Consider the following 280,932-nt stretch of genomic DNA (forward strand, 5'->3'; position numbering starts at 1 on the left):
CAGGCAGCATCAATGTCATCCAGCCATTACATTCACTGCTTTGGAAGGCTTTGCAATCACACTCCAAGTAAGCCAAGACCAATTCCTGTTTTACCTGGTTTTTATTTTTCCTTAAAAGTTCACTGCTTGAGTTAATAGTACATTCTTGCTTTTACAAGCTGCCTTTCCCCATCAGACACATTCTATAAAGTGAAATTTGGGTTTGGGTGGGGATAGAATGGCCAGTTGCACATCACCAGAAAAGCAGAAGTGTATCACTTTTTTATTTTAAGAAAATACAAAAGATGGTATTGGGGAGGGAACCGCCAGAAGGCCCTTGGCACTGGACCTCAGTGTCCGGGCTGAATGACGGGGGTGGAGATGCTCCTTCATGTATACTGGGCCAAGGCCATTTAGGGCTTTAAAGGTCAGCACCAACACTTTGAATTGTGCTCGGAAACGTACTGGGAGCCAATGTAGGTCTTTCAGGACTGGTGTTATATGGTCTGTGTGAGGGAAAGGCCAAAAAGAAAAACCTGAGGTAATTTTTTTACCCAGGGAGGTTCTGATCATATAGCCTGGCAAGCAAGTTTACCATTACAGCAGTGTTATGATCATCTGGATCCTGGTTTTTGTAAGGATAAAACAGGGGGATAAAGGATAAAAAAGGGGAATCCCCAAACTTGTTGGGGGAACAGCAAAGCATGGATGTGATGGAGGCAAAGGCTGTTTGTTTGCTTCTGTTTTTGGACGGCTGGAGAGCAGCTGCCCCACCTGAATGACAGGAATAATGTTGGCAGGGACAGGTAATAAAAGCTTTCCTTAAATGACAGGGTATTGACCCATTTTATTAGATGCAGAGAGACCAACAGGGCTGCGTGCCAACATATGGCAAAGTGCTAAATGATTACCAGCTCTTAAATGAGTCAGAAGCCATAAAAAACCATCAAAACATATTGTAGCCAAGCATTAAGAATAACTGCTTTGTTCTTTTTCTGCAGTGGACGGTGGGATTTTGGGACCATCTCTGTTTGCTTTTATAAATTCTTGGTATTTTGGCTTGTTTTAAGATTTTGTTTCTCTGTATTTCATGTTTGTTAGTTGATCCTCAGCTGTTAAAGATCATGGCAATAAGCTTATCTCACATTACACCATCTGCCAGCCTGGCCCGTAGTCTTCTAACGTAGTTTGGTGGCTTTCAGATTGCTCATGCAGATTCACTATTTAATTAAGCAGCATTTAGCATGTAGCCCATCTGGAGAAAGAGAGAAAATCTGTGGATCAGTTGCAGCCTATGAGCCATGTAACTGATGGCAACAACCGAGGGCTACTGTTATTCCTACTTCCTCTGTAAAGCAACCATATGTTTTCATCTGGTGCAGAGGCAAAGAGAACCCCTTTCAGTCTGATGCCTGCATGACCCTGTGGCCCATGGGGAGGCTTCTGGGGCCAGCATTCCAGTGGGGCCAGAGGCAGAAGTGAGTGAGCAAAATTAGGCTGACAAAAAGATGTGACTCTTTCCTTTTCCTTTTCCTTTTCCCTTTCCTTTTTGCAGTACGCTCCATTCCAGCTGCACAAAAGCCACAAAGTTTCTGCGTTCCTTAGTTACTCATGCATCTCTTCAAGACTGGATTACTGCAATGTGTTGCATGTGGGGCTACCCTTGGGCTAATCCTGGATGCTGCAGTACCCCTGAGCACCTGATCGTCACCATTTAGCTCTGGAGCCAACTGACGATTCCCAGGTAAGATCCTCTCCCTATTGTGTGGGCAGGGTGGTCCCTCCCCCTACCTGGTCTGATCACCTTGGCAACGCCTCCCCAGGCGGGATTGGGCAACGGGCTGAGATAGGTGGAGACCTCCAGGTATCCCACCTGGGGAAGGCTAAGTCGAGCCTGTGCTAATGGTGCTGCATAGGGTCCAGGGGGCTGCACATGACCACGCAAAGGGCACCCCCCCATTTAATGTGGGGAGCGGTCATTCTGGGATAAACTAATCCTGCCTTGCCTTCCTACAGCGTCTGAGAACCAGCAAATCCAGGGATCAATTGAGAAGCACCTTATGGCTGGTTCAACAGGTCCTTATTAAGGAGAAGCCCAGTTGCAGCTGCTTCAACGATAACACCAGGAGCCCATCAGGTCCCTTGTTTCGGCTAATCTGTGACCCAGAAGAACCAGCCACACACTGCGGGGACCTTCACTTCCTTCTTAACAGTCCTTGCTGCTGAGCACCATGCTGCTCAGTCCACCATTGTGGTCCTTCCTGTTTTGCAAATGCAGGGAATCCAGAGAAGTAGAGCCTTCCTAGCGCTGCCATGTGATACCAACCCTGTTTTATGCAAGGACAACTTTTTGGTATCACTGAGGTTGGGTAGGAAGCTATTGTTTTTATTATTTATGTATTGCATTTACACCCCACCTTCTTTTCTCCAGTGAGTTCCAGGTGCTCTGCTTCCTCATTTCCCAACAACCCTGTGAAGTAGCTTAGGCTGAGATGCAGTGTCTGACCCAAGTCACCCCATGAGCTTCATGGATGGCTGCGTGGGGATTTGAACCCTGGTCTTCTGGCTCCTAGTCTGACACTCTAACCACTACACCACACTGGGCCTTTAAGCAGCAGCTTATAATTCTGGGCAACCCTGTATTGCCTATATTGTGTAATTGGGGACGTGGCAGCGATGGGGAGAGCAACAGGAGGACTGTGCTTTTGATTTCCACATTTAAAGTGCTGTGGGGACTGCAAGCCACGGCTTGTACCATTGCAACCACCGCTGGTCCATAGGATGTGAGCTGCATGCAACCTAATTTGGCAGATGTTCTCGTTTGTCATCAACAGAGCTCTGTGAGAGAACTCATTGTCATTTCATGTATACTGAACTGATGCAGGGCGTCAGTGTGATTTGAGCACACCTGCTCATCGAGTCCCTGGTTGACCCGCAGTCCAAATGAACTGCTTGCTTCAATCTGCTGACTGGATGCTGCTGTGTTTAATTTAAAACCTTTATTTACTTATGCTTAAATCCCCACAAGGAGTTACAAAAGTGGGAAATAGGAGATGAGACACAATCAGTTGATTTAATAAATATGCCTGTTTTCAAGGCATGCTTTCCTAACAGAGGGCAGATATTTCATTCTTTGGAGTTGTAAAGCTAACACACACACACACACACACACACACTTTCCCATCCACACTATTGAAGGAAGCAACAATATGTTGGCATGACCTCATGTTTCCCCCCCACCCTGGTTCCTTGGGCAAGGATATCGGCTCACATAATGTCTAGACATTGCTTAAGACTACACAGCAGCCCAGGCAATGCCTTGTTCTGCATTCGAGCACCACCCCAAAGTTAAATGTACATTGCTTTAAGGGAGAACAAGGGATGGGAGCCCTTTGCATAAATCTCATAACCGGGCCTGACTCATTAAGCGGTAAAGCAGACATCAGTGGGAGAGGGACTACTATTCAGTACAGACTGAAGCCAGGTACATTACAACCAGCTATTCCATTGCAAATTCCCAAAATCAAAATTTAATTGAACATGGGTTTCAATTAAAGATGATAGATTGGCAACACCACATTCGAACATAAGAAGAACCTGCTGGATCAGGGCAATGGACCATCTAGTCCAGCATTTAGTTCTGTGTGGTGTAGTGGTTAAGAGCGGTAGTCTCGTAATCTGGGGAACTGGGTTCGCGTCTCCTCTCCTCCACATGCATCTGCTGGGTGACCTTGGGCCAGTCACACTTCTCTGAAGTCTCTCAGCCCCACTCACCTCACAGAGTGTTTGTTGTGGGGGAGGAAGGGAAAGGAGAATGTTGAGACTCCTTCGGGTAGTGATAAAGCGGGATATCAAATCCAAACCCTTCTTCTCACCATGGCCAATCAGATGCCTATAGGAAACCTGCAAGCAAGACCCAAGCACACTACAGTGGTACCTTGGTTCTCAAATTTAATTTATTCTGGGAGTCTGTTTGACTCCCAAAAAGGTTTGAAAACCAAGGCGCAGCTTCCAATTGACTGCAGGAGCTTCCTGCACTCAATCGGAAGCAGCGGAAGCCATGTTGGATGTTCGGCTTCTGAAAAACATTCGCAAACTGGAACACTCATTTCTGAGTTTGCGACGTTTGGGAGCCAATTTATTTGGGAGCCAAGCCATTCAACTACCAAGGTAGCATTGTACCTGGTATTCTCAGCCTTACCAGAAGATGCTGGGGATCGAACTGGGAACCTTCTGTATACAAAGCAGATGATGTACCACTGAGCTATGGCTCCTTCCCTCAAATTCATTGCATTTTAACCATAAACAACAGCGGGTTTCTTGATTTTTATTCTCTCACTGAGCTCACATAGAGCACAAGAAGGATAACGTTATTCGTTTGGCAACATGCAGCAATGTTCCAGGAACCCAGCGCCAGGTGCCCAGTGGTACTTTATTGAAACGCCCAGATTCCACGAAGAGGTCCGGGACATTTAGCACCTTTTCCAGCACTGTTCCTTGTCGCCTTGACTGAATGCATAAACCATTTTGCAGCATAAGAAGTCTTGCTCTATGAAACAGGATAGGGAGAATCCATCTGAGAAGAAAGATGCTGTGAATTATAAACATTTTGGCACAGGGGCGAAGGAAGTGCTGTGCTGCTGTTTTCCATGTGAAAGAAAGCAGCAAATGTCACTTGTAGTTGAAGTAACAGAAGCAAAAACTTAAGTTTTTTCATGTAAGCTAAGTAAGACTTTCCTTGTCATGTTTCAGATTCAGTTCAAATAAACTCTCAGGACCTCAATGTACCACACAATCAGGCAAAACCAGAACCTATAATAATCTTGATTCCAATCAGATGTGCTAATCTTCAAGAAGTACATTGTGGTACAGGAAGACGTGAAAACTCATTTGGCTACTGCACATCGGATAATTAACTGGTGAGGGTTATGTCTGCTTAGGGGGAAAGAGGGCAAAGGCTGCAAGAAAATGCAAAGGAGTGCAAGTGGCATATTTTCAGAAGTGCCCATAAATATTCATCAGACTTAAATGCCCAAGGTCCATTGTGTCTGAATGGGGTAGGTGACGTAGCAATACTCAATGATATCTGTTAGATTACAAAGTCACTTCTCGTTATTCTCATCAGCAACATATAGTTCTGAATTGCCGTGATGACCATCACTGCATGATTAAAAAGCTATGAGTCAGCCAGGAAGGAGGACCAACAATGGGTGGGGAAAGTACAAAGAGTTAACACGACAGTTTAATAAGGTATAGGTTGTGAGGAGGCAAGATGGTTCACTTTTTACTTGCCCTTGCTCTTGTGTTATAACAGCAGTTTGATCCGACCTCCATGCAGTTTCACCTGCTGATTTCCACAGATCCGTCAACAGTTAAAGACATAGGAGCGGGTCAGACCTTTTTTTTCTGATCAGTTGGCAATTCCCCAATCAAGGCAGTCCTCCCTTGATTTAGTGCCAGGGAAAATTCTGGCCCGGAATAAATCATTGCTAATGGGAGATTGCCTAAATAGCAATGGGATGGAAGAACTAGCCAACAGAAATGCAAGGGGAGTTGTCAGCGATTCAGAGGCAAAAGTGCCAGGGGATAAAGAGCATGTGCCAAAGACACATGGAGAGGGATACCATCCGTAGGTGTTCCTCTGGTAATGCTAGTAGCCTTCGGGCATAACATGGACAACCTGAAGACCTCGCCATAGAATTGCTGTGTATGGCAATACTGGGCCCCAGTGCTGGGGGTATACTGTCCCTCCCCCCACCCAAGACCAAAATGACCAGGATGATCTTGAGGCGGAGAATAAAGTCAAGGAGAATCCAATATATGAAATGCTATAGTAATAGGTGATTTCAATTGCCCTTACAAAAACTGGGCAAACGTATATTCTGATCATGACAAAGAGGTAAAATTTCTGGATATCCTAAATGGCTACACCCTAGAACAGTTGATTATGGAACTGACCAGAGGGGCAGTGACCATGGACAAATCTTAAGTGGTGCCCAAAACCTGCTGTGAGTTGTAAGTGTTGTTGAACCAGCTGGGGACAGTTTAAATATCTATGTATATCTATGTAAATATCAGATTAGATAATAATAATAATAATAATTTATATCCCGCCCTCCCCAGCCGAAGCCGGGCTCAGGGCGGCTAACAACAATAAAATAATATATAAAATATGTAAGGACACAATTGTCAATAATGTTCAACGCAGTCACATTGGACTTCAAAAGAGGAATATTCTAAAAGATGTGGAGATTGGTAAATGGGAAGCTGAAAGGGAAAGTCAAGAGGGTCAAATCTCTACAGGATGCTGGGGGATGATTAAAATCACAACAATAGAAACTCAAATGCGTACCACAGATCAGGAATGGTACCAAAGAAGATGCCTGGGCAGGTCACATTAGTAGCTGAAGACTAACTAGGGAGGCAGTTGGACCATTGAATAACAAGTGAGCACAAGGTATTCTGAATAAGGAAAAGTTTGGGGATAATTAGGGAGGCAGGAGAGGATATATTATTTAATGATATCCTTCCTAAGTTGTGCTAGCAAGTTCCATATTCTAGCAGAGTTCCAAACACCCCCCTTTTTAAATTATGCAGCGATCAGCTAGTGGCTGACTCATCTGATATTAAAGATTCTGTCCTGGTAAAATCCCTTCTAATCCCTCTTAAAAAGAATAAACACAATAATCTGATTAACGTTAATATAAAAGTAGTTTACTCACAGATTCTTTCAGGTTCACAGACATATTCCCTGAAGTCAGGCTTAGGTTACATAACAACTAGAACTATTCCATAAAGAAGTTAGTCCCAAGTGACCGAGACTAAGCAGTCACTTCTCCAAACATACAAAATGGAGAACACACACTGATCAGAACATGGAGGCCGTGTGTTCCTCCATGCTAGTACAACAGACCACACAGGAAGTCTTCTCCTGAGTGGTACAGAACATCCCCTAATATGTCCACTGTAGGAATGTTGTACTTGACTGCAGTTTTACATCCCACAAAAAGGACATGTCCTGATTGGGGACTTCCCACAGGCTGGCCACTATAAAACAAGATGCTAGATTAGATGGGCCTTTGTTCAGGCCTCTTCTCATTCATTAAAGTTCAAAATCAGAGAGTGAATATACAAGGCGAACAGTTGATCATTCCTCTTTAACGATCAGTTGCTGAAAGACAACAACAAAATAACAACAAAAAGGGAGACATTTTGTTTTTCAGGGAGATGCATCATGGTTAAGGTTGCACTGCCATACTCACTTACTTATTAATAAGCCTCGCCAAACTTACTGTTAAGTAGACACATTAAGTGCCGTAAATAAGCACTTAACAAATAAGTGCTGTAAATAAGTGTCTGCCAAGACAGCAAAAATACCACAACACTTTCAGAAAGTACACTATGCAGTGTTGTAGCACCCAAACCTCACATAATCAAAAAGGAGATCTTTCAGCTTGCTCAGTGCAAAACATGTTTCTATTTTAATTCAAGGGATTGAAAACAACCCTCCCTGCAGTTTAGCATAGCACTTGGTGACAAAAACCATTGACAGAACTAGGAGTAAACCTGCAATGAAAACACAAATAATCTTAATTTAAGCACATTAAGATTATTTATTAAATGTAGACCACCCACCTTCTCCAAGAACCACAGAGCAAAACCCAAGGAGCCCCTGCATCTGTTCTATCCTCACATCGACCATGTTGAAGGGGGCTAAGCTGAGAGATGGCGTCTGGCTCACACTAAAACAGGACATTTTATGGCAGAGGTCCTCTTCATGCTCTGGGGAGGGTCTCCTCGTCAGCCACGAGGATGCTCTAACTCTCTCCCGCCATTTCCTGATATGATTTATTTTATTTATTTATTTATTTGCTTCCTTCCTTCCTTGCTTGCTTGCTTGTTGTTTGTTTGTTTGTTTATGTCACGGCATTGCATGCAAATACGGTTGCATGCGAGTAGAAAGCATGTAAGTGGGGCTGCCTGTACACAGGCCCATGACAAAAAAATTGCATATATGAGAGAGATGCAAATTTAGGTCTCTGAGTTAAGGTTGGGGCTGGGACTTCACTGGCACTTCAGTACACCTAGCAATCCTGCAAGGAAGATTTAAAAGCAGGAGAGCAAGCACAAAAGACTCAGGGTATCTCCTAACACTACCCCTGGTTCAATGCACAGACCTTAGGTGTTGGCAATGTGGAGTTCCATGCCACAAAGCAAACCTCTGTTAAAAACAATGGAGCCAGGAAACTTCATTTGTGGCCTGCTGAAATGTCTAGTGAATAACCTGTGACCACAAGAGCTGTATTTCTGACTGCTAAGTCAGATTACTTTATCTGATTTCCACAAAATATAGGCTTGGCATTTTGTGAAGTTTCTCTTAAGGTTGCATTTAATGGTAGGGGCATGATGATGAACAGCATTAAGTCATTCCAGTGACTACAAAAAGCTCTTTAGTTTAAGTTACATATGGGCTTCTGGGAAGCAAAAACCACAAGTCATTCATTACGGCAGATTCAGATAACTATTGACCAATCATCTTGTTGTCAATGCCAGAAAAGGTCCCAGAATAGATAATTAAAGTGTCAGTCTGCCAGCACTTAGAAAAAGATTATGTGATTACTAAGACCCAGTATGGGTTTCTCAAAAACAAGTCATGCCAGACGAATATCATTTCTTTTTTTGATAGTCACAAGCTTAGTGGATGAGAGGAATGCTGTGGACGTAGAGTATCTTGATTTCAATAAGGCTTTTGACAAAGTTCCCCGTGATATAATTGTGGAGAAACTGGCCAAATGTGGGCTGGACGACATCACTGTTAGGTGGATTTGTAGCTGGTTGACTGACCAAACCCAAAGAGTGCTCACCAATGGTTCCTCATCATCAACCTGGAAAAAAGTGACAAGTGGGATGCCACAAGGTTCTGTCCTGGGATCTTTTGTTGTTCAATGTCTTTATAAATGTCTTGGATGAAGGAATTGACGGGATGCTCATGCAATTTGCAGATGACACCAAGCTAGGAGGGTTAGTTAATGCTGTAGAAGATAGAATCGGGATAAATTGTAGTGGGAGCAATAGGACTTAGTTTGGAGTCAGACTGGAGTTAGGCAGTGGCATTGCAATGGGGGGGGGCGGTGCGCCCTGGGTGCCATGTCTGGGGGGTGACAAGAAGGCACCCTGCAGGGGCTTGCGGAAGCACGAGCAGTCACCGCGGCAGCACAGCCACATGTGGAGAATCCTCCGTTTGTGGCTGCAGCCGCGAGCAGAGGATCCCGGCGGCAAACCGCTATGTACAACGCATGTGCGGTGTCACAAGCATGCACTGTATGTAATGACGCCGCACATGCGCTGTACATAGCGGTTTGCCGCTGTCGCCGCTCGAGTGCCATACGGATGGTGGTGGGATCCCTCCGTCGCCGCTCTAGCCACTTGTAGAGGATCCTCCATTTGCGCTATGGCCATGAGCAGAGCATCCCAGTACTGTCCGTACGGTGCTGGCAAACCGCTATGTACAGCACATGTGCAGCGTCACGTACGGCGCATGCGTCATATGTAGCGACGCCGCACATGTGCCCTACGTAGCGACGCCCCTCCCCAGGTGTCATGACGCCTTCGTTCGCCCCTGGAGTTAGGATCAGGATATTAAATTGTTGGCCATTATTAAAATGACTCTTACCGTATCTGAGATAATGACAGAGAAAAGAATGATACTTTTTCGCATATCAACAACCACCCATGATTAAATTATGAAAATTGTTGACATAAGAAGCTGCCTTATACCAAATCAATCCACTGGTCCACCTAGCTGAGAATTGTCTACAGCAGTGGTTTAGAACCAGTGTGTTGTGGCACCCTGGGGTGCCTTGAATGATGGTCAGGGTGTGCTGTGGGCAACACTGGCCTCTGTCTCTCTCTCTTTCCTTCCCTCCCTCATCTGATTCCCTCTTGTGTCTCTGCCCCCCAAAGGCTTGCACAGCTGTTTGTTGCAGCAGCCCTGGCTACAGGCTCCCCAGGCGAATGGTGCCTCTGGGGCCGGCCAGGGGGTACTTTCCAGGCCCCTGTGGGGCAGTGTGAGGAGGCCCCTCTCTCTGTGGTGGAGGGGGCAGCTCAGAGACTAGGGGCAGCAGCTGTGGTTGCTCAGAGGACTCCCAAAGAGAGGGGAGAGGCAAGGAGGCTGAAGGAACACTCCACAAGGGAGGGTGTTTGAAAAAGAAGAGGAGTTTGGATTTGATACCCCGCTTTATCACTACCCGAAGGAGTCTCAAAGCGGCTAACACTCTCCTTTCCCTTCCTCCCCCACAACAAACACTCTGTGAGGTGAGTGGGGCTGAGAGACTTCACAGAAGTGTGACTGGCCCAAGGTCACCCAGCAGCTGCATGTGGAGGAGCGGAGACGTGAACCTGATTCACCAGATTACGAGTCTACCGCTCTTAACCACTACACCACACTGGCTGAGTGAGAGGATGAGAGGCTGCCAGCTCTGCAGGCAAGGGGTAATACAACTGGGCTCCTGAGCCCAACAGAAGTGTGGCAGAAGGAATGCAGTTGGTCAAGGGAGCTGTGGACTCAAAAAGGTTGAAAAACCTTGGTCTACAGGGACCTGCAAGGGCTCTCCAGGGTTTCATATGTAAAACATTTGCAGCCCTACCTGGAAATACGAGGGATTGAATATGGGACCTTCTACATACCAAGCAGATTTTCCAGTACTGAGCTATAGCATCTAACTGATTGGAAAAATGATGCTGGGCTGGATGAACCCGTGGTCTGATCCAGGAGGGCTCTTCTTGTGTTCTGCTGGCATTGTATTGAAAATAAGGCTGCATCTACACAATAGATGGTAAGCAGCATCATACCATTTTGAACATTCATGGCTCCCCCCCCCCCAATCCTGGGTGCTCAGAGTTCTTAGGAGACTCCCTATCCCCCTAACCGAGCTACAATTCCCAGAGTGGTTTAACAGCCAATCCCTCTTCCCAGGGATCTCTGGAAATTGTAGCTCTTTGAGGGAAATAAGGGTTTCCTAACAACTCTTGGCATCCTTCACAAACCACAGTTCTCAGGATTCTTTGTGGGGAAGCCAGGACTGCTTAAAGTTCCATGATACTGCTTTAAGTATATAGTGCAGACGGGGCCTAATACCCACATAATGGGTCATAGCTTTCTTATCCTGCAGAGAAGAGACTTTTCTCAACCCAGCGTGCAGCCTTATTGATTGGCTGGTTCTAAGCCGAAAGAGATGTAATTGTAAATAGCAACAAGCACAGCAGGTAAAGGTCTCTTTCCCAAAGGTTGAGCTATAAATGTACCGACTGCTATTTGTGCATTGATCTTCTAAGTGCACACACACACACACACACACACACGGAGAAATGGGGGAGTTTGGGGGAGTGAGAAAGATTGAGTGGGGCAGTCACAACAACCACAGGTTTTGCAATAGCATTTCATGCGCTCTTAAGGCTGAAAGACAAGGACATGCACAAGACTGAGGGCCTAGGCATTATGAAACATTTTATGAACAACATTTGAAAGCAGTTCCTATAATTGTCAGGTGAACTGAACATGAAGATTTCTAGAATAAGAATTTCTAGTTCATCTAGTTTCTAGTTTATTAAGGAATAATCTCTACCTTATCTTCAAGTTCATTCTCTTACATCCTCCCCCCCTTTAGATTCTTTTAATGGGGTAGGAGAGCTAAAATAATAATAATTCACATCTGGTAACCAATGCGCCCCTTTGGTTTCAGACAGTACATGGATAGAAGATTCTTAAAAACCCAGAACAAATTTTCACAGTACTCTAGCTGTATACGGTATATTTTACTCTGGGAGGCTTGGTTCAGTCAGACTCGAGTATACACTTTCAGAGTTAATGAAAGCGGTACCTCAGTTTATGAACTTAATCCGTTCTGGAAGTCCATTCTTAAACTGAAACCGTTCTTAAACCAAGGTGCACTTTCCCTAATGAGGCCTCTCACCGCTGGTGCCCTTCCACCGTTCAGATTCTATTCTTAGACCGAGGTAAAATTTGCAAACTGGGACACTACTTCCGGTTTTGCAGAGTTCGTAAACTGAATCGTTCGTAAACAGGGCTGTTCTTAAACCGAAGTACCACTGTATTTCTGCTAAATGAGACACCATAACTGCTAGAGGGGCATGAAAATTTGTGTCCCGGGCTTTTTAGACTCATCTACCTATGTACTAGGGACGCGGGTGGCGCTGTGGGTTAAACCAGTTCGAATCCCCGTGACGGGGTGAGCTCCCATTGCTCAGTCCCAGCTCCTGCCAACCTCAAAGTGCAAGTAGATAAATAGGTACCGCTCCGGCGGGAAGATAAACGGCATTTCCGTGCGCTGCTCTGGTTCGCCAGAAGCAGCTTAGTCATGCTGGCCACATGACCTGGAAGCTGTACGCTGGCTCCCTCAACCAATAAAGCGAGATGAGCGCCGCAACCCCAGAGTCGTCCGCAACTGGACCTAATGGTCAGGGGTCCCTTTACCTTTACTTACCTATGTACTATCTGGTGCATTGGTTGCCAGATGTGAAATATATTGGCATTCTTTTCAGCTCTCCTACTCCACTATTTGGGCCATTAAAGTTAAAGTTCATAATTGTTAGGAAAAATAAAGGAAACAATTCACATCCCCATATGGTTTTTTATGTTTTCTAAGTATTCTTTTGTATATGTTATACTTCAGCACAGCAGCTTGTAACATTCTGAATGCTGCAAAAAAACCCCCACAAAACTCTGCCAAGCATCATTTGAAACACATTTCAGCTTGTCCCCCTGCAGAAATGTTTTGAAAGCTATATTTAAACAGAAAGATTTTCTAACCATGTCACCTTTGTTACATTTCCTCTATTGTAATCATTGTTTAAAAAGCAAGAAAGATATTTAAAGTGTACCTGCTGCAGACCACAAGCAGGCTACTCACTGAAGTTTGCTTAAAAGATAGGGGTAGATCAATTCAGTTATTTTAAAAAGCATTGTAAAAATTATACATCTATAATATTTTAAAGGGCATCTTGAAGAATAGAGATGGGCTCACTGAAACATTTCTTGAAGATCAGGTGAAAGATATCCAGTCAATCTTAACAGGAATTCTTTGTTAAATTTCTGACGTCAGACCCTTCAGAACATTAAAGGTAGGGTTGTAAATTCTATCATTGGCAAATTCATTGAAAATGGACAGCGTTTTCTCATTTTCCGTAACTGTGCAGTTAATGCCATCCACATCCCTGACAACCCCAAGAGTAGTCTTAGGACTTGCATCCCACAAATTGCTCCCTAATGCAAGTCCCTCTGCTTACTTTTCCCATTTTCTCCACCTTGCCTTGCTCTTTGAAAAACTCTTTCAAGCCAGGTGCTAGAATTGCTCAGGAGACAAACAAAATCATCACAAGGGTCTCAAAAGGATGCAAGACGAGTCGGACCAAAGGCCCCATCTTAGTACAGCATCCTTTTGGACTAATGCAACAGCTTCCAGATTTGTTTCTGGATTGTGAGCCTAGCAAAAAACTAAGGGCCAAAGTACACGTTACATAAACACATCACTGAAACAGACATGTAGGGTTTTAGGAGTCCGGGAAGCTGCCTTACACCAAGTTAGACCATTGATTGGCGCATCTGATTCAGTATTGTCTGCACTGGCAGGCAGTGACTCCCCAACATTTCAGAAGAAAGATTCTTCCAGTCCCACCTGAAGATACTGCGGACTGAATTTTGGACTTCTTGCACACAAGACACATACTGAGTATCACTGAAAGTGGCCCTTCCTCTGAACTTTCATCAACTGAGGGTAGAGTAAAGGTAAAGGTACCCCTGCCCGTACGGGCCAGTCTTGCCAGACTTTAGGGTTGTGCGCTCATCTCACTCTATAGGCTGGGAGCCAGCGCTGTCCGCAGACACTTCCGGCTCACGTGGCCAGCGTGACAAGCTGCATCTGGCGAGCCAGCGCAGCACACGGAATGCCGTTTACCTTCCCGCTGGTAAGCGGTCCCTATTTATCTACTTGCACCCAGGGGTGCTTTCGAACTGCTAGGTTGGCAGGCGCTGGGACCGAACGACGGGAGCGCACCCCGCCGCGGGGATTCGAACCGCCGACCATGCGATCGGCAAGTCCTACGTGCTGAGGATTTACCCACAGCGCCACTAGAGGGTAGAATAGGGGTGATAATTAAGGAGATCAGAGCAGGTATGAAGGGAACATTGAACCCTTTCCTCCCTTTTGGAGGCAAATCTGCCTTCTGAAACTTGCAGCGTGGGGATTCTATTGGCACCAAATTCCCCGCAAAGATGTTTGTAGTTTTTTTTTAGGTTTTTATTGTGTTCATTCAGATACCAGCCCTGCTACAACATAGAATGTTGCCAGGTTCTGCATAGCAGCATTCAAAATTCGTCGGTTGATGACCTGTGCCACAAACTAGATTTAATGAACACCCATATCAGAGTGCTTTGTAAATCGATAGTCATAACCTTTTATATACTAAGCTATTATGCTCTTCCACATCCATTTAATGCTCCTAACCCTTCATTTAGCTTCTTTTAGTATTTTTTATATACCTTCTGTTTTAATAATTTTAGCTTTCCAAAACCGTTTTACAGATTTTAAATGACTGTAACCCACTCTACTTCTGCTGGTCTATGACTGTAATAAGGATTTGATTGATTATTGTGTTCACTGTACTACGTTTTAGTACGGTGGTACCTCGGGTTACAAACACCTTGGGTTACAAACACTTTGGGTTATAGATTCCGCTAACCCGGAAGTAGTACCTCAGGTTAAGAACTTTACCTCAGGATGAGAACAGAAATTGCACGGTGGCGGCAGCGGGAGGCCCCATTAGCTAAAGTGGTACCTCAGGCTAAGAACGGTTTCAGGTTAAGAATGGACCTACAGAACGAATTAAGTTTGTCTATTGTGTTTGTAAGTTTGTAAGTCACTTTGAATAATTTCAACAACTAAACAGACACCATCATGATCTAATGAGGTCCCTGCACATGTGAAGTATCCCTGTATTAAATAAACAGTTCAAAAACAGTTGTAATGACTAAAGGGATGCAGCGCCCAGTAGCTATAATCCTGCCATCAAGAAATGCAAACATGGTAAGGACAGTTTGTAGGCTAAGTGTTTCTTCACTGAGCAATGAAGGTGAACAAGCTCAAGGTGCCTCAGCTTCTTTCTCCTTGAAGTGAACTTTAGGATGGATGGAGTATAATTTGATTGCCTCCAAGTTTTTTTCCCATTCAGAGTAATTTGCATTGTACACTTCACCTCTGTAACAAGATCACAAAGTGCTGCTTGCCGTGGCCTGCTGAAGCTTCTGTCTGCACACCAATTTCTGCAAGTTATCCAGTAGAGTTAAAATATTGAAGGAAGGCAACCGTAAACATTGCTTGCGCTATTTTAAGCCACATGACAGTAAAGACTCTTAATGGAATTAGGTGGAGTGTGAAGCTCGGATCAGAATGTTAATGTTTCCACAATATACATTAAGGACTTTTTCTTTCAAAAACACAAAAAAACCTTCAATCCATGGAAAGCTGCATCTTTTCAGTGCAGGTGTGCCAGGTGCAGATGGCATCCTTCCCCAGCATTGCTAATTGCTAAGGGGTGTAGTAATATAAAGGAGCCCTGTACCCTCATGTCACATAAAATACTAAGGCTACAATGCTAACTGGGAGAGGGCACTGTGGATACATTCTGGTTTTCCTGACTTGTCCTTTGCCCTGCTGGGCTGCGTGTGTGTCTGTTTGCATTAAAAATGTTTCCTCTCCCGTTGGTAATAACAGAAGGGAAAGATTTAGACACATTTAGAAATGTGTTAAAAATCCATTCAAAGGTTTGTTCAATGGTGGCATGATGAGCCTCTAGTGTCCTTCAGCTTGCCCCCAGCTGCTTCGTAGAAACCTGAAAAGTTCAAGGTTGGAAATCTAGCTATTGGTGATACCACCAATGGCTAAAGGGGTCAAGATACATTGTTCAGGGTTGATCTCATTTTCATGTCATCTTCTGGAGTTTGTCCAAATATTTTTTTGGGGGGGAATATATAATTTTTATTAAAGGTTTTCCTGGTTTACGAAAGTACATGCATTGTCTCTTTTTTCAGGTTGTAAAGTCTTTTCTACAGATCAGTTACATTTGGTATGAGACATTAGTGTTGTGGATGGTATAAGGTCGGGGAAGAAGAAAGAGGGGAGAGGAGGGGTGGTGAAACTTCTAGTCTTTTACATAGTGTATGTGTGGGGTTTTGTGTCAGCATCAACTGGATAGGTTCTCTTTCTCTTTGTTTATTACATAAAACGTTTGGCTTTTATGTTGCAGCAGGAAGAATAGTGGTGCTTGTGTCTTCCTTCTTAGAGGCACTGAGTCAAACCCTCCCTATTTCTTCATTCAATGACTCTTTCCTACAAAACCTCTGGCTTATCCTAAACAGAATTTGCTTGCCGTTGTGAACTCACAAGCCAATGTCCAAAGCACATAACTGAAAAGCCTTCCATTCCCATACTGCATTTTGGATTCAATTTCAATCCATTTTTTTGTTCAATTACTGCCATGCAAACTTCATCAGTTTTAATAGCTTTGCACAGGAGTAAATGAATGTGGCTCTGATTTCCCCCGCAACCACTTCTTTTCTATTTAATATCTCTGTTCTCTAATGTCCTCCAGCCATTATTGATCCACCCAATTTCCTGTTCCTGTCTTTCTCTCACCATTAAAGCCATTCTCATTTAGGTCCCCACCTGTTCATAATGAGCACTTGGGTAGTTTCATTTAGCAGAATTAGGAGTTTCCATCTTTCCTAATCAAAACCCTGTCATTATCATCACCAAGATATGTGAACCAAGTTGGGGGTGAAGTTACATGAATGCTAAAAAGGAACTTGCCAAAGCGTTTCATGTCCAAGGACACTTGTGATAAACCCTTGAGAAGTTGTCACTGGAATCCGTGCCAAATCAAATTCATTTGTTGTTAACCATTTACTGTATGGCACAACCCAAAGGCCTCAAAGAGCTCGCATTACAGTGGTACCTCGGGTTACATACACTTCAGGTTACACACGCTTCAGGTTACAGACTCTGCTAACCCAGAAATAGTGCTTCAGGTTAAGAACTTTGCTTCAGGATGAGAACAGAAATTGTGCTCCGGCGGCACAGCGGTAGCAGGAGGCCCCATTAGCTAAAGTGGTGCTTCAGGTTAAGAACAGTTTCAGGTTAAGTACGGACCTCCAGAATGAATTAAGTACTTAACCTGAGGTACCACTGTACAGTGTATGCACACAGCTTGGTCTACCTGTTGCAGTTTCCCAGATACTTGAGCCAACCCATTTTTGTGAGCAGAGGGGATTTCGATGTTACTCCTGATTGCTGTAATAACAGTATTCCTGAAGGAGCATCTCCACCCCCATCGTTCAGCCCGGACACTGAGGTCCTCCTCCGAGGGCCTTCTGGAGGTTACAGGGAACCAGCCAGAGGGCCTTCTCGGTGGTGGCGCCTGCCCTGTGGAACACCCTCCCATCAGATGCCAGGGAGATAAGTAACTATACAGCCTTTAAAAGACACCTGAAGGCTGCCCTGTATGGGGAAGTTTTTAATGTTCAATGCTTTATTATGTTTTTGTATATGCTGGAAGCCACACAGAGTGGCTAGGGCAACCCAGTCAAATGGGTGGGGTATGAAGAAGAAGAAGAAGAAAGTTTTAACTGTTTTAATGGATAGGTTGTATTCCTCACAGAGGAAAACAAAATCAAGGCTTTATACTAAAAGTGCTCTATACTACTATTCCCCCCCCCCCACCTAATACTTCTAAGCATTATACTTGCCATTCTTGCAGCTGTGTCATGTTGGCGGCTGATTGCCATTTTGTGATCAACCAATATCCTGAAATCATTTTCTCTGCGGGTTGTTTTCAACTACTAATCGGCAGGTAACAAACATCTTTTATTGTTTGCTTCCAAATACATGGCCTTACATTTTGCAATGCCCATTTTCGTTCCATTTCTATCATTTCAGTTCATGAGGCCATCCAATTAGTCCCACATAATTTCTCAGTCCTTTGGAGAATTGCAGTACCTTCTAAGTTAGGGTCATGTTCAGGTTGCAACAGCACACTCCCACGTTCTTCCTGTGGTTATTAATAAAAATGTTTTCATAAAGCAGGCCTTAATACGGTTCCCAAATGACCTCTGCTAGCATCTCCTCTCCAAACTGAAACTTTTCTGTTTCCCAAACTCATGGTCTTATAAAGTTATAAAGCTACAGCCTAGATAATAAAATCTCAGTGTTACATTTCTCCTGTTCCTTCCTAGCGGCACATTATATTTTGGCTTGACTGTAAACAGCAAGTCTATGAAATTATTTTGACATGTGTTTGTTCTTGATCATTTCCATGCTTTTCCATTTTACCACCCCTGTTGTAGATTTTGGGAAAGTCACCTTTTTGCAGAGATCTATTGATGGTAGTGATAGCAGCTATGGATCAAGTTTCATAATAGGAGCACTTGCATTTTAAAACCTGGGTGCCTGGTGACTCTACGGGATTTAACTTAAATTTAATCTAGTGTGTCTTATGAAGAAGAAGAAGAGTTTGGATTTGATATCCCGCCTTATCACTACCCGAAGGAGTCTCAAAGCGGCTAACATTCTCCTTTCCCTTCCTCCCCCACAACAAACACTCTGTGAGGTGAGTGATGCTGAGAGACTTCAAAGAAGTGTGACTAGTCCAAGGTCACCCAGCAGCTGCATGTGGAGGAGCGGAGACGCGAACCTGGTTCACCAGATTACGGGTCTATTGCTCTTAACCACTACACCACACTGGCTCTCAGTGGTAGAATATTTTTCCTTGTGAGGCAAAGTTTTGCTATCAGATACATGTGATCCTAAAGAGGGCTTTTTTCCCAGTCAGAACTCAGTTCTGCCACCTCTCAGGTGGGCACCATTGTCATTCTAAGAGAACGAGGGATGTGATAATGGTGAGTTCTGGCACCTCTTTTTCTAGAAAAATAGCACTGATCCTAAAATGTGCAATAAAACTTCTTCTTTTGCACACAAACCCACACATGATACCACTGCATGCAGCTCTCCAGATTATGTCTTCCGCACATGCTACACAGTGTAGGATTCCAATGCATGCAGAAAGATAAATGGTCTGGGCAGCTGAGGGAGAAGAGATCCACTTTCCATCTCCAAATGGAGCACACTACTCAGGTGGGCTAGTCACTCTTGGACCCAGTAGCGAATGACTGTTCACTAGTGAAATCAAAGGCAAGTGGCTATTTCGGGGGGGGGGGGGAGCCCTAACCTGGTGTTCTCCAGATGTTGATGGACTACAACTCCCATCATCCCTGACCACAGGGATCAGCTGGGGCTGATGGGAATTGGAGTCCAACAGCATCTGAAAACCACAGATGAGTCACTGCTGGGCTATTCAGCTATCCACCTAAGTGGTTGCTTCCTGCACCTTCCGACACACACAGTTGTTCTTGTACCACACTTTCTGGGGCACAACATGTCTGGATTGGGACTACTACTGCAACTTAAACTGCTTGCTCTTCTGAGCATTTACAGGACTGAGGTGCCAGCCAAAACAAAGGGAGAAACGCATCTGCATGTTTTCTCTCCATTTCCCCTTGCTCCTAACTCAGACCTAAACTTAAATACATGCTGAAGAAGCTTGTTAATTGCAGCTACACTACATGACACCACTGGGATGTTCTTTGGCAGGGTCTGCAGGGCAAGGGTGGATCGGTGGCGCAGTGCAAAATGCAAGAGGTCCAAACTGCCAGCAACAACACTAAAGGCACCTCTTCTCAAGAGGTGGCCCACTCAGTTAGTTCTGTCTCTGTGATGACTTTTGACCCTTCATTATCTGTTACCCAGTGATCCCCTCCCAGCGTGGATGTCTCTATCCGTACTGGTCTCTGCCAGCCTGTTGTTCATAATGCCCAAAGCGCCTACGCCGCCAGCAAAACCATTTTGTCTAGAAGCGATGCTTGCTCTGGGGCATCCATTGGCACTGTCGGACAACTGTTTTTGCATGATGGCCAGTGACACTTTGTTGGACGCTAAGAGGTCTTTCATCGAGATCATCTCGCCGGACAGCCTGCGCCCATCTGCCTCGCTCTCGAGGACACCATCCGACTCGATGGATATGTTGCGTTGGTTCCGGGCAACTCCCGGCACCACAACATTCCTTCGCGACCGGAAGAGTTTTCTTTGGCACCTCTGGCACGTGCTGTCCAGTTTCCTTAATATCCAATTCACAGACTGTTTGATGACAATGGAGATCACGTTAAAGAGGGAGTAGATGCAACAAACCCCCATGAGTACGAACAGGAAATTGCCAAATTGGTAAAGGCCTCGGTTCTCATAGTGGGTGTTCTGGCCACTCACCAGGTCGCCAAAGCCAATGGTGCTGAAGGCCACAAAGCAAAAATAAAGCGAGTCCAAATACGTCCACCCTTCCATGGGAGAGTACAGAGCAGAGGCACAACAGGAAACAATGACGGACGCAATGCACAAGATAAGCATGACGTAATATACGGACGGCTTCCATCCTGCCAAGCTGTCCACTTCGGCGGTCCCAGGAGTGTGATGGCTGTCTTGGGCAAGGCCCCCCCTCCGCCTCAGTTGCCTCTCGCGGCAGGACTTCATGACATAGGCTATGATGGTGATCAAGCGCTCCAGGAACAAGTTGAAGAACAAAATGGTCCCTGCACAGCCTATAAGGCCATAGAATATCAGGAAAAGCTTGCCTGTGACAGTGGCCGGTGTGGTCATGCCAAAACCTGGAAGACAAAAACAACAGGGAAAAGTCACATGGGCAAGACTTCTGAGCAGCACAGAGGAACAGGCAAAAGGGAAAGGGAAGCCATTTTAACACAAGAATCTCTATTTATGTCTTTTGTGATTTTATTTTGTGATTTTATGTTGTGAACCACCCTGAAACCTGTGGGAACAGGGCAGTATACACATTTAATAAATCATAGTCGTCATCTTTAGATGTGATCTCAGTAACAGATAGGAATCATCAGAATCATCCATGTAACGTTCTTGAGTGCTTCATAAACTTGATCTAGTATTTGTTACAACAGCCCCGCAAAGGGTATTATCTCCATTTCGCAGATTGGTGGCTGGGTCTGAAAAAGTGTGGTTTGCCCAATGGCACCCAGTGAGTTCATGGGTGAGCTGTAAATTGGAGCTGGGTAGCACCAACAAGATCTGAGAGGCTCTAGTCTAGTCATTCATTTGTGGATGGTTGACTTACTGGGATCCATCTCCTCCTATTCTTAGAGATTTAGAGATTAACTTTAAATGACTTTAAATGACACATTTATCTAAACTGCTTGTACTGTTTCTTCCCATTTTATTACTGTATTTTTCTGTGCATTGGACGAGGCTTTTTGACACAAAAATCATGTCAAAAAACTGGGGTCGTCCAATACACTGATAGTAGCATGGGGGGGGGGGAGATGCTGCTGCATGACAGGAGCGATCTGGGGGCACTGGCTGGCGGCGCGCAGCTTCCCCCGATGCCGCTGCACGTGGGAAGCACTCCCTGAATCGTTTCCCGTGCACAGCGGCAGCTGGCTGGCTGGAGCGCAACTTCCCTCAATGCTGTTGAGCACAGGAAACGATCTAGGGGGGCGTCTTATATATGGGGGCGTCTATTAGACAGAAAAGTATGGTAAGTTACCTGCTGGTCTTTTCCATCCTTCTAGGAAGGATGGGCTGGAGGTCACATACACTATTTGGAGGGTAGGTGGAACGGCATTATCCCCTGCACTCATCCATTCCACTATAATTTAAAACAAAACAAAAACAGACCCCATAGTTCCCCCAAGAGGGGTTCTAAAAGCCCTAACGGTGTGTACTCCTTCACACAGTTAGCAGTTGTGCAAAAGGCCTCCCTGGTTTGATCCCTGGCTTTTCCAGGTAGGGATGGGACTCATCTGAAATCCTGGAGAACCTCTGTTGGTCAGATTAGACCAGGAGAGAACATCTGGTTCTCTCCAGATGTTTTGTGACTATAACCGCCATCACCTCTGCTGGCTGGGGCTGATGCGAGTTGTAGTCCAACAACATCTGGAAGGCACTGTGTCGGATACCCCTAAATTAGACAACAGTCAGCGAGATGAACCAATGGTTTGACACAGTACAGGGTAACTTCCTGTGTTCTATGCATCTGAATGTGGTGGCATACCTGTAGTACCTAAAGTAAAGTGGATGGCTATAAGCAGCAGTATCTTTTCTACTGTGAATTGTCTCTTGAGGCAGACTTGCTAGGCTTGTGCCCTTTGAGGAGAAGGAAACATTCCCCCCCCCCCATTTCTTTGGATATTTGGCAACAGTTATATATTTACCCATATTTATTGTTGAAGCTGCTTGCTGTGGTTATTTTTTGTTGATTTAAATATCTGGCGGGGCCAAAATAACAGCATATAAATGTGAAAATCAAGCAATCAGTCAGAGGTGACCGGACTCTTTCAGATCAATCAAAACTATGTGCAGACATTTGTTTCAGTTCACTCCTAGTAACTTTAGATTTGCAGCCTTTGTCTTCAATTCAATCAGAGCATTTGGATTTAGGTTGAGTTTGTGCTATAAATCTGCTTCAATCTAGTACAGTTGCTTGGTATACTGTCATTTATATCACGGGACATAGTTGCTCCTCCTGGAATTGCTGCTTCTTTTTACCTCGGCGGCTTCCAAATGCTTGCTGGCCATTTTTTGTCTCCTCCCCAGCATAAGGAGAACTTGGGATCCACAAAGAAAATAAGATTTTTCTTTCTCCCCCTTTTCCTAGAAATGGAACACAGTGTCTCAAGCCCTCAACTTTGAGATTAGAAACTGACATGGGACTTTACAAAACTGAGGCCCTCGTTGGTAGAGAAGAGAGCATAATGATACTAAGAGACAGTTACAGTTTATCTTACATTTTGTCACCCTGAAAGTCTGTAATTTGGGGAGGACAGAGTGCTAGGCTCCCTTTACAGTGGTGCCCCGCAAGACGAATGCCTCGCAAGATGGAAAACTCGCTAGACGAAAGAGTTTTCCGTTTTGGAGGTGCTTCGCAAAACGAATTTCCTATGGGCTTGCTTCGCAAGACGACAATGTCTTGCGAGTTCCTGCTGTTTTTTTCCCTCCCCCCCTTTTTCTAAGCCGCTAAGCTGCTTATCAGCTGATCCGATCATCAGATAAGCCGCTAAAAGCCGCTAAAAGCCACTAATAGCGCTAATAGCGCTAATCCGTCAATGGGCTTGCTTTGCAAGACGAAAAAACTGCTAGACGAAGAGAATCACAGAACGGATTCTTTTCGTCTTGCGAGGCACCACTGTACTTTCCCAGAATTTGATCTAAGTCATTGCCTCCTACGCTTTTGCTAAACTAACAAGGCAGTAGATAATATTCACCAAAAAGCACATCCCTTATTGCAATGTGATGTCTTTGTCCTGTACATTGAAGAGTGTTAGGAGTTTCCTTTGAGCTCCTGTCTGTGGTCTCTCTTGGCAAGGTTCCTGTGCTCCATTAATTACAGCAATGTTCATGTGGGTGTGTAATATGCTAAGCAAAGTGTATTTGAGTTCTGTGTTGTTAGCCAAAAATAAACAAATCCCTAGATTAATATAGGAATTAGATACTCAAGAGCGTACCACAACTTATATTATTACACTCAGTTTTATTCTGGTAATTTGTATCTTCATTATTTTTGGTGGGTGATGAAGCATAGAGCCACTGTGGTGTTGTGGTTAGTGTGTTGGACTAGGAGCTGGGAGACCAGGGTTCAAATCCCCAATGGACCAGTCATTGTCTCTCAGCCTAACCTACCTCATAGGGTTGTTGTGAGGATGAGAAAAGAAAAGAAAAGAAAAGAAAAGAAAAGAAAAGAAAAGAAAAGAAAAGAAAAGAAAAGAAAAGAGAGAACCATGAACCACATGGAGCTCCTTGGACGAAAGACAGGACGTAAATATAATTAAGTAAATCATTTTTATGCCGGTGCAAGGCAGGGGTTGTGTTTTGTTGCAGCACCTTGATTGCCCTCTATCTTCTTAGAAGCATTCCATTTAATTGGGAGAACTAGCTTGATTGTCCAAAAAGAAGGCTGATCGCTGAAGAATTGATGCTTTTGAATTATGGTGCTGGAGGAGACTCTTGAGAGTCCCATGGACTGGAAGAAGATCAAACCTATCCATTCTGAAGGAAATCAGCCCTGAGTGCTCACTGGAAGGACAGATTGTGAAGCTGAGGCTCCAATACTTTGGCCACCTCATGAGAAGAGAAGACTCCCTGGAAAAGACCCTGATGTTGGGAAAGATGGAGGGCACAAGGAGAAGGGGACGACAGAGGACGAGGTGGTTGGACAGTGTTCTTGAAGCTACTAATATGAGTCTGACCAAACTGTGGGAGGCAGTGGAAGACAGGAGTGCCTGACGTGCTCTGGTCCATGGGGTCACGAAGAGTCGGACACGACTAAACGACTAAACAACAAAGCTTGATAGTAGCTGGAAAGTCCCTTCAAAAATTTCAAAATTACCTCCCTCCCCAATTCCGCTTTCCTATGAAGAATGAAGAGGTCAAATGTGCAGATAGCACAGGCACTATATGTTATGATTTTTGACTACCTTGAGTATTGTGAATGGGTCTATCACCAGACAGCTGACTGGTGATCATGGACTTTAGGTAGAAAAGCTGCAATTTTCCTTAAAGGCTGTTATTATCCTTTGGGTGTCTCAGCCTTCAAATCTAAATTAGGCCAGAATCAGAAGTTTTAGCTGGATTTGGCTGAAACTGGGACAAAAGTGCTATATGGAACCTTAAGCATCATCAGCAAGTACATTGCCTGCTTTAGGAGTAAAATTGCTTCTAAAAACCCTGGGTTGGTTTAAAAAGCTGAGTGTTATGTTGGTTAAAGGAGCATAGGGACTTTCCCTTCCTCACATAGAGCTACAATTTCCAAAGTGGTTTAGCAGTCAATCTCTCTTCCCAGGGATGTCTGATACCATAGTATTTTTGTGGCTTTACTGTAGGCTTCCTCAACCTCAGCCCTCCAGATGTTTTGAACTACAATTCCCATAATCTCTGACCACCAGTCTTGCTAGCTATGGCTCATGGGAGTTGTAGGCCAAAAACAGCTGGTGGGCTGAGTTTGAGGAAGCCTGCTTTACTGCATATGGGGAAAATGAACATCTTACATTCTCTGGCAACAATCAAGTTTTACCAATGTACAAATGCATTGCCTCAGGTCAGTGTCTCCAGCACGGATTGTGCAGTGGGCCAGAGGGCAGGGGAGCGCGTGCCCATACGCGTTCGCACATGCTATTTCCTGCACACTTCCGGGTCAGAGGAGCACCAGAAATAGCTTGTGTGCACAGGCCTCCTCCGACCCGGATGTGCACCGGAAATAACCCATGTGCAAATAATGCTTGCGCATGTGCACAAGCTGTTACTGGAGCTCCTCCAACCTGGAAGTGGGCAGCCGCGCAATGCAGTGCCGGTAAGAGCGGGTGGCGGGGGTCGCCGCGAGCCGGATAAACGAGTCCCTTGGGCCTTATCCTGCCTGCGGGCCTTAGTTTGGGCACCCCTGAACTAGATGATCCTTGTGGTCCCTTCCAACTCTATGATTTTATGATTCTGTGCTCTGCTTGGAAACCTGCACAGCAACAGATATGGCAAGACAATGTGAATTTCTAGTGTTCTCCCATTACAAGGAAACTGACCCTGTGAACACCCTGGAATGTTCTCCTGCTTGGCGAAAAGAGGAGCAGATCTGTTTCATAAGAACATTCACCCAGCATCAAGCTTTCCCAGACTGAACTCTTTTGTGTCTCAGTGGATTTCCTGCATCAGCCAGGGAGGTTGGACTTGATAGCCTTTGAGACACACCAGAATCACAGGGTCGGAATGTAATTATTTCAATTCATTTCCATTTCTCCTCGTGGTGGACCTGATGATATCTGCACGACTATGTGGCGCAGTTGTTTCTTTGTCTTTGTTCTTACACAAAGGAACACTGCACTCACTTTTTAATAACTGGGCTTTTTTTAAAAAAAGACTCCAATTTAAATGATGCATGCACACAAACAAACATGTAAACAACTGGATACCCTTTCGCTTGATTATTCAGCAAAATATGCCTGCTAGAAGTAACATATGAAACATCACCCTCACTGAATTAAACACCTCCGCTTCTTTATCAGAATATTCTGTCAGCACAGAGAAATGGAAATACAGGATGCTAAAAAGTATCAGGTGTTTGACGATGGGCTCAAGTATGATGAAGTGAAGATAGCCTTCCTTTTCTCATTTACAGAACCATTACTGCTAATCTGTGCTCATTTTCAGAGAAAAATGAGCACATTTGCACTAGTTCACATCCACATGGGCGAAACTCTCCTTCCTTCCTTGCTCTGTTATTTGCCAGATAAGGCCACAGTCACACACCACATATTTAAAGCACCATGATGCTACTTTAAACAGTCATGGCTTCCTCCAAAGAAGCTGTAGTTTGTTTATCTAGCTCACTGGTGGAGAGCAAAGCCACATTAGAAAGACAAAATATTTTTGCTCATGTTTGGCTTTATAAATTAGTTATTAAAATACTGCATTAATTATGTGGCACGTAGCAAGCCAGGAAAATACTCCAACAACTGAAAATGCAACACACCCACGATTTATCCAAACACTTCCTTTCCAAAATGAATTGTGCGGCTTCATGCCAGTGTACTACTCAATAACTCAATTTCCCCAAACGCTTTGATTAAAAACATATTGCATGTTCAAAAGGAGTGTTAGGAATGCCTCTAATGTATGCTTCAGAACACGCACGGAACATATTACATTTCAAGTTTAAAGCACCATGTAACATTCCAGCAAGAGCCCAAAGGGGTGTTGTGGGCAAGTGTAGGAAGTATAGATTAGGCAACCAAGAATCAGGACCATGGAGAGCTCAGACTTTGATTTAAGACTGGATTACATATATGACTTGCAGGCATACAGTTGCTCCTGCCGTGTTCTGGTGGATTGTTTGCTTATAGACTATCCCAGAACAAAAATCTATCCAAAAAAACACAGCAGAAATTAAATACAACACTAAAATGTTAAGATAAAAATGTGAACATAAAATGCAATATTATTATTATCCACCTTGGTAGCTCAGTTGGTAAAGCATGAGGTCAGGGGGAATTTCCCATCTGGTTCTTGGCCAGGAGTGGCTATTTTGTACGGTTTTATTGTTTTAAATATATCAGTTAACTGTTGTTGTTTTTGCTGTTTTCATCGCCTTGAGACAGTTGCATAGAAGGCTATTCCCATCTGGATTAACAGAGATCATATGTAGAGTCATCTTTCAGAATAGGTATTTTTTCTCTAATATGTATGCAGGTATGCTCTATATGCAAATACTACTTGATTGTAAATAGAACCTCAGGGTGGTTTCCAAAAACCCTTCATGCATTCAAATTAACAACTAAATAAATTACAAAATAATAATTCAAATCTACAATAAACTAAAAACAGATGAAAACTTCAAAAAGAGCATATTAAGATATGTTTGTTATTATCAAGAGAATAACAATCTCATTTATAAACAATGCATGATGCTGCTCTTAGGATACCTATGATTTATAAAATGCCTTAAATGACTAGGCTATAAAAAATGAAAAGATTTTACATCACTGTAAAAAAATGAAACTCTGAACTCACTTTAATTGAAACGAGGCTGCATTTTAATGTTGTGTTTTAATCTTGTTTTTAAGTTGTATTTTAATCAATTGTTTTTATACCTGGTGTTAGCCACCCTGAGCCCGGTCTTGGCTGGGAAGGGTGGGGTATAAATAAAAAAATATTATTATTATTTATTAAAGGTAAAGGGACCCCTGACCATTAGGTCCAGTCGTGGCCGACTCTGGGGTTGCGGCGCTCATCTCGCTTTACTGGCTGAGGGAGCCGGCGTACAGCTTCCAGGTCATGTGGCCAGCATGACTAAGCTGCTTCTGGCGAACCAGAGCAGCGCACGGAAATGCCGTTTACCTTCCCGCTGGAGTGGTACCTATTTATCTACTTGCACTTGGACGTGCTTTCGAACTGCTAGGTTGGCAGGAGCAGGAACCAAGCAACAAGAACTCACCCCATTGCGAGGATTCGAACCCCCGACCTTCTGATCGGCAAGTCCTAGGCTCTGTGGTTTAACCCACAGCGCCACCCACGTATTATTTATTATAACCCCTTAATACTCTTGCATCACCCCTCTTAGTTCTGGCCAAATGATCATGTATAAACCAGAAAGGAAAGTTCACATTTGCACAGCAACACGGGAAGCTGTGAATAACCAAGAAGAGTTGACAAAGACTTGTGAAGTTTCAGGGCTTGTCCCTACACGGTAACAGCTGTTAGATAATAACCTCTAAAACCTGACTGAGTCAACAAGTCCCTAGGCCATGGCTTCTCAGATATTGACATAATGTCTGGATGCAGCCAGTAGGGACTTTTGGTGTGGCCATCAAATCATCTATTCACTTTGACTGGCATGGAATATGACTGTGCTGTGATCATACCACAGCCATCACATTGTCCTGTGGCCTCATAACATAGCAACAACCCTGCTGGATCAGGCCAAAGGCCCATCTAGTCAGTATCCTGGTCTCACAGTGACCAACCAGATGCCCATGGGAAGCCAACAAGCAACAGCTTTCCCCCCACTTGTGATTCCCAGAAACTGACATTCAGAGGCACGATACCTCCAATAGTTGAGGCAGAACATAGCCATTACTACTACTAGCTGTTTGTTTATTTATTAAATTTGTATACCACCCTGTACCCGTAGATCTCAGGGCATTTGTGTCTCTTATACTACCTAAGTGGTACGTTTCTGAGCACAATTCAAAGTGTTGTGCTGACCTTTAAAGCCCTAAATGGCTTCGGTCCAGTACAGTGGTACCTCGGCTTACATACGCTTCAGGTTACAGATGCTTCAGGTTACAGGATCCGCTAACCCAGAAATAGTACCTCGGGTTAATAACTTTGCTTCAGGATGAGAACAGAAATTGTGCAGTAGCAGCGGGAGGCCCCATTAGCTAAAGCGGTGCTTCAGGTTAAGAACAGTTTCAGGTTAAGAACGGACCTCCAGAACGAATTAAGTACATAACCAGAGGTACCACTGTATACCTGAAGGAGCATCTTCATCCCCATCGTTATGCCCGGACGCTGAGGTCCAGCTCCAAGGGCCTTCTGGCAGTTCCCTCGCTGCGAGAAGCCAAGTTACAGGGAACCAGGGAGAGGGCCTTCTCGGTAGTGGCACCGGCCCTGTGGAACGCCAGATGTCAAAAAGAGAAACAACTACCAGACTTTTAGAAGACATCTGAAGGCAGCCCTGTTTAGGGAAGCTTTTAATGTTTAATAGGTTATTGTATTTTAATATTCTGTTGGAAGTCACCCAGAGTGGCTGGGGAAACCCAGCCAGATGGGTGGGGTATAAATAAATAAATAAATAAATAAATAAATAAATAAATAAATAATTACTACTACTACTAAGATTTTTTCCTTGGCTAAATCGACAGCCCCCGACAGCCCCCCACCCAAGGCCTAAATATTCTAATATGATCCAAAGCAATAGTCATCCCCAAAATTTGTTCCCCACGGATCTCTTAAAATTTGCTGAGGATCTTTTTGTGGAAGACTTAAGGATTTTTCTGCCCATTACAGCTGTGCTAGGTGCTGCATGATTTTTAACTGTATTTTTACAGACGTGCCATGGACCACTTGAATGAAACTCATGGAACATTGGTGAGCCACAGATCAATTTGGGAACACCTGATCTAAAGAAAATATAACAGGGTTGTTTGCACAAATAGTTTCCCCAAGAGTAAAAATCACCACCCCTTAGAACAGGGGTCGCCAACATTTTGGGACCAGTGACCACATATCAAATTTTGGGAGAGCTGTGGGGATGCCAGCCACAAAATAGCTACGATGGAGAACGTGGCATCACACAAAATGAGCGAGACAACCACCTCTGACAAATTTATGCTTACTACAGGAAGTCAGCTATGTTTTGATTGTGGAGATCACAGAATACTGATCACACACACAGTGTTGCTATCTAACTGGGAGCATTCCTCAGGTGTGTGGGTGTGTGGGTGTGGGTGTACATCACACTCATTCGTCATTTCACATAAATTGCTTAGAGGTTACCCACACATTTTGTCCCATAACTTTCTTTCTAGGAGGGACAGAGACTTGCTTTTTTAAAAAATGAAAAATGAGTTTGGGAAACCTGCCAGTGGTACCAGTGAAAACCTTTGTGGGTACCAGGACACTTGAGGGTGCCAGGTTTGAAATTGTGACCCTTGCCTTATGGCTTAGAGCAGATATAAAACCAACTGAGAAATTATTAGTAACATATGCAGCAGCATCCCCCCTTATCTTAATCACAATTTATTTGACGTCTGTTGAACACTAGCTCTAATTGGATGCAACAAAATTCAAACACCCAGTCGTAGTAATTGGAAGGCAATTATATTTGCATTTCTGTATTTGTGTCAGACAGCAACATCATATGAATATAGAGATATTTAGTTTTGATTTCGACTTTGAGGAATAAATTAGTTCTAGGTTTTCCTGCAGATTCAAGCAGAAAATTTCATCAGTGGAACAGCTACATATTAACTCTGTATTTGGATGTTAACAAACCACTACATTATCTTCCTAATACGACACCCAGCGGCCTAGGTTTGAACCCAAGGCACTGAAATCCAGTTTGGTTCAAATGTTGGCTCTAAACTTTGAAGATAATGGTTCAGACCTCCCTTTCTAATAAAGCTCACTATATGGGTTTTGTGAGGAGAAGCTGCCCAGAAGGAGAGATAAAAATCTAATAAACAAAAATAAGTGATAAATAATAATAATGTGTGCCTTATTTATTTCATATAATTTATACACTACTTGATAAAAACAACAACCCTGGATAACAAATAAATAAATAAAACTATATCTGTAAACCATGTTTTCATTTCATGAAAAAATTTGACAAATGTTCCTCCTTTTTCTATCACGTCCAAGTCTAAAAATCAAATAGTCTTCCATTAGTGGTGACTTGGATCTCTAAATTGTATGTATAGAATAGATGGGTTAAGTCTCCCTCTTTCTGGCATCTGCAACAAACCCAGAGCCAGCCAGCTTACTGTTATTGTCCTTGCATTAAATAAGAGCAAAGAAAGATGTGTGCTTGGGGACGCGGGTGGCGCTGTGGTCTAAGCCACTGAGCCTCTTGGGCTTGCCAATCACAAGGTTGGAGGTTCGAATCCCAATGATGGGGTGAGCTCCTGTTGCTCTGTCCCAGCTTCTTCCAACCTAGCAGTTGGAAAGCACACCAGTGCAAGTAGATAAATAGGTACCACTGCGGTGTGTAGGTAAACGGCGTTTCTGTGTGCTCTGGTTTCCTTCACGGTGTTCCATTGCGCCAGAAGCAGCTTAGTCATGTTGGACACATGACCCAGAAAGCTGTCTGTGAACAAACGTCAGTTCTCTCAGCCTGAAAGCAAGATGAGCGGTGCAACCCCATAGTCGCCTTTGACTGGACTTAAGTGTCCAGGAGTCCTTTACCTTTTACCTTTGCACAGAAACCTCTGGCTGAATGTGGCCATCAGTTGCTCCGCCCACTTTTGCCTCTGGTCCTGCTCACCACCAATATGAAGCTCCTGGAAGGTTGCCCATGAGAGACTGTAGCTCTTGGGCTGAAGAAGTTTCCCCTGCCCTGGACAATTTGAAGACAGTTGCTCCAAAGTCATTAATGCTTATCTTTTCAGTATCTGCTTCTGTACGGTAAAGCACAGTAATTTTTTCTGCTTGCCTTCACACCCCGGTTTGCTCATGTTCTGCATGACCTATGATAGCTGAAACAGAACACAATACTCCAGCACAATATTCTTTTGAGTCAGCTACTTCCCTCCCCACTTTTTGTGCTGGACATTACTTACAAATGTATGTGATAAGAAAGGGAAATATTACGGAATGGGCATCTAGCTTTTAGATGCTTTCGAATTTTTGTAGAATAACCAAAATACTCTGGTTAATACTCTATGGAGTTTGCAGGATTTTCAAACACAGACCAAAAACAGATTGAAAATAAAATAAAATAGAAAAACATCACCCTGGATTTAATTTGTGGTGTGAATTATGACCATCTCCTGCAATTGTTTGAAGTGGTACTTGTCAAGTGATACATTTAATTTATTCCAGCTTCAGCTGGTTCATGCATATTTAACAGGATTTAATCTTGGGAAGAGTGCTAGCCTTAGTAATGCTTCACATTTATAGAAGCCTCCATGCACCTGTAGCAGTCTCCAGTTCCAAAAACTAGAACAGGTGCCCAGACTCCCCCTTTAACCTATAAAATGCTGTGCCCTGGGAAAGTGGAGATCTGCCATTGTTAACCTGCAAAAGTAGGTGGGACCAAAGCTAAAGGTGCAAATACCGTGAAATTCAGGTGATGCAGGTAGAGCATGATTTGAGCATACTCCTCTCCTCCTATTGTGTGGCCTGAATATATCTTTCTAATGTTTAGAACAGGACAAAAAGCAATTATTCTAAGCCCGGTTGGATGAAAATGGTTGCCAGTTGTCTTCCTGACACCCTCCCTTTCCCGTACGTGTTTGTCTTCACTGGATTACATGTTCTGCTTCAGCTGCGGAGCATTTCCCTGAGATGCTTCAGAGTGTTTTCAGCATACAGTGGTGCCCCGCAAGACGAATGCCTCGCAAGACGGAAAACCCGCTAGACGAAAGGGTTTTCCGTTTTTGAGCTGCTTCGCAAGACGAATTTCCCTATGGGCTTGCTTCGCAAGACGAAAACGTCTTGCGAGTGTTCCGATTTCCCCCCACTTCCCCCCTTTTTCTAAGCCGCTAAGCCGCTAATAGCCTTTTAGCCGCTAAGCCTTTAATAGCCGCTAAACCGCTAATAGCGCTAATCCGCTAATAGGGTTGCTTCGCAAGACGAAAAAACCGCTAGACGAAGAGACTCGCGGAACGGATTATTTTCGTCTTGCGAGGCACCACTGTATTTTCTAAATCGTTTGCAGTCCCCACCAACTTTATGTAACCCACTAATATGCTGTGCCCACAGCGCCATTCAGGTGATTAAGAAGGAGCTGGGGCCCCTGGGAATAAACTATAATGCTTGGGAGCTAATTTGTCGCATCAAATACAATATACCGAAGATGCTTTAAAACAGAAGAACTTGGTGCTAAAATTGCATGCCATGCTGCTAGGTGTTTTTTAAAGAGGCAGGCATCAGGCGCCCCTTTTCCTCTTCCTTGGCTGTTTTGTATGGTTCTGTATGGTTGAGCAGGCTTCTCAGCTTATTCCCGGGAGCTGCAGGAATCCCTGCTGAGTCCCAAAACTTGATCCACAAATGCTGGAAATTCCTCCAGTGTTTCAACTATGAACACACCACTCTGACAAGTGACCTGGCTCCCTGAAGAGATCTGTCCCCTCACTTTGACGGATGCTTGAGCTGTTAAAATTTTTACTGCTGTCATAATTTTTCACCTGTACGCTAGAGAAATTTAGAGGGTGTTTCCCCCCTCCGTAAGGCTTCTTAAAACTACATGGAACGAAATACCAAAACTGAAAATACTGTTTCCGTGTTATATACATAGAAATCCACTGTGCTTTTTAATAAGTAGCAATTTCTTTCTCCTCCTCTCTTTTCTGTCTGATCTCAGATGCATTTTACACCGAGAGCTATACAGTGCTGGCTCCAAAAAAAAAGCATGCCTTTGTGAAACAGGGGTGACAATACATAACCTTCTTGGTTATTTTGGTTTTTTGCTACTGAATTACTTTCAGTGCAACCTTTGAGGCAGTGATAGGGATCCTGTGGACTATCAGATATGCTGTATTTGAACTTCCATCAGCTCCAGCCAGCATGGCCAATGGCTAAGAGTGATGGGAGGGACAATTTTCCCCATCTCTGTGTGAATTCCAACATCTAAAAGTGTTATGTACTGAGTTGAATAGGATCCAAACTGCAGCAGTCTGTTTGGTCCTAGAACAATAGGATTCAGAATGCAGCAGTCTGATTGGTCCTAGAACAATGCAGCAGTATGATTGGTTGGCAGGAACCACCCAATCCTGCTCCAGATAGAAGTGAATCCACAACCTGATTGGCTTACAGTAGAATTGCGGAATTAGCCAATCATGTGCAGCCCATTGTATAAATAATGTATATAAAGCAGATACTGTGAGGGGACTTTCATTCATTCCTCCTCACCACTATGAGCTGAATAAAGAGCATGAAATCACTTTGCGACTCTGAGTATATTTCAAAAAGCATCCTAGATTATTCATACAGGGGTTTTTTTACATGTTGGAGCTGGGGGTGGGGGGTGGGCAGGATGGAACTACATTAACTTGAGTTTTCTTATTGCCCCTCACACCAATATTCAAAATGATCACTCAACAGCACTACAACTCATACATGTTTCCAGATACCCTTTCCTTTGTCTCTTCTTAGCTTTCTAACATTTGACGTACATATTAAGAGCCTTCATAAAAAAAACTACATGGCCCAACAGAAAGGTTGAAAGGAAATACTCCAATTGTACAGACACTTTTCAGGCAGCTGCTTTGTTTATAATTCCCCCACACCAATCTCTCTCTTCTCAAACTTCCAAACTGGTTTTTTCCTGTCTAACTATCCAGTCTAACTATCCAACGAAGTCTCTTGTCTACACAGTGAGACAATCCCACTTAGAACAAAAGCTACTAATCATATGTAAGTGCTGCAATTTCCTCAGCCAATATCTTCATCCTTCCCTTCTTCCAGTCTTCACCTTGTCCAACAGGGTTCCTTTCTTCAAAATAAGAATTATTTGTATGCCAATAATGAACATTAAGAGCGTTATCCAGTGGCATCAGGGCACTCCTACAACTGCCGTTTGTTCTTAGGATAGCAGGAGAACTGAATCCAATGATTGTTTTGTGTTTACAAAAGAAGTTATGCAACCCCTAGCACTACTTACACACCACTGCCTGTGCTGTCACCTGCCAAATATCTCCTTTTGCTAATGTTATAACCTCAGTCATTACCACCAAAAAATTATATACATCACCTGTACCAATTACCGTATTTTTAGTGTATAACACACCCCCTATTTGGGGGGACTTCAATTTGGGGAGATGGCCAGAGTTGTTGAGCTTCTTTTGGGAGGATTGCACAGGGTTTTTGAGATTTTTGGGGGGAGGGACTAACAAAAATCACTCACACGACTGACAAGAAATATAGACACAACACGTAGGCTAATAACTGTTAAATCATATTGTCAGGGGCTCAGGAACAGAGGCACAGGGGAGAGAGGAAATGGAGAGCGAAGGGGAAGAATCTGAGGGCAGCGTAGGGGAATATGGCAGTGACCCGAGAGATTCCATGAGCTTCTCCAGCGAATCAGAAGATTCCCAGAAGGAGGCGCCGATGGTCAGGGCGAGGGGGGTCCCAGGGGGGACACACCAGAAACAAGGGGCCAGCGGGGACTCCCAAAGCAGCAGCTGGAAATCAGGACCAGCTTCCCCACCAGAGCGTAGTGGGGGGGAAGAGTCCCATGTGTCAGGGAGAGAAGATGAGTCAGGGCTGACCATGCCTCCATCGGAGAGTGGGGGAACGGAGGGGAGGTCGGGTCCAGCTAGCCTCCCCGAAGGGGGAAGCAGTGACAGGAGCAGTGTAACGGTCAGGAGAAAGGTTGCCGGCTGGGCGCGCGCGCCAAGTTCGAATGTACAGGCGCGTGGGACAGCAGAAAACCCGGATTGGGAACCAGGTCCTAAAGCCCGCCGGAGGCAGGGAGAAGACTCAGGGGACTCAGCGTCAGAAGAGTCTAGGAAGGGCGAGACCCCAGCTGACAGGCGGAGCCAGAGGAGGAAAGAGCAAACGAAGAGGTGGAGCAAGGCTAGAGTCTTAAACTGGTGTCTGGGGGGAGGAGATTCAGACGGAGCTTCAGCGGTCTAGAGTTTCAGACGTAGAGCTGCACGCTGCGGCTGTGAAAGCAAAACTGAACTTCAATAAAGACTTTTGTATATAAGAAAGAACCGGCGTTGGTCCTTTGTGAGCTGGGACCTCGGGCGGCTCTGTCACACAAAAAAACCCTTTTTTGCGAGCTCACGAAGATAGGCAAAGATGACTACGGAGGAGGTGACAGCACTGCAAGAAGCAGCCACGAGGCTTTCCGCAGAAGTAACAGCATCCAGACAGAGAGAAGAAGAAGCAGTAGCACTCTGCCAAGATCTGCAAACCAGGTGGGAATGTTTGGGCAAAGAGAAACGTTTGGCCTCGGGAAGAGGGGGGGCAGCATCGTAGCCCACTTCGACGGGAACCTGGAGCAGTATCCTAACTTCAGAGCAGACATAGTTTTCGCGCTCAATTTGCTTCGGAAAGACTTTAGAGATGAGGAGGAGAAAGTAGGGTTCATAATAACTCATCTGCATGGGGAAGCTAAATCGTGGCTGCGCAATTTATGGCGCGAAAATGATCCTGCCCTCCAAGATTCAAAAGCATTTATCCAGGCTATGGACGATTGTTTTAAATCAACGGTGGATGTGGATGTGGCCAGGAGGGAAATGCATGGGCTGAAGCAGGGCAAAGCCACAGTGAGACAATATCACTCCCGCTTTTTTGCATTAGTAAATGTGCTGGGCTGGGAGAAGGACTCCACTGCCGTAAGGGACCTGTTCTGGGAGGGGCTAAATGGGGCCGCGAAAGATGAGCTGGCGAGGGGGGAGAGACCTAACAGTACCACAGAGGTCGTCCAGAGAGTGCTGGTGACAGGGGTGCGCCTAGAAGAACGCCCGTGGAGCAGGGATGAGGGACGTATAGCACGCACACCAGCCAGAACAACTCCCTTCCTACCCAGAGAGACAGGGCGCGCGCAATCCACGCCTCCACTGGGGGGGGGGAGAAGAGCCGATGGAGATAGGTGGTGCCAGGGCTCAGACAGCGACCAGAGCCCAAACACCAGGAGCAGTCAAGACGAAGGCCCCTAGAGGGAGCAGGAAGTGTTACATCTGCGACAGTGCACAGCACATGGCAAAAGAGTGTCCCCAGAGGATCCAGAAGCACACTGCAGCCTCAGCAACAGTAAGGGGAGCAGTTCAGCAGGGGGAACAGCCACAGGGAAACGACGAAGCCTGGTTGGAGGCAGAGGCACTGGGGCCCAGCCAGGCGAGTCAGTGAAGCAGTCCCCAGAGATTTTGCAGCCCACAGACCCCCTCCCACCCAAACCAGTGGTGCAACTCACCGCATCTCTCCAGCTGCCCAATGGACTCACCCTGGAAGTCCCTATTACCATTGACTCTGGTAGTAATGCAGACTTTGTAGGAGTGGACTTCATCAGGCTACATCGCATAGCGTTCCTACCAGCCACGATGCCCCTAAACATCGTCACGGTCGATGGCAGAGAGCTACTGGGAGGACAGGTGGTGCAGCAAACACCGCCTATGGTACTGCAAATTGGAAATCACCGCGAAGTCATCAGCTTCAACGTCACCCACTTGTCGGACACGCCCATAGTGTTGGGCATGAGTTGGCTGGATAGGCACAGCCCGGCATTGGCATGGTACCAGCGGCAATTGACCTTCTGCTCCTCCTACTGTGCAGAACACTGCATCCGGACCAGCCAGGAAGAGGAGGGGCAAGAGGATGAACCACAGCTACACCTAGGCATGGTGCAAGCGGTACCCAACAAGTACAAGGCGTTTTTGGAGGTCTTCTGCGAGAAGGAAGTGGACAAGCTGCCTCCCCACAGGCCCTACGACTGCGCGATTGACCTCCTGCCAGGGGCGACGCTGCCGACTGGAAAACTGTATTCCATGTCGGAAGACGAACTGCAAGAACTCAGGGAGTTCATAGATCACAACTTGAAGCGGGGATTCATCCAAGAATCCAAAGCAGTGGGGGGCAGTCCCGTGTTTTTCGTGAAGAAGAATGACACGCCCCAACGCAGGCTGGTAGTTGATTACAGGATCATCAATTCCAGGACAAAGCCCACAGCATTCCCCATGCCCAAGATCGACGACCTGCTCGCGACGGTGAGGAAGGGACGTATCTTCACCAAGTTGGATCTACGAGGGGCGTACAACCTTATACGCATGCGGGAGGGCAATGAGTGGAAGACGGCCATGTTTACGCCTTTAGGCACCTATGAATATCGAGTTATGCCGTTTGGTATGCAAAATGGCTCCCATTGTTTCCAAGCCTTCATGCATCACGTGTTAGCGGGCCTCCTCTACAAGAAGTGCGTATGCTTCCTAGACGACATCCTGATCTTCTTGGAATCGCAGGAGGCTCACGAGGGGGACGTCAAGGAGGTCCTGCAGAGACTACGGGAGCACAGACTTTACGCCAAACTGGAGAAGTGCCAGTTCAACGTGACGGAGGTGGATTTCCTGGGCTACAAGCTGTCCGACAAGGGACTCGCCATGGACAGCACCAAGGTCCGCTCGGTGCTGGACTGGAAGAGCCCGCGCAATCGGAAGGAGGTCCAGAAGTTCGTCGGCTTCGCCAACTTTTATCGCAAGTTCATCAAGGGGTTCGCGAAGGAGACGGCGGCCATCACGGACACCCTCAGCTCCAAGAAGAAGAAGTTCACCTGGACGGACCAGGCGGAGCAGTCTTTTCGGAGACTCAAGCGTCTCTTCGCGTCTGAAGAACAGCTGCTACACGTAAACCCCAGCAAACCAATGAGGGTTGAAATGGACGCCTCGGACAGAGTGGTGGGGGCGGTCCTGTTGCAGCAAGATCCGCAAGGGAACTGGAGGCCCTGCGCATTCTACTCCAGGAAACTCAGCAAGTCGGAACAGAACTACACCATCTGGAACAGGGAGTTGCTGGCCATTCATGCAGCCTTCAAGGCGTGGCGGCACTTCCTCATCGGAGCCAGACACACTGTGCAGGTCCGCACGGACCATAAGAACGTGGAGTACTGGCGCACGGCGCGGTTCCTGAACCAGAGACACATCCGCTGGGCGGAGTTCTTTCCGGATTTCGACTTCCGGATAGAATACATCCCGGGAGACAACAACGTCGTGGCAGATGCACTATCCAGGAAGCCGCAGTATCTCGACGAAGCGGCACCGGTGGCGGCCAAACACATTTTCGCACCGGAAGTGTGGGCATGCGCTTCAGCCACCGTGGAGCTGGACGCGGTGCGTCGCGCGCTGCAGATGGATTCGTTTGCACAATCCAAGATGGAGGAGGTGCGAAGAGGCACAGCGAAGGACGCCGAGTTCCAAATACGCGGCGGACTGCTCACCCACAAAGGGGCTCTCTATGTGCCGGGAGACGACCTCCGCGCGAAAGTCCTGCAGCAGTTACACGACGCGCCCAGCGCTGGGCACTTCGGCAAGGACAAGACGGCGGAATTAGTAGCCAGAGACTTTTGGTGGCCCCAGATGAGGGGAGAAGTCGCGGATTACGTCTCTAGGTGTGACACATGCCAAAGGGCCAAACCAGTACACAGGAAGCCGGCGGGACTGCTGGAACCGCTACAGGCGCCGCTCGAACCGTGGGAGAAAGTGGCCCTGGACTTTGTCACAGATCTGCCCAGCTCGCGAGGCAAAACAGCGGTACTCGTGGTCGTAGACCTGTTCACCAAGATGGCGACTTCATTCCTTGCGCGAAGGTGGCCACAGCGGAACAGACCGCCAAGCTGTTCATAGACCACGTGTTCAAAGTTCATGGCTTACCACGGTCCATCCTGTCCGACCGGGGTCGCCAATTCATCTCGAGCTTCTGGCAGAAGCTGCTGGGCATCCTGAACGTCAAGATCAACTTAGCGTCGGCACGACACCCGCAGACCAACGGACAAGCGGAGAGGGTCAACGCCATCATGCAGCAGTACCTGCGATGCTACGTGAATCAACAGCCCTCGACCTGGGTGGACTACCTACCGCTGGCCGAGTTTGCCTACAACAACACGAAGCACGGGTCTACAGGGGTGACACCGTTCTTCGCCAACAATGGGCTGCATCCCAGAACCTTCCCGGGGTTGGAGACGAAGGGGGAGCCACGGGGAGCCACGGGGAGCAGAGCACTTGGCAGCAGAGTTACAGGAGGTCCACGAGCAACTCTGAAGGCACTTGGAACTGGCAAAACACGCCTACAAGATGCAGGCAGACAGGCACAGGAGAGCCGGGGAAGACATCCAGGTGGGGGACTGGGTCTGGTTAGCGGCCCAGGCAGTGCCGGCCAGATCGTTAGCTAAGAAGAAGCTCAGACACAAGCAGCTAGGGCCTTACCAAGTCGAGGCACAAATCAATCCAGTGGCCTTCCGGTTGACACTCCCGGAGGGCTCCAGAATGCACCCGGTCTTTCATAGGTCAGTGCTCACACCCTACAAGGCACCCCACAGGTTTCAGGCACCAGGGAACGCACCAGGCCCACTCAGAAAATCGCCAACAGGGGAGGAGTCACCGAGGGCGGCGCCACTCAACGAGGTCACAGAGATTTTAGACTCGAGATGGGGGGAAGAGGGGGTTGAATATCTCCTCGCCAGGGAAGGTACCCCGGCCAGCGCCAACAGGTGGGTACCGGACTATACCCTGGAGGAGCACTACCTCAAAGATGAGTTCCATGCACTCTTCCCACACAGACCTATGCCGGCAGACTATTTCGACGACTGGCTTTTCACACCCACACTTTCAGCCAGCACGTTCCAGGGGTTCTCATCAGCTGAGGAAACGGCACCAGAGACAAGCTCCCCAGAGGGATCACTCTCGGGGTTTGGCACAGACCGCTCTTATTGGTGGGACAATCAACTGGAGGTGGGGTGGAGCAGGGGACTGCTAAGGGGGCCCTTACATGCAGCATCACCCGAGGTAACAGGGGAAGGGTGGACATGGACGTGTTGGGGGAGGATCCTGGGTTCGAGCACGAATGCAGAGAGATGGAAGCGGAGGAGATCGACGTCGACGAGCCCATTACGGGCTGGCCAGATCCAGCTGGCCGGCTGCACACCAGGGGGAAAGAACTGTATCCCGCACTCACCCTCACAGCACTGGAGCACCCGGAACCCGCACCCGAAGAGGGGGAGGGGGGAAGGGGGGCTTCGAGGGGGGATGGATGTCAGGGGCTCAGGAACAGAGGCACAGGGGAGAGAGGAAATGGAGAGCGAAGGGGAAGAATCTGAGGGCAGCGTAGGGGAATATGGCAGTGACCCGAGAGATTCCATGAGCTTCTCCAGCGAATCAGAAGATTCCCAGAAGGAGGCGCCGATGGTCAGGGCGAGGGGGGTCCCAGGGGGGACACACCAGAAACAAGGGGCCAGCGGGGACTCCCAAAGCAGCAGCTGGAAATCAGGACCAGCTTCCCCACCAGAGCGTAGTGGGGGGGAAGAGTCCCATGTGTCAGGGAGAGAAGATGAGTCAGGGCTGACCATGCCTCCATCGGAGAGTGGGGGAACAGAGGGGAGGTCGGGTCCAGCTAGCCTCCCCGAAGGGGGAAGCAGTGACAGGAGCAGTGTAACGGTCAGGAGAAAGGTTGCCGGCTGGGCGCGCGCGCCAAGTTCGAATGTACAGGCGCGTGGGACAGCAGAAAACCCGGATTGGGAACCAGGTCCTAAAGCCCGCCGGAGGCAGGGAGAAGACTCAGGGGATTCAGCGTCAGAATAGTCTAGGAAGGGCGAGACCCCAGCTGACAGGTGGAGCCAGAGGAGGAAAGAGCAAACGAAGAGGTGGAGCAAGGCTAGAGTCTTAAACTGGTGTTTGGGGGGAGGAGATTCAGACGGAGCTTCAGCGGTCTAGAGTTTCAGACATAGAGCTGCACGCTGCGACTGTGAAAGCAAAACTGAACTTCAATAAAGACTTTTGTATATAAGAAAGAACCGGCGTTGGTCCTTTGTGAGCTGGGACCTCGGGCGGCTCTGACACATATGTAATAGAATAATGATATCATTCACAAGGTAGAAATAAATCTATTGGAGTTCATATATACAATGTAACAGACTAGTGGCGCAGAACGTCAAGCCATGCTTTCAAGATAGGCGTCAAAGGTCATTTGAGAAAACCTTACTTCTTAGACTTTTGAGACGTCTTTTGTTGAAACCTTTGAATAACCATTGTGAGTCTGACCTTTGACGCCTATCTTGAACACATGGCTTGATGTTCTGTGCCATCTGATTACGTACTTAATTCGTTCTGGAGGTCCGTTCTTAACCTGAAACTGTTCTTAACATGAGGTACCACTTTAGCTAATGGGGCCTCCCGCTGCTGTCGCGCCGCCGGAGCATGATTTCTGTTCTCATCCTGAAGCAAAGTTCTTAACCCGAGGTATTATTTCTGGGTTAGTGGAGTCTGTAACCTGAAGTGTATGTAACCTGAAGTGTATGTAACCCGAGGTACCTCTATCTATCTATCTATCTATCTATCTATCTATCTATCCATATCCAAACTATAGTTTGTGTTGATTTCAATGTATAATACATTCTGATTCTGGTGGCAAGGTCTGATTGCAGAAAGTTCACTGCATCCAATAGATCAAAGGCAGCTTCTTGCCAGAATGATCTCATAGTTAGATTCTTTGTCTCTCAGTTTTCTCACACGACAGACATTTATGTAAGACAGTCCACCCACTTTCCTCCCTGGATACCTTTCCCATGCTTAATGTTTACTTATGCATGTGGCATCTCACTTATGCTGCCTCGATACGGCTAGAAATATGGTTCTTGCTTGCGCTGCTTCTTCTCCCAGTGAGACTCTCTACTCCTGGTGCTTTTTCACCCAGAAAAAAAAAAATGAAGCTGCCACACAAACATTATGAAGCTGAGGGATAGTTTATTCCAGCAGTTTAGTCCCTAAGGGGAAAGCACTCATATTTCATATTCTTGACAATTTCGCTGTCTTGTTCCCTGCTTCCAGTAATCTGAATCCAGAGCAGGAGGGGGGAAAAGAAGTCAGATGATGAACATATCCATCATCTAAGCTAGAAAGAAATGTATTGTGAACGGCAAAAGTTATATTGGTCTGAATGCATTCCCCCCCCCCCCCGATAGGCACTAATGTGTACACACTATGCATACTTTCCCCTAATACATGCATTTGACACAGTTTTTTGGTTGGAGATCTGCACTGCAAAATTTGGAGAAGTAAATTTCATAGGGTATTAGAATTTGGGGTTGCATATTGTTTCGGGACATGCAAATTAGGTAGGTCCACATTGAAATGGGAACCTAACTAGACTTATCTCCTGACTGTAATTAACCTGAGAATAATGGAGCCACCAAACAGTTGCAAATCAGGAACAGAGGCAGATGCACCGAGTTGGGCCCCACATCGGGGGGGGGCTGTCACGTGTGCATGATGTCACACACATGACCCCCCCCATTGGGCCCCACCTTCTGGGATGTGCAGGCACCTGCCAGGACACTCTGGCAATCACAGTGGGCAAAAATTGCCCTCCAAATTTCCTGCCTGGTGTGCCAGCACCCGCTGGGGGGGGCTGTGCCCCCTGCCTCAAAATATTGAGGGGCCTGAAGCCCCATGTGCCCCATATATCTGGCACCACTGAACGGGAGCCTGAGATGCAGGGGAGAAGAAGAAGAAGAAGAGCTTGGATTTGATATCCTGCTTTATCACTACCCGAAGGAGTCTCAAAGCAGCTAACATTCTCCTTGCCCTCCTTCCCCCACAACAAACACTCTGTGAAGTGAGTGAGGCTGAGAGACTTCTCTGAAGTGTGACTAGCCCAAGGTCACCCAGGAGTTGCATGTGGAGGAGCGGAGATGCGAACCCGGTTCACCAGATTACAAGTCCACCGCTCTTAACCACTACACCACACTGGCTCTCACAAGCAACAGAAGAAGCAACAGGGGCAGAATGGTCAGTGCTTAACTCTCTCCTCGCCTTTCACTTTCCCCAACATTCTTGGCATCACAGGGGAAAGCAGCCGGGTGTTGCAGGAAAGGGTTAGCCCACCGGTTGTTGTCATTTTATTTCCTGCAAGCTGCATGCCCCACCCCAGCACTTTGTATATTCAGACTTTGTATATGGGGCTTCATGATCGATGTCTGTTGCCAAACACCTGCTTTCAGCATGTGCCTAAGTGCGCACCGAGCATACAGGAAACACAGCTTCTCTTCTACTGGCAAGAAAATGCTGCTGTATTTATGTGGGTGGTGCAGAGGGGTCTATTTAAAAACCTGCACCTTGGATGCGGCTGTAGAGAACACTATGTTCTGAGCACACAAAGGTTGAATCTGCCACTTTGACTGCAGCACATGGTCAAAAGGACTCCATCCTGACTAATAGCAACCCACGACCAGAGAAGTTGTGCCAGGAGCAGGAACAAGACAACCACTTAATGAGCAGGTTATCTAGAACTCTGCTTTCCTGTCAAGGCCACAGAAAAAAACAGTTTTCAGCATGATTTATTACATTTATGAATCACTTCCCAAATTCCCACAAGACACCCCAGAGTGATTTGGCAATAAAAACATTAACATTCAAAACTTATATAAAAGCAATTCTCATGTTCTGTTCAGATGGACCGGGATGCAAATATCTACTTAAAAGGCTTGCTGGAAAAGGAAGATCTTTAATAGGTGCTGAAAAGATAAACAGCGCAGGGGAGGGAGTTCAAAAGAGGAGATGCCACCATATCTAAAGGCCTGATTCTGATATCATACAGAACGAATCTCCTGATGAGATAATAATAATCTGCATCCTGCCAAATGCAGGGACTGGTTGGTTATATATCTTTTAGGTATCCTGGTCTCAAGCTGCATAGGGTTTTGTACACATGTACCAACACCTGGTAGCTAATTGGCAGCCAGTGCAGTTCTTTCAGCAGTGGTGTAACATAGAATCATAGAATTGTTGAGCTGGAAGGAACCACGAGGGTCATCTAGTCCACCCCTCTGCAATGCAGGGATATTTCACCCAACATGGGGCTCGAACCCACAACCCTGAGATTAAGAGTCTCGTGCCCTACCAACTGAGCTATCCCTCATTTCATGATGTGACATGTCTGCACTATGCCATGAACAACTTGTTTTGCAATCAAGCTTTTGCCAATACAGTGGTACCTCGGGTTATAGACACTTCAGGTTACAGACGTTTCAGGTTACAGACTCTGTTAACCCAGAAATAGTACCTCAAGTTAAGAACTTTACCTCAGGATGATAACAGAAATCGTGCAGCGGCAGTGGGAGGTCCCATTAGCTAAAGTGATACCTCAGGTTAAGAACAGTTTCAGGCTGAGAACGGACCTCCAGAACAAATTAAGTTCTTAACCTAAGGTACCACTGTATAAATTACAGACTAATGAGCCACACAAACACACTACTGTTTTACTGGTCTTACGTTGTATTTCTGTTTTAGACTGCACATCATTTAGAGATATTTACAAACAATACTAAGTGTTGCTGACTGCTTTAAATAAAGTAAATAAAATACTGCTATATGAATGAGCCTAGCGACATGAGAAGAAGACTGGAAAATTTTGCTTCCATCTTTAGCTAACCGCAGTTTGCCGTTACGTGGTCAGACAAACTGTGGACAGTTTTAATTATCTATTTTATTTATTAAATTTATATTCTGCCTTTAGGGCAAAAAGCCCAGAATCCAATTTAAATTACTTACAGATGTAAAAGAAAGGGGGGGGGGGGTTTGCGCTGCCAGATCTTATGCTATACTATGAGGCGTCATGCTTAAGCTGGCTAAAAGACTGGGTCAATTTAGAGAATACGGAATTACTCGATCTGGAGGGTTTCGATAACCACTTTGGCTGGCATGCCTACATGTGGAAAAACGAAACGAAAAAACACAGGGGATTTAGTAATCATATTTTTAGAGGACCGATAATAGAAGTGTGGGAGAGATATAAAAATATACTAGAACCGAAAACACCTCATTGGTTAGTACCACTCGAAATAATAAACAGAAAAACTATCAACATGGGAGGTAACCGGGCAACATACAACCAATTAGTAACTAAAGTGGATGGGAAATGGAGAATTAAACCCTATGAGATGATTAGAGAATACGTGTACGATTGGTTTAGTCACCAACAGATTAACCAGATGTTTAGCAGAGACATTAAAGAAAGAGGGTATGTAGACAATGACTCAAAATTCCAGACGGAAATAATAAACAGCAAGGTGAAAAATATATCTAAAGCATATAGGATGCTGTTAGACTGGAATTTGGGAGACGAGGAGGTGAAATCAGTGATGATTTGTTGGGCAAAAGACGTAGGCCACAGTATACAATACGAGGACTGGGAAAGACTATGGAAAGATGGATTGAATTTCACAGCGTGTACGGCGATAAAAGAAAACGTTATGAAAATGTTTTATAGGTGGCATTTGACACCTGTAAAACTTTCAAAAATGTATAAGGTGAGCAAAAAGTGTTGGAGATGTAAAGACGCAGAGGGCACCTTCTACCATATGTGGTGGGAGTGTGGAAAGGTAAAACAGTTCTGGGAAAAGGTATATACAGAACTGAAAAAGATATTAAAGTACACGTTTAGAAAAAAACCAGAAACTTTCCTATTAGGAATATTACAACGAGAAATAAGAAAGGAGGATTGCAGAATGATATACTATGCGACTACGGCAGCAAGGAATTTAATAGCTCAAAGATGGAAACAGGAAGAAACCCCAACAGTAGAGGAGTGGAGATGCAAACTAACTGAATATGCAGAGTTAGATAAATTAACGGGAAAGATCAGATATATAAAAGACCAAGTGTTTATCAGGGACTGGGGAAAATATGCAAACTATCTGGAAAACATCAGTGATGGGCAAATAACGCTAAGGGGGTTTAGAGATGTATTGTGATAGACTAAGGTTATTGTATAAGGAAAATAGAGATCAACAATGGACATAATGACAATATAAAAGATGAAACGTGTGACCTTACTTACTGATTCCGTATGATTCGCGGTCAGGCTGAAGGAAGTCCCAAAAGAAAGAAATATGTTACGAAAAAACCATGGAAATAAGAACTTTGTGCGCTTTTCTTTTTTCTTTTTTTGTTTGTTGTGATTGAGAATTTTTGTCTTTTTCTTTATATGTTTGTGTTTTGCTGATTTTTGTGTGTATGTCGTCTCTACGGAATAAAATAAAAAGAATTTGAAAACAAAACAAAAAAAAAAATTATATTCTGCCTTTCATCCAAAGATGAAGAAGCCAACTTCAGCCTGTGGTTTATGAGGCTTGCTTGCTTCAATAAACAACAATTAAGATCAATCACAGGTTAGGTCTAGTCGTAATGCAAAACAGTAGCTAACTGAAAATGTGCTCAAGGATGGGGTGAAATATCTTCCTCCATCCCAAGAGGATTTGGAAGCCATCAAAGGCTGGGAACACATTATACCCTTAAAGCACATGCGAAACACATTTTTCTCTCCCAGGCCCCCGGCCACCATAATTGTGGGCATTGTAGTTTGTTAAGGGTTTGTTAAAGGTTGCTGGGAACTGTAACTCTGTGAGGGATATATTATGTACACATAATATACCCCTCACATCATTCTGTACTCATGCTGTGTTCAGTGTGACCTGCACATTTATTTTTATTTTTTACAGTATGGAGTGCTCCCCTCCCACAAACTAAAACCCTTACTGGCACCTGAGCCCTCACTGGGCTTTTTATAAAGGACTTTTGCCCCGCCCCCAACTCCCCTTCTGTTTTCTTTCTGGCAATTTTTTGTATGCCTGTGGGCTGTACAGTGATACCTCGGGTTACACACGCTTCAGGTTACAGACGCTTCAGGTTACAGACTCTGCTAACCCAGAAATAGTACCTTGGGTTAAGAACTTTGCTTCAGGATGAGAACAGAAATCGTGCTCTGACGGCGCGGTGGCAGTGGAAGGCCCCATTAGCTAAAGTGGTGCTAAAGATTAAGCACAGTTTCAGGTTAAGAACGGACCTCAAAATTGACATATAAGCTATGTTGTTGTTTAGTCATTTAGTCATGTCCGACTCTTCGTGACCCCATGGACCAGAGCACGCCAGGCACTCCTATCTTCCACTGCCTCCCGCAGTTTGGTCAGACTCATGTTTGTAGCTTCGAGAACACTGTCCAACCATCTCGTTCTCTGTCGTCCCCTTCTTCTTGTGCCCTCCATCTTTCCCAACATCAGGGTCTTTTCCAGGGAGTCTTCTCTTCTCATGAGGTGACCAAAATATTGGAGCCTCAGCTTCAGAATCTGTCCTTCCAGTGAGTACTCAGGGCTGATTTCCTTAAGAGTGGATGCGTTTGATCTTCTTGCAGTCCATGGGACTCTCAAGAGTCTCATATAAGCTATGGGACAAGGATAACTGTGACTTTAAGGATGAATGGGAACCTTTCACAAAGTATCTGAAGACGCAACAAAGCGAACTGGACTCCTTGGCAGGTTTTGAATAAACATTCACAATGTTTTTACTGATAATAATCAGCTAAACAGTTTGAGGATCTATACAACTTTGTAAAATGCAGAAAACAGCATTATTGGAGAAACCAAAGACTGGAACTGAGGGAAGTTGGGGGGTGGGGTGAGGGTTCTGTGGGGGGGAGAATGAGGGGGGGAATAAGGATATGTTTTTGGATAATATGTCTTGTTACAACTTTGAATAAAAATAATAATAAAAAAAGAACGGACCTCCAGAATGAATTAAGTTCTTAACCCAAGGTACCACTGTATGTCCCTCAAACTGATACCTGCTGATACCTCCTGACTGTGTGTGGCTGGTGTGCCATTCCTGACTACCTCAGTAGCGACACGCAGAGAAGGGAGTTCGCTATGAGTAGATAGCATTGGTTCACAACAGAACATTTTGACTATGGAAAAATGATAGTGTGTGTTAATGAGGCAATTGCAGTCCAGCAGATTACACGAAACCAGCAAAAAAAAAAAATGAACTGAATGGGGTAACCTGACACCACTGAAAATATTATTTTGTTCAGAAAGGTACATGCTGCCTTTTTTGGGGGGGGGGGATCAAGGCAAAGCATGGGTCACATTAATGGATGTGCTGTTTTCCTTACCCTTTCCCCTCAGCAGATGAATCCACTGCTTAATCTATCCCGTGTCACCATCAGTTGGAAGTGTCTTAGAAAAATAAAATAAAAATTACCCCAAACCAAATGTCCCCTGTGAGACAAAACAAAACAAATTTAATTGTCTCCAGACAGACTTGCAGGAGGCACTATGCAATTTGTCACTATGAGCAGCTTTCCTTTAGCAAACATCTGCTCATTTGTTTTCAGGTGATGGGAAGGTGGGCGGGGGGGGGGGACGCTGTTCAGGCAACTTGCTCCCCCTTCTGTGCATTTTACAAGAACCAATGAAAGAGGAAGTGCAAGAGCCACACTTTCTGTTTTCACACTTCCATAGGGCCAAGAGGAGCGTATTTCTTCCCACCCGGAAGCTGCATGTGCTTCAGATGTGGGGAGGACTCGTGCCTATTCACAAAGCCCCCCTCACGCCACCAGGAACATACTGCAGAAACAGGTGATGTATCTTTCGATTTGCTACTTCCTATAATCCCCAAAGAAGTGCTACAAAACTATTGCTTCTCTTTTGCCAAGCTGTGGCACTGGGAGATGAACAGAGGAAGCTGTCCGATGCTGAATTAGACTAATGGTCCACTTAGCTCAGTATTGCCCACTACACACTTGACTGGCAGCAGTTCTCAACAGTTCAGGCAGGAGTCTGTCCCAGCCCTATCCGGAGAAGGTGGGATAAACATGGGATCTTCTGAATGCAAAGGAAATGCTAACAACAACAACAACAATTTATTATTTATACGTCGTCCATCTGACTGTGTTGCCTCAGCCACTCTGGGTGTCTCCCAACAAAAAATACTAAAACCACAATTCAACATCACACACTAAAAACTTCCCTGAACAGGGCTGCTGTCAAGGCTCTGTCAAGGCTTCAGGGAATGATGATTTCTCACCCGGTGGCAGTCAAAGGCAGATAACCAAAAAGAGTTCTTACTTAATTTATTCAGTCTTCACAAAGAGAGACAAAGAAACACTGTCTCTATAATAATGGTGTTGCTCCAAGTAAGTCCCATACCTTCAGTTCTTCCTAATCTATGTCACCCCTGTGCCAGTTGGTCAGTGATTTCTGCCTCTGAGATTTCTGTTCTACTCACTTCTGTGCTACTCACACATCCTGTCTGGTTTTGGGAGAGGGGGGAATCAGAAATGCTTTCAAGAGACACTGAGTCTGTTAACTCTCTCTCTCTCTCTTCCCGCCCCCCATGCTTCTCCTTCCTGCTCCTCCCCCAATATATCCCAGCTTTTTACTTCATCAGCCTCTGAACTATGCCCTTTGGCAAACCGCTGTTCTAAATCTATACAGTGGTACCTCAGGTTACATATGCTTCAGGTTACATATGCTTCAGGTTACATACGCTTCAGGTTACAGACTCCGCTAACCCAGAAATAGTATCTCGGGTTAAGAACTTTGCAGGAGGCCCCATTAGCTAAAGTGGTGCTTCAGATTAAGAACAGTTTCAGGTTAAGAACAGGCTTCCGGAACGAATTAAGTACTTAACCCGAGGTACCACTGTACTGTCTGCCTCTTCCCAGGAAGGTGCAGAGAGAGGAGAGAGTGGCTCCCACCTTTCCTCCTCAATCCAGCCCCTGACAGCTGCCTTCAGATGTCTTGTAGAAATCACATAACTGTTTATGTGTTTGACATTTGCTGGGAGGACGTTCCACAGGGTGGGCACCACTACTGAGAAGGCCCTCTGCCTGGTTCCCTGTAACCTCTTTTTTTTTTTTTTATAAAATTTTTATTGGTTTTGCAACATTTTTAAGAAAAACAAACAAACATTAAAAATGACAAACATACACGTATAGTTTCAAACATATTTTCATAAACCTCTTTTCTTGGACTTCCCCATACCCCCCCTCTCTGCATCCCAATGTCCGTAGTTCAACTAGCAACTCCCAATTGTTACTTTCCAATCTCAATCATCTTAGTCCTCTTTTATAGTCTAACCTTATATCCCTGTACCCCTTTGTCTCTGAAAACCACGACATTTTAGCATTCATTAAGTTTATAGTAGTCCTTAAGGTAGCTTTTAAATTTTCTCCATTCTTCTTCCACCGTCTCTTTTCGTTGGTCACGGATTCTGCCTGTCATCTCGGCCAGTGTCATATAGTCCATCACTTTCATCTGCCATTCTTCCAAAGTGGGTAAATCTTGTGTCTTCCAATACTTTGCGATGAGTATTCTTGCTGCTGTTGTGGCATACATGAAAAAAGCTCTATCTTTCTTTGTCACCAGTTGGCCGACAATGCCCAAGAGAAAGGCCTCTGGTTTTTTAGGAAAGGTACATTTAAGTACCTTTTTCATTTCATTATAGATCGTTTCCCAGAAGGCCTTAATCTTCGGGCATGTCCACCAAAGGTGATAAAAGGTACCTTCAGTCTCTTTACACTTCCAACATTTGTTATCGGGCAAATGATAGATTTTTGCCAGCTTGACTGGGGTCATGTACCACCTGTATACCATTTTCATAATATTTTCCTTTAAGGCATTACATGCCGTAAATTTTATACCGGTGTTCCATAACCATTCCCAGTCAGCTGACATAATATTGTGTCCAACATCCTGAGCCCACTTAATCATTGCCGATTTAACTGTTTCATCCTGTGTGTTCCATTTCAACAACAAGTTGTACATTCTAGATAAATTCTTAGTGTTGGGTTCTAACAGTTCAGTTTCTAATTTTGATTTTTCCACCTGGAAACCGACTTTCCTGTCCTGTTTAAAAAATTCCATTATTTGGCGGTATTGGAACCAATTTTCTACTTTATGCTTCAATTTCTCCTGACTTTGTAGTTTGAACTTATCTCCATCCTGTTCTAAAATTTCCCAATACTTCGGCCATCCGACCTCCATATTGAGTTTCTTCACTGCTTTAGCCTCCACTGGCGACACCCATCTAGGGGTTTTGTTTTCCAATAAATCTTTATATCTTATCCAAACATTAAACAATGCTTTTCTGACAATGTGATTTTTAAAGGCACTGTTAACTTTACCATACCAAAGATATGCATGCCAACCAAAAGTGTTATTGAAACCTTCCAGATCCAAGATGTCCGTGTTCTCGAGGAGCATCCATTCTTTGAGCCAGCAAAAAGCTGCTGCCTCATAGTACAATTTTAGGTCCGGCAGGGCAAAACCCCCTCTTTCCTTAACATCTGTCAATATTTTAAATTTAATTCGGGGCTTTTTGCCCTGCCAGACAAATTTCGAGATATCTTTGTGCCACCTCTTAAAACATTCCATCTTATCAATAATCTGCAAGGTCTGAAACAAAAATAACATTCTAGGCAATACATTCATTTTAATTACTGCAATTCGGCCTAACATTGACAGTTTCAAATTTGACCATATTTCTAAGTCTTTCTTGATTTCTGACCAGCATTTTTCATAGTTGTCCTTATACAAATTCTGATTTTTAGATGTTAAATAAACCCCTAGGTATTTTACCTTCTTGACCACAGTCAAACCTGTTTCCTCTTGAAATTTCTCCTTTTCCATATCTGTTAGGTTTTTCCCTAAAACTTTGGTTTTTTGCTTGTTCAACTTAAATCCAGCTACCTGGCCAAACTGTTGTATTATTTCTAAAACCCTTTTCGTACTAGTGTTTGGCTCTTGCAAAGTCAATACTAGGTCATCTGCGAACGCTCTTAACTTATAATGTTTAGCTCCGACCTGCACACCTTTGACCTGCTGGTCATTTCTTATCATATTCAGCAACACCTCCAGAACTGAAATAAAAAGTAATGGGGAAATCGGGCACCCCTGTCGTGTTCCTTTTTCTATCTTAAGTTCCTCAGTCACAACATTGTTTACAATCAGTTTGGCTTTTTGTTCAGAGTATATTGCAGCCATACCATTCTCAAAGCCCTGACCTACCCCCATCCCATGAAGATTCTTCCTCATAAAACTCCAAGAGATATTATCAAAGGCCTTCTCCGCATCCACAAAGATCAATACTGCCTTGGTGTTTATATTCACCTCTAACTTCTCCAAAATATCTATTACATTCCTTACATTATCTGCTAGGTGTCTTTTAGGGAGAAAGCCTGCTTGGTCTTTATGGATCTTCTCCATCAAAACTCTTTTAAATCTTTTTGCCAAAATGTCTGCAAAAATTTTGTAATCCACATTAAGCAGGGATATTGGGCGGTAGTTCTTGAGTTGGGTCTTTTCAGTCTCTGACTTTGGTATGAGTGAAATATATGCCTCTTTCCACGATTCAGGTGCCTTTTTTCCCTCAAGGATCTCGTTACAAACTTCTCTTAATGGTTGAGTCAACCATTCCTTCAGCGATTTGTAGTATCTGGAAGTCAGTCCATCTGGTCCTGGAGATTTGCCCAGTTGCATATTCTGAATGGCAGCCTCTATCTCTTGTTCTGAGATTCTCTGGTTCAAGTCCATCTTACTTTGATGAGAGATGTTTTGTAGTCCATATTTTCCGAGGAATTTGTCTATATCTTCTTCATTTTGCGGGCCTTGGGTATAAAGTTTTTTAAAATAGCTTAAAAAGCAATTTCTAATTTCATTGGGTTTGGATATGTTCTTTCCATCCACCTCTAGGCTTGTAACTGTATTTAGTTTCTGCCTTTTCTTCAATTGCCATGCCAAAAGTTTGCCACATTTATTTGCTGATTCAAAAGTCTTTTGCTTCATTTGCCTTATCTTCCATTCAATCTCTTGGTTCATCAATTCCATATATTGTGTTTGGTATAATTTAATCTCTCTTAAAATGTCCTGAGACTTTGGTTTTGTTCTTAATTTCCTCTCTCCTTCCTTTATCATTTCCAGAATCTTCTCTTTTTTCTCATTTTGTTTTTTCCTCTTTATTGAGTTTTGTTGAATCAAAAATCCTCTCATCACCGCTTTACTTGCGTCCCAGATCACTCTTTTCTCCACGTCGGTCCTCAAATTTATTTCAAAATAGTCTTTTAGGGTCTTTTGGGCCTTCGTGAGAATCTCCTTATCTCGAAAGAGGGTGTCATTCATTCTCCATCTAAATTGACCAGTTATTGTGAGTTTCATCTCCATCTTCACGGCGTTATGGTCGGAGCAAGTTTTTGGGCAGATTTCCACTTTCTTGATCTTCGGAGCCATTCCACTAGTAACCCAGATTTGATCGATTCTGGTCCAGGTCATCATTGCTTGGGAGAAAAAGGTTCCCTCTCTCTCCAGAGGGTTCCTTGTTCTCCAGATATCTATCAAGTCCATATTTTCAGTCATTTCGAAAAAAGTCTTAGGGAGTCTCCCTTCCTTGGTGACTGTAAGTCTTTGTGCCTTGTCCATATTAGTGGAGACCACGCCATTCATGTCTCCCATAATTATCATATTGTAGTCCAGATAGTCCATCAAAGTTTCATGAAGTCTCTTAAAGAAGTCGGATTTGCCTTCATTTGGTGCATAAATTCCAACAACTAAGAATTTTTCTCCTTGTACTTGTATCTCCACAGCCAGATATCTCCCTTGTTCATCTTTGAATATCATTTTTGGAGCCCATTTCTCCTTCACATATATTACAACTCCTCTCTTCTTAACCTTGTCTGATGAAATAAATTCTTGTCCTAGCCTTTTATTTGAAAGTAATCTCCTGTGGGCTCTGGTTATGTGAGTTTCTTGTAAGCATATCAAGTCCAATTGTTCTCTATTCAATATATGAAATACTTGTCTTCTCTTCAAAGGCCCATTGAGCCCATTACAATTCCAACTGAGGAATTGCAGAGCCATCTTGTTATTTTTCTAAGGCTCCTCCAACAGCTCCAAGTTGTTGCTCTTCTTCTGATGGTAGTGGTTTTTGTCCAAACGAGAGATTCAAGATATCCAATGCTCTCCTCTGTTCTGCAAGTACGTCAACAGTCCCCTTCTGTAAGTCCTCCTGGTATCTTGCCAAAAATTTGTCTGGTTCCCTGTAACCTCACCTCTTGCAAGGAGGGAACTGCCAGAAGGTCCGTGGAGCAGGACCTCAGTGTTCAGGCAGAACAATGGGGGTGGACATGCTCCAGGTATAAGATGCTCCTTCTACCATTGAACTTATGGCCTTTCCCATAATGGCCCTGTGCTTATTAGCTTCTACTGCACTGCGATGCTCTAGAGATGAAAGTAAACTTTCAAGAGACTTCTGGTAGAAAGTTATTCATCTCTTTTAGCATACTATTTACCTGCACTCCATGAAAGCCAGGGGGGGGCACCGACCTGAGGGGCAGGAGGACCTATATACTGATAGGTGCATGACAATGTAAAGACTCAAACTCATACTAACCATTCTGTACTGTATATCCAAAATCCAGTTTATTGCCAAGGACAGCAATAAAAAGGAGATATGCGGAACTGTAATACAACAGCATGTCTTCACTGTCCTTTGAAGTTTATTCACTTATTTTTTATTTTTAAAAGACTGATATTTATTAACAGTGGCTTACAAAACTAAAATAAAATAGTAAAACCAATTCAATAAAATTGGAACCAGGACAAAGGCCCCCCCCCCCAAGCAAGAACTCTACAACAAAGCAACAGATAAAGGAGTCCCATTTGCAATGGCTAACTGAAAAACATCCAGAGTTATATAGTGGTGCCCCGCAAGACGAATGCCTCGCAAGACGGAAAACTCGCTAGACGAAAGAGTTTTCCGTTTTGGAGGTACTTCGCAAAACGAATTTCCTATGAGCTTGCTTCGCAAGACGACAATGTCTTGCGAGTTCCTGCTGGTTTTTTTTCCTTCCCCCCTTTTTTCTAAGCCGCTAAGCTGCTTATCAGCTGATATGATCAGCAGATAAGCCGCTAAAAGCCGCTAAAAGCCGCTAAAAGCCGCTAATAGCGCTAATCCGCTAATCCGTCAATGGGCTTGCTTCGCAAGACGAAAAAACCGCTAGACGAAGAGAATCACAGAACGGATTCTTTTCGTCTTGCGAGGCACCACTGTACTTGCCTTCGAAAGGCTGTCTAGAAGAAGGTGGTGGTGTGAACTTTTTACTCAGATGATTGTTCCACAGCAATGGGGCTGCAGCAGAAAAGACCTTGCCAGGATGGAATAAAATCCACCCTCCCCATATGATGGGGTCTAGAGGTGCCCAGTGCCTTACATGATGGGGAAAAGGGGACTGTTCTGATGTGTGAGCAGAAATCTGCTGTGCATTGGTGTGGACGTCACTGGATGTCACCCATAGCCTTTTGTTTTCAACTTCTCTTTCCGCTTTCAGTTGATGAACACCCTTGGGGGCGGGGGATGCGCATCAGGAAATATCAAAAAGACCACTGCATAATGTTTGTCATGCAAGCCAGGATCTGTTAGCCAGAACGAAATGTGATAGGAGGTGCTGATTTTTCCACTAACTGTTAAGAGACCGGGTCCTGCTGAGCTGCTGTTTCTGTTTTCATCCCTGTGGTTCTCTCAGCTTCGAGTGCCAGCATTCTGTTGCCTGTTGCCTGTGGCAACGCCTACTTGAGTATGCCTGCAGTGATGGCAGCAGTGATGTTCTGCCCGTGTAGGCAGCACAGTAAGACCACCGAATGAACTCCACTTTCTAAGCCTTCTCTGCCATCAAGAGATGAAATCCATTCCAAGCAAAGACGTTCAGAGGAGTATGCAAACATCTAATTATCTCCGGAACAATGTTCATTATGCGTACCAGTGACGCACTGAAAGGGCGTCAGGGACTTTTAATTCAGCAAGTGGATTTTGCTGATCTCTTTTGTAGCGCGTAGCGTTTTACTATGGGCCACGGGGAGGGAGTTGGCGGGCCATAAGGAAGGCAGGACCTACTTGTGGAGATATCTGGCTGAATTGCAGGAGATCTGAAAGTTACAACAACAAAGGCTCTCTGCCCCATGTCCAAGTTAGATTGTTAAATCAAAGAAACATTGGAGGAAAACCAGGCTTGGGATTTCGTGTGGAGAGGCCTGTTTTAAATGGGTGCTGGAAAGTTCAGTGAAGGTGCCTGCCTGATATCAATAGGTAAGGAGTTCCAAAGTGTAGGTTATGCTACATATCTATTAGACTAACAGATATGTCACAAAAGGATAAGAATACATGTAAAGACCAGAACTTTAAGCATCAGCAATGCTAAAGCAGAAGAAAAAATATACCTCCTGCAAAAAGAGAGGTAATCTTGAAAGGTGGGATATAAGTAACTGTAATAAATAAATTAGATTACCTCTCTTTTTCCAGGAGGTAAGCTACAGTTAGAACTGGATATGGAACAACTGATTGGTTCAAAATTGGGAATGGAGTACGACAAAGCTGTATATTGTCTCCCTGCTTATTTAACTCATATGCAGAATTCATCATGCAAAAGGCTGGACTGGATGAATCCCAAGCCAGAATTAAGATTGCTGGAAGAAATATCAACAACCTCAGATATGCAGATGACACAACCTTGATGGCAGAAAGTGAGGAGGAATTAAAGAACCTTTTATTGAGGGTGAAAGAGGAGAGCACAAAATATGGTCTGAAGCTCAACATCAAAAAAAACGAAGATCATGGCCACTGGTCCCATCACCTCCTGGCAAATAGAAAGAGAAGAAATGGAGGCAGTGAGAGATTTTACTTTCTTGGGCTCCATGATCACTGCAGATGGTGACAGCAGTCACAAAATTAAAAGGCGCCTGCTTCTTGGGAGAAAGGCGATGACAAACCTAGACAGCATCTTAAAAAGTAGAGACATCACCTTGCCGACAAAGGTCTGTACGTATAGTTAAAGCTATGGTTTTCCCAGTAGTGATGTATGGAAGTGAGAGCTGGACCATAAAGAAGGCTGATCGCTGAAGAACTGATGCTTTTGAATTATGGTGCTGGAGGAGACTCTTGAGAGTCCCCTGGACTGCAAGAAGATCAAACCTATCCATTCTTAAGGAAATCAGCCCTGAGTGCTCACTGGAAGGAAGATTGTGAAGCTGACGCTCCAATACTTTGGGCACCTCATGAGAAGAAAAGACTCCCTGGAAAAGACCCTGATGTTGGGAAAGATGGAGGGCACAAGGAGAAGGGGACGACAGAGGATGAGATGGTTGGACAGTGTTCTTGAAGCTACAAACATGAGTCTGACCAAACTGCGGGAGGCAGTGGAAGACAGGAGTGCCTGGTGTGCTCTGGTCCATGAGGTCATGAAGAGACGGACACCACTAAACGACTTAAAAACAATAAATAAATAAATTTGCTCTGCAAATAGAACTTTGCCTTGTATTTCTGGAACGGAAGCTCTTGTCTAGAGACCCTCCCTCCCACTTGGTCTGTGACCCCATCTGACTGAGGGCACTATCTGGGACACTGCATTTTTACTCACCATGTTAACATTTAAAAATCTGCAGTCAAATGCTCTCCTGCATGTGCTGCTTTTCTGCCAGTGCACAACAGAAATTGTGGTGGAATCAGATGAATTCTCATTCCATTTCATGCACAGGCAGAACGCGCCAATAGCATGGTTGCAAAATGCTGCAAAGAAGAGTTAATTTGCTTTAAAAACCTACATCGTTACAACAACTCTCAGAGGAATCATCTTAATTTACTTGGCAGCATATGGAATCTTAATTAAAAGAAACCTGAAGAAGAATTATACAGAATCCATAAATACAATTTATTCTATGAGAAAAGCATAATAGTTCTGTAAATCCTATAACTAGAAATGGGACATGTGGCTGTTATCGCACTTTATCCATATGGCACCAAATTACCTTTGTGAAAAACTTCAAAAATATAGCAAGCAAAGCGTTTCAAGAAAAGCTGAGAATGTACATGCCTTGTTTAGCTATCACTGTTGCATTTCTATTGGGCCTCTTATGACAAGAAATAAGCTTCATAAGACAAAGAAATATTCTGAATTGTGTATTGTGTACATCAAGATTGTGGCCCTCTCACCAGCCCTGACCATTAGCCACAATGGATGGGCTGAAAGGAGTTGGGAGTACAACATCTGGAAGGCAAAAAGCTATCCCTGATATAAACCAGTCTCCAGACTAACAGCAAATGTCTATATTGTCTATTCAAATATTATTAAATCAAAACTTTCCGCCACTCTAGATTTCTATTCAAACTTCTTAACACCCAATGTATTCTCTCTCTCTTTGATTCAGTCATTCCACCAACTTAGCCTATTGCCTAGTTAAATGAAAGATGCTCCTAATTTTGTTATGCATAGAAAAACTCTCTCCCTTCCCACTGACCGCACCACTGTATCTGCATATGAGAAGCATCTTGACCTATCTAAATCATTCCTTGGACCTGCAACACACTTGAATCAGTGGCAACCACCCAGGGCCACCTCCAGAGGGTAGCATTTGCCAGGATCCTAAAACTGCCCTAACATTTCCACTTTGCACAAAGAGTCCAAAATCAGATGCAGCCCGTGAGAATTCTCAGTTTGCATTTCCCACACCTTGCTAGATTAGGGGGGCACACTGAGACCGCTGTGTCTGAGGGTCACCAACATCCTGCGGCCAATAGTGCAACCCCTCCCCCTAATGATTTTTGGTAGTAAAATTGCTGGTGTTTCCTGAGTAGCTCTATTTTCAATACATCTGTGCTGATGCTGGAAAAGCTTCTGGAGCCTTTTCTTATAAGCTCATTCCAGGAAGTATTTATTCACCCATTTCTGGTTCATATTCGGGCAGAAGGTGCGATCTAGTGTGCCTCAGGTGAGCTCTGGGGATTAGGTAAGGGTAAAGGACCCCTGGATGGTTAAGTCCAGTCAAAGGCGACTATGGGGTTGTGACGCTCATCTTGCTTTCAGGCTGAGGGAGCCAGCTTTGGTCCAGAGGCAGCTTTCCGGGTCATGTGGCCAGCATGACTAAACAGCTTCTGGCACAATGGAACACCGTGACATAAGCCAGAACATACAGAAATGCTGTTTACCTTCCTGCCACAGTGATATCTATTTATCTACTTGAATTGGTATGCTTTCGAACCGCTAGGTTGGCAGAAGCTGGAACAGAGCAATGGGAGCTCACTCCATCGCACGGATTTGAACCGTTGACCTTCCAATCAGCAAGCCCAAGAGGCTCGGTGGTTCAGACCACAGTGCCACCTGCGTCCCTTACCTTACCTTACCTTTTTTTTATCTGGGGACTACAACTGCCCTGAGACCTCCAGGTATAGGGCGGTATAGAAATTCAATTAAAAATAAAATAAAATAATAATAATACAGTGGATCCAGCAGCCAGATCCTCAACACTGTTGGCTATTTGCAGTATGGTAGCGCTGCAGAGAGCTTGCTGGGGAGACCATGCATTAAAAAGGGACTCAATAAGTACTTAAAGAAGGTTTTAATAAGAAAAACAAAAACTCCATTTACACTAAATACATCAACAAACCAGACCCAACCACCAACCCATCCCCCAGGCTAATGGGAGAGCTAGGTGCTGCTCCTTATATACTACACAGCTTAATCAATACAACTCAGCAGCACCTGCTATGTTTCGCAGCTGTAAAGCAGGGTCTCGTTATTTTGCTCTGGCCCTTGCTCTGGTCCCTTAAAGACATACACATCGGGTGGAACAATGATGAACCTTTACATTTAAAGAAACCATTCAACAAACACTTGTGTTCTTCAAACACATTGGGATTTCGTTGAACAAATCAGAAGGAAGGATGGTATAAAGGGATTCTACCCACTTGCTCCACACAATAAACAAACTCCCTAGTTGTTGCAACCGAAAGAATAATTAGGCAAGCGAACTGAAATTTTACAGCAAAGGAAGAATTGAGGAAACACTATCAAACAGGCCAATGTTTAAATCTGTGCATATTCAGAGGAACAAGGGGAGAGAAGCAAAACTGTATTTTCCTGCAAGCTAAATAAAAGGGAATGGAGGTTAGTGGGAAATGGCTGACAGATGAGAAGTGCCAAGCTGTCCCTAGGCACCCGCCTGCCTTCAGCCAAGTGCTGTAATATAAACCTAGATGACAGACATCAGGGGCCAAGTGGTGTGGCCTGTCTAGCAGTTCCTGGTTACAAATCACAGACTTGGTGACTGACGCTCAAAGGGTTGAGAAATCTTCATGTTATCCTATCACTGTCTATTTAACAGCACCGGAACAACTTTGTTCATGATGGATTGATTGATTTATATTTCTACACCGCTTTAAATTCAAATGAATTCCAAAGCGGCTTACAAACAATAAATGTCAATATAGCATGATAGAATATACTAGAACATCACAAACACAGCATAAATCATATAGAATAATCAATGACTGATCAGTGAAACAATTGCAATCTATAAAACACCATTAACAAAGCAACAGCTAGATAAAATTTAAAAAAGCTGGTACAGCAAAAGTCGCATTATGGGATTAATAAATCAATAGAGCATTTGTACTCTATAAAACAATATTATCAACATTAACAAAACAGCAACTTCCTTGGGCTGGAGGTGGGGCAACACAGGTAAAACCAACTGTCCCCTGATGTCAAACAGAGTCTCTCTCCCCTCACACTTCTTCCTCTGGAAACAGCTCCCTTCTGAAGGCTTCTAGGGCTGGAGGATGGGGCAAGGCAGGTGGAAAAACCCAGTACTTCCTGGCCAACAACAGGGTCTTCTACCCCACCTAACCCCAGTTCTTCCTCTGGAAACAGCTCCCTTATGATGCACTAAAGGTAAAGGCAAAGGGACCCCTGACCATTAGGTCCAGTTGCGGACGACTCTGGGGTTGCGGCACTCATCTCACTTTATTGGCCGAGGGAGCTGGCGTACAGTTGGTCATGTGGCCAGCACGACTAAGCCGCTTCTGGCGAACCAGAGCAGCGCACGGAAACGCCGTTTACCTTCCCACCGGAGTGGTACCTATTTATCTACTTGAACTTTGATGCGCTTTCGAGAATAGGGTCCAGTACCCTATTCTCACAGAGGCTGATCAGATACCCATGGGAATACCACAAGCAGGATCTGAGTGCAACAGCACACTCCCCTCCTGCAACTGCTATTCAGAAGTTTACTCCTTCCACCAGTGGATGTAGAACATGGTTAGTAGTCATTGAAATCCTTAAAGGTAAAGGATAAAGGGACCCCTGACCATTAGGGGTTAAACCACAGAGCCTAGGACTTGCTGATCAGAAGGTTGGCGGTTCGAATCCCCGCGACGGGGTGAGCTCCCATTGCTCGGTCCCTGCTCCTGCCAACCTAGCAGTTCGAAAGCACGTCAAAGTGCAAGTAGATAAATAGGTACCGCTCCGGCGGGAAGGTACACTGCTCTGGTTTGCCGGAAGTGGCTTAGTCATGCTGGTCACATGACCCGGAAGCTGTACGCCGGCTCCCTCGGCCAGTAAAGCGAGATGAGCACCGCAACCACAGAGTCGGCCACGACTGGACCTAATGGTCAGGGGTCCCTTTACCTTTATCACAGTAGTAAGCTGGAGGGAGGAGAGGGAGAGAAGGTCAGGGTGGCTGAATCTGTTTCTAGGTCTCTGTTTTATTCCCAGTACATTTCATTCCCTTTTAGTAGCTGGGTCCTCTCTTTGCTTTCCAGGGTTTTTCTCTTCAGTGAAGGCTGTCTTTGATGTTGAACAAGTCATCATCACTATTATGTTTGCATTTTTTATTTATTTTTACCCCAAAAAGCATCCATGGCATCCAAAAGGATTCAACTCTCCCTGATCTTCTATCTCTTCTCTCACTTTCTTTGAATTTCATCCCTTCCTTCCCTTGTCACCTGCTGCTGCCCCCTGTCTTTCCCCCTAACCTTCTTTTGTAAACAGCAGCAGCAGCAGCAGCAGCAGCAAATTTTTATTAAAATTTTTCTAACATTCTTGCACTTTTTGTCCTCTGTTGCCTGTCTTGCCTTTGTTGTTCTCCCTTCTCACTAGGGCTGCATGCAGACCCCTAGGGCAGTGTTTCCCAACCGGTGTTCCGCGGCACACTAGTGTGCCGTGAGACGCTGGCTGGTGTGCCGTGGGAGGGAGGCGGGCGAGTCAGGCGGTGAGAGGCGGCGGCGGCGAGGATCCGCGTCGAGCCGGGGGCGGCTCCGCGGTGGTGGTGCCGAGGTTTCTCTCTCCATTCTCCCCTCACACACACACAGAGGAAATAACACAGGATCAGCTGACAGGACCCAGCCAATGGGGCGGCGGCGGGGCAGCGCATGCAAAAGGGAGGAGCGCGAGACAGCAGATGAGGAGGAGGCCGGCATGTCCGGGCAGCAGCAGCAACAACAGCAGCAGCAACTCCCGGCGACGGCTCCTCAAGCCCCGGGCAACCCTACTCCCTCACCGGCCTCGGCCGCCCTCCTGCTCCACCCGCCGCCGCCTCCCCCGCCGCCGCCGGCCACCTCGGCCCCGCCGCCGCCCCCTCCTCCGCCCGCTATCGCCGCCACCACCACAACAGCCGCCGCCGCCTCAGCTGCCGCCGTCCCTCAGTCCCTCGCTTTGCTGCCTCCTCCCCCCCCACCCCCAAAGCTTGGAGGTTCCCCGGCAAGGGGGAGGGAAAAAAATTGAAAACTTTCACTTTCGTGCGTCCCTCCCGGCGTGACGCTGCACGCTGACGTCACGGGGCTGTAATGGTGGTGTGCCGCGAGATTTTTTTCATCAAACAAGTGTGCCTTTGTCCAAAAAAGGTTGGGAAACACTGCCCTAGGGCTTCTCTGTGGCTCCCACACCAGGCCAATTCAGTCTGTTCTGCCCTGAAAGCTACCACCCAGACCTAGATCTGTCCCCAAAATAATTCGGAGGTAGGACTAAGGATTTTTAATGGGTTTTAAAACCCTATTTTAAAATAAGTTTTTTTAAAAAGGTTGGAGGGGTTGAGCATTGGCAGTACGCTAATCCTCCTACTGAACTTCTAAGTAGGAGGAACCAATCCTGCGCAGCGCCAGTCACTGCTCCCAAGTAAGTTGCTTTTCTGCATGCGAGGGAAGCAAATTGTTTGTTAAAGAGCAGCAACTGGCACTGTGCAGAATCATATCCAACCCTGTGTGGCGCTGCTTTTCAAGGAAATTTGATTGCAAAGCAGCTGCACCCAACAGAATTGATGTCTTTGCTCAGTGGAGGCACGGATCCTGCAGGGTGTGAATGTTTGAATGAATGAATGTTTATTATTACAGCTAAACAGCCAGCATAGTAAAACCAGACTTTCAGCATACTTTTTACATAAACATTAAAACGGTCAAAGTGGAATTTAAAAATCAACTCACAGAAGCTCAGTTCCAGCACCTCTCTGGTGGGTACCATTCAAAGCGAATGAGGGAGGTGTTCATAGTGAGTTCCGGCACCTCTTTTTTTATAAAAATAGCACTGACAATCAATATACTAATTACATAGATTTAAAATACGTATTCAAGGAAATATAAACTACATTAGAGGTTATTTTTTAAAAATAGAAGAATTTGACTGTGATCTGTGTCAATTTATGACTGTTTGTGGAGCTGTATAATCTTTTCCTTCCTTTGACTTCTGGCTATTGCACAAAATCTAGCTACATTTCTGGTGACATAGGGATCCTGCAGGGCAGGCTGCCAGGCAGGAAGGCCAACCATGGCGTTGTGCTTATCTTCTCCTGGGAAAATGCAGCAGCCAGACAAGTCTGTCTTGGCCTTATTTTGCTCTGTCCAGAGGTCTCATACACTGCCCTGTTTCCCCCATGAAAACACCTACTCAGAGCTAATCAAACACCAGTTGGAAGTGGCTGGCTGACTAAGGACTGGCATGGTCCTGGAACCACCTCAGGGCTGATTTTTCAGCACTAATTTGCACATAGTATGACAGTTATCACCCAGCTCTTTGAAACTCCTGGTGATTTCTGTGGTGCTTTTGTGAGGAGTATGGCAGCATTACCAGCCCAGCCTTGGGCTCATGTGAAATGCTGCAGAGATTAAAAACGCAGCAGTTCCACCGACCAAGGAGAACCTCATAACAGCAGTATCTTTCAAACAGGTTTTAAAGTAAAATTAGAAGTGTGAAATCTCATCAATGGAGGGGTGGATGGAGTAGGTTCTCATCTCTTACAATTCTTTTGCCTTTGCAATAACAATTATCCCATTTTATGGGGGCCAGGCGAGCCCCCTCTCCTGTGCACCAAAGATGAGGCATTCTCCTCCTCCTCTGTGTCTTCAGCACTGGTAATAATTAGCTGTTAACTTTGAGCTAGAAATAGAAGAAGTCTCTGGGTGCAAAAATAAAGCGCTGGTTGACCTTTTCAGAGCAGCAATTTCTAACCAGAAAGTTGCAAGGATTCATTCATGGAAAATAACGAGATGGTGTTCGTGTGTTCCTGAGAGGAGGCATCCGAGAAAATGTAGTACAAGTGAAACAGAATTATTATTCGTTATTTATTGAATTTATATCCTGCCTTTGCTCTCAAAGTGTGGGATGAGCAAACAACTAGCAGGAAGATGGACAAATACCATAAAAACGAATCAGGCCAAATGTAGAATGAACCCTGACGGTTGTAAAATTGCCCCATAAACAAACTGGAACAAATGGAAGATTGGACATGGTGATTCTAAACTATGTACAGTGGTACCTCGGGTTACAAACTTAATTCGTTCCGGAGGGCTGTTCTTAATCTGAAACCGTTCTTAACCTGAGGTGCGCTTTTGCTATTGGGGCCTCCCACTGCTGCTGGGGCAAAGTTTTCAACCCGAGATACTACTTCCGGGTTAGCGGAGTTTGTAACCCAAAGCATTTGTAACCTGAGGTACCACTGTATGCTTTTTGCAAGCAGATCAGGACGAATGCGGAGTAAACAAGTCATCTGGCATAACCCTGGATTAATCAGGGCAACCATTTAGTCTTTGAAAGATTTGGGTTGTCATTCTTCACCATTTTTTGTTTTTAATTGGCTAGAGATAGACACTTCTAATCTGAATTGCAATTTTTCAAAGAAAACCTGACATTAAGGAGAACCCTTTGAAATAAGAGAGGCATCTCATGTCAATCCTAGTATTTGGATAGGCAAGTAAGGTATGTCTAAATGCCAAGGATACGGTACCTGTGGCCCTCCAGATGTTGTACTACAACTCCTATCATCCTTGAACATTGGCCATGGTAGCTTGGGCCTGTGGGAGTTGGAATCCAACCTCCTCTGGAGGGTCACTCATTCCCCATCCTTGATGCCATCAGGTCAAGTTAATTTAGCGCTACTGCCTGCACCCCACTTTTAGAGATGTGACATTTGAATGTGGCAAAGAGACATTTGCATACACACACATCGTGATTGGCTGCAGCTACCTCCTGAGTGTGCACACTGGATGGCAAAGCCAGTTTTAACTTTGCATAATGTGTTGAATGGCGCTCATCTTTATTGCTGCATCTTGTAATCTTACTGGGACTCTGCTGGAAGAGTCATCCAGGAACAAAGCCCCCTTATGGACCCCTAGGTGGAAAGGCAGTAAGGAAAAATACACACGTTTCACTGGGTCCAGATCTCAGACCTACTAGCATTGGCAAAGTAGACAGAGTTGCATGGTTCTGCATTAATTACATACTCCCATGCAGTGAAGAGTTACAGCAGCAAAAGCATTGATCCTGTTGAGATCTGTGCCGCACAGTTTTGTTCTATGTCTATTTCAGGCTCTTTTGTGCTACATTTGAAGAAGAAACACTTGCTATTGAGATAGGCTCTGCATCCAAGGCCAAGTTCTTGACAGATTAGAGAACTGGGCCAAAACAAACAAGATGAACTTTAACAGGGAGAAATGTAAAGTATTGCACTTTGGCAAAAAAAATAAAAATAAATGAGAGGCACAAATACAAGATGGGTGACACCTGGCTTGAGAGCAGTACATGTGAAAAGGATCTAGGAGTCTTGGTTGACCACAAACTTGACATGAGCCAACAGTGTGACGCGGCAGCTAAAAAAGCCAATGCAATTCTGGGCTGCATCAATAGGAGTATAGCATCTAGATCAAGGGAAGTAATAGTGCCACTGTATTCTGCTCTGGTCAGACCTCACCTGGAGTACTGTGTCCAGTTCTGGGCACCACAGTTCAAGAAGGACACTGACAAACTGGAACGTGTCCAGAGGAGGGCAACCAAAATGGTCAAAGGCCTGGAAACAATGCCTTATGAGGAACGGCTAAGGGAGCTGGGCATGTTTAGCCTGGAGAAGAGGAGGTTAAGGGGTGATATGATAGCCATGTTCAAATATATAAAAGGATGTCACATAGAGGAGGGATAAAGGTTGTTTTCTGCTGCTCCAGAGAAGCGGACACGGAGCAATGGATCCAAACTACAAGAAAGAAGATTCCACCTAAACATTAGGAAGAACCTCCTGACAGTAAGAGCTGTTCGACAGTGGAATTTGCTGCCAAGGAGTGTGGTGGAGTCTCCTACTTTGGAGGTCTTTAAGCAGAGGCTTGACAACCATATGCCAGGAGTGCTCTGATGGTGTTTCCTGCTTGGCAGGGGGTTGGACTCGATGGCCCTTGTTGTCTATTCCAACTCTATGATTCTATGATTCTTAGAACAAATTGTTCTACATTCTAGGAGGCTGATGAATGAACAGAAGTCTGTGTCTAGTCACCATGTGTTGCTTGCCTGTTTTGGGCCCCAAAGTGTACAAAACATGACCGTCATTTGCCCCCAAGCCCAAGATGTGTAAGCGAGCCAAAGCCATGTATCTTCAATGAGATATGTGCCAATAAAACACTTGGGCTCTGGGCTGAGATGCTGAAGTGCAAGGAGGATGCTACAGAAAATGCGTTCTCCCTGACAATGAAATCACCTCAGGGTCAGAACAGCCAAAGACATGAAGCTGAGTCACTGTCTCCCTGGAGGAGGGTCCTTGAATGTGAACAGAGTTGCTGTGGGTTGTTTTGTGTGATTGTTACTAAAGCTCTTGTTCCAGTTGTTGCCTTCAAGTTGATAAGCCAAGCAAGCAAAATGGCTGCATATAGAGAGAAGGGGAAATTTTCAAAACAAAAGGAACCTGGTGCCGGATGGTTTGCATTTTGATATCTGCATGGTGCCAGTTCATAGGACGGCTGGCATCTGTATATGCATATGTGCGCACTCATATGTATGTGAGAGAAAGGGAGTGCACTAGAGAAAGGTCTTGTATACTACAAAGATGGGGACGATCTGTCTCTGTGGGCAGAACTAGCCCCCACCCCAGCAGAATCCCTGCCAACTCACATCAGATATGGAAGACCAAGTTTTGCTCCACATAACAGAACCTCCTTGTGTAGCACATTTCCCCCCATGAGGGCAAAAATCCACCATTCACTTTGATGGGATAAATTGAAGAAGTGGAGCCAGTGATGCCAGAGGGAATAGGAGTGGCATCTCATTCCAGCTCTGGGTGAGCCCAACAATGAAGATAAAGCCTTCCAAGGTTTTTCAACCTTTTTGAGTCCACAGCTCCCTTGACCAACTGCATTCTTTCTGCCACACTTCTGTTGGGCTCAGGAGCCCAGTTGTATTACCCCTTGTCTGCAGAGCTGGCAGCCTCTCATCCTCTCACTCAGCCAGTGTGGTGTAGTGGTTAAGAGCAGTAGACTCGTAATCTGGGGAACCGGGTTCGTGTCTCCGCTCCTCCACATGCAGCTGCTGGGTGACCTTGGGCCAGTCACACTTCTTTGAAGTCTCTCAGCCCCACTCACCTCACAGAGTGTTTGTTGTGGGGGAGGAAAGGAAAGGAGAATGTTAGCCGCTTTGAGACTCCTTAAAGGGAGTGAAAGGCGGGATATCAAATCCAAACTCTTCTTCTTCTTCTGAGAAGCCCCACACCTGCTTCTGCACAGCCTGGGCTTCATTTCTTGGACACAGAAATTGCAAATGGGAGCCTTCCCCCTTAGGAAAATGAGAATAATAGATGTGAATCTGCCCCCCCCCCTTCCTGCCTACTATCATTTTTTAAAAATCCTGCCATGCTTCTGAGATTTCACATCATACTAAGTTTGGCCCTCAGAATGTGGAGGTGAGGAGCCTGAAAGTGAAAGTCTCTTTCTCTCTTACTGTAAATTTGGTTGTCTGTGTGTGAGAGAGAAAAAGCAATTGCCTTTCTGAATGTGAGGAATATGGAACAGGTGTGTTACATATCAAACTCCAGTCAGCATCTGTATTGGATTTGAAATTGTTTTTATATATGCAGGTTTTTTCTTGTATTGTGAAATCTGCTTTTCATAAATGAAATAAGTTAATAATAATAATAATACTTGCAGTAATTCTGGCTGTTGTGATTGCTATAGTTGCTGGAATTACGTGTTGTGTCTATGTGGATGTTTCAATTGTTGCTTTTTATTGATTTTAATGGATTTTTATATACTGTGAACTGCTTTGATAGAAAGCAGGATCTAAAAATTAAAATTAAAAAATACTTTATTTTGTCACAACCACAGTGTTTATTGCATCCATAGGATGGGATGGCAATTTCCCAGTGAGTATGATTGTTCTGGGCCATGCAAAACAAACAACATACATCTAAAATGCATAAAACGAAACTTGAGTTAAGTAAAGCTTACTGCAAAGGCACTGAGTTTTCCACTGAACCAAGTAAAGTTCTCCTTTTTTCCTTTATTCGTCATTTAGATGGACGTCAGAATGAAGAAAATCTAGTTTTAAGCGTCTCCGGACAATTATTTCAAATCCATGGTTACAGTAAAACCAGAAGCTTCTGTGGAGACTGATGCTTAGGGGAAATGCAAGAGAGCAGAGAGGAAGCTTATAGGTTATTTTAGCTGACTAACATTGGATTCTGCTCTGATGTAGCTCTATTAGGCAAGTCCTCCAGCAGCAGCATCTGGCAAAAACAGATATTTGTCTTACAGTGAATGGCTGTTTGAAGATGCCGATAAGAGGACATTTTGCTCACCTCGCCTTCCTACTGACAATACTGGGGCTGCGGGTGGGGCTATGGTTTCTGCCGCTACCTCAAATACTGCTGGGCCTCCTTTATGCTCTAGCTCCTTAATTGGGACTTTCTACCTTTTCTTAAAAGGGCAAGTTCTTTTTGTAACTCTTACCTTCCTTCACCTATTCCCATTTTTTCCTTCATGTTCTCTGCAGAGTGGCAGCATTTTGATGTGGTTCCAGTTTAGCAGTTTGCTCAGGGGCTGAGAAGTTAGCTGCCTACTCTACCAGTCAGTCTGGCGAGAGAGATCACTCCTTCGCCAGGAGAGGAGGCAAAGGTTTGAGAGGAACCCGCCCTAATCCTTTCCGTAGGAAGCATCATCCAGTGAAGTTGATTTCACAACAATAATTAGATTATTTTTTTTTTAAAAAATCCATTTTGTAAAAGCTGAGTAAAAACTCTTTATGGATGGGTAAAATCCAAACCAGAGACATTTAAAGGGACAGGTTCTGATGACTTCCCTTCTTCGTCCTTCCCAAATGATAACTCAAAATATACCCCCTTACCCAAAAGCCACTCTATTATGGAAGCACTTAGCATGGATACTAGTCATGCTCCTTAAAGGATTTTGAAGCTTGGTACTTAAGTGTACACGATCACACTCTGGCAACAGGCTAAAGGACAGCAGAACAGGTGGTATCCAAGGCCTGTGTTCCATTAGTGCAAGGTTTTATTATTGTGCAACGGAACTCCCCGCCCCATCCTCTCCGCCCCCCCCCCCACGAGCACCAAGCACACTTCCAAAATCCATACTGGAAGGTTGGTGGAACCTCTGGAACTGATTTAGGGGGTTCCTGGGGGGTGAGGGTGGAAGTTCCATTCTGCTAATAGAAATCTTTGCACTAATATGATATATGGCTGGGCAGGGGATTTATATGCAGAACAGTGGTGCAGTTAGGTAATTTTTGACTCTGGTCTAACAGGGTAGGAGCTCTTTAGGTGATAATGTGGAAAGCCAGTCTTCCTGGGTTTGAGGGGGTCTCCTGCACATTCTTCTGAGTGGGGCCCTGGACCTCGGCCCCAATGGCACCACTGATGCAGAAGGTCCCTGGCATGTCTAGATCTCTGGGAGGAAGGCTTCTGAATGAAGATCTGGAGAGCTACCACAGATGAAGAGCTAGCACAGAGCTAATATCATTGACCTATGATCTGACTCAGTGTAAGGCAGTTTCATGTGAAATTAACATGAGGAGAGGATAGTAGCATGCTCATAGAATACATATTTTTTCATGCAAAATCTGGCCTCTCTAGCAAAAATGATCTCTGGAAGTAAGGTGATGAGAAAGACCATTCCCAGAGACCCCAGAAAGCTGGTGGTGGTCAGAGCAGAATAATACTTGGACAGACAGACAACTGGACACAAGAGAAGGCAATTTCATATGTCCATTTGATAGAGTAGTGAATGCACTTCTGACACCACATTATTTGTTTAGTTTGGCTCCCTGCTAAGGCATTATTGGCAAATAGGGTAGCCAGAGGACTGTGCTCCTGCACTTTTAATAGTTGTGTAGAAGAGGGAGCCAGCTACATGTGGGATGTAATCCACTGGGAGCAGTCAAATACAACATTCCTTGTTTTCCTAGAATGGACATGCCAGGGGATGTTGGTCTAGCCAGTTGAAACTGGGCTGGAGCATCCTTCCCTTGCATGTGACTAGAGGTGGGTGTGACTTTACGTATCCAGGTAACAAAAGGAGGAGTCATGCAGCGCTCTCTTTCTTTTTCACTTCCTTCTTTGTTGGACCAGCTTTCTAGCTAGGAATGCTCTGCTAGCTCTCAGCTAGCAGAAGCACTGGGATTATTTCCCCATATGAGGTAGAGCCACATGTACATATTTGTAACAAAGTCTGCCTTCAGGAATCCAACTGTGAACTGATGTGAGTAAACTTCTTTTCTTGACTTTCAACAAGATTGTCATGTCTTTATTCTTTTAAGAGGGATTAAAGGGAACTTACCAGGAATGTACAATTCAATTTGAAACAGACTGAATTGTATAATAGTGAGAAGGCTTACACGAGCCTGCAACAAGCTATCTGCTGTGCATGTAAGAAAGGGGAATGTAACTCTGCTACATGAAAGAATTTGCTAGCGCAAGTTAGGAAGGATATTAATAAACAATATATCCCCTCCTGACACCCTGAACATTCCCACACTACAACGGTTGAAATTCCTTCTACACAACTATTAAACATGCAGGAGCCCTGGTCTCTTTTGCTCGTGGCCACCTTATACCCAAAACATGCCAATAAAATCGGCATAAGAAGCACATTGTCAAGGAATAATTCAAACCACTGTCAGTGTTTCATGAAAACTTTAATCCTCATAAAATTCCACCCCAATCATTTTTAATATTTCACATAATCCCATGATTACTCTGGTCCAAATGACAGATTAAGAGTCTTCCCCTTGAAGAATTCATGGGGGTTTAATTAAAGTCATTATTTGCTATAGGATTAATACCTGCATATTTTCTAATGGATGTGTTTAGGAAATCAGGAAGATTACAGCTGTAGCTACTGTGATGCTCTTCAGCTCTTGGGAGGGAAAAAACCCAATCTCATTTGAAGAGTTATTCTGGAAAAGGGATAAAGACAGAACAAAATAAAACACATGCACCAACCCTAGGTAACAAGACTTCTCTTTACTAATAAAATAAAGCATACTGGCAATGTTACGTTAGCACATTCTAAAAAAGAAAAAGAAAAAAAGGAGAGGTTATAGACTGTTACAAGATCAGAGAGTCCTTATATAAGATAGTACCACCATAGAAGGTGTGAAGAATGTAACAATGGCACTCTTCGTTCCAAGAACAGAAGACTACAAAAAGAAGAAGAGTTCTAAAATAACATAATTTTATCAGAAATACAGCTCTAAGGGGGGGGGATGGGAATGCAGAGTGCAAGCACTCCTTAGAAAATCTTTCCATTTTGCTGATTCCAAGTAAATTTCTTATTGGAACATGGTGTCTATCAGTAATTATACTGGATAGTTCAAGTGTCCTGGTTTACAGTTTAAAGCTTTCAACAGAGACTAGTTGTCATTCGTTTTCAGAGGAGCTTCCAAGACATACTGATAGTTCAACTAGCCCACAGCAGTCTCTATTCTGCAGATGGCATGGTTTTTTTTAAAACTTTAGGGTCACCAAACGTCCCTCTTCTGCATGGCATGCTGCTAGCTAGAGTCCTGTGCATGATACCTCTGCGGTGCTGCCGCCGCTGCTTGCCCTTGGTTCCTACACTATCAGTTGTGCCAGAAGTCCAGCATCTTGCCCATTGAGGTTGAATCCTGACAAGACAGAAGTACTGTTTTTGGGGGACAGGAGGCGGGCAGGTGTGGAGGACTCCCTGTCCTGAATGGGGCAACTGTGCTCCTGAAGGACCAGGTGCGCAGCCTGGGAGTCATTTTGGACTCACAGCTGTCCATGGAGGCGCAGGTCAATTCTGTGTCCAGGGCAGCTGTTTACCAGCTCCATCTGGTACGCAGGATGAGACCCTACCTGCCTGCAGACTGTCTCACCAGAGTGGTGCATGCTCTAGTTATCTCCCGCTTGGACTACTGCAATGCGCTCTACATGGGGCTACCTTTGAAGGTGACCCGGAAACTACAACTAATCCAGAATGCGGCAGCTAGACTAGTGACGGGGAGTGGCCGCCGAGACCACATAACACCGGTCTTGAAAGACCTACGCTGGCTCCCAGTACGTTTCTGAGCACAATTCAAAGTGTTGGTGCTGAAGGAGTGTCTCCACCCCCATTGTTCTGCCCGGACACTGAGGTCCAGCGCCGATGGCCTTCTGGCGGTTCCCTCACTGTGAGATGCCAAGTTACAGGGAACCAGGCAGAGGGCCTTCTCTGTAGTGGCACCCGCCCTGTGGAATATCCTCCCACCAGATGTCAAAGAGAAAAACAACTACCAGACTTTTAGAAGACATCTGAAGGCAGCCCTGTTTAGGGAAGCTTTTAATGTTTAATAGACTATTGTATTTTAATATTCTGTTGGAAGCCGCCTAGAGTGGCTGGGGAAACCCGGTATTTCCCAGTAATCCCCATGACAGCAGCAGCATTAACATGGAACAGGGTTGGGGAGCCTGTGGGCCTCCAGCTGTTGCTGGTCCACAACTCCCAACAACCCTTACTGCTGGCCATGCTGCTTGAAGCTATCCAACAACTGGTGGCCCACAGATGTTATGATATAGGAAGAATGCAGGTGTGGGAACGCTACTATTTATGTATTTTTCAAGAGTGTTTACAAACTATCGATGCATAAAAAACATACAATGATGCGATACAGTGGTACTTCGGTTCTCAAACGTCTCCATTGAAAAACGTTTCAGAACCTGAACACCGAAAACCCGAAAGTAAATGCTTCTGTTTCCAAATGCGCCTTGGAAGTAAAACGAATTACGCTGAGTGTTTTTCAATTTTTTCAATTGAATTTGCAGACAACCTTTCACGCCTCGATTTTCGAACGTTTTGGAACTTGAATGGTCTTCCGGAACGGATTACGTTTGAGAACCGAGGTACCACTGTGTGATAAAAACATTAAAACATCGTAAAATTACAGATAAATAGAAAATTCTTGGAAGTAACAAATAGGCTAAGGGGTAGAATAAGAATATGTGGTAGTAAATATTAAGGATTGGAAGAATAATAAAGGAGAAGAGGTTAGTTAATGAAAGGAGTTAATATTTTTAGAAATATGAAGTTGGAGAACTGTTATACAGGTGATATAATGAAATTCAGATAGAGGGGATTCGAGGAAGTCAGTTATCAATGTTAAGAGATTTAGGTATTTGAAGTAATAATTTTCTTTTGTGTTTAGTTTATTGTCTTTGTTGCGTGTTCTGCTCTGTTTTTTCTTTTTTGTGCATGTGGAAAATGTGGAAAATCAATTTAAAAAAATGGGGGGGGGGGACATTGTAAAATTACAAGATGCAGAACGAATGACCAGCACAAAATCAAATCACAATGTGAAGCTTCAGATATTATTGTTGTGATGTGGGAGCAAAGGTCATGTTTGCCTGCCCTGCGAAAATTGCCACAGTGTATTTCTGCTGCATCCACAGACTTTGTCAGGATCCTGGTGACACAAGGAGGCTCTATCTAGGTCATTGTTTCCCAAGCTTTGGTCTCCAGCTGTTTTCAGACCACAATTCCCATCATCTTTGACCACTGGTCTTGCTAGCTAAGGATGATGGGAGTTGTAGTCCAAAAACAGCTGGAGACCCAAGTTTGTGAAACATTGTTCTAGGTGTTGCAACACCACCAAAACTTTTCCCATGTTTCATATTTCAAGTTTCCTGTATCACTCCTCTAAAGTCCCCCACTTCCAAAATCCTGTACAATTAGACAGTGACAGTTTCCAAGTTAAAATATATACTGCAACACAACAGTACTATAATTAACTTGCCATTTCCCCCTCTCCTTGTACCTTTGTGTGTGCACATGTGTCCCAAATCACTCAGCATGTCTAATGTTCTCAGCAAATTTGGCTATTACCTTCAATTACAAAAGCAATTTTCTCAACATTAAATTGGGGGTGCTTGGCACCATGTATGTCCAAACAAAACACTGTTGTCTTATTAGTATATAGTCCATTATGTTATATTAGCCTCCAATGTAGATTGCAGAATGCTACTCAGCATGCATTCAGCTCAGAAGATGATGGTTGTTGTTGTAGTAGGTTTAGGCAAAATAATGGAAGTCACAGTGCTTAGTTTTCCAGGTCAACATGCACTGAACAAACTATTTGGAAAGAGTCATCTATGCAGTGTATTGTTCAGTCCCAGGGTGCCAGATCTGTTAACAGAACATGTCACATTTTGGCAATGTACTAGGAACCATTGTGATTAGGATGGATCTAGATAGATAAAAAGCAACTCTAACAGCAGCATGAAAATGCAAATGGCAATGACTAGGAAATAGCTAACTTTTATTGTGTTCTTTAGTATAGAGCCTGTCCAACCCTAAAAGCTCAAAGGATAAATAATGAAATTAAAAAGCAACCACACACATATACAATAATAAAATACACTGTCTTATCTTTAAGCTTAAACAAGTTCATCAAAAGTTTATTTTTAAATAAGTCTTAAAGGGTCTTTCCAACCAGCGTCATGCTTCATCAAGGAGCCATTTTGAATCTCTCTTTAGCTTTTTTGGTTCCCCTGTTGGCAATTAACTAACAAGATGCCAGCATAACTGGGTGTGGGAGGGAGAGGAGGCAGAGAAACATTTTTGTTTCTTTTCTTTAAAATAAGCACCATTTTTATTTTATTATTAATCAAGCAAATGGCCTTCACATGTTCTGCAACGTTACAAATTTCACAGTCCAAGCCTGGGAAACGTAACTTGGTAAGAAGAGCCTGAGGAAGATACATAAGACAAAAGATTGCTGTGTGCTGAATCGGGGAACAATTCTCAATGCCTTACTTATAGTGAAAAAACTTTTCCCGGGGGAGGGAAGGAGGAGGAGCGCTGTTTGAGATGAGCTGGGAATTAATAAAACAAAACACAAGCAGAGCAACAAAATGGACAAATTTACAGAAGGCTGGTTTCTGCGCACACGCCTCTCTGCTCCACCTAGGAGAACAAGTGAAATGATCAGAGTTCAAGGATGCACTACAGGTAGGCAAAAACAGGGCGCAAAGCAGAGCCAGTGTCTGTGGTGTTGGAAGAAGGTGAGCAGCCTGAGAATTATCAGAACCAGCTAGAGAGGCTTGGAGGTCCTCCACCCCTGGTCTACACAGTTCACACTCTTTTTAGATATCCCCCCCCCAACACATGAATTTGCCCAACGTAACACAATGAGCAGTGGTGTGTGGTCACTGGACTAAGGCAGGGGTAGGCGAACTAAGGCCCAGGGGCTGGATGCGGCCCAATCACCTTCTCAATCAGGCCCATGGACGGTCCGGGAATCAGCGTGTTTTTAGAATGTGTCCTTTTATTTAAAATGCATCTCCGGGTTATTTGTGGGGCCAGCCTGGTGTTTTTACATGAGTAGAATGTGTGCTTTTATTTAAAATGCATCTCTGGGTTACTTGTGGGGCACAGGATTTTGTTCATTCCCCCCCAAATATATATATATATAGTCTGGTGCCCCACAAGGTCTGAGGGACGGTGGACCAGCCCATGGCTGAAAAAGGTTGCTGACCCCTGGACTAAGGGGGCTAGGTTTGACCCTAAATGTTCCCCTGGCGCCTCCTTCACACAGCCCGGGAAGCTTCTGCCCGGCTTAGGAAGGGAGCCATGAGGCTCCGATGGGTCCAAGATCCGCCCTGTCATCTTCCCAAAGCCCACCCAGCTTTTGGAAGGAGGCAGGAGGTCTTCAGCCTCCCGCCAGAGCCCTGGCACCTCCTTCGCAAAGCCCTGGAAGCTTCTGCCCAGCTTAGGGAGGGAGGCACGAAGCTCACATGCGTGACGTCAGGACATCACATGCATAACATCGCCCCGCCCCGCCATGGCCCTCGCAAGCTAGCACCTCTGGCCCTAACTGTTCCCGTGAAAAATTCACCACACACCACTGACAATGAGAAAACCACTGGCCCACAGGCCTGAACCGGCTCGCCAAGCTTTCCCTAGTGGCTGCCAACCTGTTTCAACTTTTCTGGGCTTGCCGATCAGAAGGTTGGAGGTTCGAATCCCCGCGACGGGGTGAGCTCCCGTTGCTCGGTCCCTAGCAGTTCAAAAGCACATCAAAGTGCAAGTAGATAAATAGGTACCGCTCTGGTGGTACCTATTTATCTACCTATTTAGTCATGCTTGTCTGCGGACAAACACTGGTTCCCTCAGTCAGTAAAGCAATATGAGTGCTGCAACCCCAGAGTCGTCCGCGACTGGACTTGACGGTCAGGGGTCCCTTTACCTTTACCTATGTCCTGTATGCAGGGCTTATTCTGCAGGATCTGATTTCTTTCTGCAGGGCCTGTAAGACAGAGTTGTTCCGCCTGGCCTTTGGCTTGGAGCCAATTTGATTCCCTCCCCCTCTTTCTTTTTCCTTTTTCCTTCTGTGATGAGGCTGCATTTAATATTTTATTGTTTCAATATTTTAATGTTGTATTTCAATCTTGTTTTTAAGTTGTATTCATTCAACTTGTTTTTATTATTGCTTGTTAGCTGCCCTGAGCCCGGCCTTGGCTGGGGAGGGCGGGGTATAAATAAAAATTATTATTATTATTATTATTATTATTACTACTACTACTATTCTAGCATACAGCAGGACACTACAAAAGGGTGAGAGGTTGGGAGTATGTTGGCTGCTTGCGCATGGGATAGTGGGGAGCTTAGAATAAACCCCGTGTCTGTGGTGTATATGCAAACCTACATGTGTAGAATGCGGATGACCACACCCAACACTGGAAGGTTAGCCCCCCCCCCCAAGGCTTTCAATCCCTGCTACAAACAGCCGCCATATCACTACTGTGCCACCTCTCCCAAAGTGATTTATTTACAGCCTCTGAGCCTGGCTGAGGGGGAAATGCATTAAAAATAGACTGTAGGGTGTTTTTATGTCTCAGAAGAAAAATATAAAACACAACCCACCTACCGATTTGCCCAGGCTAATACCCCCAAAGCAGTATTTGAGGGCACCCGGTTGTTGAAGGATGATTTAGCACAATGTTCATAGATGATGGGATTCAAGAAGAGCAGCTTTGTCCAAATATTTTTTTGTCTTTCACCCACATAGAGAAATGCAGAATGGCAGAGAGAACAAATGCCTAACTCCATTAGTCTGTTGATAAAAGGTCCTTGGGCCTTTGTGTCACACGGCTCTTTCAAGTTGAGGATTCAACTTTGCTTGTGAACCCAGGTGGGTATCTTTGCAGCCCTCTATATATGTGTGGCTTTCATAAGCAAAGAATGATGAAGACAACACTTCTGCACAATTTATTTCAGATGCATATTTATAGTTTTCAGAAGCCCTGGTCCCTGGTCCCGGTCTGCTTTACACAGAGTTAAACTACTTTTGCAAGTTGATAGGAAGACTTAAGGATTATATTGCCTACAGGGTCTTACCAACTGAGAATAGAAGGGGCAGAGAATATCAGCATAAACTGTATATTCCCCATCACAAAGCAAATGGAAGTGGTTCCCCTTTGTTCCTGTTCTAGTTAGATAAGCCATGGAAACACATTTTGACATCAAGAGGAAAAACTTGTGGAAATTTGCCATCAGGTATATTTTAGGAGACCTTTATTCCAGTATTTTCAAATCAGAAGTGCACAGTTAATTAACAGAAACAGATGCAGATGTGTGGGAGGCAACAGGTTCAAAAAGTTAGTTTGGGCATCTGATAGGAAAAGAGAACTTTATTCTAGGGAGCATAGTTGGACCATAATCCAGACAAAAGACCCATGCAATACAGGTACATGTGCAAATTTCTGCTACTAAAATAAATAGAATGTAAAGTGTTTTAATTTAGAATGATGCACGATGGACAGCCCCCCCCCCCCGCAATGTTGGGTGCAATTCGGCGCCACTGCATTAATACTACACACACACACACACACACACACAAACAAACAAACAAACAAAGATAGGCTTGGTTTTGCAGCTGTTTTGCCCTATTCATTTAACACTTGTCTTAAAATAGCAGAAAAAAAATTCATGGGGAATGTGACCATCAATGGTTTTCCTAGCTAGATGAATCTGCCGCAGATGTCTTGTTTTATATGGTTCTTTATGCTTCTGTTATTTTTTTGAGCTGTTTGGTAACTGTTTTCTCTACATCACATATGCAGAAGGTGATGAATAAATAACAACAATAACAGCAGCAACTGTCATGATGGCTGTGTGCTGTCTTCAGTATCAAAGGTGATTTGCTTCTGGGCTGTGAATTGTGAGTGTTGTGCTGCTTGTGGTCTTCCCATAGGCATCTGGTTGGCCACTGTGAGAACAGACTGCTGGACTAGATGGGCCTTTGATCTGATCCAGCAGTACTATTTGTGATGGCCTGGGATTCAGACTCGGAGGCTGAACCTCAGGGATCCCAGCCTGCACAGGATTCCCCGCCTCCAGAACCAGCTGAACCGGGGCTGGGGCATGAGCCTGAAGGGTCCTCACCTGTGCTGGCTCCTCAGGTGCAGGCATCAGCTGAGTCTGCTCTGGCTTCTGAGGTGATGGAGGACCCATTGCCTGCAGGTGCTCCACTCTCAGCCCCGTCAGAGGAAGCTGAGGTTGCCTCTGGGTCCAGTAACCCTCCAGCTGAGGTTGCCTCTGGGTCCAGTAACCCTCCAGCCTCTCCTGAGCTGCAGAGCTCAGGGCAGAGAGGCGGAGGGAACTAAGTTCCCACAGGAGGAGTGCTCACCTCCAGGCCAGGAGAGGCGAGTCACCTGAGGATTGGGGCCGCCCTGTGCCTCGGGGCAGATAAAAGCCACCCAGCCCCAGCCCCAAGTTGCGGGAGTAACATTGTTGGTAGCCAGTTCCTGACTGCCCCCTGTCCTGCTTTTCTGCCAGAGCTCCTGACCTGCCCTGGCTCCCTGCTTGCATGCCTGTTCCTGACTTCACCCGACTCCCTGCCCTGCACCCAGCTTCAGCTACTACGGACTACCTCCACGTTGCACCTTTGACCATGGACCGGACTTGGACCTCACCTCTCGGGTAACCCATGGGACCAGCACACTATTCTTATGTTCTTGTCTCATTGGGAAAGGTGGAAAGTAAATGTCAGAGGCAGCATGTCTCTGAATACTGGTTGCTGGCAAATGCAAGCTGGAGTATGTTGTTGTGTCTTGCTTGTGAGCTTTCCATGGGCAACTGGTTGGTCACTGTGGGGAACAGGATGTCTCCTTATGTTCTTACCAACTTAGATAAACTACGGAGGATAGTTTTCATTATCACAATTTCTTGCATTTGTCTTTAAAAGAGTTACTTTTCATAATAATTAATTACTCTTGCCCATAATGAGGTGATGATGAGAGTCCAATCTGGGGCTTGGCTAATCGGAAACGTAGCAGTAGTAGCTCAGTGGTTTTCAGGTGGATATTCTGACAAATCTATGACTTTGTTTCATCTATTATCAACTAAACAAACTGAAGCAGCCAGAAGCCATGGCCTCCTCCCATATCAAGGTGTACTAGTGACGAAGGAGTTTTATTATTAATAGAAATGTGTCTTAAGAAAGCCTGTTCCTGAAAAAACTACTTATCACTGGGAACATAGAGTCCATGTCTCTTTTGAAGATCTTCAGCACTACTGATTTTCAGCTCATAGCTGCGTATCGCTACAAATAAGCCAAGAAAGATCAATTCAAAGGCAGAAAAAACAAGCAAGCTTTATATCCATGAGTGTGTGGTAGACTGAAGGCAAACCATACCTAAGAAATCCTACTTATGCCTATTTAGGACTGGAATGAGGGACACTTAGTTGTACTACAGCAGTGTCCCCTCCAGAACTTTTGGATGCCAATGTCCATCACCCCCAACCAGCATGGCCAATCGCAAGGGGTGACAGGCAGCGGCGTAGGAAGGGGTGTGTGGTAGGTGCAGGCCGCCCTGGGTGTCATCACTGAGGGGGGTGGTGACAAAATGGCAAAAATGTGTGGTTTTTCCCAAAAAAATAAACTGGCTCACGACACTTTTTTAAAAAAAAATAACTCCCGCACTCCCTTTCCTACACCACTGGTACCTAGGTGAGGCGGGGGGCACTGGGCGTCACACCACGGGGCCTGCAGAGTGCCAGAGCCACACGTCTCTCCTGAGGGGGAGGCGGTGGGCAGACTGCTTGCAAGCTCCACGCTGCTTCTGCCCAGTGCCTCAGCTGCCCTACAGCTGAGGGGGAGGCAGCAGAGAGGCTCCATGCAAGGTGCCCTGTCTTTGCTTGCCCCGCCCCCATGAGCAGCTTGCCCCTCCCCCGGCTGCAGGACGTGCCTCATGCCACACTGGGCACCCGAGTGGCTAGCTAAGCCACTGGTGTCAGGTGTTGCAGTCCAAACATCTTGAAAACAGCAGTTTGGGGAAGGCTGTTCTAGAGTGTTTTGATTGATTTGGTTGTGACTACTTCTCATTAAGTAGTTGAACAATTTGATTTATATTCCGTTTTCTTCCAGGGAACTCAAACCAGCATATATTGGCTTCCCAGATGGTCTCCTATCCAGGCATTCAATTGTATTAATTGTTTTGATGAATTTGTTGTGTTTGTTTTACTTATATGTTTGATATTATTAGTGTTTTCAATGCTACTATGATTACTGTGAGCTCAACATTTGGAAAAGCAGAATACAAATGTTAAATCAAATAAATCCATATCAGCCCCATTTAGCTTCAAGTAAGATTGCTATACCGTGTGCCTTCAGATCATGTCTTGGAACTAATTTAAAATTTTAAGGAGAGGTTTATTAATCACTTAAATGGTGTAGTCTTATTAAGTGGACTGGTTTGGGCATAGCAGGTAAAAACAGGTAAAGGTAAAGGACCCCTGGACTGCTAAGTCCAGTCAAAGGCAACTATGGGGTGCGGTGCTCATCTCACTTTTCAGGCCGAGGGAGCCAGTATTTGCCTGCAGACAGCTTTCTGGATCATGGGGCCAACGTGACTAAACTGCTACTGGTGCAACGGGACACCGTGACAAATGCCAGAATGCACTGAAGCACCACTTACCTTCACACCGCAGTGGTACCTATTTATATACTTGCACTGGTGTGCTTTCGAACTGCTAGGTTGGCAGAAGCTGGGACAGAGCAACGGGAGCTCACCCTGTCGCGGGGATTCGAACCACCGACCTTCTGATCAGCAAGCCCAAGAGGCTCAGTGATTTAGACCACAACACCACTTGCATCCCCTTAGTAAGCCATGCTTTATACAATCTCATCTGCATCTCACGTTGTGGTTTGGAGTAAAAGATTAAACCGGTCCCCTGGTTCAGATGTGTATGTAACGTATACCTCAGCCCACATAAAAGAGATTTCTACCCAGTACCCAGCTTCAAAAAAAGTATTCCAAACAATCAAAAGCAACCTACAGAGGCTCAGCATTAAGTCTCAATCCCTGCAAAGCAGCGTTCTAGAGATGCCATCATTCACTGATGACTATTCTACACAGGAAATGAGATGCCTGGTGGCCAATTTCATTGAAATGTCTCAAATTACAAATACATTAGTCCCTGTATGGCATTAAAAAAAACCAAAAACCTTATGTAAGTGTGCTTGCTGTCTTCTCCGTTTTGCAGCAAATTCAAATTCTGCAATTGTCTTCTAGAGTCTATTTACACAACAACAACAACTGTGGAGTGGGCCAGTTCATGACTTTGCTACCAGCCCTGGGGACCACCACTTGACTGTGTAAGTTGCTTGTGATAGCACTCCAGACCCTAAGATAACTGGGAGCAGCAGCCACTGCAAGCAGCAGCAGAAGGTGTAAGTCATTGCTGAAGGGGTGAAGAGTAAGAAGCTGGCTTAGCCTTCACTGCAAAAACTCAGAAGGTTTGTGATGGAATGTGTGTTGGTTGCCAACTGGAAAACCAGTAAAGCTTCAGGTTTTCTTATTTTAACCTCAGATGTGGCACCTGCAGACCTCTCGAGAAACTCTCCTGTCTACACTGACACATCATCTCTTGATGTTCATTTCCATGAATGACACGAAAGGCTCATCCACACTAGGCTTCCACCCTATGCTTTCCACGCTCAGACCTGTGTTTCCTAGTCCCGGTGTAAGCACTCCCCCCCCCCCCCGCTTTCCCCAGGAAAATGCACTCTCTAATGCTGAATCGGAGCAAACGACAATCTGGGTTTCTGAGGATTGCCAAGAGCGTTAAAGAGCTTGTTTCCACGAGGAAAGTAGCCGGGTGTGGGTGGGTGTGAAGAGAACCCTGATACAAACCGGAAAAGCATGGTGGGAAATGAGTGTTGATGAGCCCTTTCAAGCACTGGCCAACATCTCTTGAATGTGAAAAGCTGAAAAGCCGCGCCATTTAGGAACACAAGAAGGGCTGTAGCTCAGGGGTAGAGCAAACACTTTGCATGGAAAAGGTTCCAAAGTTCAATCCCAGGCATCTCTAGGTGGAGAAGAAGAGTTTGGATTTGATATCCCGCTTTATCACTACCCGAAGGAGTAACAAAGCGGCTCACATTCTCCTTTCCCTTCCTCCCCCACAACAAAAACTCTTTAAGGTGAGTGGGGCTGAGAGACTTTAGAGAAGTGTGACTAGCCCAAGCTGCACGTGGAGGAGCGGAGACTTGAACCCGGTTCACCAGATTACGAGTCTACTGCTCTTAACCACTACACCACACTGGCTCTCAAGAGCTAGAAATGCCCTCTGCCTGATACCCTTTGTAAGTCAGTATCCCCAGTTATAAGCTAGATGTCCCAATGGCAGAGGCGTACTCAGGGTCCCTTGTGGCCTTGGCAAAGAGCTGTACTGGCATCCCTCCCACAGGCCGAAAGAAAGAAACAGGCAAGGTTGCCTGGATAGGAGGAACATTCTTCCTGCCCAGAAGTCATTCCAGTGAGTCCTTTTGTCCTCTCCAGCAGCAGCAGCTTTTCCTGCTGGAGATCCTGGCGGATTCCCTGAGCTGAGGGAGAAGGAGCTCCAGGTGTCTTGGGAAGATTCCCAACACCTGATAGGTGATTGCTGCACCCCGCCTCAGGCCTACACCCCTGGCGGGGGCTGGTTTCGCCAACCCCTAGGTACACCTCTGCCCAATGGTCTAACATGGTATAAAGCAGTTTCTTAGATTCCTGCAGGATCAAAGGTCCAAGCTAAGATGCTTCTTAGGAACTTACAAGCAGAACTTGAAGGCAAGCAGCCTCCCCCTGTTGTAGCAATTGGTGTTCAGTGGCATGCTGTCAGAAACAGTTTATCCATCTTATATAAAACAGGGATAGGGAAATCCAGCAGCAGCAGCACCCCATGTTGTCATTTATGACTCCCATCAGCACCAGCTTGCATGGGACCAATGACCAGGGATGATGGGAGCAGTAGTTCAGCGACACCAGAACAGCCACACAATACCCATCCCTACTATATGAAATTCATGAGTCCATTCTCCCAGTGCAGATCCTTATGCAGCCAAAATGGCACAATCCATTCACAAGAGGGAGGTACCAGCTGGCTCAGGGAAACCCAGAAGTTTGAAGAAGTAAGCTATAAATAAATCAATTTTAGGAAGGAAAACAAAGTGAGGACTGAACATGCTCAGTGGATATTGAATGCTTGTAGATGCAGAGGGGAGAATGGACTATCCTGGAAAAGGGCAAGGCTGGCTGGCTAGAATTCTGAACAGGACCTCTCCTGATAGCAGGTCCCACTTTTCATCGCCAACAGCCATTTACAGGGCTTTCCCACAGGAGTTTGTATAATTCACTTTCCATACTGAATCCAGCCATTAAGTAGGTTTTTACATTCACACCTCCCCTCAAATGCAGTAAAAGGAAAAGCGCTGTCAGTGTCATGAGTGAAAAGTAGCCCCAATACACCAGCAGCCTAAGTGGGATGTCTCAAAGACATCACTTACGCACACCAGACTGTAATTAACCCAAGCTATGAAAGAAAAGGTGTGCTGTGCATAAAACAACCTGTGGAGCTCACTGTCAAAAGCAGAAAACTGCACAGCTGGGATACTTTAAAAGTCAATCTGATCTGCTAAAAGCTATTATTACAGAGACTTGTCAGTTTGGTTAACGTCAAAGCTTGTTATATCATAACATAGATTGTCAAGGAAAAACATTTTCAAATGCTTGGGATGGGAAATATATTTTGGAGGGTTTAAATCCTGGGCCTCTTCACATACAGTCTCAATATGCAAAAATAAAACGTAGTTATAAACATCTGAACAAATCCATTTCTCATGTAACACCTCCCCCCCCCCTCCGGACTCTTTCACAGGTTTCACACCTCTGGGCAGCTGAACCAAAGTTCATGCACGAAGGCAAAACCAGAACCAACAATGAAAACGGATCAAACCAGTCATTGCTAATGTACAGTTAATAAAGGAATAAAGGAGCTTGGTGGTACTTCAGGGAAATACTATAAAAAAGCAAAACATACAGCAGGTGGACAGAGCCTAGAGAGAAAGAAGGAAGAAAGGAAGGAAGGAAGGAAGGAAGGAAGGAAGGAAGAGTTACTGGAAAATTCACTTGCATTGCCAATGCAGAGGCATTAAAATTGGACTTCCCAAAGTGAGACTTACTTTGCCCTAGCAAGATGCAAGTGAGATGCTTTTCTAAGCACAAAACCCTCCATGTAGGTATGACAATAGCACAGGCATGTATTTTAGAGGAGCATACCCAGTCCATCACAGCTTCCAACACGGAACTGTGAAACGCACATGTGCTTTTTACTCGCCCCCCTACCCTTCGTACATGGCAGTGTTTTCCGATTTGGAAAAGTGTTCGCAAGTAACCCAAGGCGTGAGAGAGATGCCCCTTCTTGGTGATGGAGGAAGAGAAAAGGGAGAGGCGGGCAGAGAAGAGGCGCGACCGTGCGCTCCCCTCCGCGGCTTTCTCCCGCTTACCTATGGTGGAGACCACGGTGCTCACGAAATAAAAAGCCCCCGGGAAATCCCACCGGGGCAGCGTGTTGTTGATGCGGATGCCGGCCACGTAGGCGCCCTCGTACTCGCGCAGCAGCTCCTGCAGCTCGGCCGGCGTGAGGTTGAACCTGTGCGAGAAGTTCTCCAGCCTCTCCAGCCACTTCTCCTGCGCTCGCAGCTCCGTGGGCCGCTCGAGGGCGGAGAAGACGGCCGCGCCGCACAGCAGGTACGAGACGATCAGGACGGCCAGGAGCGCGAAGCGGGCGTTGTCCTCGTTGAAGGCGTACAGGCCGGGCGCGGGGCAGCAGCACACCCCGCGGCACCCCATCGCCGCCCGACGGCGCGCCCTACCGGTGCGCCCCCCGGCCGCCCATCTCACTCAATCCGCCGCAGGCAACACGTTGGGCTGGCTGGCTGGCCGCCGGTTCCCAGAGCCTGGCGGCGGCGGCGGCAACAACAAACCACGCGATCCTCGACGGCGAGCGGAGCCCCCGAGGCGACTGTTGCAGAGCAGGGCGCCGAAGCGAAAGGCCACGAGGGCATCGCAGGGGTCCCGTCCGTGGAGCCGGCGAGCCTGCCTTGGACGGAGTTGAATGGTCACCCGAGGCAGAGACGGGTGTGTGGGTGGGAGGCTTGCTCCCGAGTAGTACCGCCCGCTCGCAGTCGAGGGCTCTCGCAGTCCCAACCTCCGCTCCTCAGACCTTGGAGAAGTAGTTCTCGTCGCGGTCCGCCCGCCAGTTTCTTTTTCCGCCGGGATCTATGGAGCACGTGGCCCGGCTCGCGATTGGAAAAACCCGAACTCCGCCCCGAAGTTCAGCTTTCTTGGGAGCCGTCGTGCGCCCGGCGCCGGAGCCTGCTTTCTGCAGAGAGCCTCGCCAAACGCGACGTGATTCAAAAGGAACAAGGGAATGTTTCTCTGATTATGTGCAGAGTGCATTTCTCTCTCTCCAGCGAGCCAACACAGCCCGCGCTGCCCTATCCCAAACGTAGATCAGGGACGGTTTCAGCCCCGGCATCTTTTATTTGGTCTCACCCTGAATCCACGACGGGTTTTTTCTCTTCCCCTCCTCCTGTGTTCCTCTCCAGCCCTCTAAGGCAAAGACCTGCGCCGAGGTTTAAGGCAAGGGCAGCTCCGCCCTCCGACGCCGCTCTCGGAGCTCAGCCTTCCCAAGACCTTGAACTTGCGGCCAACTCCTCTAAGGACCTGATCCGGGCTGGGAAGAGCTTCGCCCCCTTGCGCCTTCCCACCTCTTCTACTTGAAAAGTCGGACGCCGAGCTCCTTGCTCTTCCGAGCGCGCAACGCTAGGGGCAGGCGAGGGGTTGGGGAAGGAAGCGGACCCCTTTCTCGCCCTGTTTGGACTCAGGCGGCGGCAGGGAAAGACTTCGGGGACTGACCGTGGTCCCGCGCGGATGTAGGGAGAAGATTGTTGCCTGTGCCATTTCACACCTGTCGGGGATGTTCCTAAGGAGATGCCCAGATGAGATGCTCCTCTTCGGAAGCCCAGGCAAGCAGGACTGTGCTACTCGCGGCCAGCCAGGCGCGATCTCGTCCCTGCTTTGCAGCCGGTCCTCGCGGGCAAAACAAGGTTTGCAGGGTCCTGCCTCCGCCTCCGCGCTGCTAGAGCCCCGAGGGGACCAGCTTGTCTCTGGATCGGTCCTGATTCGGCCGGGAGAGATTTCTGCGTGGCGCCTCTGTTACGCCCGAAAGGGTCTTTTGAGTTGAGATTGGCTGCAGGAGCAGGTGTCTCCAAGACCATGGCTCTCTCCCCCAGTAAAGTCCCGCGATCCTCCAGCCTCCCAGCAGCTTGGAGACGGAGGACTGCGATTCATTTAACGATGTAACAAATACAGTAGTTAGTCGGGAGATTGCTGTATTCAGCCGCTGACACGCTCCAGTTTTAAAGGTCGCTAGACTCTCTGCCTTCTGCCTGTCTCTGCTTGATGCGTTATTGCCATTTCTAGCCCAACTTTCCTCCAAGGGTCTCAAGGTGGCCTCCCTACCACGGTTTTGCACTCACAACATGATAAACCTGGAAGCCAAGCAATGTTGAGGAACCAGTAGCTCTTACAACAACAACAACAAACAACAACAACAACAACTTATTACCTATACACAGCCCATCTGACTGAGTTGCCCCAGCCATTCTGGGCAGCTTCCAACAGAATATAAAAACACAGCAAAACATCAGACCATTAAAAGCTTCCCCATACAGGGCTGCCTTCAGAAAGTCACATAATTGTTTATCTCTTTGACATCTGACGGGAGGGCGTTCCACAGGGCGGGTGCCACTACCGACAAGGCCCTCTGCCTGGTTCCCTGTCACTTCACTTTCCGCAGTGAGGGAACTGCCAGAAGGCCCTCGGAGCTGGACCTCAGTGCCAAGCGAAGCGGAGATGCTCCGTCAAGTATGCAGGACCCAGGCCGGATTACATATTCCGTTATCCCTAATTTTGAATGCAGTCTTTTACATGCTCGCTCTGTGCTGGATCCAAAGCTGTGACTAATGGATAAATAAGCTATTTGGTGGTGTTAATGCTGTGAGCAGCCCCTCCCCCCCCCACACTGGGCAATCTTATACTCATGGTGTATATATGTGCAAATAAAACCATATATCCTAAAGACACCACAGTCTCCACTGATCTTCATTCCAAGGAAAGCAAACCTTGGAAAAGCTCTGGCACGCCCGGAGTCTCTCACTATTCAAAGTATTTATTGTGGCATAAGCTTTTGTGGACTCAAGGCCACTCTTACCAGATGCACAAAATTGGTGGTGCTAAACTGAGGTCAAAGTGCAGGGACCCACCAAGTTGTTTTTTTAATTTTCAAAAATCTTTTTTAGGAAGAGGGCAATGAGCCAGGCACATCCATGGCTGCGGATGCTCATTTTATTATTTTTACTTTAAATACTTTTTTCCTGCAATGAAGTGTTGCTTATGCCATTGCTTATGCTGCCATCAGGGCAGCAAGATGTAAACCCTCATTTGATCACTATAGTTATAATAGTCCTGCGATATTTTTGCAAACTGGTTTGTGGGCTGTTGCTTTTGCTCTATGTATCAGGAATGTAGAAGCAGTTATAAAGCATAGAATGATAATGGAGAGGTAGGAGGTGAAAAATGTTAGCTGTGGGCTTTACAGCTAAAGAACACATAATGGCCTTATCAAGATCCTTTATGTAGCTAAATCCAGGGAATAAAATTACCTAGTTGTTATCCTCAATTAGTAGCTCTATATGCACATGGGTGTAGAGAACGGACTGTAAATAGTGAAGTTAAATGGGAGTGAAATGCGGAAAATAACAGCTTGGGACAATTACATTAAAGATTAAGTGTATGCAAAATAAGCAGTGACTATTCACAAAAGCAACGACTGGTAATTTAAGAATTATTTAGTAACCACACTTATAATTCTGCTTTTCTATCAGTGCACAAAAGGTGGTTTATAGACAAAAGTAATGCTTTGCATGCCAATACAAATGATATGAAAAGCAGCAGCGACAGGGAGGGAATAAGCAAAATTCTGGTCCAAACTTTGCCATGAAGTTATGTAACTATTATTCCAAATCTATCTTCTCTTCTTCACCATCCTGTTTGGAACACAGCATGTGTTATGAGAGACTTTTCACAAATGTCAGCTGTCTGCAAAGTTGCAGGAATACAAAGCTTTTCAGGATTGCATATACAAACTTCCTGCTCTAGTACTTTGGGTTTTTTATTATAGAAATGGGATAAGAGATAGCTACATTTAATAATATGAAATTCCTTTACATACCAGAAGAGGGGACTCATATTGTGAACATGGCCCACTACTGTATTTCCTCACCAGGGGATGGAAGAGTGGCGGATACATTTCAATAAATAAGAGTTTTAAAACACTGGCCTTAATTCTCTGTCAGCAGAACTCCTGGTTACAAAATATTACCAACAGCAAAAAAGGGGGGATTTTTGCCAGCTTCCCTCTGCAGCCCCTTGGGTCCCCTAGAAAGCTACTTCAGATGATGGGGTAATTGCTGCCACATCCAGATCAGAACGGGGGAATACAAAAATTGTCTCCCTCCTGCCAGTAGATCATCTTGGCTGTGAGTCCTGGAAGACCTGATCCCTACCTTGCAGGCCTTTTCCCACCTGGCCTAGGAGGCTGGGGCCATGACTGACTCCAAATACAAAAGCTGAGACTGCTGAAGACTCTTGGATTGGGGTATTGTTTTGCGGGGGTTGTTGCTGTTTTAGATATGTTATATATTTATTTTAGATCTCATTATGATTTATGTGGAAATAGTTTAATTTTGTTGTGTACAATTTATTGTTCAGACTACTTTTGTTATGTTTGTAATTATGTGATATTTCTCATGTTGTTAGCGGCTTTGAGCATGGTTTTAGCTATGAAAAGGCAGACATACAAATAAAATTATTTATGTATGTACATCGAAAGCCCTTCCACAAACAGAAGTCCTTTTGCTTTCAGAAGCAGTTATTTGGATCCAAGCTGTAATTTATTGTAAAAAACAATAGATATTGGGAGAAATATAATTTAGAGGAGGAAGCAAAATGCTTAATATACAGTTACTAGGCAACATCTTTAGTACTGGGAGATTGCCTATATACAATGCCGCTACTACAGAGAACCTTGATTCTTTATATCTACTCAGTCAAATGGCTCAAATGGGAGGCAGTCTAATTACTGTTCGTGACACTGAAAACAAAAGCAGAATAGCTGACATTATTCCTTGTTTAGTGCAATTTTTGTGAACATTCCTAAATTTTTATATGCATGTAACTGAAGTCAGAGGGTAGACCTATGCATTTTATTTTCAGCTATCAAAATACATTAAGAAGTCCAAACATCACAATTGCTGGAAATAATGCATGGTTATGAATACCTTTTCATAATATTTTCCTCAACAGAGTTCTTGATTACTGCAAGGCTTTCATAAACTCTATACTCTTGTTCCTTTGCATATTTGAGGTTTACCTGTTTTCACTTCACACCTGTATTGGTAATGAACCACTAGTATGAAAGTACTTCTTTCATACTGGGCCTTCTTGGTAGTGGCGCCCGCCCTGTGGAACACCCTCCCATCAGATGTCAAAGCGATAAACAACTACCTGACATTCAGAAGACATCTTAAGGCAGTCCTGTTCAGGGAAGTTTTTAATGTATGATTTTAGTGTATTTTTGGTTTCTGTGGAAGCCGCCCAGAGTGGCTGGGGAAACCCAGCCAGATGGGCGGGGTACAAATAAATTATTATTATTATTATTATTATTATTATTATTATTATTATTATTATTATTTGCATTCATTTCAGCTCCTTCAGGTTGAAAAAGTTGAGTGAGGGGCTGTGATAAACAGTGGTACCTCGGGTTAAGTACTTAATTTGTTCCGGAGGTCCATTCTTAACCTGAAACTGTTCTTAACCTGATGCACCACTTTAGCTAATGGGGCCTCCAGCTGCCGCCGTGCCGCCAGAGCACAATTTCTCTTCTCATCCTGAAGCAAAGTTCTTAACCCAAGGTACTATTTCTGGGTTAGCGGAGTCTGTAACCTGAAGTAATTGTAACCTGAAGCGTATGTAACCTGAGGTACCACTGTACTAGAAAGGATATCCAGAATGCAATATGCTAGGACCGAAAACCAGTGCCTATCTAGGTAACCCAACCATTGTTCTTTGGAAAGCTTGAGGAGTACCCAAAATTTGACTATGTCCTGCTTCTGGACTTCCCATAAGCATCTGGCTGACTGTTAGGAAAAGACAGTGTTGCACTAGATAGGCCTTTGGCCTGATTCACTACTTTTTATGCTCTTCTGCAGAGACCCGCCTTCACAAAAACTGTTAGGTGTAAACACCATATACTTGAGCTATTAAGAGTAGAACCCTACAATTTTCTCGATGAAGTAAATTTGCACTTTGCCTACACTATTGCCATTCTGTCTCCAATTAACTAGAGCCAGAATGGAGATGGTACCATAATTTGTTTTCATTTCCAACGGCAAATTAGCTCTGAACAATTTTGTGGCTTCTTCCCAGGCATGAACAGCTTCCCAAAAATTGCATGCAACCTCAAGGCTCACTCATAAAACCAAACCACAGCTTGAGACTGAACCAATCTATTGTTTCAATCCTAAAGATGCATGCTTCCAATTAAGCCCTATTGGAATCGATGAGACATGGGCTACAAAAACCACTCCTATTTCGCTTCCCAATATTTTTAAACCATCAGTTAAACCTGAAGCTCAGGGTCCACTTCAGTATCTCATCTCATAGTGAATGATCGGTTATTGCTTAGAAACCAATGGATTATTATTTCTACAGCATTATATACAACATCTGTCAACACAAGAGCTTGGTTCTATACATGTTTACACAAAAGTTACTGCCGGTTAGTTCAGTGGGTCTTATTTAGGAGTGGGTGCTGAACAGGAGATGGTGTCATTCTGTAGGCTAGATGTTGCCCATACACAATTAGTTATTGCTCCCTACTTTTAAAGATGAAATAGGAAGCCTAACTATCTTAGACTACCGCCATAGCAACAAACTACTTTATCGACAGCATATGCTTTTATCCTAATTTCATCCTTATAAAAATATGCAAAAAGAAAAAAAAATATATATAATGCCTCAGCTGAAAAGCATTGTACAGTGAATAGCATCTGTGGGGGAATAAACTCTTATTTGTGAGCACAAGACAGTGTCAGGAAAAAAGGAAAAGCCTAAGCTCATACTTCGATGACTGAAGAAACCAATAACTTTTATTCACTTTATTTCAATTCTGCACAAATTTCTCCTTCATCAGGGCCACTGTTTCCAGGATAAAGAAGGAACAGGGCTAAAAATATTCAGGCTCAGTACAAAGATAGTCTGACCCAACTGCCACGGTCATTTCAAAAAAACAGCAATGATGTTTATAAATTCAATTTTAAAAGCACTGCATTATCATAAGCTCTAGCAATGTTCATCTATATGCCCATTATTTTATTCAAAATGTTTTCAATCTATAAAAAATGTACTTCTTTAAAAAAGAGAAGTTAGTTTACATCCTGTGTAAATGTTCTTAAAACCAGCAAGTCCCACAGGTATATGAATCGGCTCATATTTAACGATGCTGAAGTTTTAGGGTGAACTTAGGCTATTCATTTAGGGACCCACATATTTCCATGTGTATCAGGCGCTTTGGTGTAGGGAATATTCCAAATCCATGGGCGATCTGCAAGGAAGAAGAAATGGACAGATTTACACCACAGATACAAAACATGATGAGCCAAGTGAGAAAATTAAATTAGACCTTCCATTCCTAGATTTTGATAGGAGTTAGATGTTTCACAGCCATTTCATTTTTTCACCAGCTATTAACCTTTAGAAATGAGGTTTTGCTACTCAGAAACTTGTTTGAGGTATGATTAGCTTTGACCTTTATAGCTTCGTTAGTGGGGAGTGCCCAGCGCTGCCCAGTTATTTTTAGAAACCAAAAAATATTGTGTTTTTTAAATGGACAGTCCAATCTGTGGGTTTGAACCTGTCGCACCAAACTCTGGGTGAAGTCAATCCAAGGTCAAGTTTTCATCTGCCATCTTGATTCAAAATGGCACCTGGCATCCAGACAAGACCACTGTTCCCACCTTGCGAACCCTTGTGCCATGTTTGGCATTGATGTCTCAAGAGGAGACACAATCTATGTCAAAAAACAAAGTCACGTCAAAATGAAGTTTTTGTCCATTATCGTGATTCAGAATGGCGCCCATCATCCAAACAGAAATGAAATCCACCGCCCTTACTTTGAGAAGCCTTGTGTCAAGTTTGGTGATGAAATCTTTGAGGTATGATTAAGCTTTGAACTTTATAACCACACAACAAAACACACAAGTAGTTCGTCCCAAGAAGCATCACCCTCTTATAGCAAAGTTTAATGTTGGGGCGTATAGCCAAGGGCACTAACTGGAGCATTAATCAATATATTGAATATGTATATGCCAATTTGCTTTGTCAGAATCTGCAATATTTCATCTTCAGCTTAGCTTTATCTTAGATGCTAGGAATGGTTAATGGGCTGTAAGACACAATCCACCTAAGCAATACTTACCAAATCCATTTACTGTTACAGAACTCAGACAATGGGGGATACTTTTAGAGCCCTATTAATACCCTACTTGAAACCAAGCCTACAGAATAGGGGAGAAACTGGAATGCACAAAGAATGCTTCTACACTTCAAAAGGAGGAGCAGGGAAGTTCAGGGGTTGGGATAGTTTTGTAAAACCAGGTACAGAGTGAAGTGAAGGCCCAAGACAGGTGTTGATCATCATGTGAGCTGCGCACAGGTGGGCTGTAGCGAGCTGCTGCCATTCCTGTGGAGCCTCCTTTTATTGAGACAAATATGCAATCCAGGCAGATACATTTTGGGCTGTGACCTTTACACATCTTCCGTCCCGAGATCGTGGGGTGGTACAAAGCTATTTTGGCACCTGTTCCACAGCGTCATTTTCCCCTTGCACAGTGTATGACGAATGGAGACAAATGGTCTCTAAGGAAAAAGTTACAGACAGGACACCGCTGACTGCTGAGACCGCAAAAGGTCAGACACAGGTGGAATGATGTACAGACAGCTGTGGCTTGTCTGGGGGGAGGGTTTTCCCTGCACCCCAAGGTCAAGCGTGCAGGCAAACGTGGCTGCCTGCTGGTGGGGAAGTGTGCTCCCTCTGGACCCCACTCCCTACTCCGCGATATCCCTACAACAGAGAACATTATTTCATTTGTAAAGAAAGGTCAGAACTGCATGACACATTACAGAAGGAAGACCAGGGTACAACTTGATTGATGTAACAGCAGCAGGATTCTTACCTGAAATTTCCACAAGTGCACAGATTTCTCAACTATGATTTTAAAAAATATATTTGTACCCAGCCCTTCCTCACAATAATCCTGTAAAGTTGGTTAACCAAGGCAACTCAGAGGGCTTCATAGAAGGGCAGGGACTTATAACCAACACTATTTAAAAATATGTCTACCATATATACTCGAGTATAAGCCGACTTTTTCAGCACATTTCTAATGCTGAAAAAGGCCCCCTCATCTTATACTCGAGTGAGGCAGGTGGCGGCAGCGGAAGGACGAGCGGCCAGAAAGGAGCCCTTTCTCACCGCTGGTCCCGCCGCCGCCACCCGCCTCTCACAAGGGCAGGCACAGGAGCCGGGGTTGGGAGAGGCACTGCACTGTGCCTCACCCAGCTGTGGCTCCTATGCCTGCTCTTGTGAGCAGGAGGCGGCAGCAGATGGATGAGTGGCTGCTCTTGGGCTTTTGGGCTGCTCGTTCCTCCTCCTCCGCCTTTGCAACTGTTGGCGGAGGAATGAGCAGCCCGAAAGCAGCCCTTTTGGGCTGCTTGTTCTTCCTCCGCTGCTGCTGCCGCCACCACCAGGTTTGTGGTGTGGTGAACCGGATTATACTCAAGTCAATAAGCTTTCCCAGTTTTTTGTGCTAAAATCAGGTGCCTCGGCTTATACTAGGGTTGGCTTATACACGAGTATATACGGTATATAGACAGGCTTTTATTGTAGCTCATATAATTGTTTTGCAGTTTTCTCCTCTGGTTTTACTGATTTTGCGCGGTTTTGATTTCAACTGCTATTCATTCCCTTGAATTTTTTTTTAATTGACTAGGATTTCTACATGAAATTACCAATTTACTCTCAATTTTACATAGGGGATGTCTTTGGAAGTACTGCCAAGACTTTTTGGTTCCATCAGGCTTCCTATCAATAACTCTTAGTGCTCTAAGCTGTCACCTAACATTTTAACATAACATTTTAAAAGCTTTCTGACGATAGATGTACTTTTAATTGCTCCATACTATTGTTTTTATTCGTGCTGCAAGGTTCCTCAGAAATGTGTTACCTTGAAAGGTAGGAAATAAATCAATAAAGTAAATGGGATAAATAATAAACCCAGGTAGAAAGGGAAGAAAGAGGGGTCAAAATGATCAAGGTTGAGGAAAATTGCAGCATTTGGGACTTCCTAGTTTAGAGAAAATGTGACATGATATGAGTTTATGAAATTATGTATGGCAGGGAGGAAGTGGGCAGAGAAACGCTTTTCTCCCTCTTCTGTAATGCTACAACTCGTGGACATTCAATGAAGCTGAATGCTAAAAGAATCAGGACCGACAACTGTCTTCACACAGTTGCATAGTTGGACTATGGAACTCTCTCCCACAGGAGGCAATGGTTGACACCAACTTGGGTGGCTTTAAAATGGCATTAAACAAATTCATGGAGGATAAACCTATCTACGGCTACTAGCCATTATGACTATGCTCTGCCTCCACAGTTGGAGACAGCAAATGCGTCTGACTACCAGTTGCCCTCTTGTGCCCAGGTCCTGCTTGCAGGTTTTCCACGGGCATCCAGTTGGCCACTGTGAGAACAGGATGCTGGACTAGACTGGCCATTGGCCTGATCCAGCGGGGGTTTTTTAGGTGGCTGAGCTAGAAGGAAACAGGTCTCTACAGTGTAATTTGCAGCTATGGCACTTTCCCTTCTATTCCGGTGCAATTTTGCAGTTCCGATTCTCTCAGCAGTCTGCATGTCATTTTGGTGGTTGGCACAATACACAGACTGGAGAAACCCAAAATAAAACGTCCAATAATGCAGAATCTTTACAGACGTTATAGAATCTATTTAAGTGTGTGCAGCTTTGCTAACCAAGGATGCCTGCCGTGTTTCTACTCGTCTTCTACAGAGCCGCTACGAGGCAGGGAGAGAGACAAATCGGTGAAGTCAGAGGCCCAATGTTTAAAAAACAAAGATGACCAAGCAGAGGCTGAAGGAGCATGTCATCTAAATAACCAGCAAGGTCCCCATTGCAGGCCTTCCTCAAAGCCTACGTACAGTCCAGGGCGTTGGGAGTTTGTTTGCAACAAAGATTCTTCCTCCGGCGAAGCTTCAGGAGGTTGATTACCTATCAAAAGGGCTGTCCAATACAAGCTAAGTTACAGTATCTGAGTGATGCCAAGGTCATTGCTAACAATTAATACCTTGGATACACTGTGTAACAATAGGCAATGTGTGCTGCAAAAAATAATAACGACAAAGCAATTTGGAAACCTCACACAGCAGTACATACAGCAGCAGTACATTATGTACAGCAGAACAAAGCTAGAAAACTGCATTTATTCTAGTTAAGGTACAAACTATAGCCTTCTATGGTCTTATCATTTGCTAATGAAAAATGGCCTTATTTTAACATACAGTGGTACCTCGGGTTACACATGCTTCAGATTACATATGCTTCAGGTTACAGACTCTGCTAACCCAGAAATAGTACCTCAGGTTAAGAACTTTGCTTCAGAATGAGAACAGAAATCGTGCTTCGGCAGCGCAGCAGCAGCAGGAGGTCCCATTAGCTAAAGTGGTGCTTCAGATTAAGAACAGTTTCAGGTTAAAAACGGACCTCTAGAATGAATTAAGACTTAACCCGAGGTACCACTGTCCAATAAAATAAGACCAATACAACTTTCTCTGAAGATTTAGACAAAGTTACTGAATTGAAGAATGTTAAAACAATCCATTAACATTTATTTATACTGCCTTAACGAGTGTGAGATGGCACCTTAGAAAAATTAGTGTTTAGTTAGGCCTGTCTACCAGGTCTATAGAAGGGCTTTATTTCTGTCTACTTTTCCTCAAAGTTGTGTTGCTGTTTTTAACACTTTTAGACTTCCCACTAGTTATTCATAGAGCTTTACAAAGTGGTGTCACACTTCAAACCCTATGCTTTCACAGGAAAGGAAGCAAAAGGGTAACAGATATGCAGGGAAAAGACACAGAGGAAGAAGCAAAGTATGCAGACATATATTTAACCATTCCAAAGGGAGACCCCACATACTGGTATATCCCCTGCTTGCTTTTTTCATGGTAGTCCTGAGTTGTACAGCTCTGGTCTACAAGAAAACAATGAAGATTTTGCAGAGCTGAGTTTACAGCTTAAAGTCCTGTCCGATTTCTTTCAATAATACTTCTCCACAGGATGTAGACTGATAGAGTTGCATAACTGCGTTGTCAACTTAACTTAGGCAGCATTCCTTAGGTACCTTTCCCAACGTCTCCTAAAGGGCTGTCAACAGGAACACCTTACATTGAAAACATTGTGCTCTGCTAGGACTTAGCACTTCAGGTTTCTTGGGATACTTCACTGGATAAAATCTTGCAGCCCTTTGGCAGCTGTGCATGATTTTGCTTACTGGAAACCAGAGGAGGGTGGAAAAGAAGGGAAAAGACAATTTCAAAGCCTTTCTTTGAAAAGAATCCTCTCAGAGACCCTCAGGGGTTTTGCAATTCTATGTACCAACCTTTGAAAAGCTACCCCACTGGCAGAATTCTAATGCACACAAAGACATGCTAAAAACTCAGAAGGGACAGCAACAATGCTTCACATTTTCTTGTTCCTTCTGCGCAAAGTGATGATACCCATTTGTAAAACAGACATAGCATTTCATCTTAAGTATATTAATCTACTGCACAATGAACAAAGCAACCTTTGATTGTATCAGCCAGAATAAAACACTCCTCTCAAACTGCACATAATAGGAAGCCGTGAAATTATGTCTCCTGCAAATGCAGCAATTTGCAATGATTTAAAGAGAGACAATGTCATATAGCAGGTCAATTTCTGAACCTGTGGATTTACGACGTTTTTCACTGCCAAGAAGAAAACGGAGGCTAGTCAGCTCCTCTCAAAGTCAGGAAATGAAGATTCTAGAGTTCTCCATAAGCGAGACTGTTCAATAAATGGGACCAAGGTTGGCAGCCTGCATCAGTGGACCAAAGAGGTAAACTGCGTGATAACAGCGAATGAAACTTTCAGTACATTCCTTTCCTCGACTTGCACACATTTCTCCCTTTGGGCTGGTGGAGCACAAAGTTATACTTGCCAAAAAAACCCCCCAACATTCCATCACAGCAGCATCTCAGGATCACATCAGGAGGTATAGAAGTCTTATTTCTCTCTGTACAGCAGGATTTGCTAGCAGAAGAGCAGAAACTAGGCAGAGCTGAGCAAGAAGCAGGAAGAGGTTGAAATGCTATGCTCACTTGGGACTAGTCCCAGCAAAATGTTACACCTGAATAAGAGGATGCATAAATTAAAGCACTCTAGAGCCAGTGAAGATCCCAGACACACCACATCATGACGGGAGGAAAAGAACCCTATCGATGCTGCAGCTAATCATATCACCATCAGGAAAATAGAAGTCCAAACAAGGAAATACAGCTTGCTAACAGCACTCTCTCTTCACAATTCCAGAGACCTCGGGTGACACATGTGGGATTTTCTGATAAGATAACATGATGGAAGGGGACGTAGTGGAAAAGGTAACATTTTGTACAAACAGCAAGCCAAGGCAAACAAATACAGGAAGGACAAAAGTATTATGCTTTCTTAAGACCCCTTAAGGACACGGGTTGTGCGGTGGTGTAAACCACAGAGCCTAGGGCTTGCCGATCACAAGGTCAGCGGTTCGAATCCCCGTGACGGGGTGAGCTCCTGTTGCTCGGTCCCTGCTCCTGCCAACCTAGAAGTTCTAAAGCACGTCAAAGTGCAAGTAGATAAATAGGTACCACTCCGGTGGGAAGGTAAATGGCTTTTCCGTGTGCTGCTCTGGTTCATCAGAAGCGGCTTAGTCATGCTGGCCACATGACCTGGAAGCTGTACGCCGGCTCCCTCAGCCAGTAAAGCAAGATGAGCGCCGCAACCCCAGAGTCATTTGCGACTGGTCCCTTTACCTTTAAGACCCCTTTAAGACAAACACCCACCTGGAAGCCCAATGTCACATTCTTGTAAATGAATTTGCAAGGCACCCACACAGGTATGCAAGGGTGGGGAATGGCATACATTTCTGAAAGCCCAATTTCAGCATATAAGCTACTTGGCACAAACAGAATCATAGGACCAGCCTATCAAAGATTGAAAGGCTATTATATTTGTTGCTACTTGTGTCCCATTCTTCTTCCAAGCTCAGCCCATCATTGTAACAACACTTGGGCAGATCCATAATGACCTACTTGAGGGTTTTAGAGCCAAGCAGGATTTCCAAAGCTTGGCTGTTAAGTCTCATCCCCAGACGTGAAGCACTAGTTGCCACAGCTAGTCTTATGTGGAGGATCTAGTTCTTTTGATGAGTGGCGTTTAAGAGCCAGACAATTCTGATACTTTAAAAATTACTTCCATTGGTCTCTTTTGGGTTAGTCGCACTTTCTAGATTTCATCTCCCTTAGCTCCCATCAATAATTATAGTTATTCCCCCGCCAAGTGTCAAAGAATAAAAAGGTCTTTTGCTCAAGTGTAATACTTGTCCTTTTCCCCTACATTTGAGGAGGACATCTTACCTTTGCTTTCATACTTCTCTGGGGGCAGATCATAAGGTACAGGAAACGCTAACACCGGCTCATCAGAAAACATGTTTTCCTTCACTTGGAAGTAGCCTGCATCCAAGCCCTGTGAAAAGTGCACACACAGAGAGAGAAGTGATGTTACATTCAATCCATCACTTCACTTCCTTTCATCAGAAAATATCCATGAGGCTTGCAAACATATATTCTGCTTACATTTCCTTCTTCCCTGGTTAGCAGCTACAACATATAGTCCTGTATCCAGCGTTAGTCATACTGGGAGTAGACACATTGAAATTAAAGGGCCTGAGTAACTTAGGTCCATTCATTTAAATGGGTCTACTCCGATTAGAACTTGGCTAGATGTTAAATAGCTGACCCAAACTAAAGAAACAGACATTTTATTAGCTTTGTAAATGTCTTGTTCCAAACTGCGCAAGACCTCAAAAGGGCAGTTTCACAACTTTTTGGAACTGTGATACAGATGCACATTGCCTGATGAACTGATGTCATAATGGTATTTATGTATTTATGAATACATAAAAAGACTTGATTGCATTCACTAAATGAAGAATTATATGGAATTAGATAAACTCACAAATTCTGATGGCAGGAAGAGGACTCCTAGCTCATATGACCGGATCATCATCTGCGTGCCATTTTTCTCAAACACTCCCCAAGCAGCCTTAGAAAGATTGGCACTAGAGAGAGAAAAATTCAATGAAAGAGGGACCACCCATTTCTGAGACTCACAAGAAAGAAAGAAAAACACCAAAATTGCTGCCTATTTTAATTAAAAGAGAGCAGAGGGGCCAAATGATAATCAAAGCAGCTGTTCCGGAGGAAATCAAAAGAAGTCAAAGACTTGCCTTGTAACTAGAAACCATGCAATCTTCTGGAAGTCTGGAGATGATCTCATGTAAGTCTTAATGTGAGGCATTGCGTGGCTACGACCTGACATCTCCGCTGACCACTTGCTCAAGTATTAAAAAATGAAAAGGGAAGTTTTAGGTTAAACCTTAACTAAGATGTTTTCAAATTCACATCGTTCCCAAGCGCTTCTGCCAAGCTTCAAATAAAGGCCAATCCCCATGTTATAGATAAGAGTGTACAAAGTTTGAAGTGGCTATCCACATCTATTTTCAGTATACACAGGAAAAGTCTTCAAACATGGTTTATGCCCTTATTACTCGTATTGTGCAAAGCAGCATTCTGCAACCATTCCTAGAGCATATGACCTGATAATAATCAACTGTGCAGGTTTAGCCTCATTGCTAAGCACCCCACCAGCACTCTCACATGCAAGCACTGTCAATGGGCACAGTGCATTTAGATTCCAGTCACAATTAACTAAACCTTTTACCCTTCAATGTACAGATTCACTGGATTCAAATTACACTTGACTTAAACCAAGGAATGTATGTACGTTTACAAAAAATTCAAAGAAGGAAGAGACATAGTTGCTGCTCATCACTGTCTACTGAAGTTCTTTTTTTGCAATCAAGACATAAAATAACATTTGTTGGATCAGGCCACCTCAGTTTCTGAGAAAGCTTAAAGATTATATAGGAAAACTCAATGTACATCACAATCCAATGAGTTTAAAAAATGAACTTTCCAAGGCTTCTCTGATTTGCTTGTTTATATGCCTATTTCTCCTGCAAATGTAACGGATCTTTTTTAAAAACAAACAAACCCAAAATGTCATTAAATCAAGAGGAGATAATTTTACTTACTGGAAGTAAGAGTGCAGCCAAAGCTGTTTCTGTGCTGTTTGTATACTGTACGGAAGAGAACCACCAGCTTAGAGAGAAAGAAAAGACCCATTACTCATAGTTAAGTGTGGCATTGAAATGGTTTCTCACAATAGAATAATGAATTATTCACAAATTTTCCCTATACATGCACAAAAAAACAGATTTAGTAGGATTTTAAAAAGCAATTTACACTCCAGCCTCTTTAAAGAATACTCTATATGCAGATTTTCAATTATGTGATATGGAACCTGCAGTACATAAAATAAACATCAAGATGGAAGAGTCAATTGGAATGACACGGAAAATGCTAGCAATAACTTGCTAGTTCACATTAGTAGAGCATAAATTAACTATGCAATATGTCTTTCATGTTTGATAAATGTATTTAGTTATGAAAATATCAAGGCCAAGACAGTTATATTCTGATGGGCGTTTGGTTTGTGTTGATTCTCACCTCCCACTCAGTCTTTTTCATAATGTGTTGATCCTATATTCTTATATTCTTAGGCTCTTTATATTTTATTACATAATTAACTTTCGAGGGTGATCTGCCTCAAGAGCCATTATGAGGGTTGAAAGAATGAATAGAGAAAAATGTTTTTTAAAAGAAGTTTTAAAATACCATGAAACTTCTAGAAACTCCTTCTGTTGTTTTTCCCCAACTTTATAATACCCCCTTTCTACACTGCACCCAAAGGCATATGTTTTTACCTGGATAACCTTCTAAACTCTGTCTCACGTTGTCCACTGATGGGTAAACCTAAAGTAACAAATTGTAATAACTAGTTAGCTATAATAAATTGTAACTGAGTTGACAGCTATACTCTATTGAAGCACAATTAAGCCATTCGTGCCAAGTAACATGGTAGCAAACAGCTTAAGCCGCAGCCCTACTTGGAAAAAGGTCTGCAGAAATAAGTAAGACTCTCAGAATTCAATTTTTTTAAAAAAAATTAAAAGTGTGCAGTGAGTTTTTGCATACAACACGAGTATGGTGTTATACATTAACTCAGGAGAATTTTTAAATGTACAAATGAGGCTTAAACATTTGTCTTTTGCTACATTCGACTCTAAGAACTTCAAAAGGATTTGGAAGATTACCCACCAGCTGAAGTTTTGAAGGAAAATGTGTGGGTTTATTTATTTATTTTAAAAAAGCAGTAAGTAATAAGCAAGCAAGCAAGCAATACCAGGTGAACAGGAACATCATGATTTGTCAGAGTCTTTGTGTTGTTTCCCAGAGAGATCAAACTGTCTCTAAATTCTGAACACAGCCATTTGGAATGATCAGCTCCCAAAGATCCAATGCTTGAGAACTGTCCTATTACAGGCCAAGAATGCTGATCAGGTAGCTGGGTTGCATGCTCTTTCAAAAGCTGTTGGGGAGAAATTGGATACAAGAACAAAACATCACCACCTTTGGCAATTCAAGTTGTACTGAGCAAAGTCACTTGATTAGCTGAAGTATGACAAAGGGATTGCTTATTATGAAGGACGTCATTAATCTGATTAGCTACTCAGCCAGCATCTCATCCAACCCTCCTTTACCACCAATGGATTCATAATAGGTATCTGTGCCGAATGCTTAGTTTCTCCCTAAAAAATACCATGACAGAGTTCCCTCATTGTTTAAAAACAGTAGGAAAGTCATGTTATTATGTTAACAACAAAAATGGCCAAATCCTTGCGTACCTTACGGAATCATAGAATCAAAGTTGGAAGGGACTGCGAGGGTCATCTAGTCCAACCCTCTGCAATGCAGGAATCTTTTGCCCAATGTGGGCTCAAACCCACAACTCTGATCTTAAGATGCTCCTGGCATAAGCTTCCATGAATTAGTCTCACAATTGCATGGTCTGGTAAGCTGGTAGGTACGAAGAACCATAGAACTGCAGAGTTGGAAAGGACCCCAAGGATGATGTAGTCCAGGGGTCAGCAAACTTACCACGCCTTGGGCTGGAGTCTCCAGCGCCGATTGCGTGGCGGGCCAGAGGGTGGGGGAGCACGTGCCCATATGCATGCACACATGCTATTTCTGGCGCACTTCCGGGTTAGAGGAGCACCGGAAATAGCTTGTGCACATGTGCACGGGCCTCCTCCAACCCAGATGTGCACTGGAAATAACGCTTGCGCAAATAACGCTTGCGCATAAGCTACTTCTGGTGCTCCTCCGACCCGGAAGTGGGCAGCTGTGCAGCGCAGTGCCGGTAAGAGCGGGCGGCGGTGCGGGCCGGATAAACAATTCCCTCAGACCTTATCTGGCCTGCGTGCCTTAGTTTGGGGACCCCTGATCTAGTCCAACTCTTTGAAATGCAGGAATCTCAACTAAACCATCCATCCTGTGCTTTAAAACCTCCAATGAAGGAACATCTACAACCTCCTGAGGAGACCACTGTTGAACATATCTTACTGTCAGAAAGTTCTTCCTGATGTTTAGTTGGAATCTCCTTTCTTGTAACTTTAAACCACTAGTTTGAGTACTCCCTTCTGGAGCAGGAGAAAACAAGCTTTCTCCATCTTCCATGTGACAGGCCTTCAGATATTTGAAGATGGCTATCGTATCTCCTCTCAGTCTCCTCCTACATATACTTGGGGACACACTGGGCTAAGCGGGGAAAAGACACCTAGTTTTATGAACCCACAGGATCTAGTTAAAAGTGTAATCTGCTCCCAATTTCTCCAGTATGATTTGTGCCATCACCTACCAACAGTGCCCTCTTCCGGCATTTTACACAGACCCAAAGGTTTTTTTTGGGGTGTGTGTGTGTGTGTCATATCAGAACACCAATGACAATTAAGAAACCAATGGAACATAGGACCAAGAACATTCCAACTCACAAAAGCTTACGCCTCAATACCTCACTATGATCAATGTCTCTATTGTACCCAGAAAGCTAAAGATTCTCATCTCCATGCTATATCAGGAGGCATGGTCTTCTCTGGCCACACACTTCTCTGGTCTTCTCTGCAATTCTTTTTGCTGAATGTAACCTGCCACTACCTTATATTATGCGTACCACCAAATAGCCCAGTTATCAAGATAGTTTCTCAAACTGCACAATTCCCTCAGTGTTCAGCACAGAAGGCGGCTTCCTGTTGTTGTACTCTAACTCTCCGCACTGGAAGAGTAACACTAACACCAAGTATTTTATAGATATTCCATTTACATTTGTGTAGCAAGTTAGAGACATGCTACTACCCCTGAGCCACCAACTGAAGATGCACCTTTCTCTCCTTGTCAGTTTCCGCTGCCAACAAAGAACTACTGGAGGCAAGCCTTGAAAAAGAAGAGCTTGAACAATACATGCTTAGAGGGATAGGAATAAAAATATAGTACCTTTCTAAGTCTGAGATGACCCCATTTCTCTTTTTCACTGCCTTGGTATCGACCTGGAGTTGACCCAAGAAGATATACTCTACACAAAAGATGTAGACACAAATGAAAGCATGCCGAATTATGGTAAAGGTCACAGTGCTTTTCCAAATTGCACTATTATCAGGCATTAAGTCTTCTCAAAGATGCTACTGCCTAGTTAAATTGTTCCAACATGCAAAGAGAAAATGATTTTTTAAAAATGCAACCAGCTTCCAGTTAGAACCTTAATTTTATCACTGCTCCATTCTCACTGCACCCCTTCCCTCTATCCTTCTCAACTTGCTAAAAAAAAGAAAAGCAAGCCAGGAATAAGAATTCAGTGCAATTCGTTGCAAAAGTAACCCCTCTCAGATTATGTACCTTGTCTCTGAAAGATCATGCTGCTTGATTATTTCAACCCATTCATTGAGAGTAGGAGAACCGTAAGACCTCAAATAGCTTATTAGGTCACACTTAAAATTGGTACGAGATTCACCAGCAGACTCAGCAGCTCCAAGTGGCAGTTTTGGATACAGAGGGCTTAGCCATATTCTGGAAGACAGAAGTAAAAGAATGGCTGATGTATCACCAAATGATTATATTGCATTTAGAACAACAAAAAGTTTTGTTAAAGACTCAGTGTGATGGCCAACTAATGCTGGATCTTGCCCTAACGTGTTATAGAAAATGCTTTCATGGAGCAGAGTTAATTTCTATCAAATTCAAAGAATAAAGGTTTCCATTCTTTTCTTTCTTTTTTACAATTGTGGTGCATCATCTTTCAAAAGTAAAGCTCAGGGAACAGGCTTATTCTGCCCTTATTTAAAGGAAATATCCAAGCTTAATTATCTGGAAAATGTTTCAAATCTTGAAGCGAGATTCAGCTAAGTTGTTGCATGCACGGAATGCTGTTCATTCGTGCAACCGGACTTCCTACTCCTCTCCTTCCCAATGCTCCCTAAATCTCCTCAGGACAGCTGAGCAATTTAGCCAGCTTTGAAAACTGCCTAAATATGTCCTTTGTTTGAATATCCTAGTAGCAGATACAAAAAGGCAAGTAGCAATAGGCGAAACATTATGTGGTAGATAACTTTGCAATATGCTACTTTCACCTCCAATAACAATAGTTATTATATTATAGTTCAACTGAGGAGACAGGACCTTCCCTAGCTATGTAGACAATTTTTCAATATGAGCTGCATTGTCTATTGCCAACAAACAAACAAAAGAGCTCTTGTATCACTTAAGTCTATCCACAATGTCACTGATACATTTTCTTTTTTTCTCAAAAGAATATCGGTATAATTTCTGTATCAGGAAAGAAACTAGAAATTTGACAGCATCAAATTTCACTTTACTACCCACCTGCTAAAAATACAGTAGGGGAGGGGGAAGTATGTTTTATAAAGAATAAAACTTACCTGGATCCTATTCTCTGTAAAAAGTAAATACTGCATTTTATGACTTCTGAGCAGCCTGACCCAAGCAAGTATCGTCTCAAGGTGAATTTAAGTTATTAGAGCAATAAACTAACTAGGAGTCCTATATTTATATTTATAAATATGAAACAGTCCAAGACTAACAATTCCCTGTAATAGCTGAAATCTTAAAATTCACTGTAGATAGAATTCATTAGAACAATCTCCTTGAGGCATACCAATGAACAGAGTGAAGTGGTACCCAGTGACTACTGACATTATTCAATGGTGGAATACATTCCTGGAATTTTGCTGGTAGGGTTATGGAAGAAGATCTCTACTTTAGAAATCATGCAGTAATCAATCTTACTTATTGTTCTGGACATCATACCATCTACGACCAAAATACAGATAAGGTGATAATAAATCTACAATTCATTATTTTGAAATACTTCATCCTGTGTGACTTTATTGTCTTGTTTTAGATTCTACATTGGATAAGGAATGGGGCTTATTAGCTGTACCACTGTCTGGACTGGAAGTTTGCTACTGGGTTTTATAACGGAAGGCATTTGAGGCAAGCCAAGAATGGATCCTCTGGGAAATAAGGCAGCCCAGAGACCATTAAAGAGGAAGTAACATATGTCATGTAGCCATAAACCACAATATTAAATGCCTTTCTAAACAGTGAGTGGTTGTGCATAACCTCTGAGAATCCTGGACGCATATACATTAAACATATGCAATATACAAAGTTTTCAAAAACCCAACAATACAAATGACAGTCATACAACATGCTGTTTTATTCTGTGAGCTGCCATGAGATCTCACAATGAAGGGTGGTAGATAAAGCTAATAATAATATAATCTAACATTTGCTATGGAAGTCAAGAGTCCTTTAGGGAAGTTTTTAAGGACTGATGTTTTAATCTATTTTTAATCTCTGTTGGAAGCCGCCCAGAGTGGCTGGGGAAACCCAGCCAGTTGGGCGGGGTACAAATAATAAATTATTATTATATTATAATAACTTTCTTACCCTTGTGTTTTCTGGTACCAATCATCATCAATAAGGTTGGATGTATGTATCACCACGCGAAGCCCTTCTTCGTAATGTAACAACATCATTTTCCTATACAAAAGTGTTATAAGTATTACGGGAAGGGAACACCAAATACAGCAAAAATGAAAGAGGGCTCAAACGCGTAAATGCAACTTCAGTGCATTCAGGGTGTCTAATTCTTTCCATTAGAGTCTGGCAAAGAGGAGGGAGTTCTGAACAGGCATTTAGAGAGTGAGCACTGAATTAGACAAGATCAAACAATAAAAGCAAGGCACAGCTAGTGGGTGGATTATCTGTCTAGGAAGGGGATATACATCAAGTTTTGGGTGAAACTGCACAGTATCCTAAGGGGCACATTCATAACATGTGGTTACTAACAAATACAGTTTTTATTGTACTTCTCTTTCAAATCAGAACCAATGAAGGCGGTGAAGGTCCTGTGTGAGTGCCTGGAGGCGGTTGGAGGATGGATGGCGGCTAATGGATTGAAGTTGAATCCTGAGAAGACAGAAGTACTGTTTTGGGGGACAGGGGGCGGGCTGGTGTGGAGGACTCCCTGGTCCTGAATAGGGTAACTGTGCCCCTGAAGGACCAGGTGCGCAGCCTGGGAGTCATTTTGGACTCACAGCTGTCCATGGAGGTGCAGGTCAATTCTGTATCCAGGGCAGCTGTCTACCAACTCCACCTGGTACGCAGGCTGAGACCCTACCTGCCCGCGGACTGTCTCGCCAGAGTGGTGCATGCTTTGGTTATCTCCCGCTTGGACTACTGCAATGCGCTCTACGTGGGGCTACCTTTGAAGGTGACTCGGAAACTACAACTAATCCAGAATGCGGCAGCTAGACTGGTGACTGGGGGCGGCCGCCGAGACCACATAACACCGGTCTTGAAAGACCTACATTGGCTCCCAGTACGTTTCCGAGCACAATTCAAAGTGCTGGTGTTGACCTTTAAAGCCCTAAACGGCCTCGGCCCAGTATACCTGAAGGAGCGTCTCCACCCCCATCGTTCTGCCCGGACGCTGAGGTCCAGCGCCGAGGGCCTTCTGGCGGTTCCCTCATTGCGAGAAGCAAAGCTACAGGGAACCAGGCAGAGGGCCTTCTCGGTAGTGGCGCCCGCCCTGTGGAATGCCCTCCCATCAGATGTCAAAGTGATAAATAACTACCTGACATTTAGAAGACATCTTAAGGCAGCCCTGTTCAGGGAAGTTTTTAATCTGTGATATTTTACTGTATTTTTGGTTTCTATGGAAGCCGCCCAGAGTGGCTGGGGAAACCCAGCCAGATGGGAGGGGTACAAATAATAAATTATTATTATTGTTGTTGTTGTTGTTGTTGTTGTTGTACGTGCCAAGGCCACATCGCTAGGATGAAGTCAGGGGCGGACTTTCATAATATGGTGCCTAAGAGAGGACAAAATTTACCCTCCCCCCTTTTATTTTTTACACAATGATTCTTTTGGAACAGAGTTTGTTAAAAGTGCCCTTGCCTTCCATTCTGCGTATGCTCTTAAGTGCACTATTTAGTGATCCCTCAGCTCGGCTCCCTCTGTTGGGGAACCACCTGCACCACCCTAAATCCGACAATGAAGTAATTTATACCAGCAGCTGTTCATGTATCAGCTGTAACATCTCTTGGACAGACAGACAGACAGACAGCTATCCATTCCCTGAAAACAAATAGACTAGATGACCAGAATAGTAGAAGTGGTGTAGCGATCACACAGGGTCCCCGGACGTTTGACAGTCTATTGATCCCTGTGCCACCACTGTGCTCACTTCCCCGCTGCCACCAACCCGTTACTCTCGGGTACACACTGAGTCCAGACAGCTGTTTATTTTATAAGCATTAACAAGTTTATTTTATAAGCATTAACAAGTTTATAGTTTCTCAGATAATATTCTTGTCAGTTTCTTAACCTTAGTTTCTTTACCGGCCTATACCTTCCTAATACCTTCTGACTGATTATCTCACCTGTTTCACTGACTCCTCTTAACAGATTCTCTCACTTTCTCACATCAGACTAGCCCAACCCACAGACTTATCCTCCCTCTCTCTTCTCTGACTCCAGACTGACTTCTTAACAACTCTAACTCTAATTCCTCCCCTTGGGTTCCATAGGTTAGTCATTTTACAATTAGTTAACCCTTTCCTTATGAACCCAGTATGATGTCACACACCTAGGAGGGCAAACGTCGCACATGGGTTTTATTTTTGAAACTTTTCTGGCCCTTGTGACTGCTGAGGACACAACAGCACCCAGCACTTCCACATGAAAGAATAAAAATGCCAAACTAAGAAGGCACCTTGTATTCCAATGACCAACCAGATACCAGCAAGGTGTCTACAAGCAGGACAACAGTCCTCTCCCATTGATGTCCCCGCCCAACAACTAGCATTCAGAAGCATGCTGTGCCTTAACCTGGAGTCATCATGACTACTAGCCAATGATAACCTGATTAACCGCCATGAAAGAGTGTTTGGTTGCAGCAGGCTTTTAATAGAGGGATATATTCTTGGCAGCCACCCTTACTAAAAAGCACGGACTATCTTTTTTTGCTCAGTAGGACAATAGTCACAAGGCCTTCCCAACCCAAATTTTATATTAAAAAGCCAATTACCTATCCTTCTCAAAAAATCTACTCACATTGTCTTTTATTATTTAAAAAGGAATTGTTGTTAATTAGGTCCACCATTGTCCTTTCCTGTTGGTGTAACTAGCATATTTTCTGTGTCCTTTGTTTCAAAAACTTCATTAAGTAAATTATAGTAGAATGCTAAACAGAAAGCATGCCATGTGTTGCCTTGGCTTATTCCCCTCAAAGAGCCAGGTTGCCTTAGAAACTGGTACTTGGGAAGGAAAATGGCAAAAAAATATGCCTAGCTCATAATGCTGACTCATTCCAAGACCACACATAATAGCATTGCTAATGATATGAACACATGAAGTTGAAAAACAACAAGCTTACTCATAAATTGAACAAACTGTGTGCTATAGCGCACAGCAAACAATTAAGGTCTGAAAGACTATTGAAATACTACTTCTGAACAAAGTGAGGATGCTATTAAAGGCACTCATGGGTGGGTTGCCTCTTTCTGGTGGGTGCTACTTTGGTGTGCATTTTATAGGGGTTTTTTTGGGTGCTGGTGTTTTACCTGGTTTGAAGGGATGGGTGGGTTGAATAACACAAATTTTTATTTTGTGAAATTGATATGCTGTGGTAAAACTGTTTTAGTTTTCCAATTGTGCAGCATTGCAAGTATATACAGTGGTACCTCAGGTTAAGTACTTAATTCGTTCCAGAGGTCCGTTCGTAACCTGAAACTGTTCTTAACCTGAAGCACCACTTTAGCTATTGGGGCCTCCTGCTGCTGCCGTAACGCCGTAGCACGATTTTTGTTCTCATCCTGAAGCAAAGTTCTTAACCCGAGGTACTATTTCTGGGTTAGTGGAGTCTGTAACCTGAAGCATATGTAACCTGAAGCATATGTAACCCAAGGTACCACTGTAATCATGTTGTGAGTCCCCCCCCCCCCAGGGAACAGCCAATAATGTAGCCTAAGGGTAGGGAAAATCATGTATTCATGCTACTGCCTCACACGGCAAGTGTTCCTAGATGTCACGGCATGGAAGAGGGGGAGAATTTGCAACCAGAATTTGTGGCAACATCCACACAGCAACACGTAGGCCGCTTCTTAGCAGCATATCCATGTTAGAAGGATCAGGACCACTCTTTGTGCTGTTATTCTGCTGCACACAGAAAACACAATTTAACACAAAAGGCTATATAGACAATGCACAGGCTTTTAAATAAGCCACTTAATTGTAACAGGCAGCCAGAGGAGTTGTTAGGCAGTGACAGCTGTGGGCTAGCAATATGGTTAATGGTCCCCTCCCTTACCTCACTGATATGCAGAAATGAAGCAGGTGAATATTTCCCCAACACTTTATCCCGCCCCCCCCATATAGAAAGCTTCACCTGCTAGTAAGGTTCTGTGTGTTAAAGGCACAAGATCAGGAAAAGACTATAAAGCTGAAAACCCTAGCTAGTAACTTCTGTGCACCTATTTGCAAGGCTGATTTAAGGCACATAACAGAATCAAGGTGCAATTGCAATGGGGCACTTCCTTTTCAAGACTTTTGCTTACCTTCTTTCATTACCTGAACAAATCTAAAGGCCACACATTGTGTGCTGTGAGTACACAGGGGCTTTTCAGTTCTTCCCTTCCAGCTGCAGGCAATTTCCCCAAGGGTGGGGGCCCTCTGGAGCAGCACTCCATGAGGCATGAGAGACTGCCACTAGAATAAGTTGAGTCAATCATCCTCTTGCTTTGAGCACAAATACATCCCAAGTTGTAAACAGTCAGAACTTTTCCTTTTATGCTGAGATTTAATTATTATTGTTCATCTATTTAAAATCATTTGTACCTCCCTCTTCCTCTCTAAGGAAATAGTTCCTTAGTTAAGACCATAACTGGCTTTCCCCAGTATAATACAGATTACTTACGTGTGGTGTGTTCCAAAGGCAATATCCAACTTTGCCTGAAATAAAAATGCAATTTTTAAAAAGTCTTTTCCAGTGCAGAAACTCTTAACATTATACAGTACTGCCTATAATGATTTAGGACCAGTTTTCTATTTTGCTTTGGCTTACTGCTCCCTGGTGGACTCAACACATATTACACTATAGCCGTCTCACCCAATACTATACATGCCATCTTCAAATTCTAAAAGTCAATCTACAGATTTTGCATGCTGTTCTCTATTGCCAATTGTTCTATTACAGCTTCAAGTATCTTAGGCTGCATATAGAAGACTCAAGAGAGGTATGCGAGAGACCACAGGGAAATGGAGAACTCTGATCAAATAAAAATATTTCCCGATCGGTAAGTAACATTGCCATAAATATAGTCCCTCTTACAGAAAACTATTAATGGACTGAGGATCAACAGCCACCCCCAACCAGGTGCCCTCCAGATGTTTAGGACAGCAGCTCCCATCATCTCAGACCTTTGGTCATGCTGACTAGGACTGAAAGAAGCTTGAGGGCACCAGGTGGGGTAAGGCTACAGAAGAGAAGACTTTATCTTTTGTCAATATGCAGGCAAGAGAAAAATAATTACCTGGCATAAGCGAACATTTTTATAAGGATGTGCCTCTTCATGTAGTGCAGCCTTGGATTCTCGCTTCTCCCCATGGATTATTAATAAAGGTTTGTCCCTTAGAGCAAAGGAAACTTCATTAGACAACTCACTGGTGATAAGGACTGCACAAACCTCCAGCTGAACTACTGGCTATAAGCTGCTTAATTATGCTGGAAGTATGCGTTGTCAACTCCAACTGGAAATGCCTCTCAAGATTTTCAAAAAAGTGTTTTCTGACAAGGGACATTCCCAGCCCAACAAGGAAGTCAGGGATTGAATCTGGGACCATCTGCATGTAAAGCAAATACTCTAGCATGGAGCTACATCCCTTTCCCATGTCAGTCAATGTGATTGAATGATTGGGAGTGTAATGTGGACCCCCTCACCCTCCTTCCTGCAGGTTCCTTCATGAATCTTCCTCCACTCACTTTCACGGTCTTCTTTGAGGTTTTCTTTGAATCAAGTGGTACATAAATTTTATGAAATAAATACTTTAACCAGGGGAACACATTATGTCCCTGTAAACCATGGTTAGAACCAGGATGGCCCTCACAACAAGTTTGAAACAGATATGCAAACCATGGTTGCAAGACAGCCCAGTTTGCACTGTTACAGACATAAAACAATGCTGCAGTTAAGAATGTTAAAGGCCTGCAGATTCAGTCCAAAAAAGTTGAAGACAATACCCCACTATTATTCCCCAGCAACTTATATTCAGTGGTATATTGCCTCTGAACATGGAGATTCCATTACTCATCACTGATAAATTTATGGAGATGAAATATCTAAAGACCAACACCACATCATTACAACAAATTTAATCTCACAAGAAGTATGTAACCTAGACCATTTTTATTTTGATTCAATTGAACTTTAAGAAAAGTTCATCATCTTGTCAACTGCCCTAAGACCTTTGGATGAAGGGCAGTATATAAATTTAATAAATACTCTACAAAAAATCACTACAAGAGGGAGCTCCTCTCAAAGAAGCATACCTGAATTCCTTTGGATACTGTTTGACAAGCCACTCCACATCTATACAATAGTTAAACTTTGTCATGAAGAGAAAAAGAAGGAATAGTTAGAAGCTGTGTGCTACCTTTCCCCATAGTAACACTTACTGAAGGTTTAGAGCAGCCTCGTCTGACCTTGGATTCCCCAGATGTTGTAGCTCAACTTGTGGAGACTCAAGGTTGGGGAACAGTTGGTTTAGAGAGATTTTTATTTCCTAATTATAGGAGTCATTATACAGTGGTGCCCCGCAAGATGAATGCCTCGCAAGACGAAAAACTCGCTAGACGAAAGGGTTTTCCGTTTTTGCGTTGCTTCGCTAGACGAATTTCCCTATGGGCTTGCTTCGCAAGACGAAAACATCTTGCGCTTTTTTTTTAAGTCGCTTGAAGAGGCGCAGTTGCGACGGACCGTGCTTCGCAAGACGAAAAACATCGCAATACGAAAAGAGTCGCGGAACGAATTCTTTTCGTCTTGCGAGGCACCACTGTACACACCAAGCAAGAAAATGCTTACCCATGTAACTAGCACCTTTAAAATGCAGGACATGCTTAAGTAAGGTTTTTACTGCTGCACATTAATTAGGTTTCATCTGCCACACAATGTATGAATATAGGCTATCTCATTTATTTTCAAGGCATATGCAGCATTAGCAAAATTATCAATCCAACACAGCAAAAAATTATCTACCTAAATGCACAAAAAAGTGCAAAGAGGAAAATAAAAATTGAAACCTGTTCCCAAATATTAAGACAAATCATGTTCAGCAGAAAGCTATGATGGGGTGAAACCTTTATTAGGACCAGTTAAAATGTCACTAAAGTCAGCAAGCTTTAAAGTTCACTACACCCTTTCCTCTGAAAAACTTGCTTGATGCTTTTTGACATTTTAGTTGGTTCTAATAATGGTATTTCCTGAGACAGGGTTTGATTCCCCCCCCCCAATGGGCAAACGAGCTGACCAAAAAGTTATGTGCATCTTCAGAAAACTCCTTTAAATGCCCTTGCAAATCCTATGGGTAAGGGAACAAGTAATACTGAATTATGTTTTAAAATAGCAACATGAATGTATAAAGTTACCTGAGCAGAAGATACAAGAGTCCCAAAGAGGGGAGACAAAATATCTGTCATAAAAAATTAAAGTTTTGTAAATAAGCATTTCTACTGAAATAAACATCAGCAAATTTGTTTTAACAACATTAACCATAAGTCAAATTCAGGGTTGATACATGTAACTGAAAACAAGCCTACCTCACAAAAGTGTAAACTATTTGTTCTTTAATAAGCTGCACACTGTGTCAACATATTCATCAAATTCTACCACTACCCCATACGTTCAGGACCTAAGTGTTTATGCGGAGTTAGGATTTTTTGTCCCACTTACAATGGGACACTTATGTTTGCCATTTTACATCCCACTTACATTTGTCATTTAGACCCTACTGGGTGTAAGTGTCATTTTAATCTCTGGTCACATATTTTGAAGAGATGCTTTTCAGAGCTTTTCACCATACCTTTTTATTCTTACCATTCTGAACCATTTGGTGTTGTCAGAAAACCAGGCAACCTCAGGATCACCCCCAGCTACAGGACATTCATGAACAAAGGTAAAAGCAGGGATCCCAATACTAATACTCAGGTGATCCCTCCATTATGAGAACTGTCAATTTATTATCTCCATCCTCTTCTGTAACCAGTTAATGATTCCTAAGAGGACATGCCCTCTTATCCCCAAGCTTATTCAGGAGTCTTTGGTCACAGACTTTATTGAATAAAAATACCTGCTAGAGCTTTAAAGGTAAAGGGACCCCTGACCATTAGGCCCAATCACAGACGACTCTGGGGTTGCGGCGCTCATCTCGCTTTATTGGCCGAGGAAGCCAGCGTACAGCTTCCGGGTCATGTGGTCAACATGACTAAGCCGCTTTTGGCGAACCAGAGGAGCACATGGAAACACTGTTTACCTTCCCACCAGAGCCTATTTATCTACTTGCACTTTGACATGCTTTTGAATTGCTAGGTTGGCAGGAGCAGGGACCGAGCAACGGGAGCTCACCCCATCGCAGAAATTCAAACTGCCGACCTTCTGATCAGCAAGCCCTAGGCTCAGTGCTATGCTTTTCAATTGAAACCACTGCTAGTCAGCAAAGATAAATAAATCAAGTGGTGTACATGTGTGTGAACCCCAAGCTAGTTTTCTGACCACTGCAAACTTTCATTTGTTTCACACATTACACTGCTATGCCTCTATATACCAGCTACAGTAACATTTATACCATCTCTTAGAAAAAGCTAACACCCAAAATGTGTATGCATTTATCCCCATTCCGGTATACCATTACTTACCTTTTATGTGTAGGGATCCAGAATTGTACTTTGCCTTAATTCCTTTGACTTTAGTGAGGAAGAATCTGAAAGGGTTTCGTCCATTTAATAGATCCCAAGCATCTTGTACTCTGTCAGACGGCTCTGTCGTTTCGTGGCTTGGTGGAAGTTTATGGTTTGATAGGATCCCCTTAGGAGCACAACTCTCTTCCTGCCCGACTCCAGCTGCTGCACCTCCTTTCCCCCTTCGCTCTTTCAGATCGTCTTCATCATCATCATCACTACTAGAAAGGCACCAACCTAAACCTTCTTGAGAGGGCTTCTGTTTCTGAGCCGGGGCCACTTCCTGCGGAAAGCTCCCATCGCTATGTTCCAGGGGAGATGCTTTTCTTTTGTGAGCAGCTTTCCTGGCCTCTGAGCAAGGGTAACGGGGACCCTTCTCTTGCCCAGTTTGCTGCAGCAAAGAGGTGGACGGCATCTGGCTGTTCGTTTGTTCCCCTGCACTCTCATCATCGCTACTAGACACTGTCCATTTCCCATGCTCACTTTCCTGAGACATGATATTGTGCCAGGTGGATCAGGGTGGGTGGGGTGGGGAGCAGAGGTGATACCTAGGAGGAGCTCAGGGGTTACTATGCCCACCTCATCACAACCCCTTTCACCTTTTCCGTTGTTTTCGCTTTTTCACACGTTCTCCTCCACAGCCCACACTCTCTTCCCTTCAGACCAGTGAGCCTCCAGGTCGGAACCTCCTTTTTCTTCCTATACCTTAAAGGGCCACTTAGCCACGGGTGACCTTTCAAAAATCCCTTTTTTAAAGGGCTGCCCCGGGTGAAGCTGGCACGTTCACCTACTGGGCGGCTAAAAAAGGGCTAAACTCAAATGCCTATTTTTTATTTTATTTTCAGAGCGGCTGACATAAGAAACACGGCAGAGGAAGAGTTTGGGTCGCTTCTTGCAACCGAAAGCGGACGGTGTCCTGGCAGGAGCCCTGCAGAGCTATCCCTTTGCGGAGGCCGCCATTCCCTCAAAAGGAAAGAAACAGGGAAAGACGCTCCTCAAAAGCAACCGGGGCTTTTGAGCCAAGCGCGTTCAAGGCAGCGTGGAGGAACCGTAACCGTGAGGGGCGGCCCTATTATAGAACGAGCTTCCGGTTCCGGGAGAGTAACCGCCCGCCTCGAAACCATATGACAGACGCCTCACCCAATCAGACGATTCCTTCGGCCCAGAAGGGGGAGAGAGTGGGTGGGGACAATAGCAGCTTTCCCGCCTCGCGCTTCCAGCCAATGAGGGGCGGCGTTGGGGTTGCTAAGGAAAGCGGTTGGGTTACCATGGGAAGCTTGGCGGCGGTTTGAGGCAGCGTCTGCGATGTGCGCTTGGCGTGAAGAGGCAGAGAGCGGATTAAGTGGCGAAGAGAGTCGCAGGAAGCGGTGGGTTAAAGTAGGTAACAAGGTGTGGTGTGTGTGTGTTGGGTGTTCTTTAGTTGCACTTGTGTTCCACTTTTCCTCCGCTCTCTTTCGTCCTCACAACAGCCCTGTGAGGTGGGCCAGGGAGTGACTGGCCCGAGACCATCCCAGGCAGCTTAGTGGTGATTTGGACCTGGGTCTCCCCAATACGTACTCCTAAACATTTCATCATAGATGCTGGAAATCCTCCGTATTCGGATGTCTAGTCTTTGCTTGAAGGTCACAAAAAACCCCCACAAAAAACCCCCCAATATTTACAATGACGACAACAAAACAGTTTATTTATACCCCGCCCCTCTGGCTGGGTTTCCCCAGGCACTCTGGGCAGCTCCCAACAGAATATTAAAAACACAATCAAACCTCAAACCTTAATAACGTCCCTAAACAGGGCTGCATTTAAGTTCCTCTAATGTTCAATCAAAATACACCCTCTTCCATCGTAAACACATTAGGTATAGCCCTCCCATCTAAGGCAGAAAAGATAAAGGCTTTGCCCTCTTCTAAAGCGTCAGCCCTTCATTAGAAGATATTTGAGGAGTGCTATAATCCCACCTCAAATGGACGCGGGTGGCGCTGTGGTCTAGACCACTGAGCCTAGGGCTTGCTGAGCATGTCAAAGTACAAGTAGATAAATAGGTACTGCTCCGGTGGGAAGGTAAACGGCGTTTCCAAACATCAGCTCCCTCGGCCAGTAAAGCGAGATGAGCGCTGCAACCGCAGAGTCGTTCGAGACTGGACTTAACTGTCAGGGGTCCTTTACCTTTACCTTTTTATAATCCCACCTCAGTCTTTTTCCTTCTTCAGGGTATGCTTCTTCAACGTTTCCTCATAAGGACTTCATTTCCTATACTTCTGTCCCCTTCTAGTTGGTCCACATCCTTCTTAAAGTGAGAAGTCCCAGACCTGGACACGTTACTCCAGATGAATCTAATGAGGAATTGTTACTTCTCATGACTTGGAAACTATCAAGAGGCTTGGGTGCTTGTAGGCTGCACTCTGGGCTAGACCAAATACGAAACAAGGCTTCATTCAACCCAGGTCAAAGACTCAGTTTGGCACACACAGAAACCCCACACATTGGGAACCTCAGTTGTGTCCCTCTGGAGGCTTCACCTGGCTAGTCCCTCCATAGCTAGCCAAATAATTAGACACTAGCCAAATTATCTGCAGTGTGTTGGTGAAAGGTAACTGCATTTCCAAAAGTATTAATTCCACAGTTCACATCACACGAACAATTGCCCTGATATATCAGAATTAATTGTAAATACTTAAGGTAAATATGCACATGTTTGCAGACCTAAATATCTTGAAGGAGAAGCCCTATTCTATTCAAAGAGAGTACAAGTGGTTGTCCTACAATTACAGACCTTCCCTTCAATTGATTTATTCACCTGTTTAATGTGTGCTTCACCTAAGGATAGAGACAGACCTGGATAACAGCTGTGTTTTGTATTTTGTACTTCCAGAGACTTGGAATCAGCCATATTCCTCCTTACCTGTTGTCCGCTGTAGCACTTATTTGAATATCTACTCCCCCACCAATACTCCATCTTTGTACTCTTACCAGATGCAAAATCATGAGATCACCATCAGCCAGTTCCACCCTACCCCATCCCCTCACACTTTGTTTACCATCTGTAGCCTGATGAAGAATTATTGAAGTTTGCACACTATTGTTATAAGTCTTGGGTTTGTGGGTGCAAGTTGCCCATAATTCTTAGAATTATTAAAAGTTAGAACGAATCAAGGTTTGATTAAACTGTGCTGGAAAACCCTGGATTTAGCTTATGCTAACAAGCCAGGCTGTGTGAGTGAGAAAGTTGATTAGAGTGTACTGCTGATAATGCCAAGGCTGTAGATTTGGTCCCTGTTAGGGACAGCTGCATATTCCTGAGTTGCAGAGGATTGGATAAGATGATCCTCAGGGTCCCTTCCAACTCTGTGATTCTATAATCAGTATGGTGATGGCCTTTTAATGGCAAACTCCCGTAGGGAATTTCACAAAACAAAAAAGAATAAGCAGAGCCCCTTGGAGGATTAGTAGAGCATTGGATCCTGTATATTCAAAGCCACTGGTGCCCCACCAGCAGAACAACAATTTGGGGGCTTTTTGTTTGTTAGCACACAGAACTACTGGTAATACCTTACTGGTCACCTGGACACAGCTGCTACCTATAATAAAGAGAGATCTATGGCTGCCACCATCAACATTGGGATTAAGAATAGAATTGCATTCCTATTATGATTTTTTTTACCTGTGGAGTAATCCTATGCACGTTTACTCAGAGAAAACACTTACTGTGTTCAGTTGGGCTTTACTCCTAATAAGTATGCTTAGGATTACAGAATTGAACACACATTATAATACTCTGGGAAGAGATATTTGTCCCACCACCTTAAAAAAAATGCTGTGCCAAGAAATATGGCAGTTTTTCTGAGCAGTTTATCCTTTGTTTAACTATTACTACAGTTAGAAAGTTTATTTTTTGTTTTGCACATTCACCTCATACTAGTGCTAGAATTTCTGTGAGCATTTAGAACTAGTTGTCTTTCTGCTGTGTGGGTGTCCAGGATGTGAGAATTGCTTCTTGCTCACCTGCTGTTTGAGAGTTTCTCATCTCTGCTGTATTAAAAGATTGTATCTAGGTGTTAAAATTTCGAAAGCTATTAGTTGCTCCTTTGTGTGTTTATCCAAAAAGTCTAAAGTAGTCCTGGTGTGTTTTCAGGACCTGATAATTTGCTCATGCATTTCATTAACAGTTTTCTCCACCAAGTGCTTCTATTGATAATCAGTAGGCAATCTGCCATTTTTCATTTCTGTTTGGGTTACTTCATAAGCATGTTCCTGCATGAGGCTGTAACAAATAATAAAGTCAACAAGCAGAGATTTCTATTCGCTGGTCCAAGTGTTTAATGAGAAATCTGGTTAGTTGATTCATTCTTAGTCTCTCTCAGCATTTTATCTTTCACAAGCATGCAGAGTACATTAGAATATTTTTCAACTGCTGGTATCTCTGCAGTCTTGCTGTTATCTAACTCAAGATTGCTTTTGACAGCATTTTCGTTATTCTTTGATGGACATTTTAGTGGTTGTTAAAAAGTAAAGTCAGCAGTTGTTGTGACGGGGGGAACTGAGATGCTGTAAAACTGGATCTTTGTTGTAGGTTCCCCACCACCACCCTTTGGCAATCTTTTCTAGATCCTAAATTCATTGTATTTAACTCTCGGGAGCCTGTAAGGTGTTTGGCAAAAATAGTAAGACGGTGCCACTGCTGAGCAACAGCTGGCGGGGGGCGGGGGGTCAACAAAACCTACTGTATTTTTCGCTCTATAACACGTACCCAACCATAACACGCACATAGTTTTTAGAGGAGGAAAACAAGAAAAAAAATATTCTAAACGAAACAGTGGATGTATGATTTTTGTGGTTCATGCTGTGGCCACAGACATGTGATCTGACGGTGAGTTTGAGGTAGCCCAATGCAAAAATCCTGAGGATCCATGTGGATCCATGCTTTGTAACCACGTTTTAAGTGGGGAGGGAAGGAAAAGCACTCAAGGGCCAAGGAACATGCGTGGGGTGGGTGGAGAAGGATGCTGTTAATAATGCAGAAGAGGGGTATAAGAGGAGAAGCAAGCAGGCTCTGCTTCTCTCCGTCCTCCCCGGCTCGCTGAAAAACTTTGCTGCTATTTAGCCAGCTGAGTGGGGAGGAGAGAGGGACAGAGAGCCTGCTTGCTTTAAAGGAGCCAACAGGACAGGAGCCACTTACACTCCTCTCCTCTCCTCTCCCGCTTTGCTCCTTTAAAGCAAGCAGGCTCTCTGTCCCTCTCTCCTCCCCACTCAGCGGCTCTTCTCCCTCTTTGCTGTTTCAAAGCGAGCCACGGAGGAGGGAAGGAAGGGGAACCATGGATCTTCTGCTCATGACTGCAGCAGATCCCCCCACCATCCGCAGGCATTCGCTCCATAACACGCACAGACATTTCCCCTTACTTTCTAGGAGGAAAAAAGTGAGTGTTATGGTGCAAAAAATACGGTATTTGTTGACTTGGGCCTTTTTTGATGTTTAGGACAGTTAACCTGTTCAGCTGCTTATTTTGTTGTTTTTACCTGATGAATTTTTATAACGTGTTTTGTTATTTTCTGATTTTTATTTAATTTTATTTCAACTTGTTAACCACTTGGAGAGTTTTCCCCCCCTCTAAAAAGTGAAGCAGTTTATCTTAGAATCATTGACTTGGAAGAGACTCTGAGGATCATCTCGTCTAACTTCCTTCAGTGCAGGGTATATGCAGCTGTCCCACATGGAGATCAAACCTGCAACCTTGGTGTTATCAGCACTACACTATAATCAACTGAGCTACCCAGTATATAAATTATCTAAATAATATCAGTGATTTTAAGGGCAAAATATAATAATCTCTGGGTCCCTAGAACAGTGTTGTACCTTGATCCCCTTTTACTGTTTTATTGTGGTGGCATAAGAAGCTTGGGCTTTTTTTTTTTAATTGAAGAGATATATATAAATGTTTTTAATAAAAACATCACATCTAGAAATAATAAAAGCTTTCAAATCCACATTTAAAATAAAATACCCAATTTTTGCTGGCATGAGTCATTAAAATGAATGATTCTAAATCAAACTTTAAGGATCACAGACTTTTAAAACACACCAAACTAGAGCTGGGCAGCGAATTCTAATCCAAGATTAGACAGAAATGTGATCAAACTTGATTACTCATTTTCTTTTTGCCAAACATACTTCAAGAAATTCTTGTTTTAAAATCATTAATTACCTTGTTGTATTTAGGCATTTGAGGCATGTGATGAAGACCACAAAGGATATTTAAACAGAGAGGACTACAAGGTGGCTGTAGTGATGCTGTTTGGCTATAAGCCCTCAAAGGTAAAGTTTATTTTCTTCCACCCTGTCTTGAGGATTGGCATATTCATTAAGCACCCTAAAATAAAATATATATAACATATATATATATAACATAAAATAATCAGATAAATATTCTGTAGTTTACGTTTCTTGAGTTACGAAAAGTCTTCAAAGGACTGGGGTGTTTTTTCTTTTTTAAATTGCAGGAAATGGCAGTGAATGTTGGCCTTACCTCCATTGTGAGTTCTTGTATTTAAGTACCTGTAATTGACACAAGTGTCTCTTATTTAAAGGTGTAATGTTTTATTATTTTTTTATGTGTTGGAAGCCACCCAGTGTGGCTGGGGCAACCCAGTCAGATGGGTGGGGTACAAATAATAAAATTATTATAATATTATTATTAAAGGAGAGTCCCTTAAAGCACAGCACCCCAGCCCAATAGAAGTCAGTGGGTGCATCCTACAGAATCATCATAGGTATCACTTGTTTCTAGCTTCATAAAGTATCCTTGAGATTTTGCAAGTGTAATGTCCATCATTATGATGGACAGAGCAGATCAGCAACAAAATGCTGCACCGTGGAGTGCTCCTGTTCACAATTCCAGTATGCTATACTGTTTTATTCTGGTCTAAACCTTCAGTTTAAAATTAAACTTCCTGGATATATTTTTTTACAAAACACATAGTTGTATGGATTCCTTATAACCGAAACTGAGCCACCCAGTGTAGGGATGCTAACCTGGCTGTGTCTCCATTTGAGCTAAAATAAAAGCTAACCTTGGTTATTCCAGTTTCTGAGATGGGGCAGTTCTGCCTCAGCTATTTTGCCAATAGAAGCTGCTTTTCTTTGTTCTTCAGAAATCAGTGTTGCATGGTGTAATTCACTCATGTTTCTTTATCTACTGTTTCTACATCAAAGCAGATATTTCTCAATAGCATGTGTAGCCAGCTTGACCTTCTAAACTTCAAAGTTACTTAAACAAACAAATGTTGCCCCAAATCCCAGTCAATTACGCAAAATAGCTAAATAGAATCATACCATATCTCAAAAACATATGCACAAGTAGATTGGGAATTAAAACATATGCACTGCTATTGAAAGGTTAAATAAGTAAATGAAAATAAGAATTTCAGATGAACATTGCATTCACAACCGGTATGTTGCGCAAGTGACAACAGGAGCTTCTGAGCACTGTTTAAGTCAAGGCACACTTGTTTTTAAAAGTTAGATCTTCCTAACTACTGTGTCAGCTGAGACATAATGCCAGACCACAGCTTGGTGATAAGTGAACAAGCCTTATGCTTGCACCTTCCCTCCTTCTCCCCTTGTTCTACTCTGATTTCCCCTCCAACATCTGGTTTAGCAGCAAACAAGGATTGCAAGCCTAGTTCAGCTGCTATTCATAATCTTAGACTCTGTAAGCCGTGGTTTGTCCAGTTAGGGTGTAATGCTAAAATATGGCTTGCCACTAAACCAGGGAAATTCAGCCTGTTTCTTCAGTCCCGAGGACAATTAACAGCACAATGCTGTACAAGTCTGCTCAGAAGTAAGTCTCATTAAGTTGGAAAGGAATACATAGGGTTTCAGCCTTAACTGAGAAATAAGTGCTGTTGAACTCATTGGGGTTTACATCTGAGTAGACATGCTTAGGATGACATTGCTTATTGATTTCCAGCCTTGAAAAGATTTGCCTAATGTAGTTTTAACAGATTTTTGTTTCATATTACCATGTATAAAGATGTGAATCAAAGTAATACCTTTTGTGACCATGAGATGTCGCTGTTAATGCTTTCCATAGTGATTTGGAAAGTAGCTGATCTATGATATTTTTCAGTGACTTTATTAGAAATTCTGAGGCTGCACTTACCTGTTCTCTAATCTGTGAGAAAGCTTTACTGAGCACAGTTGGATTTGCTTCTGAGTAAATATGTTTAGGATTGTACTTTATGTCTGTAGTCTACAGTCCATTTGCTCCATATTTGTTCTGCTAATTCTAATAGAGTAAATGGCTTCTAGATTACAGTCCAGCTACTGGTTCAAAATAAGACCATTAATGAAATTATATTTTACTTTCACATGGTCATTTCACATGGTCATATTGGAGAAAGATGCTAGACATGTTGCCATCATTAAAGCCTGTAATAAATAGCCTGATTTGTATGGAAAGCAAATAATGGTAGGAGAAACTGATCTTAAATTTTTAGATACATTTTGGCATTTGTTTCCCTTTCAAAAGTATAATGTTATAGACTTGTTCAGTTCAAAATTATATAGAAGTTATTTCTTTTGTAAATGAAGACCCATCTGTACATCAATTTCTCTCAGAGCATCCATATTTTTGGAACGACCTAATTGCAATGCAGGTCAACAATGAATGATGTGGAATTTATTTGATAATTGATACGCTATGCAACCCTAGCTTCCCTTTTCATTTACTTCTATCGTTCTCTTCATTCTTAACCGGGTTAAACTATAAGGTTTATCAGTCAAAACATAACGAGTGGCATCCAATGATGTCTGCCTACTTGCACAATTGAAATCCACTTGCACAGCAAAATTTCCCATTTGTTTTCTCCCCCCACCCTGCCCCCAGCTCTGCAGGTCCCAATTCTAAAATATATTTTTATTTGTTCTGGCGTGGTCATAGCTTGACCTTCCTGCAAGCTAAAATGCACATATCCACAAAAGAAATTCTGTTGTTTTATTGAGTTGTGCATCTGTTGTGAGCAATCAATGCAGTTGGCATACACATTTGGAGTGGCATTGTATTTAGCATGGACCAGTGAGGGAAGGGGAGCATTAGACTCAGACAATGTGGGCCTAAGAGTATGCTTCCTCTAAATCCAATTCCACTCACCTTCTCCCATGGTTCTTTAAGCTGTACAGTGGTACCTCGGGTTATATACGCTTCAGGTTACATACACTTCAGGTTACAGACTCTGCTAACCCAGAACTAGTGCTTCAGGTTAAGAACTTTGCTTCAGGATAAGAACAGAAATCATGCTCCGGCGGCGCGGCAGCAGCAGGAGGTCCCCATTAGCTAAAGTGGTGCTTCAGGTTAAGAACAGTTTCAGGTTAAGAACAGACCTCCGGAACGAATTAAGTACTTAACCCGAGGTACCACTGTAACTGGGCAATCCCCTCACAGCTGAAAGGATTGACTGCTGGGACTCGTCATTAATATGCTGTCATGAATCTCATGGAGACGTCGTGGACAGTGTGGTCAGATGAGGAGGCGGAATGGAAGGAGCTTGGAGAGTTGGAAGCGGCTGACCCAGAGGAAGGCCCTAGTGAGATGGGGAATGAGAATTTGGGACACCAAAAGGAGTTATATCCAGAAGAAGGTCCCAGTTGAGCAAGAAGTCTGGGTTCTAGGGACAGGTCTATTAGTCTGTTAGGAATGGCCCATCTCTTTGATAGTGGACACCTCAAGTGCTATGTCACGAGCTACCAAGATAGCTCCAGTGCCCTCCCTCGTCAGCGAAGGTCTCCTTCAATGGAGACCTCTAAGAATAAGTCCAATGGCAAGCTGTCTTCACTAATTCATTCTCCAATGATGTGGAAGTGGTAGTATAAGCAAACCATGAATGGCATAGGCAAACTCGGCCCTCCAGATGTTTTGGGACTACAACTCCCATCATCCCTAGCTAACAGGACCAGTGGCCAGGGATGATGGGAGTTGTAGTCCCAAACCATCTGGAGGGCCGAGTTTGCCTATGCCTGGTCTAGCCTCTGTGGTGGAGTGCCCATTTGCTTGTGCATTCCAGAGACTTGGGACACATCCTGCACAAATAGTCCTGCCCACCCTGCTCTTGAGAAGGAGAGCAGAGGGGCATGCCAACTGTTGAATCAATATATTAGCTAAGCTTATCCACATCTTCTAGTTACCTACCTGCTTGTAACTTGTAACCCCATGTTGGAACACTTTTCTGATTTCACAATTAAAGCATTAAAAACCCCATGTTCCTCTCCAGCATGTGCACTGCCCATTTAGTTTAGCGTCTCAACCTCATGGGAGTTCAGAGAAATGGGTCATGCCTTTCATTTTCTGACATCTGAAGTAAATAGCTGAACTGAAAGTAATTGTGGGTAAGACTGTGATAGTGGTTTTGCAGAACTGGGTAATGTACAGGTAGCAAATGAAACAATGAATTGAAAGAAATGTACCGAGTCATTTCTTGATGGTGTCATTTTTGTTTATTCTAGGTGGAAGTGGATTCAGTCATGGCTTCTGTGAAGCAAAATCAATCTGGTATGTACAAGCATCATATTTTGATATTCACTCTCTTTTTAACTAGCGATCAGAGCTCAAACATGACAGAGTTAGAAAATAAGTATGGAATAGCTTTAATTACTAAACTTGTGAGAAATAATATATTGAAAAATATGCATTCAGGTTCACTTTTGGTGTACAATATTGAGCTAAATACTACAGATTGAATGCTGCCCATCTCAATGGAACTGGAGAAGTGATCTTCTCTACAGCACTCCTCATCCCCCACCCCTTATTGTGGTGTAGAGGTGAAAGTAAGGAGCTCCAGTTTCAAGTCTCAAGGGAATGGGAAACTGGATCATAGTCACACTTACATTTCATAGTATGTATTATTTATTTAAGAAATTTCTATCCTATTTAAGCAAAACCTCTCAGAGCTGCTAACATAATAAAGATGAAAACAACAATAAATTCTTGAAACAATAGTGACAGAAAGACAGCTAAGTCTGATTAAAACAGAATATAAAAACTCACTATCTAGAAAGAGGGAAGGTAATGTGGGATCTAGGCTGATATCAAGGAAAATAGAGAGGAAATAGAGAGGAAAGGGACAGGGCAAAATGTCCCAGGTTCAGTCTTCAGGTAGGACTGGTAAAGACCCCTGTCTGAAACCCTGAAGGTTTGCTGCCGATCAATTTAATCCTTTTTTTATAATTAATTTTTATTCAATTTCCAATATACATTCCATCCATGTTTAACATCCATTTCTAACATATACATCTTTTAGACTTCCCTCAGCCTATCTGACAATTTTCCATATTATCACAATTACTCACATTTAAATTTATATTGCGCTTTAACAATCTTAATCTTATCATATCTTTTAAGCAACATTTCTATCAATCATTTTCACAGAGCTTCTTGAAAGCCAACAAGCGTCAATTGCTCCTCACATACATTTTTTATATACTCTGTAAATTTATTCCAGTCCTCGGTGAATCTCTGATCGCGTTGGTTCCGAATTTCCCCGGTTAATTTGTCCATTTCTGCGTATTCCATCAGTTTCATTCTTCATTCTTCCCTCGTCGGCATTTCTTCCTGTTTCCATTTCTGGGCCATCAAAATTCTAGCTGCTGTCACTGCATACCTAAATAACTTCACATCCTTCTTTTTAATTTCATTCCCTAATATTCCTAATAAAAATTCTTCTGGCTTCTTAACAAAAGTATATTTCAACATTTTCTTCATCTCATTATAAATCATTTCCCAGAAACCTTTCACTTTCTTACACTCCCACCACATGTGATAAAATGTTCCTTCTTTTTCCTGACATTTCCAACATTTATTACTGACTTTATACATCTTACCAAGTTTCACTGGTGTTACATACCATCTATATATCATTTTCATAACATTTTCTTTTATTGTAGTGCTTGCAGTGAATTTCATTCCTTCTTTCCACAATTTTATCCACTCATCAAATTGTATATTATGACCAAAATCTTTGGCCCACTGAATCATAACTGATTTTACTTCTTAATCCTTTGTATGCCACTCAAGTAATAATTTATACATTTTTGATAAAATTTTAACATCACTATTCAAAATTTCTTGATGAAACCTAGATTTCTTTTCCTGAAAACCTTTCTGACATCTCTTTTTTAAACATTGCATTCAACTGAAAATAGTGCAACCAATCATTCACATTTTCTTTAACTTCTTCATATGGTTTCAATTTCCATTTATTACCTTCTTTGATTATCAAATTCTCATATGTAATCCATCTCCCTGTCATATTGATCTTTTTCACACTCATTATCTCCAATGGTGATAGCCAATATGGAGTTTTAAACTCTAATAAATTTTTATACCTATTCCAGACTTCAATCAACAATCCTCTAAAGATGTGGTTTTCAAAACCTTTATGCACTTTATTCTTTTCACACCATAAATACGCGTGCCAACCGAATCTATTATCATAACCTTCTAAATCCAACAATTCTGTGTTTTCTAACTTTATCCATTCTTTCACCCAGCAAAGACACGAAGCTTCATAATATAACTTTAAATCTGGCAGGGCAAAGCCTCCTCTATCTTTTGCATCTGTTAATATCTTAAATTTTATTCTTGGCTTCTTGCCCTGCCAGATATATCTTGACATTATTCTTTGCCATTCTTTGAATATTGTCACACCTTTAATTATTGGAATTGTTTGAAACAGAAACAACATTTTCGGTAGCACGCTCATCTTTATCGTTGCAATTCTTTCCCATAATGATAGTTTCATTCTTCCCCGCACCTCTAGGTCAGTGTTTCCCAACCTTGGGCCTCCAGCTGTTTTCGAACTACAATTCCCATCATCCCTGACCACTGGTCTTGCTAGCTAGGGATGATGGGAGTTGTAGTCCAAAAACAGCTGGATGCCCAAGGTTGGGAAACACTGCTCTAGGTCACGTTTAATTTTATTCCATATTGGTACATAGTTGTTTTGAAACAGGTCAATACTCCTGGGAGTTAACGTAATCCCTAAATACTTAACTTTCTTAACCACATTCATCTCTGTTTGTTGCTGTATTCTTTCTATTGTCTCTTGATCCATATTCTTAGCAATTATTTTAGTTTTTTTCCTATTTAACTTAAAGCCGGACACCTGACCAAAATGTTCTATCTCTTCTAACACCTCTTTAACACTCTGCATAGGATCTTCTATAGTTATAACCAAGTCATCGGCAAAGGCTTTGACCTTGTATTCATTACAACCAACTGTCACACCTTTTATTTTTTCATTATTTCTTAGGAAGACTTCTAGGACCGAAATGAATAATAACGGAGATAAAGGACACCCTTGTCTTGTACCCTTAGTTATAGCAATGTTCTCTGTTATAACGTTGTTAACAATTAATTTTGCTCTCTGCTTCGAATATATTGCCTTTATACCACTCAGGAAAGATTGACCCATATCCATATATTCCAAATTCTTTAACATAAATTCCCAAGAAATATTATCAAAGGCCTTCTCGGCGTCCACAAATATCAACATTGCTTGTTTATCCTTCCTGTTTGACAGATACTCTATTATGTTAATTATATTTCTTACGTTATCTTTCATCTGCCTACCAGGAAGGAAACCTGTTTGATCCTTATGAATCATTTCCTTTAATACCTTTTTCATCCTATTTGCTAAAATATTTGCAAACATTTTATAGTCATTATTCAATAATGAAATTGGCCTGTAATTTTTAACCTGTGTTAAATCAGAGTCTTGTTTGGGAATAAACGTTATATATGCTTCTTGGGAATAAACGCTGATCAATTTAATCCTGAGCTAGATGGACCAATGACCTGACTAGGTATAAGGCACTTTCACATGCTCCAGAAAGGGTTCGCTTAGACAAAGAAAAGGCAAGAATGATAAAAGAATGTATATTAGACTTTGTACTTATCACAGCAGAAATAGTGTTTAAAAGTGTCTTTTACGAGAGGGGTTATAAAGAAGATTTATTAAAGAAGATTTAATTCATTTCCCCTCCAGTTGCCTTGGAGCAAGCTTGGTTTTTTAAAAATAAAACAAAAGCAGTCCTTCAGCTTACAGAAATATATGTTTATATTGGTAAGGGACCTGGGGGTAGAACCTAGCTACTTTAATCTGACATTCTTCCTTCACTGCCATGATGTACCTGAGTGGCATTCCTCACTCCAGCTTCCATTTCACACCTTCCGTTTCTGCTTGGAAGTCAGTCATCTTATTCCTAACAACATCTTTGATGAAAGATGAGAAACTGAATCTGAACTTGAATGGAAACTTCAGTTCAAATGAACACACATTGGTGTAAGATACTTTTACTAAACCGAACAAAATCTTTCATGAAAAATGAATGAAAACCATATGCTGCTTAAGGTTCCTCTGCGACTCGGCATTTTTGAGACGAGAAGTCATGTGTGATCTCACCTCCAGACCTAAGTGTTTGTTGGAAGATTTTGCATGGGGGCTTGTTGCTTGCAAGACAGAATGCCTTGCATTGATCATAGTGACAGCCTAGCTCAGGATTATCTTATGATGTGCCAGTGCAGTTTCTCTTCAATAGGCATGGATAATCCTGTTGGAGCTGGAACTTAACGAGTTAAGTTGTTCCCATGATGCCACACCATTCTGACGTCAGTTTTGGAAGCTTGGGAGGAGTTTGGGAGGAGTTTGCCAGTCCCACTCTGTGCTTTGAGGGGAAAGGATGCAGTTTTGTCATGGCTGCAAATAGTCCTGGATTTTCCTGAGAAATGTCGGAATAAACGGCTGTAAATAGACAAACCTGGACTCTCTGTGTGTTTGTCTGGAAGCCAAGCTACGTGACAGTTTTACACCGCTGTGCTATCTCTGCTACGGCGTGACTGAGAGCTCGGAGCAGAGCGTGCGGCAGGAGAAGTGTGCCGGGCAGTAAAGAGCTAATTGAGGATCGCAAATCAATTAGCGGGGGTCGCGCCAGATCAATCAAATTCCACAGGTTATGGGTAACCTAAATCATCGCTTGTAAAACTGTCACGGGAGGAGGCTGCCGAAGCTTTGATCTGCAGTTTCGAGCAGAGAAGCACGGCAGGAGGCTGAGGCAAGCAGGCAAGCAAGCTGAAAGACGCTGTACTGAAGGCAAGCTGACGACGATGCTGAAGCCAGCTTGGAGTTCTGCCTGAAGTTGTGAGAGGCAGAGGAGCTGATCTGCTAGACCGGGAGCTGGAGAGCGGCTGTTTGTTTACGTGAGTACGCTGGGCCCCGGGGGAAAGATGGCAGATGGCCAGGAGGTGTTTCAAGCTCCGTTTGAACAGCTTGAAGAGCTCACCACCCAGTCGTGGGAAATCTGGGTCAGAAGGGTGAGAGCGTGGTTCATAGCCACGGAAGTTTGGGACATTTCCCAGAGGGAACCAGTGCAACTGGTGGACAGAGATGCAGGAAAGTCACAATCTGCTTCTCTGGAGGAGAAAATGCAGAGGGAGAAAGCTATGAGAGCTGAGATCTGCATGTTGAGGGCAGGTGTGCATGCTAATTTGCAACATCACCTGGAAAGCGTTGAATCTGCGTGTGAGGCTTGGCGTGTGCTGAAACGTCTGTGTGAAGACTCAGCAGAGGGCCAAGGGCAGGTGGAAGCTGAAAGCCTAGAGATGGCTGGAGCCCCTGTTCCTGATGTTTTAGCCTCAAGGAGTGCTAGTGAGCAAGTCGGGGGGGGGGCGGAAAATTCCAAAGGCAAGTTTGAAAAGTTTTCCACTGAACCTGCTGGAATGAAGCGGCAGTTCAGGGGGGGCGGATCTGGCAAGGAGTGCTTTTCCGGAAGAAGGAGGGCCAAGCCAGCTGAAAAGAGCCCCAGGCAGTGTTTTTCCACTGGAGTTCGTCGTTGCTACGTGTGTAAAGCACCGGGACATCTGCGTCGAGATTGCCCCCACCGGAGCAGAGAGGCAAGGCAGGATGTTGCCAAGGTCAAACAGCTGAACTCTCATGGGAATCAGTCGGGTTTCCATGGCAACCAGCCTGGGAGAGCAGCCAGGCGTGGGACTGAGGCTGGTGGACGTGCCAGGTGCCAAGAGGAGACGTATCAGATAACAGCTAGTCTGGCTTTGTCTGAAGACAGCTGTGGGACAGAGCTAAGTTTTGTTATTGACTCTGCAGCTAATTGCAATTTGATTCCAGAGACACCTGCTGTTGAGATGCGGACCTGCAGGACTGTTTCAAGTGGAATGACTGTTATGTTCACAGACGGAACACAAAAATCAGTCTGTGGTGTGGCTAACGTGTTTTTCTCTCCTTTACAGGAGGAGCTAGAGGTCTACGTTGTGCCGGGACTGAAGTGTTGTCTTTTATCTGTATCAGCTCTAATGAAGCAGGGATACAATGTTCGTTTTGAAAATGACACCTGTTCCATTTTCAGAGGAGGGAGACAACTGGTCAACGTGCAGAGGGAGAACAATTTCTTTGTTCTGGAGTCACCTCTGGAGGGTGGTGGGAATGCTGGAAAAGCACAGGTGCAGTGTGCTAAGGTTCCCAGTCATGTGCAAAAGTTGCACAGGTGCACAAAAGGGTGTAAAATCACACAATGTGGGAGGAGGTCCCAAGGGTGCAGGGCATGCAAAGGTGCAAAGGTACTTGGTTTCCCCGGGTTTGGGAGGGTAGCCAAAGAGCCCTTTGAGCTTGTTCACACAGATCTGTCAGGACCCATGGGGTGTGAGAGTCTGGGTGGGACCAGGTATGTGCTGTCGCTGACAGGTGACCACAGCCAGGTTGGCTGGTGTTTCTCTCTCAAATCACAGGGGGAGGTGGCGCAACTGATCCAGGATTGGGTTGCGGAGGTGGAACGAAGGTTCTCCACCAGGGTGCAAGGGTTCAAGAGCGACCGAGGGTCACAGTTTACTGGGTCTGCTCTGGAGGAGTTTTTCAAGGAAAAGGGAATACGTCACCAGGTGACGGGTGCAAAGTCTCCTCGAGGGGAGGAGAGGGAGGCAGAGGCTGATCCCGGTGATGGGGACCAGGTCCAGGATCAGGGTTCAGAACCCGGTGATGGGGACCAGGTCCAGGGTCAGGGGTCAGGGCAGGTTTGGGCATCTCCAAGGGTTGTGAAAGGAATGTCCAGGTGTGAGGCTTCATCTCCGGTAAGCGTAATGGAGAAAGCTCACGGACGGGTTGTCAAGTCAGAGGGGGAAAAGTCTGACGGAGAAGACACAACTGCTGGCCCAAGTGGGTCAGAGGGGTTTCAGGTCACGGGTGCGTGGGAAAGTGTCGCACAGTGTGATTCTGGGGGTGTTGAAGGGGTTCAACAGGTGCCTGGGAAAGATGCCGGGAAGGGGCACAAGGCAAAGGGGAAGGTGTTGAACTCAAAAGGGTCTTGTCAGAAGGTGCAGCAAGGGGGGGTGTTGGAGCTGGAACTTAACGAGTTAAGTTGTTCCCATGATGCCACACCATTCTGACGTCAGTTTTGGAAGCTTGGGAGGAGTTTGGGAGGAGTTTGCCAGTCCCACTCTGTGCTTTGAGGGGAAAGGATGCAGTTTTGTCATGGCTGCAAATAGTCCTGGATTTTCCTGAGAAATGTCGGAATAAACGGCTGTAAATAGACAAACCTGGACTCTCTGTGTGTTTGTCTGGAAGCCAAGCTACGTGACAGTTTTACACCGCTGTGCTATCTCTGCTACGGCGTGACTGAGAGCTCGGAGCAGAGCGTGCGGCAGGAGAAGTGTGCCGGGCAGTAAAGAGCTAATTGAGGATCGCAAATCAATTAGCGGGGGTCGCGCCAGATCAATCAAATTCCACAAATCCTGTGTTCTGATTTCTGTGAGCCTTCTAGATGTATTGTGAAATTACACACACATTATTTTGAATTGTCCTGCGTTTCCTATATCCCCAAATCAGTTCTGAAAGCCCCTGTGTAGATGTGACTTCAGAATTACGTGAATCCTTTAAGCTGCTAAACTGACGATGTAAGAAGAGCCCTAACTGGAGCAGACCATGGACCAATCTAGTCCAGCTCCCTGTTTACCACTCAAGCCAACCAAACACCTATGGGAAACTCGCAGGCAAGAGATGAACACAGTAGCCTAACAGTGTGTGTGTGTTCGTATGCACAAACATTTATAAACAGCCAGATGAACAAGGGAAGATACAACATAAGAAACCTAGAATGAAAGGAAATAGAGTAGAATTTCACACTTCTCATCTGCTAAGTGTGTAACCAGCACAGAAGGCCTATGTGCATAGCATTTTAAGCCCTATATTACATTCATAAGACTAAAATGCAAGCTGGTGGCCTGGAGAATTTAACTTTATCTAATGCTCCAATGAATACATATTGGGAGATGAGTGTCTGTTAAGCATGGGTCACTTCATAATGTAAGCCAGCGTGCATTAATGAAATTGGATATTCAGGCAGGCAAATGCAGTATGTTTAGACATTCCCTGCTATTAAAAATTTGCACATCATCAACAGAACCTGATAGTTGAAGACAGTGTGGTCTTAAAATCCTTGAAATAGATAACATCCCAAACCCTCTGAAACAGATTTTGGAGGGTGCATGGAAGTCTGCAGGGGTGAGGAGAGGAAAGGATAAGTCCCATTTGTGCAAGTGAATTGCACAAGAAGAATGCCACAATTGAATATTACCCATAATGTTTCCATAACTGAATTGGGAAAACAACATTCAGATAAGCAGTTCATAGGGTAGCAGATAAGGGTGGTGTTCCTACCTGTGTAAATGATATGGTGTGGGAATGAATCCTGTAGTTCTTACATTAAATATTGAGATTCTTTTTTCTTGAGCTGTAGATGTTGGAGTGGCGGATGGTGCTGTGGTCTAAACCACTGAGCCTCTTGGGCTTCCTGATCAGAAGGTCAGCGGTTTGAAAGCCCCGCAATGGGGTGAGCTCCTGTTGCTCTGTCCCAGCTCCTGCCAACCTAGCAGTTCGAAAGCACACCAGTACAAGTAGATAAATAGGCACCGCTTCAGTGGGAAGGTAAATGGCATTTCCATGTGCTCTGGTTTCCGTCATGGTGTTCCGTTGCGTCAGAAGTGGTTTAGTCATGTTGGCTATGGACAAACACCAGCTCCCTCGGCCTGAAAAGCGAGATGAGCGCCGCAACCCCAGTCGCCTTTGACTGGACTTAACCATCCAGGGGTTCCTTTACCTTTTACCTTACACAAGTGCTCCATATTATCTGAATAAATCATGACAGGAGTGAGGAGCAATAAGGTTTGGGCTTGTATGCTCCCTTTTTTAACTCTAGCATGGCTGCAAGGATGAGTTCAGAAGTCTTCACTTTTAAAAATAAATGTCTGAACCCAACAAACCTATTCATTTTATATAGAGTATTTGAAATACGTTGACTTCAAATCATGAGTTATAAAACTAGTTTCGTTTAACAAACTATAGTTAACTAACTGCCCTATGTTCCTCATAGGAAAGGTGGTGTGTAAATTTAATAAATATAAATATATAAATATAAATATATAAATATATAAATATAAATATATAAATATAAATATAAATATAAATATAGATTAACCACAGTTGCGGGGTTGGACATAATACTAAATTGTGTTTAATAAAAAATGGAAGCAAAAAATGTTGAATCTCACAGAGGGAGATGTGCATGAGTCCAAGGCTCGCTGCAACGTATCTCTCTCACAGTGACCCATGATTTATTGTGACATTTGAACTGCCCCCATTATCTATCTATGCTCATTAACTGTGTTCTTGATTTTGACAAGACCACAGCTGTACCTGTTCTCCCTGTCTAGAGGAAAAAACACGGCATAGGAGTTGAAAAGAAAATACACAATCAGATTTTTCTGTTGACTTAAAAAAATTACGAAAGAAAATAGAGAATTCTGACTTTGCATTTTAAATTGTATCATTGGCAGAATAACTTCAAATCAATTCCAAGTTGTTTAGTTCAGTGCCCGGTTTTACACATCAACAGAGCAGAACACAGAATCAGTTGTAATGGAGTATCACAGGAGGTACTAAAAAAAATAAGATCCTTTTTATTTATGTCACACATAGTTCAGTATAGCAGCTTAAAATCATAACTACTGTATACTAACAGCCACCTGTTATAGCCCACTGGTTTCTCTCTTTCTGCTTATACCCAACTGGTTTCCCACCAGGGGATTTGATTCTTATAAGCAGTAGCACTATAACCCTGTTTTAGGCTGCAATCCTATAGCTACATATATGCATGTAAGTCCCATTGAAATCAACAGAATATACTGTGTAAATATGTTTAAGCCTCATTATTTGTGCAGTAGAAGAGAAGTGAACTGCAGTAGTATAAAAACCCTATTTCAAGAATTGTTCTTTTACTTAACATATTAAGATGGCAGTCCTCCCACTTACTGGAGAGTTTGCCACATGGTACTTACTTTTGAGTAGACATGTATAGGATTGCAGGGTAAGACTGCAATCCTGTGCACACTGACTGGGGAGTAAATAGTGACACCTCCTTCTGAATAAGCATTCACTCCAAAAGTGCTATGCTGCTTGTGTTGCAAATAATTTTTGGAGGAATAATGATAAGCATTTGACATATGCCAAATTTCTTATTTTTCTAGGTGTATCGCTTGAAGAATTTCTAAATCTTATGAGTACAAAGAAGGCTGCACATTTTTACCAAAGCGAAGTAAGGCAGCTATTCACTGCTTTTGACAGGCAATGTAAGTTTTGCTTTCATTCCGCAAGTCTTATTGTTTTCCATCACTGTTATCCTCACAACAAGCCTGCGAAGCAAGTACAGTCATACCTTGGAAGCTGAGCAGAATCTGTTCTGGAAGTCCATTCGACTTCTAAAACGTTCGGAAACCAATGTGCGGCTTCTGATTGGCTGCAGGAAGCTTCTGCAGCCAATTGGAAGCCGCGGAAGCCCTGTCGGACGTTCGGCTTTCAAAAATAGTTTGCAAACCGGAACAGTCCCTTCTGGGTTTGTGGCATTCGAGAGCCAAAACGTTTGAGAACTAAGCTGTTTGAAAATCCAGGTATGACTGTATGGCAGATACTGGCGGGCCCAACATCATCCAAGAGCTTCATAACCAAGAGGTGGTTTGAGTAAGGTTATCCTCAATCTTTGTCTGATCCTTTAAAGTGCAATACCACACTAGCTATTTATGAACAAGAAGAGGTCAAGAAAATACAGGTTCTTGTATTTCCTGGTATTATTTAGTTATTAAACCCAAACACAATAACCGGGTCTGGAACTAAATTCCATCTAAATTTATGTGCACTTGAGACGTCACGTCCTTTAAAAAAATAATAAGAGGGATTCACACTCTTAGGGAGTCCTTGGTTCCAGGCTTTAAATGTGTCTTAATCCTGATTTATAGATTCACCACTCTTCTAAATATTTAAATGTCTTTCCTCGTATACTTTCTCTCCCTCTTTATCAAGGTAGAGGATATTTGTCTTTAGAAGATTTCAGAAAAGCTTTCAGTGTTGTGGCCCCAAAGCTGCCAGAGAGGACTGTAGTTGAAGCTTTCAGGTAAGACGAACAGAATAATTTGGTTGTGTTTCTAAACTGCAGACATGGCTCAGTCCAAACCACTGCAGGCCTTGTGTCTACAAGCAAAAGGATCTACTTAGGGGAAAGCAGAGCCATGTTTCCTCTTCTCTCCACACAGCACAGTCACACAGAATGGGAGACCTGCACACATCTCCTATAGCCCTGTCCTCTGTCAAAGAGCTCAGGGCAGCTAGTAATATTTGAAAACAATAAAACCAAGGAGAAAAATTACCATGTAAAGCAAATGCCGTTAATAGTAAAACAACCTCGGCAACAAATAGTAAAATCAGCAGAATCAGATTGCATAAAATGCCAAAGAGAATTAAAAGGTCAGCAAGGCTGAGCAGCTACTTAGCTGAGAATGGATACGGAGTTCCAAAGACAAGGCACCATGACTGAGAAAGCCCTACTCTGCTTCAGACGGTACAGGCATTCTGAGCACACTGCATCTTAATGGTCAGCCAGGATCATATGGTAGCATGAGAACTCTCTCCATTAGCAGCTATTCTACCTGGCTGCATCTAAGGGACAAGTGGCATTTATTTATAAAAAATATTTTTTCGACTGCCCTTCAGACAAAATCTTAGGATAGCGTACAAAAATATTTACAAATGAGATAAAATGCCATTAAAAACAATACAGTCTGATCATTAAAATGCCTGGTTTATCTTAAATGCTGAAACCACTGAATAGGTCTGTTGATACAGAAAAGTCTCCAAAGATACCTGAACATTAGGAATGACAAAGCCTGCCGAATCTCTCCTGGAAGTGCATTCCACAGTCTTGGCATTCAGTATATGCACCTTGAGTTCATTGGCAGAAAAGCAACATAGTGTGATTTAAACGAACAAATATCATGCACCCCAGAGCACCTTGCCTTCTATTCACACTGCATTGCTATCAGTGGGAGTTGCATTGGAATACACATCTCATGCAGTACTTGTGACATATGTTATTATTACTTGTTGAGAGCTCTGAATCCTAACCACTAGACCACCAGGGAAGTGACTGTTATTATTACTTGTTAATACCTTTTCTAAAAATTGCAACCACTGTTTGATGAGAATGAATATATATTTAGGAGTTTGTATAGTATTTAAAATTGCAAGCATTGATTCGAGGGTTTAAAAGGAAATTAGTCATTTTTAGGGCACATACAGTAGTATACTATATGGTGCTGCTATCCTTTACCATATACTATACAGTGGTACCTCGCAAGACGAAAAATGCGCAAGACGAAAGAGTTTTCCGTTTTTTTGAGTCGTTCCGCAAGACGAATTTCCCTATGGGCTTGCTTCGCAAGACGAAACGTCTTGCGAGTTCTTGTGAGTTTGTTTCCTTTTTCTTAAAGCCGCTAAGCCGTTAATAGCCGCTAAGCCGCCAATAGCCGCTAAGCCGCTAATAGCCGTGCTTCGCAAGACGAAAAAACCGCAAGACGAAGAGACTCGCGGAACGGATTAATTTCGTCTTGCGAGGCACCACTGTATGGGCTACTTTTACATTTGCAAAAATTGTAAGTTTTTTTTCGCTTAGAGATTATGTTAAATGTGTGTTGTCCCTTCTGTTCTCTGGATAAAAGATGTCCAAGTAATTCCATAATCCAGAAGATTTATATAAAATGAAGTAATCTTATATATTTTACATCAAACTACTCATGGTGAGACAAACAAAAATGTATTGCAAAGAGCTCCAAAAAGATCTCTCCTAACTGGTTGAATGGGTATTAAAACGGCAATGCAGTTAATTATAAGCAACTAGAAAGTGGCGCACATTTGGGGCAAACTTTGTATATATGCTTAAAGGGTGTAAATTGGCAGTGATTGCCCAGGAAAGAGATACAGTGGTACCTCAGGTTAAGTACTTAATTTGTTCCAGAGGTCCGTACTTAACCTGAAACTGTTCTTAACCTGAAGCACCACTTTAGCTAAAGGGGGCCTCCTGCTGCTGCCGGGCCGCCGGAGCACGATTTCTGTTCTCATCCTGAAGCAAAGTTCTTAACCCAAGGTAATATTTCTGGGTTAGCGGAGTCTGTAACCTGAAGTGTATGTAACCCGAGGTACCACTGTATTGTGGTCATTAGTGATTTAGCTCAATGAAAATGTCCCAGTGGCATTGCTTGGACAACACAGTAAACCAGATTGTGTCTTAGCAGCGCTACGTGAGCATGTGGGTTCTCAGAGAGGAGCTTCCAGCTCCTTTGCTCCTCTGTGGTCCTAAAGGAAACCAAGTTTTGTCTCTGATTGTCCAAACCCAGGCTCATGGTGCAGCTCTCTCTCCAGATTGCCGTAACCGATCAACAGTGCCAGATGCAGTTGGTTGGTGGCTCCGCAAAAAGCACTCCCAAATTACCCAGCATTTCAGATTAAAAAAGGATCAACCTGGAAGCCAACTAGATGAGATGAGAACCTAAGAAGTGCCTCAAAATGGCATCCATGTGAGATAGGGGCAGGGATTAGGACATAGTGCAATGCATACAATTTATTTTATTTTAACTGTCATCCATATAACAGATAAGGTAGTAAAATACATGTAGGTGATATAAGCCTGAGTTCATCATTTGAGGAACTTGTGGTTATAGTGAGTACATAATAGTACATGGACTGGCACCCCTTTTTAAAAGTAAGGTTTTATATGGCAGATTTTAGAACAGATTAAATAAAAATCATACAAAATAATCCAGCAATGTGCATCTCATGAGTCAAGTGACTTGAGAAGGGAGAAGATAAACTGTGCTCCGCTAAATGTTGCTGCTTTCTATTCCTGCTAAGCATTTCCAGTTGTTGCAAAGTTTTGACATGCAGGAAAAACTCTCAAGGGTATCATTAGTTAGAAAATATTCCCTACTAAAGTGCAGAGCACAGGCCATTAAGAGATAGTATATTACATGCCGAGCACTTAAGAATATACAACACACTTATACAAACAAATCCAATAGTTGCCTGCTGGGGTCAAGACACAGGTGGTTGTATGAGCCAGTGAGAGTGTTTATGTATGTGCTCATGCGATTTACACACACACATGCATATATATAATGAAAATAGTATTTTTATGGAACTGTACGCATTAATTTATATGTTCCTTGAAATAGCAGTGTTTATGTAGACATATTGTTTTAAATGTCTGTTTTGCTTTTGGGAGTGCAGTCCCATTATGTGTTTTACAAGCTGGTCTCTGACCATAATACAGTGGTGCCCCGCAAGACGAATGCCTCGCAAGACAAAAAACTCGCTAGACGAAAGGTTTTTTTCATTCACGATTTGCCTCGCAAGACGAATTCCCCTATGGGCTTGCTTCGCAAGACGAAACCGTCTTGCGACTTTGTTAAACCGTTTAAACCGTGCTTCGCAAGAAGAAAAATTCATTAGACGGCAAAAATTGCGGAACGAATTAATTTCGTCTTGCGGGGCACCACTGTAATAAATTATGATTATGATTATTATTATTATTATTATTTAGACATCTTTTCTTCCTGTTGATTAAAGTCTTCTAATTTGTTATAAACAGAATATTCTGAAGACACATGCCATCAAAGTTTTACCAGCTTGTACACTAAATCTTTATAATGCGGAGCACCAAAATAAACATGCATTAATAGATCAGTTGAACCATTTGGTGGTGCTAAATAGCCTTTTCTAGGCAAGTAATAAAAGACAAACTATAATACATGCATTTGATATTGTTTAATGGAAATCAGAATTGTCTTCCATCTTGCACAGTATGGTTTTTCAATGTAACTTTTCAAGATGTTCATATTAACCAATATTGTTGAAATCTGTGTAATATATTCAAATTATTATGGTCAACATACTAGAAATAATAAAAATAAAACTGTACAGTGCATCATTATTTTAAGTACAGAGTAATATATAAAACAAGATATAAAAAATGACTTTGGCTCAGGGATGCTTATATAGAAGATAACATATGAGTTAAGTAGCTCTCCCTCCCCAGTGATCATTCCGACTTGAGATAGGTAAAATCTGTTATACACATGTAACCGTTTGTCTTAGGTGACTTTGAGGTTACTGTTAAGCTCATTATTTGATCTAGTGTCTAGACTGTAGAAAATACATTATTATTATAGCAGTGAATACATATCAGTTTCCTTTTATGCTGTCTGTTATCTTAAGTCTGAAACGCACACCAGGCACTTCATGTGGGCTAAATCTGCAAAAGTGTTACGTTGAACTGATATTAATTTCCCTCCCTCTTGTTCCTGAATTCCAACAGTCAGCCAAGCCTAGCAAACAGCAGGCATACTAGGGCTGGAGCTAGACACATCAAAGAAACAATTCAGTTAAACGCGTTGTAAACTTCATATAGGGAAATCCTGTTGGCGAAAAATGGGACTCCACAGCGCCATCTGGTGTCACAGTGTGACTATAAAGCAGTTTATCTTTACGCTGCATAGTATTGGAGCTATACAAGTACTGACAGTGCTACTCTTGTCCTGCCTGGAGCCTCTTTGCCTAGGGTAGGTGCATGGCTACCTTGTCAATATTAAGTGTTCCTGGTGTTTTGCTGGCTACTTCAGCTTTCTGGGGTGGTGGACAGAAAGGGAAGGGAAAGCAATTTGTTGGTTGCTAATGTATAGAGTAACTTGATGTCTTACTAGCATGAAACAAGTGGCAGTTTTTGTTTGGTAGCATAGACTTCAACACTTTCCTTTTGTTAGCTCAGGTTTAAATTGATGTAGCAGGTCAGAAAAAATGATATGGCAATAAATCACTGTATTTCAGCAAAATGTATTGTGTTTATGCTATAATTCAAAATGGGCATCTCCTCTACAAGTTGTCATTCAGAGACCAGTTAACAGAAAGGCTTGCATATTTTGTTGTGAAGTGCTCGTTTTGTTGTGAACCCATAAAAATAATAATGGAAAGGATGAGAAGAAGCACAGGCCAAAAAGGGAGGAAAGTTTCACACCTTCTATTACCTTATCAACCTGGGAAAGGAGTCCATCTAGGACAGTAGTGGCGAACCTATGGCATGTGTGCCAGAGGCAGCACTCTCTGTGGGCACGTGCGTAGCCGCCAAAGCACGGCCATTGCTGGGTTTTGGCAAAGTGGGCGGCTGCACCCCCCATGCTGTTGCGTGTGGGAAACGCTCCATAGAGTGTGTGCCTCCTGCAGCAGCGTCAAGGGGAGTTGTATGCCTGCCAACCAGCTAGCGCGGAAGAGGGGGAGGGGAGCGGGAAAACAACAGGTGTTTGGGTGAAAGAGAGAGAGAGCATGCGCAGGAAGGGACACGTGTGCAACTTGCTCACCACACTTCCTGTTCCGGGCTGGGAGGGAGGAGCGGCGCCCCTGGTCTAGGTGGACGCCGCTCTCCGCCTCCTCGGGGCTCCTGAAAGACAGGGGCAGGAAATTCTCTGCAGCGATACTGCGTGTGATTGGTGGCTGTGACAAGGGCTGTTTTCAATTTGCTGTCGTTGCGGTGGAGACGATTGGTGTAAGCCGGTGATGCTGGTGAGCTGTTTTCTGCAATCCCGTCCCCAAAAGCTCAACAAATCTTGATAATACAACCCCCCCCCCAAAAAAAACCCCCTGAACTCTGGACAATCCCTCCCCAAGCTCTTAGTGGCTCTTAGTACAGCCCTCTAGTGAACCTTCTGGAAAAAGTGTATTTCCAAGATTTGATGGCTCATAACTACTTTTTTTGAAGTAATACCAGCCCTTTTTTTCTGTGGGGACGCAGGGGGACGCATACCCCTAAACATTTTGTGAATTTAACGGGAGAGAAAAAAATCCCTGTATTCATTTTCCCCAATTATAACTATTTCCCCCGATGGTGATTTTCTTGAGTCAAAATGAGAGTATCACTAAACATTTTTTAAAGGAAAAAAAGTACTGAATTTTACCATAAAATTATATATCAATGGAAAGGGTTACATTAAGCCTAACATATGAGGGTTTTTTCCTAAACTAAAACATCAGAATTCAGGTTAAATTGCCGTGTTGGCACTTTGTGATAAATAAGTGGGTTTTGGGTTGCAGTTTGGGCACTCAGTCTCTAAAAGGTTTGCCACCACTGATCTAGGAGAAGTAAAATTCTGGTCCTAAATCTTGGCTGCCTTTCAGCATACCGGTTATCTTCAGAAAAGAAGAGGCTAAGGAGTAAAGCCTACACAAACCGGAAGTGGAGTCCCTAATGCTGTTGGATGGAGTCTTGTATGCCTCCTTCCGGCAACTCATGCATCTGAGCTGGTGACAAACATATTGCTCTGCCTTTGTTTGGACCACATCAGCAAGACCAAGAGAGGGGTCTGTCCTATTTTCTGGGCAGCCTAGGACTGCCATACACATTGCCCAGGTTTGCACCCCGGGGAAGTCACTTTGGTGCTGCTAAGGCAGCAGTTTGACTTCACTCCCCCAGAGGTGCACCCCATTGTCTCTTGAGACTGACAGATGCCAACAACAAGTCCTGGACTGTCTTTTTCCCATTTCCTTCTCTATTGAATGTGCATGGATCCACTTTTCTAACAAGAGAATAAAGTTTCCCTATTGCTGTCAAAAAAATACCACCCACAAGCAGTCTTTAATTAAAGAAGTTATTCAAACACAAAGTTGTTAATCAGGAACATTAAAAAAAAACCCTTAGTTTTGCCAGTTCACTTCTATAAAGAGTGATGTGATGACAAAAATGTAGAAAGGAATAGGTGCTATTCTGCAAGTCTTGGTGGTATCAGTTGAGCAAAAGGAATTGTGGAAACAGGGTTCTGCAAACAGATTTCTTCTAATGAGTGTATAGAGACCTATCTGTATATTAGCTGAAATGCGTTCTCATACATTGAGATAACCCATGGATCCTATACTTTACCCCATAAGAATCCCTACGTGGCTCAGCCTTCTGCACTACACCTGATTATTATTTCTGCTTCCATGGTTCTTTGGATCAGGGTATGTGAGATGACATTAACCAGAAGCAGATAGTACATTCTATTGTGTTCTGCATTTTATGCTAGTTTACACTTGGATGAATAGGATCACACACTAGAGGCATACTAATGCCTGGCATATTTTTGTCTCCTCTGCTCCAAAATGACCTCATTGTTTCTGGCCTATAATTATTCAGTAATATGAAAATAACCTGGTTTTGTGTAGATAATCTTCAGTCAAGATCTTGTGCTCTTTATGAAATTTTGATTTAGACATGTAGTGCAGAGCAGAGTGAATATGAAACATTCATCTTCCCATGGCTAGTTGCCATGGGAACATAGTATACAGTGCAATGTCATTCCAGTTCTAGAGATGTCTGCAGTAGTTTTTCTTTGTTGCTGTCCTTTCTTAGGCCATTATGTTGCAGGCTGCATATTTAAATGTGCATGCAGCTGTATGTACATGTAGCATCATCTTTGTGGAATAGTCTCTAGTGGCTGACACATCTGCTGGCATGCTTTTCTCATAAGTCATAACTCTTATTTGGGTCTGGAATAATAATAGTAAAAAGTTCAGTTCTTCACATTTTGGTTCTTTAGAATGAGATGCAAAATGCATCTTTGTTAGCCCAAACAGACCATGTAGACATGTTATGAAAACAGGGCACTAGCTTACATTAGATAAAGATGCAGGGAAAATAATTCCATTATTTTCCCCTACAGCCTTCTATATCCCTCCCTGAAGTAGATTGTCCATCTGCTACAGCGGTATTCATTAAGAAATTACTAAAAACCGATCCCGAGATAGAAAATATTTGACAGGGTCATTGGGGGGAAATGTACCTGAGATAAGTATTTTATTTCAACATGCTAAATGTAAATTGCTTTATATTTTTATATGAAGACTGTTTTTGAATTTCAGGCCACATTTGACTGCAACAGGAGTTAATTTCCTCCTGCTTATTACTTTATTCACCCCATATTCAGCCCTCCATTAAAAAAACCCCTTGCATGCCTCATTATTCAGCTTTTGTTTACTTTCATATATTCTCTAAAGATTTTATATTCAAATAGCTCAGATTTTGTCAGTATCTTATAAAACTGTTTAGCTAATTTCAAATATAGATTTGGTTTAGTATGTTCTTTAAATATTTTCGCTTTCAGAAATCCCCAAAGTGTGCTCCTGTTCTTCTCTGTGTGACCCAAACACCCATCTCTTAAGAAGCCCACTGTGGCTCCCTCCTACTTCCTTTTGTTGTCATTGTGTGTAGCTTCTAAATTAAACTCACTTAATGGTAAGGAACCTGTGTGTGTTCCTTGACCCAGGCTTGTCCAGCTGATGACAAAAGCTAAGCTTACAGTTAAAAACGGGAAACTAATGATTTGAGTCCTACAGATGCAGATACGATGCAATATTAATTGCACTTTTATGGAAGCATGTTACATCAAAATCAGTGGGACTCTTCAACATAAGTGTGATTAGGAATGGACATTAGAATTCTTATTTTTCCACATCATTGTCCTTTTTCTCCCTTTAAGCATTTATGCAAACTGAATGTTGTTCATTTTGCAACCCTAGGATTTATGGCCTGCCTCTGCTTATAAAATCAATTATATCCTTATGCATGTATTCTTAACTTATCCAGTCATTAATTTAGTGAATTTTGCTGTAGGTTTTGGTAAACCTTTTGCTATGCTAGTATTTGTGCTTGTATAATTTTCTTACCTCTAGAAAAGATTCTATTCGTATCTTTTAAGGTTTGGATAATTGTTAATTTCAGAGTCATGAGTTTAAGCCCCACGTTGGGCAAAAGATCCCTGCATTGCAGGGGTTTGGACTAGATGACCCTCAGGGTCCCTTCGAACTCTACAGTTCTATGATTCTGGGTTCTCGATGTACATGTATATGTGTGTTAATCATTACTGGCAGTTAGAAATTATTTAGGGAGGAAAATGTGGAGAGGGCAAGTGTAGATATTGCAAAGGAAGGAACAAGAAATTGAAGGCATAGTAAATTCAATTGTGATAGCAGTTTGAAGTAGAATAGTACATATGGGAAAAAGAAAATGTTCCAAGATAACATACATCTTAATATTATGTATGTTGCTTAGCAACAAGCAATAAAAATGTGGACTAATGTGTTAAAAGTAATTCAAGGGGGGAAACCATGTATGTCTTGTAATCAGGTACTGGAAGGGGTTAAAAGCAAGAGCTGGAGAATAAAGAGTAAGTGTCCAAAAAGCTGCAGAAAAATATGAGAACAGATTCTTGTCTCTCATCATTTTACTTCAAAGTAGCTGGCACAGGGGGAGTCATTGGTTTTCAAACAGTGGCGCACCATTCACTTTTGTTTGTTTGTAACATTTTATATTCTGTCTTTCCTCCAAAGAGCTCAAAGCAGTGTTCTGACCTCCCCTTCAACAGAACAACTCTTAGACTAGGCTAAGAGATAATGACCGGTCCATGGTCACCCAGTGAGCGCCATGGTTGAATGCAGATTTAAACTCAAGATATCCTGGTATCGGTGCAGCATCCTTAATTGCTGTACTGGCTCCTTTTTACAAATCTCATATTACCGAAAAGTGCAATGGATATCAAAAATTTGATTGATGTGTGCTTCTGAAAATTCCAATACTATGTTTAGTCATAGGAACATAGGATGTTGCCTTATACTGCGTCAGACGGTTGGTCCGTCTAACTCAGTATTGCCTCCTCCAAGGTTTCAGACAAGGAGACATTTTCAGCCTTACCTGGAACTTAAAGCTGAGACCTTTCGCATGCAAGGCAGATGCTGTACCACTGAGCTACGGCCCTTCACATTACAGCATTTCCAATATATAAATTACTTACAATGTATAATAAAAATATTTTAAGCTCATTTCAAACTTTTCCTTTTTTATAATAATTTTTTACTTAATTTTCAAAAGTTAAACATGTATACATAATAGGTTTGTCTTTTCCTGACTTCCCACCCAATTTCCCATGGTGTTTTAATTTCCTCCCCTCTGCTGCACAGTGCCTTCTATTTCTTATACCAAATGCATCAATACTGTATTCTCCAATTCTTTCCACTGCTCATATTTCAAATCTTGCTTGCGAGTTCATGAAACTGTAATATTTCCTTAAATAGTCCAAAAAGGGCTTCTATTCTTCCACAAAGTGATCATCGTTAACTTCTCTTATTTTGGTTTTGGTTTCAAACATTTCCATGGTTTAAGGTAGGAAGAGATCTTTGGAGCACCATTGTAGCACTTTTCTGTAGTGAAACATCAAAATGACAACATTGTTTGGATTGTGATCTTACGGTTTTCTATTATGTTTTTATGCTGATGGCCCATGGTTAATCCAGTTACAGTAAGATAGGAAATAAAAGCGTGAGCAAAATCTTGAGTATATCTCCAAATCTGGGAGAGCTGTGTACAGCTATTAACCAAATGAAAAACAACAAAGCCAGTGGACCTGATGGGATACCTGCCGAAATCGTCAAAGTAGACGGAATTGAATTTACACAACAACTTCACGAGCTCATCGAAAAAATCTGGGAAAGAGAAGAAATCCTAGCAGACTTTAGAGATGCCAATTGTGGAAACTATCGAGGCCTCTCTCTATTAGCAGCAGCTGGCAAAATTCTTGCAAGGATCTTAGCAAACTGTCTCGTAACAATATCCGAGGTGACCCTTCCTGAATCCCAAAATGGTTTTCGGCCTTCTAGGGGAACAGTGGACATGATTTTCACCGCTCAACAGCTTCAAGAAAAATGCAGGGAGCAAAACCAACCCCTTTATATGGTGTTTATTGACCTAAGGTTTTCGACACTGTAAGTCGTAATGCCCTGTAGACTGTCCTTGTGAAAATTGGCTGCCCAGATAAATTTGTAAACATCATTTGGCTCCTCCATGATAATATGCCAGCAACAATCGCAGATAACAATGGCTCTCAAAGTGAACCATTCACAGTGGGATCAGGTGTTAAACAGGGTTGTGTTATTGCCCCAACTTTATTCATTATTTTCATTCCAATGATCCTACACTTTGTTGAAGGGAAACTCCCCACCGGAGTAGAAATCATATATCGAACAGATGGAAGGCTCTTCAGTCTGAGCAGGCTGAAAGCAAAGAGTAAGGTTACCGTAACTTCCGTCATAGAGCTTCAGTATGCTGATGACAACGTAGTGTGTGCACGCTCAGAGGATGACCTCCAAACCATCCTAAATATCTCTGCAGAAGCTTACAAAAACCTTGGCCTATCACTCAACCAAAAATCCAAAAAACCAAAGTGCTACACCAACAAGTACAAAATAACCCCTCTGCAGCGCCACAAATCCAACTCAATGGTATGTCGTTGGTTAATGTCGATCACTTCTCCTACCTAGGCAGTTATCTTTCCACAAGGGCCAATACTGATGCCGAAATGTAGCTTCGCCTGACCTCTGCGAATGTGGCATTCTCCTGACTGAAGTGCAGAGTGTTTGAGGACCGGGACATTTGCAGGGAAACCAAAATGCTTGTTTACAAAGCTATTGTACTACCAACCTTACTATATGCTTGTGAAACATGGACCACTTATAAATGCCATCTCCAACTACTCGAAAGATTCCATCTCAAAAAAAATTTACACATCACTTGGGAAGACAGGCGAACTAATATCAGTGTACTGGAAGAAGCAAAGATCACCAGTGTCGAAGCAATGATTCTTCAACATCAACTTCATTGGACTGGTCATGTTGTGCGGATGCCTGATGATCGTCTTCCAAAGCAACTACTCTATTCCAAACTTAAAAATGGACAGCGTAATGCTGGTGGTCAACAAAAGATGTTTAAAGACTGTCTCAAGGCAAATCTAAAAAAAGGTAGTATAAACACTGACAACTGGGGAACACTGGCCTGTGAGCACTCCAGTTGGAGAACAGGCTTTACCAAAGGTGTCATGGGCTTTGAAGACACTCGAATTCAGGACGCAAGGGAGAAAAGTGCTAGGAGGAAGGCACACTTGGCTAAACCACACCGTGATCAACTCCCGCCCAGAAACCTATGTCCCCACTGTGGAAGGACGTGTGGATGCAGAATTGGTTTCCACAGTCACTTACGGATTCATTGTTAAAACTGTGTTTATGGAAGACAATCTTACTCGGTTATGAGTGATCGCCAAAGAAGAAGATATTCCCTTTACGCAGAAATTTAAACATATTTGGACAAAGAATTCATTGCTTTTCTACAGACTTAAAATGTATGCTTAAGATCTCACCATTTTCTTGATTCCTTATTTTTCATATTTATTGCAATTATGCATACATGATAGTTGACTTGGCTCAGGAGAAGGCACAGCTGACCTGATTTCTGTACGTAGTGGTAGTAGACTTTGCAGGCCTCCAAGGAAGCCATTTAACTGTTATCTGTGCCTTCATTTCTCTTTTCTTAATATTGGCATGCTTGGCAATTTCACATCTGTAGTCTGGAATCCTTCTGTGCCACATCCATAGGGACCTTTTATAATAAAATCTAATGTTAATGCAACAGAGCTGTTAAAATGAGTCAACCAAGAATAATTTCCCCATTTTAACAGAAGTGAGCAATGAAGAATCTGCTATTCCAAAACATATAATTAAGCATGAAGAAAATAATGTATTGAAGCCTTTTCTGGTGTTCATTTCTTTTTCAGTTTCATTATCCAGATATTGTAAGGTGACAACTCAGTGTTGAATATAAGTCAAAACTGTGGTACAACTGGAGGCTGAGGATAGTGGATTGCTTGAGCTCAAGAGTTTGGGGCTGCTGTGAGCTACGCCAAGGTTACGAGAGCATCAACAACAGAAGTTAGGCTATCCCTGTCCAGATAGGGGCTCAGCTGGGCCACCAGCTGAAACTGATGGAAAGCTGATAATATGCCCCAAAGCTGATGATATGGCTCTTTACTTTCTTCCTTTTTTTACTGGCTATATTTATTAAACTGTAAACAGAACAAGTAACATGATGCGGTCCCAAGTCACAAGCAGAGTAAGGGAGAGACAGTGAGGAAACTGGAATTAGCAGATACGAGGAAGTAAAAGTGTGTGCTGCGGGGAGAGGAATGTTCCATTTAGCAGGCATGAGAGAACAGGTGACTTTTAAGCGGGGTTTGGGTTTTCGTTTTCATTTATGAAAGAGGAAATAGATGGATTTGTGTGGGCATTGGTGACAAAGGAATTCCAGGATAATGTGACGTGATGGAAAATGGTGTTAGAAAGAAGGAAGGGAACATGGGTTTGAATGAAAATACTGGAACCAGCAGAACAAAAATAAAATAAAAATGAAGAGTATAGAAAAGAAGAAGAGATGGGCGTAAGAGATGTAAGCAGGAGAGTTTATAGATTGATAAAATTCTGCTATCATTTTTTTTATTCTTGTAATTTAATTAAATTTCTGTTCCACCCTTTCTCCCAAAGGAGCCCAGGGTGGCAACAAAGCAGCAAAGCAAAGCAATTTTTCAGAAATAAAATAAATAGAAACATTCAAAACAGTCTGATATCTTCACAGCTAATAATTTCAAGGTTGCCCAGAACAATATTTTTCAGATACTGCCTGAACAGTCATGTTTCAAAATTCATACTGAATGAGGGAGACAGATGGACTGCACCTGTCTCACCAGAGGTGGCGTTCCATAAATGGGGAACCACTATTGAGAAAGCCTTATCATGGAAAATGATGCCCTGGGCAGGTTTTCTTCTTTTAAATTACTACTACTGCCCTTTCAGGGCAGTACTTGAGACCTTCTAATTGCAAAGCCATATTTGCTTAATATTTTGGCAGTATTGCCCACCCCAAAAGCCTAGCCAACCTTGGTATCTCAGTGGGGTCCAATAACAACAAGATTTCCCCCCTTACATTTCCTCTCTTTATCCTCTATACCATAGACGTTTTAGTATCTTCCAGACTTGTATTAGGATATATGACTTACCTTATGGCAAGTTAATTTTAGCTTTTTGCTGCCATTTCACATCTTTACAGCCACAGTCATGTGAGATCCACGGCAACTCTAATGATCTATTTCTTCTTCCTTTTAAGAAGGACTGGATTCATTTTGCTTTGCACAGCAGTTTGAAAGTTCACACAAGGAGAAATATTTCATACTATTTATTACCAGTTATGAATAGTGCCTGGATAACAGCACTTCTAGAAATTCTGCAGAATTGCCATCTAGCACCATGGCATGCTGGGAAAGGAAAATTGCCATGGCTGGCAAGCATTTTTTGCCTCTGGCAAAGTAACCCTAATGAACTACGGCATTGCCACCTAAGGTTCTATTTCAATCCCCAAAAGCGACTGTACCATATTTTTCGCTCTGTAGGCCGCACTTTTCCCCCTCCAAAAATTAAGGGGAAATGTATGTGCGTCCTATGGAGCGAATGCAAGCTCCCTGGCTTCAGCAATAGCAACACGAAGCCTCTGAAGCGCAGAAGGAGCGCTCCCTCCGTGCTCCGGAGGCTTTGCGTTGCTTTCGCTGAAGCCGCCTGAAGCCCCCGGAGCTAGCGCAGCGGGAGTTCCCACCGCACTCCGAAGGCTTGCAGATAGCCGCCTGAAGAGTGAGAGGGGTCGGTGCACACTGATCCCTCTTGCTCTCCAGGCTTCGCTTTGCTGGAGAGGCACTGCACAGTTTTCCCTCTCTGCGCAGCGCCCCTTCAGCGAAGCAGGAGGAGAAATGGAAGGGGCTCCATTTCTCCTGCCGCTTCGCTGAAGGGGCGCTGCGCAGAGAGGGGAAGATTTTTTTTTTCCTGTTCTCCCCGTCTAAAACAAGGTGCATCCTATGATGTGGTGCGTCCTATAGAGTGAAAAATATGGTAGTTCTTTGCCCCATTTATGTCCTTGCAGAGAAATACCTGTTTCTCAAGTTGATTGATGACAGTTACGTATGTTGTTTCCTTTGCCTTTTGGAACCGCTTGCCAGGATTCAGAGTGCTATAAAACGAATTCTACACACAGGGCAGGGTGGTATTCTGAGGTTTAATTCTGCAGCCCTCTTCCCGTGTTCCAAACCTCTGGAATCTGCAAATGCTGCAAAGAAAAATCCTAAAATAATAATCTCAGAATGCATGTGTGAAACAAGCGGAGAAGATGGTTGGAAGGTGTTCCACTGAAATTGTAAAGGATATATCACAAGTTTGCTGGCCTGAAGTATTCAGGATATGATGTAATGCTATTAGTTCTCTGCAAGTGATAGGACAAATAAAAGTAATGTTCTAGGACTTGCAAGTATCTAAGAAGATGACTTGAAAAGTGAACTGAACTATTCTTGGATGTGATTAAGAGATAAAATGCATGGGATTAAATGGATGAAAGGTTCAAGAAAATGTAAATGGGCTCCACTGTGGATCCCGCTTAAAGTTTTCCAGCTCTTGTATTATGTTCTCTTCTGAGTATGGACAGTCAACTAGTGTTACTGAAGGGATTGTGATGTTTTAAAAATAATAACATTTTAAACCCACTAAGACATGGACTCCAATATAGTTGGTTTTAAGCAGCTCCCTATTAGTGGATCTTTGCCAGTTTGCTGTTTCTAAACAACCCAACATTTTTTAAAAAATAGCTTGTGGGTTGTAAAAGTTGCTGATAGGGAAACTGCCTTTGATACCAACTTGTTTCTGTTGCTTTTTAGTGAGTTTTCCTTCTTGCACCAAACCTCCAAACTTCTACAAGATTCAGGGGAATTGGGGCATCGGTGTGGGGATTTACAACAGGGAGATTGTTTCTTAGGAAGGAAAATTCTTAATCTACATTTGTTTCAAAATCATTCATAAGTACATAATTACAGTAGTTCCTTCTCTTTGGAGTATTTTTTTCTGAATTTGTAAATCTCTGTTCTCTGCTTTCATATGCCTTGTTCATGTCAGAGTTTTAGCCCATGTGGCTTCAGGATTGTGTCCAATGCTGTATAAGTGGGTTTCTGCTTGTGCAGCAGAATGTCCTTTCCTCTCCCCTCCCCAAAATAAAACCGCTCCGGATGGTCCCCCAATACTCAGGAAGATTTTGAATACACACAGGGGGCTGTAGGCAGCAGGAGAGTAAGGGGAATTTCTGTTGTACACATGGAAGCGTGTTGCTCGGACGGCACTGCAGCATGGGATACAACCCTCAGTTCTTTTTAATCAAGTAGCAACTTATCCATCAACAATTTTATTTCAATTAATGCTGCATGAATGAAATGTCCATTGTGTGCAATCATACCACTTTATTACCAAGTTGTTAAAGTAACAGCCCTTAGGCATTTTGCTCGGAACTTGAGAAGTTAATGGGCTTAAAGAAGGTTGCAGAATATGAGATAGAAACAGTTACGTTCTTGAGTAGTATGGAAAGCTGGAGCAATAAGAGAAAAGTCTTCATTCGGTGCTTTTGTCTGCAAGGTACGATAATAACCTTGAGCTCAAAATTTATTTATAGTATTAATAGAAAGAAATGTCTTGGGGACAATACTGTGAATAACTTTGCAGACGCACCATTCAGAGAGCGAGAGAACATTAAATTGATATCCAGGTCTACTCATTTCCTCACAAAAGATTTTTTTATTTTATGGAAGAAATATTAAGTGCATTGTTTTGTGGGATGGGGTAGAAGGAAACAAAATCTGTAGACTTGGTGAATGTTCAGTGAGAGCTCCACTACCCTATATAATATTACGTTCAGGTGGTGCAAGCCACCTTCTTCCTTTCGCCCACCTTCTATGTCTTGTCTCCTGCTCTAGACAATCCCACAAAAGCATTTATAACCCAGTGCTTTGTCCCAGTCCCGTTGGGGCTTTGCCCACATATAAATGCACATAGAATTGAATGTGGGTGAAAGGAAGAGAAGCCCACTGGGGAACACATACACACTTGTGTTCCTTAGCAGATACGGCTTTCTTTGCAATGAATTTGATTTATCATGCACCTACCACCTCTGTGTCAGGACCAGCCCAGAATTTCATGAAACCTGCTCAGAAGACTGCCCCATATTGCCAGCCCTTGCATATGTGGTTCTTTTCATGTGGTGTATCTGCCGTTTACCTAAAGTGCCATGGCATGGGAACTTGAGAAGTGGCAGTCATACCAATCCTTTAACGGAAATGTTGAGTCAAAACCAGCTTTTCCCAATCTCATGCCCCCAGATGTTTTGGAGTTCAGCTCCCATCATTGGCTGTGCTTGCTGGTAGTTCAAAACTTCTGGAAGGGTACCACATTGGTCTAAACTCGTAGCGTATTTGGTGACTGGAGGTTTGTTTCCACTCATTTTCTCCCATGTTTCAGAAGTTGTTATTGGAAATAATTTGAGACAGGAATCGGCCTTGCAAACTTATGCTGCAGTTCTCAGCCTAAAGTCATAGCATTCTGTTGATTCTGTTTTCTTCATATGGGACCACTCCCAAGTTCAGACTGATACATTTAACCTTTTACTAGTGTGGCACTCTAGAACTTCAGTTAAATTATAATTAAATTTACACTCCAGTTCTTTAACTGAGGAGGGCATCCTCTGTTAATTTTATTTCAATTCTACAGTATTAATGTTTTTAAATGATTGCTCCCCCCCCAATTTTTAGCTGTTTCCATTTTAGTTGTAAGATGCCCCGAGTCCCTGTCAGGGAAAAGGGTGAGATATAGATAAGTATAAAGAAATAAAAATTGTTTGATAGCACTCTTGAATAAGTGTGTGAGTAACATATTGCAGTAAGAATCCTCAACAAAAACAAAAAAGCACTTTATTTTTTAAGTATCCACACATTTTCATTCTAAAGAATGCAGTCTCTGCATAGGAAATATTACTTCCTGGGCTGTCTTCTTTTATTTATCTTTGCATTTTGCTTTTATCATTGTCGACAGATTTGCTTAAAGTACTTTAGTCTGAAATGGAATATGGGTATGGTCTTGGAGTTTAAAATATTTTCAATCATTGGGGAAAATATAATTCTAAAAAGAGAATTTATAAATAATGGGATAATAAAATCTTGAGATAGAAAAGTTATATTAGGTCAAGTAGTCAATTTCCCTTTGCCACATGAAGATAGTTTGCTTTCTATTAGGTATGTTGTTCACATTGATGTATGCCAAGCAGAGCTCTACTTTTTCTCCTGGGATATCATTCTGTGGGAATGTAAGATATTATTGAGGAGTTGGGGAGAAAATCAAGGTCAACTTCAAGCTATTCCGGAGCCTAGCAAGTTCTTTTAGTAAAGGTAATATTCAACATCAGCATGTTTCTATCTAATGTTTAAATATGGAACTATGCCATGGCAACCTAAAACAGCAAAATGATTGGACATTATAATGGGAGAAGAAATTTATAAAGAAAAGCTACTGGCAAGCTATATACAGACCCCAGCATTTATGATTATTGTCAATACAGAACACAAGAGTACCATTTTGTAAATCTGAGTAGTCTTCAGAATTGGAAAAAATGATAAAATTAGGATGGAAAGAGAAAGGAAAGAGATGCTTTTAGGTTTTCCTACGTGGTCTGTGTCCACCCTCTTGAAAACTCTAATAATAATAATAATAATAATGCTTTAGCATACAGTAAGAGACTTATACTAAGGAGAATTGAAAATATTGGTCATATTTACTTAGAAAAGAAGAAGGGGAGTGAAATGAAGAAATTTAATCTTTTTAATTTTAATTTTTGATACCTAAGGTGAAGAAATTATGACAGATTGCACAACTTATTTCTTGACAAGAAATTAATATTTGCAGATCCAAAATGTTAGTTGGAACAGAGAAATATTTGGAAATATAAAGCTTGAAAGAATATAAATGTATTTTTACGTACATATCAACCTCTAACTGATGAGAGCTAGGAATAAACTTCGGACTTCCGGGTTGGCGCCTCCGGTAATGGCGGAGCTCCTCCGTTCGGGAGGAACTTGCTCAGTGAAAAGCAGGGTCTGACCGCCACGGTGAAGGCGGAGACCCATAGAAATCACAGGCGGGAGAAGCCTGTGAACTTGGGATTCGGCTGGCACCCTTTGCGCCTCCCCTACTCGCGGGGAAACCCTGTTTTGGGGATCCAGAGCGACGTGGGGTGAGCGGTGCGGTGCTTTGGATCGACCGCTTCTTTCACGGAGTGAAGCCGCATTGCTGTTGCCAGAAAGCGCTGACTTTTTCTTGTGGACAATTGGATTTTAAACAACTACCCATGAGTAGAACTGAAAATTGGATCTTGAAACACTTTAATTTGGTGCCGAAGCGGGAAGGCTCTAAACAGGAAGTCCGCCTCCCGTTTTTGTGAATAGATTGAAGCAAAGACGTTACAAGCTAAAGTCTTTGAAAGCTTTTGATAAAGGATTAAATTCCCACTGGACAAAAATATATAACCCCTCTTGGAAGCAGGAGAAGAGGGGGGAAGTTTTGGATCTAGTGTGCCTGCAGAAGAGAGTGAAAATCAAATTGCCACTGCTCTGAACCTGGAAAAGGGCTGCCAGATGACGTTCGGGGAATGTTTATTGACAGAACGGATTTGACAGCTAGCTAAAATAAGAAAGGCACTGTTTCCGTTGGAATGAAGTTAAGTGGTTTTAGCAGCAATGTTACAAAGGAGTATGTAAAAATGGATTGTTAATAGGTGAGAATCTAAAGTTATAATATATTAAGATAAAGGATTAAGATAAAAACAAAGAGGGAAAGGATTTGCTGAATTAACTAACTGAACTGGAATACAAAAAAGGGAGGTGTGAGGAGGTCAGGGAAACAAGTAAATGAAAGACAAGACATGGAAAGATTGATTTGTTTTTAATTGTTTTTATTTTTCTGTATTTTGTATTTTCTTTTTTCCTTTTTTCCTTTTGTAATCTTTTCTGAAACTTTAATAAATATCATTTTAAAAAAGGCACTGTTTCCATTGTCCTCTTCTGCGTTTAAAAATGGAGGAAAAAGTAACCAAAAATTGAAACTGTTGTTATTTGCTCAAGTCGTGCTTGAAAGAATTGATACAAACGGAGACTGTTTCCCTCTAGAGGGAGCATGTGAAACTGTTACAGGAGTGCAACAGGGAGATCTCCAGCTGCAAGATAAAGATTCTGAAAACTAGAGTCTGACCTTGGACCATTCAAAATGTTGATAGGAGAAGCTATTGTGACTGTATTATACAAGATAAACTACTCGCTGGAACAGCTCCATAAAAAGACAGATGACACGATCTCTAAAATTGACAACTTGGAACGGAACGTGACTAATTTGAGTCAAAAAGTGAGTGCCAATACAGAAACAATTCAGGAGTTGGTACAGGAACATATCTTGGTTGGACAAATGGTGAAGGAAAAGGAGAAAGCTGATGATGTGAAAATGGTGGAGGAAAAGGAGAAAGCTGATGATGTGAAACTAAAAGTAGTACAAGCGGGATCCTTAATTTCTCAGAAGCAAATTGAGGATTATAAATTGAGGTCTTTCATGACTGAATCTAGCAAAAGTCAAATTTTGAGGTTAGGATCCCGGCTTGGATTGAAGAAGGAAAGTTGGAAAGAACCCTTTATCCAGGGATTGACTGACTTTTGGGACATGGACTTGGGTTTGGAGGAGCCTGAAGTTTTGGGGGTCGCTAGAATTGGAGGAATCCTGAAATACGTTCTGAAACACTCTATGGACTTTATTTTTAATTTTGGAAATTTGGCTGAACTGTCCAGAAGGAACAAAGGTATTGCTAGGCTGGAGTTTTCCCGAGATTGGCTCCTGAGCATCAAAGAATATGAAGAAAACCTGCAGAAGGGACTTGGAAGAGATTTAAGAGCCTCGGATATAAGATTACCAGGTTGAAAGGACTGGCAGAATCCGAAGCCAGGGAGAGGAGATAGTGGAAGATTACTGGAAAATTTAAAGCGTTTATTTAGAAATATTGTTAAAGTAATGACTGTTAGAAAAATGGTGGAATGATATTTTATGGATTTAGCAGAAATGCTATAAGAAGTTGGGTCTATATAAGTAATTTACCTTTAATGGGAAATAAGGTTAAAGAATATGTTATTTATAATATGACAGAAAATAGAGAAAGATGGAAAGGATTTGCTGAAACAAGTACTAGAAGTGAGACACAAAAAGGGAGGTGTGAGGAAGTCGAGGAAACAAGGGAATGAAGGACAGAGTATGGAAAAGGAGGGATGTTTTTAAATTGTTATTGTTTTGCTTTATTTATGTGTTTAGTTTAATGGGTTTAGGGTGGGTTTGTATTGTTTATATATTGTATTGTTTTTCTTTTTCTTTTTTCTTGTTTCCCCCCCTCTTTTTTCTTTTTTGTCTTTTCTCTCTTCTACTTTTTTGTAACTTTTAAAAGTCATAAATATTATTATTTTTAAAAAAATAGAGAGAGCTAGGAATAAACTTCTATTAGAAACAGCCTATTCTATAATGGGTCTTCCTGTGACATATCTGCTTATTGAATACTGCTGGAGAGGAGATACTTAGACCTGAGAGATCACTGATTTGGCCATTATGACAATCCCTTTGTTTCTTTATTTTGCTTTCCATAGATTATTGTTGACTTAGAAGGATAAAGGAAAAGGAAAAGCTATTTCAGCTCAGAGGATGGATTAGGCTCTGTATCCAATCCAGTTCTAATTTTGCAAGGCTTACTTATACCACAGCAATAGCAGACCCTTCTGTTTGATCAAAAATCTTTGTTTTCTATGACTTGTTAAAAGATATACCGCCTTACATACTGTTAAGTAAGAATATAATCGATAGTCTTCAAAATCTATTATGAAGTGCAGCATTTAACATTGTTTTTGTTTGTTTTTCCTTTTAAACACCTTCTTAATAGCACAGACAACAAATTCTGTTTGTCAATGAGTGTGTGATTCAAATGTGTCAGTTGAACTGATATTCATAAATTGGTACATAACTCTGTTTCTAAACAAGCCTGAAATTGGGTTAATAACAAACATTTTCATAACATTTTTAATCGTATGTTGAATTGCAGCATACGCTTTTCACCAAAATGTATTCTTTGATTTATCAGTTTCCTATAATGGTAAATCAACACTTCTTCAACAAGTGGTACAAAGCTTGCATTTCTTTATTTAGACTCTAAGTAAAAAAAATGCAAGCTTTATATCACATTCAGGAATTCCCCCTACATTTTTGGAATTACCGTCAAAGCAGATAGCCACCAGTTTTCATGAAGAAAATTTGACATTCCACTGCAACAAGCAAAAATGAACTAGTTCATTCACAAAAAACTAATTTATATAGGAATAGTACACTGTCAAAATTGGTTCTGCAGCCAGTTATTTAGACTGGTGTAAGCAGGTTTACCACTTGCATTTGGGAGCTTCTAAACTCCACCTTTAAGCAATATTCTTATGGTGGTTTCAAATAGCCTCCTGGGCTTTTGGATCAGAACCCCATTGGGTATGTGAAGCTCTTGTCCCCTTCTCTCATCCATGAGCAAAAGTGCTTTCCACTCACATTCTGAGAATGACGGTAGGTTTCAGAAATTCATTTTTTATTTAAAAAATCTGAATATTTCAGTGAGCCAAACTAAAACCCCACTTCAGGCAAAGCTAAGCTCTTTTAAGTTCATTGATTCCAGTAGTAGAGAAAGGAGCCCACCCAAAACATTTTATTGAAGTTAAGGAATTTAAAAGTGCTTGAATGGTAGTGCCAATTTTTCTCTCGAGAAAACATGCCTACATTTGAGTTGTTGCAATATGGAATAAACTGAGATTTTAATCAATAGTTCAGGCAGATGTTGGAAGTGTAGATTAATGCAGAGCAATTTCTATCAATTTTCTGGTTTGTAGCTGCCTGGCACAATTTTCCTTTAATAAACATTAGAGCATGCCACTGTTTATAAAAGCTGCAAATTTTGTGGAACTGCATATGCTAAATATAATGTTCTGTTGCTCCATCTGTTCTTACTAAGACAGCTATGGTAGCAATCTATATTATCTAGCCTGATGAAATCCTAATGTGTTATTTTATACTTAAACAGATGGGTGAATCTAATCGATAAGGAGTTAGGAAATAATGTTCACTAGGAAAGCATAAGCATAGATTTTTAAAACAATCCATTATAGGTCTAACACTATTTTGACCTAAATGTTTTGTAGAAGATGCATATACAGCTTGAACCTAAGAACTGCTACATCAGTGAAGTGTTGAATGGGATGTATCATTCAGGTGCGGGTGCTTGATAGGGGTCGTAATTTTGATGCAAGGTTGAGGAATGTAGCTCTATTAGCAGCAGCTATCACTTCGTGTGGGATGCAGGTGGCGCTGTGGGTTAAACCACAGAGCCTAGGACCTGCTGATCGAAAGGTCGGCGGTTCGAATCCCCGCAGCGGGGTGAGCTCCCGTCGTTCGGTCCCAGCTCCTGCCTACCTAGCAGTTCGAAAGCACCCCTAAGTGCAAGTAGATAAATAGGGACCGCTTTCTAGCGGGAAGGTAAACGGCGTTTCCGTGTGCGGCGCTGGTGCTGGCTCACCAGATGCAGCTTAGTCATGCTGGCCACGTGACCCGGAAGTGTCTTCAGACAGCGCCGGCTCCCGGCCTCTTGAGCGAGATGAGCACGCAAGCCTAGAGTCGGTCACGACTGGCCCTGATGGGCAGGGGTACCTTTACCTTTACCTTTTACCACTTCTTGTGAGTAGTAACAGCTATGAATTACTGAAATTGGATTAGACCAGAAGTAGGATACAAGGAGAAGCAGTCTATACCATGCTGCAGGCATTCCAGCCACTGCAAACCCTACCAATCACCCAAAGCTGATGGGGTTTTTTTAGGAGATCACAAAATTATAGAGCTTTTTTTTTGGGGGGGGGAGATCAGCCAAAGTTGTTGCACACCATATTCTTAGGCACAAATCTGCCATGGACCACCATAAGCATTTGACACTCTGGCCAACCAATATAATACAACCACCATGCAGAGAAGCCTCCTTAGAATTTCAGAAGAGTTGCGTTTTTTGAGTCTGGAATTCATTTGCTGTAAAAATGCAAAGTGTTTCCATTTTAAAACCCAGCATTTATATTCTTTCTTAAATGTTTCTGGAATTTAGATTAACAAGTCCAATAGTAGATGGCAACTTCTGCCTAATGATATGCATTTTACTGTTACTGTTTAACTCCATTCATATAGCTGCTTTGTAACAGAAGTTCTCTGGGCAGCTCACAAAAGAAAAAATCATAATAATTTGACCATCTTTAATACTAAGGGCATAGCCATCTTTCCCATTGGTCTTAGTGGTTCGTTGTGCCAGGGTGCCTGCCTCTCAGGGGTGCCCTAGCGACTGGGGGAGCTGTGTGGCTTTGCTGGCAGCCTCCCCTTTCCCTGCATGCCCACCAGCTGCGCCCCGCCAACTACCGTATTTTTCGCCCTATAGGACGCACTTTCCCCCCTCCAAAAATGAAGGGGAAATGTGTGTGCGTCCTATGGGGCGAATGCAGACTTTCACTGAAGCCTGGAGAGCGAGAGGGGTCGGTGCACACTGACCCCTCTCGCTCTCCAGGCTTCAGGAAGCTATCCGCAAGCCTTGGGAGCCCACGGGAGTTCCCGCCGGCTCCCAAGGCTTGCGGACATCAGCCTGCAGCCCAAAACCCGGGGAGCACAGCGGAGCGCGCCCTGGGCTTCGGGCAGATATCCGCAAGCCTGGGGAGCCTGGCGGGAGTTCCCGCCGGGCTCCCAAAACTTGCGGATAGCAGCCTGTTCAAGGGGGCTGGGGTCGGGGGAAGCTTGGGCTTCCCCAGCCCCATGCATGGGGGGGGGAATAATTTTTTTCCCTTTGTTCCCCCCCCTGAACTAGGTGTGCCCTATGGGCCAGTGCGCCCTATAGGGCGAAAAATACGGTATATGGCTGGCGGGCGTGCAGCTTCCTTCCCAAGTCTCAGCTGGAGGAGAGCAATTTCTGCATCTGCTAAAGATGGCCCTGCTCCCAGTCATTGTCCTCTTCCTGCTTCCTGGAAGCACACAGCCTTCCCGAGCTGCCTTCTCAGGCACCCCAATGCCGGAGAGCATGTCAGCCAGCACATTTTCCTGCTTGATCGCCGCCACCCCGCCAGGAATTGGGGTGGTGGGGGAGGCAGAGGACATTTCCCACCGCCCCCTCCCTCGTTTTGGAGTTGCGGGGGGGGGGGCGGAGGGATCTTTGCACCACGGCGCCAGATATGCTTAAGTCAGCCCTGACTCAGGCTTATATCTGCATGTATTAATCAGCATATGGTGACTTAATAAGCAAGCAACCAAATTGTGGCAAGTTCAGCCTTTCTTACACATTATATTTTTTTATACAGTTTGCTGTCCAAATCGTCTTGTACATCCTTAGAATGTTTGCTGCGTTGCTACCAGAAACATAATGGTTCAGCCAAGAGGCAAAGACCTTACGCATTGATCTCCTTGGTCTGTCTCCCTCTCCCGTCCCTACCTGTTAAAATGAGCATGGCGATTATATATTTGGTTTCTTTTTTTGGAAGGCCTTGCTATGGTAAAAGTCCATGTGGCTGGAAGCATAATTTCCCTCCTTGATATGCATTTGTTCTAGCTAGATTGTAACATGCCAGAACACTGCTGAATGAAGTGAAAAGCTCTTCAGTAGCTGATGTTAGAGGATTAAATGATGACCATTCCTGTCCCATTTCTCTTATCTCATAATCAAGCTTAAGATGGCACTAGATGGCTCTGTTAGAGTGATTATATATTTGAAATAGAAATTATTTGATCTCTACTTAGGTATCGCAGCATTTAGAGAAGACTCGTTTCTTTCTCTTTAATGCTGAATATATTTGTAGTGCTTTATAGCTTTCTGCTTAGATATATTTGTGCTTAAAGGGTACTTCAGTCTAATAGGGACATGTGCTGCAGGGGAAATTTCAAGCTTTTTTATTTACACTGCTGCTAATAGTATCTTTCAGAATAATTGAAGTGCACTCACAATATGTAGGCATAAAGTAAGGAAATTGGTTCACTCAGGAATTGAATAATAGGAATTTCACTTCAAACACTAGCTGGCTAGCTCTGTAGGATGCAAATTGTACTCAAGTTAGTTTTTTCTAATAATGACATGAACTGTCAGGAGATAATATCATTTACAGAATTCTCTGCCTGTACGTGTAACACACATACACTTGCTCCATCCACTGTTTTGTAGCAAGATCACATGCTTTAAACTGCTTTACAACACAAATCATTTAGCTAATCTCAGAACTGAAATGTCATTTGCTTGATAGCCATAACAATCCTCTCCTAAGTCATGTCATCATCATCAACCTTTTATTCGACCGTCAGTCAGAAAAAAGTACATTTGTCAATACACAGTTAAAAACTCCAGGAAGATTTTAGAACTTAGCCAACACTAAAATGGGCTAAACAGATAGCCCCATATCAATACAGTCAATTATAGTCTTGCGACGCTTAAAAGCTAAAAAAAGAAATTTGGCCACCAAGGAAGGTATAGCTCTAGTGGCGTTATTCAGCAAGTGTAAAACCTGGTTTTCTCCGGGTAGGAAGCTAGATTGACATAGGAGTGGGTCTATAAAATTTTGTCTAAGCTCTGCATAAGAAGGGCAAGTCAAGAGAATGTGTTCGGTGGACTCAACCACACCCATGGCACAATGACAGGTTCTCTGGGTGTATGGTACTCCCCTGTACCTTCCCCACAATATCGCAGAGTCAAGGACATTTAATCTAGCTGCTGTAAGAAGTCTACGGTATTCCACATAGTGAATTTCTGCAAGGTAGGGGGCTGGTATGGTCCGATAAATCTGGTCCCCTAGGAACATCCCTGGTTTTACCTGGGCTATGTCCTCTTGTCTGGCAATGTCACTCAGTCTCCGGGAGATCACAGCTCTAGCTTGATTGTACGTCATAGACTCAAAGTAAAGGTGAGACAATCCGCAGGATTGAACCTCGTTAGTGACCTCCCTTTCCCACGATGATTGGAAATCGTCCCTCAATATCAAGGGGGCACTACCCACTGGTTTAAAACAAAGCTTGAGCCATAGCCAGAGCTTCGTCTTCAAGGCCACATACCGTAGAGCTTGCTTTTGGCTAAAAGTCTCCATGAGTTTTCAGCACCTGTTCGGGTACCATTTGCAGTATGCTAATATGTTCTATGCTGCTTAATTTACCCTGATATTGCCCATAGATTACAGTCAGAATCAAAAGGTTTTCTCACATTCCCAGAACCAATCAATTTGCATGCGGCTCTCTCTGACCTCAGAATGTTTGGGTCAATAACAAGCAGCTTGTACCACTAACGCATACTAGTACTCAGTGGCTGACTCACCCTCAAATGCAACAGATGCCCTCCACTGTTCTGCTCAGATACCACAGTAAGCCAGAAGGTTTATAGTTCATGGTGGAGGGCATACTTTGCAGGTTCAACCCTTGCATTTCCAGGACAGGATGAGAAAGACCCTTGCCTGAAACCCTGGAAAATTGCTGGCAGACAGTGGAGGCAATACTGAAGTTAATGGACTAGTGGCTTGGCTCAGATTCCTATGTTCTAAAAGTTAGTTGAAGACTACCAGGAACTGAATCACATTAGCAGGTGTCCCCCCCCCCCCACCCGTATTATCACTTCTTGCTTCCTTGTGATTCACATGATGCTCATTCCCACTTGAGTTGGTACCACTAACTTTTGACCCTTCTGGGATTTCTCAGAGAAGTTTAATGCTGACTATTGTGTTTTGCTGCTGGTCTTCGTCTCATGTGCAGCAGCTGCATGATATTTCCACTGATACTGGTGAGAGTGGCTTCGTTCCTACAGAACCAGTTCACTATCATTTCCTTACCTTCCTCCTGTGCTCCATATTTGACCTTGGACTGCATCTGTCTGAAGAAAGAGAACTCCCTATTGAATGCAATCCCTTGAGTCAGGGCTTTTTTCCAACCAAAACTCACCAGAACTCAATTCTGGCACCTCTCAAATGGGCAACATTGCTCTTCTAAGAGAACGAGGGAGATGTTGGTGAGTTCCGGCACCTCTTTTTCTAAAAAAAATAGCACTCCTTTTAATCATGACAAGTGACTGAAAACATATTCTGTGTGCCATGTTTTGCATTTACTTGTGTGATGATAAATGGGTATACTTTTAAAAGAATGCTTGCATTTTCTCTTAAGTTCAGGTTTCATTGGGAGTGAACTCTGTATTTTTTTGTTCCCACCTTGTTTTATTAGTTGCCCAGAATAATTCAGACATTGAGTTTCCTTAAATATATTGTTTGAATACTGCTGTCACAATAGAAAGAAACCAGCATCAGGTTTAAAAAAGAAGTCATTCCTGTTCAGTTTTTGAATCCTTCAATTTTCTTACCACAATGTATTGCCTTTTATATTTAATCCCATCATTTTAAACTAGTTTGTGATTTAATCCCATCATCTAAAAAACCGGAGAGCACTCCACACTATTTCAGGGGGTAAGTACCTACAGATCTTGATGATATTATGACAACTTAAATGGTTCCTTAAGGGCTCCATCACTCAAAATAGGGATTTTGACTGCAAGTAATCCTATCAGATCTGTACTATTTTAGTTGACAAAACTACAGTAATCCTCTTTACAATTCTTCTATATTTATTAAGTATTTTTTTTTTTATAAAATTTTTTATTGCGTTCCTTTTCATAGGTTCACAAATTAGTTTACATAGCAACATGCAAGAAACATTTTTTTTTATATATAAAGAAAAAAAAAAATTGAATATGTTACACATCATGTTTCATAAATTTACTTTCTTTTGGACCTCCCCACATCTTCCCAACATTGCATTCATTGTTCTAACCTGATCAGCAATTTGTTACCTTGTTTCACAACTTATTGTATCTTTGACTTTATTATGTTACCAATTTCGAAAGTTTGTAGTTTACTTTTGGTACCTTCACAATAAACATAATATATTGTTTCAAATTTGTTTCCTTTTCTTTTTTATCTAGGCTTATTTTATCCTTTGCTTAAATAGGTTGCGGAAGCGTGACGTTTCCTAATCATGCACAATCTTAACATTCAAACAACTTATAATATTTTTGCAAATAATCCTTGAATTTTTTCCAGTCCTCCTCTATTGTTTCTTCGGTCAGATCTCGAATTCTGCCAGTCATTTCTGCCAGCTCCATGTAGTCCAACAACTGTGTCTGCCAGTCCTCCAGTGTGGGTAAATCTGGTGTCTTCCAGTACTTTGCGATAAGAATCCTTGCTGCTGTTGTCGCATACATAAACAGAGTTCTGTCCTTCTTTGGCACCTTCCGGTCCACCATGCCCAGCAGAAAGGCCTCTGGTTTCTTAAGAAAGGTATATTTAAATACCTTTTTCAACTCATTGTATATCATTTCCCAGAAGGCCTTTACTTTCGGGCAGGTCCACCAGAGGTGAAAGAATGTCCCTTCTTCCTCCTTACATTTCCAACACTTATTATCAGACAGGTGGTATATTTTAGCCAACTTGACTGGGGTCATGTACCACCGGTATACCATTTTCATAATGTTCTCTTTCAAGGCACTACATGCCGTGAATTTCATACCGGTGTTCCATAACCTTTCCCAGTCCTCAGACATAATGTTATGTCCTACATCCTGTGCCCATTTTATCATAGCCGATTTAACTGTCTCATCCTGTGTATTCCATTTAAGCAGCAAGTTATACATTCTCGAAAGTACCTTAGTTTTGGGTTCTAATAACTCCGTCTCTAGTTTCGATTTCTCCACCTGGAAACCAACTTTTTTATCCATTTTGAAAACCTCTTGCATTTGAGCATAATGTAGCCAGTCTCGCACCTTATTTTTTAATTTGTCTTGGCTTAGGAGCTTCCAGTTGTCTCCAACTCTTTCAATTAATTCCCAATATTTTGGCCAGTAGGCCTCCATATTGGGCCTTTTTTTGGAAACTTTGGCTTCCACTGGTGATAACCACCTCGGGGTTTTACTTTCTAGTAAATCCTTGTACTTCATCCATACAGCAAATATTGATTTTCTGACAATATGGTTTTTGAACAATTTATGAACCTTTGCCTTGTCATACCACAAGTATGCATGCCAACCATAAATATTGTCAAACCCTTCCAGGTCTAGGACATCAGTGTTTTCCAACAAGAACCAATCCTTCAACCAGCAGAAGGCTGCAGCTTCATAGTACAACCTTAAATCCGGCAGGGCAAACCCCCCTCTTTCTTTTGAGTCAGTTAGTATTTTAAATTTTATTCGGGGCTTTTTGCCCTGCCAGACAAACTTGGATATATCCTTCTGCCACTTTCCAAAACATTCCATTCTGTCCACGACCTGTAGGGTTTGAAATAAAAATAACATTTTTGGCAAAACACACATCTTTATAGCTGCGATTCGGCCTGACAAGGTAAGTTTCAATCTTGCCCATATATCCAAATCCTTTTTGATTTCCAACCAGCATTTTTCATAATTATCTTTAAATAAATTTAAATTTTTGGTGGACAAAAATACCCCCAGGTACTTCACTTTTTTCACCACACTTAACTCTGTTTCTTTCTGATACCCCTCTGTCTCTGTAGGTGTCAGATTTTTAACCAAAACCTTGGTTTTTTGTTTATTAAGCTTGAATCCCGCCACCCGACCAAACTCCGAGATAAGTTCAAGAGCTTTTTTTGTGCTAGATTCTGGCTCCTGTAATGTCAAGACTAGGTCATCTGCGAAAGCTTTCAGTTTGTATTGTTTCGCTCCGACCACTATACCCTGCACCAACCGGTCCTCTCTGATCATATTCAGCAATACCTCCAGGACAGAAATAAATAACAGAGGAGATAGGGGGCACCCCTGTCGTGTCCCTTTTTCAATTTTGAGTTCCTCCGACACCACATTGTTCACTATCAGTTTGGCTTTTTGTTCTGAGTAGATTGCTTCTACTCCATTTTCAAACCCCCTTCCCACTCCCATCCCTTTCAGGTTTTTCTTCATAAACCTCCAAGAAATGTTGTCAAATGCTTTCTCCGCATCAATAAAAATTAAAGCGGCCCTTGTGTTCCTAATTCTCAAAAGCTCCAATATGTCAATAATGTTCCTGGTATTGTCCGACATATGTCTGCCAGGGAGAAAACCTGCTTGGTCCTTATGAATTACTTCATTTAATACTTTTTTAAATCTATTTGCTAAAATGTCTGCAAATATTTTGTAATCCACATTCAGGAGTGAGATGGGACGATAGTTCTTAAGCTGGGTCTTTTCCATTTCCGACTTTGGAATCAATGTGATGAATGCTTCTTTCCACGTTTCCGGTGCCCTCTTCCCCTCCATAATCTGGTTGCAAACCTCCAATAATGGTTGTATCAAAAAGTCCTTCAAAGTCTTATAATATTTGGAGGTGAGCCCGTCCGGGCCTGGAGATTTGCCGAGTTGCATATTTCGAATGGCACCTTCAATTTCCTGTTGGGTTATTTTACTGTTGAGAATTACTCTTTGGTCTTGACTTATTTTAATTAGACCATTTGTTCTCAAAAATTGGTCTATTTCCGATTCTTGCTGAGGCCCCTGTGCATAAAGATCTTTAAAGTATCTGTGGAAGCACTTCCTTATTTCTTCTGGTTTCTGCACTATTTTTCCTTGAATCTCTAAATTTGTAACTGTATTTAACTTTTGTCTTTTTTTCAACTGCCAAGCTAACAATTTTCCACATTTATTTGCTGATTCAAACGATCTCTGCTTCATTTGTTTAATTTTCCATTCAATTTCTTGATTAATCAATTTCGAATATTGTGCTTGGTGGAATTTGATTTCTCTTAATACCTCTTTTGATTTTGGTTTGGTCCTCAGCTTTTTCTCTCCTTCACTTATTTTCTCTAAGATTTTTTCCTTTTTTCCATTCCAAAATTTTCTTTTTATTGTGTTCTGTTGTATCAGAAACCCTCTCATTACAGCTTTACTTGCGTCCCAGACTGTTCTCTTCTCGACCGTAGTGTTCAAATTTATTTCAAAATAGTCCTTTAAAGTTTTTTGGGCCTTCTTAACGATCTCTTGATCTCTTAGCAAGGTGTCATTCATCCTCCATCTAAAGGATCCGGTTGGGATAAGTCTCAATTCCATTTTTAAGGCATTATGGTCGGAGCAGGTTTTTGGGCAGATTTCCACCTTTCTTGTTTTAGGTGCCAGCCCTCTAGATATCCAAATTTGGTCGATTCGTGTCCATGACAAATGGGCCTCAGAAAAGAAGGTTCCTTCTTTACCCAAGGGGTTCCTTGTCCTCCAGATGTCAATCAAGTCCATATTGTCTGTCATTTCAAAAAACGTTTTGGGGAGTCTGCCGTCTGTTGTTAAATTTTGATTTTGGGATTTATCCATATTTGTTGAGACCACCCCATTCATGTCTCCCATCACGATAATATTAGAATAGTCCAGGTAGTCGAGCAGTGTCTCATGCAGCTTCTTATAAAATTCTGATTTTCCATCATTTGGTGCATAAATTCCTAGTATCAGAATCTTCTCCCCTTGTGTTTGAATTTCAATTGCGAGAATTCTTCCATGGTCATCTTTGAATAAGAATTTTGGTGTCAGATTCTCCTTTGCATATATTACAACGCCTCTCTTTTTAACTTTGTCTGATGAGATAAATTCTTGGCCTAATCTTTTATTGATTAATACTTTCCTGTGGAGCCTGGTCACATGTGTTTCTTGAAGACATATTAAGTCCAATTGTTCTTTTTTTAGGATATGAAATATCCTCCTTCTTTTTTCCGGAGAATTCCCGCCATTTATATTCCAACTAAGTAGCTGCAGGGACATCCTGTTCTAGTTGAGATGTTCTTAAGATGAGGTGTCTTCCTTTTGCTCCGATCCCGAGGGGGCAGGCGTTGGCCCGCTTCCAGGCAGAATTGGTGTTGGTAAAGGTGGAAGCCAATCTGCTCCTTTTTGGAGATCTTCACCGTGATCGTGAAGGAACTTTTGGTTGTCTTCAGGTGTTCTAATTTTAACCTTCCTTTCTTTGTATGTAAAGGATAATCCTTGTGGGAACTCCCACCTGTAGGGAATTGCGTTGTGTCTCAGTAATTTTGCTAGTTCTGTATAGGTGGCTCTAAGGTCCAACAGCTGTCTTGGGATATCTCTATAAATTTCCACCCTTTTGTCTTGTATTTGAATTGCTTTTTTGAAATGAAGGCCTAGGATCTTGTCTCTCTCTTCCCTTGATCTTAGAATTATCAAACAGTCCCTGGATCTGTCTTTCCTTACCAGTCTTCCCAATCTGTATGCCGAGACAATTTTAAAGTCTGTATCTTCTGTTATGCCCCAGAACTTTGAAAATTCTTGTGTCAGATATCCAATCAAGTCTCCTTGCTCAAGTTCTGGAATGCCTCTCAATTTGATGTTGTTCTCACGATTTTTCAATTCCACCATTGACAGGTAGGTTTGTTGTTCACCCACCTGTTTGTGCAGAGGCTTGACTTCTCCTTTTATTTCTTCAACTTCTTTTTGTAAGGCTCCCACTTTTTGAATTGCTTCTCCAGCTAGTTCACGGTTTTCCGCTGTTGCTCCTTGCAAGTTCTCTATTGCTTGCGTATGCTGGGAAACTTGATCAGTCAATTTTTATATCGAAGAAGTCGCTTTGTCTATTTTCAGAGACTGGTCATCCACCTTCTGGTTTAAGCTTGATAACTGCTCCAATATTTGTTTTAATAGTGTGTCTGACCCACCTGCTGCCATATCTTCCTCAGTGGGCTTCTCTGTTATTTCAGCTTGCTCCCTCTGTGTCACCAGTACAGCTGGAACCGACGATCGGCGTCCTTGGGTCAGTGTTGTTTGTACAAATTGTACTGGTTTTCTTTCCTTTTCTTTTTCTTTTTCCTTGGCCTCTTTAGTTTCCTTAGCTTTAGATGCTCTTGTTCTCCCTGCACCACTCATTACACATCTGTCAGTGTTCAAGGTCAAATTGTCTATTGTTCCATGGGAAAGACAGAACCAGTTATAAACAATCAGTAGAATGAAAGCCAAAACAAAGATCAGTTCCCAGGATTTTATAATCCGAAAGCCCTGTAGGGGGAGTGCCACCAAGTTTCAAAGACAAAGAAGGAAGTATTCCGCCATTAAAGTTCCAAGTTGTTTCTGCTCAGTAAATCCAATAATCCAACAGTCCCTTCACCGGCCAAAAAATTCCCCAAAGCACCTCTTAAAGTTCAACAAAGTTCCATCAACGGTGCTTGCAACAAAGTCTCATACAGTCTTTTCTGCTCAAATGTATCAGTTGCACTCCAAAAAAGTTTTTGCAACTGTTTCCGCAGTTATCGCAACCTCTCTCCCCGGCAGTCCGACGTCTGACTCTTTAGAAGTACAAACCAAAAGAGGCAGGAAATAGGAGGAAAGTCCACATTTACAGCTTAATTTAGTCAATATCCATTCCTTCCTTCCGTAAAATAAAGAATAGATCTAGTAGCGCAAGAAAGTTAAAACTTCCCAAAGTCCCGTTTCAAGCGCTTCCGCTTCTTAAGACTTTGCTTTGATCTTGTCAGCAATGTCGGGAGACGGACTTCCCTTTTCTCATCTCCCGATTTCAGCCAAATCCAACAAATTCTTTACCAAATTTAAATCCCTTTACTCACGGGTATGTTGCTTGCAGTTTAGTGTTGATTTTAGGAAGAAAGGTCAGCGCTCATCTGCAACAGCCGCGCGGCTTCACTTCCGCGGAAAGAGCGATGAACTCACAGCACCGCTACCCCTCCTTCACTCCGGGTCTCCTTACGGGGTCCCTTCTGTGTTTTCAGGGCAGCTTCTGGTGCCCGCCGAGTCCCACGGCCACGGGCTCACTCTACCCGTGGTTTATCTTAATGGGTCGTCGCTATGCCGCAGCGAACGACCCTTTTCCGCGGAGCCCCTCTTCAGAGAACGAAGAGGACCGCCATTACAGTTTCGCGCCGCCTCCGGAAGTCCTATATTTATTAAGTATTTAGCTAGGTTTTCTTAACGTCTGTTTCTTCTAAGAAGTGAAATTAATACACATGTTGCTACCTAAACTGCAGCACGCTGCAGGAAGCTGATCAACAAAGTAACAAGCATTAGAAGAAGAAAGGACTGTCTGATTTATTAAAGGAAAAGGCAGTTTCCTGCAGAAGCTGTCATCCTCGAATCTTCAATTGGTGGGTCATTTCATCCTCAGCAGGGACTCAATGCATGAAGTCTCATCTTTACTCTCTATGCTCAATCAGTACGGCACTTCTGCCTGTACTGCAGTAGCAGTTTAGATTCCTATTGAAATGCATGAGGACATGAATTTTTTCATAACTTTCCAATATATGACTGTACAATTGCTATTATAGAAAAGCTTTTTGGGCCAGTTCTATTTCACATATCCACGAAAGCAGAGCAACTGAAGGTATTTGTTTCTGTCTAGGGTTGCCCTAAGACAGTTGTTCATACATTTCAACTTTGAAAAGGGGTGCTACAGGCTCTTCCAAAAATAGCAAGATGCATTCTAAAAGCAATGTTGACATTTGGAAAGCTTGTCAGCAATTTGTCCATTATTTGTGCAAAGACAATTTCAGCCAGAGATTACCTGCTTGCCTGCATACATAGAGAAAAGTAATAAAAATGCACCTGTGAATGCATGTTCAAGATCTGATGGCTAGGTGTCTATTAATGCCCTTGTTCTAGAGGCCACTTCACCACTGGACCTATCAACACAAAAACTAAGCTTTTCCTTTAGTGTGGCGTATGTTGCTCTCTCTCTCTCTCTGCTCTTCTCAGTGATAAGCTTGTCCATTACAGAATAGAAGGGCTGTGTGCAGAAATTTGTCACTGGCACTCAAATGTGTGTCATTAATATCCATGCCAACTTTTTATTTAAAAAAAGGATTCTCAGTTGTTTACATTGTGTAGTCTCTTGGTAGTTGGATGGTAGGAGTCCTTTTGCCATTATTTTGTTCATGTTTGTTTTTACTATACAAAAGTATTCACAATGTCATGGGATGGACTCAGTTACTAGCCATTTAGAACAGCTGGAGGAGAAGCAACCATTGTTTAGATTTCCAAAGGGCCATGCACTGGGCTAAGATGGGGATAAGGTTTCCAAGCACCAATATTTGGGGTGGGGGCAAGACCTGGATTGATACTTTGGTGGGAAGAAGAAGCCAAATGCAGAACATGAGAAAGAGAAATAGGAGTGGGGGTCTAATATGCCAAAGAAAAATTGGGCAGGGCAGGGAGCTAGGCTTGAATGATTTTAAGGGAGATGCCTAGATAGAGATTTGGAGGGAAGAAGGATACAGAATGAAAGAGAGAGTTAAGGAGACCTACACTGATGGGGGATATCTGTCTATCTGTAGATATACATCTACAGAGGCCTGCACATTGGCATGGTTGCATGGCTGGCATTAGGACAGTAAGCACACTCAGCTGTCGTTGATTTCTGTCTTCATGAAACAAGCACCTCATGAAAAAAAATAAAAATTATCAAAAAGCTCTGCCCTTTCATGTTAGGGCTGGACAAATCTGTCATGGTTGGTTTCTTATTTTTCCAATCTTACGTTCAGTTCTCTATATTTCCACACCAGTTTGCAGTTTTTAGAAAGCCCTTGTGAGAATTCACCATCATTTTAGTGCCTGCAGTGACACATGTTTATATGCACCTCTGCCTAATATACCCATTTTTGCAAAGCAGTTTTCCCTAATACAATGCATTTTTGTATGTGACCCTCACTAATATATGATTTTTTTGAAAAGTGCACTTTACCCAAGTATATGTGTTTTTGTACATATTACTTGGCTGGAGAACTGCATTGCAAAAGTTAGAGAACAGTGAATTTTGGAAGAGGACTGTGTTTTGGTTCGTGTATTGATTTGAGGAGTTTGATTTATGTAAGTTTTAAAATGTGGACTGAATTTAATTTCTCTTACATCTGTACCTCATCTCATATTCATACACAGACAGCCTGTGATTTATTTATTTTGTCTTTTTATCTCTAAGCCCCACAAAGTATCTCCTTGTCTTCTAACTTGTTCACAGAGGTAAAGAATCGCATGTCTCCTCTCTCACAGACTATGCTCAAAACTGTAACTAGGCACTGAATAGCAGTCTCGTGTATAGATCTTTGATTATGGGAAATAAGCAATGTAAATATTTATAGATCTGTTGGGGGGGGGCTGTGATTGTGAGATGCCCAGGGCCTACTAAGACTTTAACCTGTCCCTGATCATATATGATGGTTATCTTGCCAACATGGCTACAGGAATGAGCTATTGATAAATAAAAGTGAAAGGGAACTGAAAGAAAAAGAGGAAGGGAGAACTGGGTAAGTTCAAAAGAGGAAGTGGTACAGTCAAGGATTCAGAGAGTGAGAAGCAGCATGGGGAAGACTAGTGGTGCAAAGCCTTCTGGGAGGAGATTTTGGGGTTAGCACTCTTCCATCTACTCATGGAGCTTCTTTAACTACTAACCTCAAAATTTGGGATCCCCTCCAAACTGGTGTCAAAGTTTTGCAGTCCTTTTGCAGTGGAAACCCAATGTTTGACAGTGCTCCCAAGCTGAGTAATTGTTACTATCACCATAACTATCACCCCCAAACCCAACATTGTCCAATTCATTGTCCAAACATGGGGTTTTTGCTGCAAAACTTTGGAACTGGTTTGGAGTGATTCAGACAGTGTTGGGTGTTAACTATGAACCCTGGCTTAATGTAGCAATTTCTCAGGGGAGGGGGCACTGCAAAACACAGGGTTTTCACTGCAAAACAACTGCAAAACTTTGACACTGGTTTGGAGCAGATGCCAAATTTCAGGGTTCGTAATTAATAAAGCTCACTCAGGGTACAGCCTTGGCAGGAGATATTTCCATGTGCATTCCCAGCATGCCTTGCTCATCTCAGTTGCTAAGCACAAGAATTGAGCCATCTAAATGTTTCTACTCTGGAATTATATGTCATTAGCTTTTTAAATTCTAACGCCAGCCAAACATTATTCATAGTTTGGAGCTTCCAGGCAGCTCATATTGCTTGCCCAACAGATTAGTGGAAATGATTAGAAATCTTGAGTGTTTAGATAATCATGTGGATGGTCTTTTGTTGTGGTCATTTGCTTAACAGCAGTCCCAAACCGTTTCTTTCAGCAGAGAATAATGGTGTTGTAATGGATGCAGAACAAGCATTAGACAAAGGAAAGCCTTTGCTCCAAAGAGTCTTTTCTCTTTCCAGATTAAAAATGTGGAAGATAACGTAAAGGGAAGCAGAAACGGGAGAGGGGGGAGTGAGGCTGAATGTAAAACTTGAAACATATTAACTGGGTAGAAAGAATTTGAAGGTGTAGCTCTAGGTAGGATGTGTTGAAAGCCGGGACCTTCAAAGTGGCTTTCTCTGAAATGTTCCACATGCAGATAGGCAGAGCTTTATAGTCTCAATATGTGAATGAGATGGTGGGGAGTTGGCTGTGTTAGGCACTGGGGATGTTTTCGAACAAGCCAGGCCAGTACAAAAGGTTTGGGTTCTACTTAAACCAAGATGGAACCAGATTGTTGGTGGTTAAAACCAAAAATGTGACAGAGCACCTTTTAAATTGATTGCCAGGGTAAGGCTGAGAGCAGGTGAGAAGCATCTAGTTCGGAAGAATTCCCCCAGGGATTGTCAGGTGTGCGTACAGGAGCTAGGCCCTGTGACCATTAGGACTCTGCAGGACTGGGGCCTTCCTAAGTTTGTTCTGAAGAGGCAAGGCGTGGCCACACAGGTGAGGCTGACTAGTAACTCACAGCACCTGGTGGCAAGAGCCGGGAAGGGATATAAGGTCAGCATTTTCCCTTCAGCTCCTTGGCACAGCAACACGTTCCCTGCCTTGCTGTGTTTGACTCCTTGCTTCTTGATCCTCGGACCCCTGACTTCGTGACTTTTTGCTTCCTGACCCTCGGACCCTTGGCTTCTTGACTCCCGGCTCCAGGGACGCGGACTTAGAAAAAATATTGGGGGGGCCCAGGAAAGCTCATGAATAATAAATAAGCTCATGAATATGCAAATAAAGTGGCTCCGGCCCTAAATAGGGCAAGCCACGCCCCCCAGCCAGCCGATTGGCTGGCTGGGAGGTGTGGCCAGTCGGGATTCCCCTGTTCTCGCGGGATTTCCGGCAGTGCCTCCGATTAGGGCGCGCGGCTGGCTGGCTGGCGAAGGAGCAGGTGGAAGCAGGAGGCGGGGGACGGCGGCGCTCTGCTGGAAGGGCGCCCGCCCGAGATTATTGGGGGGGCTGAGCCCCCCAAAAAAATTTTTTGAGGGGGCTCGAGCCCCCTCAAGCCCCATGGAGTCGGCGCCTATGCCCGGCTCTCTGATCCTCGGACTCTTGGCTCCTGGCTTCTGGACTCCCACTCCTGCTCCCACCCCGCCATCTTGCCCCCAGTCCCGACATCCCCAGCCAGGACTTTGATCACCTGTGAACAGGACCGTGACAGGGAAGACAGAGGAGTTGTCTATAGTTATTTAAATAAAGGAGGGCTAGAACTAGATAAATGGCAAGTAAAAGGTGACATGATGGACATATATACAAGTATACATGGTGTACAGAAAGTGCACAGGGAGATGGAATAATTCTAGAACTTAGGGCCATTCGAGGAAGCTGAAAGTTGTGCGATTCAGCACACATGGAAGTATTTCTTTACACAGGGCATAGTTACACTATGGAATTCACCCCCACAAGATGTAGTGATGCCAGGCAATTTGGATGGTTTTAAAAGAGGGTTCAACAAAGTAATGGAGGGTAAAGCTGTCTGTGGCTTCTGGCCATGATGGTCCTGTTCTACCTCCGCTGTCAGAGAGAGTATTCTGTTGGATATCAGGCATCGCACGTGGGGAGAGCACTTTTACTCCTGAGGGTCCTGCTTTCAGGCTTCCTACAGTCATTTGGTTAGCCACTGTGAGGAAAGGATGCTGATCTAGATAGACCTTTGACCTGCTCAGAAGAGCTCTTCTTAGATTCTTAGGATTTTTTTTGCCTTGTGACACTTCTGACTTAATATGGCAATTATATGGATGTTAAGATTTGAAGAGAACAATGCAACTGATTTTTCCTTTGTGTTCTTTGAAAGATATGGTTTCTAATCCTTAAAGATAGTGGAATTTTTGAAGAGTGTGGCTATATCAGGAGACATTATTCATGAGACTGTTGTTTCGGTACTCTAACTTACCAGATAGGAAGCGTGTAAGCAAGCCAATATTGTTTGGTTTATCAACCCATAGGTTGGGTTAATATAACTTAATGCCAGTCATAGTCTGAGCAGTTCCATTGAAATCAATGGACTTCTCCTACTAAGATCCATTAATCTTAATGTGTCTACTTAGACTATGTCTAGCATTGGATATTGCCAGTAGAGAGGAAAAGGACACATTCCTGTGCACACAAAGTCCATTGTATCAGTGGAGCTGCAGCATTGGATACAGCCCAATTGTTTAGAAAGAGACCTCCCTAACTGCTTGAAAACATCATCTGAACTTGAAAGTCCGTTTTATTTGATGTTTTTCTATTGCTGTTATATTGCTCTGTACCTTTAAATTGAATTACTGCAATTCAGTCTCCCTGTAATGAGCGCCACCTGGGAATGGTTACTTATGCTTCAGGTTTCATGCAACTGGTAGCAGTGGTTATATATCCTCATGAGCACTGCTCCTTGTGCATTTTTCTAATCTATGGGGTATGTACCTTTGTCCTTATTGTAGTTATAGCATATGGATTGTAATGTGTGAAGTTTATATAGCTTTTATGTACACAGGTCATTGTTTCATATTTGAATTCTTTTGTAGTTGTGCTGAAGAAGATTCCAGCGAAACAGTCAGATTATCCAGGATCACTGTCCAACGTTGTTATTCACTTACTACTTCGGCACCATGAACGCCTAAAAAGTTTTACCACTTAGCCCACAGGATAGCATCTATTACTTGGTTTCAACCATAGACTTATACTTTTACGGACTTTCAAAGATTAACAGACATGTGTTCATTTGTTTTCAAATATATTAGAGAATTTACAAGTGTACACATTTTGTTTTTGTTGTACTAAATCATGTATATTATGCAATAAGAACTACAGTGCTATTTAGTATACTGGTCTGCGTGTTGCTTGTGTTGTTTGTTGTGTTAAGTTTGCAACACGGGTTTGTTGTTCTGTATTGGTGAAAACATTATCTGAACTGGATGGTAGCACCAGGAGAACTTTTTTTTTTTTTAAAGAAACCTGTCTTGCATCTTTGTACAATAAGGGTGACAAAGAATTTATGAGACCCATCGACTGTAGGTAATCATTGATCCAAAGTTATATTCTTAATTCTGCTTTCATGTGCACCATTATAAATGGCAGCATGAAGTCTGGAATAACTGTCAATACAAAGACGCTGGAGAAACATTCTCGATTTCCCAGGAGAAACATTCACCTGTTTTAAGACCACACAGGCAAGTGAAAGTCATTATTAATCCCAGAGTGTGACAAGCCATCAGCTGAGTGTCTGTAATTAAACATATGACATTGCTGTGTTCCTTACAGGGGGGCACTTCATTGTCTACAAAGAGTCCAAAAGGGATAATCAGTATGTTTCTGGAGAAATAGTAATAGCGGCCAGTATAAATATATCCCCACCACATAAGGACAAAAGGCTTGCACATTTGTCAACCTACTCTTCCGATTGGAAAAGGGCAGTAGAAATAGATTAGATGACCTTTTAAAATTCACTTCTATTCCTAACGTTCTGGGAAATAGTGTGTGCTATAATACCAAAATAGGCACAGTATAACTTTCCAACAGTAGTAAGTCTAGTGTGAGGAGTCTGACAATCAAATATACAATTTCTACACTTTAGGAACAAAAGGAATCTTTCCATGTAATTTAGAAACATGGAATCAAACATTAGGTGATTGGAAGCCCAAAGGAGGTTCACAATCTGGAACAAAGTGGTGGTACCTATCCTGGTTTGTTTGCCTATTTTATCATAGAATCCTTGAGCACTGGATACAGAGATAGAACTTTGTCTGTCATGAGCACTAATAATCGACCGACTGTCCTTGCATTTAACTAGTACATAAATTATATTAGAATGATATATGTTGACTGCATTTGTGTGTAACACTAAATTGTGATTTGGTACTATGTGAATAAGCCTTGGGCCACACAGCCTTCTCAGGTGTTGCTCTGAGACGTTGCTTCTGTTTTCCACTAGCCCATGGCTTCTTGTTATGTCCAAACAGGGACAGACTCTGGTTAGTTTTTGTATATTTTGTCCAAACATATGAACTTTAGACTAGTTTATGATCCTGGCTTGTTCAAATAAACCATAGTGAAGACATACCATAGTTTCCACTTCAGGCTTTAGATCTCTTCCTTGCAGCTGTATAAGAGAGAGGAGGGCGGGGAGAAGCCAGATAGCACACATAAAAGTTTAGCATTACGTGAAGCAGGGCAATATGCCTAATTCAAGGAATATTTTCCTCATCCAATCTAGGATCATAGTATCATAGAATTGTAGAGTTGGAAGAGACCACAGGGGTCATCTTGTTCAACCCCCAGCAATGCAGGAGTCTCTTGCCCAATGTGGGGGTTGAACCCACAATCCTGAGATTAAGAACGGATCTACACTAGTTGTCTATAACATTTAAAATGTGTTATTAAAATGTGACACTACAGGGCGCTGTAGAGCAGCGAGCCTTCAGTAATGGAAAATTGCACTGAGAATTATATAGCGTTATATTTAATGACGTTTTTACAGATCAATGTCGATCCAGCCTAAGAGTCTCATGCTCTACTGACTGAGCTACGTCCTATATAGGATATCTGCAGCTAGGTATCTTTAATCTAGCAGTCCCTACCCTGCTAAGCAGTATACCAAGTATAAAGCTCCTCTAATTAAAATCAGGGCTGAGCTAACACAGAGAAGCCAGGGTTATTTTGCAAACATTTGGTTGATCCTTGTGACAAACCCCATCTTCTGATGTAGCTCAATAGTGCCTCCTAGCATGTTTTGGGGGTTAATAGACATCCAATGAAGCTGAACATTGGAAGATTCAGGAGAGATAAAAGAAAGTACTTCATCATGCAGCGCATAGTTAAATTATGGGACCAGTTTCCATAGGGGGACAGTCATGGCTACCAACTTGGATAAAGGTGAAAATTCATGGAGGGGAAGGTGCTAACCATGGTGGCTGTCCTCAGTTGGAGGCAGCAATGCTTCTGAATACCAGTTACTGGAAACCAGAAGAGGGGAGAGGGCTTTAGCGCTCAAAACCTGCTTGCTGGTTTCCCACAGGCATCTGGTTGGCCATTGGCCTGATCCAGCAGCCTCTTTTTACGTTCTTACACTATCCTCTTCAGTTGACCCTGAATGGATAACTTTCCACTGTATTGTCCTTAAAGGCACATTCTCCAGTTAAGCTCTTTTCTACAATAGCTCGGTAGTCTGAATTGGCCACACCTTTTGTAATGTACATTCATAGTCATTAGGGAGGTAGAACTAGTGTGTTGGTAAATTTCTGGTTGGCTACATGGACCTCTGACATGGAATTTATTTTGCCATTGGACAACACATTGGTAGGACATCACAGGTATGCAGAGCTTCCTTTTTGAGCAGTCTCCCACTGCTCTTGGCTCTGCATTCATCTCAGGGCATACTGGGCATGCTGCATGGCAAGCAGGCCTTTCATTCTGTGGTCTCAAGGTGAACAAGTCACTTGAGTGCTACTTTGAGATGTATAGAAGCATCTCCCTTTGGAATGAATGGTCTAACCACGATGCTGCAGTGTGACAAAGCAGCATCCTGATGAGAGAAGAGAAGACTATCATGGCTTTTATGGGTGGCTCTGCATCTCAGTAGGTTTGTACTGTTCATGGGGGGGCATATTTGGAGTGTGCAGAACTTTTTTTTTTAAGAGCAACACTGCAGGCAACACACTGAATATCTTCCTTTTTCAAGTATCTACTTGCACAGTACATTGAGATTTAAAATATTCCAGCTGGAGAGGTTCCTTACCACAGATGTGGGAGGGAACTTAACCAGCTTTAGGAGACCTTAATTATCTAATTTAATAAGAGGGTAATTTATATTCTACAGTGAGTTAAGTTGTGATACTAATTACTTCTACAGTTCCAGTAAAAGATCAGCCTTGGGTACCAAGTGCCACAAAATCTACACTTAGGTTTTTCCAGTGTAGAAAGTTAACGAATAATGTACTCTAAAATGTAGTTACTCTAGACTACAAATTTGTATATTTTGTTTATTGAATCAAAAAGGTAAGTATTTCATAAGCTACAAGTGTGAGTTAAGATGGAGGTGTTGCCTTCATTATGACTCTTCACTTGTATGATGCATCCAGGAATATTACAAGGCAAAAGCACTGCATTTGGCCAGCAGGGGCGATGGTTGGAGCAAGGTGTTTACCTGTTTCTGGGGATGAATTTCCACAACTAAACCCCTTGTGTGGAGGAGACACTGTTCCCCACTGTTTCTCCACTATCACTGTGTGTGACAAGGAACTAGAGATATATGCTGCATGTTCTGTCTTACGAGTTACAATCTCACTGTTTTCAAATTTTAAAATGGCGGATGCTGACTTGCACCATATCTGTACAGCTCAGGACACCAATACCTCAAAGATTGCTTGTCCTCACATGAAATAACCTGGACCATGCAATTGTCAGCTGATACTATTCTCTGTGCACATCAAGTTTGGAGCTGATGTAAATGTGCAGTCAATGGAGACACAGCCATTGATTGAAGGTGCATAGCCCTGTATATACCAGGAGCACCTCGACCCCCATCGTTCAGCCCAGACTTGGAGGTCCAGCTCCAAGGGCCTTCTGGCAGTTCCCTTATTGTGAGAAGTGATGTTACCGGGAACCAGGCAGAAGGCCGCCTTGGTAGTTGTGCCCTCCTTGTGGAATGCCATCCCGTCAGATGTCTAAAGAGATAAACAATTACATTACTTTTTGCAGACATCTGAAGGCAGCCCTCTTTCAGGAAGCTTTTAATGTTTGATGTTTGGTTGTGTTCTTTTATATTCTGTTGGAAAGTGCCCGGAGTGGCTGGGGCAGCCCTGTCAGATGGGTAGAGAACATGAAATAAATTATTAGTATTAGTATTAGATACTGCATAAATGCATTCCGTGTGAGCCATCCCTGTGCCATCCATGCCTCCTCCCTGTTTTAATCACAGCCCTGGCATATCTTCAGTGGATCAGCTCCACCAGCAGTGTTTCACTTGCATATCTGTCATGGCAATAGCAAATTTCACATACTGCTGGCATGGCAGGGCTTCCATCAAATCCTATGGCACCTTATTCAGTGGCTCCTGAGCATATTTTTGCACCCTAAAACTCTTTTTCATTATTAACTTTATTTGATTGAGTATGATAAATAAAAAATGTTAGACCTTGGTCAGATGAACCGTTACAAACAATGTACAGTGGTACCTCAGGTTATACACACTTCGGGTTACAGACTCCGCTAACCCAGCAGCAGTACCTCGGGTTAAGAACTATACCTCAGGATGAGGACAGAAATGGCGTGGTGGTGGCACGGCGGCAGCGGGAGGCCCCATTAGCTAAAGTCGTACCTCAGGTTAAGAACAATTTCAGGTTAAGAACGGACCTTCGGAACGAATTAAGTTCGTAACCAGAGGTACCACTGTATAATCAAACTGAATATCATTTACTCTGTTATGGTGTAGCACACTAAAGTCAGAAAGGAATTGCTTTTGTTGGCATTCTAGAATAGTAGCTTTATTGGTATGTGGTACCAAATAAAATAAAATCCTCTGAGCATGACTCCAGGAGGCTTACCTCTAAGTAGCTCTGCATAGAACTGGGAATTCTAATCATGCTAAAGATTGAAGCAAGGCCCTCTTTATTCTGGACTAGTTAACCCAGGACACTTTTGCCTCTGGCTCCAATTGTCCTCAATCCTTCCACTACCTGCATGCGGCCCTCAACGCATTACAGAGGGAATACAGTTCTCAACAGAAAAAATGAGCCCAGGCTTGCTTTGTATAAATAACCTGATTCACAATCACTAAGGAGATGTTGAATTGCCACTCTACACCTTAAACCACAGTATCATTTAATATGGATTAGCCAACTGTTTAACTATTGTGTTAAGTAGTTGAAACTGTCTTTTATTTGCTACTCTTCTAAAGCACATGGAAGCGTCCATTATTACAGCCTCCTATTGATTCTCGCCTTTCTTTTGGACTCAAGTGCTCCAATATGGATTGAAAATGCCATCCATTGAACATTCAGAAGAGTGAGAATGCTTTAACCGTACTTTGACCAAGGTTTTTTTTAAAACTGCAAAACAGTTGTTGAAGCATGTTAAATGATTACGTTAATTGAGCTTGTGGAAACTTAACAGTCAGTTCAGTCACACATATTTGGAGAAAATGTCAAAGGTTTGATCAGGCTCCACAGCAAGAGTTAAAAACTTGTTATCAATGGCATATGAAAACTATTCAGAAAAGGGTCTGTTCTGAAAGCCTGTTTGATTTCATTCTTGCCATGCTGAAATGTTTTTTAGAGAAAATGTCTGAGCTTTTCATTAGCATATTTTTATCCAGGTGAAGAACAAGCATCCTGTTTAGTATTATCCTGGGGAATCTGATAATTTAAGATACTCTTTTCAATTAGTCACAGTAGTCCCCTTTGGGAATGTGCCTGACCAATATCTCCTAAACAGTCCATGGACTGAAAATTGATGAAGGAACTAGAGGACAGCTTTTATAAGGCCAGAATGCTGCTCTTATGATGAGCTCCTTTGTGATAGTACCTCTGAGGAATATCCTTAAGAGCAAGAGACTGACAGCAACTTTGTTTTTCCTCTCATGTGACAGCAAAGCATGCCAAAATAGGTGGGATATTGGAACGGTATCGCTACCCTGCTTCCATTTTTATATGAGGAATGGCTGTTCTGTGGCTCTGCAGAAGTTGCTGGGCTACAGCTCCCTTCTTCCCTAATTATTGGTCATGCTGGTGGAGACCAAACAACATAGGGCCACAGGTTGCCATCCCTGTTTTATACCCTGGTCTGGCTCCCTGGCAGATAAAGGCTTTAGTAAGGAGCAGGTGTGTTGGGAATGCATACAGCATAGCACACTCTTAATAATTCTAGGTTCCTTGTTATGGAAGCCATATTAACTTTCTACAAAACGGATGGCATAGTCAGATGTTGCTGCCTTCACCTTCACCATGTATAACCAGAGATCCACAATAAGAAAGAATGGTGTTAATAGAATTCTAGGTATACATTCTCTGAATTAAGTGATAGTTCTAAGTGTCAATGTTTTTCTTTTGTAGGGAAGTCGATCAGGATTCTGATGGCCATATTAGCTTCAAAGACTTTGAATCGGCAATGAACTATGGACAGGATAATTTGTCAGCGCTTCCTCTCATCTAATGAAAGCGGCCAAAGAAAAAACTCCATAGCCAAGGTTTTCTAAAATCTACAAAACATTTTCCTTCAGAATCTTTTTTAAACAAATCAAGGTAGATATGTTGCTATGAACAAGCTGTCTTTTGAACCTTTTATGGAATGTATTGTGTCTTTAAACATATATTCTGTTTTTCCAATAAATTGTTTTTTGACTTCTGCTTTGCTGATTGTCCTCTTCATGAATATTGTTAATATGAGCAAAGCCAGCAGATATAGCTGATTTGTTTGGAAGTGAAAAGGGGCAGTTTTTTATACTGTGAATGAATCCATCTATATAGAACAGGGGTGTACAACCTGCAGCCCTCCAGATGTTTCTGGACTACAACTCCCATCAGCTCCAACCAGTTACATAATAACTGGAGTTTTAGTCCAGAAACATCTGGAGGGCTGCAGGTTGTGCACCCCTGATATAGAATAACCACATGCAACTCAGGAAGGGGGTCTGTGGAATTATCTGTCTAGGTTTTTATTTATTATACATAAATGTACATCTGTTTTCAAGCATTTTCAAAACACTTTACAGAAAAATACATAATATGAGCACATAATCTGTAGTCTGGGGTTTGGCATGGTTGTCCAAAAAAAATACTTGTGTGGCCCTTTGTGTGCCACCTTTCATCTCAACAAGCTTTTTAGGTAGTGATCCTATACAGGGGAGTAAGTTCCAATGAAATCAGAAGCCCTTGCTTCCAAATACACATGTGTGAGATTGCTGTTGCTTCTTTGGTGATGACTCGTAGCTGAGTAAGATTGTCTTCCATGAACACAGTTTTAACAGTGAGTCTGTAAGTGACTGTGGAGGCCAATTCTGGATCCACACGTCCTTCCACAGTAGGGACATAGGTTTCCGGGTGGGAGTTGATCATGGTGAAGGTTTGCCAAGCGTGTCTTTCTCTTAGCGTGTTTTTCCCTTTCGTCCTGAGTTCGAGCGTCTTCAAAACCCACAACACCTTTGGTAAAGGCTGTTCTCCAATTGGAGCGCTCATAGGCCAGTTGTCGGTGTTTATACTACATTTTTTAAGATTTGCCTTGAGAGAGTCTTTGAACCTCTTGTTGGCCCACCAGCATTACACTTTCCATTTTTAAGTTCAGAATAGAGTAGCTGCTTTGGAAGATGATAATCAGGCATCCAAACAACATGAACAGTCCAATGAAGTTGATGTTGAAGAATCATTGCTTTGACACTGGTGGTCTTTGCTTCTTCCAGTACACTGACATTAGTTCGCCTGTCTTCCCAAGTGATGTGTAAATTTTTTCTGAGATGGAATCTTTCGAGGAGTTGGAGATGGCGTTTATAAGTGGTCCATGTTTCACAAGCATACAGTAAGGTTGGTAGTACAATAGCTTTGTAAACAAGCATTTTGGTTTCCCTGCGAATGTCCGGTCCTCAAACACTCTGCACTTCAGTCGGGAGAAAGCTGCACTGCTAGGCTTGCAAATAAACCTGAGTGGCGGGTTAAAGAGACTCACTCACCCAATGACATTCCTAGAGCTTCACAGCGGATGTAAACCCGGGTTTCCCACATTCAGACCCATACATTAGGCAAAGGACTGCACTTGTTTTTATTATCATCTGCCGTAATAATACATAGCATAAGTCCAGCACAACTTGAGTTCCTTGTTTTGAAGCCAAAACCCATCTTCTGGGCTGGCATGGCAGCAGCTGTTGGTGCTGGTATGTTTGCACTTGACCCTTGACCTTGGTCACAGCATAATGGCTCCACGAATGGGTTGCTGCACAAGCAAATCAGTGCAGCCTTCATGGCTTTCCTGGAATTAAGGGAACAGCTATCTGCATGAACCAAACTGCTCTAGGTCAGCTTTCCCCAGCTGGGTACTCTCCTGATGCTTTGAACTACAACTCCCATGCTGGCTGAGGCTGATGTGATGCAAACCATCTGCACGGCACCAATATTGCCTTATCCCAACTAAATATAACGTTTAAGGATGGCCTGCTAGATAGAACCCAATGCCATTATTCACTGGTTCATCAGTCAATTTCTAATAGTATTTTGTTCTCTGACATTCTGAAATGGTATGAAAGAATGTCACACCTCTTGTCATTTACTTTAACATTGGAGGGAAAGTTGTGTCTAATCATCCATAGACAAACGTGGACAACACCTGCATGCCGTTGTATATCGTAGTTGCCAGGTTCATCTTTGTTGCATGTTTGGAGATGTCAAGTGTGAAGAGGACACACATGCTCCCACCAGCAAACATGCCTGCAGCTGGAGAGAGGAAATCAGCTCTTCGCTGAGAGAGTTTGGCAGAAGAACAACATTGTTTGCTGCAACTGTGTTCTGTGTAGTATTGTCTTGACAGACAGTTCAAGCAAAACTTCACAGTTCTTTACTCATAAATGAGATGTGAAGTTTGACACCAAATGAAGATATCCAAAGAAGAACGAGGACATTAAAGATTCAGCACTTGTCAGAAGGCCTCCATAGTTAAACAGGAATTGCTATGACATTGCACTGTTGCACTTCAGAGCAACTCAGATTTCTGAAGATTATTGTTACCTCTGGATCTGAATGACATCACTTCTCATTGAAATGGCAACCTGCCATCTCTCACTTGAGTGACTTGCTTATACTATTTCTCTTGCAGTATGGTTTCAGATGGAGGTCTTCAAACTGTAGCTTACAGCTACCACTACTAATTTTTTTTTTACTTTTCAGCACATGGAAAGGTCTCAGTACACATAATGAGAAATATCACAGATAAAAAACTGAGAAAAAGTACCTTTGCTTCATATTTCAGCCCCATAAGAACAGCAGACCCATCAGAAAAGCAAACACCAAATCCAGACATTTGAAAGCTAGCTTCTTTTCAACTCACTTCTGAGGTTAGGCTGGCCCTCAAATGCAAGAACGGTTGCTGTCTGTCTGAATAGGAATGTTTCAAAAATCTGAGCATGGGTTGAAAAGAGACATTGAAAGACGTAGGACCACACCTGATGTTCACCTGTGGGGATGCCTCCTCTCATTTAGTTTTCCTTTCCTTAGGCAAAATATTTTCATATTAGAAGTGTCTGGATGCATGCTATCCTGCCAGGAAGTTTATTTTGATTTGTTTCTGATAATAAAAAGTTCTTCATTATAAGTGCATTTATGTACACGCTGCTTAATATGGTGGTGATATTTATATTATCAAACAAGGTCTCAATAAAACAATACCAAAGCAAAACAGCTCAATACAGAATAACAAGTCAATATGTTGAAGTATCAAACTCTGAGGCATTAATTTGTGGGGTACTCCAGGGGTTGCCAGTCTTTGTGGGTTTATGGGCACATTTGCAAAGGAGAAACACACACACAGACATATGCAGCCAAGCACACATTGCTGCCTACTCTTATTGACTGTAATCAAATGGTTTTTAAAGTCTAATTTCAGTGGCAGAGGCATATATCTGCAACCTGTGGACGCCATGTTGGGGACTCCGGGCCAACTCCATAATCGCCTTTCCTATACTACAGATACCATATCATTTTGACCAGAGGTGCAGATGCCCTCTAGACTCAAACACTGAGGGATAGGGAATCTGTGACCATGCTGATGGGAGCTGGGATCCAATATCATATGAGGTGCTGCAGATTTCTTATCCCTAATTGTGGCAGTACTCTGTCCTAGCAATCTCAAGCTCAGAGAAGCAACCCACAGTGGTCATTATGAAGGCAATGGCTGGTTGTAAAGTGGTTTGTAATGGGGAGGGTGGGTGCATAAACAGTCAACCACACTTAAATTTAAATAAATAAATAGCAAAACCAGGAGTTCTACCTAGTAGGAGCACATCTGTCCCTTGATTTCCCTAGTTTTCTTGTCCTTAAAATGAAGAGAAGAAAGAAAATCCACGTAGTTCAGTGAACAGATAGTGAAATTTGGATTAGGGACGTCTAGATTCAAATCATGCCTCTATCAGCCTCATTCTATATTATTGCTAGTAGGGAGTGCCCAGAAATGGCCAGGTATCTGTAGAAAACAAAACTTATTGTGATTTTTAATGGACAGTGTAATTTGTGAGTTTGGACGTGTGACACCAAAAATTGGGTGAAGTCAGTGCAAAGTCATGTTTTGGTCCAGTATTCTCAACAGCTGGCCAAACCTATACCAAAAAATAGGAAAGTCATGCCTAAGTCATGTTTTGGTCTGCAATCTTAATTCAAAATGGCCAAATGTTGACATAGACCACCACCCTCATCTTGGAAACACTTGTGCTGAGTTTGATGATTGCACATTGAGAGGTGACTGAACCCACACCTAAAAAAAGTCACACAAAAGCCACGGTTTGGTCCATCCATCTTGATTCAAAATGGTGTCCAAACGGTGATTAAGTCCACCGGCCCCAACTCAGGAAACCTTGTGCCAAGTTTGGCAGCAATATCTTGAGAGGCAGCTGAACCTATGCCCCAAAATGAGTGAAGTCATGTGAAAGCAACGTTTCAGTCCGCCATCTTGATTTAGAGGTACAGGTGGTGTCCAAACATCGACAAAGGCGGCCAAACCTATAGAAGACAAATGGACAAACCATTTCCCAAAACATATAGTAGATTATTATTCTATTATCATAACCATCATCCCACCCTTTGCCCCAAGGTGGGTTATAAGCATTTAAAACATGACATGAATTGCAGCTAAAACTATTTACTATAAAAAGGGTTGGGGTCATCGATATATACATCTCAGGTATCAAAGGCTGCCTTCCCTGTGGAACGCCCTCCTGTCAGATGTCAAGGTGATAAAGAACTACAAAACTTTTTGAAGACATCTGGAAGCAGCCCTGTATCAGGAAGGTTTTAATGTTTGACGTTTTATAATGTTTTACAGTGGTACCTCTGGTTGCGAACGCTTCAGGTTACAAGCTCCGCTAACCCGGAAATAGCTGCTCCACGTTGCAAACTTTGTCCCAGGATGCAGGAGGCCCAATTAGCGAAAGCGCGCCTCAGGATAAGAAGGGTTTCAGCTTAAGAATGGACCTCCGGAATGAATTAAATTCGTAACCAGAGGTACCACTGTATATGTGTTGGAAGCTGCCCAGAGAGGCTGGGACAACCCAGTCAGATGGGTGGGGTGTTGTTGTGTTGTGTTGTGTTGTGTTGTGTTGTGTTGTGTTGTGTTGTGTTGTGGTTTTGTTGTTAGCTTCAGTGATCTGTCTGTACAGTACAGTGGTGCCTCGCAAGACGAAAAGAATCCGTTCCACGAGTCTCTTCCTCTTGCGGTTTTTTCGTCTTGCGAAGCAAGCCCATTAGCGGATTAGCGGATTAGCGCTATTAGCGGCTTAGCGGGCTTAGCGGATCAACTGATAAGCGGCTTAGCGGATCAGCTGATAAGCAGCTTAGCGGATCAGCTGTTAAGCGGCTTAGCGGATCAGCTGTTAAGCGGCTTGGCGGATCAGCTGATAAGCGGCTTAGTGGATCAGCTGTTAAGCGGCTTAGCAGCTTAGCGGATCAGCTGATAAGCAGCTTAGCGGCTTGGGGAAAAGGGGCGGAGGAAAAAAACCCCGCAGGGACTCGCAAGACATTTTCGTCTTGCGAAGCAAGCCCATAGGAAATTCGTTTTGCGAAGCACCTCCAAAACGGAAAACCCTTTCGTCTAGCGGGTTTTCCGTCTTGCGAGGCATTCGTCTTGTGGGGCACCACTGTAGTATTAGTAGTGACCTAACTCAGAGATTGATTGTAGGACTAAACAGAATATGGGCCCCTGAAATTAATTTGTTTGATAGCTGTGGTCTAAACCACAGACCCTAGGGCTTGCTGATCAGAAGGTTGGCGGTTCAAATCCCTGCAACGGGGTGAGCTCCTGTTGTTCGGTCCCTGCTCCTGCCAACCTAGCAGTTCTAAAGCACGTCAAAGTGCAAGTAGATAAATAGGTACTGCTCCGGTGGGAAGGTAAACAGCATTTCCATGAGCTACTCTGGTTTCCCAGAAGCGGCTTAGTCATGCTGGCCACATGACCCGGAAGCTGTACGCCGGCTCCCTCAGCCAGTAAAGCAAGATGAGCGCCGCAACCCCAGAGTCGTCCGCGACTGGGGCTAATGGTCAGGGGTCCCTTTACCTTTACTTTAGAAGGCCCCAGCTTCAATCTCTGCCATTTCCACGTAGGGCTGTGAGAGAATCCCGCTGGAAACTCTGGCCAGAGGCTGCCAGTCTGTGTAGACAATACTGAGCTTGATGCACAAATGGTCTGACTTGGTGAACGTCAGCTTCCCATGTTCCCTACATGTATTCCCCCCTCCAAGATAGAATCGGCAGTAGCTAGAAACACATTGCTTATTTGCTGAGTTTTATTTTAGGCAAATTGACATGCTAGCACAAATGTAATTGGGCTTATTTTTAAAATCCTCCTGATGATGCTTTGGTTTGCCTTGTGGGATCGCAGATAGAAAACTAGCATCTGGTGTTTGAGGCTGCTGGGGATTTGCACCATATTATGTGTAATAGCTCCACTGTAAATAAACAAAATGAATAATTAAATGAGTATTAAGGTGGCCCGAGTGATAACATTTTAAAAGCATTCTCTGCAGAGGAGCTGATGTTATGTTTTGTAACACAGGGGATGCATTCCTAGTTAGATTTTGCTAAGGGGTCCCCTTTACCTTTCTGGACGTGAAGCAAGGTGAATGTCCAGGCAGAAATCTAAAAGGTACACTAATCAGAGTATTCAGCCTTCTAGTGCCTAGGAGAATGGTCTTTTGCAGTCAGAAAAATAAAGTACCTCTCCGTGGAATATGCAACAGAATAGATTTTATATGTTATGTTGGCTAAACCCAAATCAGTAACTGTGTATGTTATGGAAATTCCCATTTTGGTGTTTTACAGCTCTTATTTAGGAAAAGTGGTTTGTTTTTCTTATTGATAAAAATGAAATAAAAATATTTAAGGGCGGGGGGAAATAGTCTGTGCAAGGAGACAAAAACGTATATTAAAACCATAAGTCTCATTAATGTTAACTTACTGGACAAACATTTTATATATATACTATTTACACACACTATTTGCATACCACTATTTGCATACCACACTTCTCAGAAGGAACTCCAGTGTGGCTTATTTGTGCTTTCCCCCCATTTAATCCTCACAACAACCATGTGAAGTGAGCTAGACTCAAGGCTTCCCAGACAATTTTGTGACCGAGGAGGGATTTGAACACAAATCACCTTGATTCGTGCGCAACTGTCTCACCGCTTGTTCCACACTGTCTCTCACAAAATGCCTGTGAATTGCCTCTGATAGAATTCAGGAAGCAAGCAACTCGTTTATAAGAAGCAAAGGCCTAGGATTGAAGCCAGACTGAAAGCTTTGGCTTTGAGCTAGCATCTCTACCAATGCCACATGTAGAGGAGACTGTGTTTACTTGGTGATGTAAAGGCACTCTGGACATGCTCAGGAGCACCGTGTTCTTACTAGCCTTTGGCACAACCCTCTGGTCACCATGCCTCAGGTAGAAATTCTATGTATACTCACCAAGACTTACGGAACTCAACAGGGCTTGCAGTATCAGAATAGGATTGCAGTATATTACTGAAATAATTATATATTCTTTCCCTTGTTAACCCCCGCTGCCACTTTCCTTCCTTTCCCCTATTATTCAGCCCCTCATAAGGATAAGTGGCATATCTGGTTCCACTAGTATATTGAGGCAGTGAAGCTTCTTCCAAATATAACCTCTCACCTGGTTACCTTAAGTATAGGACTGCATCCTAAAAACACATCATAATACATGCAATACCTTTATTCATCTCAGTTGTGAGAGAATGAGTGTAAGGGACCCTTCCAAAATATCACCTTAACGTGCAGTTAATTCTGTTTTTTAAATGATGATGATAGAAAATTCAGAAGGGGGAGGAGCAATTATAGATCCCCCCCCCATCTATTATTAGAAATGTCTAAATCCCCTGCTAAACTTTTAAAAGCCAGGTTTTCTGCCTCCTGTAATTTCTTCGTTCTCTTTGGCAATAGGACCACCTGTCTTTGGATACCCTGCTACACAAAATGTGACTTGCCCATTGTTAATCTGCTGGCAAGGACAAAGTATTTTTAGAGCTGTCATTTGCAAAGCGGCACCAGAGCTTTATTTGTCTTCTGATTAAAAGAGGTTTTAGTTTGGATCCGTTAACTTGCATGTTGTGCTTACCAAGTTGCATGCTCCAGTTCTGTATCATAATGAAACAGATTCTTGGGGGGATAATCATAATGCTAATTTGAATTGATCCTTTGGAGATTTGGGTTTAGAGATATGCCATGAAATCGGCCGATTAGCATGAAAAAATAGAACCAAGTGTTATTCTTGGATTTCTCATTGGACGTGAATGCTGCTGAGGACCTTTTGAGATACCATATCTCAAAAGAAAAGAAAAGAAAAGAAAAGAAAAGAAAAGAAAAGAAAAGAAAAGAAAAGAAAAGAAAAGAAAAGAAAAGAAAAGAAGGTTGGAGGGAAGGGGGGAAAGAGTTAAGTCCACAAAAATTCATTTAGGACTTAATTTTCAGCCAGAGGATCCTAGGTCACAGACAGTCTTGTAACCATCTTAGGGTTGAGCTAAACAAACTTCAGCATGTAATTTCTTAAAAGAGTTTTGGGACATATCCTTTGACCTGCAGTCCTGCCCCCTAATTTCCAATATACAGTGTTGATATATGAGGCTGTCGCTCACACACTGCTATAGAAATGCATTCCTACAACAGGTGCACATATGTGACACCGTATATTAGTCTGTCCTGCTCTGCTGCCTGTCAGCTGTGATCCCATTAGGAAAGGTTACTGCCAGCAGCAATGGCCAACACGATGCCCCCCAGATAATATTGGACTCCAACCCCAATCAGTGTTGGCCAGTAAGAACAAAAGAGACCTGCTGGATCAGACCAAAAGCCAGAGGCCAACAGTAGGAACAAGAGCCAGTCACGGGCAGAACCAACTAAGTCTACTTTTGTCTCCCTCCTGCTGAGTTGTGCAAGTGCATACCCTCCAAGTATCCATCTTTTCCAGGGACAGTCCCGGAATTACAAAGCCATCCCAGCTTCTGATTTGATCCCAGAATGTCCCTATTTCCCCCTCCAGTGCTAACACCACCAAGTTCAGGGAGTGTCAGGTGTGCATGCAGGAGCCAAGCCCTGTGACTAATAGGACTTTGCAGGACTGGGGCCTTCCTAAGTTTGTTCCGAAGAGGCAAGGCATGGCCTCACAGGTGAGGCCGATTGGTAACTCACAGCACCTGGTGGCAAGAGATGGGAAGGGATATAAGGTTAACATTTCCTTTCGTCTCTTTGCCACAGCAACACGCTTCCTGCCTTGCTACATTTGGCTTCTTGATCCTTGAACCTCAGCTTCTTGACTCCTTGCTTCTTGATCCTCGGACCCCTGACTTTGTGACTCCTTGCTTCCTGACCCTCAGACCCTTGGCTTCTTGACTCCCGGCTCTCTGATCCTTGGACTCTTGGCCAGTGTGGTGTAGTGGTTAAGAGCAGTAGACTCATAATCTGGTGAACTGGGTTCGCGTCTCCGCTCCTCCACATGCAGCTGCTGGGTGACCTTGGGCCAGTCACACTTCTTTGAAGTCTCTCAGCCTCACTCACCTCACAGAGTGTTTGTTGTGGGGGAGGAAGGAAAAGGAGAATGTTAGCCGCTTTGAGACTCCTTCGGATAGTGATAAAGCGGGATATCAAATCCAAACTACTACTACTACTACTACTACTACTATTCTTCTTCTTCTTCTTCTTCTTCTTCTTCTTCTTCTTCTTCTTCTTCTTCTTCTTCTTCCTGACTCCTGGACCCTGGACCCCTGTTCCTGCTCCCACCCCACCATCTTGCCCCTGGTCTTGACGTCCCCTGCCAGGACTTCGATCGCCCGTGGACCAGACCGTGGCAGGGAGAAGGATGAGCTGGCACTTGCCCTGAGGTGCAGTGGCAGCTGAGAGGGAGCATCCCATTGCCTTTCCATTGCCATCGCCACCACCGCCCGCCTCCTCCCTTGGGCAGCTCGTAGCAGCTGCTGGAGAGTGGGCGAGGAGGAGGAGAAAAAAATATTCCCTCTTCTCATTGTATGCATTTGTTGGGATACTTAGACATGCAATTCTTCTTGCTCAATTCAAATATTTCTTTTTTGCTATCTGCCCATTGAACGCATTCACAACTTCGAAATTTCTCAGGAACAATAGTGGGGAGCCTTGATGGTTCCGTTTCCCATCCCATAAATTATGGAAGGGAAATGCATTAATCCTTTAAGTCCGTGCATTCCAAACCTAACAGTAATGGAAGCTGAGAAAGTTAGGTGGGGCTGCAGTTTGACATTATGACAGCTTGCCTTTCACAATTGCTTTAGAAACTGCTTCTGATTCTTAGGACAGGCCAGGGTATCCAATCTGGCGTCGCTTCCTCCTGTTAGGCAAACTTAACTGTAAAGAACAGCTGCTTCCCAATGTATATCAGGAACAGAAATATGTATCCCCCAGTTGTTTTCCTGATTTGTTTCCATGGAGCTGGAACTCGCCAGAACTCAGTTCCGGTACCTCTCAGGTGGGCACCATTGCCATCCTAAGAGAACAAGAGAGGCGTTCATGGCGAATTCCAGCACCTCATTTTCTAGTAAAATAGCATTGGGGTTTCAGTAGCTACTAGCCACGCTACTGTATCTCCAGCATAAAGGCAGAATGCCTCTGAATACCATTTGCTGCCCATCAGCAGTTCAGCCCACCACCAGTTAGCTCCTCGGAACAGATTGAACCAGCACCTAGGTCTGTTGGCCATAGTCTTCCCTACTATGGCGAGATGTATTATATTTCTATTTAAATCATAGTAATGAGAAAGGGGAGACAAATGCAAATGGTTTGCAAATCTGAGTCCTCACTTTTGCGATGTGCAAGTTGCCACCTTAATTTGTAGACTGAATCACACACATGGGGGGGGAGAGTTATGTCATGTTGCAGTGGTCCTATATTTAGGGTATACTGTGGTCAGGAGTGCAATTTCTTTGAACTCAGTAAACATGTTTAAAGGTAAAGGTAAAGGACCCCTGACCATTAGGTCCAGTTGTGGCCAGCTTTGGGATTGCGGCGCTCATCTCACTTTATTGGCCGAGGGAGCCGACGTACAGCTTCCGGGTCATGTGGCCAGCATGACTAAGCTGCTTCTGGCGAACGAGAGCAGCACACGGAAACACCATTTACCTTCCCGCCGGAGCGGTACCTATTTATCTACTTGAACTATGACGTGCTTTCAAACTGCTAGGTTGGCAGGAGCAGGGACCGAGCAATGGGAGCTCACCCCGTCGCAGGGATTCAAACCGCTGACCTTCTGATCGACAAGTCCTAGGCTCTGTGGTTTAACCCACAGCACCTCCCGCTTCCCTGGTGGGGGGGTTATGTCCTGTTTAACTAAATCTTTGCAGTGGTCCTATATTTAGGGTGCACTGCGGTCAGGAGTGCAATTTTTTTGAACTCAGTAAACATGTTTAGGACCATGCTTAATTAATTGCCCTTGGGGAAAGTACAGGGGCAGGGTTCTGAAGGAAGGAGAACACTCTGTTTGCTATCTGATCTCTGTCCATGGAATCACAGAGTCGGAAGGGTCTTGGTGACCCTTCTAGTCCAAATCCCTGCTTGATGCAAGAAAGGCAGAGCTAGAGCTTCCATAATAGATGGCTGCAAGTTCTGCTTGAAGACCACCAGTGAAGAAGAGCCCACCAGCTCCTTGGGTAATGGCTTCATTGCCCAAGTGCTCTTACCATAAAGAAATTTATCCTAATGTTCTGCTGAAATCTGCCCTCTTGTAACTAGGGCCCATGCATTCATCGTACATTTAAAGCACATTTATGCCACTCATGGCTCTCCCCCTCCCACCCAAGAATTCTGGGAGCTGTAGTTTACTAAGGGTCCTGGGAGTAGTTAAGAGACTCCTATTACTCACCCTGAGCTAGGGTTCCCAGGGAAGCAGGATTGATTATTAAACCACTCTGGGAATTGTAGCTCTGGGAGGGGATTGGGGTCTCCTAACAACTCTCAGTACCGTTAACAAAACACAACTTCCAGGATTTTACTGTTAAATTGGTATAATAGCGCTTTTATCATGTTTTTAATATTCTTTTGGGAGCCGCCCAGAGTGGCTTGGGAAACCCAGTCAGATAGGCGGGGTATAAATAATAAATTATTATATTATTAGCAGTAAATGTATGCTATGGATGTGGCTTTATGCTCATTTAAGCTTTGCCTTGCCTTCTGGAGCAGTAAAGAACAAGAGTTCTCAGAGTGAAACAGAAGCCATTTAGGAAGAAGAAGAGGAGGAGGAAGAAGAGGAAGAGGAGGAAGAAGCAGCAGCAGTGTATTTGTAGCCTACCCTCCTCCAGCGAGCTCAAGGGAACACAGATTGGGATATTTAGTTTGGTCCTCCTAACAACCATCAAATCAGCAAATCAGGCAGAGAAAGAGAGTGAGCGATTTGCCCAAGACCACCCAGTGAACCTCTTGGCTGTGCAAGGATATGGCACAAGTCCAGCATTCTCTTTAACATTTGCTAATTCACATTACAAACAGAAGGCCCCACACACCCCTCTATTAGATGTGCACCCCCCAAATACACACAGTGAGGCCAGACTGGGCCAAGATGTCTGACAGGCGGTATCTGTAGGAGTTGTAAACAATCTCTAACAAAGCCCTTTCCAGCTTGTCGTTTGCAAGAGATCTTTTGTATACTTTTGACCAGCTTTCATGCGCACCTGCTACCTGTGCTCCTGCAGCGTTTTATTGGCACATGTTGAAAACAGTGGCTCACGCAGTCAAGTGCATAAAACAGGCAACTGTCACTTTGCCTTTTTGCCTCCGCCGCTTCGCTCTGTTCTTTGGAGCCATTGCGGGAAGGCAGAATATCACTCAGCGCGTTTTAATCTGCAGGAAAGGGCTGCCTACGGAAGACGTTTTGAAAAGTGCACGGAGCGTTGCTTAAGTAAGAAAGGGAAAAGGCGGATATCGTTGAATCAAAGCTATTGGGGCCCAGCCTTGTTCTTAGATGGGGCAGGGGGGAACTTAAAAAATATTTATATAGAAAAATTCTCTCTGAAAAGTCAGTGGCAAAGAGCTGGTACAGTCAAATGCTCTTGACCCTCCCCTCTCTGACACAGCTTTGATGCAGACTATAGCTCCCATTGGCTTTGGCCAGTATAGCCATTCCCGGTGGGTCTGATTGGATTTGTAGAGCAAACCATCTGGAGGGCGCCAGGTTGGAGAAGGCTGCCAGAGGGCACAGCAACCTTCTCTTCCAACTGACCTCCTTATTTAGTTAGCTAGTTTAGAACACTTGTATCCCATTTTCCTTGCTTTGTACAAGATACACATTTAAAAAAACACCAAACCAATGCCTTTTATCTATGCACAAGGTCATGTGTACAGTCTTAGGGTTGCCATATTTTGAAGAGCATAAAGGAGGACTTCGACTTTTAACTAGGGGTACCCATGAAAAAGAGGATGTGTCCTGGAAATAGAGGACATATGGCAACCCTAAGAAGGGAAGGCATGTGTGCAGTTTTTGTATCTCTATCCAACCCTCCCCCTCCACTTGGGCTGTGTACGCATCAGGCCTTTAAAGCACCTTCAAAGCACATTGCTGTCCCACCTGCCATTCTGGGAACTACAGCTGCCAGCGCCCTCGAGAAACTACAGTTCCCAGTAGAGGGTGGGAATGTGCTTTAAAGGTCTGGTGTGTTTGCAGCCTTGGTCAAGTAACACCGAGCTCTGACCACAGCAGCACTTTTTCCAGCTGCCTCGTTCCTGGAAATTGCTGCCAGCTATGCTCATGATCATCCAGTTGGACACGGTTTTTCATGATCAGGGTAGGGAAGCTCTGCAGAAATTTCAGCAAGTGTAAATCTTCAGGCAGGATGCGGGTGGAGCCTAGGACTTGCCAATCAGAAGGTCGCGGTTTGAATCCCCGTGACGGGGTGAGCTCCCGTTGCTCGGTCCCTGCTCCTGCCAAACTAGCAGTTCGAAAGCACGTCAAAGTGCAAGTAGATAAATAGGTACCGCTCCAGCGGGAAGGTAAATGGCGTTTCCATGTGCTGCTCTGGTTCGCCAGAAGCAGCTTAGTCATGCTGGCCACATGACCCAGAAGCTGTTTGCAGACAAACGCCGGCTCCCTCAGCCTATATAGCGAGATGAGTGCGCAACCCCAGAATCGGTCACGACTGGACCTAATGGTCAGGGGTCCCTTTACCTTTAAGTCTTCAGGCAAGCTACACCTGCTGGAATTCCCTCTATTAAAGGTGCAGGAGCACTGTATGGCTGTAGCTCATTGGCAGAGAATCTGCCTTGCATGCAGAAAGTCCCAGGCTCAGTCCTCAACATTTCCAAGCAGGTCTGAGGAAGAGCTTTGCCTGAAATGCTGGATGGCCACTTCCGGTCAGTGTAGACAATACTGAGCTAGATGAGCCAACGGTGTGACACAGTATAAGGCAGCTTCCTGATTCCTGTTAGCATTTTTTACCTGGCCATCCTAGAGTAGGGGGAATGTGATTGGAATATTTATTTTACTCCCTTTTCTTTTTTAAAAAAAGTATATATCAAGGGGGGGGTGCAATACATTATGAGAGGCTTGCAATGTTTAGCACATCAAAATTAGGAAAGTTCTGTGTTTTCACAGTCAGCGGTATAACAACCTACTAACACTCTGACTTCACGACAAGCTCCTCCCTTAGGGTAGAGTTACGGATCCTTCCTTTTCTACTTGCCAAAACATGAGCGAATGTCACTGCTGGGTTCTATTGAGGAGAATTGTTTTGGCTGAAATATGACAATCACAGATGGTACCACAAGATGCAAGCTTCCCTCCCTTTTCATCTGAACAATAAACACAGGGTCTCCCGATGGTGTGTTCAGGAAAGAATAGGAGATTCAGCTGACATTATATCAACATGCCTTGAGGGGGATCGCTTTTGTTTCATCCTCTTCAGCCACCTCCAAGTGAGTTAAAACTCCTGTCCAGTCTTTCTCCGTAACATATTGCTCCACATTCCCTACGGAGTAGCCGAAACTTCCAGGGTTGTTTTATACGTAGTCTGGTCCTCTTGAGTGCTGAAGGGCAGGGTTTTTGTAAAATCTGTTTGTTTACAACAGCCTTTCCCAAGCTGGTGCCCTCCAGAAATGTTGGCCATCATCCCTGACAGTAGTCCATGCTGGCTGGGGCTCACAGATATTGTAGTTCAACAGCATTTTGGAAGTACTGGGTTGGGGAAGGCTGGTTTAGAATATACAGGTAGCACAGGTTAGGGACTAAGGAAGCACCCAGACAGCCGGTGGCTAAGTTGGAGACTTGTGGTTGTTGTACACTAGAACAGGCATAGGCAAACTCAGCCCTTCAGATGTTTTGGGACTACAACTCCCATCATCCCTAGCTAACAGGACCAGTGGTCAGGGATGATGGGAATTGTAGTCTCAAAACATCTGGAGGCTGAGTTTGCCTATGCCTGCACTAGAAGCTACTTTACCTCAGTATTAGGTGAACTTTTTGTGTAGTAGTTTTGCAGGAATCTCAACTAAAGCATTTATGTCAGATGGCCATCCATTCTTCTTCTTCTTCTTAGAATCACAGAATAGAATCATAGAATCATAGAGTTGGAATAGACCACAAGGGCCATCGAGTCCAACCCCCTGCCAAGCAGGAAACACCATCAGAGCACTCCTGACATATGGTTGTCAAGCCTCTGCTTAAAGACCTCCAAAGAAGGAGACTCCACCACACTCCTTGGCAGCAAATTCCACTGTCAAACAGCTCTTACTGTCAGGAAGTTCTTCCTAATGTTTAGGTGGAATCTTCTTTCTTGTAGTTTGGATCCATTGCTCCATGTCCGCTTCTCTGGAGCAGCAGAAAACAACCTTTCTCCCTCCTCTATATGACATCCTTTTATATATCTGAACATGGCTATCATATCACCCCTTAACCTCCTCTTCTCCAGGCTAAACATGCCCAGCTCCCTTAGCCGTTCCTCATAAGGCATCGTTTCCAGGCCTTTGACCATTTTGGTTGCCCTCCTCTGGACACGTTCCAGTTTGTCAGTGTCCTTCTTGATCTGTGGTGCCCAGAACTGGACACAGTACTCCAGGTGAGGTCTGACCAGAGCAGAATACAGTGGCACTATTACTTCCCTTGATCTAGATGCTATACTCATATTGATGCAGCCCAGAATTGCATTGGCTTTTTTAGCTGCCGCGTCGCACTGTTGGCTCATGTCAAGTTTGTGGTCAACCAAGACTCCTAGATCCTTTTCACATGTACTGCACTCAAGCCAGGTGTCACCCATCTTGTATTTGTGCCTCTCATTTTTTTTTTGCCCAAGTGCAATACTTTACATTTCTTCCTGTTAAAGTTCATCTTGTTTGTTTTGGCCCAGTTCTCTAATCTGTCAAGGTCATTTTGAAGTGTGATCCTGTCCTCTGGGGTGTTAGCCACCCCTCCCAGTTTGGTGTCATCTGCAAATTTGATCAGGATGCCCTTGAGTCCATCATCCAAGTCGTTGATAAAGATGTCGAATAAGACCAGGCCCAAGACAGAACCCTGTGGCACCCCACTAGTCACTCTTCTCCAGGATGAAGAGGAACCCTTTGGGTTCGGTCAGTCAGCCAGTTACAAATCCACTGAGTGGTAGCATACTCAAGACTGCATTTTACCAGCTTCTTTACAAGAATATCATGGGGCACCTTGTCAAATGCCTTGCTGAAATCAAGGTAGGCTACATCCATTGCGTTCCCTTCATCTACCAGGCTTGTAGTTCTGTCAAAAAACGAGATCAGGTTAGTCTGACATGACTTATTCTTCAGAAATCCATGCTGACTATTGGTGATCACAGCATTCCTTTCTAGGTGCTCACAGACTGTTTGCTTAATGATCTGCTCCAGAATCTTCCCTGGTATTGATGTCAGACTGACTGGGCGGTAATTATTTGTGTCCTCTCTTTTCCCCTTTTTGAAAATAGGGACATTTGCCCTCCTCCAGTCTGCCGGGACTTCGCCTGTTCTCCAGGAATTCTCAAAGATGACTGCCAGTGGTTCTGAGATCACATCTGCCAGTTCTTTTAATACTCTTGGATGCAGTTCATCTGGCCCTGGAGACTTGAATACATCTAAACTAGCCAAGTATTCTTGTACTATCTGCTTAGTTATTCTGGGCTGTGTTTCCTCTGCTGAATCATTTGCTCCAAATTCTTCAGGTCGGGCATTGTTTTCTTTATCGGAGAAGACTGAGGCAAAGAAGGCATTGAGGAGTTCAGCCCTTTCTGTGTCCCCTGTTTGCATTTCACCATCTTCTCCTCTGAGTGACCCCACTGTTTCTTTGTTCTTCCTTTTGCTACAGACATACCCATAAAAGCCTTTTTTGTTGCTTTTAACCTCTCTAGCAAGCCTGAGTTCATTCTGTGCTTTAGCTTTTCTGACTTTGTGTCTACATATGCTGGCTATTTGTTTGAATTCCTCTTTGGTGATTTCCCCCCTTTTCCATTTTTTGTACACATCCTTTTTTAATCTTAACTCAGTTAAAAGTTCTTTAGATAGCCACCCTGGCTTCTTTAGGCACCTTCCATGTTTCTGTCTCATTGGTATTGCTTGAAGTTGTGTTTTTACTATCTCCCTCTTAACAAACTCCCAGCCATCATGAACTCCCTTTCCTTTTAGTATTACTGTCCATGGGATCTCACCCAGCACTTCCCTAAGTCACGGGGATTCGAACCGCCAACCTTCTGATTGACAAGTTCTAGGCTCTGTGGTTTAACCCACAGCGCCACCCGCGTCTCTAGGATGCTCACTCACACATCACCAAAAAAAGAGAGAAGAAATGGACCACTAAGGGAGCAAGATTTGAATAACATTTGCCTGTGTGTTGTTGTTGGGGTTTATTTAAGTATTGATGCAAGTTTAGAAACCACTGCTGTAATTTCAGTGGCAATACAGTGCATCTCACCATAGCGGGGCAAGACTGTGAGCAGCTGACTTATGTGCCTGCTCAGCCTTGCTATTCAGGTGCAATCTGTTGGTGGGCATCTTCAAGGCGCCTGCTGCTCTCCCTTCTTGTGGCGTTTCCCCGAGAAACTGCCCTTCCCAGCAGAGGATGTGTCCTCTGACAGCCCTTTGAACAGACCCCTTCACACCCTGGGAGTGCACAGCACCCCTTAGCGTCTCTGTGAAATCATTGCCACATGTTCAGGGTTTTTTTTTAATATGAAAAGGAGAAAGAAAAAAAGGGAAGGGCTTCTTTTCATTTATGTCAGGGGAAGCAAGTTTCAACAGATATTTTTAAACAAAATTAATAGTGCCTCTTTCATAGATGTGTGGCACCGAACTGTAAAAGCCAACCTAGTTATTAAGTATGCTCAAACGGCAGTCTTCAATCCCCCAGAAGCCTGATTCACGTAGGTGTTTATTTGGGTTGCTACAGTCTGTTCTCTCTGCGGAAGGGGGGGGGAGTGCGCTGAAGCTAGGTGAGCTGCATCTGTTCCGCCTTGGCATCCTGGCAACACAATTTCTCCTGCAGAGGCAATCTGAATCTCTCTCTCCCTCCTCTTTCCTGTGCAGAGAGACGAAAGAAAAACAAAACAAAGAGACCTGGTGATGACAAGCTGATTGTGGCTGCCAAGGATCTTAGAATTTGTGCTTCAGAGAAGCCTCTTTTAATGATCTGAATATACCCAGCCAAGTTTTGTTTGAAACCCAACAAAGCGCAACAATAACCCGCTAGGTGTTGGAGCTCCTGAATCAGACCTTCTTCCTCAAGTTAAAGTGTTTCCTTTAGAGCCTGGTTGGCATCGCACTTGCATCAAAGGGAGCCGTCCTTAAGTGTTTGCTCCCCAAGTCTTCCTCTTCAAAGTGGTAGCTAATTGAGGGACATCAATGGGAGCGAAGCAGCCATTGTTGCAAGGGCCACCCGTCACACTCATAAAGAGATGCTTCATTGAAGTGCAGGTATCACACCTGCGTAAGAAAACCGGCACATGATCCTGTGAATCGGCCTTAAGCATTAGCCTGGGTCACAGCCTTTCCTGCCACAATATGGGCTGTGTACACGCCATACAAAGAGTTGTGGGAATGGTAGTTTGTGAAGGGTGCTAAGAATTATGGCAATGTGTAAACTACAATTCCCAGGATTCTTTGAGGGGAGAATGCTTGAAATGTGTGTTGTGATGTACGCACATCCATTGTCTGATCTCAGGGGCTCTGCAGGTAACCACGAAGGGAGTTGGCATAAGGATGAGAGTATCCTTTCTTGGCACAGGACATGGGACCCTGGTGAGGAGAGGGTCTCTTTCAGTTCCCTGAGAATGGACTTTCTGAAGTTCCACATGGTTATTTTGCTTGATCAGCTCCACTTTTTCTGCTAGTTGGATGTGGGCGAGGTACCTTATTGCTAGATATCTTACAGGGTACACACAGTAGAGCTGTGCCAGTCAAGAAGCACAAACCCTTTCCCACAAACACTTGTACATGTATAGATGCAGCTTGTACTTGAGTTCAGTGTAATGTGTGAACAACCTTTTAGTTCATTCAACTGCTGAATTAATTGCTTCACATGGGTATAATATTGATATTATTATAAGTAGAAGAAGAAGAGGAAGAGTTTGGATTTGATATCCCGCTTTATCACTACCCTAAGGAGTCTCAAAGCGACTAACATTCCCCTTTCCCTTCCTCCCCCACAACAAACACTCTGTGAGGTGAGTGGGGCTGAGAGACTTCAGAGAAGTTTGACTGGCCCAAGGTCACCCAGCAGCTGCATGTGGAGGAGCGGGGAATCAAACCCAGTTCCCCAGATTACGAGTCCACCGCTCTTAACCACTACACCACACATTGCTAAATAATATGCTGGTATGATTTACATTCACTTAAACTTTTGATATTTTTGCATTGTTTGAATTGGTAGTGTTATATTGTAATGTGTTATAATTCTGGTTACTGTACTTAAGTTGCCGATCCTGTGAACCACTTTGAGCACAATATATCTGGGGTAAATGCCATTTATAATAATAAATATACATTTATATTTATTATAAATTGAAAATAAATGTGGCTGCGGACACAGCATACATTTCAAACACATGACTTTCCCCAGAGCATCCTGGGAATGCAGTTTGTCAAGGTTGCTGGGAAACATAGCTCTGTGAGGAATAAACTACAGTTTCCGGGATTTTCTGGGGAAAGCCATGCACGTGACCCATTTCATGGTGCTGATTAAGTTTTAAGTTGTGATTTTTAATTGTCATTTCAAGCAATATTGTTGAGTGCGATTTTAACACTGTCGTTTGCTACCCTGGGACTCTTGAGTGAAAGGGTGGACTACAAATACTTCAAATCAAAATATAAATAAACGTAATAGAGGGGATACCATTGCAGTAGAAGAAAAACACGTCCTCTGTCCATGTCACTGGATGACTCACTAGTCTCTACTCAAAGCATCTTTATCTAGGAGAAGGTGAAAGATATATCTCTGTGGGCAGAGCAACCCTGAGCCATCTGCAAGGCCTCCCTCCTGCCCTGCCTTTCCTCCCTGACACACCATCACGGTGGGCGTTCAGCGTCTATTTTACATTTTTATTAAAGACTTCTTAGTTTACAAAAATACGTGCATTGTCTCTTTTTTCCAAGTTGCATTTTCTACAGATCAGTTTCATTTGTTGTGAGACATTAGTGTGTTATATACAGTGTTAGGTTAGGAAGAAAAGAGGGGGAAAGAGGGGGAGGGGGGAATGGTGAGTTTGGTGGGGTCAGGCGGCAATGCCTCTATTTTTTTACTTAGTTTATGTGTGGGGTTTTGTGTCAGCATCACTTGTGTGGGTTCTCTTACTATTTGCTTGTTGTATTTCCTTGGTGGTAAAAGAGGTTGGGGGAGGCCTAGGGTGTGCTTGGTTGTCTTTGGTTGGCTGTAGTGAGATTTTTGTGTTTGTGTGAGTGGTGTTTTTTTTCATCAGGTTAGCCTGATTGATTTATATGTTGTCGGCAGATTCTTGTTGTCTTGTTGGACTGTGTATGTGATAAAAGGGAGCCATACTGGGGTAAAGGCGTCTTCTTCTGTTTGTCCCTGTGTCAGTTTCAGTTTATTGGTTAGTTTTTCTAATACAGTGGTACCTCGGATTAAGAACTTAATTTGTTTTGGAGGTTCATTCTTAACCTGAAACTGTTCTTAACCTGAGGTACTACTTTAGCTAATGGGGCTTTCTGCTGCCACCGCACGATCTCATCCTGAAGCAAAGTTCTTAACCCGAGGTACTATTTCTGGGTTAGCAGAGTCTGTAACCTGAAGCATCTGTAACCCGAGGTACCACTGTAAGGCTGTTTCCCATACTATTTGATACCATTGGTCCATGTTTAGCTTATAAACCGTAAGCAGTGGTAGAAGAAGAAGAAGAGTTTGGATTTGATACCCGCCTTTCACTCCCCTTCAGGAGTCTCAAAGCGGCTAACATTCTCCTTTCCCTTCCTCCCCCACAACAAACACTCTGTGAGGTGAGTGAGGCTGAGAGACTTCAAAGAAGTGTGACTGGCCCAAGGTCACCCAGCAGCTGCATGTGGAGGAGCGGGGAATCGAACCCGGTTCCCCAGATTACGAGACTACCGCTCTTAACCACTACACCACACTGGTGCGGGAGTCACTTGCTGAACACAGAGAGCAGTCCCGAGTGCTGTGAAATGAGTTTTCAAAAAAAGAGAGAGGGGGAGGGATTTTATTTATTTATTTATTTATTTTTAAAGCACCAGCAGCTGAGCTCATCTCTGCTGGAGTTGCTCGACCCTGGAAATAGATTTGATCCCATCCATTTTCCTTTGATGGTATTACTTGGAAACATTCTGCTCAGTTCCCTCAGAAATAAAGACGCAATGTGTTTAGTGTAGTGGCCTGACAAGTAGCACTCCTCTTGTGTGCTCTTTATGACGGAGGATGCTCTGGCTCCCTCTCCCAACCCTTCTCCTTTCATTCCTCTCTCTTGATACAAAAGGCTTCCCCTCTTCAGATTCCTGCTTTCTTTTATTCAGACCTATCATCTCTCTGCAGGGACTCCGCTGACAGTGATTGAGACTAAGGGATATAGTATCATCTCCATGCTGAAGAGCGTTAATGGGAGTTAAGTGCATAATTCCCAGCAGAATGAGCTAAGAATATACAGTAGAGCCCTGTTAATTTACTCTTTGGTCTTTCACAAAACCAAAAGGAGACAAGGCTCCTCTTTAACCTCTGCTAGTCATGCAGTTTTTGTGTGTGTGTGCTCTGGCACATAAACGACGCTTTGCATTTCCCTGCATATGGATACTTTGGTTACAGAATCCTAGAATTGTAGAGTTGGAAGGGACCCCGAGTGTCATCTAGCACAACCTCTGCAAGGCAGGGAGCTCAATTAGATCATACATGACAGGTGGCCGTGCATAGGCGCCGACTCCATGGGGCTTGAGGGGGCCTGAGCCCCCTCAAAAATTCGTTTGGGGGGGCTCTGCCCCCCCAATAATCTTGGGCGCCCCTCCAGCAGAGCGCCACCGCCGCCCCTCCCCCAGCCCAAAATGCACAGGGTTGGGCTGCATGCCTCCTGCCCTCCCTCCCGAGCAAAAGCTCCACCCAATTTCCTTCGGAGCTGATTAATAGGCGCAGCACGCTCTCCCCTATTCGCTCACGAGGAGGCGGCGCCACTTTATCTGCATATTCATGAGCTTATTTATTATTCATGAGCTTTCGCGGGCTCCCCCAATATTTTTTATAAGTCGGCGCCCCTGTAGCCGTGCAAAGCTAATGGGGGCTGCTGAGCAAAATGATGGTTTCGTCCCCGCTTATTATTATTATTATTTGTTTGTACAGTCATACCTCAGGTTACAGATGCTTCAGGTTACGTTTTTTTGGGTTATGGACCACCAAAACCCGGAAATACCGGAAAGGGTTACTTCTGGGTTGTGGTGATCGCACTTGCGCAGAAGCGCCAAATCACAACCCACGCGTGTGCAGACGCGTCGCTGCAGGTTGCGAATCCTGCGGGTTGTGAACGTGCATCCTGCACGGATCATGTTCGCAACTTGAGCGTCCACTGTATTTTAAAAAGTTATAGCCTGCTTCTCTGCTCTGCAATGCAAGGTTCATAATAATGCTGAAGCAAAGTGGTAATAAAACAATAACCATAAACATCGTCACTGAAACCAGAAACCAATTTTGGAACGTGTAACAACTGCGGTCTGGTTACGCAAGCATACAAAAAAATATTTATGGGTAGTATTCAGCTAGCTTGACAATCCTGTATTATAATCTCTTTTACAAGCATAGAAAGATAGACTCTCACACTAATAAGGCACAAGGAGGGAAGTCCTAAGATGAATCAACAGCAAGTAGGGGAAGAAAACAGCAAAATTTATGGCAGTTCCACAGATGAGCATATTCTCATTCACAGTGATGGCTTCGTACAATACGGTCTGTGTTCCTCTTCATGTGGTGAGCAATCCCATTTCATGTCATCAAATCTATTGTTTGTTTGCTTGTTTTTGTGCAATCTAGTCCTGGATCAGGAGTTATACAGTCTGTAGTGTGTCTACCAGCTCCATCTCGTATGCAGGCTGAGACCCTACCTGCCCGTGGACTGTCTCACCAGAGTGGTGCATGCTCTAGTTATCTCCTGCTTGGACTACTGCAATGTACTCTACGTGGGGCTATCTTTGAAGGTGACCTGGAAACTACAACAAATCCAGAATGCGGCAGCTAGACTGGTGACTGGGGGCAGCTGCCGAAACCACATAACACCTGTCTTGAAAGACCTACATTGGCTCCCAGTACGTTTCTGAGCACAATTCAAAGTGTTCGTGTTGACCTTTAAAGCCCTAAACGGCCTTGGCCCAGTATACCTGAAGAAGCGCCTCCACCCATCGTTCTACCAGGACACTGAGGTGCAGCGCCGAGGGCCTTCTGGCGGTTCCCTCACTGCGAGAAGCATAGCTACAGGGAACCAGGCAAAGGGCCTTCTCGGTAGTGGCACCAGCCCTGGGGAACGCCTTCTCATCAGTTGTCAAACAGATAAACAACTACCTGACATTTAGAAGACATCTGAAGGCAGCCCTGTTCAGGGAAGTTTTTAATGTGTGACATTTTAATGTATTTTTCATCTTTGTTGGAAGCTGCCCAGAGTGGCTGGGGAAACCCAGCCAGATGGGCGGGGTACAAATAATAAAAAAAAATATTATTATTATTATTATTATTATTATTATTATTATTATTATTGCTAAATTTATAGCTACGCCCCACTGGCCATAATTAAATTTGGAACTGGGACTAGGAACTCTTCTGGAGTGTGTACCTCTTGGCTCCAAATGTAACTCAGGAAGAATAATGAGCAGTTAAAAATGAAGTGAGAGGAGATGCCCCAGGAGAACAGGAGTTTCCGTGCATTGATCCTGTTTTGCACTCGGTGAACTAGACTGAAGAAGCCATGAAAGACAGACATGGCAAAATGTACTCTCCTTGAAAGTCAAGTCTGTGAATATATATATATATATATATATATATATATATATATATATAACTTTTGTGAGAGAGACACCTCAATACCTTTAACTCTGATATAAAATTACCCTTATTGCAAGTGAACTATTGCTGAGAGGAGGAGATTTCCACCGTTGTCAAGATGAATCCTTAAAGGTAGAGGCAGACAATCGTTTTTTAGGAACTGAAAGTGGTTTAAAAGAGTCACAACTACACCTTACTACACCTTACACATGTAGGTGTTTTATCAGCTGGTGAGGGGGGTGAGGGGGCATGGAGAAGCAATTTAAACTTCCTTGCCTGTGGAACTGAGGAAAATCTCTTTTGGGAAGCTGGTACTTGCTTACGGGGAGATTGTTTTATGTGTGTGGTGGGGCTCCTTCAGTGTTACAGTGGAACAGAAGTGTGGTGGGGACAGTGCAACTTTAACACTTTTTCTCTCAGCAGGAACAATGACCGCATCTTCGGGAGAAGCACTTGTCACTAGAATAAGCTTAGGCCTTGGAGGACGTCTCTGGCCTGGCAGATGTTCCTTTAGATAGGTAGACTCAGGGTCACCCAGTAAACCTTTTAGCTGATCAGGGATGTAGACTCAAATCTCCACTACACCACACTTCTACTAACTCTCTATTCCATAACTGTCAACTGATCTTAATAAATGGATATTATGCTATGCACTGCTGCTCTTTGGTGATGTGTGCGTTTTGTTTTGTTGGCAACCTTCTGTTTATTTATTTATGTTTATATAAGGGACGCAGGTGGCGCCGTGGTCTAAATCACCAAGCCTAGGGCTTGCTGATCAGAAGGTTGGTGGTTCGAATCCCCGCAACGGGGTGAGCTCCCGTTGCTCGGTCCCTGCTCCTGCCAACCTAGCAGTTCGAAAGCACGTCAAGTGCAAGTAGATAAATAGGTACCACTCCAGCGGGAAGGTAAACGGTGTTTCCGTGTGCTGCTCTGGTTCACCAGAAGTGGCTTAGTCATGCTGGCCACATGACACGGAAACAAACACCGGCTCCCTCAGCCTATAGAGCGAGATGAGCGTGCAACCCCAGAGTCGTCCGTGACTGGACCTAACGGTCAGGGGTCCCTTTACCTTTTTTATTTATGTTTATACCATGCCTTTTTCCCTTATAGGAACAAAAGGCATCTTACAGATAAAACATTAATAGAATTAAAACTATATATTAAAAAACTACAGGGGTGAAGTCAAACCACTGCATTAGCAGTGCCAAAGTGACCTCCCTGGGGAGCAAGCCTAGGCAGTGTGTATGGAGGCAGTCCTGGGCTACCCATACAACAATATATATGGATCAACACAGCTGTTGTAGCTATGCAGGCTGTCATAAAGATCACCTTCAAAATTTGCCGTTACCCCACTGGTTTAATCTCTACACAAATCCTAGTTTAAGAGAAAGGATTTCCTTTAGGGTTGCAACAGGTGGGGCTGGGGGTTGGGGGAGCCAAAAGAATCCATACGCAAGGGCAAAATGGATTTTTATTTTATTTTAAGAAAATGGTGCACAGACTGATGTTCCAAGTTCCCAAATGCTTATCATTTCCATAGTTGTGTGTATGTGCTCTTCTGGAGTTTAAACATATCTGTGGAATGCCTGCTCTCATTCTGATTTTAAAATATGCATGAAAACCCAGCACACTGAATGTAAAGAAAGATGCATTTAGCACCCCATGTAGCTTGGCCTTTCCTCCCAAAAGTTGTGCCCATGGGGACTGGTTTGAGTTGATTTCAGTGGGAGAAACGTTAACAGCCACTGAATTCTCACCTTCAAATCAAATGATCTTAAAACACCCTTAACTTCAGCTGAACCATACAGTGGTACCTCAGGTTACATACGCTTCAGGTTACAGATTCCGCTAACCCAGAAATAGTGCTTCAGGTTAAGAACTTTGCTTCAGGATGAGAACAGAAATCGGGCTCCAGAGGCGTGGCAGCAGCAGGAGGCCCCATTAGCTAAAGTGGTGCTTCAGGTTAAGAACAGTTTCAGGTTAAGTACGGACCTCCGGAACGAATTAAGTACTTAACCTGAGGTACCACTGTATGTCCATAATGATATGGAGACAACATTTCCGAGGGTTTTAAACAGAGGGGATGAGTTCATTGAAATAATTGCTGCTGTAGTAATGCAAAATGGTTTGTGGGACTCCCATGCACACATGTGCACTAGGACCCAGCAGGAAGGTCCCTCCTTTTCTGTGATTTTCCAGTACCTCTGACACAAGGCTAAGTCTCAGTGTGCATGGAGTCTGGGCTAGGGCTGCGTTCTGTCTGGGGGGATCATTCCAAATGCTGAACAAGACCAGAATGAAGGGATTAACTGTGTGAATATAATAAAAACTGCAAAAGCAACTAATGCAGGAGGCAGCGAGTAGGGGTTGGGGGGCAGGGTTGGGAAACCTGCACATACAAAGATTAAAAGGTAACTAAAATGGTTCTCATTTCCTGTCTTTTAATCTTTGGCTCAGGATTTAGCATTGTCATTAGAAGCTTATAAAACATCCAGCAGCTGCATTTGTGAACACTTGGAGTTTGAAGTTTCTGTGTCGGCAGAGCCTGTTTTCCTGACATTCCCTTAGTTTTTAAGCTGACAACTGCATGCAGCTCATGGTGATTGCGGGAGGAGTATTGATCTCATCCTGCTCAGTTGCAGAAGTTCATTTGAAAACAGGGGCAAAACTTTTTTGTGGAGCCACAGCTCTGTGGGCGAATGCTGTTGTCCTTTGTTTTTTAAAGCAAACAAACAAACTGGTGCTAAACTTATTCTAGAAATGCCCAACATACTAACTTTTGCCATTTAGTTGACATAGACCCAGTAACACCTTTTCAAGTTAATTCTAGCAAAATAACATGGGACTCAACTACATTTGTAAAGAGAAAGTGCTTTATATGCGCTTTAACACTGTGACACCAGATGGCGTTGTGGAGTCCCGTTTTTCGCCAACGGGATTTCCCTGCATAAAGTTTACAATGCATTTAACTGAATCACTTTTATGATGTGTCTAGAGATTGTTCAATCCTGATATACAAGAAAGACTCTCACAGGCTGCTCAGTTTTTTGTTGGGTTGTTTGGATCTGGATATTTCGTGATAAAGATGCACCAAAAGTGTGCAGTGGTCATAGCAAGTGCATCTAAAGTAGATCCTTTTTTAAAAAAAGTCAAATCCTACCCTACAGTACTCTGATATTTGCTGTGAAATATCACTCCTATTATTATAAAGCATTGTTACAGTTCTATCCCACTATAATTCCAAGGAGCTCCAGGTTGTATACAAGGTTTTCCCCTCTTCATTTTATCCTAAAAACAACCGTGGGAGGTAGGTTAGGTTGAGAGACAGTGGCTGGCTTAAGGTGACCAAGCGAGCTTTATGGCAAAGTGGAGATTTGAACCTCCATACTCATTCTCAACCAAGTTACAGTCACTCAGCACCTCACAGGATTACGTCTTGCTGAGTATTGTGTTTAGAATTATGCGTAGTTTTGGAAGTAGTCAGATTTACAGTTCTTCATTTAAACTGGATTTCATAACATTTCAGCTATATGGCTATAGAGTGGTACCTTGGGTTAAGTACTTAATTCGTTCCGGAGGTCTGTACTTAACCTGAAACTGTTCTTAACCTGAAGCACCACTTTAGCTAATGGGGCCTCCTGCTGCCACTGCGTCACTGGAGCACAATTTCTGTTCTCATCCTGAAGCAAAGTTCTTAACCCGAGGTACTATTTCTGGGTTAGCGGAGTCTGTAACCTGAAGCGTATGTAACCCGAGGTACCACTGTAATTATAAGCAAAGGTTTGAGAGGAGTATGTCACTGCAGCTATCCTATGAAGGTTGTCACAAGTGTGGGATTCTAGTCAGTGGGCAGTTTCTTTGGGGTTAACATATAAGTGACAACATGTTTGTGTGTGTCTGTCCCCTGACTTAAAATCGCTGTGTTCAGTTATTGAAATATGTACAAGCACACAAACGCATGCAGAAGAATTTTTCTGTTACATTCAGATATTGATAGCAGAACAATTGAGAGATATTTTCCTGTTTTCTCCCACTTCCTGAAATACTGATTTCTAATTTATCTGAACTTTGCCCTGGATATTTTGGTTGGTAGTGGTGCATATTTTCTTTCTTTTTGGATAAAATAGACTGCTTTCAGCCCCTCCTCCAGTCTAGTCATGGGTCCAAGAAGGAATTTAAGTTTTGCATTAGCAGGATACTGTCATAATTGTTGATGTTGTTGCTCATGTACACTGCATTATGGAAACTTTAATCGCAGCAAGCTGTGAGATGATGCCACTGTCTTTAGGTGTGAACAACGACTCTGTCTGAGAATGGCTATATCACTAAATATTTCTTCCAAACAATGGAGTGAATGGAAAGTACATTTAAAAAGTACAAATCGTGGAAAGGAGTTTGTGATTGATTGGGTTTTTTCTAAACCAGACAGTATCTGCTAGCAATCTCTACCATTCAAAAAGGCCTCCGTTTTTATTTCAGAAGGTGAGATTTATTAATAGCAAAAAAAAAAATTGTCAAGCCGTTTCCAACGGGAGAAAACAAAAAGCCCTTTTAAGGTCTTCAATCTCTCGTTATTTCACGTCACTGGAGTAGCTCTGGAGTGGGAAAGTCCTCAGAAACTGGCAAACCTTTGGAAGACTCCTCTGATTGGCTTAGAAATTTAGACACAGGAAGCTGATGGCATCTAATAAGAGACAGAGGAGACCCTGTTGTCATGGAAACTGAGAAGAGCACTCTCCCTTTTCATTTGGAGCAGGGAAGTGGGGAGGGTTGCATGTCATCACAAATGCCTGCAGAAAGCTTTGGCTTCTGTTGCCTTTTCCACACGGCATCTGTTGAAACCTGAGAAGGTTGCCTGTCAAATCAAGGCCATTTCACGGCTGAAGGGGGGGGCGGGGGAACCCAGCCAGAGTCTGTCTAGTACAGTTCAGCGGTAGGTATTACCGCATAGGAGTGCAAAGAACAAAGAGGGCAGAGAAATAGCTTTGTCTTTAGTCAGGCAAAACTCCCATAGATTCCCACAAGAGGCTCCTGTCAGTCAAAGCTGCAGCCCTGAACTCTCTGGCATGCTCAATGGCTGAAGATCTGGGCCTCTTTTTGCTGATGGGTCCCCTTTGGCTGAAAGGCAGGGAGGGTATCTAGTGAGATGTCACATGGATTTAACTGAGAGCTGGTCTAGCGTAGAGGCTGAGGTTCACAGTTCAAATCCTGCCTCTGTTCCATAATCAGTTTTAGGCCAGCCACTGTTCAGTCGAGCTGAGCTCCTTTTGTGGAGAAAATCTGGCCTACCTCATAGGGGTATATTGTAAAGATTACTGAGTAATGTGAGCATTTTGAGTCATAGGAAATGCGAGAGAATTGCTAAGGATCACAAATGCAATATTTTATAATAATATAATAATAATTTATTACTGTATTGGCCCAAATATAAGCCACATCTGAATATATGCCTTTAAAATTCAAGGGGGGGGGGGGAGAAAAAAAGACAATACCCGAATATAAGCCGCTCCCTTAAAATTCCGCAGTCACTCACACCCATTCTCTTTTACCGTATGTCTATTTCAGCAGCAATATCATAAAAGCCAGTTTTTGTAAGGTCGTGAATTTAAGCCGCATTTTAACTTTTCACAGTCGGAATTTGGGAAAAATGTGAAGTTTATATTCAGGCCAATACGGTATTTATACCCCGCCCATCTGGTTGGGTTTCCCCAGCCACTCTGGGCGGCTCCCAACAGAATATTAAAACGCGATAAAACATCAAACATTAAAAACTTCCCTAAACAGGGCTGCCTTCAGATGTCTTCTAAAAGTCAGATAGTTGTTTATTTCCTTGACATCTGATGGGAGGGCATTCCACAGGGCGGTCCACCACTGAGAAGGCCTTCTGCCTGGTTTTTGAGTTGCAAAGTTGTTATATCAGAGTGATGTTTCCTTTCTAAAACCTCCTTCTCAACAGATGTGACAGCAAGCCTGTTTCATGACTGAGGCTGGTCTCCGTGTTGGGCTCTTGTTTTTCTTCTCTCTTTTTTGCTGCAGCTGCAGGGTGATAGATGGCCATATCTCTGCCCAACAACCTTCAGATCACCAGTTCAGGATCTACTGAAGAGGGGAATGTTGTAATGAGTACACATTGTGGAGTGAGTTATGGGGTCAGCCTGTACGTCATCAGTGTGATTTACTGACATATTTAACAACATATTAAACTGTATTTAATTTATTTCTTCAACTTAAATTCCACCCTTTGTCGCACGGTCAGGTTACAGCAAGTACATAGCTGAAACAAAATATTAAAATCCTATCATGTTATATTGAGTCTGCTTGGGAAATAAACTCTTTGACCTTTGAATTCTCCATTCTTTCCAGTTGTGTGTGGTTTTCTAAGGAACTAGCTGACCACACTAAAAACTTTTTGATGCTCATGCCACACAGGAGAAATTAGCTCCTTCTAGAATTGGACCTTGCCAACAAAGGCCCGTATAGTTAAAGCTATGGTTTTCCCAGTAGTGATGTATGGAAGTGAGAGCAGGACCATAAAGAAGGCTGCCAAGGAGTGTGGTGGAGTCTCCTACTTTGGAGGTCTTTAAGCAGAGGCTTGACAACCATATGTCAGGAGTGCTCTGATGGTGTTTCCTGCTTGGCAGGGGGTTGGACTCGATGGCCCTTGTGGTCTCTTCCAACTCTATGATTCTATGATTCTATGATTCTATGATTCTATGATTCTATGATTCTATGATTCTATGATTCTATGATTCTATGATTCTAAGGCTGATCGCCGAAGAATTGATGCTTTTGAATTATGGTGCTGGAGGGGACTCTTGAGAGTCCCATGGACTGCAAGAAGATCAATCCTATCCATTCTGAAGGAAATCAGCCCTGAGTGCTCACTGGAAGGACAGATCCTGAAGCTGAGGCTCCAATACTTTGGCCACCTCATGAGAAGAGAAGACTCCCTGGAAAAGACCCTGATATTGGGAAAGATGGAGGGTACAAGGAGAAGGGGACAACAGAGGACGAGATGTTTGGAGAGTGTTCTCGAAGCTACCAGCATGAATTTGACCAAACTGTGGGAGGCAGTGGAAGACAGGAGTGCCTGGCGTGCTCTGGTCCATGAGGTCACGAAGAGTCAGACACAACTAAACAACAACAAAGAATTGGTCCCTCAGCATCTGACAACCAAGGGCCTAATTCTCCTCCAACTGAAAGCACTTTTTACATGTGACCTTGACAAAGAGCCTTCCGGATCAATCCAATACATTCATAATAAACTTGTTCTCCCTGTGTAGCTAACACAGCACTCCCAGCACATGTGAGGGAGGTATCAGCAAGCTTGAGGGCAGAAAAAGGTTTGCAGAAGTATTTTTTAAAAGCTTTCGGGGAGAGGGAGAGTGGAAACTCTGAAGACTGAGGATGCCCGGTGGCCGTTGAATGCTATTTACTTACATACTTATTTATGCATGTGTGTATTAAATTGCAAAGGAGTCCTTGCTGAGAAAGAAAAAGGAGGAAACCATGTTTGCGGGGGCAGGAGCGAATGGATTGGAGTATCCTATGACTGGGTGGAATCATGAACCATGGCATTCCACACTACAACTTTTTGCAGGTCTCACTCGAGTAAGCTCATTCTACAGTGCTAATGGTGATTCACTCGCAGTTTGGGCAAAGTTACTGAGATACACAAAACTGTAGATTTCAGTCCACATATTCACTGAGCCAAAAGTTTTTTTTACTTACATTTAACATAAAATGAAGGATGCCAGGCCCGACAGCAAAAGGGAGTTTCTTATCTAGAAGGAAGTTCACAAGGAGGAAGTCAATCACTGGCTTGTTTTTACAAAGGGAAGGAAATTAACTGGAATAGGCGTTTCTCAATTCATAATGTGGAAAGGAGAATTCCTGGATGCCAAGATCCAAGTTTGGGACAAGTACTCTTTGGTGTGAGAATGCCAGCAGGGATTTAAAATCACAAAATATGTAAAGTAAAGTTTGGAAATATAGGCTTAGACCTTTAAAATATGCCCTTTAAAGTGAGTTCCAAAATTTCTCTCTTCCCCCGGCATATGAAAAGACTGCACATTTGGGAAGTTAAAAATTGTTTACTTACAAACTCTCCGAAGGTCAGATCCACCTGCTTCAGGAAAGTTGCAGAGTCAGTAAAACTTAGCTTCGTTACAAAGTGGTGATAGTTCCTAAATGATTGGTATCATCATGGCTTGTGAGAGCCATGCAGCTAACCTGGAGCAACCAACACTATAGGCTTGATTGCCCATTTCCTCCCAAGGTAAGGGAAGTGGGCATAGCTCAGCCTGGCAGGACAGCTTACTCTATGGTATTAACCCCTTCATGCATTAATTAGACTTCAACATAGTGGTTAAATGAGGCTGGTTACACCACATCCACCACCAAGGGAAGATGTTGGCCCATGCAAGTAGGCTAAGGGTTCTGGAACAAAGGGGAGAGGAAAGCAAGGGGAGCTCAAGAGCTTGGAAGATGACCAAGCTGCATCTAGATGTACTTTCTGGAAAGTTATTTAGTAGTTATTTAGTTCTTAGGTCATTGTTAATTCTGATTTCAAAAGAAATTGCATTCAACTGAATATGCTTAGGATAATAAAGATTTCATTCCTATTTGTTTTTTGTTTTTTACTACTATAACAATGCATGTACAATCTACTAAATATACTAATCAGTGACCTAATTGCTTCATCACTTCACCTCCTTGAAAATGAAAAAAGTAAAGAAATGCTGATTATTATTTTTCTGTGTAAAACAATAAATAAAGCTACCAGAAACTGATATCACAGATATAAAATGCAGGAGTTTTCCTGGTTCAGACTTTCCTATGCCCCTGGAAAATGTATCACCCTTGCCTTGGGGTCGTCCCCCCCAACACCAGTGCAGCCTTTCTCAATCTGGATGTTTTAGACTCCAACTCTCATCAGTCCCAGGGATGATAGGAGTTGTTGCCCCAAACACCTGAAGAATACAGTGGTACCTCGGGTTACATACGCTTCAGGTTACATACGCTTCAGGTTACAGACTCCGCTAACCCAGAAATAGTACCTCGGGTTAAGAACTTTACCTCAGGATAAGAACAGAAATCGGGCTCCGGCGGCGTGGCAGCAGCAGGAGGCCCCATTAGCTAAAGTGGTGCTTCAGGTTAAGAACAGTTTCAGGTTAAGTACGGACCTCCGGAACAAATTAAGTACTTAACCTGAGGTACCACTGTACCAGGCTGGGGAAGGCTGTACTGGAGCATAAAAAAGGTGAAAAATCTGACTAGAGACACATAAGATGTACTAGCGGCCAGCAGATTCTGAGGGGGAAATATTGCTATCATTTGAATTTCATGCAGTTTTTTCTTCAGCAAAAGAAAGCCTTTGACAGGATTGAAAGATTACATCCTTTCTCAACAGCAAGCTGACCCAATAAAGATTTATTATTTCATCTGGGCAGCAATGTCCTGTGCAAAGAGAGACTCCATCTCACAGAAAATTAATTTTAACTTCTTCCATTTTTTTAAGGGGCATAATAGAGTTTCAAAAGCTGGTTTGTGATACTGGTTAAAATGTACTAGTTAGTCTGGACAAATACTATGTATACCTTAGAAAGAGATTAGAGCAAGGTTAGAGAACAAATGCTGAAAATGTAGCTAACAGTGGACAAATAATCTTGTTGCGCTGTAACAAGATGGATAGAAGGAATCGGGGGATCTGCTAGAAATAACTGAAGGAACTGTTCGAGAGGGAACATGCAAACTCAGTTTCTTCCACCCATCACCCCCCCTACTGTGCAATAGAAAACTGAATTTTGCCAGGGGTTGTACACTCAACAGAAAACTAGACCCACCTTCCTGAAGTGTATACTCTTGCATACATATCTGTATGTTGGTTGTATTCATGAACATTTGCTGTACAGTGGTACCTCGGGTTACAGACGCTTCAGGTTACAGACTCCGCTAACCCAGAAATAGTATCTCGGGTAAAGAACTTTACCTCAGGATGAGAACAGAAATCGTGCAGCAGCAGTGGGAGGCCCCATTAGCTAAAGTGGCACCTCAGGTTAAGAATAGTTTCAGGTTAAGAAAGGACCTCCAGAACGAATTAAGTTCTTAACCCGAGGTACCACTGTATTCACATGTTACAGGTGTGTAATTAAGATATTTTACATATACCGGTATATATATTGCAAGACATAATATTTGAAGTAGCTTTAAGAACCTTGAGTGCTTCTGAAAGGAGTATTGAGGGAACAGCATCAATATTAGTATTATTGACTATATCTTCTTGGCTATGAAACTAAAACTGCTATATCGAATGGGGAGGCCAGCAGGAGATAATGTGTCGGTTGTGCTCTGGTGGCTGACGTGGTGATGTTTGGCTGGAGGTGCAAGTTCAGGAGCAATCCAGCCATGAGTCAGAGAGTCACCCTCCAAATGGCATATTATCCCTGCAAGTAATTTGCATTCATGTAGCAGATGCCTCTCCGTTGGTGGCAGACAAGTTCCTTGTCACCAGCTGGGTCTTTGAGCTTTGGCATTGCCGGCCCAAAATGTGACTGTTTTAAAATAAATATATAACATCATGGCCCCAGCTATCAAAAGAGTTTAAAGGTCTGACATTTGGGGTGAATGATATAACAAAGGTGTGTATCTTGGATATTTTAATTCACAGCCTTTCAAATACAGTGGGTTGTAGCCCACACTAGTCCTACACAGAGTAAAGGTAAAGGGACCCCTGGCCATTAGGTCCAGTCATGGCCGACTCTGGGGTTGCGGCGCTCATCTCCCTTTATTGGCCGAGGGAGCCGGCGTACAGCTTCTGGGTCATGGGGCCAGCATGACTAAGCTGCTTCTGGCGAACCAGAGCAGTGCACGGAAACGCCATTTACCTTCCCGTCGGAGCGGTACCTATTTATCTACTTGCACTTTGAAGTGCTTTCAAACTGCTAGGTTGGCAGGAGCTGGGACCGAGCAATGGGAGCTCACCCCGTCGCGGGGATTCAAACCATCGACTTTCTGATTGACGGTCCTAGGCTCTGTGGTTTAACCCACAGCATCACCCGTGTCCCCTACACAGAGTAGACTCATATAAATTAATGGGTGTGACTGACATAGGTCCATTACTTTCAATGAGTTTACTTTGAGTAGGTAAAGGTAAAAGGTAAAGGACCTCTGGATGGTCAAGCCCAGTCAAAGGCAATGATGGGGTTGTGGCGCTCATCTCGCTTTCAGGCTGAGGGAGCCGGCGTTTGTCCACAGACAGGTTTTCCGGGCCATGTGGCCAGCATAACTAAACCGCTTGTGGTGCAATGGAACACCTTGATGGAAGCCAGAGTGCACGGAAACGCTGTTTACCTTTCCACTGCAGCGGTACCTGTTTATCTACTTGCACTGGTGTGCTTTTGAACTGCTAGGTTGGCAGAAGCTGGGACAGACCAACAGGAGCTCACCCAGTCGCGGAAATTTGAACTGCTGACCTTCTTATCGGCAAACCTAAGAGGCTCAGTGGTTTACACCACAGCACCACCTGTGTCCCTAGGAGACAGCTCAGTGCTCTCCATTTGTCAACATTCTCTCTGCAAGCAGGAGGGATGGATATTTTCCATATAAAAATTGATTTACAGTAATTAAATTCTTAAAATTTTAATTTTCACTTCCAGACCTCAAAAATGTGCCATAGGACCATTCTAGAAGGGATGATTAATACATCCCTTAAGGTTGAGGTGTTGGGTTTTGGTTGTAGCTGAGCATCTGCTGGGGGTCCATACTCCAAGACGGTGCCCACTGAGAAGAACTCCCTGGACCAGCCGCAGTGAGGAGGTAGACTCACTGATGGAGGGGAGCATGGATGGCGTTTAGTGCAAGGGCCCTCAAAAACTTGGAGCCAACACTTAATAGCATTCAGAAGACTTGTTCATACTTATGCTTGTCCCGTGCCTAGAAAGCACAGGGCTGGGTGGTTTTCTACTTGTCCTGTGCTTTCTAGGTACAAATCCCAGTGGTTTTCCATTTGTCCTGCTTCTTTCCCTGGAAAAACCTGTTCTTTGGTGCTGAATCAGAGCAAACGTTAATCCACAGAAAACCTGATTGCCGTTTGCTCCGATTCAGGGGTGAAGATCAGGTCGTTGTCCCCCCCCCCCCAAGGGCAAGCAGTGGGGCAAGCAGAAGTCTGGATGATCCCTTAGATTGTTGTGCAGTGCTCCCAATCATGCAAATATTTGACACAACTGGAGACTTATGAGTGCATATGGAGACTTATGAGTGCATAGTGCAAGCAGACTGGATGGGGTACAGAACATTACATCAATAGCTTTACTTGTGGATACTTTGGATCAGGATGGAGGGAAGGGACATGTGGATTTGATGAAATGATCCCTATTCTTGCTTCTCTTTTATTTCCGTAGCAGTACAGACGACGAGTCAACACGATGACCATCTATCTCAGCCCTTGCATGCAGTAATGAAAAGTTATTCGTGTTTGGATTAGGCTTAGAACATGCTTTATATGGGAACATGCACTCAGCACAAGAGCTCCACTTCACGCAAGCAAGAGCCTTGTGCGTCTTTGTTGCAAAGCACAGGCGAGAAGAGGTTGTTGATGATCATTAGGAAAGGGTGAGTGGTGCAAGTCGCTACCTGAGCGCCTTGATTACTGTGTTTAGCCCCTCCATAATGAATAAGGACTTCCACTACCTTTGAAATGTGGCTCGGCTGATTAAGTGTCGTCTTGGCTGTTGTAAGAAAATGGTGATTTGCAAACAGAAGAAACACTTCTGTGCAAGGAGGCATAAGTGTGCTTGATTTTGCTTAGCGTTGCTATCTTCTGAGTAGGAGAGAGGGGAGATTACTTTAAGAGCTACCTTTGTGGAGCACGGTGCTGATTCCTCCACCGACCATTGGTGCCAGCGGTGTATAAAATGCAAGTGTGGAAATGGCGGCAAAGGAGAAAGTGTACTTGATGTGAGGGGTACCATTCTCATCCACAATCACCTCCCACAAACTCTATGTGCAGGGTGAGATTAGGAAGGCCTCTTGGGCTCCTGAATCTCTGATCCCATCCTCTCGCCATGCAAAGTATATATATTCTGTGAACTGAAAGATTCTGTGTTTTATTTGAATGTGGGCACCAGAGTTTGGATCCCAAGTGCCAGGGAGATTCCATGTTCAGATAAATGTAGGCAGAATCTTCCAAATCAGATGCTACAGTCTAACCTGGAGTATGATGTGGTGTATGCGCCAAGCCCAAGCCACACACTTGGCCTCACCTGGAATAAATATTCCAAGGTGGGCTGTACTAATAGCTATTATTTATTCAGATAACTAATTTTTTGTTATTAGGTGTATATGGGGTGTTAGAGGAGGGTTGGTCCTTATGGTGGGGGACACACATCATGCTCCTTCTGGGATAGTTTATCCACCTTTGGTCCCCACCCCACACTCAGCTCTCACCTGGGGCTCTTAGAAGCTGTTAGCATGTGACATAATAGTCTGGGAACTGGCTGGCTGAACCAGGTGAGGGTAGCCAATGGGTCTCAAACCCCGGGTGAGTGTCAGGCTTCAGGGACTCAGCTCCCCCCCCCCCGGCAGTAGATAAGCAGAACAAAGCGAAAGGAGTCTCTTACCAGTTAGAAAATTTAATGAGCACAGCAAGAGAACAAAGAATCCATTTCGAGGAATAAAGGTGCTCCCAATTAAGGATTCCACCAACTTTCCCACATTGTCATCCACATCACTCACAACCTGATCTCGCAACCACTTTGCTTTCTTTCCCCCCCTTATACATTTTTATTAATTTTCCATTGATTATACATATATACAGTCTAGATTACATAAGTTGCATATAACATAGCTGTTACAAGAATCGTATATATAGTATACAGTTATTTTAGGCGCCGCCGAGCCTTGGACTTCCCTTCACTTCACTGGTAAGTATCAGATAATTTCTAAAGTTACGTGTTTTATCTCCTTTACATATTTGCCAAACACTGTTAGAGTTATTCTAACCCTGCCAGAGTCATCAAAGTTCTATACTTGTCTCTTATATACGTCAGATATTTATTCCAATTTTCATGAAACTTCTGGTCATCCTGGTCTCTTAGTCTTCCTGTTATTCTAGCTAGTTCAGCATAATTTATCATCTTTATCTGCCAGTCATTTATAGTAGGTATTAATTCCGTTTTCCAGCTTTGGGCTAACTTAGTTCTAGCGGCCGTTGTGGCATATAGAAACAGATTTTTGTCCTCTTTTTTGATTTCCTTGACAACTATTCCTAGCAGGAAAGCTTCAGGCTTTTTGGGGAAAGTATATTTTAAAAAATTTTTAAGTTCGTTGTAAATCAGTTCCCAAAAGGCTTTTACTTTCCTGCATGTCCACCACATATGATAGAACTCACCACCCCCCTCTCCACATTTCCAGCATTTCTTAATCTTCAGTTTGTAAATCTTAGCCAATTTCACTGGTGTTGTAGCACCCTGCTTGTGGTTAACGCTTAGCTGGAATGAAATATTCAACGCAGCAACAGAGAAATTAAAAAAATAATTTATTTGTCAGACAAATAAATAAGAGGCACAGTGGTATATGGTTACCAAGCTCTGGCCTGCCTCCTGCCATTATGGCCAGCACTTATATTTCCTTAATCCACCCCCCTTTGTTCCTCCTGTGGCTGCCTCTGTCCCATCAGCCTGGTTGAAATTCCTATTGGCTGATTGGTATAACCAATCACAAAAATACACTCATATCCTCCTGTCCTTATATGGAACACAAAGAGCTATATATTGTTACATCTATAAATGACAAATAAGTAGTAATATATCTTACATGTGTCTCAACAAGGAATCTTAATTACCAGCTCACCTCTTGCCTTCCTTGCCCTCCAAAACAGATGGTTAATAATTTTAAATTTTTATCTTGAACAGATGTCAGAGACCTTGGGTTCATATTCTCATGCATCATCAATGAAATATCTCCTTTTGGAGGTCTTTAAACAAAGGCCCGACAGCCATCCATCATGAGCGCCCGATTGGCGTCTGTTTCTGGCAGGGGGCTAGGCTGGCTGACTTAATTTCAGGATAAATCTAGCATTTCTTAAATCCTTTGCATAATTACATTTAAGCCAGCATATTTAAACTTCCTCAAAGTAAAAAGGAAGGAACAGTTTACAGCCTCAAAAATAAAATAGGAAAAAAAACCTTTTCCCCTGTTTACACTTCCCCCCCTTCTCCAGCCAGTCGCCAGCCAGTCGCTTTGTTTTCCATGTGCTCTTGGCCTTTTGACCTTAGGCTCAAGTTTAAGGCACATGGTTTTATTTTACTGTTTACCAAACTCTTAATTATGTAGGGTCTGTGTAACCTTGGTCTTCAGCCTGTAATTCCAGCTTTTATGACTTTGAGAATTGTTTTCTGCTATCAATCAAAGGGGGGGGCCCTTGTCTAGGAGGAAAAACATTGCCTGTGTCCTTTAAACAGCTGGCCTTCTTGCCTGGCATGAAAACTTTTGAAAATCTTTAAACTCTCTCTTTAATTTAGGAACCTGATCATATATTAGCCAATATATGCCTTGATTAAAAATGCAGTCTATATTCAGATGCCACAATCCCCCCTTTCAAGCTCAAGGACCTTGCTACCAAGCGTCCTTGATAGCTTGATCTTCCTGAGTTAAAGCTCTATATAGTGCCATGATATGAGGTAGAGTTTCATTCGAAATCATCTTGCTAATTGTACTCCTAAAACATGAGATGATACATGGCATCATACATAAAACCATTACTACTACCGTCAAGAAAAACAAGCAAGACAATAGTATCCCTTTGAGTCCTGTGACATTGGGTAACCATCCCATATCCCATCCTTCCCATGTTTGTACTGGGACATGTGCTATATTCTCCATCTTTGTGGCCAACACACGGATTGCCTCACCATTATCAGAAATGTTAAAGCAACAGGCATTCCCTGTCAAGTTCAAGACTCCACACAGGCCTCCCTGCCTGGCAAGTACATAATCCATTCCCATTTTCAGCTGCAAAATGGGGCTCTACTTTCATCCAACTGTTGTGCAATAAGTCTCAAACTCTGGGCCGTTGCATTGGTTACAAGTTCCACTACTGCTTGCAATTGAATTATTCTGTTTAGATTATGAATAGGATCCCGTGCCCCTTGTATGAGCTCACCAGGATTCCAGGAGGCAGGATCATAATAGGCTATAATGCGCTCTGGTGGCCAATCATCAGTATCGCTCCAACTTTGGGTACTTCCTCCTGCTATATGAGAAATATACTAGTGGGCAAAATCCACATTGGTGGTAATACCCATCCCAGGAAACAAGTCCCACTCCATTTGGAAGGGAGTTTCTTGTATGCCCATTCTCCACATATCCACCACAACCATCGGGTCTGAGGGTTTTGGTATGTGGAGTGCATAAGGCGAAATATCAAAAGAGGTAGAGAGTTCACAGTGCGGTATGTTAGATTGCCTTTTTCTGTCACAGTTATGTTCCATACCACTTTCCATGCATGAATAAAAAGAGGTGCACAGGGCAAGGTATTCCGAGTTCGATAGGTAGTATCGTTTGCCCAGGTATGACTATTCTTAATATAATCCCAAATATAGTGACAATGAGAAGAGCCTATCATGGTAGAATCAACTGCATCTGATGATTTATGTACACAGAATTCCCCTTGTACAGGTATAACTCGTAATGGTTTAGTTGAGTTCCATCCGGGGAAATTCTGTACTTCTGTTTGGTGTAGCATTTCGCTTACCATACCAATGGCATTTAATGGTATTGGTAATAGTGATAGCATAAATATTAGTCCCAATATAATTCCCCCAGTGACAGAAATGGGGAACCACCAAGACCAAAACATATATCCCAAGGATCCCCAATGTGTAATATCTCTGATAATTGTTCCACAAGGGGGCAGTCAATCAATTGTATAAGAGAATCTTCCCTCTCACAGTCGCTGGTTCAGACGCTCCTCAAGCTTCAGGCGTGCGCAGGTCAGCCAGCTTCCAGGTTTGTGGCTGCAGCAGGCCGGTCGTCTAATGTTGCCCGTGACCTAGCCCGTTCCCCGTAGGGCTAGATACAGGGGTTTTTGGAGAGAGTCAGTTTTAAAGGATTAGAGGGGTCACCTTTGCACGTCCAACTGCCTTCGGACTTCTTCAAACGGGAGTGATGAATCCAGGGGGTCACCTCAGCTACCTTCACCGCTGTTGGAATAGAGAGCAGGACGGTGTAAGGTCCACGCCACTTAGGTGCAAGTGGATCACGTTTCCACTCTTTCACCCATATGCTATGCCAGCCTGGAGCTGATGAATCGGCTTGGCAATGCTGCACGGCGTGCGCTCGAGGGCCCACCTGTTAAGATAAAAAACAAACAAACAAACACGGGAGAGAGACAAAAACACGGGAGAGAGATTGCACTTATCCCTGTGTCACATAGTCTCCTATTTGTTTGAGGTCAGTTGGAATATCCTGAACAAAGGAGGGCGGCCTCCCATACAGGAGCTCAAAAGGTGACAACTTAAGTCTTTTTGTGGGTGTGCACCGAACACGAAACAGTGTTATGGGTAACACGTCTACCCTCCTGAGACTTTAGACATATTAGTGGGCTTCTGGCATGCCCTGCAGATACCTTGCACAAGTGTCTGGCGATAGGTGGTAAGCCTGGCCAGGTGAATTGCATTGTTTGGATCCCAATTAGGATCTTCCAAGGGAAAGTTTTCCTGGAGATGACGGTCAATATTATAAATATTTCCCACTCTGGCCTGCTCACGCAAATATATCTGTGCCTTTTCAATTATGTCTCTCCTTTCCTCAGTGGTGAAGAGAGTATTCAGGAGCTGGCGACAATCTGTCCAAGTAGGACTGTTAGTATTTACTATTGAAGTCACCAAGTCCATCATAGCCTGAGGTTTTTCTGCGAAAGATGGGGTGTTTTCCAATTCATCAGATCCGTAGTTGTGAATGGAATGTACTGGAGGATCGAAGTTCGAGGTGGCCTTGGTCCGGGTTGCCCATTAACCAGCACAGGCTCCTCAAGTGCATCAAATACTCTTCTAAAAGGGGCTACTACGTGACCTTTTTCTTCGCTTTGCTCTAGGGACCTCAAATCATAGGGGATGGTATCTGTCCCAAGGCGTTCTTTTAGCAGCTTTATACGCCTGGCTGTATTGCTTGCTGACCGATTAAGGTCTCCCTGTAACTTCTGTAATAATTCTCTAGGACTTGGATGTACAGGGGTTTGGGGTAGGCAATCAGTTGTTCCACTAAAGGAGACTGTAGATGGAGTTCTACTGGGACTCACAGGTGGAATAACCACTTCTGCTTGAGCTTCATTATAGGACTCCAATGCCTCCTGAAGATATTTTTCATAATCTATCAAGGAATCAAGTTCTGTGACTCCACCCCCATTATTCATTCCACTTTCTTGCCTTGGGGTTACAACTGGTGGAGGGTTTGAATTTATTTGGCAAGATTCCTTTCCTAGCTTTGGCTTTTACAGCCAATAATTTGCATCGTTGGACTTTGCATTCCCTTATCCATGGAGGATTTTTATTTAATGTGCTCAGCCAAGAATCTATATATGAAAATTGTTCTGGGCACCCTCCAGTTTCTTTGGCGATGTTAGACCAAAGTTTGCTTACTAAATTTATATCAAAGGTTCCCTGAAATGGCCATTCAGTAATTTCTTTTGGCCACTCTAATTCACATAACGTTCTCAAGCGTTCTGGCGTCATTTTGACTCCATATGCCCCTGAGAAGGCTTTCTTAAAATTATTTAACATACATTCAAAAGGTGTATTTCCCCCCTTTGAACCCCCAACTCCCATTGTATGGCCCTGTGAAGTATCCACTCAGTCACTCACACACACACCTTACTGGGAAACGAAGTAGTACTCACTCCACACTTAGGTCAGCTACACATTGTACTTTCTCACACATGCAATGCGCCAGATACTTCAACCATACTCTACCTCCCAACTTTCCCTTTCCCTACACCAGATCACCATCTGATGTACCCAGCCACCTAGCGTACTCAGTTCCCCTTTACTGAGACGCAGAAGTTTGATCAGGACTTCTCTTCCTCCCAATTAATTGGAGGGCCAAAACCCCTTAGTGCACTTACCCTTAGCTGGTTCCCTGTTTATTTCTCTGGTCCCCCCGGTCCGTCGCCGTCAGTGGGCAGGGTATCAGACAGACGAGACTGCTGCGTTCCCCTGGAAAAATTTTTCCAGTGCGCGCTGGGTAGGCACAGTTGTCCTCTCTCTTGTACCCCGCTCAGTGAGGCGAAGGGGCTGCGTTCCAGCAGACCACTGATCCGAGTCGCAGGCACCATAAAATGTAGCACCCTGCTTGTGGTTAACGCTTAGCTGGAATGAAATATTCAACGCAGCAATAGAGAAATTAAAAAAATAATTTATTTGTCAGACAAATAAATAAGAGGCACAGTGGTATATGGTTACCAAGCTCTGGCCTGCCTCCTGCCATTATGGCCAGCACTTATATTTTTATACTCTAAGGACACTGCTGCTGCGGCAGCAAATGTCTAAACGTTTTATATTTTTTAAAGTGTTTTAAAAGTGTTTTTACTTATTATTTTGTTGTATCACCAGAAACGGTGGTTTTTTATCCATGTATTTTTATTTTGTTTTGTTTTATTTTGGGTTGGGATGATTGTTGAGTGGGGTGGGGATTGGTTTTGTTTTGGGGTAATTGTTTTTTGTTTGTTTGTTTGCTCTTATATTTTGTAAATGGAGGCGAGTATGAGGCCTGGGATTCCTACTGTGGAGGGGCGAGGGAGGTATGGCGGTGGGGGCAGATGTCATAGGCGAAGGGGATCGAGATACGGATATGCTCGTACCCCTTCCAATCTGCGCCCCATCCCGAGAGACGAGGGTAGGGTGAGCAAGGATTACTCACCTCCGTCACTGGTGTTGTGCAATGCCAGGTCTATAGGCAACAAAACCGCCACCCTGCGAGATTTCATCATCTCGCAGGGGGTCGACCTGGCTTGTGTGACGGAGACCTGGGTGCGCGAAGGGGATACTGTTACCTTACGAGAGATGGCGCCCCCAGGTTTTTCTGTCCTCCACCAGTCACGGACTGTGGGCCGGGGGGGAGGGGTGGCACTATTAATCCGGGAAGATTGTTCTTTCAGGGCTCTACCACCGCCATCGATCCCTGGCATTGAATGTGTTGGCCTAGTGTGGGGCTCCGAGGTGAGCTTGGCTGTCTGGCTGGTGTACCGGCCACCTAGCGCACCAGCAGCCACCCTGTCAGGCCTGCTGGAGGCGGTGGCCGGCTGGGCCTTGGAGTTCCCTAACCTATTGGTATTGGGGGACTTCAACATCCATGCCGATGCCACTCCCTCCTCACAGGCTCTGGACCTGGTGTCTTCCATGGCGACACTAGGGCTCTCCCAGTTTGTTTCGGGCGCCACACATCAAGCAGGCCACACGCTGGATCTGATCTTTGGCGTCGGTATAGATGTGATCATGTTTCCTTCAATGAAGGTGCCATGGTCTGATCACTACGCTCTGAAAGCCAGGATTGACGTTCCACCCCCACCCTGCTTAGGTGGTGAGCCGATTTGGGCTCGCCCGCGGAGGCTGATGGACCCTGATAGATTCCGTCAAGCCTTGCGGGACCTTTCTCCCCCTGGCGACTCATTGACTGAGCTTGTTGAGGGCTGGAATACCCAGCTCCTGGCAGCCATCAATGAGATCGCACCTAAGCGCCCTCTGCGACCCCGCAGAAACCGGGCTCCCTGGTTTACTGAGGAGCTCCGGAAAATGAAGCGGGACCTCAGACGGCTAGAGCGAGTATGGCGGGGTGCCCGTGACGGAGCCTCAAGAACATCTTATAGGGTTTTTATGAAAACCTACGAGATGGCAGTGAAGGCCGCTAAGAAGTCCTACTTCTCGGCCTCCATTGCATCCGCTAGCTCTCGCCCGGCACAATTATTTAGTATAATTCGGTCTTTAACGTCCCTCGAAGGACAGCCAAATTTAAATAACAATTCGACACACAGCTGTGAGGCATTTGCGAGCTTTTTTGCGGAGAAGGTCCTGTCGCTCCGCCATGACCTCCCTGCCAATTTGGATACAATAAAGGAACTGGAGGCCCCTCGACTGTCCTCGGGTCCAGTATTGGACCACTTTGACCGGATATCCCCAGCCGATGTGGACAGACTCCTCCGAGCTGGAAAGCCCACCACTTGTCCTCTCGACCCGTGCCCGTCTTGGCTGATTAGAGCGTGTCCAGACGAGGTGCGGGCCCCCCTGGGGGATATCATCAATTTGTCCCTTGGCACCGGGACATTCCCAGGGGAACTGAAGGAGGCAGTGGTGCGTCCGCTCTTAAAGAAAACATCATTAGACCCCTTAGATCTATCCAATTACCGCCCAGTTTCGAATCTTCCATTCCTGGGTAAGGTGATTGAGAGAGCGGTTGCTGAACAGCTTGGTAGGTTTCTGGATGAAACATCGGCTCTGGATCCATTCCAGTCCGGCTTCCGCGCTGGTCATGGGACCGAGACGGCTCTGGTCGCCCTAACAGATGACCTTCGTAGACAGCTGGATCGAGGCGGGTCGGGGCTGCTGATTCTTCTAGATCTGTCAGCAGCTTTCGACATGGTTGATCACGAACTTCTGGACCACCGCCTCGCCGACGTGGGGATCCAGGGCACAGTCCTTCAATGGCTGCGCTCGTTTCTCTCTGGTCGGGGACAGAGGGTGGCGCTTGGGGGGGAACTGTCATCCCGCCACTCCTTGGTGTGTGGAGTGCCTCAGGGTGCGATTCTCTCCCCGATGCTTTTTAACATCTTTATGCGCCCCCTCGCCCAGCTTGTCCGGAGTTTTGGGCTGGGTTGCCATCAGTATGCTGATGACACCCAACTCTATCTGTTGATGGATGGCCATCCTGACTCGGCCCCAGACACACTGATCAGATGCTTGGAAGCTGTGGCTGGATGGTTACGTGGGAGCCGGTTGAAGTTAAATCCTTCGAAGACAGAGGTCCTCTGGCTGGGACGGGACGATATGGGATTGAGGGGGCAACTCCCATCTCTTGCGGGAGTGCAATTAGTGCCAGCACCGTCCGTTAAGAGTTTGGGTGTAATCTTCGATACCTCCCTCTCCATGGAGGCGCAGATTGCAGCTATAACAAAGGCGGCATTCTTTCATCTCCGCCAAGCTAAGCAGTTGGCTCCTTACCTCTCTCGCCCTGACCTAGCCACTGTGATCCACGCGACGGTCACCTCCAGACTGGATTATTGTAACTCGCTCTACGTGGGGCTGCCCTTGAGACTGACCCAGAAACTCCAGCGGGTGCAGAATGCCGCAGCGAGACTCCTTACGGGGTCTTCGCTGCGGGATCACATTCATCCGGTGCTATACCAGCTGCACTGGCTCCCGGTGGAGTACAGGATCAGGTTTAAGGTGCTGGTTTTAACCTTCAAAGCCCTACACGGCCTAGGACCCTCGTATCTACGGGACCGCCTCTCCTGGTATGCCCCACAGAGGAACTTACGGTCCTCAAATAAAAACATCTTGAAGGTCCCAGGCCACAGAGAGGTTAGGCTGGCCTCAACTAGAGCCAGGGCTTTTTCGGCTGCGGCTCCAACCTGGTGGAACGCTCTGTCACAAGAGACAAGGGCCCTGCAGGACTTGACATCTTTCCGCAGGGCCTGCAAGACAGAGCTGTTCCACCAGGCCTTTGGTTAGGGCACAGCCTGACTCCCTCCTTTGGCAATCTTTACAATACTTTAGTTTATGGTTGCCATCAATTTTGATTTTAATTAATTCTTATGATGTTTTATAATGTTGCACTATTTTAGTGTTGTTAGCCGCCCTGAGCCCGGCTTCGGCTGGGGAGGGCGGGATATAAATAAAATTTATTATTATTATTATTATTATTATATTTCCTTAATCCACCCCCCTTTGTTCCTCCTGTGGCTGCCTCTGTCCCATCAGCCTGGTTGAAATTCCTATTGGCTGATTGTGAGATACCACCTATAAATCATCCTCCAGAGATTCTCCCTTAGTGCCGTACACGCCGTGAATTTAATATTTACATTCCACAATTCTTGCCACTTTACAAAGTCAACGTTGTAACCAATATCTATGGCCCATTCTATCATTGCCTCTTTCACCTCTTCGTCTTTTGTATACCAATCCAGTAAGAGGTCATACATCCTAGATAATGTTTTGTTTTTACCTTCTATGACTTCCACATTAAATTTAGATTTTTTTATCTTCAAATCCCACTTCCTTTTTATCATATTTTAACAGATCATTCACTTGATGGTATTGCAGCCACCCTGTGAGTACATTCTTTACCTCCTCATAGGGCTTGAGTTTTATGCCCTGATCAGTTTTATTGATAAGTTCTTCATAGGTGGCTTTTTTCCCTTCCATGTTAGTTTTTTTGACAGTTAAGACATCTATTGGTGAGATCCACCATGGAGTTTTCTTTTCCAGCAGGTTCTTATTTCTTTCCCAAACTTGAAATAATGGTCCTCTAATTATATGATTTAGAAAGCCTCTATGAACTTTCACCTTTTCGTACCACAGGTACGAGTCGCAACCACTTTGCTTTCTGTGCTGCCACCATATCTGCTCTCCTTGACCTTGGGCTGAGCGGATGGATGCTTTCCAGCGAAAGAGAGCCTGTAAACTCTCTCTCTCCCGGTTCTTCTTCTCCTAGTTCTTCACCACCCAGCTCTTCCCAACTTCTGTCTTCTGAACTACGTCCCTCTGCAAACCACTGTTCCAAATCTATACTGCCCCACTGCTCTTGGGAAGATTCAGGATCCTGATCAGGAGCAGGGGGAGACTCCTGCCATTCCTCCTCAGTGCAGCCCTGCTCAGCACGATCCCTGTCAGTGAGTTAGGGACTCCCCCTGCATGCGAAGACAGGCTTTGGTTCAAAGATGAAAATGAGGTGGGAGAGGAGCTGGTCACAGCAGGAGGGGGAGACTCCCTAGATTCTTCAGCAGCCTGCCTCTTCTCTGTCTTCTGTTCCTGCTCCCCCCTACAGTCTCTGATTCTGGGCTGCTGTCTGGCTAAGTTCCTTCCTGCCCACTAAACCATGTTGCCTCTTCAGCTTCTAACACCTCCTCCTCCCAGTCTGTCCCCTTTTCTTCCTCTGACCACTCATGGTCATCCCACCGTCAGTCCCCTGGCTCTGAGCCTTCTTCCCCTGCGGGTTCCCCAGTTGCTGCCTCCCACCACTGCTCTGCTTCCAGCCAGTCCAGGACATTCAGCCTGAACCTGTCCCTACCTTGTCTTGACTCAGTTGGCCTTAGGTCCAGACTGAATCTCATTCTTCATCCACCCTGAATTCCGCCTTGCCACAGAGCAGGACATGGATCACCAATGAAAAGGCAGCAATGCCAAGAGCAATCCCCCCCCCCCAAATGAAGCAACAAAAAATTATGCCTCTAAAACCACAGGAGAAGATGTTAGCGGTACTGAAACCAGTTGGCTTCTCCCATGGGCCACACAACAAATCCCATTATGCTACTTGCATGACTAATGCACATATCCCATTAGAAGTCATGTAGGAATAAATCCTTCTATATGCAGAAATACACTTGGCTGCACAGTTTTATGCTGTAGTTACTTCAGATATTGAGCTTGCAGTACTCAGCTTGTCTTTGACATTTATATTTTATGAGAAGAATTTCAATTATAAAAAGATAACTGACCCAAAAAAGTAAGTAAAAAAAAGTGAATGAGAGTGAAAAAGTGAAAATAGTCACATTTCCATACATTAGTACAATCTTATTACCCTAATATAAATATATTTAGCAGTAGCCTAATATATTCTGCATAAACACATTCCAAATGTCATTATATTTATCAATTTGTCAATTGAAATTGCTCATTGCTTAATCACAAAGGCACAGCAGGGTGCTCTGGTCTAAGGTGTTTGGGAGGACCTGTGTCCCTCCAGAAGTTGCTAGACTACAACTCCTATCATCCCTGATCTTTGGTCAAACTGGCTAGGACTGATGGGAACTGGAATCTAACCATGTCAGCTTCCTCAATCCTGGCCTAAATGTTTGAAAATGTGCCGTGTCCTTTCTAAGACCAAAGACAGCAAGGCCTGAATGCACTTTAAGGGATAATAAATAATCCCCTTATTTGCTTGTGAGGACCTTCTCACCAACGTTTAAGAATATATAGTGATGAGTTCCTGGGTTCTTAGGATCTAGAGAAGTTGATGGTTATCTGACTGACCACCTGGGTCTGTTTAACCAACCAGATCATTAATCCATCTAGTATTGTCTATGTGGTAAGAATTTACTTCTACACCACCTTGTTCTTACCCAGCTGAGGGAACACCCTTAAATAAAACACGGAGGCAAGAGAACAACAACCATCTCAACATCCTGTAGGAACCCAGTTTATCAGAGCTATTGCCTTGCCAACCAGCTGCCCAGCTGCTAGTGAGGACTATTGGGGAATTTCCTTTTTTTATTTCTTTCAAATTTGCCATTCCTGGCCGAATTGGTCAAGCAGACATTGGTATATCTTCAAGCAGTTTGGGATGTGATGGATTACCTAGGTGTATTTTAATCTGGCTTCAGGCTATGGTCCATGATCTAAAGTCCAAGGCTGCCCTAGCTGGCAACTTGCACTGAGAGATGCAGGATCATGACCTATTGGTTTTTGTGGGTCCCTTGGTTGCCTTTCAGCTTATTGACCATGATATCTTTCTGCGCCGTTTGTAAAGATTGGGAAGACTTAGTCATGAAGATCTACAGTAGAGGCCCTTCTCTAGGCACCTTGACATGAGTCCTGAGCCTTGGAGGGGCTGGTCGGATCAGGATGAGGGATGGGATGAGTTGGAAGGGTTACCCTTGGACGTCCTCAGGGTGGGACCAAGCTGGTTGGGATAGGCTGTGTCAAGGGTCATGAGAAACAGAGGAGCAACCCAGGGAGGAGGTAACAGGTGGGGATTTGAACCTGGGGAGAGTCCCAGCAGTATGTCCCATCTGCGCCCATGTCACCCAGGCACTCTGGGTATCACCTCACCTCCAACTCCTGTGCCAGTTCACTCCCAGCACTGGCTCAGCCTTCAACGATTTGTCCACCAATCAGTCTGGCTCAGAGCTGGTGCTGACACCTCCTTCATTGCCTGAGACATAGAGATGTCCATGCCGGTGTGAACAGACTACAGGCTCAGCCCACCTGAAGGAAATATGATTTGTAGATGAAGAACACAGCCCTCCCTTCAGAGGTGAGAAAGGTTGTGAGTGACCTTCTCAATGATGGGGTTGTGTTTGTGGAATATGGTCCCCAGTCAAGTTAGGGAGGTACCAATAGTAGTACTTCTGGGACAAAACCCATTGAATTCAAATTCATAGGATTGTGGTGTTAGTCCCTCTATTAGGCATTGTGATATATCGGCTTGTGTTATGCACTCTGTGTTTTAAACCCTTATAATCTTCCTGCAGAATCAGTTTCTCGTATCTGCTTTTCATAATCTATTTCTCCTTTTTCTGAAATACCTCAGGCTCAGCACCTTTCCCCAGGTAGTTTATGTAAAATCAAAGCATAATCAGTTATCACTTTTAATTTCCTCCAGTAGCTGTGTCGAAACTGTGTGAAGACTTAAAAAACAATATTCAAGAGGCCCCAATAACCAAAGATGGATTTCTCATAAGCTCACCTTTTTTTTTTTTTTTTGCAACAGGTAGCTAAGAATAATTTTGCAAACCAATGGTGGCATTCAACTAACTGCTTCCATTAGGGCAAGGATTTCTGCCACCCCTCCTCAGACTTGTCCAGGGCCCTCTCCAAATCTGCTCTGGAGGGTTAGAACAAATTTAGGGGGCATGCAGAGAAAGCGGGGGAGTTCTGTTGCCCCAGTGAAAATCCTCTTGCTGATGGAATGAGTTAAAAGGGAATTAAAAGGGGTGTCCACATATTACATTCAAATACAATATAAATTTTCATACGCAACAGTTGAGCTGTTCACCTGTTATTCACCTGTAGCTTTCAACAAGTGTAGGGTCTGTGCACTTATATACACAACAGCTGATCTGTAAAAGTCAGCAAGTGTACACTCTTTCACACAAACACTTATACCTGTGCAGAGACAGGTTGGTTCAGTGCAATGCAAGCATAACATCCACTTTGAACAGCCATCTAAAGGAGTTGTCTTTAGCAGTCAAAATTCACTTATATGAGCTGACTGGGCTCCTATCACACACATTCCCTTTCCCATCGGTTTCATTTTCCTAGACAGGAGAACAACAATACTCTCTGCCAGCTTGCAAGAAGACATAGAAATATAATTTGTCACCTGAGTGTCCCCAATTTCAGTTGCCAAATTATTCTAAATAAAACTCTGGATGCAAAAGGTCAGAAATTGAATTTGGCATATATTCTGTGCTTAAAATATATAAATCTTGCACTGAAACAACCACAGTTCTGTGCCAATGAATATCTCAACTCCTGAATGTGCAGACATGAAACTATAGATTTTATGTATGCTTACATATACAGAGAAAAGGAAGGAAGAGAAAAAAACTTGTTCTGAATGGTCCCAAAGGCACAAGAAGCCGCCACCATGCCAAAGTTAAGCAGGTCTGGGTCTGGTCAGTGCCTGCATGGGAGACCATCAAGAAATCCCATGTGTGCACTTTGAATTCAGTGATGGAAGAAATGTAGGATCTAAATGTACTGAAAGAAAATAGAGAACTGAACTTGGGAAAAGTTCCAAAGATATTACGTATTTATTATCATAAGTTTGTAAGCCTGCATTCCATAAACGAATGAAGCACAAGGAGTGAGTACAGTGGAACCTTAGTTCTCAAACTTAATCTGTTCCGTGAGTCCGTTTGACTCCCGAAACTGTTCAAAAACCAAGGTCCGGCTTCCAATTGGCTGCAGGAGCTTCCTGCACTCAGGCAGAAGCCACTTCGGACATTCGGTTTTGGAAAACATTCACAAACCAGAACACTTACTTCCAGGTTTGCAGTGTTCGGGAGCCTATTTGTTCAACAACTAAGCCATTTGGGAACCAAGGTACCACTGTACTCGTTATGAGATGGATTTGTAGGATTTTAATGATTGATTGATTGCATTACATCAAATCTCTCCCCCCCCAAGTATAATTCTGCAGTGTTGCCCGATATGGTCAGGGATGTGGAATTAAAAACTCATGGATTTGTAGACAGTCACCATTCAGAAACTGATAGGATTTGTTACTCCTGGACATCTGTGGGGCATTTTTCATCATCATTAGTCATGACATCTTGAGTGCCAGGGGGTGCAGTCTTATAACACTTATTTAGGAGTAAGTCCTTGCTTCTGAATACAACAGCATAAGATAGTACTGTTAGTAGGGATTAAGCCCCACGGAATACAGCAGGGCTTGTTTCTGAGTAAACACAGAGATGTTTAAGTGCTGAGTTTCTGGTTGGTACTAGGAGTTTATTCATTTATATGCAACATATTTAACTCACCTTTCATCATAAAGGATCGCAGGCATTCCATTTAAAATACAACAATTTTAAAAAGCAACAACTAAGAGAGCAAATGAAAGAAAGAAATGCTATCCAAAAACCTTTAAAATGTACCTGAACTGAGCAGCTAAAAACACACACCGAACAAACTATGTTTCTAGCTGATACCAAAACTAACAAAGAAAATGCCAAAGAAGGATAGAACTTTCTTTATGTACGCTACAACAGCAGCAAGAATACTTATCGCAAAATATTGGAAGACGCAAGATCTACCCACTTTGGAAGAATGGCAGTTGAAGCTGATTGATTGTATGGGACTGGCAGAAATGACTGGCAGAATTCGTGACCAGGGAGAAGAGTCGGCAGAAGAAGACTGGAAAAAATTCAAGGACTATTTACTAAAATATTGTAAAATTAAAGAATGTTGAATGATGTTGGATTGAAATTAAGTGGTTTCAAGCTGTAATTATGATAAAATGATTTTATCTTTGTAAGTAAAAATTTAAAGTTATAACAATTTAAGATGTTAGGAGATAAGGATTTGCTGTATAAATAACTTAAACTAGATATACAAGAAGGGGAGGTATGGGGAGGTCGGGGAAATAAGTTATAAGAAAATAAGTTGTGAAATCTATGTGTCTTTAATATTTTTATGTTTGTTTTTTCTTTTTGTTTGTAAAAAATTGGAAACTCTAATAAATATCTCTTTAAAAAAACAACTAACAAAGAAAAAAGAACTGCTGCCAGATGTATATAAGAGAGAAGGCCAATCTGCAGTTAGGATGTCAATAGAGAGAAGGCCCTTGCTGGTGCTAAGACTCTTTTGTTCCTTGTGGGTAATGGCTCTATGGACCACTGCAAGGTGCTATCATGCCTGCGAATTTATTTCATGTACCTCGATGGGAGAGACTGATGACACCAAGTTCTAAATTTAATTTTTTGTACATATCATCTGAGTGCATTGGTTGGTGACCTAACCAGTGATAAACTGAGTGAGTTTGAACAAGCTGAAATGCTAATAAATGTAATAGAGGAGATGTCTTGGAGAAATGTATAATGTACTGTATAATGCAGTAGGAATAAGGGTGGGAACAAAAACAGCACGGAGGTAAGGGTGGGAGGTCAAAATGCCAAAGGGAATTAATATCAAAGTTGAAGCTAATATATATATAAAAATTTGAAATTCAGTAAAAATCTAAATTGGAAGATCATAAATAAATAAACTGAAATTGAATTCAGACAGGATTTAACTGCTGATGCTGGGAGACCTATGTAATCTGGCGGAGGTACATAAACCTTTCTGGGACAGGATCACAATTTCTTTGAAAAGTCAAGTGTACAACTTAGGAGTGGTACTTCATCTCCCTGTGGTCTTGGATGCTCAGACAGCAGTGATGGGTTAGGAGTGCTTTTTATCAATTGCTTTTGATATGTCTGCCGCCACCAGCACCCCTGGACCTCTCTGTCAATTTCAGCACACCCCACAAGTTTAAAGAGTCACATGGTTCCCTCCTTGAACCATGTGAAAAATGCTGAGGGTCTTGGTGGACCACTTCATGGTTATTTATTTATTTATTGCCTGTCGTAGCAATTGTAATTCCATATATTTCAAAGTGTAATAGAGACAAAACTGCAAGAGATTAAAGAAGCAATAAAAAAATACAATTAGAAATCAGTATGGATATTTAATGCAACGGATGTCTCCCGTCTCCAACCACAAATCCACAGGAAAGCCATGGACCACCTGAGTTAAGATCATGGACCACTCGAATCATTGGAATCCAAAACCCCATGGTGGCTTATCACCCACTGACGCATTGTCGTTTAAAATGTCAACAAATGAAAGGCACATGGCCAACATATAGAGATTTACTAATAGAACAAAAAGGAAAGTTGAAACTGAAAGATTATGATGAGATAAAGGAACACTTTCAGAGCTGGTTCTACTACAGACAATTAAATGAAATCTTTAAAGAAGATAATAAGAGAGGATTCACTTACACAGTTTCCAAATTCCAAAAGGATATCATAGATGATAATTCCAAATTATTAAAGAAGGCGTATAATATTCTGTTGGAATGGGAAACTAAAGACGAGGAAGTCAAATCAGTAATGATTAAGTGGGCACAGGATTTAGGTCACAACATACAATTACATAAGGCTTTGGAAAGTGAATTTGAAATTTACGGATTGCATATTGTTGAAAGAGAATTACATGAAAATGATGTATAGGTGATATATTACACCATTAAAACTGGCAAAAATGTATAAAACAGAACAAAAGAATTGTTGGATATGTAAAGAAGGGGAAGGTACATTTTACCATATGTGATGGGATTGCGAGATCATAAAAAAAATTGGGAAATGATATACAATGAACTGAAAAAAATGTTTAAAATAACCTTTGTTTAAAAAAGCCAGAAGCCTTTCTCTTGGATATTTTAGGGCAAGAATTCCTGAAAGAAAATTGGACATTATTTATGTATTCTACAACAGCAGGAAGAATTTTAATAGCACAGAATTGGAAGACTGGAGAAATACCATCAAAAGAACAATAGCAAGTAAAGTTGGTGAACTATGCAGAGTTAGCAAAGTTAACGGATAAAATGCGTGAAAAGGACAATAGTGACTTTGGAAAAGAATGGGAACCTTTTACAACTTATTTGCAGAAATAAAAAAAAAAACATGGACTCATTGGCAGGAGTTAAATAAACCTTTACAATTTTATTTACAGAGAACAAGAAATATAACAGGTGATAACATAGTATTATGTATAAACAGCAGAATGTAACATTTGATGTAATAAACCAGAAATGGAAGCTGGGGGAAGTCACAGGGAAAGGGGAAATTGGAAAATGAATGTTAAGTAATGATACTGGATATTTGTTATAAGAAAAAAAAATAAAAAATTATCAAAAAAAAGAGATCATGGACCACTCACTAGTGATCCACATACCAAAGTTTGGGAGCCCCTGATCAATGGCTTTCCATTTTAATCAGTTGCTTGCTGGTACCTTGGTAGATGTGGGCTCGGTTTGACATCAGAAATGTGGTTAGGAAAACACAAACTTGAAATTGAAAACTTCTGTCTGCTCAGTGGCTCAGTACAAAGGAGGATTTAGAGGCGCATAGCCAGAGACATCACCTTGCCAACAAAGGTCCGTATAGTTAAAGCTATGGTTTTCCCAGTAGTGATGTATGGAAGTGAGAGCTGGACCATAAAGAAGGCTGATGGCCGAAGAATTGATGCTTTTGAATTATGGTGCTGGAGGAGACTCTTGAGAGTCCCATGGACTGCAAGAAGATCAAACCTATCCATTCTTAAGGAAATCAGCCCTGAGTGCTCACTGGAAGGACAGATCGTGAAGCTGAGACTCCAATACTTTGGCCACCTCATGAGAAGAGAAGACTCCCTGGAAAAGACCCTGATGTTGGGAAAGATGGAGGGCACAAGGAGAAGGGGACGGCAGAGGACGAGATGGTTGGACAGTGTTCTCGAAGCTACCAGAATGAGTTTGACTAAACTGCAGGAGGCAGTGGAAGACAGAAGTGCCTGGCGTGCTCTGGTCCAGGGGGTAATGAAGAGTCGGACACGACTAAATGACTAAACAACAACAACAACAGCCAGTTCTCCCGTACTGGGTGCTGAGCTAAGAGGGTACTGAAAAATTGATGTACAATGGAAGGCGAGAGGCGGTGGCGCAAATTTTGGCATCACACAGGGCACTGCTGAAATTCGAAAGGCCAAAGTCTGCCACTGCCCAGTAATTACTTAAAAGTGAAAGGAAACTACTAATTGTTCTCAAGAATGATATTACTCAGTTTCTACAGCCACCCAAAATCTGCATTTCCATGGTTTTGGAAGACTGCTTACAGAAAGCTACATGAAGGCAGGAGGGAGAATAACTTCCGTTGAGACAAGCTCGCCTTTTCTGTATCTAGCAGAAACAGGTTCTTAGCAATACTTTGCCCCAAACAGAAATGCATAGTCACCACAAATGGTTGGGGCTGTGTTCTTCAGCTGGTATCTCCTGCCGTGTGTGAAACCCGTTGACAAGGTCCATTGAGGGGAAAATGTGAGGATTTTGACTCTGTTTTTGCTGAAATTGCTTGCTTTGAGTGCTACAGTGGCTGTTCTCTTCCCTGCTGGAACCCAGATAAGCAAGCAGAGAGAGGGGAAACATGGAGATATGAACTGTGTTTTCTTTGACGTGATCAGCGACTTCTGTGACTTTCCCTCTCATCCCTCTGCTAGAGCTTTGATAAGCAGCCTGCTTTTGCAGACAAGCCAAAGAACATTGAGGCTGTTCAGCGGCTGTTTGTAAGTAGAATTTGCAGGGTGTCCATTCTCATCCCCCTTTATTTCTCCCCAAACTGCCTCTCTGTTCAGAGTTGCATTCTGAAGTTAAATGCTGGATTGGGTTTAAGCATGTGCCTGTTTTTGAAATACGGTATCTACCAGGAAACGACAGCTCACCCCTCAATATTCAGGGGTGTTTGGCTCCGCCCCTGGCTCCTCGTGGCACCGCTCGCATGACATCACAGAGCATCACTCACAGGACATTGAGTCCCACACAGGCCTCCTCAATCCTATTAAGAAGATGGCGCCCCTGGTCTGATCAAGCAAGGTTCATATAAATTAGTCAATATTCAACACCCCTGAATATTGAGGGGCTCAGCCCTCTAAGAAAATACTTTGGGGGGTGAAGCTTCCTTGGCCCCTAGGGGTTGGCGCACTTTGATCAGACCAAAGGCCCATCTAGTCCAACTGTGGTGGTGCCTATGGAAAGCCCAGAGGTTTGAGTGTAACATTCCTCTTCCACTCACATACCCAAATAGCTGATGCATGGAAGGTAGTGTGTAACCAACATTAGTAGCCATTGATGGCTTTATCTTCTATTGGCTTGTTAAATTCCTTTTAAAAGAATGTCTAAGTTGGTGGTGATCATCACTACCACACCCTGCGGCAGTGAATGCCATCATTTAAGTATATAATATGTGGAGAATTGCAGAGGGCCTTCTCAGTAGTGGCACCAGCCCTATGGAATGCCCTTCCATCAGATGTCAAGGAAATAAACAACTATCTGACTTTTAGAAGACATCTGAAGGCAACCCTGTTTAGGGAAGTTTTTAATGTTTGATGTTTTATTGTGTTTTTAATATTCTGTTAGGAGCCGCCCAGAGTGGCTAGGGAAACCCTGCCGGATGGACGGGGTATAAATAATAAATTATTATAATAAATTATTTTTGTTTCCTTTTGTTTGCCCTGAATATCCCACCACTCAGCTTCATCAGAGAGAAACTTTTCTTTCTCCACTTTCTCCATGGCATGAATAACTTCATGTATCAATCTTGTTGTGCTTATTGGCCATTTTTCAAAAGCGAAAAGGCCAAAATAGTCTTTCCTTGTAGGGGATTTGTTGCAGCACCATGATCATTTGGGTTCTCCTTTTCTACACCCTTTCTGAGACTCATCCTTTTGGAGATGCAGCAACCAGAATCGTACACAGTATTCCAAGAGGGGTCACACCATAGATTTCTGCAAAGGAACTGTGATATTCACAGTTTTATTTTCAGTTCTTTTCCTAATGATTCCTAACATGAAATTTCCCAACTGCTACAAACTGAGTAAAGGGACATGGGTGGCGCTGTGGGTTAAACCACAGAGACTAGGACTTGCCGATCAGAAGGTCGGCGGTTTGAATCCCCACGACGGGGTGAGCTCCCGTTGCTCGGTCCCTGCTCCTGCCAACCTAGCAGTTTGAAAGCGTGTCAAAGTGCAAATAGATAAATAGGTACCGCTCTGGTGGGAAGGTAAATGGTGTTTCCATGCGCTGCTCTGGTTCGCCAGAAGCAGCTTAGTCATGCTGGCCACATGACCCAGAAGCTGTATGCCGGCTCCCTCGGTCAATAAAGCGAGATGAGCGCCGCAACCCCAGAGTCGGCCACGACTGGACCTAATGGCCAGGGGTCCCTTTACCTTTACACATTGAGTATTCACCAGAAACTCAAGATCCCTCCCCTGGTCAGTCATTGCCAACTCTGAGCCCATGTGTGTGGGAAGACATCTGAAGGCAGCTCTGCATCAGGAAGTTTTTAATGCTTGGTGTTTTGTTGTGTTTTTATATATACTGTGGGCCACCTGGGGTGGCTGGGGAGGCCCGGCCAGATGGGCAGGGTAAGATGATGATGATGATGATGCGTGGGAAGTTAGAATGTTTTGCCCCAGCAGGTACATGCATCTCCTTACACTTACTTTCTTTCATTGAACTGTGTTTGCCATTTTACCACCCATTTTCAGTAGATCTTTCCAGAGCTCTTTGTGATCCCTTTCTGCTTTTGCCACCCTGAATAATAATTTGGCATCCACAGCAAACGTGGCTACTTCACTGCTCACCCCTAATTTAACCCACATTGAAACTGTTCAGCAGACATAACAAGTAATGGATGGAAATGTCCAAAGGATAATCTTTTAATGCAGAGATTCCTGGCTCTTCAGTGCATGTTTATTTATAGATGAATGCAAACCATTTTGAATTAAATTAAGGGATACAAAGCATAAACTTTGTTGGTTTCTCTTTGGCTCTTAATAGCGCCCAATTTTAGGAGGATCCAGTGTTAGATTATGAGCAACATGCACAGAAAAAAAAAAGGAATCTGAATCAGTTTTAGAATTAGAAAGTGTATTTGATAGGCCTTCCTTGTGCTCCAAGCCTTGCCCTAAAACCAAATAATCAGAATCAGAATTCATTCCATAAACAGCTTACATTTGAATAAGAGGAAACTATTTGAAATTTGGACGTGTTGAAATTTCTTGAAGAATTGAAATATTTTGTAGAATATTTGGGGGGGAAACATAGTTAAAACATATGCAGGATTTGAAGTATAGCAGCTGATGAGGAGTGGTAATTTAATAATTTATAATTATAAGTATATAATGACCAAAATAGAAATAATACAGGAGCTTTATAAGATAAGAAAAGAACGCCATGGAAGGGGGGATGGGAAGTCAACTGATACGATATATATGTTCTGATGGTTGTTTAAAATAATTTGCAAAATTTGAAAAGCTAATAAAAAAGATGTGGTGGTGTTTTGTTTTTTTTAAAAAAGAAATTAAAAGTGCTGTATTATTTGTATTTTGTATTCTTCACGAGGCAGCATTTAATAGAAATCCTTGAAGCTACGTTGACATAGGTGTTTCTACGGCGCTTGAAGGTATGCATGAGAAATAAGCAGTGGCATAGCAATGAACCTCTATTGCCATCTGAGCAGAAGAGATCCATTAAAGAAGAAATGGAATTCAAGATCAAGATGAGGAAATATGGATGGAAATAAAGGCCTGCAATACCATTTGGTTGTGATCACAAATGAGAGAGGAGCCATGGTCTTCGTGTCCTGACTGAGGGCTTCCTAGATGGAAACAGGATTCTGGACTAAGTAGGCCTTTAATCTGCTCTACTAGAGTTCTTCTCATGTCCTCAAGTTGACTGTAATGTTGCCTCCACCAGCAAGCCCATGCTCAAAACAACAGGAGGCTTTAGAAGGCCATGAGAACCACTGATTGTTTTGGGATCTGTTCCTGGCTTCTAGCCTCCAAAGATAAAGAACACCTTTTGAAGTAAGGTGGCCTCCCTATAATTAGTTTTGTCTAAAGACTCTTGCCATCTATCTCCCAAGAGCGCATCTAGTTCTTTCCTCAAAACATTTATATTGTGAGGCTTCAGCAAAGCATCTGGCTGCAATGGAGTTTCACAGGTGCAACCACAACATTCACCACAATAATAAATTCCCTTTAAAAAGAAAAGAAAAGGGGAAATATGTATCTCTCAAACCAATTCAGGTGACTAATGAAGACACTATCTTATGGCTTTAAAAGCTGCACACTGCTGCCTTTTTTCAATCCTAGCTATTTCTTCACTGTTGGAAGGTAAAGAAATCTCTGATAAAATAATAATTAAATGCCGACAGTACTAAATTTCCACCCAGCATGAGCTGCCAGCAGTTACAAAACCAAAACATTAGGTCACTTTTTTGAAGGAAAAAAAAAAGGCTGATTAAGTACCTAGGTAGACTTTTTTGATTAGCTGTTCTTTCCAGAATATGTAGCAGTAATAAAAGGGCAGACTTGACAGCAGCAATTGGCTTTTTAAGGAGAAGGGTAAAATATTAATACCCTGGTGCAACTTTCGCTAACCTGTTGGCCATCAGCACAGAGCTATAATTCCCAGAGCCCCCTGGGAAGAGGAATTGATTATTAAACAACTCTAAGAAGTGTAGCTCTGCAAAGGGTATGCTGTGTCTTAATACCTCTCAGCACCCATAACAAATGACAGTTACCAGGATTCTCCCAACCCAGTAATGTCTGAGAGCCAGTGTGGTGTAGTGGTTAAGAGCAGTAGACTTGTAATCTGGTGAACCGGGTTCGCGTCTCCGCTCCTCCACATGCAGCTGCTGGGTGACCTTGGGCTAGTCACACTTCTTTGAAGTCTCTCAGCCCCACTCACCTCACAGAGTGTTTGTTGTGGGGGAGGAAGGGAAAGGAGAATGTTAGCCGCTTTGAGACTCCTTTGGGTAGTGATAAAGCAGGATATCAAATCCAAACTCTTCTTCTTCTGACTGGCCACTGAAAGTGATGCTCCAGGTTCTCAGGCAGATCTTTTCTATCACTTGCTATCTTCCAGCCCCACTGCCTGACCCCTTTTTAAAATCTGGAGCTGACACAGATTGAATTTGGGCCATCTGCATGCAAAGTGTTTGCTCCAACGCTGGATTAAGGATCGTCCTTTCAGAAGGCATTTCCTCTCACTCCTATATTTATAGCAAGAAAGGTCAGCTGAGCTGAAAATTGGTTTGGACCAGGTTCGCCAACTCTAGGGGGCAGAGGTGTATTCAGCCCCCTCGATATGTGTTTAAAGAGAGCAGCCCAGCACAATGTCACAGAAGGCTACACCGGTTTGCATGGTGTCAGGGGACTTCCCTATAAGACTGGCTATTTTTTATGGCAGCCCCACTCTCATGATGGCTTAACCATCTATGGCTTCTCATTTTATCCTGTTGCTTCCAGATAACCTGGTAGATGTACGCTCAGTTTAAGATCAGAAATGTGGTTTATTGTTGTTGTTTAGTCATTTAGTCGTGTCCAACTCTTCGTGACCCCATGGACCAGAGCACGCCAGGCACTCCTGTCTTCCACTGCCTCCCGCAGTTTGGTCAGACTCATGCTGGTAGCTTCTCTTTACAGCATTGGACTTTCCTTTCACTTCCAGGCACATCCGCAACTGAGTGACCTTTCAGCTTTGGCCCAGCCGCTTCATCAGCTCTGAATCTACTTGTACTTGTCCTCCGCTCTTCCTCAGTAGCATGTTGGACGCCTTCCGACCTGGGGGACTCAAAAACACCAATTTGAAATGGAAGGAGTTTGTCAGCTCAGCGGTGTAGTAGTTAAGAGTACTTTAAAATAAAAGGAAACTACTAATTGCTCCCAGGAATGATGTTATTCCATTTATACAGCCACTGAAAATCTGCATTTGCATGGCTTTTGGAACACTGCTTACAGCATGGGTAGGCAAACTAAGGCCCGGGGGCCAGATCCAGCCCAATCGCCTTCATAATACGGCCCACGGACAGTCTGGGAATCAGCATGTTTTTACATGAGTAGAATGTGCCCTTTTATTTAAAATGCATCTCTGGGTTATTTGTGGGGCCTGCCTGGTGTTTCTACATTTGTGCTTTTATTTAAAATGCATCTCTGGGTTATTTGTGGGGCATAGGAATTCATTCTTTTTTTTTCTTTTCCAAAATATAGTCCAGTCCCCCACAAGGTCTGGGGGACAGTGGACTGGCCCCCTGCTGAAAAAGTTTGCTGATCCCTGGCTTACAGGAAGCTACAGTGTTGCTACTTTAAAATTAATGCTCCCATTTTATGCATTAAGAATATTTATGAAATGTATTCCAGACAGAGACCACACTATGCTTTGCCATACCTACAATGGAGAAGTCGGACTTTTTTTGCCAAGAATGCAGAGTTTTGCATAACATGATTTTTGTGTGGCTGGATTATAACATTATCACACATTTCTGCAGATTTTGGAATGTTAACATGGTGGTATCTTTGCATCAAAAGCACCTCTGCTCAAGTTAGAATTTTATGTATTATCAGTGTTTATTTCAGCTCACTTAGAAGGGAAAAGGAAAGAGGGAACGGAAAGGACTCGGATGTGGTTTGATGTCTTTTCGGCACTTTTATTAGGATCTTCCAAGGGCAACTATAAAGTTTGCCTTCCCTTGGGGAGCTCTATAATACAAATATATATGTTAGATCATTATGCAATACGGAAAGCGATTTCTCAGGGACAGTCCTGCTTGTTTAATGTCCAGATTACCTGGGTTTTCCCCACCCCTTGTCCCATCTCCAAGTATAAATCTGCTAAATTATCTATCTATCGTCTGTTCTTCGATGGGACATGGCTACTGAGTAAGTACCGTATTTTTGCTCCATAAGACGCACTTTTCCCCTCCTAAAAAGTAAGGGGAAATGTGTGTGCGTCTTATGGAGCAAATGCAGGTGGGAGGCTCTGCTCAGCGCTCCCTTTAAAGGGTCGTGTGGAGTGTGTATGCGGCTCTTGGGGGCTTTTCCCCGTGGAGGGAGAAGGGCAGCCCCTCAGTCCCTTCCCCCACCTCCCGGAAAAGCCCCCAAGAGTCGCGCTCCTCGGGGAAAAGCCTGCAAGTGCCGCACACATGCTCCACGCGGCTCGTGAAAGGGAGCGCTGAGCAGACCCTGGGATGCATACAGACTCTGCTCAACGCTCCCTTTAAAGAATATTTTTTTTCTTGCATTCCCCCTCTAAAAACTAGGTGCGTCTTATGGTCGGGTGCGTCTTATGGAGCGAAAAATATGGTGTATGCGAGATATTATTTTTTCGAGCAGTACAACATGAGATTTCAGACTTCCTACTGCCTCTTTTACCTTGAGTATGTGCCCAGGCCTAAGCTCACAAGAGCCTCTGAGACATATTTTTTAATGCCTCATGTCTCAAGAGAAGATGTGAAGGCTGACTTCTGCAGGGTAACCCATATGGCCCCATGAAAGCGTTTTAAGAGGAGGCCACATATTCTGCTTCACGGAAGCCAACAATGCCCCGTCCCTGGATATCAGTGGCGAGCCTTACCCATGTGAGCAGATAATAAGCAGAATAAGCCTTGGAAGGATTTGAAACTTAGCTTGGCATGGGGTGCTGCCTAGGGAGAAACTAGGAGACATGTTTACATCAAGAGAGTACAGACACAGAAGGGAAGGGTCTAAGTAGGGACAGCCTCACCATGAGGCAGCCTGAGGCAGCTGCCTCAGGCGGCGGGATCCGATAGCAGCACATCCTGCAGCCGCACCTGCCACTTCATCAGGAGCTCGCAGGCCTTGACACCATTTTGGAGGCTCATATAAGTCACTATTACAGGAGGCACTGATGCACACCAGCTTAAATGGCTTTAAAAGAGGATTCCACAAATTCATGGAGGATAATGGCTACTAACTCTGATGGCTATGTTTTGGCACTGAAACTGCTTTCGTCGCTTTGTATGATGACCTCTGTTGGCCAGGGACAGGGGAAATGTGTCCTTCTCAATTCTCCTTGACCTCTCAGAGGCTTTTGATACCATTGGACATGGTATCCTTCTGGAGCAGCTGGGTGGCACTGCTTTGCGGTGGTCCTGGTCCTACTTGGATGGTCTTTTCCAGAGGGTGATGCTTGGGGAGTGCTCTTCGGCCCAGTGGAGCGTTAAGTGTGGGGTTTCTCAGGGTTTGGTTTCATCCTCTATGCTGCTTAAAATCTACATGAAACAGCTGAGTAATGTCATCCAGAGTTTCAGAGTCGTACTTTGGTTTTCGAACAGCTTAGTTCTTGAACGTTTTGGCTCCCGAATGCCGCAAACTCAAAAGTGACTGTTCCAGTTTGCGAACTATTTTTGGAAGCCGAACATCCGATGGGGCTTCCATGGCTTCCGATTGGCTGCAGGAGCTCCCTGCAGCCAATTGGAAGCCGCGCTTTGGTTTCCAAATGTTTTGGAAGTTGGATGGACTTCCAGAATAGATTGCGTTCGACTTCCAAGATACGACTGTACGTTGTCAGAGATCTGCGGATGACACACAGCTCTACTTCTCTTTTACATCTGCAGGTGTGGCTGTGGATGTGTTGGACTGTTGTCTTGCCTTGGTAATGGGCTGGATGAGAACCAATAAACTGAAATTCAATGTTAGCGAGCGGTTCCCTAGACTGGGGATACTTCTTGTTAGAATTCCTGCTCCATGATTGCAGTCATGGGATTGTTGTCTATCACATGACGGTGTATGTTTTGACTCCACAGAGTGGGAAGTGACGGAAACAGGATGTTTGTGTTACTGTGTTCCATGAAGTGGGGCTACTATCCTTTGTTTTTTCTCTTTGCTGTCTGATGCTAGAGAGAGAGAGAGAGCCATGTTGCAGTGCTCCATGTGTGTTTATATGTAAATAAAGTAGATTAGCCAAAATGCTGAGTTGCTGTTACACAAACTGCGAAGACTCTGTGGAACTCTAAGTGTACCGATGTCCATTGGCATAGGTCACTGTGATGTTTGGGCTGAAGAAAGCTTTTGAAGCTCCTGAACGAATGACCAGGAGGGAGAGAACATGCCAGTCGGGCATGTGTCTCTGCCAGGGTCCTACTTGAGTGTAGGCTGAGCTCCTGACACTTCTTGGGGGTACTTCTGGATCCATTTCTGTCACTTGAGGCTCAGATGGCCTCAGAGGCATGGAGTGCCTTCTCCCACCTTCAGCTAGTGGCCCAGCTGTGTCCCTATCTGGAGAGAGATAGCCTGACCTCTGTTGTCTATGCCCTGTTAACCTCTAGGTTAGATTACTGCAACACATTATATGTGGGGCTGGCTCTGGAGGCTGTTGGGAAACTCCAGCTGGTGCAGAATTCAGCAGCCAGGTTTCTCACCGGGATAAGACATTTTGAGCACATAATGCCAACCCTGGCCCAACTGCACTAGCTGTGAATTAGTTTCCAGGTCCAATTCAAAGTGCTGGTTTTGACCTACAAAGCCTTCAATGGCTCAGGACGCTGAGATTATCATCTGAGAAGAGAGTGGGTGAGCTGGATAGGATTCAGTTCCCCACACCCACACGCTCTGTTTCCTGTCAAGATAGGGTTCTTCACCCTCCTTTCTTTATAATTTCAGCAGATCTGTGTTTAAACACATGCTCCATCAGATCTAGTGAGATATACTGTTGCTTTGATTATTCTTAGTATGCCAACAAGCTGGTTGTCAAAGCACATTAAGAACTGTCTAGTCTCTCCATTAACTTATATTTAGCTTGGAGGTTGTGAGAATAGTTCCGGATTCCAGATTTATTTTTATTTTATTTTAATGTTTTCCACAAAATACTGTTTACCACAAAATATTCCATTCCATAACAATGAATTTCACCTTTCTCAAGGACACTGAATCCCCACCTCCACCCCACATATAAGGCTTAATCAGTAATTGGTGGGTTCCACTCCTATTTTTTAGGCTTAAGCAAGCAATATTAACCTTTCAACAGATTGGCTCAGCATCCATCCTCTCTACTTAGCAGAATGAATGGAAGAGTTCCAGTTAATTGTCTGTGAATGGGGGACTTTTCCAGCGGACTATTGGCAGGTGTTTTCTTTTGCTCAATGAGTCATTAGCAGTTCGTCCTTTCTGATTTGAATCCTGGGAGGGACTTCAGAAAATAAGACCAGGCCGGATTAGTGGTCACATCCACACCATACAGTGAAAACACATGGCTTCCCCCAAAGAATCATGGGAACTGTAGTTTCCCCCTCACACCGTTCCCATTCTGTGTACTCTTAATAAGCCACAGATCCCAGGAATCTCTGGGAGAAGCCATGTGCTTTAAATGCATGGTGTATATCAGCCCTGAACAGGTACACAGGTCACCTGGTCAGAGTCTTCCCTAGTATAATATGATGGGTTGTATTTCTAGCTCAGCTGGTAGAGCATGAGACTTAATCTCAGGGTTGTGGGTTTGAGCCCCCTGTTGGGCAAAAGATTCCTGCAAGGCAAGGACGACCCTGATGCTAACTCTACAATTTTATGCAAACAATATCTACGTTAATATGTTTTCCAAAAATATATCTTATGCTACAACCATTTCATTTATTTCTCTTGGAAAGGGATATACGGACAGATGCAACTCTGGGAAACATCAGCAGAAGGCGGGGAAGAAGGTTCTGGCATGTAACTGACAATATGATGAACACCTCTGCAATTACTGTAATTTTAAATTAATTAATAATAAATTCCAGGCCTTCCTAAAGACCCATTTGTGCATTAGCAGTTGCAGCCCCGGGGCTCAATGTGAGCTCATCAAAGTCAACGAGGGCCTCCGGTGCATATAGAATGGATCATTGATCCACTGATAGGCTGGAAAAAACATATTTGTAATGTAGCAGACAATTGGTGCCTGGCTGGAGCTGACTATTCCCACATTAGCAGCAATCTGTTTTCAGAATCAGCGGCTAGGTCCACAAGCACGAAAGCTGCGTACAGTATGATAATGAGGAACCAGGGAGATGCTTGAAATTTGCAGCATGGCTCTGCTAGGCTTTTGTGAGTGTGAAACTTTTCAGACACACACATAGAGAAGACAGGAAAGAGAATGCCATTGGTCTACGAGCAGCTGATCTCGACATTGACTTTTAACCCTTTACTTATTTATTTGAAAAATGTTTATACAGCCTTGCAATTAATAATAATAAAAATAATAAAAATTCTGGGTGGTTTGCAATAACAAATAAAGGCACAATAAGGCAGTAATATCTAGTGCTAGAAACTCACAGCAGGGTGAAAACAAACAAAAAATTCAGACATTAGAAACCTGGCAAACAAAAAAAACAAAAAACAAGGTATTTGCATAGCAAAGGTATTGATATAGATGCCTAGTATTAAACAGCACCAGACCTGCCATTAAGCAAAGATTTAGGGGTGGTGAAAAGGCAGCAGATTGTTGCTTTTAATTTATTATGAAATTATTCACAGGGAGAATAAGAATAAGAATAATTTATTATTTATACCCCGCCCATCTGGCTGGGCTTTCCCAGCCACTCTGGGTGGCTTCCAACAAAATATTAAAATGCAGCAATACATCAAACATTAAAAGCTTCCCTAAACAGGGCTGCCTTCAGATGTCTTCTAAAAGTCTGGTAGTTGTTGTTCTCTTCAACATCTGGTGGGAGGGAATTCCACAGGGCTGGCGCCACTACTGAGAAGGCCCTCTGCCTAGTTCCCTGTAACCTGGCTTCTCGCAGTGAGGGAACCGTCAGAAGGCCCTCGGCACTCGACCTCAGTGTCCGGGTAGAACAATGGGGGTGGAGATGCTCCTTCAGATATACTGGACCGAGGCTCTTTTCTGGCTCAAATGCCAAAATCATTTGGCCAGCTTTGGATACTAGGCCACTTTGCTTGGGAAGGAAGAGGCACCATTTGCTGTTCCGCCGTAGACAGCAAAACATCCTGGCTCTGAGTGCCAGACAAGCCTCCCTGGGGAGAAGAGTTCAAAAAGCAGGGTGCCACAACTGAAAAGGCTCAGCCCCCGTTGCCTTCTGCCTAGTTTCAGATGAGGGGATTGCTCTGAGGCGGGACTCTGAAGAAGATCTTAATGTACAGGCAAGTGGAGTATCTGAGTCCTATGGTACTCTCTTGATTATTGTTGTTGGGAACCTTCTATACTAGCAGAAGTCTGGCTATCTGAATTCCTCTTGGGAATTCTTCTCTTTCTGCAAGGCAGTACGTGGACAGTGGGCCTAGTTAATTTTGGCCTGACTCTGCATACATGCAGAGATATATACTGGAGCTCCAACAGGGCCAGCCCAAGACATTTTGGCACCTGAGGCAGACCCCAGAAGGGCATCTCCCTCCCTGCTGGGGAAGAAGGAGTGAGGGACAATCTACATCCGGAACAAGGAGGAAAGAAAGATTGACAACAGGATCTACTCCTGTGGATCCTGCTGCCTGAGGCAGTCCTCAGTTTGCCTTATGGGTGGGCCGGCCTTGAACTCCAACTTCTTGTTGCTTTAGAAAGGCAGTTTTGGCTGGGGAGAATTTGGAGCAAATAAGATTGGGGTGTGAGGCATGAATAATCATTTCCTTTCCCATCACGTATTTGTTCTCAATCCACCCCCAGCATTCCCTTCTCCCTAGAGTCAAAACCATATTTGTAATAGAAACAAGAAAATTAAATACCTCCCCCCCCCTGAGCAGCTGCTGTCTACCCCCCAACTAGGCAGTAAGTTCCCCAGCAATGTCTGCATTGGCTTAATGTATTGTGTTCGCATTTACGTAGCAAGTCTAGTATGCAAAGGGATTTACAAGCTTCCTCTGGTTCACCCTCCAAACAACCTTATTAGGCTGGCATCCTTCCTTTTTAAGGACAGTGACTTTCCCAAGGTCAGCCAGAGACATATGGAAGGGGGAGAACATGAAGCCACTGGATGCCCGGTCCCACACGTCATTCATTGCACTGTCGATAGAGACCAGATCCCACAAACGCTGCCCATAATAGCAAAATGTGGTGACTAATTTCTGTCAGGTTCTCAGAGCAGTTGTTATAATTTTATGTTTTTTTACCGTAAGCAGTACAAAAGCACTTCTGTGAGGGAAAAATGCTGGCTTTGACCAGCCCATGCAGCTCACCATAATGCTCACCATGCCATAATATTGGCAGCAGCATAACTGCCTAGCTAGATTAGACAGGTAGGACTTCCTTGTCACTGAGGTGCAATACATATGCAGAGCCCTAAATACTGGGTAAGTAGCACCGGAAGGTTAAATTGTCTTATTGGCGCATAAAGAAGAGGCATTGTGTCTCTTCCCCCCACCTCGAGATTTTACTAACTACTCTTCTGCATGGTAGAACAAGGGATTGTTTGGGGCCATTAATCTCATTAATGACCGCCTATCCCTACCAGTTGTCTTCGGAATGAATCGCGTCTGTGTTTTATGGCGTATTCGTTTGTTATCTTAATGATCCCTGCACTTCGTAGAGAGGAGCACAGTAGATTTTCATCTTATTTTAATCCATCAAAATCAAGTTAGTTGCGACTGATGGGAGGGGCGCGAGGAATCTAATGGTTGTGCCCGGATATGTCATCTCCGAGCTGAAAGTTTGCCGGTTGCCTGGCAACCTTCTTAGAGGAAGATAGATGTCCTGCCATTGGTTCCTTTTTTAGCTGAGGCAGAATATATTAGTGTTACTGTTCCGCCACAGACAAAGGGAACAGCAGACTGAGCTTAGCTCGCAGGGGCTGTTAAACGCTCCTCAATAGTTGCCTCCAGTTTCGGGATTAGATGAAATGGGTTTTTATTCTGTCCTTGTTAAAGCTGTTAATTTACTTGACTTCATAATGCCAGTTTGCTAACAATGGCTTAAACCTTATTCATATCACTTTATGTGCAAGTCTGCGCTCCCTCAGGGAAATGGAGATTCTTAAATGCGCTCTGATTTAGAATATATATTTTAATACAAATGCCTTATCTCCATAAATAAGACCAGAGGTTTCATTTTTAACCCACCAACACTTATCTTTGCAAGAATGTTCTCAGAGGATAGAAATCGGTACAACAACTTGTGTTTTTCCCCTCTACTCTGTGTATGTTTCTGGGAAATGGATCAAAGTTTGCAGAATCTTTTCTTTAGGGCCTGCTTCGTTAGCTGCTCCTAAAACAGCAGGTAAAACCAAGGGCAATAGAAAGCTACATACACACTATAGCAATAAAGCACAATTGAAGCACATTTGTCCCCCTCAAGAAAATTGAAGGGACTGTAGAAATGGTAACTCTTTGAGTACCCAGTACAGTGGTACCTCAGGTTACGTACGCTTCAGCTTACAGACTCCGCTAACCCAGAAATAGTACCTTAGGTTAAGAACTTTGCTTCAGGATGAGAACAGAAATCGTGCTCCAGCAGCACGGCAGCAGCAGGAGGCCCCATTAGCTAAAGTGGTGCTTCAGGTTAAGAACAGTTTCAGGTTAAGAACTGGACCTCCGGAACGAATTAAGTACTTAACCCGAGGTACCACTGTACTCAGAATTCTTTTAGGATGTGCCTCAAATGTGTTTTAAAGGTATAGTGTGCACACAGTCAGAGTCTCCCCATGTGGGTTAGCAACCTAAGAAAATATGGACATCAACTTTCAAAGGACTGTGGCTCTCCAGATGTTGTTTGGCTCAGAGCTGCCATCAGTCTCATCAGTCCCAGTCAGTGTGGCCAACAGTCAAGGATGATGGGAGTTGTAGTAGTGGTTCAGCAACATCTGGTGGGCAGCTGGTTAGCCAGAATCTCCTTTCTTGTAACTTGAAGTCATTGGTTCAAGTCCTAGCCTCCTATGCTCCATCTTCCATATGACAACCCTTTTAGATATTTGAAGATGGCTATCCTATCTCTTCTCAATCTCCACTTTTCCAGGTCAAACATACCCAACTCCCTCAACCATTCCTCATAAGGCTTGGCTTCCAGACCCTTTATCACTTTGGTTGCCCTTTTCTGCACACATTCAAGCTTGTCAATATCCTTCTTAAACTGTGGTGCCCAGAATTGGGCACAGTATTCCAGGTGTGGTCTGACCAAGGCGGAATAGAGTGGGACTATTACTTCCCTTGATCTGGACACTATACGTCTGTTGATGCAGCCTAAAAGACCATTAGGGGTGGGGTTTTGTTTTCATTTTTATTGCTGCTGCATCACACTTAATGTGGTCCACTAAGACCCCTAGATCCTTTTCACATGTACTACTAGTAAGCCAGGTGTTCCCCATCTTGTCACAGTCAGTCTAATTAGGGGAATTTAATGTTTTTAGATTATACCTATATTGGTGGGGAAGGGATACTTTGTGCTGCAGTACAGAACAGTTAAATAAGTGCTGGGTTATTCTTCATCCATGTACAACATGCATGGTGACTGTCTCTCTCTCTCTTTTAAAAAAATATGTATGTGCTTTTCAGTGGCAAGCTGTTTATCAACTTGCTATTGAACATGTTATTTCCTAAAGCATACAGCATGTCATCCCTGATTGAAAAGCTGCTGCGCTGGCTTCTTATCCTTCACTGTTACATACATTCTTTTCAGCTTGTTTTGTTAAATCTTTCAACTGCAGGATTGATAACTTCCATCAAACAGATAGCAGAGTTCCGTTCAATGACAATACCGTTGTTGGTGCTATTTATGGAGTGTCTGAACATTGTCTTGCAGACAAGACAGGAGTACTTGCATGCAGAGGAGAACTGTGACTGCCTTGGTGAAGCTGAAAAGATAAGGAGAGGCTTTACAAAATGGCAATACCTGTCTCCATGTGGGTAGGCTTGGAAATAAATGGAGCCTGCCGCAAGATGGGGCTCATTTATTTACTTTTTTTATACTTATACCTTACCTTTCCCCCAAGGAGTTCAAGGTGGTGTACATTGTTGTCCTCCTCCCAATTTCGTTCTCACAACAACCCTGGAAGGTAGGTTAGGCTGAGGGTGAGTGTGCTGGTCCCGTGAATTAACCATGAGGTGAGGTCCATGTCCAGTCCGAGGTCGAGGGTGCCGTATGGAGGCTGTCTGTCAAAGCTGAAGCTGGGTCCAAGGCAGGGAGTCAGGTGAGGTCAGGAGCTCCGGCAGAAAAGCAGAACAGGGTGCAGGCAGGAACAGGCTAGCAACTATGTTGCTCCCGCAACTTGGCTGGCTTTTATCTGCCCCGAGGCATAGGGCGGCCCCGGTCCACAGGTGACTCACCTCTCCTGGCCTGGAGGCGAGCACTCCTCCTGCGGGAACTTAGTTCCCTCCGCCTCTCTGCCCTGAGCTCTGCAGCTCAGGAGAGGCTGGAGGGTTACTGGACCCAGAGGCAACCTCAGCTTCCTGTGACGGGGCTGAGAGTGGAGCACCTGCAGGCAATGGGTCCTCCATCACCTCAGGAGCCAGAGCAGACTCAACTGATGCCTGCACCTGAGGATCCAGCACAGGTGAGGACCCTTCAGGCTCATGGCCCAGCCCCAGCTCAGCTGGTTCTGGAGGCGGGGTATCCTGTGCAGGCTGGGATTCCTCAGGTTTAGCCTCCGAGTCCGAATCCCAGGCCATCACAGTGAGTGACCTTCAGGGCTGAGTGGCATCTAATTCCAGGAAAAAATAATGTGACCATCAGGCTGCATTGGTAGCATGTGAACCAGGCCTCAGTATCCACTGCTTAAGTGGATGCAAGAAATACACTTAGGAGTTTTTACACAAGACTTAAATCAGATTTCCTGTTAAATGCATCTGTAATTCCAATGTAAAACCTGCAGAGAATGTAAATTCAGTTCCTCTTCTGTATTCTATTCTGCAGCAGAAACAATCAAACACGGCGCAAACAGCAGAAGGGAAAAAGGTGATTCAGAGTGGGCCATCTTGGGTAAAAAAAGAGTCTAAGTTTTATTGCAGCACAAGTTTTTGTAGGCAACATCCAGAATACTTCTCACTCCCCCAGCCCCACTTTTATACCCTGTCTTTCCTTCTCGTGAAGTTCTCAAGCTGGTTCACATAAAATATTTCAAATACAAATACATCTCTATAAATACTAGAAAGCAGCCATTTAAAAAATCTAACTCTTGCAGATGCGTTAAGTGAGCTGAGAAGGTGCTAGGCATAGGAACACTGGATGAAGGATAGTCAAGGATGGTTTCTGCACCCATGATCTGCCTGGGAGACCAGGTTTCAAATCCCCACTCAGCCAGACCCAATTCAGGCTACTGCTGCTGACTTATCAACCCCAACATGACTTGAAGGAGTGCATCTCCATATATCTACCAGTGCACACCTTGAGATGTTCAAGGGCAGGCATAGGCAAACTCCACCCTCCAGATGTTTTGGGACTACAACTCCCATCATCCCTGACCACTGGTTCTGTTAGCTAGGGTTGATGGGAGTTGTAGTCCCGAAACATCTGGAGGGCCGAGTTTGCCTATGCCTGTTCAAGGGACACCCTTCTTGTGGTCCCATCAGTTGGCACTGCCTGTTGTGTGATGACCTAAGAGATAGGGCCTTCTCTGTGGTGGTGACCTACTTGTGCAACTCCCTTACTTGTGGGTGTGTCAACAACAACAACTTTTTTATTTATACCCTGCCCATCTGGGCGGCTTACAGCATATATAAAAACATAATAAAAACATCAAGCATTAAAAACCTCCCGATACAGGGCTGCCTTCAGATGTCTTCTAAAAGTTGGGTAATTCTTTATCTAAAGTGGCATCTAAAGGGAGGGTGCCACTGCCAGGTTCCCTGTAACTTCACTTCTTGCAGTGAGGGAACCAGCAGAAGACCCTCGGAGGAGGACCTCAGTGTCCGGACTGAATGATGGGGGTGGAGATGCTCCTTCAGGTATACTGGGCAGAGGCCATTTAGGGCTTTAAAGGTCAGCACCAACACTTTGAATTGTGCTCGGAAACATACTGGTAGCCAGTGAAGATCATTTAGGACCGGTGTTATCTGGTCCCGGTGGCCACTCCCAGTCACCAGTCTAGCCTCATTGTTGAATTGCTCTCATCAGCTTAAGATATTTTTATTTATACAGGCTTTGGGGATATCACTGTCATCCTTGCGCTTCTGCTGTATTGATATTGCTTATATATATCTGGGTTTCAATTTACATTTATGTTCCAGTGATTATGCCAGCATTGATTTATTATTGATTTATTATCAATAAATTGAAAGTTGCCCTGCCCCCTTCTTGCTGCCAAAGCTGCTCCAGGTATAACTTTACTAATCGATGGAGGGTGATCTATAAATGAGAAAATCGGTGCAAGAGCAACAAACTATGATGCAGCAGCCTCTCCTAACCAAACTGCACATCCTCCTTCCTTCCCCTTTAATTCCTGAGCTTCGTGTGTGAATTCCAGGTGGAACGACCAGAGACGCTGTGCCTTCTAACAAACAGAGCCTAACACCCACGTTGCTGCACTTAAACATAAGAAACACATAAAAATTAGCAGCCTACATTCGGCTAGAGCCGAGAGAAGCATAGGGTGTCTACAACATGGTAGCATAGGAGGGACCCTTAATTATAATTTCAACGGTTTAATGTAATATTTATGGTATTATAATGGCTGTGATAACTTGTTTAAAAATTTAAAGTAGTGAATGGAGTGGATTATGAGTGAATAATACTTCTCTGTCAGGCTCCTGTTCTATCTTGCTTGCACATTATGCAGAACTGGTCTAGATGCATGCATTTCCGTGTTAACACCAGGAATTAGGTGCTGAACCTACACACTCCTTCAATCGCACTGCCAGCAGTTATTTTTTATTAAGCTGTCCCTGTAGAACCTGCTGCTCTACAGGTTGCCACTATGGACAGTTCCCTTGTTTAAACATGGAAGGCAAAGGGGCAGCTGCTCCTCTACAGTAGGAGTCAGTTCTAGTTAGCCTTGTCAGGACCTACTGAATCTACCGTATTTTGCGCCCCATAGGACACTCCGGCCCATAGGACGCACCTAGTTTTTTTGGGGGGGTAAATAAAGAAAAAAAATTTTATTTCCCCCCCAGGTGCGGGGCTGGAAGAACCAGGTCGGGGAACAGTGGGAAGGCACGCTCTGCCTCCCCGCTGTCCCCCGAGCTTGTGGGGCTGGCGATTGCAGGCAGCTCTGCGCCGCCATCCGGAGCGGGGCGGGACTTCGCGCCCCGCTCCCAATGGCCACGCAGAGCTGTGCTGATCCCGGGACTGCAGGCAGCTCTGCGCCGCCATCCGGAGCAGGGCGGGACTTCATGGAGAAAGCTTGGGGCAAACAAAAACAGAGACTCAGACACAGAGCTTTTACGCACAGACCTGTGCCTGGAAAGAGGAGGGCAAAAGATAAGTATGGATAAGTATTATCCACAAAGCATAGAATCAAATAGGATGGTATTTATGTGGGTCTGGACCAAAACATCTGAACTCACAAAGCAGAACTATAAAATTTAAGGTTAATGCCTGTTCAGGGGGGGAAATGACATACCGTATTTTGCGCCCCATAGGACGCTCCGGCCCATAGGACGCATCTAGTTTTTTTTGGGGGGGGGGAATAAAAAAAAAATTCCCCCCAGGCACGGGGCTGGAAGAACCAGGTCGGGGAACAGTGGGAAGGCACGCGTCCCCGAGCTTGTGGGGCTGGTGATGGGGAGAAGTGCGCTGATCCCGGGACTGCAGGCAGCTCTGCGCCGCCATCCGGAGCGGGGCGGGACTTCGCGCCCCACTCCCGATGGCCGCGCAGAGCTGCGCTGATCCCAGGATTGCAGGCAGCTCTGCGTGGCCATTGGGAGTGGGGCGGGGCTTCGCCCCCGGCTCCCGGTGGCCGCGCAGAGCTGCGCTGATCCTGGGACTGCAGGCAGCTCTGCACCGCCATCCGGAGCGGGGCGGGACTTGGCGCCCCGCTCCCGATGGCCGCGCAGAGCTGCGCTGATCCCAGGACTGCAGGCAGCTCTGCACCGCCATCCGGAGCGGGGCGGGACTTCGCGCCCCGTTCCCGATGGCCGCGCAGAGCTGCGCTGATCCCAGGACTGCAGGCAGCTCTGCGCGGCCATCGGGAGCGGGGCGGGGCTTCGCCCCCGGCTCCCGGTGGCCGCGCAGAGCTGCTCTGATCTCGGGACTGCAGGCAGCTCTGCGCAACCCTCGGAGCCGGTCTCCCGAGGGTTGCGCGGAGCTTCCTGAAGCCTGCATTCGCCCCATAGGACGCACACACATTTCCCCTTCAATTTTGGAGGGGAAAAAGTGCGTCCTATAGGGCGAAAAATACGGTATGTGAATCTATGTGCTGCACATAGCAGCCTTCTCACTAAAGTCCTGACTCCGCCCACTCAGGCTGGTCATTGCTTCTTCTGAGCAGGAAGGAGTATAAAAGACTTCCTGTTCTGCCTGATTCTTGCTTGGGCAACACAGTTATCCTGATATTCAGAGTGTTGATGTATCCTTGGCTAGCTCTGCAAGTCTGCCTCCAGGATCATACTTCGGTTGTGTGGCTTTTGGTTCACGGCTCACCTCTTGACTGCTGTGTATGGCCCATCCCCCCTACAATAGTTACTGAATTTTCAACTTCTTTCATAAGCCACCCTGAGGGCCTTTTATTTACAGGAGAGCTTATAAATGCTGGAAATAAATACCGTTTGGCCCTGAAACGGCTATCCTTTAGGGCTTTGGCATTTGCAGCGTATCCTCTGTAATAGCAGTCCTGAGGTCTATTCTGTTTTTGATATATCAAAGGATAGATCCTTACAGTAGCTTTCCTGCTGGGATATCCCTTAAGCTAAAAGAAACACCCACATTTTCACTAAATAAATTATTAGGCATCAGTGATTTCCTGCCCTTCTGTAACAATTCAGACAGAAACATGAAAGAAAATTGCCAGAATAATACAAAGGCCAGGAGCTTTACCTTTTTGCATCTGTTCTCCTGTTGTCATTGTTCACTTGTTGTTTTCTCCATAAAAAAACGGGGTGTGTGGGTGGGAGAGGTTAATGAAAATGCCAGAGGGGGGAAGGAATGTATGAATGGGGCAGAAAGAAATATTTGAATTAAATGCACACAATCACCAATGGCCTTGATTGCACTATGTTCAGCTGAAGAAAATGAACCAGTGCATTTATTTGTTTTTATGTCTTTAATTACACAGCTGCCTTATACTGAATCAGACTGCTAGCTCCTCTCGCTTGGTATTGTTTTCACTGATAAGATACCTGTTGTCGAGGGTTGCCATATTTCAAAAAGCGAAAATCCGGACACAAAAAAGAGCTTTCCCCCGAAATGAGTTTGTGAGCTATGCTCAAAACATGGGCTGCCATACATCTGGATTTTCCCGGACATTTCGGCAATTTCCTCTCAGACTGCTTTTTACGAGGACTGAATGCCAGCTATGTCTGGGAAATTCCAGACGTATGGCAACCCTACTGTTGTCCCTTCCTGTGGAGTGGAGCTAAAAGTGTGTCAGACAGGATTCTTCTCCAGCCTTCCTAGGGGAGATACCATAAATTGAACTCAGGACTTTCTGCTTGCAAAATATGTGCTCTGTTGTTAATCAATTAATTAAACTAATTCGTTGCTTTTATTACAAAAAGTCATTCAAACCTTCTTTTAACCAAAAAAGAAAGAAAGAATAACATATACATTAAACCTAGGATACAACTTAGAGTAATTATTATTATTATTATTATTATTATTATTATTATTATACCCATCCCATCTGACTGGGTTGCCCCAGCCACTCTGGGCAGCTTCCAACATATATAAAAACACAATAAAACATTAAACATGCTGAAGGCGGTAGTTTAAACTGATCTTTTATCACGGAAAGGAGTGGTTTATCATTAAGTACATTCCACTACACCTTACATTAGGGATGGCTAGCCTGTGGCCCTTCAGTTATGATTGTTGTGCTCAAACCACATCAGGCCCACATAGCACGACCAGTAGGCAGGGATGATAGGAATTGTAGTCTAGCAGCAGCATCATAAGTTAGCCATCCCTGCCCTATGTTCCTGTTTATTTATTTGAAGCACTGTAGAAGTGCTGGTTGCAAGTGGATGGCTACAAGAAAAATACTTAGGACTATCGAGGGAAAATAAATCCAGAGAAGAAGAAGAAGAAGAAGAAGAAGAAGAAGAAGAGGAGAAGGAGGAGGAGTTTGGATTTGATATCCCGCCTTTCACTCCCCTTCAGGAGTCTCAAAGCGGCTAACATTCTCCTTTCCCTTCCTCCCCCACAACAAACACTCTGTGAGGTGAGTGGGGCTGAGAGACTTCAAAGAAGTGTGACTGGCCCAAGGTCACCCAGCAGCTGCATGTGGAGGAGCGGAGACGCGAACCCGGTTCCCCAGATTACGAGACTACCGCTCTTAACCACTACACCACACTGGCTCTCGTACACCACACTGGAGAATCGTACAATGTTATGGAAGCTTCAACCTAATGACGTAATCTGTTTTCATCACGAGAAAGAAGATTGTGAATGGAGACAGAATATTGAAGGTAGTGAAACTGTGCTAAAAGGATAAAGAAGATGCTTCTGTGAGATACTTTGAGGCAGTGTTTGCTCTGGGGTAGGAACCATAGGGACCATCGTTCATACTTGGAGCCCATGCTTTAGACACAGAAGGTTCCACTTTCAATCCTTGGCATTGCCAGGGTGTGTGGGTGTGTGTTTGTTTTAAAGGATTCTGTAGCTGACAGTGTGAAATACCTCTCTTGCCTGGGATGCTGGAGAGCTTCTGCTAGTCACCAGAGTCATAGAAAATATAGGGTGAGATAGACAAACAATCTGTCCTGTTATTATAAGGCAGCTTCTGATGTTCCAGCTGAGTTTGGGACACAAGCGCTGTATACCGTGGATTGAGAAGGAATTTGTCCTCCAGCTCAGATTAGATTGGCTGGTAATCCTGCCTACATAAAACAGAGAAATGAATTGCTTGCTGTTTATGAGGCCCATAATCCCAAAATCTGTGTCAGCAAGACCCACATGCAGTCAGGCTTGGGAGGGTTTAAATTGTTTGTTTTGGAAGCAAACAACACCGGGAGCTGACACCACTGCTGCTTAGAGAAGTATACCGAACATACTGTAAAGACTTTGATATTTTTACACAGTCTCACAAGGCAAGGGGTTGTGGCCATTGGATATTTGCTGTGTTTAGAAACTGTGAGCTGAGACCAGTCTGTGTGGCCTCATAGAAGAACTAGAAGCCTGGACCACTTGCAGTTTCTTTAACTATTGGAAGCTCCCTTCCTACATCTTGACAAGAGAGAGTTGGGAGGCTTGGAGACTAGATTCCTTATCAGTGGATATTATGTTTCATATTCATCTTGGGTTGTCTCGCATGTGATCTGATCTGAACAAAACATGAGTTAGGAAGATGCCATTGTATACATTTATCTGATGAAAATAGGATGGTTTTATTTTTTATTTTTTTATTTTTTTATTTCTGTTTTTGTCTTTTTTCTGTAATTTTGTCTTTTTCTTTTTTCTGTGATTTTAAAAATTCTTTTTTCAATAAATATCATTTAAATATATATATATATCTGATGAAAATAGGAATGCCCTATTCAACAACTACCACAACATACTACTATATTACTACCACTACTAATGATAATAATAATAATTTTTTAATATTTCTACCCCGCCCATCTGACTGGGTTGCCCCAGCCACTCCAACATATATAAAAACATAATAAAACTTTAAACATTTAAAACTTCCCCATGTATTCTTCAGATGTATTCTTTTTTTATATAATTTTTATTAGTTTTTCAACGTATCATTTTCAACAATAATTAAACATACTTTCATATCTTATACCATTTTTTTGACTTCCATCAATCAAATCAGAAAATTTTCCAATCTATTCACTTAATATACATTCCTTACTTTCACTATTACATTTAAATCTCATAACTAATATCTCTATTCTTTCTCTACTTTGCAATGTTTCATATATTTCTCCTTACAAAACTTCTTGTAGTCCTACTATCGTAATTTGTTGATTACAGTTGCTCTTCAAATAGTTTGTATGCTTCAGATGTATTCTAAAGGTTGTATAGTTACTTAACTACTTGGCTCAGGGGCTGCATAACTCCATACCCTCCAACATTTCCCCAATGAAAATAGGGGCATCCTACCGTACCCTCCAACATTTCCCCAATGAAAATAGGGATGTCCTAAGGAAAAGCGGGACGTTCCAGGATAAAATCAGAAAGCAGGACGGCTTCTGTGAATCTGGGACTATCCCTGGAATGTCTTTTGGAGGGACATCACCCCTTGCTTGATTAGAAGCTAGCAAAATCAAATGGTGATTTAACAATTTAAAATATAGGTTACAAAACTATTTTTGAAAATTAATGTTAGACAGGCACCCTTGCTATACTTTTTTAGATGCCAGTCAAAACTTTTATTTCAGCAAACATATCCAGACATAGATTATAATTACAGTGGTACCTCGGGTTACATACGCTTCAGGTTACATACGCTTCAGGTTACAGACTCCTCTAACCCAGAAACAGTACCTCGGGTTAAGAACTTTGCTTCAGGTTGAGAACAGAAATCGTGCTCCGGCAGCGCAACAGCAGCAGGAGGCCCCATTAGCTAAAGTGGTCTTCAGGTTAAGAACAGTTTCAGGTTAAGAATGGATCTCCGGAATGAATTAAGTTCGTAATCCGAGGTACCACTGTATGTGCATTTGTTCTTTAAATGCTGGTTTTTATCTGTGTATTATATTATATATTGATTATCTTAGATTAATTGATGTGTGTAGATATTTTATTAAGAGTATATGTATGTATGTATGTATGTATGTATGTATGTGTGTGTTTGTGTATATATATATATGTATATGTATATATACATATTCTAAATGAAACATTAAAAACAACTGTAAAAAAATAAGCCCCACAATATTTCAACCATAGCAGTAAAAAATATTCCAAATCAGCAGATTAAAATCAATACAATAAAACAGCCATCTGCAAACCCAAAGCCTTCTTTAAAACAAAGTGGTGTGTTTTTTTAACTAGCTCTTTAGTTTATAAGGGAACAGCTGGAGACAACTGATTCCAAAACAAAACCAGTTAGGTAGTTTTAAACTCTGAACTTAATGATCATAGAGGCCTCCCTTTTTATAATGTGCAATACTTCAAAGTGTGCTAAGACAGTGCTTCTTATTGGGGGCCCTTTCTGCTCATACTGTTGAATGATGCCTTGGACTCTTGCCCCAAGGGTGGAAGAATCTGTCAAGTTCGGTTTCTCTCAGCTTCTCATTTGGCCAATCTTCAGTGCGGTTCCATATCAGTTTTTGCTTGGTTTTTCTTTTCCTAGCAAGTGAAAATTCATTAGCATTTTGCTGTTCGTTTCTCCTAATATATACACATTTTTAATGCAGTTTTGTCTAAAGCATGTATTTTTGCAGACTGTTTTCTGCAATGGAATGTGTTTTCTTTAATATATGCATTTTTCTATATGCTGCCCCATGGCCTTTTCGGTGGCTGCTCCCAGACTTTGAAAGTCCCTCCCTAGAGAAGTTAGACTGGCTCCCTCCTTGCTGTCCTTCTGTTGGCAAGCGAAAACCCCTTTGTTCCAACAGGCTTTTGAGAACTGACTCCTTTTAATGGGGAGACTGGTGCTCTGCTGTTTTTGTTGTGATTGTATATTTTAAATTGGGTGTGTGTGTGTGTAGTTATAATTCTATTACTGTTTAATTGTTTTTTAATGATTGGTTTCCACACACCCCTATGTTTTTAGCTGTTCTTATTTTCTCTGGCTTGGTTATGTACACAGAATGGAAGATGGCAGGATCCTCAAGGATGTGCTTTCCAAGGAACTGGCTTCAGACATCAGGCCTGTTGGCAGACCATCTCTGCCTTACAAGGATGTCTGCAAACATGATATCAAGGCTGGCAACTTTAACCCCGCTGTGTGGGAATCCCTTGCAGATGACTGCAGTGCCCAGGGACAAACAGGCAGTAAGGTTGGGTATTCACAGCAGAGGAGGAACCGACTGCTGGGAGGAGCGCAGAAAGAAAAAACATCATGGTGCATCTGCAGCAACAAAACCAGGTGCCTTCATCTGCCCCACCTGCAATAAAACCTATGTCTGCCATACTGGTCTCTGCGGCCACAGCAGGCGCTGTAACTCTCCAACAGCACATTCTTCCATTGCTCCCAAGACAGACAGATGCCAACATTCAGCCGCCTTGAGTCCTTGGCAGGCAAAAGGGCTGTGTGTGTGTGTGTGTGTGTGTAGAATATATTTTGTTGTTGTTGTTGTTGGAGACCTGCATTACAAATTTCGGAGAAGTGCAAATTTCAAAGGTTAGCAGTTTAGTTTAGTTTAGTTTTTTGGCTTGGGTAGAGTGCTCACTGGAAGGACAGATCATGAAGCTGAGGCTCCAATACTTTGGCCACCTCATGAGAAGAGAAGACTCCCTGGAAAAGACCCTGATGTTGGGAAAGATGGAGGGCACAAGGAGAAGGGGACGACGGAGGACGAGATGGTTGGACAGTGTTCTCGAAGGTACCAGCATGAGTTTGACCAAACTGCGGGAGGCAGTGGAAGACAGGAGTGCCTGGTGTGCTCTGGTCCATGGGGTCACAAAGAGTTGGACACGACTAAACGAGTAAACAACAATGAAGTGTTCTGGGAAGTGCAGATTAGCACATGTGAAGCAAACCAAATCCCCCCCCCCCATTCCTAGCTCCTAAGTCCCGCAGCAAAGTGGGGAATACGAAGAACTGTGGGCATGTAAGTAGTGGCAATGCACTCCTTTTGCTGTTCAAATAAAAGCTGGGTTTAACACACAGTTGCCACCGGCCATGTCTAGGCTGCCTCCCAATGAATTGGCCTTTCCTCGGCCTAGAACAGATTGCTTTTTATTTTTCATTGTGGGAGATCTTTAATTGGGAACCGTAAGCCCCAGTCAAATTGAGAGAGCCCCTTTGCCTATTCAGCTTGAGCTGCCTCTTCCCAGGCTCCTCTTTAGCGGAGGAGCACACCTGCTTTTGCGTCCCACTGGCAATTGGGCTTTAACAGTTGCAATCTTTTAAATGCACTTAAGATACCAGGAGCCCTAGGAATCCATTACCACACAATCTGGCATCTCTGTAATAGTTCTGTGTTGTCTCCGAGCCAGGAATCTCAGGTTTAATTATATCGTTTTGCCACTCATTAAGATTTTGAGCCTTTGAGCGTGTCGGATAAGGATTCATATTTTGCTTTCTCACAACTCGAAACCGTGCATATTAATTATGAGGGTCTCACCCTTCAATTTTTTACTCGTTTTTAACATGCCAAACATCTTACATACTCCAGGGGAGTGGGAGATTTGCTAGATGTCTCTGAAAGGCAGGCAAATAAATTTCCTCCAGACTGGATTACCTGGGGATGCCTGAAGCATGTGGCTTTGTTGGAACTGAGTCATCCAGTATATTTACTCCAGTTGCCCACTTGTCCTTCAAGATCTGCTTGGCATTGAGCCTATTATGGATCCTCTTGTTTCATGTTTATGAACCACTGTGGGGGTTTCCCCCCAGCAATCACAGGAATTTCAAGTAATATAAAACCGCATTCCATCAAAATCTGATCTTTGCCTCCATCACTCTTCCTCCAGTTGTTCATTTTTCTTCGCGTTTTTAGATCACCATAGTAAGCTGTCAGCAGATATTTGTTTCATATTGCATAGTAAATGTATTTTTAGTTTTCAATACCTATTTCACCCAAGAGTATAAAAGATCAGGGTGATTCATCAGCGTCCAACAATAAGACCACAAAGGGGCACAAAAAAGCACCGTTGCTGGAAACCGCAATAGCAAACCTGAGTCATGGGGACTTGAGAATTGGCTTGATACCTTTTCAGAAACAGAGCCAGACTGTAGGATTGGCGGAGTCAGATCTAGAGAGCAGATGCGAGCCAAATATGCATTTATTCCCAGCCATTTTGCCTAAATACATGCCTTCTCGAATTTGTTTCTGAATGTATACTTATGTGCTTGCCCCCTGTTATCCTTCTTGAGCTAAATCTGTGGACCATACAACATTATCTTATATGTAGTCAGACCATTGGTCCATCTATCTCAGTATTGTCTACACTGACTGGCAGCAGCTCCAATGAATTCAGACAAGGGACATTCCCACCCTATCCGGAGATGCAGGGGGTTGAACCCAGAACTTCCTGCTTGCAGGGCACAAGCTCTGCCAATGAGCTCAGGAGTTTTCTCAACATCATATCAACATCACCCCTAGCAGCTTGTCACACTTCTGATTTCGGACACCTGCTTCAGTGTTTCAGGTGAATGTTCAAAGGGTATGTGTTTAAATCAGTCTCAAGTCCCAGCATTTCTGTATCCGTCTCCCTCTCTGTCACTGAAATTAAGCTCAGAGTACAAACCTAGACAGCATCACCTTGCCAACAAAGCTCCATATAGTAAAAGCCATGGTTTTCCCAGTAGTGATGTATGGAAGTGAGAGCTGGACCATAAATAAAGCTGATAGCTGAAGAATTGGTGCTTTTGAATTGCTGGAGGAGACTCTTGAGAGTCCCATGGAGTGCAAGAAGATCAAACCTATCCATTCTGAAGAAATCAGCCCTGAGTGCTCACTGGAAGGACAGATCGTGAAGCTGAGGCTCCAATACTTTGGCGACCTCATGAGAAGAGAAGACTCACTGGAAAAGACCCTGATGTTGGGAAGGATGGAGGGCACAAGGAGAAGGGGACGACAGAGGACGAGATGGTTGGATAGTGTTTGTGAAGCTACCAGCATGAGTTTGACCAAACTGCGGAAGGCAGTGGAAGACAGGAGTGTCTGGCGTGCTCTGGTCCACGGGGTCACGAAGAGTCGGACACGACTAAACGACTAAACAACAACAGAAGATCTCTTGGCAAATTATCCATAGAAGATCACTGCATCTGTTTTGCTTCTGGGAGAGATTTCAGGTATGCCTTTAAAAAATAATAATGTTTGCAGCATGCATGGAGGTACATGGGCTTCCTTTCTCTCCCATAATTTCCCATCCAGATAGGAAAATGTTGCTCAATGGGTTTGACTTGCACCTATTCTGTAATATTTGCAATTAGGCCTGCTGTGAGATCCGACAACGTCTTAAAATGCTTAAGTTTCAAAATACAAAAACGGTTATGGTGTGCTTATTGACCCTAACTAAAACTAGGGCAAGGGTCATAACCAAGGGCTACGGCATGTGCTTTGGACATAGGAACACAGAAAGCTGCCTTATAGAGTCAAGCAATTGGTCCATCCAATTCAAGATCATCCACCTGGACTAGCAGTGGCTCTCGGGGATTTTGTCTCTTCCAGGCTTACCTGGAGATGCTGGGAACTGAACCTGAGAACCTTTGGCATGCCAAGCTGGAATTTCAAGTTAAATGGTGGGGTAGATTTAGGCATCTTCTGGAGGCCCTGGGGAGCCCTGCCAACCAGAGTAGAGAATATTTGAGCTGATGTGTCAGTGTCCTGACCAAATCCATGTAACACATATCCAGAAGACAGTTTGGGACAAGCCATCGCAAAGTGAATAAATACAGCACATAGCAGGAAGAGAGCAACCTTCACCCCTTCAGTGATGGGTGCTGCTTTTCAGTTTGGGAGGGGGAGTACAAATGAGAAGGACGTGATGGAGACATGCATGATATGAAGAAAGGTTTTCTCTCATAATCCTAGAATATGTGGGTCGTCCCATGAAGTTGGATAGCAGGAGATTCGGGATGGACAAAAGGAAGTAGTTTCTCACAGAATGAATTATTGGATGCCGTAAGATGCAGTGATAGCCACCAACTTTAAAGGGGACTAGACAAATTCATGGAGATAAGACCATCAATAGGTATTTGTCATCAGGGCTCTGCTCACAGACCTTCCAAGTGTCCCTGCTTTCCAGGGGCAGTCCTGGATTTATAGAAGCCGTCCCGGTTTCTGATTTGGTCCCGGAATGTCCCGCTTTTCCTTAGGATGTCCTTATTTTCATTGGAGAAATGTTGGAGGGTATGGAGTTATGAGACCCCCCCCCCAAACCGAGGAGATAAGTCACTATACAACCTGTAGAAGACATCTGGAGGGAGCCCTTTATGGGGAAGTTTTTAATAAAAAAATGTTTAATTTTTTATGTTTTTACATATGTCGGAAGCCACCCAGATTGACTGGGACAACCAAGTCAGGTGGATGGGGTATAAATAATAAAATGGTGGTGGTGATGATGATTGTTATTATTGAATAGGGTATCCCTATTTTCATTGGAGAAATGTTGGAGGGTATGTGCCTACAGTACAGTGGTACCTCTGGATGGGAATGGGATCCGTTCTGGGGCCCCGTTCGCATCCAGAAGCAAACGCAACCCGCATCTGTGCGTCTGCGCGGGTCGTGATTCACCGCTTCTGTGCATGCTCATGACGTCATTTTGACCATCTGCGCAGCGAAACCCGGAAGTAGCGCACTCCATTACTTCCAGGTTGCCACAGCACGCAACCCGAAAATACTTATCCCGAAGCTACTTCAACCCGAGGTATGACTGTATCAGAAATGATATGGTACTGAAAACCATCTGCTGGGGAGAGCAAGCCCTACTTGTGGTCTTCCCACAGTTATCTGGTTGGTCACTCCAAGAGGAGGATGCTGGACTAGATGGGCCTTTGGCATGATCCAGCACAACTCTTCTTATGTTCTTATCCTTGGAGAAGTTCGGGGGGTGTTCGTAATTATGTCAGAGGTTTCATGTGGGAAATGGTGGTAGGCATGTATATACTCAGCTCCATGAATAGTCAAAGGTGGAAATGGTTAAGAAGTGCTTTGCATTTGGTGTAACCAAAGCCTTTTCTGGAGAGCCAGTGTGGTGTAGTGGTTAAGAGCGGTAGTCACGTAATCTGGGGAACCGGGTTCGCGTCTCCGCTCCTCCACATGCAGCTGCTGGGTGACCTTGGGCCAGTCACACTTCTCTGAAGTCTCTCAGCCCCACTCACCTCACAGAGTGTTTGTTGTGGGGGAGGAAGGGAAAGGAGATTGTTAGCCGCTTTGAGACTCCTTAAAGGGAGTGAAAGGCGGGATATCAAATCCAAACTCTTCTTCTTCTTCTTCTTCTTCTTTTCTAAGATTGTATGCTTTTTCATTGTCTGTATCAATTCTTCATCTTGCCAGTTGGCCTGCCGAATAGAAGCAGAATTTCCTCTACCTTCTTGTTGCTGATGTAAATATTTTGAAAGTTCCTGGTATATTTTTCTCAGGCACTAAAAAATAAAAAATAAAATGCTGAGAGAGATTTCTCTCTGTGTATTGCTTAGAGCAGCAAGTGTCGTAGGAGGCGGGCTGTGAAGTCTGCAGATGGAAAGCAGATTATAAAAATCCCTCGAAAGCACATGTCAAATGTGTGATGATAATGAACCAAAATTAAACACAGTTCAGTCTGATATGAATCATTATCTGGAAGTTTAATTGGAATCAAATGATCTGCCATTGTTATTGTAACAAAGCTGGGGTGGATAGGAAGTGGCAAATAAATCGTTCTTACTGTCCAGATTATTTGATTGGCAAGAGAGAGGGATTTCTGGAGGATGGGCTTTCACAAGGGTGAATTCTTCCAAAACACACGAACACAAAACCCTGGTGGGAGTTACTAATATTTGAGCATTTTTATCTTTGCAGATTCCAGTATGAACTGACCTAATCCACTATTTTCTTTCTTTTTTTAAAAAATGATATTTATTGAAATTTTACAGACAATAAAAAGTTACAGAATTAAAAAGAAAAAATAGGGGGGAAATAATAACAATAATAAAGAAAAAAAAGATACAAAAATACAAAGACAAAATACATAAAAAGTAAAAAAACAATCCACTATTTTCCAGACTGTAGTATGCAGATTGGGATTTAGTTATTTCTTTAACAATATTTATATACTGCTTGATTAAAGGAAACAGCCTATTGATGGTTTACATAAAATAATATAAACCACTCAGAAGAGAATTCCAGTAAAAGCAACAGTCTTTAAAAACAAGTGGATGTCATACAATTATCCAATTAAAGATTAAGATCAACTTTTTGGAAAAATTATATGCCTAGAGAAACTACGTGTCTGGGAAGGCTTGCCTAAACAGAAAAAGTTTTAGAGAGGTGTTGAAAACAGGTCAGCGAAGATGCTTGCCTCTACAGCAACCTTTGCTCTTACCGAATGTTCCAGGGCAGTTCTTGGTTCAAGAAACAACTTCGGCTGCACATTTTGAGAGAGGGAGTAATAGTTGCAAGGTAGATATAAGAAATTAGATAGATTAAGAAAAAGTTCAATTATGATAAAAGTGTGTATTGGCAATAAGTAATATGAAATAGAAATATGGAATAGACGGGAGGTTGGGTCTTTAGTGTTAAGACCAATTTATGTTTTATTGTTTGTTAAGAAAATTATGTGTCTATGGTTATTACTGTGTATAACTTGGTATTTGTGTTTTTTCTTTTTTCTTGTGTATCAATAAAAATTAAAAGGGGGGGAGTGCTTTTAGAAATGAGTATTTTAGAAGGAAATGCAAATGTGACAGTCATCAGATGTGACAGTGGCATAGCCCAGAATGCTGCAGTCCGTGGTCCATAGTTTGTGGATTGAGGTGGGCACATACATTTGGAAGCAGTGGTGTCAGGGCCTGTGGCTAATTTGTGACTTGAGAGGCGTCCTTGGAACACCAAAAGTTGCCTTACACCAAGTCAGACCATTGGTCCATCTATCTCAGTACTGTCTACACTGACTGGCAGCAGCTTTCTAAGGTTTCAGCCAAGAGCCTTTCCCCAGCCCCTACCTGGAAGATGCTGGGGAATGAACCTGGGACCTTCTTCGTGCTGCACCCCTGAACTATGTCTCCCCCCTTTTTTAAATGATATTGTAAGTTGACTTGAAGGCTCCTTGAGGGGCCAAAAGGCAGGCTATAAAGAATTTATTGAATAATTGAATAATCCAACAGATCAAATAACGCCAAGAGCATCTCAGTGTCCTCCCTGTCCCCACCACCTTCAAGATGTGCTTCTTGCTACCACACCTGCCTGATCCAGCCTTTCTGTAAGAATGATTAAGTCATATATTGCCTTCAATGAGGTGGGAGTTACTTTCCAGTTGTTTAGTCCATTGATAGTCTGGGAACATCTCACTAGGGTAAGGGTGGGGAACCTCTGCCTCTCCAGATGTTTTTTTGGGGGAATACAACTCTCACCATCCCAGATTGTTGGCTATGTTGGCTGGGATAGATGGGAGTTGGAGTCCATGTGGAGAGGCAAAGATCCCTCCTCACTCTTCTGGGCTAGAGAAACTATGTGACTGGTGAATGACCTGATACCTGGCCATACTGGGGCCAGGAAACTTTAATGTGGGAAGAAACCACATCTTTGTCCGTGCTCATTTCATCCCACCATCCAGTTGTTGCTGAAGTCACTTAGGATCAGTTAATGAAAAGGAATTTCCCGTGTGGCTCTGTCACATATATGTCAAACCTTAGCAACACCTTGATTTGTTTTGTTTTTGCAATCTCCGGGCTTCTTCCCATACTTGCCTCCTCAGCAGTTTCTAGCCCCTGCTTTCAGATTTTACTCCTGGCTTCCAGTAGTTTCTGGACTCCCATGGACCACCTGAAAATTGCTGAGGGTCTTGACAGGCTGCTTAATTTTCACTCTCTTGCGGTAATGTGCTGCATGATTTTTAATTGTATTCCTATAAGTAAGAACTTATAGATTAAGAAATCTTATACGTTCTATGGAATTCAAATTATAATAAAATGGCCCATGAGCCATAGATTGGGAACTCCTCTTCTATAGCTTTGTCCTGAAATTTGCCCAGAGTTCTACGCTGTTTCCATGTTGGTCCTTTAGGACCATGAAGAACACCTTGCAGAAAGGGATTGAGGGCAGGTTCAATAAAACATATAATTTTGGGGAGCAAAGTCAGGCACCTTCAATGTGCTGCTCCTCTTAGTTCTTGAGTGCTCTCATTAAAATTGCATGTGTGTCTGTGGCACAGAGTCCTTGATGCCTATTCATTTGGAAGCAGGTAAGAGATCTCTGTTGGCAAAACATGACAAGGATTCTGGAGATGAAGCCTGTTCACAGTCACATTGTTAATGCTTGTAGCCCAACAGAGTGTCTTTCAACTTGAGTATTTTTGAGTAGTCTTTAGCTTCGGTTACTGAATCTTAAATCTTTATTTTTGTCTGTGGTTTACAGCAGTCCTGCTTATTTTATGACCATCAAAGTGATAAAAGATTGTATTTATCCTATGATGAATGGGTCTGATTTCACCTCATCTGATAAACTGCAGCATTTATTGAGGGTTGAGAATGTGGAGGTTAACACAGTATAGTGTTAGGCCTGTCTTCTCCAGCCTGGTGCTCCTCAGGTATTTGGGACTACATCTCCCATCATCCCTGGTCATTGGCCATGCTGGTCAAGACTGGTGGGCGTTAGGAGTCCAAAACACTGGGAATCCACTGGGTTGGGAAAGCCAGAATGAAGAGCAGGGATCCACCATGCATCCCTCAGTCGAGCTATTTTCATCCAGATGCCCCAAAGAGTAAATAGATCAAAAGCTTAAGCTTTTGACAGTCAGGACCTATTTTGTTAAACCTTAATTCATATTGCTAAGATACCTCTCGATTTCATTGGGATGGGAGAATTGACTCCTTTGAGAGGACACATCTGGAGGGCACCACATCAGCCACCCCTGAGGTATGGTAAAGGTAAAGTGACCCCTGACCATTAGGTCCAGTCGTGGCCGACTCTGGGGTTGAGGCGCTCATCTCACTTTATTGGCCGAGGGAGCCGGCGTACAGCTTCCAGGTCATGTGGCCAGCATGACTAAGCCGCTTCTGGCGAACCAGAGCAGCGCACGGAAACACCATTTACCTTCCCGCTGGAGCGGTATCTATTTATCTACTTGTGCTTTTGAACTGCTAGGTGGGCAGAAGCTGCACCACCTGCGTCCCCTGAGGTATGGTATCAAAGCGCAAAATACCCATCATTCTGAGTGTTATCCTTTGTTATACTAGCTATCTAAGTGCACAGAAATAAGAACCCAAAAGTTACAGGGGGAGATATGCTTTCGCCTTCTCTGCACGCATAGTATGGGCAACAGCAGCTGTAGAATGCTTCCTTTTCAAGCTTAAACAGTTGCCCATGCAGAATGTCTTGCAATGGATGGTTGCTACCATGACTGCCATATTCAGCTTCCAGGTTCACAGACAGTTATGTCACTGAATAATATCAGCTGCCGAGAGCTACAAGAGGAGGCTATTGACTTCAGGTTTCTTTTGTGGACTTCTCACAGGCAAACAGGGTGGCTAGTGATTCTAGTTTGATTCTACAGCACCAAACCAAAATATGAGAAATTTGAGTGACACTTCTAATATATTTTTGTGCATGCTATGGCTCATCAGAGACACGTGTGGCGCTGTGGGTTAAACCACAGAGCCTAGGGCTTGCCGATCAGAAGGTTGGCACTTCAAATCCCCGCGACGGGGTGAGCTCCCGTTGCTCGGTCCCTGATCCTGCCAACCTAGCAGTTCGAAAGCACCTCAAAGTGCAAGTAGATCAATAGGTACCGCTCCGGCGGGAAGGTAAACGGTGTTTCCATGCGCTGCTCTGGTTATCCAGAAGCGGCTTAGTCATGCTGGCCACATGACCCGGAAGCTGTACGCCGGCTCCCTCAGCCAATAAAGTGAGATGAGCGCCGCAACCCCAGAGTCGGTCATGACTGGACCTAATGGTCAGGGGTCCCTTTACCTTTACCTATGGCTAATCAACAGAGCTACCAGGAAACTGTTAAGCAATCTGGTTGATTCGTTCATTCCTTCAGTCTACTGCTGTCTGGGGCTGATGGGAGTTGGTGCCCAGCTACATCTGGAGGACCTAGAATTAGCAACCCCAGTGTTGGTGCTGGATCGGAGGTAGAGAGACCCAAGCTCAACTCAGCGTTGAAGCTCCCTAGGTGACCTGGGAGCAGTCACCGCCTCTCAGCCTAACATACCTTGCAGAGTTTTCCTGAGCATAAAATTGAAGATGGGGAGATCCGTGGACCCCGATTTGGTTTCCTTGAAGGGAAGGGCAGCATATAAATGCAAATTTTAAATATGTGCTCAAGGACGGAACCTGGCGCTTTCCCACTTTACCTGTCCCCGTTTGTGCATCTCAGGTGCCCCAGATGGGTTGGGCGTAGTTCTTTGCAACCCATAAAATAAAATTGATGCGCATTAAGTCTTTGGTCCCCTGCAGAAAGTGAAGTTGTTTCTAGCATCCTCCAAAGTGAAGTTTTGGCAAGGTGTAAGAGGACAGCCCTTCTGCCTCTTGGTTTAACGCCCGAGGCTTGCATTGTTCAGTCAATGTGTACCTGCAGGTGTTGCCATATCCATATATCTATATAGTGCATTTGATAAGATGAAGGGGGGGTGGGGTGGGAAGAATGAAAGCAGTCAGAGACAAAAGGAGAATGAAGATGAATGTTAGTGTTCCCCTGGGGTTCATGGCTGAAGGAATTAACACAGCTTCGCTCTCTACCCTAGCTGTGTTTGTTTCCATGGCAACAGCTACGTACATGTTTCAGACTATCTACAGTGACACAGTTGCAGAAATAGTAGCTTGCAGGTTTCTGATATCGCATCAGTGGGCAAAGAAGCACATACACTATCTTAAGTAAGTGTGAAAGAATTTTTTCTCTCTCTCCTATATACCAATCTTAAGCTCTAGATTCAAATGTCTTAAGGTTAATTTTGTGCAAGCTCGTCTCAGGGAAACAGCCCCTGGACCCTTGCAATTCCACTTGGGCCCTGCAAACGGCACGGTCAGAGTTGAAAGTTGCAGGAGGCTGTTTTGAGAAGTCTGCATTGATTCGGGCAAAAACGATCAAATTGGAGTGAATGTGGCTGAATGCAGACGAGGGCAATAGCTGTGGAATGAGATGTTTAAGAAGCATGTGGTCACGGCAAGGTTGCAGAGGGTGTTCCTTTCCGCCTCTCGCTCCCCTTTCAACTGTGTAGACAGAGATTGCAAATTTGTTGTAGCACAATAGGGGGTGGCTGCAGAATGTTGAGAGACTTCAGACTTCGCGGTTGATATTGTGGATGTTTCCATCGCAAAGCTGTCTGCAGGTTAGAACGATAGCTGTCTGCCTGATCGCTGGCTTAATTTGGGGAGATTTGGAGCCTCGTCATCCTTGAATGCTTTTGTAATTTGTGAGTCTAGGCATTAGGCAATCCTGATTTTTAAAATTATTTTGCTGCTACTCCCTCCCCCCCACCCCCACCCCAGGGGAAAACTGTTAACTGCTAACTGTGTGTGATTTCAGGCAAGGAAATTCTCAAATTTATATGAATGATAGAGTAAGTTTTAGCTCTGTGGATTTTAACTGTAATGCAGAGTCTGTGAAATTGAGTTGTGTTGCTGTTCCATGTGCATGGATTCTTTGAATGTCAGGATGTGCCGTACAAAACCCATGCAGCTAACTTACTGTTTCGATTTTCCAAGAAGTAGCCATAAATAATTGGTTGGAGAAGGAACAGGCTGGTCTCTCTCTTGACGGTTCCTTCCCTCCCCTTCGCATGGAATGTAAGGGAACTGTCTCGCACAGAGTCATTAGTCACTATTTGGTCCAACTAGCTCAACACTGTCTGCACTGATTGTTAGCTGATCACTAGCGTCTGAGGCAGGAGTCTTTCCGATGGAACCTGGGACTTTCTGCATACACAGCATATGCTCTGCTATTCAGCCACAGCCCTTCCTTTGCTCTAAGCACTACTGCTAATCCGCTTCTGTTCTCCCTTCTCCTAGACACGCACAGGGCATAATCTACATGGTGCCCCTTGCTAGCCTATGAAAGTTGGCAATCCCAAGCAAATATAGTGAATGTCCAAAACCTCAGGTATATGCTGAATGAGATAGTGGCTGACATGTGATTATTTACAGGGGTTCCCCGAATGAATCTGGAATTGCAGGAACTGGCATATAGGAACGCTGAGATTCACTGCAACGTAAATAGGAGTCCTCAACACCCCTGTTAATGATTATCTGTGCTGTGCTAAACCGGATCATTCCAGTCAGAGGCACAATTTCTCCCAGGTCCTCCTGCTGCATTGGGAGGATGCTTCAAACTTTTAATAGGGCGCATCAATCCCTATTGAACTTCTGCTTTGCGTCTAGCAAGTTGCAGGTTTCAGTGTCACTCTAATCTCTATCCCATTCTGGTATAGGTTGTCTGTTGTACAGTTAGTGCCATTTTATTTGTAAGCCAACGTCAGTGTATGGCTTCCACCATTTATGGTTGGCACCAGCACCTGCAAAAATTAAGTCCAAATGGTGTTTGAAGAGCCTTCCAAGCTAGCTCCTAGCTCCAGTAGAGTTCCAGATTTTGCATCCATGCTGTTCTACTGGTATATAAACAGAGAGGGTGAACCATCCAACTCTATAATATCCTTTTTGAGGTGAGGCAACCAGAACTATACACCGTTTTCCAAATGCAGCTGCACCATAGATTCCTATAACAGCATTATGATACTGGCAGTATTATTATTATTATTATCATTATTATTGCCTCAATGTGCAGCCCTTTACACCCGTGTACATGAAATTGCATTTGCCATTTTCCGTCTCATTCACTTGGTCTGGAGAAGTCGTTTTGGAGCTCTTCTAAACGTCTTTAAAATGTTTTTTCTAAGCCCCCCTTTTTTTTACTCTTCTGTTTTGTCAGCCGTTGTGGCTACTTATCGATAGATGAGGATATACAGTTGCAGTCGAAATTATTCAACCCCCAATGCAAATTGGGTTTATTATCAAAATTTACAGACTTTCAGCTGTTTGCAATGAGCAAATCAAACAAAAGCAATCAAAATATTTCAACACAACGGATGCTTCAAGTGGTTTCCCCAAATTCAGCTGAAATTGCAACATACTGGCTTCTTCAGTATTAAACCCCTAAACAGAATCCCTCACAACAGCACAAATACAACAGTTGTTGTCTCAAGCACACCTGATGCAACATTGCTTGTACCAGGTGTGCCTGAGCTGGAAC

At 43.5% G+C, this 280,932-nt stretch overlaps 3 protein-coding genes and 1 long non-coding RNA gene across 6 annotated transcripts; 2 read left to right on the plus strand and 2 right to left on the minus strand.

Annotated features, from left to right (window-relative positions):
- Positions 1-17,894: 17,894 nt before the first annotated feature.
- On the minus strand, positions 17,895-87,410 carry KCNK13 (potassium two pore domain channel subfamily K member 13). Its single transcript, XM_083503074.1, has 2 exons — positions 86,208-87,410; positions 17,895-20,761 (listed from the first exon to the last, which is right to left on the minus strand). The coding sequence occupies exons 1-2, from the start codon at positions 86,551-86,553 to the stop codon at positions 19,839-19,841; spliced, it is 1,269 nt and encodes a 422-aa protein (XP_083359200.1). The 5' UTR covers positions 86,554-87,410; the 3' UTR covers positions 17,895-19,838.
- A 5,559-nt stretch (positions 87,411-92,969) lies between these two features.
- TDP1 (tyrosyl-DNA phosphodiesterase 1) lies at positions 92,970-117,827 on the minus strand. 2 transcript variants are annotated; one of them, XR_014525859.1, is made up of 15 exons: positions 116,691-117,827; positions 115,425-115,468; positions 114,330-114,385; positions 113,314-113,410; positions 112,698-112,732; positions 108,167-108,259; positions 106,094-106,264; positions 105,695-105,773; positions 103,548-103,733; positions 103,069-103,117; positions 102,337-102,403; positions 101,470-101,573; positions 101,199-101,301; positions 100,598-100,706; positions 92,970-93,430 (listed from the first exon to the last, which is right to left on the minus strand). XR_014525859.1 is itself a non-coding variant. In XM_083502158.1 (15 exons), exons 1-15 carry the CDS (start codon positions 117,226-117,228, stop codon positions 93,357-93,359), a joined length of 1,809 nt encoding a protein of 602 aa, XP_083358284.1. In that variant the 5' UTR covers positions 117,229-117,822; the 3' UTR covers positions 92,970-93,356. The 2 variants fall into 2 exon arrangements, 1 of the variants encoding a protein (XP_083358284.1); XM_083502158.1 differs by having other exon boundaries at positions 101,470-101,577; positions 116,691-117,822.
- Positions 117,828-117,950: 123 nt separating this feature from the next.
- On the plus strand, positions 117,951-185,564 carry EFCAB11 (EF-hand calcium binding domain 11). Of its 2 annotated transcripts, XM_083503638.1 has the most exons (7): positions 117,951-118,109; positions 122,944-123,039; positions 127,225-127,270; positions 137,306-137,407; positions 138,135-138,225; positions 184,118-184,224; positions 185,271-185,564. In XM_083503638.1, the coding sequence occupies exons 1-6, from the start codon at positions 118,038-118,040 to the stop codon at positions 184,194-184,196; spliced, it is 486 nt and encodes a 161-aa protein (XP_083359764.1). In that variant the 5' UTR covers positions 117,951-118,037; the 3' UTR covers positions 184,197-184,224; positions 185,271-185,564. The 2 variants fall into 2 exon arrangements, with proteins under 2 accessions (XP_083359764.1, XP_083359763.1); XM_083503637.1 differs by lacking the exon at positions 184,118-184,224.
- Positions 185,565-242,301: 56,737 nt separating this feature from the next.
- On the plus strand, positions 242,302-247,731 carry LOC310707317. Its single transcript, XR_014526428.1, has 3 exons — positions 242,302-242,687; positions 245,524-245,806; positions 247,636-247,731. It is a non-coding gene; the product is annotated as an uncharacterized lncRNA (long non-coding RNA).
- The last annotated feature ends 33,201 nt before the right edge of the window (positions 247,732-280,932 follow it).

The sequence above is a fragment of the Podarcis liolepis genome (assembly GCF_965112155.1).
Source record: "Podarcis liolepis genome assembly, chromosome: 1".
NCBI classification, from domain to species: Eukaryota; Metazoa; Chordata; class Lepidosauria; order Squamata; family Lacertidae; genus Podarcis; species Podarcis liolepis.

Bases quoted from the DNA above. Each gene is read 5' to 3' on its own strand.
- KCNK13 (XM_083503074.1), bottom strand. From the start codon at position 86,553: ATGGGGTGCCGCGGGGTGTGCTGCTGCCCCGCGCCCGGCCTGTACGCC. The intron at 20,762-86,207 runs GTAAGCGGGAGA...TTTGTCTTCCAG, and splicing joins CACCGTGGTCTCCACCATAG to GTTTTGGCATGACCACACCG.
- TDP1 (XM_083502158.1), bottom strand. From the start codon at position 117,228: ATGTCTCAGGAAAGTGAGCATGGGAAATGGACAGTGTCTAGTAGCGAT. The intron at 115,469-116,690 runs GTAAGTAATGGT...TTTTTATGACAG, and splicing joins TGGATCCCTACACATAAAAG to ATATTTTGTCTCCCCTCTTT. The intron at 93,431-100,597 runs GTAAGATGTCCT...TCTTCCTTGCAG, and splicing joins AGAGAAGTATGAAAGCAAAG to ATCGCCCATGGATTTGGAAT.
- EFCAB11 (XM_083503637.1), top strand. From the start codon at position 118,038: ATGTGCGCTTGGCGTGAAGAGGCAGAGAGCGGATTAAGTGGCGAAGAG. The intron at 127,271-137,305 runs GTATGTACAAGC...TTATTTTTCTAG, and splicing joins TGTGAAGCAAAATCAATCTG to GTGTATCGCTTGAAGAATTT. The intron at 137,408-138,134 runs GTAAGTTTTGCT...CTCTTTATCAAG, and splicing joins CACTGCTTTTGACAGGCAAT to GTAGAGGATATTTGTCTTTA.